Source organism: Vicugna pacos, chromosome 20 (genome assembly GCF_048564905.1).
Source record: "Vicugna pacos chromosome 20, VicPac4, whole genome shotgun sequence".
Taxonomy (NCBI): domain Eukaryota; kingdom Metazoa; phylum Chordata; class Mammalia; order Artiodactyla; family Camelidae; genus Vicugna; species Vicugna pacos.
In genome coordinates, this window is record NC_133006.1 from 27373915 (window position 1) to 27599960 (window position 226046).

A 226046-nucleotide genomic window follows, 5' to 3' on the forward strand; every position below is an offset into this window, starting at 1 on the left:
CAGGCTAAGAAAGATAACCTGGAAATAGGTTGAAGGAAGCCTCTAGAATCTGGATAAACAAGGCGAAGAACAGATCCTCCCCTAGAGTCCCCAGGAATGCAACCCTGCGGACACTCAATTTTAGTCCTGTTAGACCCATTTTAGACTTTGACCTCCAGAACCATAAGATAAATTTGTGTTGTGTGATGCCACTAAATGTGTGATGGTTTGTTATAGCAACAACAGGAAACTAAAACCCAGGACTCTTGATGTAATGTATCCCATACCACCTCATTTTGCAGGTAAAGAAAGGGAGACCCAGGGAACTTGTCAACTTTCATGAAACTGCATGACTAGTGACCAATAGCCACTGACAACATGGAGCAGTTCCCCAAAGCTAAACACAAAGCCCTTTGCATGGATCAATTCACTAAATCGTCAGCATGACCCTAAGGCAGCGGCTCTTATTCTTACGTCCATTTTACAGAGCAAGAAACTGGGGTACGATGATGTTAGAGTGGTGAAGCTACTAAACAGGCTTCTAGGAGTTTGAACTCCGGCCTTGCGGCTCTGGGGTGTGCTCTCTTCACAGCCAGGCATTGTGCTCGTTGGACAAGAAGGCTGAGCTCCTGGGGACCAAACCCATCCTCTGCCAACCCTTAAAGAGTTATTTTACCTTTATCTCATTTCATCTTGACAACCCCATGGGGTCTGCAGGTTATTTCCATTTTAAGATGAAGAAAACAAGGCACAGGGACTAAAGCACGTGCCTGGCTAATTACAATTCGACCCTCCCCACTCCCGTCTTAGCACTTTCCCCCAAGTCTGCTCGTGGCACCACGAAGGGCACAAATAAGAGGGCAGGGTTTCTGCCTTTACCAACCTTACGGATTATCTTGGGCTAAACTTGGTAACTCGAGTGTCACTCTTTGCAGCTCCAACCTCCTGGCAAGACTGTTCCTGAGGCTTTGATCAGTAACTGCGGTCTGGAGCAATCTGACATTGCACATTGAAGAGCTTGGAACAAAGTAAGCAATTGATAATAGAGCTTCCCCTCTCAGGCACAGCTCCTAGGGGTCCCATGTGGAGGCTGCATTATAGTCGATACAGTGTACCTTGTTAGACGGTATATTTATTTAGGGTGGTTTGAGGAGGGGCCGATGGAGATGAGGGGAGGCAGACTCAAGCTGCCGCTAATTTCACGTGCAAACCCCTGTAGGTGGCAGCTCGGAAGAGGAAAACAGTTCCTGCCAAGACGCTTACTCGCTGTTTGGGCCAGCAAAGCCCCACGTGCATATTCAAACAAACTAGCAAACAAACAGAAGCCCTAACCAGTTATGGCCATCCAGGCCTGATGAGTGTGAGAAGCTCAGGTGCGTGGAGGAGGCCCCATCAATATGGGTTCAGGAACGCTTTACTGCAAAATGAGATTTTGAAGCATGAATGGGTAGGTGAGGACAGACTGTGATCTTAGATGGAGAGAAAAGTGTGGACAATGGAATGGGTGAGGAAGTTCAAAGAAGCATTTTGAAGACAGTGAATTGAGCAGGTTCGATAAAGGCGTGATGTTGCTTATCTCCGAACCGCTCATGGACGCGACAAACATTTATTGTTCACCTACCCAGTGTCAGTCACTCTCTTCAGTGCTAGAGACCCAGCAGCTATAAATCACATGGCCTAAAATGTGCCAGCCGTGGCCCTGATTTGAGTTCCAGCAGGCCTGCCTGTGTTCCTGGCAGCCAAGCGCTGATCTTCAATCCCGCCTGCGGAGAGGGATTCCCATTTCAGGCCATTCTTCCGTACAGACAGATACACTTGCCCTCCCCCAGCCTCTGACGTGGGGAAGACACAGGAGCCCGGTGATCAGCTCAGCGTGAATAAATTACCGCCCCGGTGATCAGCTCAGCGTGAATAAATTACTGCCCCATCACCTTCATGCATAAAACATGGCACAGGAGGCCGGGACAGGCTCCGCCAGGCAGCCCAGCGTGGCAGCTGCCTTCGGGCCAGTTGGGAGTTAAAGGAAGAAAAGGAAAGGCAAGTTACAAGATAAAAGAAGACAACGGAAGCCTCAGATATAAAAAAAGAGAAGAGGGCTTTTTTTTTTTTTTTAATTTTTAGTCTGTCGTTGACTTCCTGTATCGCTGCGAGACTTTTTGTTCCCCAGCCATGAGGAGGTATTAGACCCTCACTTTGGGACCATGGTGTTACCCTCGCGACTGCACTGGATCAGAAACAGGCCATGGAGGGACAGGATCCGGAGGCGGCAGCTCAACCGTGAGTGTCCCTGGGTGATGCCCGCTCCTCTCTCCTCCACTCCCTTCCCTCCCCTTCCCCTTCCCCTTCCCCTTCCCCTTCCCTTCCCTTCCCTTCCCTTCCCTTCCCTTCCCTTCCCTTCCCTTCCCTTCCCTTCCCTTCCCTTCCCTTCCCTTCCCTTCCCTTCCCTTCCCACCTTTCCCCAACACGCTCCTTCCTGCCCCTCATGCAAATCCACTCCAAGCTTCCCCCTCCATCTCCTCCTTCACGTCCTGGGCACCCTCTTCTCATGATCTTTTCTTAATTTTTACTCTATCTTCCTATTTCCTCCCTTCAGCTCTATCCTAGTTAGAGGTAACTAAGTCACTTTGTTTCAAGTAACATGCAAGAGAGGGCCTCTTTTCTTCATGCCTCCACCTAGATGGGGAGTACCACTCAATGTTTACATCAGTCAAGATGTTGTGTGTGTGCTGGAACTTTCATTTATTACAGTGTCTGGGGTGGGGGCGGGTGGGAAATGCGATGTCTGAAACAGATTATCAGCCGGGTAATTAGAATGGGTGAAACTCAAGGATTCAGTGAGTCACATTTCCTTCAAGGGACCCAATCCAGTCATATGTTGCTTACATTATACTCACATAGGGTTCCACTTGAGTTGACAGGAACTCTAACCAAGAGGGAGATTTTATTATTTATTTTTTATTTATTAAACTATAGTTGTTTTACAATATTGTGTTGGTTTCAAGTGTATAGCTTCAGATTCTTTTCCACTATAGGTTATTACAGAATATTGACTATAGTTCCATGTGCTATACAATAAATCCTTGTTATTTATCTATTATATATTACAGTAATGTGTATCTGTTAATCCCATATTCCTAATTTATCCTTCTCCCTTCCCTTTCCCCTTTGGTAACCGTAAATTTGTTTTCTTTGTCTGAGTCTGTTTCTGTTTTGTAGATGAGTTCATTAGTATCTTCTTTTTTTCTTTTTTTAGATCCCACGTATGAGTGGTATATGGTATTTTTCTTTCTATTTCTGGCTTACTTCACTTAGAATGATTATCTCTAGGTCCATCCATGTTACTGCAAATAGCATATTTATTCTTTTTTATGACTGAGTAGTAGTCCATTATATAAATATACCACAACTTCTTTACCCAGTCATCTATCGATGGACATTTAGGTTGTTTCCATGTCTTGGCTATTGTAAATAGTGCTGCTGTGAACATTAGAGTGCATGTATCTTTAAGAGTTAGAATTCCCTCTGGATATATGACCAGGAGTGGGATTGCTGGATCATATGGTGAGTCTATTTTTAGTTTTTTGAGGATCTCTATACTGTTTTCCATAATGGCTGCACCAAACTACATTCCTATCCACAGTATAGGAGGTTTCCCTTTTCTTCACACCCTCTTCAGCATTTATCATTTGTGGACTTCTGAATGATGGCCATTCTGACTGGTGTGAGGTGATATGGATTTATTTTATCTATTGCTTCATAATATATTATCACAAGCTTATTTTTCTTAAAACAATGCATATTTATTATCTCACGGTTTCTATGGGTCAGGAGACTGGGCATGAATCTGCTCAGGGTCTCCCAATGCTGCAGTCAGTGTATTAACCAGGTCTGTGATCTCCTCTGAGGCTGTAGGTGTCCTTTCAAATTCAGGGTTGTTGGAAGAATTCAGTTCACTGTGGTTGTAGGACTGAGGACCTGAACAACTAAAGGCTACCCATTGTTCCCTGCCACATGGCCCTTTTTACAACATAGCAGTTCTAATTCCTCATGGCCAATGAGAGAGTGTCTGTTGCTGCCTGTAATCTCTCCTTTAAAGGGAGCACCTGATTAGGTCTGGCCCACCAATGATAATTTCTCTTTTGATTAGTTCAAAATCAACTGATCAGGGACCTTAATTACATCTGCAAATTTTTTCATCTTTACCGTATAACAAAATCTAGTCATGGAAGTAAAATCTCATCACATTCACAAATTTTGCCCACACTCTACATAAGTGAATTATACAGAGCGTGTATACTAAGCGCCAAGAATCATGGGACCATCTTAGAATTCTGCTTGCTACAAAATCCAGTTGTTAGCCTTGCAATAGAACTTTGATTTTGAGCTACTGGGAAGCTCTGTTTTCCTTTTTAACTTTTTACTGTGAAAAATTTTCAAACATACAGAAAAGTAGAGAAAATAATATAATGAATCTCATATACCCATCATCTAATTTAACAATTGTTAACATCTTGCCATATTCACTTCATTTGCTTTCCTGCTGAAATATTTTAAAATAAATTGCAGGCTTTATGACATGTCAACCCTACACATTTTAGTAAGAGCATCTCTAAAAAATAAGGACCTTTTTCTACATAGTTGACTAATAAAATTAACAATGATTCTCTGATATTATTTAATGCATAGTTCATAGTCAAATCTCCCAGATAGAGATCAATTCTTCATGTGTTCCCCTAATGCCTGTAACCCTTAGCAAAACTCCTGGCACCCAGTATACTCAAAAAGGTTTGAATTCAATCAGAAGTATATTCATATTAAAGCAATGACTCCCAAAGTCCAATTTCCCCTGGTCTCTCTCACTTCTTTTCACTACCAAAGTGTGTAGTGGGATATTTACATTATTTAAAGTCTATAGTAGTGTAAAGTAGAGAAATAATGGAGCCAAGATTTGAGAGTTGTAATGTGTTACCCTTCTTAGGGATATCTGGATTTTAAAAGAGGCCATCAATTACATAAATTGTTTAAATAAAAAAATAAAAGAGACCATCAGAGAAAGACCCAAATATGGGATGGTGGACAGATATCTTAAGGAGGGGCTTATCTGACACCCCAAAAACCATATCAAGCTGCTTTCCCTGAGACCTCCCCAGGTAAAAAGGGGTCTAGACAAAGCTCAGAAGGCACCTGGATTTTCTGAATGATGACAGCAGTGTCACATGGGCAATGAGGGGTGGGCACAGATAAGAGGGTACCCTGTGACCCTTGTCTTCCTTGAGTCTGCTACAGTGCAGGGTGGTGAAAGGAAAGAAAGTTTGCCAGATGTATAAGCTTTGATAAAAGAGAGGTTTTTTTTATTGAGTTATAGTCAGTTTACAATGTTGTGTCAATGTCTGGTGTACAGCACAATTTTTCAGTCATACATGAATATACATATATTCATTTTCATATTCTTTTTCACCATGAGCTACTACAAGATCTTGAATATATTTCCCTGTGCTATAAAGTATAAACTTGTTTATCTATTCTATATATACCAGTCAGTATCTACAAATCTCGAACTCCCAGTCTGTCCCTTCCCAACCCCCTCCCTGCTGGCAACCACAAGTTTGTATTCTATGTCTGTGAGTCTGTTTCTGTTTTATATTTAAGTTTATTTGTCTTCTTTTTTTTTAGATTCCACATATGAGTGATATCATATGGTATTTTTCTTTCTCTTTCTGGCTTACTTCACTTAGAATGACATTCTCCATGGACATCCATGTTGCTGCAAATGGCATTATGCTGTCATTTTTTATGGCTGTATAAATATACAACAACTTCTTTATCCAGTCATCTGTCGATGGACATTTAGGTTGTTTCCATGTCTTGGCTATTGTAAATAGTGCTGCTATGAAATTGGGGTGCAGGTGTCTTTTTGAATTAGGGTTCCTTCTGGATATATGCCCAGGAGTGGGATTGCTGGGTCATATGGCAAGTCTATTTTTAGCCTGATAAAAGAGAAATTTGACTTCACATCCGACTTCTACATCTTAGCTATTGGCCTGTGAGCAAGTCACTACACTCTCTGAGTGTCCACTTCCTTAAGCCCCAAATGGTTATTATAATGATACCAACCTCACGGTGTTATTGGGGGGATTAAAAGACATAAATCTGTCCAGTGCCTGGCATATGGCAGGGGTAGCTACTGGAATCTGAGAGACTGGTAATGGTAACATTTACACTGGGGACAGGAAAAAGGGACTGCCATTGTCACCGTCACACCTATGAGCTGGGGAGGATGCCATACTGGGGAAGGCAGCCCCCCTTCCTCAGCTCCTAACATCACCTCACTTTACTCCCCATATCCCGCCAGCTGGTCCCACACCAGGCAGGAGGCAACCCAGCCATGCCAGGGGAAAACCACTGTGACCCCTGGGGGTTGCAACTAACTCCTGTTCTTCTGGGAAGCTGGGGGTCGTGTTTTCCACCCATAGTGGATCCCCGGGCTGTTTTCAGTACAAGTCAGTGCATACGGGTGGCCCCAGCCCAACTGGACCTTATTGCTTTGCCACCTTAAAAGGTGGAACTCCATGTCTGGGGAGAGCTGCAGGGTGGTAGTACCCTCTGTGGATCTGATTCAAGGAATGGAAACATGTTCTCTGTGTCCCTGAGAAGGCAACAGTGACAAAGCTGATACCCGGTTGAGATTCAGGGGCCTATACCACTGGTGACTTCCTCCCCAGTGTCAATGTGACATAGCTGTCTTGTTCTGCTTCTTCATTCTCCTGACTCAGTGTCGTGATGTTCTTGTGACTGGGCAAGAAGGGGACCTGCAGGCAGCGGTCTGAGTTCCACAAACCCATCCCGGGGGGCTGTCATGGGAGTGCGAGTGTGGTTTTGAAGGGAGGCTCTCCTCGACTGGCAGTTATACACAAGGAGGTAAGAACCCAGCAGGTTATTCATCACCCCGTGTGGCTTTGGAGGGCACTCAGGGTCTTGGAGCCTTTTCTAAATACCTCTGTGTCTCCGGATGAAACTGAGGCCCCAGGAAGCCAGAGGGGCTGGTGGATGCAGGGTCTGGCCCGCGCCTTTCCTAGTATCCTCCTTCGGCGCAGGGCCGCCCACTCTGCAGATGGCCCCTGCTGGCCAGAGACCCAGCATCAGCTTACAGAGCAGCCCGGCCACTATCAGCTTTCCGCCTGGCTTACCTGTTATCTGGTGGGGGTCGGACTGCTGTCGAGCTGGAGCGACTCTCACGTTTCTCTCCAACGCTCCTCCCCTCTGGGATGTTGCCCTGGCTTGAGGAAGCCATAAGGCTGCAGGTTTAGCTTTTCAGCCTGGATACAGATACCGACACCCAAACGTCCTTGACCAGAACAGAAGCAGTGGTGCTGCCCTGGTATCTTGTCATCCTTCTGACTTCGGAATTGCTCGAGAACGTCAGATTCCTGTGCGGCAGTTGCTGGCCTTCTCTGTTCTGTTACACCCCGTGCATTCCTCTTCTTGGCTTCTATTTCCTTTAAAGCCATAAGCTTAAGAGATTTGGGGGGAGGTAAGCTAGGGGGTCGCTCTCAGTATAAAAAAATACAGCTGGCTTTTAGAACATTTCTTTAACTCATGGGTCACATGTTTTCCTAGACTCTAATCTAAACAACCTCCTAAAGTTGCCCATGAATGGTCTCAGCCCAGACAAGGGCAGGCTGGCCCCCCAGGGCCTGAGATAGTTCTGCATCTTGTTTACCAGCTGTTCTGCCAGTGACTGAGAATCTGACTGTATTTTGTTTTGGGGAGCCTAATATTCATACTGGCGTAAGAATTATTTATATACCTTCAGACATGACAGATTTTCTCAGCATCCAGAAGATTAATTGCTTCCATAGAAGCCTTACCCTCCTCCTTCCTACCTGCATGATTGAGTCAAGGAGTGCCACTGCCAAATGGCCCATTCCAGCTTACACGGTCAAGGAAGAAAAGGATGGGAAACCGGAGAAAGGGAGAGACTTTGAATAATTCAAGGGGGTTCTGTTGGTTGAGAAAGGGCTCTCTTTTTATGTACATCGATCTGGACAGATATTTTAGCTGTCTCCAGCCAAGGGCAGACAAAAGAGAGGGTGTGGAGGGAAAGGGGAAGGAGAGGAAGAAGAAACAAATACGAATACAACTCACCACAATTAAAAAGAAAGAAAACTGCAGCGGGATTAGAGAACTCGGAGCTTGGTGACAGATCTGAAAGCCTTTCGTCCTCTGATTGGTTGTTGGTGGATGGATCTAAAGAGCCCAAAAGTTAATTGCTACAATAACAAGTTGGACTCCGGTTCGAAGCAGAAAATTACCCATATAGCAAATTTTTTCAGAAGCATTGAGATAGTTTATTAAGTTGGGGGGAAGGAGAATCTTAGGGGATGGAAACCATCTTGAAATATGTCAGCCTGTAGACGAGCCACTATATGAGTATGAGTTTTTCCTCTGAAATATCAAGAACCAAGAAACTGTTTAACTGTGTAAGAATATGTGCATATGTATGTGTACACACACACAGAGACACATACGCACACACAAGCTGTTAAGACTATCAAGATCTGAACTTAGGCAGTAGTGCTAAAATATAAACATCATCTAGTTTTGATCTGATACAAAGCTGTTATGTCTTTTTTGTATAAAAATCAAACAATACAGAAACACATAAGAAAGAGGGGGAAAGTCATCTAGAATTCCCAGCCCCCCATCATACAGCACAGGGCTCCCTTTCCTTTTCTAAAATACACTCAGTATATTGTTTTCACAGGCTCTGTTCTGCAACTTGCTTGTTTCATTTAACAATGTAACTTGAATACCTTTTGGACAGTCAATAGCCATAAATATCTTTAGACTGGATCAACACAACCAAATCCAAATGGAGGTCTGCAGAATTTGGGCATTTTATATGTATCAAATCTGATTCACTTAAATAGACAAAAAAATGATTGTAATTGTAAAAATGAATTGTACTGGATAGGAACTGAAACATCCACTTTAGTATTCACAAAGCCTGGATGTCTCTGACCCTCTAGCCATGCCGTGCTGTCCAGATGGTAATGAGGAGTGTTGAAAAGGTCAGAGTTATCAGGAGAGGGTTTGTGTGTCTACTTTCAGAAAACTATCCCACACACACTCCTTGAAGGGTAAATCTTTTCATCCTCTACCAAATGAAGGGTGATTGGGAAACACGACCATTTCCTGTCCTGTCGCAGGTTGGTGCCATTAGTCCCTGGTTTCCAAGGCACCAGGATGTCCCTGTGCTTGGGTGGCTTGGCACTTATCTCCATCATAGAATGGAACAGAAAGGGGCATCCTAAACCTGAGCCTGCCCTAAAAAGAGCCACACAAGATCAAGAAAAACAGAGTCAGGGATATTTGCTAACTCTTTAAATTGCTGTGCCCAGAGCTTTGTTCCCTGAGGATTTATTATGAATAGAGTCAAATTAATGCAATCCTTCAATTTCCAAGCAAGTGACAAAAGCCATAAAGTACTTACTTGCTAATATTGTGTTAACGTGAAGATAGCAAGTACATGTAAATGAGCCCGCAAAGAATCCCCAGAGATTTCCCCCACTCTGGACCAAGAGGAAGCTTTCCTTCTGTCAGGATGATTTCAAAGGGAGAGAAAGGTTGCTCTTTAGAGCCTATCAGAGACAATGAAAGCAATTTTGTGGACCTGCAAGTACTCTCTAAATGGTACAGATGATGAAGGAATGTGTTAGATGTATTTTTCAGTGTTTTCCAAGATTTCATCAGCAACAATTTTCACTCACAGAAACGTTGAAAGAATTATAAAGGGAACATCCATATAACTACCACCTAGATTCTACCACTGATATTTTACTATACTTACTTTATCTTATATCTCTCTGTATGTCCATCCCACTATCAATCCATTAATAAACCTTATTTTTAATGCTCTCAAAGTTAGTTCCAGACATCCATACATTTCACTCTAAACACTTCAATATATGTAGCATTTATTCTTTGTTAATGGTTCTTTTAAAAATGTAGTCAAGTTTTTTGATGTATTATTTATTTAGAGTACTTTTTTATAAAGAGCACTTTTATTTTTTAGTGTATGATCCCGTGAGCCTTAGAAAACACCAGTGGTTGTGTAATTACCACCACAATCAGGATATGAAAGTTCCCCTACCTCACACATTCCCTCATGCTCTTTTGTATTCAACCCCAGCCAGCATCAACCAATGATCTGCTTTCTGTCCTTAGAGTTTTTCCTTTTTCAGAATGTCTTATAAATGGAATCTACAGTCTGTAGCCTTCTGAGTCTGGCTTCTTTTCTTTTTTTTTTTTTTTTACTTTTTTAAAATTGAAGTATAGTCAGTTTACAATGTTGTGTCAGTTTCTGGTGTACAGCATAATTCTTCAGTCATATATGAATATACATATATCTATTTTCATATTCGGTGAGTCTGGCTTCTTTCATCTGGCACAATACACTCGAGGTTCATGTTGTTGCATACATGTTTGTACCTCCTCATTGCACAGTAATATCCATTATTGGATGTATTTTTAGAAGGTATAATCATTTGCAGGTGGTAAGATCTCTAATCACCAAAAAGCATGGGCAAACAGTGATCACCAGAACGGACAACCCCTGAGGTCTTCATGGTCCTCATGGCTGTGTTCCCCTCTCAGGAAGCTCGAGGCAAATCAGGGACAGGGAACCTCTCTGGAGTCCCACTGTGTCTCATCTGCACCCTAGGAGTATTAGTGGGAATGACTCAGAGATACTTTATTGAATCAGCAGTAAATGATTACAGTTCAGAATGGACCAACCCTACATTTTCTTCTCTGACACTGTATGTGATGACAGAACCAGGACACAAGTCAGGGACTGTTTTCTTCAATGTAAGATCTACAGCCAGGTTGACAGAAAAGAGCAGAGGCCAGGGGAGGCAGGAGAACTGGGGTACGGGAGAAGGAAGAGCCATTCTCCAGTTGAGGCTGTACTGGCCCTGAGAAGCTAAGACACAGTTGCAGAGGGTCCAGGAGTCCTGCTGGGGTTGAAGAGATTTCCAGCCACCCTGTTCTTTCCCTCTCCATTTTCTTTCCTGAGTTCAAATTCTGTGTTTTGCATCGAGAACAATAACATCTTGCACACAGATGGAAAAGAGGGAAGGAATGTCTTGATTTCTTCAGGAAATCATGTTTAGCTTTATGCTTTTAGTCCAGCTTTTAACTGAGCAAACTACACATTGTTATTATTCCCCCAAAGGACAAGAAATCGATTTCCTCCACAGCTAAAATGAAGTTGCTTGGTTTTTAAGATGAGAAACATAAGCCTCAGGGTGAGACTACATATTTTTTATTCACCGTCACTGCTAATGCTGTTTCCTTCTCTGTATCTGAGAAGGTGATGTGGTGGGGTGGAGAGGTGTGACTGTCCCTGCCAAGGGCATGGTATTTATTTCCAAGTCTTGCCTCTGATCACCTGGGAGACTTCGGTCAGACCCCTTACCCTCTCGGTACAGTCAGTATGCATCCTTTTTTACCCAGGCCAGAAGTTTGCTCTTGATTTCTTGTGTACCCCTTTTTTCCATCACCTCTTCAAGGGTAACCTCTTCCAGGACTCTGCTGCCTCCAGTTGTATTAATAAATAACGTCTCCCTGAGTCCCAGTCACAGCCCCACATTCTCAGGGCCTTGCCTTATCTCTTCCCACAGCAGCCAAACCCACTCCTCTATTGCCGCTACTGCTTTTTTTTTAAATTGAAGTGTAGTTGATTTACTGTTAGTTTCAGTGTCCTGCAAAGTGATTCAGTTATACATATACATACATGTATTTTTTTTCTTTTCAGATTCTTTTCCATTATATGTTATTACAGGAAATTGAATATAGTTCCCTGTGCTATACAGTAGGTCCTTGTTTATCTATTTCATAGATAGTCATGTATGTATTTTCATCCCCAGCCCCTAATTCATCCCTCCCCGCCCTTTCCCCTTTGGTAACCATAGTGTGGTTTCTATGTCCCTGAGTCTGTTTTTGGTTTGTAAATAGAATTTGTATCATTTCTTTTTAGACTGCATGTATAAGTGATACCATATGGTATTTGTCTTTCTCTGACTTATACTCCATTGCTTCTTGACGCAGAGGTGGCCCAGATGATGGGTCCTAAAATGTCAACCTGGTAGGAATGATTCAAACCTTACATTCTTATGAGTAGACGTGATTTCACATCCGTTATCTCATTGGAGACTCCCAACTCTCCTGTGAGTTAAAATGATCGTATTATTATCCCACTTTTCACTCTTGTGGAAACTGGGGCTCAGCGAAAAAGGAATGAGAGAGAACACCTATCCCTTACTGGGGACAGCGCTTGTGCCAGGCACTGTGTGAGTCATTCTTTCACTTCATTCTTAGTCCAACCCTGTGAAGTTGGTCATTGTAGTCATTTAGCAGGTGAGGATTTGGAGGCTCAGAGAAATTAAAGGACTTGCTGAAGGCCACACAGCTACTAAGGGGCAGAACACAGCCAAGATTCAGAGTCACTTCTGTTGTCATTTCTGTTCAAGTGCAGAGCAGTTTTCACCGCTAGAACTGTTACCACCAGGGCTTAATCGCCAATCAGCTGACTCCCAATCTAGCAGTTTTTCCAGCTTCATGCACTATCTTTCGGAAAATCCATCTTCCCACGCCTCCCCAAATCTCAAAATGTTGAAATGCACCCAGCTCCGAGAGTCTTCTGAAGGTGGACTCAAGGGCTGGCCACGTCTGACGGGAGTCAAAGAGATAATTGGTGTCTGCTGGGAACAGTATCTTCCAGTGCTGTGCTAAATGTTGGTGTTTGTGAAATATACAGAAGGAAAATGCTCACCAAATGTTAAAATCTTTATGGGATATCTACCCTGAGTCCCTGGATTCTTTTCTAGGCTTGACAGGGTGGTGAAGACCACCCAGAAACAAATCTGAGCACCCAGCTCCCTTGGGCTCAGAGCTGGTGTGTATCTTGGCAACCAACCAACTTCCGGCCGACAGCGCTGCCTGTCTGCTCCAAAACCGAATGAAAGCTGGACCCCTCTGCCTCACCTCCACCAGCTGAGAAGCCGCTTCCTCCTGGGTCCAGCGATCCCTTGACCCACAAAACTTGCTTCTTCCCACTGGTTAAGTAGGTTTCCCATCCTGGCGGTGGCTTGTGACCATTGTGTCTCCCCGCGTGGCACTGCCGCAGAGCGGAGCTGTAGCACAGAGCAGGGCAAGACCTCAGATTGCTCCAGGATGTGGTAATCCACACCAGGGGCCCTTTTCCTCCCCTGTACAGACTGGGTTCAGGGCCGCTCCCACGCTCACAGGAGGATGCCTCCCTCTGTACCCAAAAGGGGCTCCGCTCCTAGTCTGCCATTTGTAACGCTGCCACTGCGAGACTGGTGACCCGTTTACTGGCGGAGCTGGGACCGGACAATGAATGCTTTCCCTTCCGTCCCTAGCGGGGAGAAACACAAACCACGCACCACACGTCTGTATTTGGAGCCTAGACACTGACCCTCCCATCACAGACTTTCCTTTCTGACCCTGGGGATGGGTTTGTACTTCCCCATTGCTCTCCCCCTCTAACAACTCCCCCTCAGGCTCATCCACTGACCAACTCCGTTACATCCTGTGCTTCCGCTTTGCCAGGCTCATTGGCCAAACCGGTGGGTTGGAATCTACCCCTTGTAATAGTCGTGATCATTAAGTATTTTGTCAGTGTGCAGAACCATACAAATATCTGTTCTTAGTCTAGCGAATTAGGATATGCCTTTAAAACTTAATCTTTTCCTATTTTAAAAATATAATCTATCAGAAAGTCCTTCATGGGCTCACTCTTTTTGTTGTTGTTTTAATGTTTGAAAAATAGAACACTTGCTTATAGGAGACTTGAAGATCCAAAAAGTGCCTTTTGCCTGAGTGGTTCTTTTTGGCCTTGCTGTGTCAGGATTTGAGCGCCCCCCAACCCCACCCGAATGTCAGCCCCTGACCCACATCTCAGCAGTCATGGAAAGGCTGGACAGAGCAAGGACAGACAGACCTGCCTCTCCCTACCCTCTGCCTTCATTGGCATGCTATTTATTTCCTCCAGGCTTTTAACTTCTTATGTACTGCCAGTTTCCTTTCAGAGGGAATTCCTGCTCCAAACCTCAAGATTTTCCTCTGTTGACTCTCCAACTGTCAGAGTCTTGCATCTAAGACTGCTGTAATCTCCGTGATACCGAGAACTTTCACTAATTCAAAGAAACCGCAGGGGGATTCATATTCTAAATTCATACAGATGATTTCATTAAAAGTATACATTAATTTTTTTTGCTTTTAAAAATGGACAAAAAAGACAAACAGCAATTCAAATAGGGTAACAAAAGTCGTGCCTCTAAAATTGTAAAACTTCCTATTTTTCAGGGGCAAGGAGGTTTTATAATTAGTGTCACCATTGTTTACATACTCACCTTCCAAAGTACTTTAGAAGATGAATCTGTTCAATCTACTCTCAGTCCTTTATTTTTTATTGCTAAACAAAGGTAGGCTTTAACCTATCTTTATGTGAATTGTCATAAATCCAGACTAGTGAGACCTCAAATAATGAAACTCAGCTCTCCTTTCTACATGTGGCAAAATGCATACCTATATAAATATCTAATAAAAATGCAGTAACAACCAAATACAACAGATGGAAGCCACTGCCCTCTCTTCTGCACACAATAGCCCTGATGAATCACAAAGCACTAGAAAATAAACCTTTTAGGTAGCATTTTGTGTTTTTGTTCACCTTTAGTTTTACCTATTAAGTGACATCCATTCATAAAACTGTCTTTCTGAACACATTGCTTTCAAAAATGGCTCACCTGTGATTCAGAAAAAACAAGTCTCTGTAATTTTTAATCCCATGCAATTTCTCCTGTTTCTTTAGTTCGTGAATACACCAAGAATTTGACTTTGAAATACCACTGAGACAGGAAGGAAGGGGGCAGGGCACAGCCATTAAAAGAATGACCCAGCAATTAGCACCAAGACGACGGAAGATTCAACTCCCAGTAGACCTGGAGCTTCAATAGTTGTTCATTGATATACAATAGCATGCTAAATGGAACCCGAGCCATGACTGGTTCAAGGCTGACCATAAAAGGTCAAAAAGTGGGCGATGGTCCAGTTCCTGGACTGCCAGCCCCTTTCCCAAAGTAGTTGGAATGATCCTCCCACTTGTTAGCATATGAAGTTACCCACCCCATAAAAACTAACAACTCCCACACCTCATGGCCAATTTCATTTTTCACAACCGACCCCACGCTCTGAGGCTGCTGCTCTCCCTTCTGAGTAAGATGACCCGCATTCCGTCTATGGAATGTGTATCTCCTAGGCCCTTCTGCCTTTCTCTTACCTTTTGAGATGGCTTGGATTCTGTCTATGGAGTGTGTATCTAGTTTTGCTTTGACTACTCCCAGGCCTCTTTGGCCTTCTGAGATGGCCTGCACTCTGTCTGTGGAGTGTGCATCTCTCTGAATAAACCTACTTTTTACTCAACTATGGCTCACTCTTGAATTCATTCCTGCTCGAAGCCAAGGACCCTCACTTGATGGGGTGCATCCCAAGGATTCGTCTGGGACCTGGGACCTGGCAATTGTCTCATGCCCAACATTTTTCCTGTATCACTTTGAGTTAAAGGACAAACAGAACATCACTTAGCATCATAAAAAAGCTCATCAGTACATCACCATCATTCCATCCAAGCCCATGTTTCAGTCTCCTACAGCTCTGATTTTTGACCTCTAGGAAAACTCAACTTCTTATGCTTCCTGAGCAACGACTCACTTGAGGGACTATGTGAAGGGAATGATGGCTTCTTGAAGTCCAGAATCAGTGTTTCCAAAGCCATGTTGGAATATTCGTATTTATCACATCACAGGGAATATGTTTAAAACTCCATGTGAATTTCTTTAAACAAATATATGTTCTTCTCAATTCCAGCATCTTTTTTTTAAAATCAATTATATTCTGAAGAGTTAAAAAAAAATTTTTTGTCCTCAGAAATTCAGTTTAAATTCAAAATATCTTTTACTTTTGCCTTCTTTTAAGGCATAGCTATTGCTAGGAGTTGGGGGGTGAACAGAATGAACTTCCTTGCTGGTTTCTGTCATTTTCTTAAAGGCCCCATGGCTTTTATATTTCTAACCCTAGAAAGGTCTCATTGTCATGGTATCCAGTGGCCCCCTAGCTCTGGCCTCCCAGAGTGCTGTTGTTCAGTAGACAGTTTCTATATAAATCCAAGGTATTATCTCCAAGTAGCAGAAAAATTAAGCATCACTGGCACTTATTTGAATTTCTTTGTCTAGAAGAACCCTAGTGCTAACTAAGTAGAAGCTTTTAAGTTACCCGTTTCCTTTGACTGTATCTTAGATCGGATTCTTAGAACTCCCACCACCACCCGTGTGGACACCAGGACCTATAGGTGGGAGAGGGCATGAGGCAGAGAGGACCTGCTATGACAGTTCAGTGGAAAGACAGACACCTCTACATACACCTCTGTCCCCACCGTCTACCCCGCAACTCTCCCCCATCTTCCTTTCCTTTCCTGGCTCTTCTTCCCTCCATTTGGTGTGAATATTTGGAGGTTAACTGGACATGATCACACATGTTGTCTAACTATTCACCTAACGATATTTAACCTAGAGTCACAAACTTGGCCTCTTTTCTAGGTGCAAAGGAAACAAAGGATAAACTCGATATCAATCTTATCCCCAAAGAGTTAACAGGCTAGTCATATAGGTCCAGGAAATCGGATTTATGCAACCTGTTAAAAGTGTTTTGACAGAACTTTTTTGAATTTTATTTTCTTTTAGCTCATCAGAATTTATCTAATTTTTCAACATTGAATACTTGAAAAAGTAATCTTTGGTAATAAGAAAGGAATGCAGAAATTAAGTGCTTAATAAGTGGTTTGGACCAGAGGTTGTCAGACAACTAGACATTAAGATGTCAAAAATTAGCAATTGTCAGTATCAAAAAAGGAACTGGTAGGTGGGGATGTCCCGTGGAAACCCATTCAAATGGCAGGCACACCTGTCTTAATGTATGTTGATGCTCTCATTCACGTTAAGAATCAAGCTGAAATATCAGGTTGACTCACTGGATAGCACAGGGGCAATTTATTTTTGGAGAAGTGTAATTAATTGCAATGATCAGATCCTAGGAGGGAAAATATAACATATCTCCTGTATGTTTCATTTTAAATTCAGCTCAGTTTTATTTTCATGCCTTAACTAAGTTAGAATGATCTTTTGGTTGAGGAAAAAAATGTTCTTTCTTTCTTGTACAATTTCCACTAACACAGTAAAAGACATTTACTTTGGTTTATTATTCAAAGAATAACAAATCATTTCTCACAAGCAAATTTCAATATAGCTGTTTTTTAATAAGATCTACTGTGATACATATTATTGGAGATAATTTGTAATATAAAGTACAAAGAGACATAAAAATTCTATAATCCCACCATCTAAGAATAACTATTATTAACACTTTGAAATATGTCTTCCTAGCCTTCTGTTTATATACGTATTTATACAAAATAGTTGGGATCATATGTTTATAAGATTGTGGTAATCCACTGCTTTCAATTTATATAATATAAAAAAGTCCCCACAATAATAAAAATTCTGCAAAAACCAGATTTTTCACATGGTAGCTATACTATTTCATCATACAAATGTATCAAAGCCTATTGTCATCATTTTTTAATTGTTCACTAGAATTAATACCTTTGTACAATTATTATCTACACCTGATTATTTTTATTAATTGACTTTCCTGATACATATTGCTAAATTGCCCTCCTTAAAAGTGGTAACAGTTTATCCTGAGAGTGTAGAAATGTGCCAGTTTCTTTAACAACTTTGTTACATATTAGAGTATTTGTGTTAAAAATATACACATTGGTCAAAGGTGGGACAGTTTGGGGATCAAAAAGAATAATGCCTGCTATTGGTTGAAACACAGCAAATACATAACGATCTTGAATTCATAATAAAACAAACACAAAAACATCATTGACTGCCTTTGGGAGTTTCTAGAACACTAACTCATCCTGAAAATATTTTTAAAATAAATAAATTACACATTCATCCTTTCTTCCTTATATGAACTCTACTTCAAGCTAACTAGAGATGATGAGGGAATTGCAGCTAATAAGTGTAGAAGGAATAATAGAATTCATAAAATCACCATTTTGCTATTGTCAAGAAATAATGGATAGAGACAATGATATCGGTGGGAAGTTATGGGGGAACTTCATAAAAGAGGGATCTGATTGACATCATATGAACCCACCAGCTGATCTTAACATCACGACTACACATATGTACCTGGGGTTTTGATGAAAATAGGAAGCATACAGCATCACCTACGAGTAGTCTTACCAAAAAAAAAAAAAAAAAAAAAGAACTGGAATCTAATCAAGATCTCATCTAATCTAGATCTTATAAACTACTAGTTTATAGGATACAATGAACAGAGGAACAAAGTAAGCAACACCATGAGGAAGTAATCAGCCCAGACCAGTATGGAAAATTCTATAGGACAAATTTTCAACAAATAAATTGTTTTTGTTGGCTGTTTTTGTTTCTCTGATTTTTTTTAAAAGTGGAGAAAAAGTAACAGAATAAGACATTCTTATTTATTTATTTATTTTTATTTTATTGAGTTATAGTCAGTTTACAATGTTGTGTCAATTTCCAGTGTAGAGCACTATTTTTCAGTTATACATGAACATACATACATATATTCATTGTCTCATACTTTTTCACCGTGAGCTACCACAAGATCTTGTAAATATTTCCCTGTGCTATATAGTATAATCCTGTTAGACATTCTTATTTATTATACAATGGAAATCCAATACTATCCAATGATGATTATATACAAACTCTCTTTTTTGGTGATAGATTATTCTGGATATTACTGAGTTTGCTTCAGCTGGAATTTTCAATGTTTTCTTTAGGTTTCTGATTTTCTGAGAACATATATCAATTTGCTACTTTAATGTAAACATTAGTAAGAAGGCTGAGCTAGTCAAGATCACTGTATTTGAAATTGCGAGGCCAATTCAGACACTTTGGGTAGTGACCACCAGGTGGTGCCACTTTATAGTTTTTCTAAACCGAACATGAAACATGTCTTCATGCTTTAATAGAAAAAAGCAAGGATATATAATACATTATCCACTGATCTGATTTTCCTATAAAAGTATCGCTCCTTATTAAGTAATTTTGTATAATGACCAACGTTTTACTTTTATTGGCAAACCTAAATCTCTGTTACGGGTTCTTGTCACTAAACACAACTGTCATTTAAGGATTGTTCAACTAAACCTTTGTTTTCTTAAGTAGAACATTTAGCTTTGTCTCACCTTTGGGATTTTCTTAGGATTTATGTGTATTTGACAACTTGATTTCCTACCGTACAGTAATGAAATTACATTTCTTTCTTCCTTATTACATTGTGAGCTTTTTGGGGACAAACATGATTTTATTTCTCTTTGTAATTTTGTGCCCAGAAATATTTGGATCATGGTAGAGGCTCAGCAAATGTCCCCAGAAAGAAATGATAGAATCAGGAAGGGTATGAAGTGCATCCCTGAGTTTGCATTTTACAAATCTGACTTCATCCTGCCATTACTGTCTTTCTTACCAAGACGAGATTCCTCCCCCCGAACCCCATTTCTCCATGCAATAGCTCTTCTGGCTAAATCAGTTATAATTGTCCTCTACCACATAATGGTCTGCAAAGAAACAGCAATTTGTAGACACACTATATACTTGTGTCTGCACCTTGACTTTTTTTTTTTCAGTACCATTAAGTCTTTATGCATTCATCATATTTTTTCAGGGCAAAAAGAGAGGATAGGGAGAGCATTGGCATGTGTTACAAAATGACAGAAGGGGAAGGAAGTAGCTGGTAGAGGGAAATCAACCATCAAATAAATATCCTCCAATAATGGGGTCTCCAAAGCCCAAGTTCAGGATTGAGGGGAAGAGATCAAAGAATGACCAGACATACTTTCCCATCCCCTCTCCATTCCTCCTTCACCATAAATTCAAGATTTCCCACAAAGCTTTAGTTTCTAGTAGTAAACATGGTTTTATGTTCATTTGCCTCCTATTTTGGGGGCCACTTTGAGAGAAGTTTCTTGCAACCATGTAAAAGTTCCTGAATGACATAAACATTCATCTTCCTTTTCTCAGTCCCCTACCCCTAATTTCTATGCCAAAAACCCTGACACCCCTCTGCCTCCACTTTTCTCTACCCTGGACTGGAGATTGAATAGGTTTGGTCCATCCAAATATAGTAGTAGTGTGTGTGTTTCATGTGAACTGCAGCAAGAAATTGTACTTGACCAGAGGATTGGGAATGAGGAATGGAGTTGTCCTAGTTTCTTCAGGCTTTCCACACAAATGGTTTAGGAGTTGTCACAACAAGATATAAATATGTATGTGTGTGGATGGTTTGGGGGGGGCACAGCTTGATTTTTGAAGTTTTAGTTCCTTTCTAAACAATGGTTTCTCACGAAACACACTTCTAAGTCACATCTTCTTTCTTGAAAAACAATTTATCTTCGTTTTCAAAACCAGATGCTGCTCCACCATGGCAACTTCTCACCAAAGAATCCTTAATTTTATAAACAATTTTAGAATATCAGTAAGTAGGACAAAATGTTTTAAAATGGATTATATGATAGCTTCCTCACTTACTCCAATAAGTCAGTCATTTTCTTGGGTGCTGGGTTATTACATTTTGTTACTGTGATAGTCAGAATGATGGCCCCCTTAAGGAAGTCTATTCCAATCCCTGGAACTGGTTACCTGGCAAAGGGGAATTAATGTTGCCAAACACTAAGCTTAAAATATGAAGATCATCCTGTATTTTCCAGGTAGGCACAATGTATTCATAAGGGTCCTTATAAAAGGGAGCTGGAGAAAGATTGAAGATAATCCTTGGCTGACTTTGAAGATGGAGGATGGGGCCACAAGCCAAGAAATGCAAGTGGCCTCTAGAAACTAGAAAAAGCAAGGAAAGGACTTTCCCTTGGGGCTTCCAAAAGAAAAGTAATCCTGCTGACACCTTGATTTTAGGATTTCTGACCTCCAGAATAAATTTCTTTTGTTTAAGCCACTAAATTTGTGGTAATTTGATATAGCAGCCATAGGAAACTGATAGTCACCGAATACTTAAATTCAATCCCATGTTTTCCCTAGATGTTATGAAATTACTTCTATATGTATGCTCATCCTACTTGTTGACAATCCTTATTACTAACAGGTTTTAATTAAAAATGTGTGTTTCAAGTATGCTACTAGTAACCGAAATACCAATCTCAATTCCTAAAAGAGCTATTTCTATCATGAGATGATCTAAATACTTTCCAGTAACTTTAGCTTTTCTTTTGAAACCAGTGTAAACCTATGGAGCGGGACCGTGTCCACACTTCCTCCCTTTGTTGGTTTCTGCATTCCCATTTATTGCTAAACTGACAGGTGTCCTGGGCTTCTATACTGCAACCACCACTATCCTGAGTTAAAACATAAGAATGGCAAATCCTAACCCCAGCCCTCCAGAAGTTTACTATTTGGTTACATTCAGTGTCATGACCAAATTAAAGAACAAGAAAGAGCTAAAACCAATGGCACTAGATACGGGTGAGAGGCATGGCCAGGTGAGACCAGTGGACTGGAAGAGGGAGCCACCTGAGTTAAGTCTTAAAGAAAGGACTTAAGTTGAATACACACCAGAGAGAAGAAAAGCTGAAGAGCATTGGCAAGTGTGTACATGACTGTGAACTCAAAGCCTTTGGGTAGGCAACGCAAGTAATTAAGCAGTCTAGGTGTAAGACATTAGAGAGTAGGGAGGAATATGGCAAGATAAAGAGTTTTTGCTCTGTCTAGTAGGTGCTTATGTCATTTTTAAACATGGTGCCAGCCTCTGTTACCCTCAAAATATCTGGCAGCTGACCAGATACCAGTTTGCAATCTCTAGGAGAGGAAGGCTGATTCTTTAGCTTTTTTTTCCCCATAGAACCTACCTATCTACTCTATCAAAGTGTAATGCCTAGAAGGTGATGCCCCAAGAAGATACATGCAATGAGGGGATCTTTATCTTTAGGTGTTTTTTCCCCTGGAATTGTTTCTTAGGATCCAGAATTAAAATTGGAATTGACATAAATTTTTTAAATTACAAGATGGAAAAGCATGACTACACGGAGATGGTTTGACACTTTAAGGTTAGAGCTTATTTGATGAGTGTACATCATTATAGGAAGAAAAAAAGTGATGAGTCAGTTGAGGGAACTTTATTACATGAGGTTTTAGTCATGTCTTGCTTGTCAAGCTCACTCTGTGTCTAGTTACTAAATGTTCCTGGATTCGTGATGATTTTGTCATTTAACAATCAAACACTTTCTTTTTCTTCCTTCTCTTTCCTCTTACGCGTTTCAGCAGCAATTAAGTCATGCTGTGGAATGCTTATTACAATAACAAATGTCATGAAAATTGAACATACGGCTAATTTTACTTCTTATGAATAGAGCTTCCATGGTTTCCCTTCAAGGCTAATGGAGGGGATACATTCCATCCTAATTCTCTACTTTAAAGCACTAAGATTTACCTTCAGGGAGCCTGCTTCCACTCAGTCTAAATTTTTCACCATTGGGGATTTATTTCCCACAGTTCCATTCCCTTATTGATGCCATATGCCTCGGGAAATACCGGCATGAATAGCTATTTATTATTTATTTTTTAAACTGTATTTTCAAGAGATGGCTTTCAAACAGTGATTAACTACACCTTCTGGAGGCCTCTGAAAGACCGCCTCTTCCTCCAGCTCCATCTCCTTTGTATAAAATTGCCCCACAAAACCTCCATGGAAAATTAGGGAAATTTATTTCTTGGAGGAATAAACAAGAGACCAGTTACTATAAAAATGTTTGACATCAGTTAGTAAGCAGGGTTTGAAAAGGAAATGAGAATTTGGTGAAAGTGATTGACTGAACTGTCCTGAAGTTAACACAGTAAGGAAGATCCTATGAATTTTCCACTGGCTTGTAAACATGACACCATCTATGAGAGCAGCATGCCGGCTAGAGCCCTTTAGAAGACAGAAAACGTTTCATTAGGCTGTGGGGATGGTGCAGCCCTTCTCTTCCCGTCCCATCCTATCGAAAGGTTTTGTTATTTTGTGCTCATTTCAGAAGCTGATGTGTAAGTGGTGTGTATGTCTGTTGCCATGACAACCCAGCCGCAGTTGGCCTGGTCTTCCTAACAGAGTACAAATGTGCTCTGGAAGAGATGCTTGTCAAAATTTGCCAGACTATTTTCCATTCCTGGATTCACACAAAAGGTTTAGAAGGTTTCTCACTGCATTTCGAGGAGAGACAGGCTGAAATTTAGTGTTTGGCTAACACGAATGATGAATTTCAAAAGCTCTGATCCCCTGCTGAAGTAATCGTGTTCCAAATCTATCATTTCAATACTTTGGGGGCACTCTATATAATTAATGAGAAGGACCAAGTTTAAATGCAGCACACAGTCTTGATGATTACCGGAACTGAGGCTTTTGTTGACTTTTAATGTGACTCATAACAATCTCTGCATTTAATAAGAGGTCACTGTGACTGCCTGTGTTCTTATTCCTATTTTGGCTTGTCAAATTTGTGTGTAGGTGCTGTACCAAGAGAAAAGAAAACAAAAACAAAAAACAAAAAACAACAACACAAGTCAAGTGCATGGTCCCTCTCCACACACCTGCTGGGCCCTGTTTTTCCTTGTCGCTACTGACCCAAAGAATCCAACTCGTAGTATTTTGTGCCAAGTTGCGCACAATTTTCAGTTATTTAGGGATGGGTTGACTCAACTTTGGGGTTCTTTGAGTCTTTTCATTTTTCCTCCTTGCCCTCCCTGCTATCTGCCAAATCTCCTTCAAAAGGCAGATAAAGGAAGTGAAACAGAAATTAATTCAACACTTCTCAGCAGCTCTCAAAAGGGTTTTATTAGGAAGATGGGACCCAGTCAAATGAGATGTGGGGATTCTCTGTGCTTCATACCACCCTTTATTCAGAATCACGAGTAACCTCTAGTTGGCCCTACTTGTAGATAACTTTTGTTAGTTATCTCCTTATTCTATAAAGGTAGCTCAGAAAGTCAAATACCAGATTTTAAAAAAAATCTTCATGTATCTCAAAAAGTGAGTGCTATTGAAAGAGTCAGGTACAAAAGTTTACAGGAAATTTCAGAGTGATCATAGTTTCGTTTGGATCCTAGTTACGCATTTCAACTTGACTCATTGAAAGAAATATTAAATTACATTAGAATTCAGCCACAGTGTCTAACATGTCTGTAAGGAAGCAGTTTAAACCTATGGATCTTAGTTCCATCATCTGTATCATGAGGGAGTCAGACAACAATAGCTCTGAGGTCCACTCCAGGTCCAATGTTCTGTTTCTTTCTGGGAATTCTGGAAAACCTAAGTCCCAACTGTGCTGATAGATTTTAATGAATTAGGGTTAAAATATACAGGCAGGCCTCAGAGAGACTGCGGGTTTGGTTCCAGACCACCACAATAAGGCGAGTATCACAATAGAGTCAACTTTTTTGGTTTCCTGGTGCATAGAAAAGTTATGTTTACACTATACCACAGTCTATTAAGTGTGAAGTGATAACATTATGTCTAAAAGAAGTGCTTACCTTAATTTAAAAATACTTCATTACTAAAAAATGCTAACCGTCATCTGAGTCTTCAGCAAGTTGTAATTTTTTGCACTTGTAATATCTAAGATCACTGATCACAGATCATAACAAATATAGTAATAATGAAAAGGTTTGAAATACTGCGAGAATTACCAAAATAGACAAAGACATAAAAGTGAGCAAATGCTGTTGAGAAAGTGTTGCCCAGTTGCCACAAATCTTCAATTTATTAAAAATGCATTATCTGCAAAGTGCAGTAAAATAAGGTATGTCTGTACTAGAATTAGCCATAAGAGACTAATTTAAAAAACAGTCAACACTGAAGCCACTTCTAGCCCTGTATCTTAGGTCTGCTCCATTCAACCCACCTCTACTCATCTCCTTACCTAATCTCACCCCACAATTTTTCAAAAAAGAAGCCAACGAAGAAACTGCACATTTCTGGCTTGAATTATTAACATACTTAAATTCAAGGTGACCATCTGTTGCAGAAGGGATTTTAACATGGAGTGGGAGGTTACACTAGATGAACTCCAAGTATCATTTAATTGTACAAAAGAACCAGCATAGAGACCACCTATAGCCTCAGTCACACACTTGGGGTCTGTGGTTGGAACCCAGCCCACAAATGCTTTGTTTGGCCTGCACAAGTGATTTAAATTTTTTCAAAGTTTGGTTAACAGCTTTTTAAAAAACAAAGATTTTACAAAATCCTGTTTTCCAGCTTCTATTACCAGTGGAAAGTGGCTGCCCACACTTAGGCAAGGCAGATGCTCACCACCCTGTTCCTCATCATCCCCACCCCACTGTGTCCTCATTCATCCTCCCTGCTCTGCCCTCCCTGTCCTGCCCTGTCAACATGGGAGCTGTAGACACTTGATTTATAGGCTGATCAAGGACCACCTGCTGTCTCAGACCACCACTGAAGAACCACTCCCAGGAAAAAGAGTCACTGATATGACCTGAGTATTATCCAACCAAAAGTTAGAGCTTCTTCCTGGGGTTCTGTACTTATTTAATGATTTTTTTAAGAGAGAGAGAAAAGGGGAAAAAATAAACAATCTGAACATAGATGACAGGCATTCCCTAGGTGAGATGCTATTTTTGCATATTCTAATGAGCACCTCACTTTGTGCCAGAGAGCTTTCTACAGGCACTCACCTCTCTGGAACAAAAAGAAATAAATCAAAGGTTTCCAGTGACTCACAATGGAAGTGTATCTCATTCTGGATTAAATTTGCATTTCTTTAGTGACATATGGCTTTAAACATCTTTTCATGATTATATTGGCCATTTGTTTCTCTTCTTTGGAGGAATGTCTATTCAAACTTTTATCCCCTTTTTAAAAATTGGGTTATTTGTCCTTTTAATTAGTTGTAAGAGTTGTCTATATGTTCTGGACACAACCCTCTTGTCAAATATATGATTTGCAGATACTTGCTCCCATTCTATAGGATCACCTCATTTTTATAATAATGTCCTTTGAAGCACAAAAGTTTTTAATTTTGATGAAATCCAAAATATCTACTTTTTCTCTTGTTGCTTTTGCTTTCAGTGTCGCAGCTAAGAAACCATTACCCAATCCCAGGTCACAAAGAATTGCTCCTAGGTTTTCTTCTAAGAGTTTTATAGTTTTTGCTTTAACATTAGGTCTATGGTCTATTTTAATTTTTGTGTACAGTGTGAGACAGGGGCATGCACTCTGATTTTATAGTTAGGAACTTGTTTCATTTGACTTATGCTCCAGCCTGTGTTTTATTAAGGAACACAAAATCTGAAGATGTAATGTGCTTGTAGATCTTATCCTAAGGAAAAAAGCTCTGCTTGGATTCGCAGTATAATACAGAATGATACCATTAATCAACCTCATGCATTATAGTGTAACATAAATCAACCAGAGTTTCTTGATAAACTTTTACTTTGTAAAAGAGCAGAATAAAATGTGGCTCTATGATTATGATGAAAGATCCAAAGTAATGTGGCAGTTATACACGGAGTCCTGGCCACCCCTGTCTCATCCTCCATGTCTCACCCAAAGATTCAAAGGCTGGATACTGGGAAACTGCTCCTCTGTGAGATTCTTTTGAGTCCTAAATCCATGTGTGTGTGCGTGTGTGTGTAAATATGTATGTCTGTATATATGTGCGTGTATTTGTACATATGTGTATATGCATGCATGTATATGTATGTGTGTGTATACACTGAATTCCCAACACAAGATAATCAGTGGGTAACCACCACTTCTGCTGGTGTTTCCCTCCAGCCTTGACCAGCAAAAGCCTGTGCCCTCTTGGTTTCTCACTTGCTTGGGGACAACAAAGCGCCTCCCCCACCCCCTCAGGATGTCGAATTCTTCTTTACTTTTCTCCCAGAAAGTAATGATGGAGAATTTCTGGAATTCTCCACTCTATCAATAATCCTTGTTTATCTGAGATAAACCCTGCCTGAGATAAACTTTATGGGAGAGCTTGAGAACTTCACCATTATTTTGAAGATGGTTTCTGTAGGAAAGTCTATTATGCATTCCAAACAATTGATTTACAAACTTTTGGAATTTGGAGTAAGTTACTCACAACCTAGGGGCTGTCTGAGTGGTGACTGGTTTTATGGTTTCTTACTCTTCGTTGAGTTTCATGGTTTTGAACCAAGTTCAGAGTTAAAACTGAGGATCTACTTCCTATGAATTCATTGGTATTTTCGTGAACCTTGGAAATCTGGCAGTAGTGAATGTTTTGGGGGAAATTTGGCCTTCAGAGTCTTAAGATGGCTTCTAAGAGATTCCTTTTGTTTAATCAACCAAATTAACACCTCAGGCTGGAGTATCTAGGATGGAGTCACCAGAAGAGGGCAAGTGAATTCAGAGAAACTGTTAATCAAGATAAAGACCAATAGGCAAAGAAGCACAGGGTAAAAATATTGTATTTTGTCTCACCCACCACAAGGAAGAAGGTTTTCTCTAGCGAACTGCACTTCCCTTTGGGCTCCCTACTGCTAGTGGCCTGCCTTCCCCATGAGGCCAGCATCACTGGTGCTTTACAGTGGAATGCTGTTTGCAAGACCCTGCACCTTCATGAGCGCTCCATTCACTATTCTTGCTTCCTTTCCTGAGGCCAGGCCATCCTGAATCAATGTCCTGACTCCCTCCTTAACAGGCTCCGTGAGCTCAAGCAAATTATATGACCTCTGCCTGCTTCCATTTCCCCACAAACCAAGTGGAGGTGGCACTTGCCCCACTTGGAGAGCAGAGCTTCTCCAGCCTAGCTACGTGGTAGAATCACCAAAGGGTAATTTTTTTAAAAATATCAATACCTGAGCCCACACCAAGTAATTCCATCAGTGTCTCTGGAGGTGGGACCTGGAAATAGTATTTAAAAAAAATTTTTTTCTTTGCTTTTTTTGGGTCAGAGGGAGATAATTAGGTGCATTTATTTATTTATTAATGGAGGTTCTGGTGATCAAACCCATCACCCTGAGCATGCTAAGCACACACTCTGCCACTGAGCTACACCCTCCCCCCAGGAAATAGTATTTCTTGAAAGTACCCACGCTAGAGACCACCGTCCTGGAGAAGTCCATTAGATGGGTATGTGAAAAGTGCCTTGATTCCTATAAATTGCTACACAAATTCAAGACAGAATTTTTTATCTTCTCTTTCTGTAAAACTGAGCATCATGGCGTGTGGGCTGTATATAAGGCACTGTCCGAGAGGAGATAGAGGGACCTAAAACCTGACCCTTGTCCTTGGGAATTTCCCAGACTAGCAGCTCACAGTGCAGTGGAGGAGATGTGTGTTACCTTACACGTGTGTGTTATAAAGTGTGACACAGTCAGGCCGTGGGGGAGGCCCCATCCGGCCACTGCTGCTGTCGTTGTACCTCTCTGCCTATCTCAGTAGACTGAGCATCCAGAAGGTCTTCAGGACAAAGGCCCCACCTCACCTACCCTGGTGCTCCGCATCGAGCACAGTGCCCTGCACTGGAAATGGATAACGTGCTGGGGGGACCCCAAGGAGGACGAGGGGAAGGTCACTTCTGTTTGGGAAGACTGGCCAAGGTTTACAGAGGAACTGACATTTCCAGTGGGTCTTCAGAGGATGGTTTAGGAGTTTCACAAAGAAGGGGGTCTAATGGGAGTGGGCAGGGGGGACCAAGGAAGAGGAAGAGCAAAGGTACTGGGGTGCGTGATATATCTAGGCGGCGGCGAGCAGCCCTGCAGCTGGAGGACAGGGAACCCGGTGCCAGTGACTAGAAGTCGGACTGTGAAGGGCCCCAAACACCACACACAGCGGCTGGCATCTCATTCTCTAGACTCTCCTGGGGAGCAGGGAGCTTCGGGGAAGTTTCCAGCCACTCATGACAGGGTCATTGAGAGTTGCGGAAGGTGGCGGAGGCCATGGTGGTGAAGGTGGGCGGGAAGGGGGAGAGATGTGGGCAGGGAGGCCGAGGGGCACCTGAGGGAGTGGCGGGGTCTGAGAGCAGGTGCGGGGAGGGATGGAGGAGAGGGTGGGCAGATGCCAGCGGCAGGACTTGGGCCAGGAGTAGAAAAAACACCAAGGGTGGGTAGGGTATCAAATAAGCAAGAGGCATGGTTTGCATCAAAAGGCACCTTTACTTTCTCCCACGGTCCCTCTGAACTTTACGAGGGGAGGGGAGGAGCTTCTTTGCTTCTAATTAAGAGGAGGTGGCCCCTGCATGACTCTGCTGGTCACCCTCAGGCAAACCCTGTGATCACTTTTAGTTACAAAACAGGCTCAATTCAGGAATGTAAATGTCCAGTCCCAAGGAATAGTCAAAACTCCAAAGAGATAAGGGGCTGGGGCAGGTCTTACTTTGGCTTCGGCTCATTGGGCTGGTTCCGGGGCACTTCAGAGGGTCCCTGCCGACTTCTCTCTGCAGCACCCGTGGCTCCTTTCTCAAGCCCTGGGCCTTGGGCAGCACATCCCCAGCCATCTTCGTCTCCCTGCCTTGCCCTCCAGGTCGCCTATTGGACAGGCGACCCCACACCTCTCTCTCTCCTGGGGTGACCCACACTGGTCCCAAGGAAACCCTAACACACCCCGTGTACCCGCTACCTCTGGGAGGGAAGGTCCGCCACCAGAATTTTCCTGCCTCAGCCTCCAAATCTGTCCTCCTTCACTTGCTCCCTGGATTTCTGGACCCTCAGGCTCTCTTGACTTCCCACGTGGGTTCAGACCTCAGCCCTTGACGTCAGTCAGCCTCAACCTCAGCAGGGATGCTTCAGGCACTAGTTGTCTGCATGTCCCAACAACATGAAACATATTGTAAAGGTCTCTGATAGGAACTCTTGAAGCTCCTTTCAACAGGCTGCAGTTGGAAGTTGCGCCCACCTCTTCCGCTAAGAGGGGGAAGGGAGGAGACCCACAAATGCCAGCAGCTCCCCAGACCCACCTCCTCACCAAATCCTGTCTGCACTTCTGTCACCCTGATCCTTGGAGCAGATATCTCAGGGGCCACTTTCTTTGGAAACCTGCTCCCACTCACTTTGGTATTTGCAATCTCTTGCTGTATTAGTTTCCCATGACTGATGTAACAAACTACCACAAACTTGGTGGCTTAAAACAACATAACTTTATCTTGCAGCTTTGGAGGTCAGAAGTCTGAAATGGGTCTTCTGGGGCTAAAATCAAAGACTATATTCCTTCTGGAGCTCCTAGGAGAGTCGGTTTTGGTTTTGGTTTTTGCCTTTTCTAGCTTCTAGAGCCACTTTGGCTAATGGCCACATCATTCCAACTCAGCTCCTGTCCTCTCCTCCCCCAACTGACCGCTCTTACGAAGGCCCTTGTGATTCCATTGGGCCAACCAGGATAATCTCTCTGTCTCAAGATCCTTAACTATATCACATCCACGAAGTCCTTTTTGCCATGTAAGCTACCATATTCATAGGTTCTAGGCATTCAGATGTGCATATCTTTGGGGGGGGATCATTACTCAGCCTACTACACTTGTCTGGGTACCTCAAGAGAAAATGAGGCAGAAACAGTCCCATTTGACACTCCTGTAGGAGGCATTGCCAGTGTTTCCAGCTTTGGTTGCCTGAAGCGATGTCACTAAATACAACAGGAAGTAGAGGTGGCAGAGCAGGTGAGGTAGGGACTGGTGCTGCCATGAAGAGCTCATTTGGTGGTAGGTTGTATTTGAGGTCCTTCCAGGACATCAGTGTAGAAATGCTTACAAGGCAGTTGGAAGAACAGGTCTGGGACCCTGGAGAAAAGCCTTGGTGTAGATGTAGATTTAGGAGTCATGGACAGAGAGGTCAGTGCCAAAGCCACGGAGTACCAAGATCACCAAGAAAGGAGTTGGGAGTGGGCGGGGAGGAAGGGACAAAGGATAAAAGATATGAGGGGAAGAGAAGTATGCTTAGAATGCAGAGAGCTTTTAGAGAGGCATGAAAAGAGAATGAAACACTAATTATGAAAACAATCATCTTGGAAATAAAATGAAACTTTTTTGATCATATCTTGTTGCTGATGTATGAAGTGGAAACCCACTCACTTCATTCACGCTAACATTTTTGTCTCTCACATTTGCAGTTTATCTAGTAAGGATTTGTCATAGTTTCCTAGTGTTGAGTGCCTCCTACGGACCAGGCCCTGTGTCAGTACTAAGGAAAATGAATCAGATGGTCCCCTTAGTCCTTCAAGGTAGGGAAAAGTCACGTGTTATGAAATAAATGATGTGCTCTGGGGTACAGATCATGACGAAGGTAGACTGTGAGATCCAGCTTACCATGCAAACATGGAACATCTTCTGTTCGAGGTCTTTTGCATTTAACAGTCTTTTCTTCATCTATTGAAAGGGTAAGATAGTGGCCATTGTCCTCAGTAGTTATTAGGAAGATACTAAAAAAATAAAAGAGTCCATGTCTCCACAGCCAAATCAGAGTAGAAACTTGTGTTGAGCTAATGAAATAATTGCTCTAGGCCCTCGGCTCTAGAGAGCCCCACTTGGAACCTGGTGCTGAGACTCATGCAGCCTCCCGTTCCAGGGCCACAGGGCTTGAGGCAGCAGCACCACACAGCGTTTGGCTTCCTGTTCCTCTAGGCTTTCAGCCATGGCAAAATTTGTTTGTTTTTCCCCAAAGCCGAAAAGGAGAGTGGGTGTTTCCTTTCTCATCCCAGCTTCTTAGAGAGCTGTGCTGTGACCGCTAGCGCTGTCAGCTTCCTCTTCCAAACCCCTCCCCTGCCTGTTAGTGGAGTTCTTAGAACTCATACCCTTTTAGGTATTATCAGAAACTTTTGCAATGTCGCTTGGTGGTACAGTCTGTGCTTTAAGATGCTCAGTGACTCATCAGCCTTTGGAGGACGTAGAGGGTGAAATGTACCAGCAGGAACAGAGAATTCCAGGGCACCTCTCACTTGAATTATGAGCACAAAGTAGAAGGAGATTGGAATTTGTGGAGGCAAGATAGTGGGAAAGTTTTGAAAGGGAGATAAAACTTTAAGGCCAATAGACAAATACAATTTATCCCTCAAAGAGAAATTAATAATTATTCATTTAAGATCTAACTTCTTTAAATATGAAAAGGAATTTATGTATGTGTATGGATGACTGAAACATTATGCTGTACACCAGAAATTGACACAACATTGTAAACTGACTATACTTCAATTTAAAAAAACAGGGAAAAAAAATCTATCTTTGTCATTCTAAGTGATGTTAAGTCAGAAAGAGAAAGAAAAATGCCATATGATATCATATGAGTTCATTTTTCTCAAAAGCCAAGAAATCCAGTTTCAGCGTTTGTTCAAGGCTGACATCTCTGTGATTCCTCTGAGCTTTTCTTCTTGGTCACAAGATGGCTGCCAAGGTTCTAGCCATCATGTCTATGATCAATATAGAAAGAAGGGGTAACGGAATTCCCTCTTATGATGAAAGTGAGAACGTTCCCAGAAGCACTCCCTGCAGGCATTCCCTACATGTCTCTGGCCAAAGCTGGTTCACGGATCACTCTTTAGCTATAAGGAAAAATAGGGAACAGTATGATTACAATTGGCTTATCAAACTTGATTCATCACCTGGGGCCAGGCATATTGCCACTTGGAGGCAAGACCAGGGTTTTATTAACAAGAAAGAAGGGGGAAATGAATATATAGGAACAAAGTGACAGCATCTTCTCAAAATCCAATAATTTGAACCCTTTGATGATAGCTGTGTAAAACTGTGTGTGCATTTGAGCAAGGGTTGGTGAGGAAGAAATACAAAAGGAAAGTGTATTCATTGATAGGATTATGCATGTTTTTCCTAAATTTTCTGTAACACTGTTAATAGAATTTCTAAAAGAAAGTAATATTTGGTGTAGTGTCAAAGACAGAAAGAAAATGACTCCAAAAAAGCAGTGATCTTCTGTATATGGGCTCACTTTCACCAAAATCGGTTTCAGCTCTCAATACATAAATGATTTCTCATCAGCTGGTTATTTTTTCAAACTGGAAATGATATATTTATTTGAGCAATCATTTTTGTCCTCCAGATCCTCTTTTTGCAATTGTGCTGTATTATTATCAAACCCTCCATGTGCAAATGTACTGTTCTCATTGAGCAAGATGGCAATCAGACCCTTAGCATCTGTCTTGTATGTATGCGAGGATGCTGACTGGATTTACTGAAGGTGAATCAAGTTTGGGGGTGTGTTATAGGCAGAAGCCTGCTGGTCTCCATACAGCGGTTTTAAAGGGAAATTCCTACTTTGGTTGAGGGTTAGGCTAAGTGGCCTCTAAGATTTCTTCCAACTCAGAGTCCTCATTTGCCTGAGCTGAAGTGGCTGTTGCTTGTCTAAATAGATATTGCAGATGGTTCATCTCCCTCCAATATCTAAGGATGGTTATAAAAATCAATTTGACAATTTCTAGTCTTCTTAAAAAATTTGAGCTGTAGTGTGCCAAGTCTACGGGCAAACAGAAGCAGTTCAGGGGCTCAGTAAATGACCTAATAAATATGAAATAAAACGGGGAAAAACCCACAAAGAGGCAGTAGAGGAAGTTTGCCTTTGTGCCCTGACTCCTCACTCCTGCCAGTGTGTTCCGTCTTCCATTGTGGCCGCCCCCTTGGGGCTCCCCTCTCTGCTGCCCTCCACTTCACTCCTAGGAGCAGCCATTTATCTTATGCACCTTCTATTTCATATGCCCAGCAAAACTTCCCACTTCCTATCCTTTAAGAATCTTTCTTCTTCATGACACCTAGCGCATGTGATAACGATCAGTACTCCATTTCAGGTGCCCAGGTGAACTGTCTTCAGAGATGCAGTGGTGGGAACCTGCAAAGTGAGGACTGCTTGTAATGTCTTTTGTGTTTGTGACGAGACGAATTATGAAAGCATCATAAAATCTAAGATTTAGAGTGGACTTTAGAGATCACCTAGGCCAACTGGCCTCCAAAGGAAGGGTCTCCTTGTATAGTATCTGATCTTGTGATCATTTGCAGAGCCCTTAAGAAAACAAACCTTTATCAAGTGCTTGAATAACAGTGCAACCAATGCTTAGCAAAAACCTGTTAATACAATATTCTGACCACCAGGTGGAGTTCTAAGCTCCCCGTCTTACCCCCCAGGGCCTTGGTGCAAAGAGCCTAAGTTTTCAAAATGTGATGGTGGACACAAAAGGAATTGGAACTCTGAGTCCATATGGTGAACTTTAATCATGTCCAGGTGGAGGAATGTGGGAAGGCCTGGAGTGAGATTAGACAAGCTCATGTAACTCTTCCCTTGACCAACTATCTCCAGGATGCTATTTTCTTTTCCTTGACCCTTTGAGCTAAAGTTTGGTACAGATCTGGGTGATAAGGATGCCATTTAGTTAGTTTCAGTGGACACCTAATCTAAGCAGAAAGACTTATGGCTCTAAGTGGCCCAGAACACTGGGAGCCCATGGTAAGATTGCATTGTTAATTCCAGGGACCTAAATCCTCAGATGGGATTCCATGGATGGCCCTTGGACACTGTATGGATGTAGATGTCCCTTGGGAACCTAGTTGAGGGGGCATAATCATACTAGTTAACTGGTTAAGTTTTCCAGAATCCTGGATTCCATCTGTCTTTTGGAAAATTACCTTGATGCAGTGTGTACCTCCTAGTATGCAACTACCAGGCAAGCTTTCCCAGAGGTCACACAACAGAAGGGCTCCCAGATGAAATTAAAATGCTGAAATCACATGGCAATTTATTAAGGCAATTTAACATACATCGTGAGTAGAAAGTGATGGTAACACAAAATAGGTTGAAGTGTCCAGGAAGGACCATAGTATATGAATACTAGGGTGTGCAAAGCTCATGTTTCTCTCTCTCTCCCACATCAGCCTTCACCACTAATGCTTTGGTTTGTGAAAACCGCAGCTGAGCTAGTGACATATACTTGTCAGAGAGACACAAGGACGGGGACCAGTATGTCCTTGTCATTAATCAGGTCATTAATTAGCTTATTGAACAATCATGAGTTTTATTTGTCGTTAATGGAGAGAGAATGCATAGGCCATGATGGCTGACACCAGTGGTCGGCCAGATTAAAACCTTATGAGCATTGAGTGTTCGTGCATATTTTGTATATCCTGAGTATTTGGGTTTTCTGGTTAGTGCTTCATACGTCTTGTGTATATTTATTATGTCATGAATATTAGGGTTCTCCTGGCTTGTCCATTCTTTTCTGTCTGCATTTAACACACACAAGCTCTATTTGTGTTTACTTAGCACATCTTATGAGTTTCATCCATCCTATTTGGTTTTTTTCTTCTGCAGCATAGCTTAGTGTTTTCAACAGTGTGACAGATGCACATTGCAAGTCACCTTCAGGATGGCCTCTGCTTGCATTCTAAAACATCATACAGATAAGTTAAAACTATAAACCATCATTATTATAGTACACAAAATGGAAATTGCATCTTTTAAACAATTCGCCCATATCATCATAGGTACAATCAGTCCAGTCTTTTCAGAAGCCCAGGGACTGTGACTTGCTGTCGGCTTCTCCAGACCACGAGGCCACGTGAAGCTCTGTACATCCAGGCATCACATCTTTTTCATTTGCTCTATTGTCTTTGCAATGTCAAGGTTCCTCTTTTGGTACTGAATTCTTATTTGTTGATTTATCTTTTGTGCTTCCTTATCAGAAGCATTGTTTCTGATGTTTGTGTAATTATCCACCTACTAAAGTTGATTTCATCTTGTCCTCTGACGGGTCCGGAAGTTAAGACCTCTATCTTTTGAGTGCACCGAGACAGTCTTAAAAAAAAGCACATACTACAATCTGACCACATAAATCATTCATTTTTGGATAAGCCAACCCTTTCCTTGTGAAAAAATACCCAGAAACCAAGACTGAAAATTTTATTTCTGATATATTTTGTGCTACTTGATCTGTTTTATTTATGTAAGTATAAGAGATGTTGAGCATTGAACCTATACAATTAACTATGTCACAACAGAAAGTAAAAAACTTAGTGAATGTACTTTGTATAGCATTTAACTACTGTTCTAAGTGGTAATATCAATCAATATATGACATCTTTTCTACAGAATCAGTATTTGAGCTTTCTTGACAACTTATTGGAAGAACTTTCAGAGAATATTTTTCTGAAATATTTTTCTGAAATTGGTATCAGTTGGAACAAGATACCAATTGAACGTGTGTTCAATGTTCAACTGAGAGATAAAAATTAGCTTAAGAAGTAATTCACAATGGAACACTAACCACAATCAAATTCATTATTTCAGTCCTAGGTAATTCATTCTTGTTTTGTGATCTCTGGTTAAGCTCCACCTCCATGAAGTCTGTTTCATGACTAAAAAAGTCCTGGAAGTTCCAATTCTGCCATTGGGTAGAGTCTGACAGTTGTCAGATACCATCTGTTATTGAGATTCTTTGATGTTTCTTCTAAAACACTGGATTTCAGAGCTGTAGTTTGTAGCAAGAGCCTTTAGACTAGTGTAAGAGAAAAACAGGAACCATCTGCTGATCACAAGACAGTATCGGTCTAGTTAATTTATTCTATTAATCAACATTATCAGTATGGGGAAGGCTAGAATCTTCTATTTAAGTGTGATGCTGTGAGTAGTGAGGACATTGACAAACCGCCAAGGCTTTCTGATTTATCCTGTAAGGTGTATGCTATACTTGCCACCAAATGACAAGGGAATTTGTACCTGGGGACAAAGTCTGTTTGTTGACAGTTCGGTGTCAGCCTTTGTTTTGTGAATGTTGCACATCCCAGGATTTACATGGTATGGTCCCTCCACTCTGTTTGTAACCCTTTTTAATTAATTAATTAATACCATGCAATGCACGCTGTGAATCTCCTGAAGGAGAATTCTGTAGAAGAGAGTTTAGACTGTGCTTCCCTTGGTTTTCATCAAGATTTTTCCTGTTCTCTGTTCATGTAGTTGATTTCTGGATCTTAAATACAGGACTTTATAATCTGTAGCTCTTATATTTCGTGTGATTTTCAGTACATTATTCCAGTCTTTCTACCGCCTTTGAATGTTGATTCTGTCATTGGTTTTATTAACTACCACTCCAAGTCATGTAAAATAAAATAGAAATTTCCCGGAGCGACTTACCCTCTGCATCAGCCGAGACACTTCTCTATTGAGGACCCATGAACAGTTATGGGATTTATGTTAACCAGAGACCTAGTGGTCCCGGAATTCCCTACTTCTCATTCCCAAGTCACCTCTAATGAGATGTGTGTGTGTGTGTGTGTGTGTGTGTGTGTGTGTGTGTGTGTGTGTGTGTGGCAGTGGTGGGGCTGGGAGGACACAAAGTTGTCTTGTCAATGGCCTTTCACCCCCAGATGAGGACATGTCAGGGCTAGATGCCCTGAGTAAACTGCCTTCCATTCTCAGGTTTATAATCCATTTGGGTTAGGATTTCCTGGGAAAAGGTGCTCCTACTGAGATATTCAGGGCCAGTCAATAACTTGTTATTGTCAAGGGATTTTGCTCAGTTACAGCCTTCTCTTTCATTTCAGTGTTTTTTGTTTGTTTGTTTGTTTGTTTGTTTTTAATTACTTGGCCTATGAACCCCTGGTCCCACCTCTTGCCTTTCAGAATCCAGTTTACCTACAACTGCTGTTCTTGGCCATTTTCTGGCAATGTTAGAAGAAAGGAAGCTCTTGAATTCTGAGCAGCTACTGACTCCTTTTCTCCCAGGAAAGTTGCCTTCTGTTCTTTTAAACCAGCCTAGCCACGTTTACTGAACTGAAAATTAACTTGTCCATGAAACTGATGCCCCTGTTGAAAATACTGAAAGAGGATGAGAAGGCTCAGGTAGTGGTGTTTCCTCATGGCATGTAGTCAGTTGTCCACTCCCAACTGGAAAAAATTACGGTCCTTCAAATATGGAATTGCTCACAATGAAAAAGCTGGTACCAGTCACATCTGTTCCAGAGGAGGGGATGCTAAGTCCAGTGCCTTTCCATTTCGTTCAGACTTGTATTCATTCAGTTGATCAGACTGGGTGGCAGGGTGGTTTCTGGGCCCCAGTATCCATCTCAGCAGCAGTGATGGGATGAAGAGCACCAGGAGGACATCTCATCAAACTGCCCCATTGGGGCACCAGGGTCCCAAGGCAAAGGGGAGGACTGAGATGCTCTCTTTCCCTCTGTTACTACAGAGGTCTCCAAGCTAAGATCTTGGAGCTGATTTTATATCTTAAGTCATGGATGAGTTCATGTAAATAATAACAATTAGTGAAGCTTATATTTTATTGAGCATTTACTATGGGGTCAGACATAATACGAAGTGTTTTCAATGCATTGTCTCATTTAGTCCTCATAATAACTCTTTATGATAGAAACTATTATAAAATTATTCAAGTTTTATGAATTAGAAAATTGTGAGTTATTTGTCCAATATATCAGTTATGCTTCAGACTAACTGTCGATGTTAGAAAAGAGGGAAACTTAAACAAAGGTAGTTTATTTCTTTTTGTCTGTCCTATTTTAAAAGGCTGGAAGTAAATTGTGCAGGACTGATGTGATGCTTCAAGGTGTCAAGATCAGGAACTCCTTCCATGTCATCATCCATTATTGTTCACATATGGCTTCTCCTCATGGTTCAGTAGGGCCATTCAGGTTCCAGCCACCACATTGTCATTCCAGCCAGCAGAAAGGAGGAAAGCTAAGAAATGTGTGCTCCATCCTTTAAAGACACTTCTCAGAAGTCACATATGATCTTTCTGCTTATATTCCATTGGCTAGACCTTAATCATGGCCACAACTAGCTGCAAAGAGGGTCAGAAAACTAATCTTTATTCCAGGCAGCCACGTGCTTAGCTAAGACTCAGGGGTTCTAATATTAAGGAATAAGGGGAGAAAAGGAATTGAGGAACAACTAGTTGTCTTTGCCAGAATTAGAACCCAGGTCAGTCAGATCCCAAAATTTATATGCATATTTGCATACTTGCTTTATATTAGTGTATGTGTGTGTATGTGTGTGTGTGTGTGTGTGTGTGTGTGTGTGTATATATATATCTATATATATATATATACACACTTTTTTTGGTATATATATACATGTGTATACACACACACAGTTTACTACTGCTGATCTGGCCTCTGTGTAGAAAAATTGGGGAGGAATTTCACAAGACCACCAGAAACAAGAAGTAGTGCCACTCTGTGGCTACATTTCCAGAACTACTTCATCTTTTTACACAACTCTATTAAGTATAATTGACTAATTGACATACTATAAACTGCACAAATATAAACAATCTGATGTTTGTCATATGTGTAAACCCAAGAAAACATTCCTATATTCAAGATAGCAAATATACTCATCATCCGCAAAAGCTTCCATGTGCCCCTTTGTAGTAATACATTCCTCCTCTCTTCAGCCTCCTCCCCAAGCAATCACTGATCTGCTTTTTTTCACTACAGATTATTTGTGTTTTCTAGAGTTTTACATAAAGGGAATAAAATAAAATATACTCTTTTTCGGTCTGGTTTCAGTCACCCAGCATAATTATTTGAAGATTATTCCATGTTGTTGCATATATCCATAGTTTATTCCTTTTCATTACTAAGCAGTATTCCATCATAGGGATATAGCATGATTTGTTTATCCATTCATTTGTTGTTGACTATTTGGGCCATTTCCAGTTTTGGCTTTTATCAAAAAAGCTACTATGGTCATTGGTCTTGTCATTTCTCTTGGATAAATACCTATTCCTGCAGTGGCTGGGTTGTATGGCAGGTGTATGTTTAGCTTTTCAAGAAACTGCCAAACTGTTTCCAAAGAGGCTGCATTGTTGTGCATTCCCACGAGTAGTGTGTGAGAGTTCCAGTTCCTCCACATCCTCACCAACACCTGGTATAGTCAGTCTATTTAACTTTAGCCATTCTGTTTGATATATAATAACATCTCATTGTCATTTTAATTTGTGTTTCTCTAATGACTAATGACATTGAGTATCTTTTCATGTGCTTATTTGACATCTGTATATCTTCTTTGGTAAAGTGTCTTCTCAAATCTTTTGCTCATTATTGTTTTTTAATTGTGGAGATTTGAGAGCTCTTTATATCCTTCAACTAATACATGCTTTGCAAACATTTTCTCTCAATCTGTGGCTTGTTTTTTTATTCTCTTAATTAACAGTGCCTTTCAAAAAGAAGAAGTTTTAAATTTTGATGAAATCCAATTTAGCAATTTGCAGAAATATAATATCTTAACTAATTTTGAATGGAAGAATTTCACACATATTAGGCCCTTATTATGACCATCTGATAAACTAGTACATGGCATCCATTTTACATGGAAAGAAACACAGGGACATTAGCCAACTATTTTATTTTATTCTCATGAAGTTATGCAGTAAGCAAGTCATTGAGATCAAATGTTCTTTAATGTCTGAAATATTTAGACACTAAGAATTTTTTCCAAAATAAATGTTTAGTGCCTGAATATGTGTATGCGATAATCTCCCTTGACTTCAGAAATATGTGATTAGCAAAATGTAGCACTAATCAAGAATGAATCTTACTAAGGCAGTAGTAACAAAGCAAGTTAAGTCACTTAGAAATGGAACTAAAAAACCAAAAACAAAAACCCTTCACTGAATTACTAAATTCGTTCACATGGGCCATGTTAGTCACACTAACTACTGAATAATTCATTCTGCATAAATAGTCAGCAGAACTAAAAGAATTTGGATCCTGGAAGTAGCAACAACCAAACAAAACTATTACTCTTTTTTATTTTATTTATTTCTTTATTTTCTTTCTTCTTTTTGAACAAAGCCAATAATTGTTAACAGTCTTTGGAAAATGGGTTTTGTGGAAGAATGCTTTTGGTTTTCATTTTCTATACTTTAGAGTTATCTGAATTTTAACCACAAATATGTTTTTCTTTTATTACTGAAAAAAGGAAAGAAAGAAGGAGAATAAAAGATCTTTGAGAAGTCAGAGACTGCAAAGACATTATTAACCTTTGAAAGGTTGAGGCTGAGACAGATACTCTGGATTAGGGTCATTTTTCATCAGTTCATTCCCCTGAAGCCCAGCCCAGGGACCATGTCCAGAGCAAGGGGTGCCAAGCCTTCTGTTTCACTAATGCCAGGGGACAAAGTGAGCCCCTTCCTTTCCACGCTTCTTTGGACTTAGAGAATAATAATAACCGGGTATTGAGCATTTACTAGGTGCCAGAAAACCTTCTCAGCATTTCACAAGTATTACATCATCAAATTCTCTCAACAACCCTAAGGGGTAGGAGGCTATCATATCCTCTGTTTCACAGATGACAAAACTGTGGCACAGAGAGGTTGAGTGGCTTGATCAAATTTGCACAGCTAGAAAGTGATGGAGGCAGGGATTAGACCCAAGGCGATTTGTTCTGGAGTCTATGGGATTGTCCACCAAAGCCAAACAGACCAGGCTGCAGGTGATGCGCGGCTGAGCTGGGATTTGAGGACTGGCCAGGAGACCCTGGGCCTACTCAGGTCAGGTTCCTTCTATCAGTTCTGCAGCCAGGGCAAGCTCAATAAGGACCCAACTGGCTAGCATGGGGCCAAAGACAAGGAAATGCTCTTTAAAGGTGAAGAGAGAACCCCCCCCATTATGTTTCATACTTTATCGTTCAACCTTATCTCTTTCCTTCCTAAATTCAGAATTCCTTCTGCTTTAGAGGGGGAAAACTTATGCAGGGTAAGCAAGAATTTATGCTGACTGTTTTCATTTTAGAATCCAGTGTGGCTCCATGGGGAAGGGAAACCTGGGAAAATATTTGTTTGGGTTGATAAGTGCTTTGTATGTACTCAGGAGGCAACCCTGAGCTCTTGGGACACAGAAAGCAGCCATTGAAAGCCTTATCCAAAGATAAAATTCTTTATAACCCTGTTGGTTTTCATCCAAACTCTACAGCCTTTTGTTCAACTGAAGGAGAGCAAAAGCAGTGGCAAAAGAGAAAAGAATTTCAACTATTTGAGACCCACCCCTGTTTTTGTATCTCATACAGAGGTGGAGAAACTATCCCACAGGGAAGCGAAGTAGAGGAATTTGAGATAGAAGCCTGGGACAGTGAATGAATGTGCTCATTCAGAGTATTAGAGGAAGGATGTGTGCCCAGTCCCCACTCCACAAGTCCTGGCCACTGGCCACCATCACTGTGTTTCTCTGCTCCCATCCTGACTAACCTTGCTTCCCTCCCCAGAGCCCAGCTCAGCATGTGGAGGGAAGCCTCTGAGGTACTGGGAGCAGGGAGGTGATAGAAGGAAGTGTGGCATCACAATGTCCCTCACCCACCACAACTCCATGATGCCCTTGCCTGTATCCCTCATAGGTGCTCCTGTGCACTTGGAGAGGTACGGAGCTCTGTGTATCCACCCCCATCCTCATCACACCTTGCAGGTGTGAGGGGCCAACGTCTTCCCTAATTCACCAATCACAGTTGCACCTGTGGCTATAGCAAGAGCAGGAGAGGGAGGAAAACCATAGCTTAGCCATGATCTTATTTTCACATCAGTGAAGTACACAATTCATATTTTTAAAAAATACACTTATATGAACATGCTTATATTTGTAAAACGTTGTTACTGGCTTACACATTTAAGATGGTCAGGTGTCCTGATTTTTCTCACTATTGGTGACATGTAAAGGATGTATAGATGTCCAGGGAAGCGTTCCTGCTAAAATAGACTCAACCCATATTGCTCCAGGAGATGAACTCCAAAGAGCTTTACTTGCTTTGTGAATTTCCAAATCTGGGCAAAGATGAGAGAGTAAATCAAAGTAATTTATGGTGTCTATTGAGATTCTTAGTAACTTCCCAGTCGCTCTAGGCTCAACTATAAGACCGTGGAAAAGCAAAGGGAGGATTTGGCTTGCATTAAATATTCAAGACCAAGGAGCGCATCTAGGGTGGAATTCCCTGATACATCCTAGCAGAGGGATTCCACCTGGGGATACAGTTTCTTACAGGCTATTCCTCTCCTACCTACTCTCCTACATCCAGTGCTGTATTTGGTTGGTCAGAACCATGGCCACTAGTCAGCCAGCAGCAATAATAATGTTAACTGCCATTTATTGAGTTCCTACTATGTGTCATATATATAACTTCATTTAATTTCTGTGAAGGATGTATATCTATTCCCTCCAAGCTGAGGAGGAAAGTGTGGCTAAGAGACTAGAAACTCACAAAGTTGGTGAGTGGCTAAATGGAAATTTGAACCCAGATTTGTCCGTTTTAAAACCTGTGCTTTTAATCACCATGCTATACTACCAACTTGCTTTCAGTACTCAAACTAGGCTTGTAATTTTCCAAATTAAAACCAGTCATATGGATGACAGATGAACCATTTCTTTGGCTCAGGGTCTCAACGTAGTGTAGAGGAAATCTTGGGAACTGGCCTTTCCCTTTCCCAGCAAAGCAAAACTGGAGGCTTCCCATCAACTGCGAAAGTCTTTTTTTTTTTAACACCAGATAATTGGTTACTCAAAAATCCACTGTTGATTCTATAGCTTTAAATATAAGTGGAGGTGTGGAAGGAAGATTTGCATGCTGTTGAATAAACACTTCTTTTTTTTTGAGATGCTGATGACTTTAGTTCTCAAACCATGTACATGCTGAATAATTAGGCTTTCAAAGAACAAGATGTTTCTAGAAACCCAAAAAGTCAGGGCAGCCTTTCAACAGGAGCAATAGTTACCCTCCCACCACTGACGTGCCAGTGCCTGGACCTCACTGGTTCCTTCCATCATTAAGATTTTTATCAAGACGAGAAGGTATTTATTACATATGATTCCCCTGAGTCTCCTTATATTTGAAGAATAAATATGTAACTACTATGCTTTATTTTTGGAGATAAATATTTGCTCTCAAATTCCTCTAATGTTCTAGATAGACCTTGCTCTAAAGTGAAGATTAAAGTGGTTTGCCTTGTGTTCCAAATTTCTTTATTTTGAATTAAATATTTATCTTTATTATGATTTAAAGGAAGTACAAAAAAAGGAATATATGTTCATTGTAGGTCATTTAGAATGGTTAGAGAAGTTTCTAGCAAAAAATTGAAAATGTTGCTAATGCTTTGGTGTATTTTTTCTATATATATGGCTTATTTCCCACAAAATTGGTATCGTACTCTATTTGCAGTGAGTTTTTTCTTTCTTTTAAAAATTGTTAATATTTTCTAGTATAATATATTCTTCTTCAAAAACACAATTTAAATGGCTGCACAGTATTTCAACATATGGATGTACCATAATGTATGTAACTGTTTCCTTATTGTCATACATTCGGTGTTGAGCAATTTTTGCCATTATAAATGACGTCATAGTAGTATGTTTGCATATATTCTTTGATTGTTCCTTATTGTACGTGTAAAATTATCAACAAGGATGAGTATTTTTGAAATTCTTTTAGTTTGTTTGTAGTTTGCCCTCCAAAAAGACTGCACTGATGAACCCTTCCACTGACGTTTCTTTAGCTGTTACTGACTTGGATGCTTTTCTGAGTTTACTGTTCATCTGTACTTTTGTTGCACACTGTGTTTTCTACTCAATTTTTTACTGTGCTATTCATCTTTTTCTCTTTATATGTATTTACTTTATTTGGAAGGGTTCTTTACTAAAGGTTATTTCCCATTCTTTGTTATGCTTGGTATAAATGTTTCTAAACTCTAAGCTTAGTTGGACTGTTAGAGTTAAAAGTTTGTAGTTTGGTAGAATTTTCAAAGGAGTAACATATATTTATTGTATTATATTATATCATATTATATTATATTATATATACACATATACAGCTTTATTGAAATATAATTCACATACCACACAATTCACCAGTTTAAAGTGTACAATTCAATGGTTTTACTATATTCATAGTTGTACAGCCAACACCACAATCAATTTTAGAATATTTTCCTCACCCCAAAGAGAAACTCTATACCATTAGCAGTCACCACCCATTTCCCCTTCTCCCCAGCCCTGGCAACCACTAACCTACTTTCTTTCTCTAAAGATTGGCTTATTCTGGACATTTCATTAACAGAATCATGCAAAAAGTAGTCTTTTGTGACTATAGCATGTATCAATGCTTCATTCTTTTTCATTGACGAATACTCTTACACTACATGAATATACCACATTGTGTTTATCCACTTACCGATTGATGGACATTTGAGTTGTTTCCATTTTTGCCTATTATTGCTACTAATGAATATTTGGGTACAAGTCTTTGCATGGACATATGTTTTTATTTCTCTTGAGTATATACCTAGGAATAGAATTGCTGGCTCATATGGTGATAACTTTTGAAGAACTGCCAAACTGTTTTCCAAAGCTACAGCACCATTTATATTCCCACCAGCAGTGTATAGGTTCCAATTTCTCCACATGCTTCTCAACATTTGTTATTATCTGTCTTCTTGACATAGCCATCCTAGTGGGTGTGAAATGGTATCTCATTATAGTTTTGATTTTCATTTCCCTGATGAACAATGATGTTGAGCATCCTTTCATGTGCTAATGGGCTATTTAAATATCTTATTTGAAGAAATGTTTATTCAGATCAAATGAATATATTTTGACAGATACTTCCTTCTCTCTCTCCCTCCCTCTTCCTTCCCTTCCTTCTTTACTTCCTTCCTCTCTTTCCATTACTTATTCTCAAATTTGTGCTTTAAGACAGTCAAAAGGGCTGAAAAATGCCTATGTCCTTCAGCAGTTGAGCAAGCCCACTTCCAGCATGGGTACTGGTCCAGGATTCAAATTAACAGACATTTTCTATAAAGAGATGATATCCCTGTCTCTGCCCATAAATCTAAGTCATTACTCAGCATTTTTAAATTAATTAGTAAAGTTCCAAGGTTGAAAGGGCTTTAAAAAATTATGTAGTCTAACTACCCATGAGTTCTTTCTGTAATATACCCCCACCAAATTATGCACACTTCCAATGACAGGGAATTTATTACCTCCCAGGCAGTTCATTGTACCTCTGGGAAAAGAACTTTATTCCTGGAAAGTTCTTCTTTACATTGAGATTAAATCTACCTCTCCAAAGCTTCTATCTAGTTCTACCTTTGAGTCATTATTAAGTACCTGAGCCCTACTCAGATATCTGAAAGCCTCTTTCCTATTACCTTCCTTTGAGATTTCTTTTCTTCAAGGTAAATATCATAAATCCTCAAACTGTTCCTCAAACATTGCAGTTCATGTATAGAGCCTTAACCAGTCTTCTCTGAGAAGTCCAATTCTCTTGTTTCCCAGTGAGAGTATGGCTTTCAGCATGGGAGGGGAGAGCTGACCAGGGGCAAGTAAGAGGATGGAAAATTTCTAATTTATGCAGTTTGTGTGCTCTTTTGCTATTGTTACTATTATATGGTTGACTTTTACATTGAGCTTCATTGGCAACAAAAATGCCTACGTGTTTTTTTCCTACATGAACTGCTAATGAATCCATTTCTGTGTTTCTGCATGTCTTGGTAGGATTCAAATACAGGATTTTATCTTTACTCTGTTAAATGTGATTTTGTTGAATTTGGTTCCATCAAGTAAAGATAATTAATGATAATAATAATATGTCAAAAGCTCTGTGTCCATTATTCCATTTTGAATCTCACAAATACCCTATGAGGTAGACACAATTACTATTCTCATTTTATACTTGAAGAATTTGCCATTTGGCCTGGTTAACTTGCTCAAAGTCACATCCGTATTTGCTATATTTAAAGGCCAAGCTCTTAGGCAATTCACCATATTGTCTCCTACAGCTTTGGAGCCCAGTGCTCTCAGCCAGTGGAGTCACTGCCTTCCAGTGTTCTGATCTGCAGATCTGGCAAGTGTGCTTCCATGGTTCCATCTGACTCTGTTTTCGAACCACAGAGCCCTGAAGGTTCTGTAGCTGCTTCAGTGTAACTAATTTATTCATTTCTACCCCAAAACTTCAAGGATCTCTCGCCTCTCTTATGAAAGGCATTTGAACTCTAATCCTTAAAACAATCCCCAAACTCATTTATTTTGTTTATTCAACAAAAACTTATTGAGCAGCTACTCTGTGGAGCAGTTCCTCCTTGCTTTGGTGGAGGAGGTAGATGATAAGCACATAATCAATAGATAATTTCACCTAGTAAGAGTCATGAGGGCTTGAAGAAGATTAAACAGGACAGTAGGATAGAAAGAGTAGAACAGGGAGCGTCCAGGATTGGTCGGGGGTTGGGGGGACTACGGGGAGGTTTCTCCAGGAGGTGACATCTGGGCTGTGACTGAACTATCAACCAGCCACATGAAGATCTGAAGATCAGGAGAGGAGAGTGTCAGGGGTCGAGATGAGTGAGCTCAGCAGGTTGGAAGAATAGAAATAAGGGGAGGGCCGGTGGCTGGGTGCCTGGCTGAGCAAGTAGGAGAGAGTGGAAAGAGGCGAAGTTAGAGAGCGGGGCAGGACCAATCATGGAGAACCTTGTCAGCTAAATCCATCCTGGCGCTGGTCCAGGGCCCATCCATCTCAGACTCCAGCCTGGTGGCTTAGTGGGTACCTTGGTGATCCAAGTGTACACTTATGGGTCTCACCCTCCCACCGACTGAGTGACTCGTAAAAGTACTCTCTGCAGGGAGGATGGTGAATAAAGGTTCTTCAGCTCAGTAAGTCAAAGAGCTTCCTCTGGTTATTCTAATGTGCAACCAGAATAAAGAACCACTGATTCCAAAACCAGCTCCTCAAAGTTTCCTGGGCACAGGGGTCACCTGGGGATCTGTTAAATGGCCAATGCTGATTCTACCCACAGTGGCTCAGCAGTAGAGGACCTGAGACTCTGCATTTCTCCCAGGTGATCAGATATTCCCAGGTCCCTGGGCCACTCTTTGCATAGCTAGGCCCTAGAATAGTGGTTCTCAAAGTGTGGTCCCTGGACCAACAATAATAGCATCACCTGAGAGCATGTGCCAAATGGCATTCCAGGCCCTACTCCAGACATCCTGAATCAGAGACACTGGGGTGGGGCCCAGAGACCTGTGATTTAACAAGCTTTAGGTGATTCTGATGCAAGCTAAAATTTAAAGCCATTGCCCTACGTGCTCTCTCTCACAAGCACTTTATATGACTTGTCTAATGATGGGAAAGTGGTGGAAGGTAATAAGAGAAGGAAAAGCAATGAGCTGATTAAACTGGCCACATACAGAAGCAGCCGGGAGTCAAGGTACCATCTCTGAAAAGTGTGGCTCTTTCAATGTTGTTCAGGCAACAGACAGCATGATGTAGTACGGGGTCTCTTACCCTGGACGCTATGACATGCTGGGCTGGATAACTCTTTGTTGTTAGAAGCTATCTTGTGCATTGCAGGATATTTGGAGCAGGCCAGGGATGGGGTGAGGCAAGTGGGGCATCCAAGGCACACAGTTTAAGGAGGCACTTGCTCTCAGGGACCTGCAAGTATAGGTCCAACATTTGCGTGACTCTGAGAGTAAGTACCTCCTTAAATCATGCATCCTAGGTGCCTCACTTGCCTCACTCTAGTCCTGACCGTTTAGCAGCATCCCTGCCCTCTAGCCACTCAGTGCCGGCAGCAACCTCTCATTCCCCACTCCCACCCTCCCACCCTTTTTTTAAAAAAATACATTTCCTCTAACATTCATTTATTTATTTGTTTGTTTATATTAAAGTTAGTCAGTTTACAATGTTGCATCAATTTCTGGTGTACAGTATATCACCCTCTATTTTTAACCATGAAAAGTATCTCCAGACATGGCCAAAAGTCCCTGGGGGAGCACAGTTGCCCCAGCTGAGAACCACTGATTTGGTGGCGATCACAAGGATTTGTTACAGACTGATGTTCTAACCCACCAGTCCTCTGGCTGGAGGCCGGGTGTAGATGGTGCTTCCACTCAGCTGAGAGTGACACCATCAGGAGCAGACACTGAAAATAGCCCCAAAGACCCTCCCCTAGGCGAGAGAGGGCTCACTTTCCCTCTTGATGGCAGCAATAGCTCAAAATCTTTGAGCTACTGCTTGAGATACGAACATAAATCCTTGACATAGGGAAGGCAATTGAAGTCCACCTTTGATGCAGAGGGGTCATGCATGAAAGTTCACTACACATAGCAGGGGTCTTGCAGCTGAGATGTGTGGCTTGGGGCGGGGTTCTGAGGACCTGGGCTCCAATTTGAGGCCCAGGCACTTAATCTCTAAATCACATAATTTCTCTTCCTCCTCACTCTCCTCATCCATAAAAGAAAATAATGAAAATACCTACTGTACAGAGCTATTTTGAGGATTAAATGAGATCACATACTATGTTACAGGAAAACAACTAATATATTCTTTAATTTATGCAGTCACTTTTGCCCTAATGGAAGCTTTATGCCAGTTAAAAGAGGAGCCAATTATAGGTTATAAGTGGATTTGTAAGTGCAGGGAGTCACCTGGGAAACGTGTACAAGGCACGTCCAGAGACCTGCATTGCAGGAACGCCTTGACTTCCCACCAGCTGTGTGATCCTGGTCACTCTCGCCAGGCCTCACTCCCTTGGCAGCAAAATGAAGGGGTTGAAACAGATGGTCTTCAAAGTCCTCCTTCCTTTCTACTGTGATTCCGTGTACGGTGGCAACGGACAATATGTCTTTGTCCTTTATTCTGCACTTGAACAATATCTTGGAACAAACTACCCACCCCTCGAATCCTTCTCTCCTCTTGTTTCCCACTTTCCACACTCCCACACGCAGCCTTCTTCCAAATCACACCCCAGAATGCTGTGAAAAAGAGCTGATTTCCCAAACTGCGGCATGTTCCTTTCCCAGCCAGAGTTTTGAGATTTGACAATGATGAGAACAGCTTAGGCTTTGCTGGCTTTCTTCAAAGCTTTCCCAAAGATTGACTAGCTCCACTAATTTTGTACCACTTCCCAATGGGGAGACACCCCTCTGGTCAATAACTTGAATCATCTGTAGAGCCAGGAGGGAGGGAAGTACTCACTCTCCCCAAGCCCACCTCCCTGCAGGGGGCTTAGGGTAACAGGTAATTACAAGGAAGGGTGATGGTCAGGAGTAGCTCTTCCCGCCACAGCTCCCTAGACGCCCTGAAGGATTTTTAATGGAGAAAGGAGTATCTATGGAGCTCCTACCATGGGCCAGATACTCTGCCCTTTAATCCTCTTTGAGTGATAATGGCATAAGCATGCATTTCATTAGATGCAAATTCTTTGCATGGCCAGGTCCAGAGGGAACCAGGTAAAGCATAATGACTTCATTAAGCTTGTTACTTGAACTTATCTTTCCCTGGCTGCGTAATATGGGTTCGCCCAGCATTGCCACCCCCTGGACCATGCCTTGTTCTCCATCCTCCTTCCCGATAGACGGAAATAAACACAGGGACGAGCCTCTCGTGTAACGTGAATTCATCGCGCATAATTGTCAGAATGAAACCCTCCTGGTTGCCTGTCTGCACAATGCCAGTGATTACAGTGATTAAATCAATCAAGCCCAATTTCATAATCGTCAAATGTATAATTTCCCGACTCGGCAGGGTCCCAACACGTGGCATCCCAGCTGTCTGATACAGGAATCAAAAACACAGCATTAAACAAAATGTTTTGGGCTAGGATTTGGTAATTTGGTAAACTTAATACCATATTAATAAGGCTGATGAGACGCAATAAAACTCCATGCAAATTTTGTATAATGATCGTGAAATAGCTGGTTTGTGATTTCCCAGTGATGACTTACTTCAGTAGCTCAAGTATGAAAAATACTCCCAATCTCCCAAGAAATTGCCTCACTGAATGTTTTATTCCCAGAAAAAATCATTCAGTCAATTACATGTATACCTTAATTATGTTATTATTGTTATTGTTATATAAGGAGTTTTGCAAGATGCCTTAGCACAGGTCCTGCAGAGAGCTTGATGGCAATCTGTTCATCTGATTTTATGTGCAGACTGATGCCTCTGGGGTCCTAGGTTGAGATCTTGAGCATCACATTCAAAGACAGCCTCAGATGGGAAGCATTGTTTCACAGGCTCTGCTTCTCTCTGTAACTAAAGAGAAGAAATTGTACCAGAGCCAAAGGAGGAAGAAGAAAGATGACATACTCTCTTTTGTGCTTTTGCCCTAATCCCATTTTGTTTCTCTACATGAGGCAATCATTTTATTTCATGCTGCAGTTGATTTTATAAAAATTCCAAAGTACCCAGTTCTGAATCACTTTGCTGTACACCTGAAACTAACAGTGTAAATCAATCACACTTCAAATAAAAAACAAAATCTAAAAAAAAAATTAAAAATTAAAATTAAGATAAAAACAAATGGGGAGAGGTATAGCTCAAGTGGTAGAGTGCATGCTTAGCATGCAAGAGGTTCTGGGTTCATTCCCCAATACCTCCTCTAAAAATAAATAAGATAAACCTAATTACTTCCCCCACCAAAAAATAATAATAAAAACAAACAAACAAACAAACAAACAAAAACAAAGCAAATTACCCAGTTAATTCAGTTGTGATCATCAGAGATCCTATAAATTTCTAGTGTTTGAAACTCTTGCAAGATAGAGGAAAATTAATTTATCCAACGTTGTATCTTCCATGTGTAATTTTGGTAGAATTGGGGCACACAGAAGGGTTTCCACAGGGGCTGTCAAAATTTGACTTCTAGACTTAGATGGATGTTACAGTAGTATTTGCCTTATAAGAATTCATTAACTATATATTTTTGGCATGTTTTCTTTATGTTTTATTTTATAATACAATATTTTAAAAAATCATTGATCTGCAGATAGTATGTAAAAGTATTCTCCATCTTAATTGGACCAAATGGCCTAAAGACTTCTTCTAAGGTAGGCAGAATCATCCCCCCAACAAAGATGCTCTTGTCCTAACCTGCAAAATCTGTGAACGTTTCATTACATCATAAGGAGGAGTTATGTGGATAGAACTAAGGATGTTAATCAGCTGAACTTGACACGGGGAAATTATCCGAGAATATTCTATTAGGCTCGATGTCATCACATGTGCTCTTAAATGTGGAAGAAGGTTGCAGGAGAGTTGGTGTCAGAGTGACGCAGTGTGAGAAATACTCAGTTGGCCACTGCTGGATTTGAAGATGGAAGGGGACATGAGCCAAGGAATGCAGGTGGCTTCTAGCAGCTGGAAAAGGCAGGAAAATTGATTCTCCCCTAGAGCCTCCAGCAGGAACACAGCCCTGATAATCTGTTTCAGACTTCTAACCTGCAGAACTGTAAAATAATAAATTTGTGTTGTTTTAAGCCACTAAGTTTATGGCAATTTGTCACAGCAGCAGTAGGAAATTAATACACATTTTCCTTGATAGGTAGCTATGCTTACTACGCTGGGCTTGTATTCTACTAGCCATCTCTTTCCTTGTAACTTCTTTCTCTCTTCCTTCCTCTAAAGAAGGACTTCAGACTTCAGGCTTTCCCTACACCTTAAAAGAAACATTTACCAAAAAAAGTTTTATATTGTTTAGAACTCTTCAGCTCTGCCCTACTTATGGCTGTTTATTAAAGTTAAATAAACATAGATATGTAACCATCTTTCTCTAATTAATGTTTTAAAAAAAATTTTATTTATACAACTTTAAAGGTTACTTTCCAGTTACAGTTATTACAAAATATTAGCTCTATTTCCTGTGTTGTACAGTGAATCCTTCAGCCTGTCTTATACCCTCCCTTCCTCCACCCTTATATCACCCCTTCTCCCCCCACCACTGATAACCACTAGTTTGTTCTCTGTATCTGTGAGTCTGCTTCTCTTTTGTTAAAGTCATTAGTTTGTTGATATTTAAGTGATATCATACAGTATTTGTCTTTCTCTATCTGACTTATTTCACTGAGCATAATGCCATCCAAGTCCAACTATGTTGCTGCAAATGACAAAATTTCATTCTTTCTTATGGCTAAGTAGTATTCCATTGTGCACATATTACTATATCTTCTTTATCCATTCATCTGTGATGGACACTTAGGTTGCTTCTGTATCTAGGCAATTGTAAATAATGCTGCTATGAACATTGGGGTACATGTATCTTTTCGAATTGGTGTTTTTGTTTTTTTGTGATATATAGCCAGGAGGGGAATTGCTGGGTCATATGGTAGTTCTATTTTTAGTTTTTTGAGAAACTGCCATACTGTTTTCTACAGTGGCTGCACTAATTTACATTCTCACCAACAGTGCACAAGGGTTCCCTTTTCTCCACATCCTCACCAATCTTGGCTTATTTTTTTTTATGCATCTCAGGCTTGTCTTGTTTATTTTAGCATTTTGTTTTATTTTAGTATTTTTGACTAATTAATTTTTAAAATTGAAAATATGTAAAAAGAAAGGTACATCCCCTGTGACCTCATGTTTGAAAAAAATATCTTTGGAAAAAAACATATCCACACAGCAGATAAAACCCAGTGCCAGCCTAGGGCTTGATCGGAGATCTTCCCTTACCCAACACCACCCCATACGAAGATGGGATCCCAGAGGACTCACTTGCAATACACATGAACTGGAAATAAATCAGCTTCCTCATCCCATCTCCACCCCAACTCCTGTTGGAGAACATTAGAAACGATGTCAAACTGAGAGGAGGAAGGAAAAAAAATTAGAATTTGGAACCAGAAGCTAGTCCTAATGAGGGTGGCAGAAAAAATTCACAGCTCCTAAATATACTGAAATACCTTGAGCCAAGAATTTAATTTGGAAGAGTCCCAAACTAATTGACTCCAGATACCTTACAGAAACAACATTCTGAAGGGAACCCACCTGTGTCCAGAGCCTCACATAATTTACATAAATAAAATCTCAAGAAAAAACAGTAGTTAGGAGTAAAAAGTAAACACACATGGAAGGAAGGCATCATGACCTCAATCAAATGCAACAAAATTTTAAAAGAATTATATAACCACAATCAAGTGGGATTTATTCCAGGTATGTAGGGCTGGTTCAACATTCAAGAACCAATTAATATAATTCATTACATGAATGAGCTAAAGGAGGAAAATCAGATGATCATATCAATAGATACAGAAAAAGCACTGGGCAAAATCCAACAGCCATTCATGATAGGAAGGCATCATGAGAAAGAGTCAGCAGAAACTACAGATGGCAGAGAAAGACCCACAAAGACTCTGTATAGTAAAATTATGTCTTCTTCCATTTCTTTCAACAATGTCATAGTTTTCCATGTACAAGTCTTTGACCTCCTTGGTTAAATTTATTCTCAAGCACTTTATTCTTTATGTTGCAATTGTAAATGAGATTGTTTTCTTAATTTCTCTTTCTGCTAGCTCATTGTTAGTGTATAGAAATGCAACAGATTTTTGTATATTGATTTTATATCCTGTGGCTTTACTGTATTACTCTTTGAACTATTTTTGTAAATTCCTGGGAATCTATAATTATTTCAAAATAAAAATTTTTAGAAAGAAAACATAAGTATGAAAATTTTCCACAATAGATGAATACTTTACCCCAAAAGCTAAATGAATCCCAAGGAGGATAAATACACACAAACACACACTCCCATATATGCATAAACACACACACATACCTATTTTTTAAACTGAAATAGCATTGTGCTATACAAAACACTTTTGTAGTTTGTTTTTTCCTCTTAGCAGTGCAAATTCCATGAGAGACCTTTTTATCCTAATCTTCCCAACAAAATGCCTTGCATATTAGTATGTACATATTATTGTGCATATATGTACACCTACATATGTACATACATGTGTGTTTCATAAATGGCTGCATAGCATTCTGTTTTACATTACATTTGTTCTTAGAACTTTTCTGGAGGTTTAAGATGATACTGAAATTTTTATGACAAGAGTGAGGATTATCTTTTCCTCAAGTTGCTGGATGTAGAGAATTTGCTAATTATCCATCTGTGTGGTCGAAGTCTGAAAAATGGAGGAAGAACATCGGCATCTTCTGCTGAGGTCTCCATAGCCAACCAAGGAAGGGTTAAATGTCCGTCGGAGGACTAGATAATCCTGCCCCTGTGGAATTTGGAGCTCAGATTCCCTCCCACCTGGCCTCAGTAGGAACAAAGGCATTTTGAGTCATTCTTTCATTTCCAGACCACTGAATCCTTAGTATGACCTTGAGCAAAGTCAGCCATTGACTTGCTAACATCGCTCTTGAAGATTAGCAGATATACTCCATTCTCTAAATTATGAGGTTTTCATAGAACTAATGTGACCAGAAGACTTACTTCACCTTTTTATGTACACCCATCTACAATCTCCTGTTGTAGCTCTAAGTTACCCTTTTCTAATGCTATTACTTTCAGCAGCCTCAAAACCTACCACAGTAATCAAACATGGAGTCTCTTTTCTCCCACCTCTCCCAGGAAATATACAATACCATGAAAACCAAATAAAAAGATGGAGTATGAAAGAAAAATATGCATCTTTGAGGTCAGCTGCCTCCTTTTAACAATTAACTGTGCCTCTCAGCACGTTGAATGGATTAATTAATTAGTGATTGTAGAGTCCTTTAAAACCCACAGCTCTGTATATCCCTGGTATTAAATACTGTGGTAGACTAGTATGTTAAGCATTGTCAAATGGACCTAATAGTCTTCCTTTTACTCACTTTCAAATCTGCCCCTTATTTTTCATTCCCGCTGCCCCTGCCCTAGACCCGGCTATATCATCTCTTCTAATAAGTGTCCACTACCTCCAAACTCTTTCTGCCCCAAAACCATAATTTATGTCACAGGAAGAAAAACTTAAAATAGTTTTTTACTTATCTCTCCTGCAAAGCTTTCAATGGCCACATGGAACCTATAATTTTAAGTCCAAAACAACTTGTTCAAGCAACAAAGCAGTAAACGGAAAAGAACTCCAGTTGCAAGATATTCTTATTTTCCTTACTCTGGTCCTCAAGGTCATTACCACACTAGGCAATTGCATATCCCAATGCCACACCCTTCATGAACCCTCCACCTCAAAGGCCGGTTCGCGCGACAGTTAAGAGCATGGATTCTGGCACCAGCCCTCTTGGGTGTGCATCCTGTCTGTGCTATTTGTGAGCTGTGAGACCTAGAGCAAGATGATTAGCCTCTCTGGACCACACTTTCTTCATTTGCAAAATGAGGCTTATAAAAGTACCCACCTCCCTGGGGCACTCTGTGGATTAAATAAGTTAACATTTATAAAGTGCTTAGAATAGCACCCATGCCATACAGTAAGCACAAATAATAAATATGGACTTTTGTTACTTACTATTGTATCCTCAGTGTCTATGACAGCACCCAGCATTACAGACAAGGAAACTGAGGCTTACAGAGTATAATGATTTGCCCTCGATTACCCGAATAACATGAGTCTGAGCTGGAACTCCAGTCAACAAATTTGGCTTCAGAGTCCACCCTCTTGACTACCACATGACACTGTATCCACCTTATCCCCTGGTTTTCACACAGCAGGGACTCCTTAAATGTTACTCAAATTGCTTGCTAAAATATCTTGAACATTCTAACATTCTAACTTTTCACACACATTCCCCTGGTCTGGAATTCTCTCTTGTCCTACAAGTATCCCCCCAATTTCTTACCAGTTCAAAGTGTTCCACAGTGTTCTCCTCCTCCAAATTTTCATGGCTCCTTAATTGCCTATAAAACTCCCTGGCACTGACCACATCCTGTCTTATTTTGTAACTTGTCTTTTTTATGTGCCTTGTTTCTCCAACAAGACTGTAAATGCATTGAGGATGGACTTTGTTTGCCTTACGGTTCTTTGTGTTCCCGGCGGGGACTAGGTTGGCGCCTTGCCCAGAACGGACTCTCTTCAAATGTTTGCTGATTGATAAACGGGCAGAAAAGCAGCTAGAAATGGACAAAGCATCCTCTTATTCTCCACACGGCCCCTTTTTTGTGCTACAGCACGTCCTGCCCCTCACTCATGATTGTGAAAAGAGGAGGAGCTTGTGAGATGGAGGTTAGTAATAGGTATCCCCCATATCTCTTCTTTGTGTCGGCTGCATGTGTACCTTACAGTATAGAGGGGGTATCTGAAAATGAGTTAACTGCAACCTTTTCTGGAGGTTCAAGGAGACATAGAGAGACTTTCTTTTTTTTCCCTGAACTTGGAACCAATTTGAGACTTAGCTGTAGGACAAAGAAGAAAATCAGAATAACACTTGTGTAACAGGAAATGCAGACACGTTTCTAATGTAGATAAAGGCTAAATTAGAAGGTGTGGCTTAGATCTCTTGGCCAAGTGATGGGCTAATCCTGACCGCCCCCCCCCCACCGCCCCAGAATTAGGCAGAGCTACCCACCCAGTCATAAGCAGCACTGGATGACCACTGGCCTCCCCCAGGGGGCATGTACAGAATAGTGTGTGGAAGAACAGAGAACATTCAGGCACCTGGCTCCAAATCGGAGAGAAAGGGGATGCTTGGAGCATGCTCAGAGCCATCTTCCAAATTCACCAATCGGCTTTCACTCTTCCTCCACTAAGGAGGCTGAGTGGGGTAGTGATGCGCACAGCAGCATTTCTCGAATGTGTGTTCCTCCCTGAGAAATATAAAATCAAGGGAAGAGAAGCTACCCCACAACAGCTTCCATCTGTCTTCACTCATCAGGCTTAACCATTACTTCCACCATCAGCCAGAAGCGAGTCCACCTTCTCAGGGAGAAAAGTTAGCAGTCCATTAGAGCAGTCCATCCCACTTTCATGAGACCACTTCTCCATCACCAGCCCTTTTCCTGAGTGAATCCTCCTAGAACCTGTCGTGGGCAGCCTAGATTTTGCTCTGAGAAAATTCTGCAATGAATTGGAACAGTACATTAATTAAATTAACTCTAAGGCCACCTGTTAGGGGTTGAATTTTGTTTCCCTAAAAACATTTAGTGAAATCCTAACACAGTACCTCAGGTTGTGACAGTCTTTGAAAATAGGGTTCTTATAAATGTGATTAGTTAAATTAAAAGGAGATCATACTGGAATGGGATAGACCTGTAATCTAATACAAGTGGTATCCTTATAAGAAGGCACAGAGACACAGGAAGAGCATGTCAGGTGAAGACAGAGGCAGAGACTAGAATGATGCGTCTGTAAGCCAAGGGTTGATGGGAGTTACCAGAAGCTGGGAAGAAACATGGAACAGATCCTCCTCAGAGTCGTCAGAAGGAACCAGTCCTGCTGACAGCTTTATCTTAGATTTCCAGCCTCCAGAACTGTCAGAGAAACAATTTCTGTTGTTTTAAGCCACCCAGTTTGCAGTTCTTGGCTATAGCAACTCCAGGAAATTAATACACCACCCTGTAGCCAAAGCTGAAAGTTCACTCTTTATCACTCCAAATTATATGCAGACACATTCTCAGTGTAACTCATCAAGCATCAGAGAAATAATGCTTCATTAAGGCATTGGTTACACTTCTCAGGAATGATCATGTCAGTAGCTAAATTCTGAGAAATCTTTGCTTTCTTCATTCCAAGTGTTTATTCTTTCTTCCCCCTACATATTAAAATAAGGAATCAATGAATTGGGAAATAACTAAGAAAAAGATGTGCTGAAGAAACATAAAAGTGTTTATTTTGGCTTTTAGAAAGAGTTTAACTTCCGTTTTACATTTAAGCAGCCTTTTTTTCCTGTGCAAATAGATCTAATGGATATTAATATTATGCCATATTAATTTTAAGCTTTGTCAACATACATCCATCCTTAGACCATTTTCAGTTAAGGTGTATATTGCAAATTCTGTCTTGCTCATTTCAACATTATTTAATATATGCATTTGTGCATATTACCAGACCACACAACAGTAACTGGAGTTTTAAGGTTCTATTTCACTGCAGAACATTATTTATCCGCCTTCTGCTTCTTGAACATAAGGATATTTTTCCATTTTTGCCTCTTATAAATAACACATCTTTGTATGTATTTTTCCTGCTCCTAGGATATTTCCATAAGTTATTTTCCAAAAGATATTTCTGAGTGAAACCATTAACTGTGTGTTACATGTTGCCAACTTTCTCTCACAAAAGACTGATACAGTTGACAATACCACCCGGCAATAGTCTCAGCAGGATTTAAGCATTTTAAAGTTTCACTGGGCAAATGGATAATACCAGACATTATATGCTTCTTCATAAACCTTTTATGATTTTTTAAATTATAATCAAACAATTCTTGCAGCTAAACTACATTTATTCCCTGCCCTGGCATAAGAGTTAACTTTTCCTATGTATCTGACACATAAAGACCATAAGGAAATTATTAGCTATTTTTAAGGGGCTTCACTTGTACAGCTAATTTACAAAATAGTTCTGTGAAAACAGTAGGACTTGAGAGGAGACTGGCTATTTTAACACTGAGGAAAAGCTAAAGGGATGGTTTGATCTGGTGTCAGAAAATATCCCCAGCAAAATCCAGCTCAACTGAAACATTTGGTGCATATGCTGTTTCTAATGATCTATTGCTTCTTCCATGAAAAAAAGGGGAAAAAATATGGATTTGGTGTTCTTTTTTTTCTGCCTTTCTCTTGGTAATTTTGGGGGAAAAAAACCAAAAGTATTCAGAATAAAATTTAAATTATGCATGCCAAGACAGTTGAATGGGGAATTTTTCAATTGATGGTGCTGGGACAACTGAATATTCATGTGCAAAAGAAAGAATCTGGACCTCTTCCTTACACCATATGCAAAAACTAACTCAAAATGGATCTTAGCTTAAATATAGGAGCTAAAATGATAAAATTCCTAGCAGAAAGCATGGGAACAAATCTTCATGACTGTGGGATAGGCAGTGGTTTCTTATAAAGCACAAGTAACAAACAAATAAATAAACTGAATTACATCAAAACTTAAAATTTTATGTATCAAAGGACATCATCAAGGAAATACAGCCCACAGAATGGGTGAAAATATTTGCAAATCACACATCTGACAAGGGCTCGTGTCCACAGTGCATAAAGAACACTTACAAAGATAAATAACCCAATTTTTAAAGTGGGCCAAGAGTTTGTATAGACACTGATCCAAAGAAGATATACAAATGGCCAATAAGCACTTGAAAAATTGCTCAACATTGTTTGTCATTAGAGAAATACAAACCAAAACTACAATGAGATACCGAGTCCCGCCCACTAGGACTAATAAAGCGAAAAAGACAGACAATAGCAAGTATTAAAGATGTGGAGACATTGAAACTCTCACACATTGCTGAGGGGAATATAGAGTGGTGTTGCAGCTTTGGAAAACACATGTCCACACAAACAGGTGTACATCAGGGTTCATGGTAGCATTATTCTTAATAGCCAAAAGGTAGAAAAACTCAAATGTCTATTATAAACTGATGAATGTATAAACTAAATGTGGTCTATTCAGACAATGGAATGTTATTCAACCATTAAAAGGAGTGAAGTACTGTTACCTGCTTTAGTAAGAGTGGAACTTGAAGACACTATATTGAGTGAAAGAAGCAAGCCACAAAAGACTTTGTATTATATGATGTTATTTATGTTCAGAATATATGATGAAATGTTCAGAATAGACAAATCTTACCAATTTTACAGGAAGTACATAAACGGTTGCTAGGCGAGGTTGGGAAACTGAAATAGGAAGTGACCACTAATAGGGACAGGGTTTCTTTTTGAGGTATTAAATGTGTTCTAAAATTAGGTTACAGTAATGGTTGTGCAACTCTGAATATAGCAAAAACCATTGAACTCAATGCTTTAAATGGGTACATTTTGTGGTATATGAAAAATAGTAAAGCTGCAAAAAATTTTTTAAATTGTGCCTAGTCCCACCAGGAGAGATAATGTACTTACCATTTGCCATATTTATAAACCCTGCAGCCCTCCTTCAATGAGGGTTTAGTGAGTGGTGGAAGAGGAAGTCATGGGAATGTTATAATTAGACCCTAGGCAAGCTATCTTTTCTCCTCTATATATTCAGTCTAGTCTATTTGTTATTCACATAATAAATTGCCTAAAGCCAAAGCCATAGATGGTAACATGGGAGATTTACTAGGCTTAAGCCAAGAGCCAGTTCATGATCACTGACTCTCCTTTTCACCTCCTGTCCAATCAAGCTCTTTCAAAGGAACATTTGAATCCATAGTTTTTCCATCCCATTTCTACTATTCTAAAGGCAACATCACTTCTCACCTAGATTGTTGTGGGAGCCCCTCTAACAGTTCACTCTGTCCACACCCTTCCCACCTTTATCTATCCATCTTCCACCCAGCAACTAGAGTAGCCTCACTCCTGCTTAAAACTTTCTATGTGTCCTCTGACATTTAGACTCGAGTTAAAATTCCTTAAAGGGACTCACAAGATGATGGGCTTCTGTCGACCCTTCCAGATCTAGGACTTCATACCTTCCACCCACCCTACCCCACCCTCTGTTCCAACCATATATCATTTCTTTCAACTTCTAGTGCATAACATTCTCTTTTTCTCTCTTTTCTAGAACTTTGTACTACTGCTTAAATATTTCTACCCTTTTCCCTACTCCCCACTCACAGTCCCCTCAGAGTCTGTGTCCAGACTACTCCTCATTGTTTAGGAATCATTTGGACATCACTCCCTCCAAAAGTCTTTCCTGACCGTCATGGCCCTATCGAGTGCCCCTGCTAAGAGCCCTCACAGAGCCCTGTATTTCCCCATAATAAATAACACTTATTGCATTAAATGGGACTTGCCCGTTAACTTCCCCCAACTCCCCACTTACCATCTAGGAGACTTTGGACAAGTTACCTAACCTCTGCATACTTCATTTCATCATATGAAAAATGGTGCTAAAAAGAGTATCTACCTTATATAGACTTGCTATGAGGATTAAATAAGACAATATTTCTAAATCACCAAGAACAGTGTCCGGCACATTATAAGTGTAACATAAGTGTGTTTTTTTTAAGTGTATACACATCTCTAGACTTTAAGCCTCAAAAGAGATTTTTAGAAATCTTACTCACTGTTGCATTCCCTGTGAATATCATTGAATGAACAAGTATATCAATCAATTAACCAAGCAAACGTACAGATAACTCAAAGCTAGCTCATATTTTCAAGACCCAGGAGGGTTAGTGGATACTAAATAACACAACTTTCCAAAAAAAGTAAGAGGAGATAGAAGCAAAAACAAAGGTAAAGCCTTGTTTAAATCAGTTTAAGGTTTAAATTAGTGGAGAAAGGTTACTCAGTAAATAAAATTTGAATCATTGGCTAACCAATTGGAAAAGCTGAAGTGAGAATTCACCCACAGCGTCAAAGAAATTCCACACACAAGTATGAATTGAAAAAGAAAATCTTAAAATAACCATGCGAAAGCAAAACTCAGGATTTGTCTGATCCTGGGGTGTGGTAGATCTCAATAAGCATGACACAGGTGGTAATATTTGTCATGAAAGGTGTTCTCTATGAACTGAGAGCTCTATAAATAAGTTGAGAATTCAGCCTCTGGAGACAGACTGCCTCAGTCAGTGTTCCAATTCTACCACTTACTGTTTTGTAACTTTGGACAGATTGCTTAGCTTCTCTGGGCCTTGGTGTCCTCATCTAGAAAGTGGAGATGATCATTAGAATAGCAACTACACAATGTGTTATGAGAATTCAATGAGATAATATTCATATACCACATATGATATAGAATGATGCCTGATAGAACTTATTTTTTTCTTGTAGTTATATATGCAAGTTTTTTAATTGAAGTGATTTGATTTACAATATATTAGTTTCATTATTTAAATCATTAAATAATGATTTAATATTTTTATAGATTACACTCCCTTTAAAGTTATTATAAAATATTGGCTATATTCCCTATGCTGTACAATATATCCTTGTAATGATTGAAACCATTTTTATAAAATACATTTATATAAAATGATGTCAGCTGTTTACATCTCAGATTATTGGTATTAAGTTTTTCTTCCTTTTTAGCTGTATTTTTTAATTGTTCTGTGATGAGCATGCTCTGCCTTTAAAATAAGAGGAAAAGTTATTTTTAATGTTCAAAAATGATTTTAAAATCTAATTACAGAAAAATATGTGCAGTCATGTAAAAATAATTCATCATCTATTGTAATAGGGAAAAGGAGATTTATGAAATAGCACATGGGGACTAATTCCCATTGTGTGAAAAAAATATTTATTGTAGAGATATGCGCAATCATGCATGGAAAACACAAAGAATTTACAATATTAGCAGTGATTGTTTCTTAGTGTTTAAGTTACATGTGATTTCCATTTTCTCCCTTGTGTTTCCTTATGTTGCTAACATTTTCAATATGGGTATGGTTACTGGTGAATCCAGGGGGAAAAAAATGTGATTTTTTTTAAAAGAAAGAAACAGCATGAACCTTGGGGTACCAGGGGAAAAGACAGGTTTTCATGTGACACAAGAGGGAAGAAAGGATGGGCACTGACTTAAAGGTGGAAGGGAAGGAAATAAGAGTCACATATGCTGGTCTGTATTTTATCTGAAATAGGAAGTAAGATACAGAGAATGGTTTGAGCTTTGAAATAGTTGTGGGGAATGAAAAGGGGCTAATAGGAGATATATTTTTTAAAAATCATGAGCTGAGATGAAGAGTCTACTGTTAGGGAAAAAAAAAAACCCTAACTTGTTAATCGTGTGAGCTGTTTTGCTTCCCTTCCCACCCCTTCACTGCCATCCCCCCAGTGCTCAAGAAAGGGAGATAGACTAACCTAAGGCTGGCAAGAGAGGACAAAGGAAGTACATCACACATGGCAGAAGGTCTAGAAGGTCATACACCAGAATACTAACCGTGGCTATTTCCAGCTGTTGGGATTGTGGTTATATTTTTAGTTTCCTTCTTTAATCTGCCTTTTTTTTTAAACAATTGGCAGATATTATTTACTGATTAATTTTTTGGCAAAAAAGATGACGTTATTATGCAAGAGAATATATAAAAGTAAACCTCCCTCCAAAACTTATCATCCAGAGAGAATCACGTGTTCACATTTTGGCCAACATCTTTTTCTCTAAGCACATGCACACATACATGACAGATTGTGTCACCTATATCCTGCTCTGCAAATCAAGCATATAAATGGTCACAACTCTTAATTTTCCTTTTTTACTATTTAATCGAGGTCACATATGCCACATAGGGAGGAAACCCCTTGAGTTCTGGCCAGCCACCAAATTGTCTAAAAATCTTAGGGTCTTTCTCATTCCAAAGGGCATAAATTTTGCTATCAATGCCAAGAATCGTGGGAATTGGAAAATGACCCAATCCAATTTATGCTGTCCATTTTATTGCCACGAGATGTCATTGCTGAAGATGGGGCCCTGCACAGCGCAACAGGTGTGACTCCTCTGTTGCACTGAGTGGTCCCTGTCCACCCCAGTACTTACCGGCCCTGCTGAGGTTCCATAGTTAGAGTTTTCCATTGCCCACTCAGCACTCTCCCGTGATAACAGTTGTGCTGGGGTATTTGGGTCTAAAGAGACCAGGAGAGATTGCAAATGTTGAAAAAAGGAAGAACCGCATGCTGAGTTCAAACCAGCCCCACTCTGTGTAGTCTTAGGCGCTTGTGTTGAGTCCAAGTCACCACCCTCTCCTCAAGGTAATTTTATCCTGGAGGTCTCACTGTACTTCCCCACTAATTCTATACCCAGCACTTTCCCCTATTGTGCTATCATATCAACTATAGGGCTACTAATTATTTACATACATATACGTCTTCCTTTCTAGACAAAAACTTTCATAAAGCAGACAGCCTGTGTTATTTGTCTCTGTCCAGTGGTGTGCTGGGGCCAACTTGTACCTGCTCACGAGAGCCAACTGTTAAATTTTCAAAAATGTTGCGAGCTGATTGTTAAACCATTATTTAAAATTAAATTATATCAATGTACAGCCGAATTATATTGACAACAAACTTAATAGTACTCAAAACTTATCACTTCCTAATTGCCGCATTTAACTGTTATCTGTGCACTTGAGGTTATTTACATCTATTGTACTTGCAGGGTGGAAACACTAAGTAGTGGCGTGCTACTGTTCATTGCTTCCTAACTGTCAGTCCCGTGATGCCATCCATGTTGGTAGCTTGAAATCCACCATGGTTGAGAGTATTTGCACTATGAAATCAACAAACACTGCAAATTAGCTCTCCACTCAAGAACTAGTTCTTTAACCTTTACCGGCATGTCACTGATAGACTGTATTCCCAGCAGCTAGAATGGCAGGGCACCCAATAAATGTTGGATGGGTGGATGGATGGATGGATGGATGACAGGAAAGAATAATGGACCGGAGGAGAGCTGTAGAGCCTTGGAGACAGGCATCACAGCCACTAGAGGATGCTGGCTAGGTGGGGTTCTTAATATTCTGCTCTTTTCCTCGTAGCCTGCCTAGCCAACAACCTCAATTGTTCTGTTTCCCTCTTTTTGTAGGTTTCTCACGTTCTGTTCTTACATATTGTGCAAAAGAGTGCAACAGTAGTACAGAAAACATGGTCATTCTCTTTCTGAGTCTGATGTTGCTTCATCACATTTCAAAAGAGGCATACATTTTGCATTCTAGCTCATTCCACTGGAGATAGCGGTGTGGCAACACACACTGCAGATTACAGGAAGCTCCACGTTTACCACTCACTGCATATTTACCACCAGATCCAGCGGAAGGTGAGCAGGGGTGGAGTCCTTTTGTGGCGAGGTTATTTTTACCACAAGTTCCGTTCACATATGCCATCTATCCCAGTGAGTACAAAGAAAACAGAACTAAATATTACTATGGCAGCTGAGTAGTCTGTGTGTTAGGGACCAGTGAAAAACTTACCCAGAAAATGAAAGAAGGAAGGCCTGAACTTCTTTCTCACCAAATCTTCAGAATGTTCCCTACCATAAAATGTCCTTTGTGTCAGTTTTTAATGTTTCTACTAAGAGTCTTTTATATAGTTTTCGTTTAGTGTGTTAAAAAGAGGAGAGGAACCAGGAAAACGAACAAGGGCAGAAGCCTGGGGCAAAGTGGTGGAGGAACATTTATCATGGTTATTGACACCTCGCTTTGGAATTCCTTATTAAACAAGCTCTGAGGAAGACTTTCACAAACACCTTTCATGGAAGTCTTATCTTTGTCAATAAAACTTGAAGATGTCTACTCCCGTAGTTGACAGGTATCATTGTGTAAAGACATCTATTTAACTGTAAAATTCATGGATTAGCTAATCAATTTACATGAGAAAGGGTGGGGTGGATATAGCTCAGAGGTGGAGTGTGTGCTTAGCATGTACAGGGTCCTGGGTTCAATCCCCAGGACCTTCATTAATAAATAAATAAATAACTCTAATGACCTCCCTCATCAAAAAACAAACAATATGAGAAAATATTTATTGGTCCCTCTCTCACCTGAGCATGGAGTCTGCAGTACCTAGAAGGCAACACAAATCCTTCCAAACATAAAAACCAAATCAGAGCCTGTGTGATTTTTGTGCTTTGACCCCATATTGCGAAGTGGGATAAAGTTCACTCGAAGCCAAAACTGTGTTCCTAACCATCCTAACACCACATGACCCAGTGACCACCTGCCGCTCTCCCAGGTGCCCTTCCACACTTCCATGGTGACAGGAACCTTCTAAAATCTCCGATCTCAATATGATTAGAGAACTTCGGGGAATCCATTGCTCATTCATTTAGAAAATGTCTATGGAACGCTGGTTCCCATCGTATCTGAAATGAAGATGCCAGGGTCTTGCTTGACCTTTGCTCTCTGGGAGTCTCCAAGTCTAACAGGACAGATTGGCTTCAAAACGAATAAAAAGGACCTAGATTCTGCAGCTTCAAGCTGTACGCCTGGACTGTGCTCTATGAAACTGCAGAGCTCAGCACAGAAAATGAAAGATTTGAGAAATCATCCCCAATGCAGCAAACCCTACTCACCCAACCCCATCCCCTTTACTTGCTAGATACCTGCACTTTTTTTTTTCTAACATGAATATATTTCTTTTCATTTCTCTGGAGCAGTTCAGCCATCCCTGAAAAACCTCCCTGGCATGGCTTCCACAGTCTTGACTCACCTGCTCCTTGAAAGCATTTTGACTTGCTTTGGCAACTCTGCCACACGTCTCATGTACCCTACTGCCTATGCACCTGGTTTCTTTGTCCTTATTTGTTGTCCCCATCAGTTAACTAAGGACAGTCATGCTGCACTCCCTTTCTTATCTCATAAGAAATTCAGAAGAACAAGCAATAGTCATTCCTAAATTTCTTAGGAGAAATATGCCTTCACTTGGTGTTAGCATTATCATCATAAAGGAAACCATGAAGTCCTAGGGGTGTGTAAGAATTAATGCAGGGCTCACATTTTCCTGAGAGGGAGGAAAGGATAGTGGGAGAGGAGGGAAGAAGGAAGAAAAGAGACAGAACCTTGGTTTTAAATGCGCATTACCAGCTTTGTCCCCTCACAGTGTTATCTGGTCCAAACAGGAACTTAACAGAATTATTATCATCAGATAATCTCTTTATTGTCAGATCATCAGTAAGAGTTCGTTACTTTTGCAAAAAGCTTTTATTAGAGACCATCCAGTGAAAGAAACATTACTAGGTGCTATTCCAGGAACATTTGGTTGTCAGCTCAGCACCCATACTGACACCAGAGACATTATACGATTCTATAAATAACAGCTGAACCATGTGGATCAAACAGGCAGCTGGTTGCATGTGCAGTTCATGACCCTAGGTCACATCTAGGTTGAGAAGTGAGTGCAGAGAGTTGACCTGCCCCTTCCCCTCCCTGCTCCCTCCACCCCACCCACATGCAATTCTCAACACCGCCTCTTTTTTGTACTTTGTTAAAACTTTGGATGAAATTTTATGAGACAGTCTCTCACACATCATTCTAATATTTTCCCAGTGGCTACTCCTTCCACAGAGAGGGCTGGAGCACCCCAGGGTGGGGGGCTTTCCTTGAGGTCAAAGGAGCTCTGCCCTCCTGAACTCTTGCTAACCTGCTCCTGACCACCGCGGGCCTTTCGCCTCCAGGTGATTAGGGAAGGCCTGCCCCAGTCACCACTATGGGTTTCCATTATATTAGAAGATAGGAAGTTGATGTTTACACTGCTTTTGGCTTCTGCCAAGTCCACTCACTTACCTTCATTTGCCCCTGACCCATTTTCTCCAAATTTGCTTGCTTTTTCACTGATGGAACACCCAGAAAGCTGGCAAAAACCGAAACATTTCACAACCTGATCATATGTGCCTTCATTGGTACCTCCATTGAGACCCTTCCCATACAGAGACACATCTCCTGCCTCCCCCACATCTTCCCCTCCACCCTGTACCCTGATGCTGAACCTTTAAGGATTTGGGTTTATAGCTCTTGGGTACCTCAGGGTAATGGGAAAAGTCTTTAAAGTCTGCAGTAGAAACGACTTTCAAAACCTTCTGCTCCATGAGGTTAGAGTTTTGGGTTTTGATTCTTGTTTTTTTTGAAGGGCGAGCTGCTTTCTGCTCACCTCCCACTCGAAACTACAGTGAGTTTGTCTTCTTGCTTTATTTCTCCTCCCCTGGCCTCATCACGTTTTCTGGTCTCCACCCTTGTTTATAAGTCCAGGTTCACTGATTCAGCTCCATTTGTGGTCTCAGAGAGGATGGGTGGCACTTTTCAACCTGTTATCACACCTGACATAGTTCTAGGAAAAGAAAAAAATGGTCTTAGTTTGAAGAGGTAAGTAAGAGAGATTGACAGAGGTGTGCAGAGATGAAACAAACCATAGGTTGTTTTTTACACCTCTCGGAAAGAAATCAGAGAGCAGGGACCAGAGGGAGTACGAAAGGCAAGCCCAGTGCCTCAAAATAAAGACCCCTTGGTCACAACAGAGTTTCTCCATGGGCAACCTGAGCTCACACCTAAAGGGGAGCATTTTTTGGAATATGCAGACTGATTAATAACTACAAATTCCCAAGTGAAATAATTTGAGAGACAGAGAGAGCTGCCCAGGAGGGGAGGTGAGGCTCACCCCACACTGATGCGAGTTATCGCACCTTCAAGTATCACGTTTATGATCAAAGCAACTTTTTCCTCTTCTTGTCCTCCTCCTCCTCCTTCATCTTTTCTTTCTTTCTTTCTTCCCTTCTCATCTTCCTCCCTCTCCCCCTCCCTCTTTCTCTCTCTCCTTCTCCTTCTCATTAGGCAAGTTTTTTTTTTAGAGGGAAGAGAGGAAACTGTAGCCCCCTTTTCCCCACTGAAGTTCAAGGCTGCTTACTGACTGAACTGTGGAGAATCAGAGCAGAGCTGGGTCACCCTCTTTCTCCACCAGCTTGCTAGTGTGTTTGGGCCACATGTTTTCAGGGACGGAAGCAGCTATTGCTCCTCCACTTCTTTAGAGAGAAAAGCTTAAAAGCCACTGTCAAGGTGGCAGATGGGGAATATTGGAAAGTCTGAGTTAGGAGATGGGAGTCCCTCCTGGGCAGCACTGTGCCCTAATTCAGGAGACAGGACATGCTACATTGTCCTTTCTTTTACTCCAGGCTTTTTTTTCACAGATCCTCTCACTTGTGATTTGCACTTCAAAACAAAACATTAAGGGAGGAAAGAGCCTGCAAAGAAACAAAGGAGAATGGTGATTTCTTCAACCTATAATTCTTCATTTCCTTCATCCCAGTAGCTCAATGCATCTAGGTCTTCCTGGGTGGCTGACAAAGCAGGTTTGAAGCTCTTCTAAGGTGAACCAGGAACCAGAGAATCAGAGTTTAGGCGTGACAAGGGCTTATCCAGGGCCCATCTCTGCTCTGTGACATTCAAACAGCACCCAGAGTTGCATTTCTGAATTTCCAGGAGGGCTGAAATTTCAAATCAAGGAGTGTTATGGAGATCCTCCTCCCACAGAAACTTTAAGAAAAAGGCAAAGAAAAAAAGATGCAATCTGAAATTATTTTCTTTCTAAATGGGAAATAGTCTGCCCTTCCCTCATGCTTTCCTTTTCTTTCTCCTTCCTTCCCTCCTTTCTTGAATGTAGTCTTTGAAACGACTCTTTCTCCAGATTATTTTTCTGTCCTCTGTACAATCAGAGGTCACTGAAACATATTAAAGAGAAATCATGCTAAGAAGAATTTTCAAAAACATTTGACCAAAATCAGAACATAATAGGTTCTGAATTTCAAACCCTTACTTTCGTTGCTATCCCCAAGGGAAAGAAGTTCTGAGGCTAAGAAGAAACGATTCAGGAGATGAATGGGTCACAACCCACAAAGCTAGTACGTGCAAAGGGGTGGAGCCACCAGGTCTTCCCTCTGCAGACACCCAGACGCTGTGGGACCCCAGCTTCCATATGTTCTCTCAGGTCCTACAGGGCCCAGGGCAGGCTTCCTCCACTCAACATGGGATCTGCACCAGGAATCTTTAACTGTCTAGTTTTTGAAACCCACAGTAAATTTTGGAAAACTATGAACCCTTGTATATCTAAAAAAAATTATTATAAATATTAAAAGTTATAAGGAGTGTAATTTATGTAATTTAGATGATCATTAACACACTAGACTTATAAAAAAGAATTTCTAGTTTAAGATCATTAGTATCTTAGCTCAGTATAATGCTATAAATTAGGCAGGTAGGGTAAATCAACGTTCCATTAAAATCTGTCAGAAAACTGATGGCACATTTTATTAGGAATGCTAGATACATCCCAGAAGACGCTGCTGTTCCCACCACTCCACAAAGTGCTACTTCAGCCCAAGTGTGGGACAATTTCCCTTCTTACAATGTAATGTCTTTTTATACTTGAAACTCTTTTTTGATCGTTCTATCACATTTCTCTGTTAGAAGAAAATATATGTATAATTAATTTTTATTGAAGTATAATTGAGATACAATGTTATATTAGTTTTAAGTATATGACATAGTGATTCAACGTTTATATACATCATGAGATGATCACCAGGATAAGTCTAGTTACCATCCGTCACCATTTAAAATTATTACAATATTATTGACTCTATTCCCTGTTCTGTACATTATACACCCCCAACATGTATTTTATAACTGGTAGTGCATGCCTCTTATCTCCACCTATTTTGCTCATTCCCCCCACCCCCTGCCCTCTGGCAACCACCAATTTGTTCCCTGTATCTATGAGTCTGTTTCTTCTTTGTTTTATTTGTTCATCTGTTTTTTAGATTCCACGTGGAAGTGAAATCATAGAGTATCTGTCTTTCTCTGACTTATTTCACTTAGTATAATACCTTCTAGGTTAATCTATGCTGTTTCAAATGGCAAGATTTCGTTCTTTTTTATGGCTGAGCAGTAGTCCATCGTGTGTGTGTGTGTGTGTGTGTGTGTGTATCACATCTTCTTTATCCATTCATCTGTCAATGGGCAGTAAGATTGTTTCTGTATCTTGGCTATTGTAAATATTGCTGCAGTGAACATGGGGGTACATAAATCTTTTTGAGTTAGTGCTTTTGTGTTCTTCAGGTAATTTCTATCTTCTTGTTGATGTTTCCACTGTTGAGACAGTCTTCTCGTATTTAGTTTACTTTAATTCTTTGAACACATTTTAAGTAGATGATTTAAAGTCTTTGTCCTAGTGAGTCCGACATCTGGGCTTCTTCAGGGACAGATTCTATTGATTTGCTTTGTTTTGTTTTGTGTGTATGAGCCATACTTTCTTATTTCTTTGCATGTCTCAATTTGTTGTTGAAAACTGGACAATTTAATTAATATTATATGGGAACTCTGGAAATCAGATTCTCCCCACCTCCTCAGGGATTTTTTGTTGTTTAGTGACTTTTCTGAACTAGCTCTGTAAAGTCTATATTCTTTGTTTTGTGTGGCCACTGAAATCCCTGCTTAGTTACTTAGCAGTCAGCTAATGTTGGACAGAGATTTCTTTAGCTGCTTGGAGCCAATGAGTCTTAGCCTTTGTCAAGAGACTCTGTATGTAAGCTAGGATACACCTTCTCACTCAGCTAGACACTCGACAACTTAGCCTTACCCTTTACTTCCTGCTTCTGCAGAGCCTCAAGTTTAGCCAGAGGTGAGAGTTTATGGCCTTTGCAGGTCTTTTCTAACCACGTGCACAGCCCTGGTCGTGCACGTGGCCCTGTACGCATTTGGCCTTCTGAATTCCCAGGAATATGTCAGAGATTTTCAAAGCCCCCTATGGTCATCTCTTTCCCTAGGTTTTCCTTTTTAAGATTTTGGTTCACCTGCTGTTTGACTTTTACCACTGCCTCAGACAGTTTCATTATTTACCAGTTGCCTCTGATTGTTTTTAACAAGCAGGCCCAAAGAAAAGGCTATTCACTCTGGGCAACTCTGACTCAAGTTCAATAAAGACAGCCTTATAAATGTTAAATAAAGACAGCCTTATAAATGGGATCTTCCAGGGAAACAACAGATAGGTCACATCGTGACAATTTTCTGGGAATGGGGCTTTAAAGAAGCTCCAAACCCATCCTCTAACCACTTCAATGACTGCTAGTCTTCTGGTTTTCCCTGTATTGTAGGCTCTTGGTTTTCAAGGCTACAAGAGAGCTGGGGATGAGGAGATGGAACTAGGGCAAATCCATCCAGGGCTTTGGTCAGTCTGTCGGGCAGGCTTCCCCAGCACCTGTAGTAAGTGACCTTGAGTGTGGCTCCTGCAGCTGAGAGATACCCTTAAGACTGGGGAAGGTGAGCAGGAAGACTTCCAAAGCCTCCGGGAGGACTGTCATCCCACAAGGTGGGTATCTTCTCTTAACGGCCTGAAGACAGGAATAGCGTTAAAATCGTGTTCCTTTAGCCCCAGCTCCTTGTCCATGTCCTCCTGCAGTTAGACACATTTGATGTGCTTTTTTACAGGCAAAGGTATCCAAAGATAAGATTATTTCTGGCTCTGTGACATTTTCACCTTCTCTTTCTTTATTGATTCCAAACACTCTTCACAGTTTCAATTCCTCTTTTCTACTTTGTTCTCCTTTCTGTTTCTAGTACCCCTAATTACTTGACATTCTTCTCCCTGCTCTGAAGTTTTCCATCTGAAAAGTATTTAGAAACACTGTCTGGAAGGAGTGGGAAATTCTCCAGAAGTAGATACAGAGAGAAGATTGTGAAGCTCATCCTCTATTGAAATGAAAGCCCACATTGGATGATGACATGTTCCCATCAGTGTGACTTCCCCCTCTAAGCATTTCACAGATGGTAATTTTTTTTTCAAAACAGCAGACCATGCAGAAATGTTTAAAATTAATAAATAGCCAATGATTATAACTTAAATTCCCATGCCACAAAACAATACCACCAAGTTGGTTTTCATATATTCAAGACAACACATACACAGTCGTTCATACATTTACTTAAATGTTTCCCACGGGCTTGAAATACAGTAGGAATTGATTATTATTTTTTTGAATAGATAGATGATGGTTGGATGGATGGATGGATTGATGGATGAATAAATGAATGAACACAGAAATGAGCACGTAAAGCCCCTCAAAGCATGGACTAGGCCTTGCATGTCTTTGAAATTTGCACACTGAGTACAGCACTAAGTAGGTACCAACTGTTCAGAGTATAAAAGTTTTGCCATGTTCCTGTGCTTTTGACCTTGGTGAGTTGTGTTGTTAAACTTAGCTCAGATTGTCACAAATCAGCCTTTGATTAAAATAATTGGCTCATACTGGCTCGTCCTTACTTTTGTTCTCTTCCTGAAATCCAATTATCAGAGCTATTTGCCTCAATCACCGAAAAGCAAGGTCCTTTGGTTAATGTTCCAGACTCACCTCTCACTGCTTACTCAAAACTGCTCTCTCTAACCTGCACCCCCGTAACTCCACCTCACTGACTTGCCCAGCCCCGAGCACCGTTTCCCTAGCTGCAGTCTTTCTTTTCTAGTATGGATTTGAAAAGGATCAGAATACATCACCCCAAAATATGCCACATTGGCATCAGGATTATTTTTAGGTGAAGGCAATTCAGAAATAGCAGACATAGGAGAAAGTTCTGCTTTCTCTTTTTTTTGGCCTATAAACAGGACATTAATTTCCCTTTGTAAAAGTGTTCCCCTTTCCCGTACCAGGAACAGGAAGATGATTCATGGACTGAAGACTACTTTTATCACCAGAGATGAGATGAGTCTGCATACCATATCTTATTAAACCCTTATCCATCATGTATTTCCTAGTCTCCTTCCCGCAATTTACTACCTCTAGGACCCCAAACCACCCCACCTTCCCTTTGTCTAATCACTTCTCCACAACTTACTACTCTTTGTTAAAATAGTATATCGCCCCGAAGTCTAACCACTCCTTTGGGATTTTCACTTCTTTTCCATGGAGCCCCCAGGCATTATAAAAATGTTAATAAAATTTGTATGCCTCTTCTTCCATTAATCTCTTTTTTGTCAGTTTAGCTGTTGTTTTTTTTTACCTTTTGCCCACTTGGGTCATTTATATAAGGAGACTCATGCTATTGATATTTTTATGAGACTTTCTTTAGTCCACATTATGTTTTCGAAATGTATCCACATGGATGCATGCATCTGAAGGTAACAAATTTCCCTCCTTAGCCAACACATCAGGCATATATATGTCTTCTCTCTCTAAGGTGACTGTGAATTTTGGGAGCAAGGAGTATGTTTTCTATAACAGTGCTCTTAAGGCATTCTCAGTGACATTTGTGATTTGTTCTTTGAAATTGTTAGCTGTCTTTTTAAAATATCTATACTGGAGAAGACTGAGGGGAATATATCAAGGGTTATTGAGATTTTGTACCAAGCCACCCTCCATCCCCATTGAGGCTTCAGCCAGAGAAATGGCCCTAACCCGCTCTGTGAGAGGTTTGAGTAGGATAATTACAACTCGATGTGCACCGTGTGCCATGTGCTTTGTCAGTTCCGTTACACAAATGCGCCTATGTCATCCTCAAAACAAGCCAAATGAGGAAGTGTATTAGTTTGCTAGGGCTGCCGTAACAAAGCACCCCAAACTGGGTGACTTAAATAACCGAAATTTACTGTTTCATAGTTTGGGAGGCTAGAAGTTTGAGATAAAGGTGTCAGCAGGGTTTGCTCCTCCTGAGAGAGATGAGGGAGAATCTGTTCCATGCTTCTGGTGGGTTGCTGGCCATCTTTGGCATTCTGCGGCTTCTAGATCTCTGCCTTCATCTTCACATATGTTCTCCCTGTGTGCATATCGGAATCCAATTCTCTCCTTTTTGTAAGGGGCCCATCCTATTTAAGTATGACCTCATCTTAACCAATTACATCTGCCATTATCACATTTCAAATAAGGTCACATTCTGAGGTGCTAGGGGTTAGGATGTCAACATATAAACTTGAGTGGTGGGGGGGACACAATTAAACCCATAACAGAAAGATTTTATTTTCTCCATTTAAAGATAAAGAAATAGTCCCCCAAATGATTGTGCTAATTTGCTAAAGTGGAATGGCTGGGGACCCCAGGGTCAATATGGCAACCTGGCAGCTCCGAAGTGGGAGGAGATGGAGATAGCGCAGATTCCCAGGAGCCACTGGGATGCTCTGGTGACCCAGATCATTTGTAGTCACTCCATAAAGCTGTTTAGATGGGAGGTAATGGAGTGAGCTTTGGAGTTATTCCAATCTGCCACTCACTAGCTATGTGTTCTTAAGAAAGTTATTTAAGCTCTCAGAGTCCCACTGCTTCAACTGTAAAATGAGATAATAACACCTACCTCCTGGGGTTGTGAAGATTAAAGGACACAGGACAGTGGGTGAGAAATGTAGTGATGATGAAAATTGATGCCTGTCTCCTCACCCCAGCCACAATGAATGGAGCTTCAGTCTGCACAAAAATTTCCTGCATTTGGGACCATTTTTTTTTGTATGTGGTAAAAAACACATAACATAAATTTTACCCTCTTGATTTTTTTTCTTCCCTTCTTAACAATTTTTAAGACCACATTTCAGTGTTAACTATATGTACATTGTTGTACCAAAGAGCTCTAGAACTTTTTCATCTTTCATGTCTGAAACTCTATACCACTGAACAACTCCCCATTTTCCTCTCCCCCCAGCCCCTGGGAACCACCATTCTGCTTGCTGTTTCTATGAATTTGACTACTTTAGGTACATCAATAGTATTGGTCTTTTTGTGACTGGCTTATTTCATTTAGCATAATGTAATCAAGTTTCATCCATGTTATGACTTGTGACAGGATTTCCTTCTTTTTAAAGACTGAATAATATTCCATTGTACATATATGCCACATTTTCTTTATCCATTCATCCACTGATGGACATGTAGATTACTTTTACATCTTGACTATTATGAATAATGCTTCAATGAACATGGCAATGCAAGTATCAATTCAAGATCCTGCTTTCAAATTTTGGATTATATGCCCAGAAGTGGGGTTGCTGGGTTATATAGTAATTTTATTTTTAATTGTTTGAGAAACCTCCATACTGCATTCCATAGCAGCTTTATCATTTTATAATCCAGGCCCATTTTAATGAATGGAATTTAGATAAGTACAGTCTTGAACCAGAAAAGTCATTTGGGTGGAAATTGGGTTGGGGGATGGTGATGGAAGAGTCAGAAAGGAGGGGAGCAAAGGAGATCTAGAGACAGGATTCAGCTCCAGCTGCTGCTTCTCTGTATTTCTCAAGGTGGGAGGGGCACTACTGGTGTTAAGGGCTGGACAGTCCTTCCTCTCGAGCCACTGTCCCATACATTGCAGGAAGGTTACCAAGACATTAAATATCAAGATGACTGGATAAAGAAGCTGTGGTATATTTATACAATGGAATACTGCTCAGCCATAAAAACCGACAACATAATGCCATTTGCAGCAACGTGGATGCTCCTGGAGAATGTCATTCTAAGTGAAGAAAGCCAGAAAGACAACGAAAAATACCATATGAGATAGCTCATATGTGGAATCTAAAAAACAAACAAACAAACAAACAAAGCATAAATACAAAACAGAAACAGACTCATAGACATAGAATACTAACTTGTGGTTGCCAAGGGGGCAGAGGGTGGGAAGGGATAGACAGAATTTCAAAATTGTAGAATAGATAAACAAGATTATACTGTATAGCACAGGCAAATATATACAAGATCTAATGGTAGCTCACAGAGAAAAAAATGTGACAATGAATATATATATGTTCATGTATAACTGAAAAATTGTGCTTTACACTGGAATTTGACACAACATTGTAAAATGATTATAAATCAATAAAAAATGTAAAAACAAAGACATTAAATATCAGACACACTCCCCAGTCACTGTGCAATCCAAAATACCCACTATATCCAAATTCTTCCCTGAGGATGGTCCTAGCCCTGGTTAAGAGTGATTGGAGGTTCCAACAGGCCCCAGGCTGCATACGCTCTTTAGGAACCCCACAGCACCCATCGCAGGGGTAAACCCACTGCTGGTGCTCAAATAGCCCTTCATGACTGACTCTAGAATTCCTCTGTACACATCCTTTCTTACAGCTGGACTTCTCCAGCCCCATTTTCCATACTCTTCCCTGGGAAAAGCTGGTGTAATTTCAAAGATAAGTTAAGGGAGGAGGGGGCGGTTCTGACTCTGGAGAGTAGCACCAGTAGTCTCTTCAAAAGCACTTAGCAATACAGTGAGATACCATGACACACCTAGTAGAATGGCCAACATCCAGAACACCAAATGCTGGCGAGGATGTGGAGCAATAGGAACTTCCATTTGTTAGTGGTGGGGATCCAAAATGGTACAGCCTCTTGGGAAGACAGTTTGGCAGCTTCAGACAAAACTTAACATACTCTTTTCATACAACCAAGTAATCTGCTCCTTTTTATGTACTCAAAGGAGTAGAAAATGTACGTCCACACAAAACCCTGCTCATGGGTGTTTATATCCGCTTTGTTCATAATTGCCCAAACTTGGAAGCAACCAAGGTGTCCTTCAGTAGGTGAACAGATAAATAAACTGTGGTACATCCAGACAATGAAGTATTATTCAGCATTAAGAAGAAATGAGCTATCAAGCCATGAAAAGACCAGGAGGAACCTTATATGCATACCACTAAGTGAATGAAGCCAATCTGAAAAGTCTCCATTCCGTATGATTCCAACTCTGATGTTCTGGAAAAGACAAAACTATGGAGACAGTAAAAATATCAGTGGTTACCAGGGTTGCAGGGAGGGAGGGTTAAATAGGCGAAGCACAGGATTTTTAGAGCAGAGAAACTACCTTGTATGAAACTATAATGGTGGATATATGTCATTATATATTTGTCCAAATCTACAGAATATACAATACCAAGAATGAACCTTGGACTAATGTAAACCTTGGACTCTGGGTGATACTGATGCATCAATATAGGTTCATCAGTTGTTACGAATGTGCCACTCTGATAGAGCGCTGATAATGGCAGGGGCTATACATGTGTTGGGGCAAGGGGTATATGGGAGATCACTGTTACTTCCTCTCAATTCTGCTGTGAATCTAAAACTGCTCTAAAAGTTTAGGTCAATTAAAAGTACAGTAATACATATTTTAAAAAAAGAAACCCTACTCAGTAAATAAAGTTGCCAGGAGTAAACACCTTGGGCCAACAACTTCCCACATCACCTCCATTTGCATCCTCTAAGCTTCTGACATCTTATAACACAACGCAGAGGCCTGGGAAACCCCAAGTGAAGTTGCAGTATCACTCAGAGATTTGTGTTTAAACAGCCATACAGAATTCAGCACATTTTGAGTGTTTCGATATGGTGATGCCAACCACTGGTACTCATGTGACAGCTCAGTGGTTGCTCCCTCTAGGAGGAACTGCTTTCTGAGTTACATTTTCTCCTTTCTTCTTTAGTGATGTCTGAAGTATCAGACTGAGTCAGTATTATGAAATGGAAGTTGTTTGAGCCAAACGAATTATCTATTTATTGGCTGTAGATTCATTGAGACAATAAGAGCCTAGATGTATGTTCAGTTGGGTTTAAGTGTTGGAAAGTTTCTAATCCTCCAATGTGAGGGACTTGCAAAAGAGAAAAATACAACTATTAGTGAAAGAAAAACTCTATCCCTCCCAATGCCTGCTTGGCTCTAGCTAGTGGCTTGCGTTCCTTTCAGATAAATTGTCACTGAAGCAAAACTAAGATAGAAGAAATGTGAACCCCCTCTCTTTCAACGCTACCCATTGTGTTCAATTCATAAGTAAGAAAGTTAAACGCCCACCTTCCTCTTTTAGAAAATATGAAAGTTGTGGCTTTGAAATAGAATTAAGTGCACTCAGACTTAATGCGATATCCAACCCGATCTGCAGTCCCCTTCCAAAAAAAAAAAAATCCTTCTCCGTGGTGAAAATTACCCCACCTGGAATGCACTCTGCAAAAGGCTCACGAAGCCTATTCATATGAATGAAGCTACTTTCTCAGGGCAGAGGCGGAAGCTGCCTCCTCGGAGGGCTTAGGCAACCCAGGGAAGGAAATCGCCTCGGGGGCAGTGTGGCTGCTGGGGCTGCCTGGGCTGCGCACGCTGACTTGCCGTCTCCAAGATGCAGTATCTGGACCCCGAGGAGCTCCTGATGGATGAAGAGGATGATATTTTTAGTGAAGGTAAACACGTCTTTCTGGCAGGAAACTTTCTCTGGCCTACTTTGCTTATCTTTGGCCCGGCTTGGGTAAGGACCTTGAGGACTTTGAAAGCATCCTGGATGGGATGGTGTTGCGCATGTCCATCTAGGCAGCACCCAAGGAGGACAAGGCAAAGCCAGGGAACTCGGGAGTTGAATGGTTCCGCCAGATACTTTTTTTTTTTTTAATGTCATGACTTAAGATTTAGTTTATGGTAGAAAATAGCACAAAATTTTCTTCTGTGCTCTCTTGTCTAACAGCTTAAGGGAAGGGTGTCTGTCTCGGTGCTCAGCACACAGCGGAACCGCTGGGGTAGCAGTGCCGGAGTAGCAGGTGGATAAGCAGACCAGGGACGGTTTCCATGATGCCATGGTGCTTTGAGCTGCACTACCTGTCTCTCCTTCTTTTCTCTCTCTCCCGTTGAATCTTTCCCTCTCTTGCTCTTCCTCGGACTTATTTGTCATCCCAGCTCTCTCTGGGTCCCCTTTCCTTTCGCCTCTTCTTTCAGGCTGGGAGGCGGCAGCCGTCCTAGCTTCTGACACCCAGTGGCACCGCCTAGGTTTCCACAGGTCACCCTGTGGAGTAGGATTTGACTCTAAGGGTTGCAGTTTGAAGTGGCTAATCTTGTCATCTACAGACATCTTGTTTAAATGCTGCCTTTGGGGTTGGGCCTTAGGCAAGAGCTTTTCAAGAATTTGAAACTGTTTAAATAAATGGTGATCTGGACTCAGGGACCTCATAAATTCGTGGGGTTTTTTTATTTTTCCCCCCACAAGAATCATATCTGGTAATAAAAAAAAAAAACTCTATCAAGTAATTTTTTAAAGGAACAGTGGTAAAATTTTTTGTGATTAGCCAAGTAATACAAGTTCATTGAAGACAAATGAGAGTACAGCCCAACAAAAATCCCTTGTAATCTAATCACTTAGGATGTAACCATTATCGGCGTCTTGATGTCTCTTTCCATGACTGTTCTAGCCTCTGAAAAGTTGAAAACCATAATTTGGGATTTTTTTTCTTTTTATCACCATTTAAATCAGTTTAAAGAATATCTCCTCCAGCGTCCTTGCTATTTGCCATATTCTCTAACTGTTGCTTTACCTGGGTGACAGGTATTTGGAGCTGCTCTGGCCTGAAGTTTGGTCTTAGGCTCCATTCCTTGGCTTTTCACTTCTACTTAAAGATGTTTTCTGTTTATACCTACTTAGATGTGTACTCCCTTCAGGAATTAAAATATATTTACAACTAGGACTATAAGCCCAAATGGGACAATTTAGTAATTTTTTTTACCAACCTTCAAAACGCCCGGCCACATTTCTTTCCCCCAAAGAGATTTTTCTTTTTACGACCGGCTACAGTGCGAAAGAGCGCCACCTATAGACGGATACAACCACCGCACTGTGGATTACCTGTGGCCCAGCTCTGAAGGCAAGATTTAAGACCTCAAAAAAGCCAGGCTCGATGAGCCTATAAGATCTCTCTCCTGAACATTCGTGATTATCAAGGTGATTATTTGAACAGCAACAGGCATAGTAAAGAGTCAAGCTGGGAGTCAGACAAGATTCAGATTCAAATTCTCATTTTGCCTCTGATTACCTCTGTGACTTAAGCAAGGTAATTGCTGAGCTAAACTTGTTTCCTCAGTGGTGAAATGGGACAATAATACCTGTTGGGTTGTGCAGATTATGTTCATACCTGATTCGCAATATTTTCATTGTACTTCCGAGGTGATACTCTTTATACTTCCCAGACTGATTATTCATTTAACTTAATCGCTAAAGATTAAAGAGAGAATCCTTAAGTCCAACGTCCAGTGTATTTGTTTTCAGTTTTCAGAGTCATGGATCATCTTTGCCTATTAACGTGAAATCCTGTCCGGGTAGTTCCTTCATTTTAAGTGCACTTGTGCAAGGTAATAATCAAGAGCTTCATCTCCAGGCTTGTGCTGCCTGGGCTTTGCACTTAATTCATTCTGTGACTTTGAGCAGGTTACTCAATCTCTCTGTGCCTCAGTTTACTCATTTATAAAATAGAGTAAATACTCCTAGCGCAGGGTGTGTGGATGAAATGTTGTTACAGGGAAAGTGCTTAGAATAGTGCCTCAAACATGGCAAGCACTCAATAAGTATTAATTCCTGCTATGGATTCAAAAAATGGATTTATAGAATGGGTTAGAAAGTGACATAGAAAAGGAATTCTGCACAGAGTTTTTTCACATGTTTGGTTAACCTAGTATATTCAAAGTGGGACTTATTTACAGAACATCTGTTTATAAACCACTTTTCAGAGGTATCATAGAGTGGAAACAGCACTGGACAAGTTGTTAGGAATCTGACTTGTAACCCCACACCTCCTGTTACATAGCTGTAGGATCTTGGGCAAGTCCCTAACCTCGTTCAGCCTACTTCTTCATCTAAGAGTGGGGTTGATTACAGATTCTCTATGATCTCATGTAAAAAGCTGCAGCATTCAGTTACGTAATCTTTTCTGCACAGTGGCATACATCTACCTAGAAGAATTCAAGCTTGCTCTAGGTTTCCTCCATGCTTTTAGCTCACTTTAACATGCCTAAGAAAGCAGAAAGCTTTCAATCCAATGAGTTTCCTCCAACATAAAGGAAGGAAAATGCCTAGGAGCTTGTTACTAAGGCAACCATATTTCCTTGCAATGGACACATTTTTAAAGGACCCTTTCCCCCTAAAGAAACACAAATTTAGAATTAGGTCCATTCAGTTAAAAGTACATATAAATGCATTCAGGTTTATGGACCACATAAAGATCTGGGAAGAAAAAAAATGAGTCATGCTCACAATATATTTTTTAATTGCCTGTCTGAGATCCAGTTTGCTTCAGCTATTGTTTTCTGTGATTAAAGAAAATGTTAAAGTTCATGGAATTAAGAAGCATTGGTGTTTGACTTTGCTTTTGTTTGAAGGGAGAGCTGCATATGATTAGTGAATGATTGATTTGATTACCAAGCTATTGAAAAACCAGTAATTGGAATTAGAGAGCTCCTTTCCCATTGTTGTTTCAAACTTATCAAATTTAAGTGCTTTCATCTGTTTTGTCACTGTGCCTTCTTGACAGCCAGTCTGGTGTATGTTAGTAGAAATAGCTGGATGGATAATAATAGTAATGATAACTGTAACAGTTATAATGATGATAGTAATACTAATAGAAAAAAGAAAAAAAAATCATCAGAGTGGAGGCCCTTGGCTGGCTTTCAAGAACAGAACAGGACTCACGTGTGGGAGGAAACAGTTTCTCAGGTGGTGGTCAGCCAGGAGGCTGGCAGCCGAAATTACTCCTTGGCACAAATTAAAGTTGCAATTGCTTCTTTTGTTAGACCCACAAGCCCCGCCTGCCTTCGTTTTCAGCACTGCTCAGTCATCTGTTGTCAGGTGCAATGATTAGAATAGTAAAACATCACGAGTTCACAGTCATGTGTGTAAAGTATTTCTCAGGCTTATATATTCCCTGGACACTTCCAGGGAAAGCTCTCACTTCTAGAAAAACTACAGGAAACCACGAAGCTTTTTCTATACCGTCCAATGTTCTGGTAAAATGCAACATAGCATAAGGTGACTTCTCCTGTCCGAGGTTACCGTCTCTAGGAAAGTAGTTTCAAACTCCCCAAAGGAGAGCTCTCCCAGATGGAGATGTACCGACAAAAGGAAGTCCACTCAACCATTAGATGCTTGTCACTCTTAGAGACTAAATGATGCTTAGGGGAAAAAACGCCACACATTTTTGAACCAAACCTCTCCTTTCCCCAAGCCAGGTAAGTAAGCCTTTTTTCCCTTTCAGAGGGAACTTCAGTTCTGAGAGAGCAAGAAAATTGCAAAAGGTTTATCAAAAAAAGAATTGTAAGAATAGATGCCCATTTGTGTCTTTCTGTGCAAACTGCTGATGAAACTAAGGTAGTTTTTTTAAATAGGAGGGAAGGAAGGGAGATTAAATTATGTTGAAAACCAGTAAATCCCAAAAGTTCAGACTGGCCAAGTCATACCCTTTATGGAAAAAATGTTGAGAAATAGAACATAAAAGCGTATGTGCCTTGGCTAGAAAGAGTTGGACCTTTTTGTTTCATTATACCACATATTACATCATATAAATATAATAATTGTTATTTGACTATGTTGATACTTTCTTAAAAACATCACTCTCCAGGGGTCTCAAGTAGACCCAATAATGGGATTGGAGAAGGGGCAGGAAGGGGATGCCCTCATCTCCTGTGCAGAAAGAAGTTGGTTACTCTTTGCTTTCACAGTTTGCCAAGATTGCTTGGATCAGTTTCCATCCCTGAAATCCTGGATAAATGCTTTGGTTGGAAGTCATTTTCCCTCCTTCATCTGTCACAGGATCTGGAGCAGACACAGACCTCCCCACAATAATCCATGCCTGTGTGACCCATGCCTTGGATTACTGCAAAGCATTCCCTTCCCATAGATGTCTAGGAAGCTTTCTTTGACTGGTGCCAAAGAGATGGTGTCACGTCAGGGGCACAAACTAAAATAGCACATTGCACTAAAGCTATGCAGGCTGCCTTGGCCACCAGTTCACCCCCCCTGATTTACGGCCCCCAGTGACCTCAGAGTGACCTATTTAGATCAGGCCAAAGCCAAGAGGGGTCCAGTATTACAAATAAAGCATTTTAAATGCTTATTTAATATCTCTAGAAGCAGCCAGTAAAGTCTTTTTAGGAATGGTATGAGATAGCCTTGAGTATATCTTCCATAGGACTTAAGTTGAAAACTACAAATATATATGTACCTATTATAGGTATGGGGGGGAAAAGTTAAAAATAAAGAAGAAAGAAATGTGTAGTTGTTATGACCAAAGCAGTGAAATAAATTGGGAGTTTTCCCCTTCCTCTTTGATAGAAATTACTTCACTTACTGAAGTCAACACGTTTATTAGAGAGATGTGATTTACCCAGTTACCTCTGCCTCAGGTGTTTTACTGTGCTTTGTAAGTATCAGCTTATGCAACTTCTCACTTATTTTTGGATGGCTAAACTTTGTCTATTGATTGTTTGACAAACAGCTGTGATGTTTAGTGAAGATGTTTGCAATTCAGTTGGCTTTTTTGGGAGAGATCTTAAAAAAAGGAAAAGGTTATTTTTTTAATTGAAGTATAGTTGATTTACAATGTTGTGTTAGTTTTGGTGTACAGTATAATGATTCGGTTGTATATGTATTATTTTTCATATTCTTTCTCTTTATAGGTTATTATAAGTTATTGAATATAGTTCCCTGTACTATACAGTAGAACCTTGTTATTTATCTATTCTGTACATAGTAGTTTCTATCTGCTAACCCCAAACTCCTAATTTATCCCTTCCTGCCCTCCTTTGGTAACCATAAGTTTGTTTTCTATGTCTGTGAGTCTCTTTCTGTTTTGTAAATAAGTTCATTTGTGTCATTTTTTTTAGATTCCACATATAAGTGATATCATATGATATTTGTCTTTCTCTTACTTCACTTACTATGATAATCTCTAGGACCATCCATATTGCTGCAAATGGCATTATTTCATTCTTTTTTATGGCTGAGTAGTATTCCATTGTGTGTGTGTATACATATATACCACATCGTCTTTATCCATTCCATCTGTCAATGGACATTTAGGTTGCTTCCATGTCTTGGCTATTGTAAATAGTGCTGCTCTGAACGTTGGGGTGCATGTATATTTTGAACTAGACTTTTCTCCAGATATATGCCTAGGAGTGAGATTGCTGGATCATATGGTAACTCTATTTTTAGTTTTTTGAGGAACCTCCATACTGTTTTCCATAGTGGCTTCACCAAATTACTTTCCCACCAACAGCGCAGGAGGATTCCAGTTTCTCCACACTCTCTCTAGCATTTATTGTTAGTGAAATTTTTCATGATGGCCATTCTGACCAATGTGAGGTGATACCTCATTGCAGTTTTGGTTTACAAGGAAAAGGTATTTGTTGAGTCAAACTGAAATAACTATATCAAATACCAGAAGGGCACAGAAGAGTTGGAGAGGAAGGGAAAAAAAATAGTGACTAGTCCTAGCAGGTAAAAATGGAGAGAAGAAAATGAAACAACAGTGCAGGTGCTGGTGGGACACTGAACATTCCTTGACAATATGTTCAGGCTGGACTGGGGGCTGGTTTCTGGGGAGCCTGAAATTTGGATCTGTCTGGCTGACAGAGGGGGTGATGATTCCATAGCATGTGTATACTCCAGAGTGAAGGAGGGATTTGTCAGGAATCCAAAGTGTCCAATCCTTGTTGACAGACAAACCAAGTCATTTAAGCTGAAAACCCACTTCACTTTGTGCCGTGTAGACAGAGCGTATGTTATCACTCACCAAGAATTCCCCTTCAAGAAAAAAAGAACAATTTACTCGATCATTTTTAGATATTTTTAACAGTAAGATTTTTGACATACGCTGGATAACAATCAAAAGGCAGGTATAATGGCCAGTTTCACTCCAGAAGGCAAATTAATGGTAATTTATGTTATCAGCATTCTTTCACGTGTGGACTTTCCATATCTTACACTTTTTCGTTCCTCAACTTGCTTAACAGATGCTTCAGGCAGAAGAGACTTAAAGATCAATGGTGGATACACAGTAAAAATTTTAGACATTAAAATGTAAAAGTGAGGGAAATGTGAACTTTTGGCAGAGTGAGGTGTCTATTTTCCCAACTGATGGAGAGAGAAAACACTGTGTCAAGTTTTGTAAAGATTGTCGTTAATAGATAACCTAGTAAACAGAGAAAAGATCTCGAGGGTATTTCATCATCTGCTGTATTAGGAGGCTTAACCCTAGGAAATCATTATTTCTAAATAAAGAGAAGAAAGAACAAGTTGCTGCCTTATGGAAAGTGACGAGGTTAGGGCGTCAACTTTTCACTGCAAATCTTTCTTTCTTAGTCTTTGGATCATTGGGAGTTAAAAGTTTAAATATTTATACTACACAACTCAAACAGCAACAGGGGAACACTGGCTGGTCCCTTCTCTTCCCTTATGTCATTCTAACCTGTCTATTCAGTGTAAGAAGTAATGAGTCAAAAAACAGGAAGAAAATAACTTGACTTTCAGATCACAAAGTGAGTCAACTGGCTGAGCAGTTGAAGATAACTTGTTTTCTCTCTGTAACTTGGCATTTAGGAGACTCTGAGAGGGAATAAATATGAAAACATGTCCTATGGTGGCATTTTTCTTTCTATTTATAACAGCACAATGAAATGATGGAATGGCATTTGAAGAATCAAATATATGACTTATGGAAGGCACTTTTAACTGCTTCCAGATAAATCACATGACTGAAATATTAGGAAAAACAAACTCTTCTCCTTCAACTTCTGGTTTATATGCTGAGGGTACCATGGATGTCTTGAAGGTGGAACATGCCTCAGCCACCTATTAATCTCCATAGCATCTCTAAAGACTGAAAAATAAATAAGAATTTAAAGTCTTCACATAAAGCATGATAGAAAGCTTTTTCAGAAAATGTTGCTATTTTGAATGATCTGTACTCTACAATCTGAGTGAAAAGTCGTATGCTTGCTCTGCAAAGAGCTTCCATTTTCTGGCCATATTGCTGTACTAAGTACTGTGCATACAAAAATTCTAGAACCACCCATGTTTGTAAATCTTTGATTTTTACCATTTGGACTTCCAAACTGGGGGAAGGTAGCATAGCAGAAAGAGTGAAATATTTGAATTCAAAAGACCTAATTCAGTTTACTAGTGGTTTGACTTTAAGCAAGTTACCTAACTCTTTGGAAGTTTCACTTTCCTTCTTCCCCATGATAACTATGGTGATGATGATGATGATGGGGTGGTGGTGGTGGAGGTGGAGGTGGCGGAGGCTGTAGCGGTGGCGATGGTGATGTGCTGAAGATGATGATGGTAGTGGTGATGGTGATGTAATAAAGATAATATGGTGGTGGCCGACACCTCCCCCCAGAATTGCTGTGAAGTTAAAGGAGATAATGTATGAGATAATGGAAAACCATTAAGGGCTTACTATATAAATGTCAGTTATTTTTTAATTGTGATTTTCTCAGCTGTCCCAGCCTCCCGAATCTATATACAGTTCCCCTCTTCTACTTTTGGCCTGTGCTTAACGAAGACACAAGCTGCTGAGAGCAGAGCTATTGAGACTGCTCACTTCGGATGCTTTCCTGGGAATAGAGAGGTGCGTCTGGCTCATGAATTAACAAGCCTGCCTGCTACCTAATCTCCACCACGTGACCAAGGCAGGCCTCAGAATAACCCCTTTGCTTGGCACAGAATAAGTACGTGATTTCCTACCCCTCCTATTTTTTTTTTCTTTTCTTTAATCAATCTGGTCTCCCTCTGAAAATTCTTTGAATGCTAAAAAGCTTTGGCAGTTTTCTTGTGGCGAGAGTCCCCTTGCCTTGGTCAGGAACGCTGGAGGTGAAGAATCGTATCTTTAACAATACTCAGGCCTTCTTCCTGGGTAAATATTTACTTGCAGTAAACATACCACAATTACTGCCTCCCCATCGCTGCTTTCCAGACTTTTTAAAAAGTAATCTGAGAAAGGCCGGGCTTTCAATATTTGTTAAACCATTTCTAATTTAAAGATAACACTCACTGAAGTTTGAATTATATATATGTTAACAGCATTTTAGGGCAGTCATTAAGATTTTTTGAAGTTATTTTATACTTGCTTTATTTGTTTTTGTTTTTGTTTTTTCGTTTTCATATTCTTTTTCATTAAAGGTTATTACAAGATATTGAATATAGTTCCCTGTGCTATACAGAATTTTTTTTCATCTATTTTTATATATAGTGGTTAACCTTTGCAAATCTCAAACCCCCAATTTATCCCCTCCCACCCCTTTTCCCCCCATAACTATAAGTTTCTTTATTATGTCTGTGAGTCGGACAGTCATTAAGATTTTAAACAAAGCCTCTACAACGTCCCCTTTAGTGATTTTTGCTTCGTTTTTATTTCCATTTCTTTTTAAATATTTTCAATGGTAAAACCTGGAGGAAATTTTGGTCATCAGTTTGTATCTATTTGTGTGTAAATATATTCAGGTGTACACGTTTATAGGAGGACAAACATGAGTTCAGTTGCTTAATAATAACACTACATAGGACAAAGAAGGAGTTAGTAGGATCTACCCGCTGTGAATTAATCATACAGTATTTATTGATCACCACTCAGTAAAAGTTAGGACCAGGACACATAACTGGTCGGTTAGGTGGGAACTGGTACCAGCTGTAGCAGGGTAGATGAGGAAGAGATCAACCCCGACCCTCCTCACTCCTGGAAAGACAACTGCTGGTGGGTCAGAAGTATCATCTTCTGTATGAGAAAAGACAACACAGCTTGTCGCTTACAGCATGGACTACAGTGCAGAGGACAGAAAAAAGCCCTGCGTGTCTTCCTAACATGAATGATACGCCCAAAAGATGGAAGTTTGTGCCTTTATAACCTACCAGGCAGTGCAGAGAAGTGCACCTCACAGGTCAGTAGCTCACTACTCACCTCTTGGCCTGCACAGAAGCTGGCAAACCATGGTCTGCAGGCCAAACCCAGCCCACTGCCTGTTTTTGTACAGCCTGCAAGATAAGAATGGTTTTTACAGGTGAACATTTGCCATCGATTTGATGATAGGGAATATTGACCTTGAACTCCAATTAAGCAAGATGTTATCCCAAAGAAAAAGAATTCCATTCCTCTCCTCAGTAGACTAGTATTACAAAAGAAAAAAAAAGAAAAAGAAAAAGAAAAAGTGCTCAATTATTATTATATTTTGAATTTTGTCCATTAAAAAATGTGAAATTTTGTTTTCTCTCTTGTTATATGTAAGTACATAATTTCCTCAGTTTTAAACTTGTGGCCCCCAAAGCCTAAAATAGTTACTATCTGGCTCTTTACAGAAAAAGCCTGCTGACCCTGGTTTAGGTCATCAAGTTCCAGTCATTTTGTCTCTTAAGGTCATTGAGAGTTTCTTAACTATCTCTCCCACTAACTTGTCCTCTTTGCATGTCTGCTGGGAAGGTCTTATCATTTTTAAATCTCCTTTTAAGAGGGGTTTTATCCTGTCTGATTGTTACTTAAATATTCTTTGAAGAGAATACATGTTCCCATACTACAGTGCTCTGAAATACAAACTGGTAGGATGATGAAAAATTAGCAAAACTAAGACAGAATGTGCTGAGTGGGGGAGGGCAGAGAAGGCAGCATTATGCAGGGGAGACAAGCAGGAGGACCAAGACCCTGTTCTCCCAGCCCATCAGTGAATTAGGGGAAAGAAGGTAGCACACAGGAAGTCTCCATGGTCCTTCCACTTACACCTCAGTATCACTGCAAGGCACTCTCCTCATTTGATTCTTTGGGTTCTTTGTCTCTGAGATCTGAGGCCCTTAGACCCCCTTGTAAGAAACAATTGATGCACAAGCATGACTCGAAGCTGTCTTCTTGGCTTTTCCACACACACACACACCACTCCAAGTCTCCCAGTTCACCAAGGAGTGATGGTGCCAGGCCTCGCAGGCATCTGCCAAAGAAACTACAAATTGGAAATATATCACCTTTACTTTGGAGATTACACGGGATTTGCAAAGCTTTGATGATTCCCCAAACAGTGCTGGCTCTCGCCCATGGCTCTCTGTCTGTAAGGCAGACCAGCGGGTGTCCACCCGGCCTGCATGTTAATTCGAAGACAAGGAAGCCTTTTCAAAATAGGCACGAAGGAGACAGCGAAAAGTGCTGGCCACACGCACCCTTGCACATTCGGTGGGGGCCGCGCGGCTCCTGGTTGCTAAGCATTGGAAGGAGCTGGAATGTTTAGGGCGGTTAGGCATCTCTGAGCAGTTCTAACTTGCTGGAAGGGAAAAATATCTTTCTATTAAAAAGAGTTCGGGAGCCATTGTGCACTGTCAGTGAGAATATAAAATGGTGCAGCCACTGTGGAAAATTGTTTGCGGTTCCTCAAAAAATTAGAAGTAGAATTAACGTATGATCTAGCAATTCCAATTCTGGGCATATACCCAAACGAACTGAAAGCAAGGTCTTGAAGAGATATTTGTACATTCACGTTCACAGTAGCATTATTCATAATACTCGAAGTGTAGAAATAATACAAGTGCCATCAGTGGATAAATGGATAAACAAAATATGGTCTGTACATGCAGTGGAATATTGAATTATTCAGCCTTAAAAAGGAAGTAAATTCTGACTCATGCTACAACGTGGATCAACCTTGAGGACATTAAGCTAGGTGAAATAGCCAGTCACAAAAAGACGAATACTGTATGAGTCCACGTATATGAGGCTAGAATAGTCAAATTCATAGAGATAGAAAATGGTATGCTGATGGCCAGGGGTTGGGCAGAGGGAGAAATGGGAGGGGCTGTTGTTTAATGGATATAGCTTCAGTTTTCAGTTTTACAAGATGAAGAGTTCTGGGACTTGATTGCACAACCATGTGAATGTACTTAACACCACTAAACTGTACACTTACGAAGGACTGGGGGGAGGGTGTAGCTCAGTGGTAGAGCACATGCTTAGCAGGCAAGAGGTCCTGGGTTCCATCCCTAGTACCTCCATTAAAATAATTAATTAATTAATTAAACCAACCAACCTCATTGCACCCCCTAAGAAAACAACAAACAAACAAAAATAATTAAGATGGATGAGAGAGATAGGTTAGAAGTTTGGGATTTGCAGATACAAACTACTGTGTATAAAATAGATCAATGACAAGGTCCTACTGTACAGCACAGGGAACTATATTCAATATCTTGTAATAAATTAAAATGGAAAAGAAAAAATGATTAAGATGGTAAATCTTACATTATATGTATTATAGTTACACATACATACATAACATATATATTTCCACATTAAAAAAAAGAAAAAGAGTGAGGATGGGTACAGCCAAAAATAAGAAAGAACCAGGCAGTTCCTGAAAGTCTGCAAAACTTTTCTTTGAGTCATGTAAATGTAACAGCAGGAAACTGAACTTCCATGTGAGATAGAAATGTTTCCAGAAACTGATTCTGACCTTGGCCAAGCATATCTGATGCAATCATAGAAAGACTGTGTTCTTCGTAACAGAATGTGTAAGAGTTGGGTATGGGAATTCTTCCTACCGATGTCTGCCTAGCTGGGAGTCAGTTTTAGAATCTCTCCATAAAAATTTTGAGACTAGCACTTACTGAGGCTCCTCTAGACAGGAGTAGCGTAATTAACAGATGCAGCCCCCTCAGGAGCTCATGAACTATATGGGGATGTGAGATGTATTTTTTCATTCATTTAAAGACTATCTGTTGAAGATCTACTGTGTGCTAGATTCAGTTCTCCTCAGCTCTCAGGATCAACAATGAATACAGCACAGCCTCAACCCTTGTGAAGTTATGTTGTAGTGGAGGGAGCCAGACAGTAGACAAAGAAGTGAAAATCTGAGGTGTCAGATGGCGAGAAATGTTATGGAGAAAACGTAAGGGTGGGTGAGAAGAAGAGAGCATGGTGGTCAAAGAAGGCTTTACTGACAAATGCTTGGAGACTCAAAGGGACTACAGGTCTGTCATGGATACCAGGAGGAGAATGTTCTGGGAAGAGTCAGGAGGCCAGTGTGACTGCAGCCCAAAGTGAGCAAAGCCAGAGCAGTTGAAGATGGGATCCAGGAGGTTTCTGGGGGTCAGTGGGGTGTCCAGCTCTTACAAAGATTTACGGGCCATTGTAAGGATTTGAGGTTTTGCTCTGTGGGAGATGGGGAGCCATCGGGGAGTGTTCAGCAAAGTGACATAATCTGATTTGCCTTTCAAAAGGATCATTCTGTTGTCTTGAAAAAAACAATGAGGGGGAGAGCACAGCTCAAGAAGCTTGTGCTTAACGAGGTCCTGGGTTCAATCCCCAGTACCTCCATTAAAGATACATAAACAAAGAAACAAACAAAAGACCCAATGTGGGCATAAAGGGCAAAAGCAAGGCGAAAAAAAAAGTTAGGGGAGAATGGCGATATTCCAGAAGAGAATTGGTGGGGAACTGACCAGGCCTGATACTTTTCAGGGGGGAACAGTCACTAAGCATGACTCCAAGACTTTGACCCAAGCATCTGGAAGCATGCTGCTGCTCTTTACTGGCATGAGGAAGGCTACTGGATAAGTAGGCTTGGGATGGGTGGTGTATTGCCATTATGGACAAGCAGGAGACCAGTTTAGGACAGTTTAGTTGACAATGTAGGTATAAACGGTGGATGACTTCATGAAGTCCCACTCCAAGTACCCAGAAACGTGGGCACTAGGAACTCTCCGTTGAAATGTTGATGATAAAGCAGCATATACATAAGTGAGAATTACTCATATATTTATCTCCAGCTTAGGGGAATTGGGCTATATAACCCATATGGGCTGTTCCCTAAAACCTGGAGTTTGAGAATGTGATGCAAACCAGATCATAAATACTTAAGGGAGTTTGAAGGAAAGATCAGAGGGGAGGGGCTGGAACATCTGGGCAGGCTCCTTGAACGTGAATATTTGAAGGAGAACGCTTAACATCTTTGGGAGCACTGTTACGAAAAATAGAATCATCATGGCAATGCATCCATAAACTCTCCATCTTCATGTGGCCTCCCTGCATGTGGTGCTGTGTTCATCAAATTAAAACGCTTGCATTTCTTGACATTACACTCCAAGGCTGTACATCCATAACATCTCAGCTGAAAAAGACCTCTTTAGAGGTTTTGGGTCTTATCCTCCTAATAGAAGGTAGGTGAGGAGATCCTCCCATTGCTGAATACCACTCCCTCTCTTTTCCCCCTTCCCCAAGATTTATCAGCCTCCCCCAGTCACACATCCATGAAACAGTCAAGAGCAAGCCATCAGCACATTTGCTGTCATTTTAACTCAAATCTCAGAAGCTCTGTCTTCAATCCCTTCTCTGTATTCTAATATGGGAAAAATTGTTCTTCCTTCTGTAAGATCACCTTTCATATCCTCAAAAACCATTAAAAGAACGTATTAACACACCAGTCATTCTCCAAACACTGCAATAGCCCAGTCAAATATTTGTATTCCACCAAGCACTTGAGTTGAATAGTATATCTTTGCCGACAAGAGGGCAAGTGTATTCTGAGCTCTGAAGAGCCCCAAATGGCTGTGAATTGGGATCTGCAACGCAGGGGCACTCGCCCCACAGCTGTTGAACTTGAATTCCTCTTTGAACGCGGCACCCGGGGCTGAGAGGCACTTCTCAGAGAGGCCTGTGTGCATTTGTTCTTCTAAAACCTGCCAGTGCCCAGTGCTTACATCCTCATTTGACTTGGCTGCTGTCTTGGGTTAAAGAGCAGGCGAAAGCAGGTGTTCCGATTTATCTTCTTCAAGTAGCCCCTCGAGGCCGCGGAGGACGGGTCAGTGAAAGAAGAAGCTGAAATAAAGCCTTCCATCCCCCAGCTCTCGTGCCTGCCGGCGGACAGCTGTTCCAGCCTCTTCGGGCCGCCGCTAATGAAAACATAACTGCGACTCAATGGAAGATATTTAATAGGGGATTGCTTGGAGCTGCCTCTGACTTTGGAGATTTGCTTAAACCGAAGCGGTTGGATTTGTTGCCATTGCTGGGAAATTTTCACCTCCAGCAGCCTTAGCGTGAGTGACCTATTTTGAACGTGACAGCCGATTACACACTCCGGTGGCGTGAATAATTTAATAGGTGCGAGATCTGTCAGCGCTGTGATATTACAGCAGCCTTGCCTGCCGGGCTAATTATGGAGGGTGACAACGCTCTGTCCCGTTGTCACGGCTCCTGCCGGAAGCCGCCAGGGACGGGAATTGTGTGTGAGCAGAGAAGGAAAGAGGGGAAATGGGGCCAGGTCTGGTTCCTGCTACCAAAGGAGGCTTTGTGGGTTGAGCAAGCTGGGCTGCAGGAATCAGATTTCTGCATTCACCTCCACAAAGTGAAACAGGGCAGGGCGGGGGCAAAGGGATGGAGCTTGTAATGGGTATCCCGATTTTGCATAAAATGTATGTTAGTAGGGGGAGGTGTAGGCTGTGAAAGGGTGATTAAGGAAGGAAAGAGGCACTAGACTCCGCAGGCTTCAGGGATAGCTAATGGTTTCCAGGCCTCCCTGAGGAGGCACTGGCCCTTTAAACATGCAGCTGGACTCACAGCCCAGGCACAGGAATATGAGAACCGCTGCAGAGAAGAGCAAAGAGCCAGGAGGAGCCCCAGTCGTGGCTTCAGAGTTTTTCCCTTGTGTTCTTAGCTGCCCTGATACTCCCTCTAGCTCTCTCTAGCTTTGCTTGAATGGTAGTGACAGCCGTTTGACCTGAGACCCGTTTCCGATGTGAATTGAACTCCAGAATAATGTCCATAGAGATAGTGAAGGTTAACAATCAGCGACAAAGTTTTAAGTAGAGTAGCTCCTGGGCCCGTAATTTCTTCTAAAACCACCTCCTGAAGTTAACAGTCTCAATCAATTTCATGAGTTAGGGAGGGACCAACCTTTGGAGAGATTTTTGCATAGCTGGGGGACAGTTAGGAGAAAAGGAATTGAACAGGATTGTGTGCAACAACTGATCTTGCCTAAAGTTGAAAGAGAAATGAAAATAAAAGAGTCACCTAAAGAAGAAATATTTTTAAAAAATGAATGACTAGATAAAAACAGATTTGTAAAATTTTTCAATAATCCATAGGCTATTATTAATGTGTATCAACAGGGCAGTGTCAGGAAATTGATGGCTCCCTCAAGTTAGAATAATTCCAAGAAGGTTTCTTTACAAAGATATGACTTACAAAGGTGTGGGTGGAGTTTGGGGGAACCAGGGGGCAATTGGGGCCAACACCACTCCTGGGACCAAAGGATGGGAGAGGAAGAGGTGGCTAGAACCTGTAAGGAGAGAGAGCTGTGTAGAGGGGGCTGCTTGGAGGGAAGAGCTCATCTTCCGTGAAGGGGTACAGCCAGCCCAAAGGGACCTGAGGGCAGAGCTGGGGAATTAATATCCTCACCCACTCCTTCCCCTTTATCTGATCTCCTGTTAGGGCTCCCCACTGGCCAAACCCTACTGGACATTTGGGGTGGGAGCCCCCAGGGCAGAGAGCAGGAGAAAGGTGGAGAATGGACAGAAAGGGGCCACATGGGACAACCTGCAAGCCAGAGACTGTGTGGGGTCCTGGGACACAATATAAATCAATCACCTTGGAGACCCTTACAGACAAATCTCTTCTTTCATGTTTCCCCTGATAATGAGAGAAAAGGGAAGGGATTCATTATGAAGTGAGAGCTAGTTTAGAACCTTGAAAAAGCCTACCTATCAAGTACCTAGCATTGTGTTTACACGTGCATAGTGATAATTTCCAGTCAATTCTACGTCCACTCTGCCTTATTTTATACTTATTTTAATATCTTTGTGTGATAATATTTGTTGAATTAAATTTATACTGTTTACCTTTGGCCTTACCAGTTTCAGAGTTATGGGAATTTGTAAAGTTAATGTTCTACCAAAATGTTTGTCAATCTAGAGCAGAGATTCTCAAAATGTAGTCTGAGGAGCCCTCAGGTTTCTCAAGACTCTTTCAAGGGGTCCCCAAGGTCCTCAACAATTTTTAAAAATACAAAGGGGGTTAGTCTAGATAATGTTATACATATAAGCATAGGGTTTTAAAAAATTGTAGTATAGTTGATATACAGTATTATAGGTTACAGGTATACAATATAGTGTTTCACAATTTTTAAAAATTATATTCCATTTATAGTTATTATAAAATATTTGCTATATTCCCCATGTTGTACAGTATATCCTTGTAGCTTATTTTATACCTAATAATTTGTACCTCTTCATGCCCTACCCCTATATTGCCCCTCCCCACCCCCCACTGGTAATCACCAGTTTGTTCTCTTTATCTGTGAGTCTGCTTCTTTTTTGTTATATTCACTAGTTTGTTGTATTTTTTAATTCCACATATACATGATATATACAGTATTTGTCTTTCTTTGTCTGACTTATTTCATTTATCACAATGCCCTCCAAGTGTATATATATATATGTATATATAAATATATATACACACACACATATATGTTGGGTAAAATATAAAACGGCTAATCTAGATTCTGTTTTGTGTAATGGATCTTGAGACCAAAAAATTGGGAAGTGATTTTTATAAATTAGATTATTGCAGAAAATGACCCCTACATGTAATATAATAATAATGTATGAGAAATCCAATCTCACGTTGCTGGACAGAAGGGGCTTGTTTGCTACATAGAGGGCTTATTTTATTTTCTGTCAGCTCTGAACGTTTTGCTGACTATCTTATACCCATGCAACTTCCAGGTCACTTGGTGCAGAAGCTAAAAGTGGGGGTGGGGGTGGGGTTTAGAATTGAGATAGTTTGGCAGAGTGCATAGGGGGCCTCATTTCAGCACCCCTAGGGCATTCATTCCTGGGACATACTAAAATGTTAAGGGGATTGGCCCAACAAGTATCCCATTGTACAAGCAGATATGTGTGACAATGGTAAGAAAACAACAACCTAAGATGTCTACTCCCTTGAGGACTTTATCATCACTACCAGACGCGGGCAAAGGAAAATGGGGTTTTGCTCTCAGCAGTTTAGAAAGCTGTAAGCAAGATCCAGCTGTCATTTATCAGGCTGAAACATACTTGTGTAGGTCTGATGTCAATAAAGGCAAGCTTGTTATGCACTTTTTCTGGGAGAAAAAGTGACAGAAGGCAGCAGGAGCATTGTATGCTCTCATTCATTTTATAGTCAACATTTATCGATGATCTTCTATACTCACTAATCTAGAGATTACAATGCTGTAAGCGGTACTAAGCGTAGTTCCTGGCATCAAGAAGCTTATAAACTAATGAGGAGACATATATCAAATATTTCTGATATGTGAGGGATCTTATTCAGGGGACACTGAGGGGACTTAAGGAGAATGCAGGTAGAGTGTGGAGGACCAAGGAAGGCATCATGAAGGAAGTAGTGTTTGAACAGGGCTTTATAGACTAGGAAGGGTTTTGAGAGACAAACATCAGTGGCAAACGAAAAAGGGATGGGCAATTCTCAGCAGAAAATTTCCAGGCGGTGGAAATGGCCTAAACAAAAAAGTAGAATCAGGAAGTATCAAATGTTAGAGCTGAAGTAAGCTTGGTGATCAAGTGGTCCAAACCCTTCGTCTGACAGGTGAATACATGGAGATCACAAAGCTTGAGATTTATCCTGAGTTTTCTACTGGCAGAACCAAAATACAACCCATGTGTTTCAAATCAAATTCGGACTTTTGACAGGGCTGTTTCCCAGACACCGAGCACAACAGGAAGAGCCAGAGCGTAGGGCAGGCACTGCAGAGTGTGTGTGTTAGGGGGTGAAGCTGAAAGGCTTTTGGAACCACCCTGTGGGGCTAAGGGGCTGGGCACCTGTTTGGACCTTATTATCCAGACTCGTGTTTCCCTAAGCACATTCTGAGACAATGGCTGCAGAATTATCAGTGTGCCTGTTCAAAAGACTGAATTAGAATGAAAATCTGCATTTTAAACTCTTTCCCAGGGTGATTCTTAGGCACTTTATAGATTAGAAAATGAAAAATGAAGAGGAATAGAGAAAGATTGATCATAGCGACAAATGAAGCATTAGTAGACATGAGCGAGGAGTAAAGAGATACAGTAGGAGAAAGGAGTTCAAGAATCGTAGAACTGGCAGCATTCCAAGCCATGACTTGGCCGTGCATTTGGGTGACCAAGTGCCTGTAGAGGAAGGTCATAAGAGTAGGGAAGGAATTTCAAAATCAGGATGTTAGATCTGCTATCCACATGGATATCAAACATCATAGTTATAAAGAGAGATGAGATCTCAGTTGTACCTGGCTACCTCTCTCTGGGACTAGTCAACTAGACCAAGAGGAAAAACCAGAATTCACCAGCATCAGAGGCAGGAGGAACATAGAGAAATAAAAATGGATCCAGTCCCAAGATATAAGCAGATCTCTGGGACTTTCCAATTAGAGCATCATCTCTGCTTCAACATGGCAATGGGTCTTCAGACCTGTTCTGAATTCTGTATTAAATATCTCATGCTCCAAATCAGGAAACTAACTTGGTTACACTTTTGGATGCTCTCCTGCTTTCTTCTGATGAATTGTGTCTTTACTCGGATCAATTGGTGGTGCAAAGAACAATCAGCCTGGCGTAGCCAATTCTGTTCCCCAAACAAAAACAGGCTTTAAAAATGTCTGGGAGAGAACAGAACAAAATTCAGCTTTTAGAAGAGACCATTTTCAGTGCTGCTGAAGTTCAAACACCCTGTTTTATGGCCCCCAAAATAATCACAGTTCCCATAGCACCCATGGCACTTCCTCTTTCATAACACCCGCCTCAGTTATTTACGGCTGTCCTAACCACCAGGCTCCACAAGACAGGTTCCATGACTTTCCTGTTTATTACCTCTGTGGCTCCTGCCCTTAGCAGAGTGCTGACACCTGAGTTGAAATAATAGCTTGTTGAAATAATAGCTATTATTTGTACCTAAGTGCTGTTTTAAATTAAAAGTAAAATTAAAATTGGGGGTGGGGGGAGGGAAAGTTGTGTGAAACGGTTACTCCTTTGGAAGAAATCATTTCTTTCCATTGGTGTGAAAGAATCACACAAAGTCTTACACTAGTGGAGTTTCCTATAATATCCTGCACCCCCACCCCCTGCCCCAGTGCCTGACAAGCTCCAGGCTTCACTGTTTCCCTGGATGAGGTTACAAGGACTCAGGCAAGGTATCTCTGAATGCTTTGATCAGTGGAGTTTTTGAGATGGAAGAATCCTGCTTAGGTAATAGTGGGGACCTAAAAGGAAGTCAAATGCATTATAACAGAGGAAGTAGAGACAGGTAGCAATTAATCACCCAAGAATGAAGACTTTGGTGACCACAGCAAGAGCAGGATTTGAGAGGCAGTGTGAAGACCTTTGGATTAAGCACTAGGAGACCTTGGTTCTGGTGCTGGACTCTTCATTTGGTTATGTGACCTTGGGTAAATAATTTAACGTCTTCAGGATTTAAATGAATTCCAGACAATCCAGTAAGGATTATGTCCTAGATGTGCAGACCTGTGCTGCCTGGTCCCTCACTCATGCTTGTACCTGATCCCTAGGAAGGGTCTGTGTTGGCAATTCTGGGGACTACAAAGTCACCTGGAACAGATCCCATCACCTGGAGTTGCCAATCCAATGAGGGGAATGGCTCTGTGACAAGCCTTCACTTTACATACTCCACTTACTGTGCTCCCTTCCTGAGGGAGAAGCGCAGGGTGGGTGGATGCAGCTTACTGTCCCCTCTACATTCCTGTTCAGAGATTCAGTCCCAAATCTAAGGTGCTAAGGGAAGTCTAAAGGCAGCTGCCTGGAAAACCACTCCATGCTTCTCTTGGGCCTCTGGCCCCAACTCTGAATGTACACACCCCGTCCCCACATTCATACCCAAGGTTCAGCAAATTAGGGTGGAAAGTGGAATGTACGATGGTAAAGAGTATTTTATAATTTTTATCATCTCTGACTTTAAAAAACAGCTTCACCTTTGTAACCATGAGCAAGTTACTTACTCACCCTCTCAGAACAACAGTTTTCTTACCTCTCAAATTAGGACAATAATTTAAAAAGAGATTGTTGTAGTCTTAAGTTAGATAATGTCTGTAAAGCACTTAGCATCATTTATATTCCTTTTCATCCTCTACCCCACTCCCACCCCTAAAATGTGTACATCTACATCAGTCCCATTCCTTCAGTGGGAAGGTAGTGGAGTTGGGGAGGTGGGTGTTATGGACTGGATGCTTGTGTCTTCCAAAGTTCTTATGTTGAAGCCCTCATCCCCAGTGTGGCTGTAGTTGGAGCAGGGAAGTAATTAAGGTGAAATAAGGTCATAAGGATGGGGCCCTGATTGGATAGGATTAGTGTCCTTCTAAGAAAAGACACCAGAGAGCTTGCTCAGTCACCCTGAGCACATGCACTGAGGAAAGACCGTGTAAGGACACAGTGAGAAGGCAACTGTCTGCAAGCCGGGAAGAGAGCCCTCACCAGAGATTGATTCAGCCAGAACCTTGATCTTGGACTTTCAGCCTCCAGAACTGTGAGAAAATACATTTCTGTTGTTTATGAGCCCCCAGTCTGTGCTATTTTGTTATGGCAGCCCTGCAGACTCATACAGTGGGGAAATGGAAAGTTTGCCTGTCTCCAGGTGGATATTAGACCCTGCTCTTTCCCCTAGATTTTTCCTAGATAGCTTATTAGTTCTGATGCTAATCTGCAGTAAACCCCAACTTATTTCTCCCAAAACTTCTACTGCCCATCTCTGCTTCTTTCTAGGCCTCTTTCTCCAGAGTGAGGTAAATGGAGAAATGTTTGGGACCATCTGACTCCATACAAACAACTGTAATCCAAAGTGGAAGGTGCCAAGCATCTCAGGAGATGCTAAGATCTATGATGTTATGAAAGTTCTGAAGTGAGAGGGCAGGGAAAGGGGCAAGGGACCTGAGGAAAACAGATATAGACTAGAGTCCTGACACTGGATCTTGATGAGTACATGTGGCTATTAGGAAACAAGTGAAGGCTATGCAGATGGAGATGGGCCAGGGGGTAGGGTTGACAACAGGGCAATAAGAGGATCAAGGTAAGAGTAAAGGCACACCCCAGAAGGGCAGAGTTACTCATCTTTCATTCAGTAAGTCCTTTTTGAGCTCTTGCTCTGTGCTGGGGATATGGTTTATAAGACAGAAACAGTCTCTGCCCTTATTATCTCACAGTCCAGTGGAAAACAGACAAAGGACAACTAAAAAGTTAAATAAAACCAGTAGGATTTACAATTGGTGCTATAAAAGGCACAGGACATTAAAAAAGAATAACTGAGGGGAAGGATATATTTAAAAGATGTGGGTGGTCAGGGAAGGCCTCTCTGAGAAGTGGCTTGACATGTTCAAGGAACTGAAAGAAGGCCTTTGTGACCTTAGTGACCTGAGCTTAGTAAGAGTGGGGCCAGAAGCATGAGTAAGACTGGAAGAACTAGAAGGGATTGGCTCACCAGGGTCTTGTAAACATTGATACGGAGTTGGATTTTGTTCTATAATAAACAGGGAACAAAGGCAAGATTTCAAGCAGGAGAGTGACCACAACATAGTTTTTACTTTTAAAGGCTACTCTTTCTGTACTGGTTATCTATTGCTACAGAACAAATAGTCACAAACTCAGCTACTTAAAACAACACATCCTTATTATTTCACAGTTTCTGTAGATCAGGGGTCCAGGCACAGCTTAGCTTCAGGGCTGTCACAAGGCTGCAATCAAGGTGTCAGCCAAGGCTGGGGTCTCATCTGAAGGCACGGCTGAGGAAAGATCTACTTTTGAGCTAACATGATCAATAGCAAGATTTAGTTTCTGTGAGCTACTGAACAGAGGACCTCAGTTCCTTGTCACAGGAGCTTCTCCAACATGGCAGCTGGCTTGATCAAAGCCAACAAGGGACAGAGTCGGCTAGCAAGATAGAAGTCACAATCTTTTATAATCTAATCATGGACGTGCCATCTCAGCACATTTGCTGTACTCTGTTGGTTAATAATAAGTCAGTAGGCTAGCCCACGCTTATGGGGAAGGGCTTACACAAAGATGTGAATACTAGGAGATGGGAATCATGGAAGACTATCTTAAAGTTGGTCTGCCACAGCGGAGAATGGATTCCAGGGAAGGGTGAGTGGAGGCAAGGAGATAAGGAATAGAGGCAAAGGGTGATGGTAGTAGGGCTGGAGAGAGGTAGCCAAGAATGAGAAGTGTCTTAGAGGCAAAAGCAACAGGTTTTGTTGAAGAATTGAGTGTGGGAAGTAGAGGAAAAAGATATCAGTAATAACTGCCAGATTTCTGGTCCTGTAGCAATTGGGTGGATATTGGTGCCATTTATTTTTTACTAACATGGTTAAGTATAGCGGAGGACCAGGTTTGGTTTACAGGGAGGAGAACCAAGAATTAGCCAGCAAGAAATTAACAGGAATTTTTATATGGCTACTTGGCCATCTGACCCTGCAGGCGAGTTCTGAGTTAGAAGTGTCAATCTGGGACTCTTTAGCACATGAACATGACTGGAAGCCCTAGATGAGGCTGCACTGTGGGCCTTGAATGTCTGTCTAAAATGGTTACGTGTACATCGTTCATAGAACCCTATTTAGTCCCCTGTAAAGTGCCACAGCCTATCTTCAGAATTGCCTCTCCTTTTACTTGCCCTAATTCTGTCTTTTAAAAGTGTCCAGGTTCTATCCTCTCCCTCCTGCTGATTTTACTTACTTTTGGGGGAGAGGGAGGAGTGTATCATTCGATTTAATCCCACTTGGCCTTGTGAGCTATTTCACTATTGTCTTAAACAATGTCATTCAGCTCCCACACTTAATCTTGTTATCTCCACATAGGCTGTAAACTCTTTGGGGGGGAGGGGTGTTCTTTTTCTTTTCTTCCCAGTCCCTTGCTCAGTTCTCCACAAATACTTGTTGTATGAATGAGTGTTTCACTAGTAGTTTTATGACCATTTTAGTAGCTACCAAGAGGCAAAAGGGGTGCTGTGGGAGTCTTGCAGCTGCTGGGACCTTTGTGACTATCAGATTTATTGACCCTGGAAAGGACTGAGGAAGTCATCGGATAGGAAAAGGAAGTGAAAAGGGAGGCAGAGTAAGGAAATAGCCATAAAAAGTGGGCTCAGCTGTCAGGTATCAACAGGGGTACAACAGGGAGGAACCTAGGTCCAGACCGAAGAGAAGGACAAGGATCTATGACAGACAGGACAGAAGGGCCACCACCACCCATGCTTGCAAGTGCCCAGACCCAGCTTTGGCATGTGTATCTAAAGTTGATTCAGTTGTGTCACCTTGGACAAGTCACATTAACTCTCTTGAATCTTGCTTTTCCCATCCATGAAATGGAACTAATAATACCTACTACAGACGTGAGTCAGGAATAAATGACACAGTGCCTGTAAAGTATCAGCTCCAGAACCCAGGATATAAGAAGACAGTCAGTGAACTGTAGTGTTCAGCATTGTAAGGATTGTCTCAAGTCAACCAAACTCACTAGGAGCCCATGTCCTGATCAGAATACCAATATTGAAAACACACAAAGAATAACTTTCCAGGAAGACTGGAGTGTTCATATCACGTGGTCACCACATTTTCTTTTCTGAAGGAGAGTCTACATGGGAAGACTGAGTGCTGTCAGGAACTATTCTGTAAGTTGGAAGGACTAAGGGAGGTGGGTGTCTGGAAAAATCCAGCTGCCATGAAGTGTTCAGACCATCAAGACACTCACTGCTCAGGCTGCTTTCATGATCTCAGGCAGAGGCACAGTGACGAGAGCTTGCTCTGGGGTGTCCTTTCTAAGCATTAAGCACACTCTGCTCCTATTTTGTGTCTTTAGGCGGGTTATGACGTAGATGATTAGACTATGGTTTTGGCAGCTGAGATTCCAAGCCTGAGGATGCAGTCTCCTTATCACAACTGGATAAGGACACAGTGTCCTCACATGTTCCCCACTGGTCCCTATCTAAGCTCATTGAGTCTTCCTAACCCCTCACAATGTGACTGAATCCTACGTCCGGGACAGGGGATGCAGCTTGCAGTACCATTCTATTTAACATTTTCTGCACAGTTTATTCAGTATGGTGGCTTTACAGATAAGGAAACAGAGGCATAAAGAATTCCCCATCTAAGGACAGAGGCAGAGGCTTGGTCTCTGGATCCTCGTAGATGCCCAGTCTTGTGCACTTTCCACTCCAAAGACTTTCTGGGAATGTCTTTGTCAAATCCACACTTTCCTAAGGGAAAGCTTTGCATACAATTCAAATCCACCAAAACAAAATACAAAGCATCTCTGCTTCTCCCCATTGTTATGAGAGCTCTCTGCTCAAACAATCCCTAGTGGAGAGCCCACACAAAGCAGACGTCCAACACAACTCCTGCCATGGGCAACCAGCTTCACCCCCCACATCACAAAACACACACACACTCCACCGATGTCGCCCCAGTGCATTGTTTTAATGCACAGTCGCTATTGGAAATCCCAGAAGGTTAGCTGAAAGGGCCCTTCCTCGCCTCGGCTAGTTTCCCCTGCCCTCTCCCTCCAATGCACTCTGTCCCGTGCTCGAACTGCAAAGATGACTCCAAAGCGGCGACCCCAGCTAGTGCCAAGGAGCTCGGCGTGGCCGCGGTCAGCTGGAGGCAGACAGCAAAGCGCGGCGTCCTGGAGTTGGGCTGAAGTAACTGTCAAGCAGCTGGCTCCCCCGCCCCTCCTTGCCCGGGTGACGCCGCCGCCCCCTCCCCGCGGCCGCGCCCCGCCCCCGCGCGCTCCCCGCCCCCGCCCCCCGCGCGGCCGCAGCGCTTGCTCTGTGCGCTGCCAGCCCCGCAACTTCAGCCCGCTGCCGGGAGCGGACGCGGGAGGGCCGCCGCGGCCTGGGCGCGGGGATCCCTTTGTCCCTTCATCCGAGTGAGCGAGCTCAGGCTGTCTGCAGAACCCGAGGGTGCGGGCAGCCCGGGGCATTTCATTGGCACGGAAGCTGCGATCCCAAGCCGGAGACCCCGTGTGCCCCTGTCATGACAAGGAGCCTTTAGGTATGTGCACCTTTTTGTTTGCTCGTTTTTTGCTTCTGATTTGACTGACAACCCGGGTGAGGTCTGTGTGGCGAGCGTGTCCTCGGCTTGAATGAGTGTTGCCTGTTAAGGAGCCCTTGGGACTGGGGCGTCCGAGGCTTCCTCCGCCTGGGAGGATTTGGGTCTCTGATGCCCACAGGATAGACACACGAAGTTGCTGAGCGGTAGGGGGCACAAGCACTTTTGCAGGAAGAACCGAGGGATGCCCAGGAGAGCGGAGAGACCTGTCCAGAAGATGATAAGGGGCATTTCTGGAGCATTTCTGGTGCGAGGACACGCGTGGCCGGAGGATCGGCTCTCTTGGGGATCGGGGGTGAGAGCGCACCGGGATGCGGATCCTGGGTGGCCGCCTGCCACCCGAACGATTTATGGCACTCTCGGCGCCCACCCAGAGTCCAGCTCGGTCTCCAGGGTCCTATCTTGCCCCCAGGCTGCCCGGATTCAGCTTAGCTACGAACCAGCCTCTTCCTCGCATGTCTGAATTCCTAATTTGCAATGTGGGGTTGGGGGATGAGAATTGGGAGGAGGGGCAAGAAGGAGAAATATGTTGCATTGATGCTGGCCTGTATCTGGGGAAACTGGGGGAGGGGTGATGATGCACCTGAGGACGGGCGCATCCCTGCAAGTTTCTGTGGCTTGGGAGACGGTCTAGAAAAGAGAAGCACCTGCAACTCTGTTACCAGGAGACTATAACCTTCTAGCCCCCTCCCTCGGGGTAGTGGGGAGCGGGTAGAGAACCTCATTTTAGAAGGCAGTAGGTGTTGGAAATTAGACAAGCGGAAGCCATCCAGATGTTAAGGTGGCAGAAGCGCTGTGCAAGTCCCTGGTGCGAAGTGACAGCTCCTGCAGGAGCAGCAGCGCAAGTGGAAAAGCAAGATAACCCTAACCAGGCGGATTCTGTTGAGGGGAGGGGAGGAGGGCGGGGGTGGTGCAGAGGGGAGGTTGGCAGCGTCAAAGGTTGATATTTTGAAGATACCAACAGAGAGGAAATGTTTAAGCTTTTGGTCAGGGGGAAGCAATCACGATTGTCTTGGAAAATGTGTTGGGTCTGCCTTTCCTTTCTGCTCCCCACTTCCTACGTGCTCACGGCTGTGCACATGGTTGAAGTTCTAGGACTGTGATCAGTCGTCATCCCATTCCCATAGAAGCTGTAGTTGGCGCTCTCTATGGAACCGGGCATCTTGTGTGAACATTTGCCCCTTTGCTGTCTGAGCACAATCATCTCTTCCTTTTTGTTTTCTATCAGTTTTATCTGGCTCTGAGAATGTTCCTCTCCTCCTACCCACTTGTACCCCATTATCTCCCTACTCACTTATTTCCCCTCTTCCTCTGGCTCCTCCAGCCTTTTTGGACCAGCCTCTGAGTTTGCCCACTGACACCCACCGTCTACCTCCATTGTGTCTCTATCAGACTGTTTTAGCTGCTGTTCCAAGCGGGGGCTGTCAGCTGTGAACTCTCCAAGAACTAGCATCATCAGGCTACTCTCCAGTGGCTAATTAGGAAGCAGCCAGTGGCTATCCTTCTGTTGCAACAAATTGCAGGGGTGTGTCTACTCAGGGTAGCAGCGCTAGAGGAAAGGGCCTCCCCTCTCTTCACCACTTCCTCCTAGCCCAGCCCTCAGTGTCAGCCTCTCGTGCCCAGCTCCCCCTTTTGTTGAGATACTGCCAAATCCTGGCTCTTCCCCAAGAAGGTGACACATTTGTCTGTCCAAAATTCTGCTGCATCCAAACATCTGAAAACCTGAACACTGGAGAATCTGTTTAGGAAAAACATACTGCTTGTGTTGCTTTTTCAAAAGGCCCCCAGTGGGTTGTTGCTTCTCTCCTCCTCTGCCAATCCAATGTGAGATTTTGTTTTGAATATTTTATCTTCAATATAAATATAAAGAAACACCAAGCTAGAGCTAGGAGAAGCTGAAAGTGTGCGCTAGGGACTTGCATAGAATTCTGAGTACCCAAACACAAAGGCCAGAAACGGCTCTCCTTCCTTTTGTTGACTGCAAAGTCAAATTATTTCCAGCAGAAAAGGGACTCATCCCTTTCCAAGTGTGACCTGGAGAAACCGAGGGGCCTGGGAAGGAGGTATTTCATCTACAGGTGTGGGTAGCTAAACTCATATCAAAATTCCACTCTTTTGTATTGAAATCCATTGACTTGGGGTCCTGCTGATGGCGGCCAGGTGTCTTACTATAAATCTGAGATCGCTAAATGGATACATCTCCACCAGAGTAAAACCCAGCTGTGATACCAACCACTTGCCCACTTCCAAATATAACCAAGTCACTTCTCTGTTATGTTTTGGGTTAATTCACGGATTATTGACTCGCCCCTCAGTGTCGAGAGACTAAAACACAGACAAAGGCAGTTCTGGAGAGTGAGCAGCACAGTCTGCACATTTCATATTAAAAGGTCGCATCAGGCAAACAACAATCCCTTGGGTTGAAGAGTTTGCAAACCAGGGTTTTATTTTACCGTTCACCGCATTCAGTGGGTTGGGGGAAAAAAATTAAAAGCTGTCTTGTTTCCCTTCTGAAAAGAAGTCAAAAGTCTAAAACCACTTTCTTCCTTTTCTTGGGAGGAAGTAGTGGGAGGAGTGAAAGTCCATTTTGTTTATACGATGGATGCTCCTCCGGGCGGTGGAGGATTTGACTTTCCACTGGGGCCTCCTCTGCCCGGGTGGCCATAAGCAGGGCCTCGTGCTTCTCAACAGCTCCCTTACCAAGGTTATTTTCATCTGCCAAGCTGAGCGCCACGAGCTGGAGGAAATAGACAGCTTGTGTTTGTGGCCATTCAACCAGAAAAGAATACCAGCTGAAAACAGACAATGAAGCAAGGGAATTGGGGTAGGGGGTGGGGAGAGGAGGGACAGATAGGCCAGCAGCACATAATTGGTTCCCCAAAGGGAAACCTAGATGTGGGATGGCTCCAGACAGCCGCCGTCATTAAACACCTTACCATGTGGTTATTAGAAAGATCTGTTCAGAAATGGAGACCGACGATGACTAGGCGCCTTTTCATCTGGAGGGAATCCTCCTTTGGCTTTGTTTCTCTCCACTTTCAAAATCATCCCCTAGACCATTTCTCCTCATTGTGCACATGGAGGCCTTCGAGTAGATTCAACTGGACAAAAGCACTCAACGCACAGATCCTGAATGAATCAATATCTAAACACCCAGACGTCCTCCTCCCTTTTCACATCACCTCTCTGAGGCCACCAAGTTCCCCTCTGGGTGAATGGCCAAGGTTTGTTTTTTTTGGGTCATAGTGCACTCATCCCATTTTAGTTGGAAATGTTCCCTAAAAATAATAGATGTTTTTCTCAGACCGTGGTTCGCTATCTAGAAAAGATCATTTTACACATGGCCCGATGCCCGGGACACCCTCCCTGGACACCATCAAGAGAAGCCACTCTGATTTATTTTATCGTGCCCATTGTTTGCATGACATTGATGAGCTCTGTGTGGAGGAGATGAATGTTTTCACACGTTCATCACACTAATTAAAAAGAAAATTAGATTTTTTTTTCCAACAGTGAAGTCAAATGAGGTGCAATATTTCTGTGTTGTGTTTCATAAAATCGGAATGAGCTCTCTGCCAGACAGAGGGCAGAGTCTTAGACAAAGGAAATATCTTTCACACCATTTAGCGTCCTAAAATATGATGAAGTGGTTAACAGTCATTTTTTATTTCTAAGGTGTATTGAAAGTCCAGGTCATCAGGCTTATGTAATTTAGGGAAGTCCTGGGATCTGGCCAGAGTTAGAGTTTTCATTCAATATGAAAGTGTAAGATATTGATTATACCTTTCTAGGGAGGGCACAGTCTGGGACAGAAGGAGGAAGAACCCATTTGTGTTAGACAGAGTGCTGTCCACACATGTCTTGGTTTGCCGTGTGTCTCTTGTTGCAGCATAATTATTAATAGCACCCCTTACACTCACAAGTGTTCTGGTTTGGTCACCCTAGAAATAAGAAAGGACTCTGGGAGGTCAGAGGCAGGAGAGGAGGGATGCGATTGGTAGCGGTAGACAGTGTGAGTCATCAGTGAAGATCTCCTCTGTGCGCCTATTGTAAGATTACAGACAAATGGAAAGGAAAAGGGAAGGCTTACCAGATTAAAAAGTTTAGGGAGATTGTGAGCCCCCTGGGGGCACAGAGAGTCTATTTGTTCATTCCTGGATCCTCAGGGCTTGCGTGCTGCCTAGCAAATTGTAGGCATCAAATATGAACTCACTGCCTGTGACCTAGGTTTAAGATAGGAATGTAGGAGAGTTCAGGACAGTGAGGCGGCATGCCTGGCAAAGGTCAGATGGGCATGATTATGAAATAAGGCTATTAATAATGGTGATGGTGCTAAAACCAGGCTGACGATGATCATCCCAAAAAACAGCTTGTGTAGAGAAAAAACAACGTCTGGTAACTCTTTCTTGTATAAGCTGCTTGTCTTTGGGGTTTAATGCTGCAGCTTTCACCTCTAGTGCTGGAAGTGACCTCTTCCTTCTCCAGCAAGGTGTCCAGAAAGCAACTAAAGGAACAATGATTCCATTCTCCTCAAGCTTGCCCTCTTACGTCCTTGTCTTCTAGGAGGACTTTTGGAAGAAAGGCAAGGACAGGAGGGGGAGGGTACCTCAAAAATACAAAAGCAATGCAGATGAACACAAAGAGTACGCAGCTTTTCCTTCTTCTAATAAGAGGAATAAATCCAAAGTGACAGTTTCCTGGAGCTAGTGCAACTCCCGAGAGGTTATTCCCAAGATAGCATTTTATTTCCCTACTTTTTGCTATACATGAAGGGCTGGAGGGACTTGGGTCTTGGCCTTAACTGTGACAGTCTACCTTCCAATTAATGTGACCCCACTGATAGATGGAGGTTCAAGGTTAACTACCCTAAATGGAGATTCCAGGATGACTACCACGTAACCCTTGAATAGCAATGTCATACTTTTCATTTATGAAATTATTTAGTAGAATTTTAGCCACTTTGAAATGATCTGTATCTTCTGCAATTGTAATATAATTTAGTGTTGTCTTGGGGATGCCTCACCCTCAGCAATCAGTGGAGCTTAGGAAAGAGAGGGATGGACACACACAGGGCTATAGGACTCAGAATACTTACTAGGGTTCCGTTGCAGACAACAGAATCCACTCAGCAGAAAAGATACAAAATAAAAGGGCTTGTGGAATTGTTGGCAGGAAGGCCAGGGAAGCACACTCTAGAGCTTTCCAGAACAGCTTTGAAAGTTACCACGTTCTGATGGAGTCACTGCCTGATGGATAATCAAGAAGTACCTGCTGATTTAGGAAGCTGCTGCCTCCAGAATGCATCTGCCACTGCAACAGTCGGGAAACAGCTAACCAGGAAGCCCTATAGAAAAACCAGATAGTCCATGAAGGTGGTTGCCGGTGGTGACAACAGCAGAAGCAGAAGTATAGCCTAGTAGGCAAAAGAATGTGTCGCCACCAAAGGTAATTCATGTCCTCATCCCCAGAACCTGTGAGTGAAGATGTTACCTTACATGGCAAAAGGGACTTTGCAAATACGATTACGTCAAGCATCACGGGATTATCTTGGGTTCTCCAGGTGAGCCCAGGCTAACTTCATCGGTCCTTAAAAGCAGAGAACCGTTCCCAGCTATGATCATGTAACTGTGGAAGAAGGGGGAGAGAGATGCAGCATTGCTAGCTTTGAAGATGGAGCAGGAGGCCCCAAGAGAAGAAATGTGGGCGGCCTGTACAAGCTAGAAGCTAGAAAAAGCAAGGACATGTATTATAGTGTCCAGAAGGGAACAGAGCTCTGCAGACACCTTGATTTTAGCCCAGATTACAGACCTCTGACCTCCTGAACTGTAAGATAATTGTGTGTCCTCTTAGGCCACTAAACTCATAGTAATTTGTTACAGCAGCCATAGGAAACTAATACCTACAGCCTCTCCATCATTTCAGCCTTCAGATCTTGCGGCAGGTACACCTGGTGGAGGCCCCCCACATTAGGTGCAGAATCCGAGCTGCAGGGGATTCTGGGAAACGTTGCTTTCAGCTTCCAGGCTTCAGTACTAGAAGGCACAACACAGGGGGTTGGAATGATGTCAAGTGCCAATCACATAGGTCCAGTGCAGCTGCCATAGGAAGTCCAGGGCCGGGGGCAGTGTAGGGGAAGGTTGGTCGGAGGAGAGCCTGCAGAGCCATGGGTGTATGTGCACAGCTCTTGACTATCCTGCTCTGAGGGACAGAGGCATGTGGCAGAACAGAATTGGATGCTTGAGATTTTTAGGAAGTTTAACAAGTGTTATTAAGTCATTAAGGCACAAGAGGGAGGGGAGGAGAAGGCATCAGAATAGTTGCCCATTTTCCCAAACTGTAAGTTACTATCTGATCTGTTAGCTACCATTGGCAGGGTGGTACGGGTACATAAGTGTCAGTATCAGGGATTTTTTTTTAACTGAAGTAAAGTCAATTTACAATGTTGTGTACAGCATGTATCAGTCGTACATGTGTGTGTATACATATATATATATATTCCTTTTCATATTCTTTTTTGTTATAGGTTACTACAAAATGTTGAATATAACTCCCTGTGCTATATAGTAGAAATTTGTTGTTTATCTATTTTATATACACTAGTTAGTATCTGCAAGTCTCAAACTCTCAATTTATTCCTTCCCACCCCCTTTCCCCCCAGGTATAATTATTGACATACTACAGCTTAACACAACTTTATACGGTCAGCCTATATGACAGACTGCATTTTCCAAAGATGGCCTCGCCAGTATCTCCCACCCTCCAGATCCTTCCTACAAAGTGACTCTGATACTGTTTCCATTGGGAAATGATGTCTATGTTCCCTTCCCTTAAAATTTTGACTCTTCCGATTAATGTGACTTCCAAGGCTAGGTCACAAAACATAACTCAGCTTCTCCGTTATTGGCTAGAACACTAGCTCTTGAAGCCGTCAGCCAGCATGTATGCTATCTGACTGTCCTGAGGCTGCCATGCTGTAAGGAAGCCCAACTAGCCAACAACGTGGACAGACCTGCCACCACAAGAAGAGAGAGATGCCTGGCCAGCCCCCAGCTTCTCCAGCCCCTGCTGCTCTGTATCCAGCCACCATCTGACTGCATGATAGACCCTGAGCCAGACTGTCCAGCAGAGCCCTTCCCAGTTCCTGACTCACTGTTGTTGTTTTAGGCCACTGCATTTTGGGATGATTTGTCACACAGCAATAAATAACCAGATTGGCGCATACAGTCAGATGCAGAAAAGAGGTCAGTTAAAACCACAGTCTTGTGCTGTTCCTGTCCGGTTTCTTCACTGTGAGGTAAATGCATGACAGATGTCAGTAGTAGGGTAACCAAATCTAAAGCCTACCTTTTCCTTCTACAGAATGTTGGCTTAAGAAACTCACTCTTAATGTATCTATCAGAAGCAAACTATCGTACATTTGGGTTGGTTTGCTGAGGGGAGGGTTTAGGAAAGTGGAATTGGTAGCACTGAGAAAGAATTTCAAACTGGCTAATTCACCATGTGAATAAGTAAGAATCCCAGTAACGTCAGTGTCGCAGGTAGAGGGGCTGCAAATCTTTACTTTCGGGCGTGTCCTCAAACTAGGGACTCAGGAGATGGAGAAAAAGAAATGAAACATAGCAGGACTAACACACAATGCAACTCCATCCCTTCCTCCCCAGCAGACTGATTGCTCTTTTTTCTTTTCTACCACTTCTTTTTGGCATGTACCTCCTTCCTTGATACCTAAAGTTTACTGCTCCTGAAGTTCAAGTTCAAGGTCCCTTTGAAAATAACGCATAATAATACATTAGTCTAACCCATAGTACCTTCTATTTCTGTGGGGTTTTGTAGTCTTCAGCAACTTTCATCACATCCATTGTCCCATTTAAACTAGAGATCTCCAGGGTGTAGGCAAGACTAACATTAATGTCCCTAGTTTCACAAATGAGGAAACAAAACAAAAGGATTTAACTTGTCGGAGATCACGCTGCTGGCCTGTCTAAGAGGCTGGGTTCATGCTGAGCTGTTCTCACTCCCTTTCAGGGTCTGCCATCCCAGAATAGCCACTCAACTAGCCTTTGGAGCAAAATCAGTGTTAAGCTGGAGGGGAGGAGGAGGATTTGCTCTGCCTGCCCATCACCTTCAGTCACCAAATTATGGCCTATTCGAAGCTCAGTTCATTGAGAGCCTGAAGCATGACTAGTTCCTCTTATTACCTGACTAATGCTCTCAGTTTGATACTGTGCTTAGCAAGTGGAAACCTGCCCTGATAATGAGAAGAGAAAGGTCAGGAACTGTTCCCTTTGCAGGCTCCCATGACATCCCTAAAAAAGCTTGCCCTTTGAATGTTGTCAAATGGCCTTTGGCCTAAAATAGGATAGAAATGACATGTGCTGTTTCTTTTCCAAGGGTTATTTATTTTATTTTTTGTTTAGATCCTCAAAGTGTGTTTCTTCACATTAAGATATTTTCCAGATGTAATTTGGGGGGACTCTGAGTGTTGCAAAATGGCTCTTTCCCTATGAATGGAAGGAAACAGTCAAAGCAAGAAGAGGCAAAGGGGCTACATTAACTCAAGATGTTTTCATATATGTGAATAGACAATTACTGGGTTAGAGGTACTGAAAAAAAATATTGAGAGAATATATAGTTTTCATTTAAGAAATAAATCTCACTCCCTTACAATCTAAATGGGGAAAACAGACCCAGGTAGACCTTGCATGTAGATTCTGTGTGCAAAATGACTTTCCCTGCATCTTCTCCCTTTAAGTAAATTATGTGATCCTGAATTCAGGTACAGAGGCGAGGCCTTCCTGAGCACAGGCAAGTCTGAAGCCATTGCAATATTTAAGAGTAAGTCCAAATTCTGAATTACAGATGTGTCTATATGTGTCTCATATTGCATGTTGACGTAAAGCCCCTCTTCCCTAGTGAAACACCCAATCTAAATAAAAACGTTTTATATAATAATATTAATAATAACAGCCTTCACTTAATAGCATTTCCAGTGGGCCAGGCACATGTATTCATTCGCTGAATTCTCACAATAACCCCAAGGTAATTACTATTATCATCTCTAATTTATTGATGAGAGAACTGAGGTTCAGCAAAATTGGTAGAGCAGAGTATAGTTTTAAATTGGGGCCATCTGGTATCAGTCTGGGCTGTGGCAGTGGATGTAAATATACAAAGTCCCCAGATTCAGAGTTCCTATAACTGCCAGTTAGTAGCATCTTTCCTATGCCTGAGTACTCCCAGGTAACTGAGCTGGGTTGTAGTTGCCAGATCGCTTAGCCATTCAATACTTAGACAGTGCATGCAGTTTTCAGGTTGAGATTCTTAGTTGATGTCTAGGGATTAACGAGTCTCTTCAGGATTCTATTGTAATCACCGAGATGCTTTTTCACATTATCCAGCCCAAAGGTTCATTATTCCAGCTAAGTAAGCAGTGTGCCCATGTTGAGAGGTCCCTGATCATCAGGAAGCGAAACAGGCACTTTTCCTCTGAGTGAGCGATGCATCCTGATAAATGACGCCATGTCAGTAGCGAGCCTGCCCCTTCCTCGTTGCAAACGACTGCCCCTCACAATGCCTCAGGGATCTGGAAACCCCACAAAATGGGAAAGAAATGGAGAAAAAGCAAACTTGAGAGAAAAAAGGAGTCATTGCTTCCCTTTTAGAAGGTCTGTTGTCTAATCCATACCAGCCTGTAAAGTAACCCTTGATCAATTTTGTCTTAATTACTGGATGTAGGAAAACAAGATCATTGTTAATTCATGCAGTTTAATGTATGCATGGGAGAATTATACAGGATAATTACCTGCAGTTGAAGAAAAATGAACAGTGTCAGGTCTGATTAAGCCATGCATGGTTCACACTTCTATCACTCTCTCAGAAAAGACTGAAAGTGGTAACCAGTGTGTGTGATTTGCAAAATTGCATTGGTTTGTTAAACAGAAGTATTTTTTGCCTTTGATTTGCATCACAAATAGAGTTCTCAGATTTGGACTGACTAGATTTGAATACAATTTTTAGAACAAAAGCTTTGATTCACTGACTTAACTCCCATTTGCTCTTTTCCAGAAATGCCCATTGTTCTAATCAGTGCAAGAGAAATTATCTTCATGGGCCCTATGTTAGCCTGAGTAAAATTTCTTTCATGGGAATAATTCATTGGGAACGATGATTATCTCCTTTATCAAGATGTATGGGGGATTTACAATAATGATCACTTGTTTCCACATTGTCTGGAACCTCTGGGGTCCAGTGGCTTCCAAAAAATAAAACAAAAACAAGCAGCTGGAACAAATTATGAGGCAATGAGTGGACATGGATGGAAATATTCTTGTGACTTTTGTCAATCAATAGATAGCTGTTAAAGCCTCTTTGAATTCATATATTGTCATTGGGAGAAGAGTAAGACTTGGTTAAAGTTTACCAAAAAAAAAAATTAGACTCCATGGCTTCAAAAATTTGAGACAGTTTACAATAATATACAATTTTAAAAAAGAGAATAACTTTCAAAAAGAGGAGCTGAGGAAAGTCAATATTCTAACTTTATATGTATGTATATATATAACTGAATCGCTTTGCTGTACACCTGAAGCTAACATTGTAAATCAACTACCCTTCAATAAAAAAAATTTTTTTTAAGAATTAACATTTATGCTACAATTGAGCAGCAAGGTTTGCTCTGAACTTCCCCGTAGCCAGACAGAAAGGGGTACATAGTTACCGTTGAAGGTATTGTTATCAGGAAGATAGACATGCCAAGTACAGCAGTTTCTCGGAGGGCAAACTCCCCCAGCAATGAATTATTAAAAAAAAAAAAAGTCTTATGTAGGAAGCTACAGAGGAGGTTAAATCGAGCTCATTAAACCAAAGCATGGCAAGGAAGTACGAAAGTCAACACTTTGCTTGTTGACTTCACTCGTATTTTCTTATCCCTACATCGAGAACCCAAAGGATCCCAAAGGAGCTAGCAAAGGCAACTTCATGAAGAGGAAAAAGAAACATGTACATATTTGGCCTTCAGTTGCTCTCTTTTGCTGGGGGTGGGGGTGGGATTCAACTTTTCTAAGACAGAGTTACATGCTGTAATCAGATTTTGTCTTCTGACAAGGTCAGCAGAAGGAGTTGAAGATGACTCCTCCTCCCCACACACCCTCACAGGGGAACCCAGCTTAGACAGTTGAGTTGCAACTTCATGGTAATCTTACTACAGTGTCAGAATTCAGCACTTGAGATTTGAAGTTTTTAGCAAGACCAACTCGATTATGCAAAATAAAACAGAGGATAAAAACATAAGAAGTCCATTGTTTAGGTGAAGCATTTTGTCTTTTTATTCTTGACCTTGATGATGGTGGTGGTGTTGGTTGTGGTAGGCATTCGTTTTACTGAGTATACACTCTGTGCCTGGCATTATACAGACTTGATGTCCTTTAATCCTCACAATAACTTAACAAAATAAAATGTTATGAGCCCCATTTTAGAGAAGAAGAAACTGAGCAGAGGTCATTGTTCCAAAGAGGAGATCTACACCAACTGTGTGACTGTGAACTGATGACCTAACCATGCAGCACACAAGTTGGGATGTCTGTGTGTGCACGTGTGTTTAAGTTTCTGGATCCTACTGCTTCCTTGTTCTTACTTGCTGCTTCTCTCTGTTGCTTACAAAGTCACTGACTGTGACAGTCTCTGAGAGTCGCTTACAAAGTCACTGACTGTGACAATCTCTATTAATTAGAGCTGGGATGGCATGACACTGTCTCTGAACTGACTCTCAGGAAATGTGTAATGTGCATATACATGTGTTAAGTTTTAAGTGTCCTCTTATTTATTGAGACAAATGCTCTCACTTAAACCATTTTCCATGACTCTGGAAGTACTAACAAAAACGTAACTGGTAAATTTGATACTGCCTTCCCTGCTGAGAATATTAATTGTGGCACACAGTGTGATCTGAAATCCAGCTCTGGAAGGCGGCAGGAGGGTAGGGGGTGCAGGGACTGGCTGTGTCCAGCCACCTGTCCATGCTGTTGCCCCCTATTCCTCATCACCCTGAATACCCCGAGCTGAACAGTTGGAGGGCATCTGCTCTTGGGGCTGGAACACCCACACTGCTGACTTGGAAACAATAAACCCATCCTGCCAAATGATGTATTTTTGGTGCAGAGAAAATTTTTGTCCCTCCTGAGGATCAAAAGACATTCTTATGTGAATATGTGTCATTTTTAAAAGACATTGCCTAGTTCACATTCCAAATTCTGCTCATCCCATTCAGTTGTGCTCAACACCCACATTCGACGTTCTCTGTACTTTCAATTCCAAAGTCTTGGGAGGAGGTTTGAGAAACACACAATGTGAATGACAGCCTTCAGGAAAGAAAATGTTCTGAGCAGCTGGTTGCCTGGAGGGTGCTGAAAAGCTAACAGATCATACCATAGAAAATCAACTCTTCAAAATGCCTGCTTGGTGGTAAAATATCCTAGGATCTCGCACCGTATTTAATACCAACTGCATTTTTTTTTTAAATTTAGGAAGGATCAACTATTTTTTACCCCCTCTGCAGATATTATATAGGCGCTCTAATTGAAGCCTAGCTCAGCTAATCCAACTTTCAAGAGACTTGAAAACACACAGTACTAATAAATGCATTCCTAGGTAAGTTATAAAACTCCTGAAATCAACCTTCTTTGAAAGTTTTCTTCTCTGGGAGATGCACAGGAAGTCTCCATCTAGACCTCATTAAACTGGAGGTGACTTCATAGTACATCCTCATCCCTGTAAGGATAAGAATAGAGAACACTTATTCACTGTTCTAAGCACTTTAATTCATTAACCTATTTGATTTTCACAGCAACCTATGAGTCTAGTTCTTTTATCACCCCAATTGTACTTTTTCCCTTTTTTTTTTTCAAAGAATGGAAGTCTAATTGCTGTACAGTGTAAGTTACAGGTTTACAATATATGAGGTAATTAAGGTCTGGGGAGGTTAAGCCACCTGCCCGGACAATACATGATAAAGTGGTACTGCTGGGCCACTGAATTCTTTGGTCTCAGCAGCCCTGAGATGGAAGGCATTTGCTTTTGTCAGCACACAGAAAGCACAAGATTAGATGACCACGAGTTCCAGTTCTGCTATGTTGTTACTTTTGCATCATTGCAGCAGTGGAAAAGTTTTTCTTTTAAATCCTAAGATTCCCAAGCCATTCCTTTTTGCTACTAAATAAGAGGTACAACATTGTCCTGTGTTTCTGGTAAAGACTTGCGATGCCTTTTTCAAATATTTTTTGTAGCGGAGTTGGAATCACGCAAGTGAAGGACATTCATGATTCGATTTTTCCATATTGAAAGAATGGAAGGCAGATGTGATCGATGATTATGTAAACCCTGGCAAGATATGTTTTCTAAATGTCTGTGCCCAGACCAATTCAGTCATGGTCTCTGGGGATGAGGCTCAGACAATCCCATAAAAAGCTCTCCAGATAATTCTAATATGCAGCCAGATTTGAGACTTTCTAAATTAGATGGTGCGTTATATTAGGCTTTTTCTAGAGGTGACTGAGTTGCATCAGCAGGAAGGTACAGAGGCCGGGTCTGTAGGTTAAATATTTATTTTAATGTGGTAAATATCTTCAAATAAACCCAATAACTCAGTTCCTAACCATGGACGTGACTTTCTGGATTTAATCACAAGAGTTGAAGGTAGAGGGCATTACCCTGAATAGCAAGGACCACTCATTTATTTTTGTTGAATCTAAAATACTGTTATTATTGTGATACTGTGTTATTACCCTATCATGAGCATCTCAGTGTGGGAAATGGTTATGGAATAAGAAGATAAAAAGCAGGGAGAGTGACAGTGAGCCAAGGATCAATTGTTCTTGAACTCTCTGAGCACCTGATCAGTACTGATTAATGATGTCTGTGGGATGACAGGGCATTCTGAGTACTGGTGACCCTCTACTCCAAGTTGATGGAAAGTCACATTAAGAAAACTAGAAGAGGAAATTCTGCCTTCTCAGCTAAAGAAAAACAGAGACAGATAGAGGCAAGACCACATGTGAGGGTAGAAACTCTGATTGGAGTTCCAGCTCTGCCAACAATCTCGTTGGAACCGTTGCCTACAGGTCGATTTCGTGACCAATGGGACAGGAATCACAGTAATGGTCCTACCTGATTTACAGGGTTGCTGTCAGGAGACAGATATCGAAACATTTGGAAAAGAGCAGTCTGCCAACATGAAATGTTATTATGAATCACCTCACTAGGTGATCCTAGAGATACAAACAGCTGTATGGTCACCAAAAGTTGCGCCATTCTGTTTATTTTGATTTACGAAGGGTCGCCTATTCTAAATCCTTCTAACTTTATCACTGGCACTAAAGAAGGCCTCTGTCAATTGGTTTGAGCACCTGACTTCCCTACACAGAGGTTATTTCATCTTTTCATTTTTGTATGACCAATGCCACCAAGCTGCATGCTGCCAGTTTGTTCAAAGTATGCATTTGTTTCTCCAAGTCCTGACAGCCTTAGACCCCTCTGTGCCCTTGTCCACGGTGAAAGTCTCAGAATATTCCTACCAGCCAGAGGACAGAGGCAAAACCTGACACTCCCTGACCCCCCAACTCCTCTCCCTGTTGGTCTGTTTCACGTCCAAGAGAGATGGTCCCAGTTAGGGGTTTCTGTGTTTACACAGATGTTGGTCTTGGAGGAGTGGAAAACTAGGTAGGTCTGGAACTTATTAAAGCCAGTTAATTTGACCACCAGTGTGGTCAAATTATAGGCTTCTTGTTTGCTTTGAAGTGGGATTGGGTAGACCCACCAAGCTAAAAGGCCAAACCAAGTCTCCTTCTCCTTCTAGAGAAAACAGACAAATTTCCCTTCTCTATGACTTCATCTTTATCTGCAGCAAGATTAGGGGAGACAAGGATTATCATGTATTGCGTTCATCCTACTTCCTCTACTCCTACGTCCACTGTGTTCTGAAGTGCTTCGTGAAGGGGGTGAAGTCTAAGAATGACTGTTTGATGCTATGCTTGCCTGCTTTATGCTGGATGAGGACCCAGACACCCATACACTATTTGGGATCGCCTTCTTATATAGCACTGGGCCACTGAACACCCAGTAAATTAAGATTTCAAATATGCGCAAAACGAAAGCAAATGGGATAACAAATTCCTGGAAACCCATCACACATGCAACAGTTGTCAGGAATTTTCCACACTTGCTCCATCCCTTTTGTTGTTGTTGTTGAAGCATTTAAAATCTAGCAAATCAAGATTTAGCAAAAGGTCTAGCAAACCTAGACATCATGTCATTTCACTCCTACACGCTTCTGTGGGCATTTCAAGAGTATTGACATGTTCTTGCATAATCTCGATTTCCACTTCTTACCTAGCCAAATGAGCAATATTTCCTTAGTATCCTCTAATATCTAGTCCATGTTAAAATGTCCCAGGTGTCTCAGAAATGACTTTTTTCAGTAGATCAGTCATTGTGATCAAAACAGGGCCTACACATTGCATCTGGACAGTATATATCTTGAGTCTCTTGTCTTTTCTTCCTCCCTTTTCCCCATGAATAAATTATTTGATCAGTAGGGAGTCTAAAGCCCCATGAAGATCTGTCCAGAGAGAGTCTGTGACCTGCATTCTCCCAGGCAGAGCAAAGAATCATTTGCTCTGTTGATAACTTTGCCCAGGCTGACCTGACAGGGCGAATGGAGGCAGTGGGGAAGGACCCCAGAAAATGCATGAAAACCACTTTCTCACTAGTGAACCAGAGACAAAATTGAAAATGCAGGGTCCGAAGACGGCCAAGCATTTCCTAGTGACATTTGACCCAGAAAATAAAAAGTAGCCCTTCAGAATAATTCTAATGTGACCCAGAGGATGGAGTGAATTCTGCGAGTGATCAGAGGGTTGAAACTAGAACAGGGTTGAAACTGGTGAGGTGATTGAGTGAAGGAGACAGGTAGTCTTGGGAATTTGTTTTGTATTTTAACAGTACTTCCCCAGGTCTTTGTTTGTTTATTTGTTTCTTTCTTTATTTTTTAATAGAGGTACTAGGTATTGAACCCAGGACCTTATGCATGCTAAACATGCATTCTACAACTGAGCTATGACCCTCCCCAGAGACAAGTGGTCTTGGGAAATGTCACTTTCCTCATTTTCCTGCTCTATAAAAATGCCTCTGACTCCCCTTTAGGTAGATTAGCAAAGGACATCAACAAGCAGAGGGTCACAGACAGCGAAGAGTGGAAGTTAATTTACTGGCCTGAGTGAGAGCTTTGTCTGATTTTAGGAGTTATGTGGGCATCTGAGAGCGAAAGTATCCTGACAGTGCCTTTGGACTCAGAATCCAAGTGACGTGGCATTTCGCATGTGTACAAATAAGCCTGTGATGTATTCTTTTGTCTTTGCTGTTGGGAATTTGCCATATGTTGATGGATCCGTAAACGTTTGTTCTTTCTTTGCACTAAATTGTTCTGTAAGCTAAGGATTAAATGGTTTTTTTGCTTCACTCGTGTTTTTATAGTTCAAATCCTTCAAACAGGGCAAAGGATAGTGAGACATGATTACATGCTCTTGGTGTACGAAAAAAGGAACATAATTCTGCTTTGTTGATAATCTAGGTATTTACACATTGCTGTACCTAACTGCTTTGCATCCTGATTGTAAATTATTTGGTTTTTGGCAACCAAAAATATACTCAGCATATGTTGTTCATATGACCACCTTCTTGGTATGCAGCAGCAAGGACCAGTAATGAAACCACCATCCCTATTAGAGCGGTTTAATTTGCTAAAATTACCATGCAGAGAACATGTGTATGGGCCTCTGGGAAGCCAGTCAACTTTGAAACTGCTGGTATGTGATGGCATACTCTTTTACACAGCCTTGTTCTGTATAGAATATTAGAATATTCCATAGAGTAACTTTTGGACACTGGGTTCTTCTGAAATGTCATCGTTTTCTCAGTTTTCTTTTTTAATCACCTCTGTGTTGTTTAGTAGCAATTCACATTACTTCATACAAAACATCAACGATTTAGGGAGACTGGGATAAATCAGAGAAATTTACTTCCAGGCAGAGAGAATTAACAGGACAGATCAATTTATCCCTGTTAATACATAATGATTGCAAAGTGTGAACATTCAACTTGCTCATTTCCTTAGTAAAAACATCTTTTTATTTGTATGTATGCTTTAAAAAAATGAAAGCTCACTTCAGCAGAATGTATGCTAAAATTAGAAGGATACTGAGAAAATTATCATGGTCTCCTGGGCAAGGAAGACACAAGTTAATGAAGTGCTTGGTATTTTTCTGCTATACATAAAATAGATAAGCAACAAGGATTTACTGTATTACACAGGAAAATATATTAAATATCTTATAATAACCTATATTGGTTATAATAACCTATATTATTTAATCTGAAAAAAACATATAAAAGAATCACTTTGCTGTACATCTGAAACTAACACAGTATTGTAAATCAACTATTAAAACATAAGGTTTAACAAACATTTCCATGCTTTTTTTTTAAATTATCAGACTGTAGTTCAAACACACAGGTCATTGTTTCATGTGATAGATTCACTGCAGTACCACGAATCCCTTATCAGTTATTTATTTTCATAATAATTCTGCGTTATAAGTCTTTCTGTAGAATTATAGTTCCATAAATGAATCATTCCAGTCGCTAACAATAAGCAACTGAAGTCGATCAGAACACACCATTTACAGACTTCTAAAAACTGCATGACGCAGGCTGTAATCAAGAGAATCAGAATAGAGACTGTGAATAATAATGCATATCTTCCCACATAAATTCTTTCATCTTCCCTTCTCTGGAGGAGCCCTCACCAATTTTTTTTTTTTTTTTAAGTAGAAGAAGCCAAGTTAAGGAGCTCCAGGGGCCAAAGCTGAGAACGCATCCAGGTGTTCTACCTCTGCATCTCTTGGCCCCTTTAAAACCCCTCTGAGCTGCATTTCATACCCTCATGTATTGTATTCAAGTCTATAATAAGATGCCTTGAATGCTAAGCATTTGAAGTGCTGCTTTTTAAAAGTGTTGTCATAACAACGGGAATAAAATGACGAATGTAACTTGAGTTTGAAAGGACTGCCTTAGTTTTAAGTCCATTGCTTTCCCTAAGCAAGGGCTTAATGGTCACCTCCTAGTGCAAATGAAGGCCATGATATATGTCATCACATAATTGAGTCAGTTACATTTACCGTCACATAATTATCAATCAATCCCCCATCAGTTCAATTGACTTGTTAAAATGGTCAGAAATAAATTAATTGACCATAAGAAAAGTCTAGTAGTTTGATTATTTATGCCATAATCTAAGCATTAAGATAATTTCTTATTCTTTCTCTGAGATGAACTATACCCTGTTGCTTTTGTTATAAGGCTCAATTCCATTTTCTACCTGACACTCATGCCCATGGACAAATTCCAGTGCTGGGCTAGGAAACAGTGCACGGTGCATAATTATGCTTCCTGACACACTGCTGGGTATATTTCTTCTAGAATCTAATGATGTTTTTTATGTTTAAGATGTCCAAAGATGTAGCTCAGTCCTAGTGAAAACAATAAAAAAGGAGCTTATAAAAATGATAATTTCAGTTAAGTCAAATGACAATAGATGTCAGTATCATTTTGATTCTGTTTTGAAGTAAAGAAACAACAATCACCATTAGCTCGAAATGAGTTGCCAAGCTCAAGGGGTAAACAGGCTACATGCAAGAAGAGCCTAAAGGAATTAATAACATCCATTTTCTTCTATCTCGGAGCGTTGTTTTTGAATCTGATGATCAAATAATGAGGGTTTGTTGTGGGTGTATTTTTTTTCCCAGCAGTATCAGCCAAGCTGTCTATGAGGACCATGTTTCCAAGAAATTTTCCCTCTTGATGGTTTTTGCTGGGTTTAAAAAAAAATAGGTAAATTTACTTATTCTTGCTATAGCCTCAACCGTCATTTAAGTGCAGAATGCTTTTTCCTTCAAACCAGGAAGCAGTTGGTCCTGTTCTGATGTGCCGTTTGCACCAAATGAAGGTCTCTCAGTGTTCTAGATTTTGCATTTTAAAATGAGTTGTGACAACATTAGTCAAAATCCATTCAACCCCTCTTGACACTTAAGCGACTTTTATGTCCTGAATTATCGTGAGGCCAGCTGCTTCTCCCCACATTTAGTTAATCCACTAGGATAGAAGAAGAAACAGAGTTTTCATTTTCCTCAGGCTGAATCGGTGTCAATTATCTAGAAATTTCTAGAACTGATGGTCCCAGTGAGTAGACCTGCAATTAACGTTTCTTCTTTACTCTTCAGATGGTTCAGCCAGACCCTTAAAATAGCTTCACAGTCCTCTGCTGTCATTGCTTTGAGGCGGAAAAAAGGGAAAGAAAGAGGGGAGCAGTAATGTCAAATTACTTAATTTCTATACAGCTCTTTAACTTTAAAGTAGGTATGGTTTTCTAATTGGCACGTTCCATTTGATTGGATAAAAGTCAGATGTATCTTCAAAGGATACATTCTCATTAGTAGAAAAGATCATTACTCCACACTAAGCCTTTTAGATATGTTATTTCATTTTCTCCTTGCAATGACCTTGGTGACTTAGGTCTTATAATTCTCATTTTATTGACAAGAAAAATTGGAGAGCAGAGAGAATCCATGACTTGGGTGAAACCTGGGTCAGCCTGGCTCTAAGCCAATGATCTTCTATCCTACTCAGTACTGAGCAAAAAAGAAGTTGGTCCAGACAGATGCTCGGTTACCTACATTCAAGAAGTTTGTGGCTTGGTTAAAGAAATGAAACATAATCAGGAAAATAATTATAATACATTGAGTCCCTGAATATGCTCATTCTCACAAGTAATTTCAAGTTTTGAGGTCCACAAGGCAGGATCCCTCTGATTGAGCTGCTTAGAAGATGCTTAAAGAAACAGTTGGCTTTTTTGTCAAATGATGGTGATAGATTAAACCCATAGAAAACAAATAAGAATGCATGAGTCCATCCTGGCAGTCCTGACAATAAATAGACAAAAAGAAATAAGTAAAAAGATTAAAGAAAACTCTTTCTTACAGTAGAAAACAAAACAATGATTGAGTTCAAAGAGTACTCATCATAGTAATTTTTCCATCATCATAGTAATCATTGATTTGGGCAATAATCATCAATGGATGTGAAAACTTTTGGGTTAAAGAAATAAGATATTTGCAGAGCCTCCAAGTACCTCCTTACCAACCACTTACCAGTTACAAAGGCAAAAACAGAAATTTTCCAGGGGAGAAACTGTCCAACAGTACCTTAACCAAGTGATCACAGTTAACATCATCAGTCATGGGACCAAGTGACTCTTTGTGCCTTCTGATGCCATGCCATCAGAAAGACAACATTACTTATGTGATGTCACTGCCAAAAATGCATAGCCTGAATCTAATTGTGAGAAAATATCAGACAAGCCCAAACTAAGGAACATTCTATAAAGTAACTGTACTCTATGAAAATGTCCTTGTCAGGAAAGACAAAGAAAGGACAAGCAACCATCCCAGATTAAAGGAGACTGAAGGCAAATGACAGGAGAGGCAGCTCGTGATCCTGGACTGGCTCCTGGAATGGGGTGGTGGGGGGTTGGGGACAGTATATGGAACATTACTGGGACAGTTTGTGAAATTTGAATAACATATGTACATTAGATAATAGTATTATACTGATTTAAATTTCCTGATGTTAGTAGTTGTATTGTGGTTATGTAAAGTGAATGACCACGTCTTTGGGATACACACATTGAACTATTTAAGAGTTAATTACATCATATCTGCAAATTGCTCAATAGGGAGGAGCATATAAACATGCAAATTGCTCTCAAATGAGTCAGGAAATAATTGTGTGTGCGTGTGCCTACCGAGGGGGGAATGACAAAGTGAAATTTGACAGATGTCAACAAATGATGAATCTGGATGAAAGATGTATGAGAGCTTTTTGTACTTGTAACTTTTCTGTAAGTTTCCAATTATTTAAAAAAAAAGATTGTAATTGACTTTTGAACTGGGCTTCCAGTGTACCTATGGTTTTAGTTTTTATCACTCAGTATTTAATGGAGCTCAGATTTGTCTGACTTGGGAGTCCGAATTCTTACCATCTCAACTCAACTGCTCTCCTGGCAGCACTGAGAAATAACTATCATCCAAATCTCACTTTATGTTATTTGTTACGTATTTCTTACATCAAAAATAGTCTCCTATCCACTTTAGGTACAGTCATATTTTCTTCTCCTGTTAAATTATTAAAACTTTGGAGCAGAGATCATTCTTTGGTTCTTTTTGGATTGTGGACAACACATAGCATCCTGCCAGTGCTGAGCAATTAATATGAACTTAATCATTATGTGTTGATGGATGGAGTCTTAAGAAAACCATCGATATCAATTTCCAGAGTTTCTGAAAATGAGTTTCTTTTTCTTCCAAGCTAGTGGAACCTCTGTCTTCATTATCACAATCTTTGTGTTTCTCAAGAACCTTACTTTTTATAAAGCACTTCCTCATTTTTGGTATGTTTTTAGGAGAAGTCCTGCCATCTATAGGGTTGGTAGGAAGTCAGGTTAGACGATATCCAAGAAGCCTTGCGATTGTGAGACTGAATGATGCTGTGATCTCAGTTGAACCATACACATGCTTATCTATTAAAATGGAGAGGAAGAATGACTACTGTTATCCTTTGGATACCAAATTTGAGGTTCAGCAAGTTTAGTATGTGCCCAAGAGGCCGGCAAGAACCCCTGAGCTTGGTTCTTCCATCTCTTACTAAGGAGTGAGTCTGTGTTGTTCCTTGAGTTTTTTCATCCTTTCACATCACTTGTCTTAGTCAATCAATGTAATGTCTCGTGCATGTATTTATCATTTGGTTAGCAAACAGTGTTGACAACTGAGAAGCAAATATTAGCCTTGCCTTGATTTATTCTAAGGCGTACACTAAAAAAAAAAAAGCCAATGACTTAAATATATCCCCCCCCCCTTTTTAAGATTAGTCAACTGTTCTGTAATAGGTACCTTACAACCATATAATAAGCAGACACCTATTTTTGGATTCATCTTAAATAATCATTTAGCATAACAGGCTATTTACATCCAGCCCACATGCCTCTTTCCGACAACTGAATTATACTTCTGCCCTTGACCGAGATGTGGGGAAGCAGAAACAGGATGGCATTGTTAGGGGAGGAGAGCGAAGGAACAGATAATCGGGCCTGAAGAAATGACTCAGAAAGCACAGTGGGGCCAGTGTGCGGCGTCTTACATGGTGTTGTGGGGGAAAAGCATCAAATCATGAAAATACTCAACTCTCAGCTGGTTTCTTCTTGATTGAGCTTTTCCTTTTCAAGCCCTGATTCCTTGGCCCTGCCTCTTGCGGAAGAAGTGATGACTTTTTCTGGAAACTGGTAATGCTGTTTCAAATGGCTTGATTGATGTAAAACTCACAGGCCATAAAATTAGCTCATCTGAAGTATACAGTTTGAGTTTTAGTAAATGTATACAGTTATGCAACAGCCAGGACAGCACAGTTTTAGAGCACTTACACCACCCCCCAAAAGTTCTCTCATGCTCCTTGGTCTACTTCCATCCCTGGCACCCGGCAAACACTTGGGTTGATTGTAGAAGAGTCTTCTTCTGCCAGCATGTCACCCCAGCAACCTGCCACTGTCCTGCTGGTCTCAGTCTAACATGGTCTAACATGGAGATGGCATAGCTTTATAGCTGTGCAGCTATTGCTCTCTCTTTTTTTTTATTTTTTTGAGGGGTATCCTTTACTGAGATGAGTTTTATTATTTATTTATTTATTTGGGGGCAGATAATCAGGGTTTTTTTTTAAATGAAAATACTGGAGATTGAACCTATGACATTATGCATGCTAAGCACACCCTCTACCACTGAGCTATGCCCTCCCCTCTGATTTCTAAATTGACATTCACCCCCCAAGAGAAGTGCTTTGGTGAGAACTGAGATATTCTTACTGACTTCATTGAGAAATCATAGAGATCTGTCATTTATTTTCTGTCATTAATGAGCATCTTCCAGAATCACCAGTTTGTGTTCTATATTAAAGAATTTGGTTACATTAAAAAAAAAAAAGGAAAACACCACAAAAAACCTTACTTTTTTTTTTGAAAAAAGCATTCTTTTTATTGAGGTATAGTTGATGTACAATATTATATAAATTTCAGGTGTGCAACATAGTGATTCACAATTTTAAAAGGTTATAGTCCATTTTTAGTCATTATAAAATATTGGCTGTATTCCCTGTGTTGTATAATATATCCTTGTAGCTTATTTATTTTATACATATATTTTAAATTGAAGTATAATTAAGTTACAATGTTGTGTTAGTTTCTGGTGTACAACATAGTGATTCATTTATACATATATATTCTTTTTCATATTCTTTTCTATTACAGTTTATTACAAGATATTAAATATGGTTCCCTATGCTATACAGTAGGACTTTGTTGTTTATTCATTTCATATGTAGTAGTTTATATCTGCTAATTCCAAATTCCTAATTTATCCCTCCTCCACCCCTTTGGTAACCATAAGTTTGTTTTCTATGTCTGTGAATCTGTTTCTGTTTTGTAAATAAGTTCGTTTGTATCATATTTTAGATTCCACATGTAAGTGACATCATATGATATTAGTCTTTCTCTGTCTGACTTACTTCATTTAGTATGATAATCTCTAGGTCCATCCATGTTGCTGCAAATGGCATTGTTTCCTTTTTTATAGCTGAGTAGTATTCCATTGTGTTTGTGTGTATGTGTGTATATGTATGTGTTTGTGTGTGTATATATATGGCACATCTTCTTTATCCATCGTCATCTGTTGATGGACATTTAGTTTGCTTCCATGTCTTGGCCATTGTAAACAGTGCTGCTGTGAACTTTGGGATGCATGCATCTTTTTGAATTAGAGTTTTCTCTGGATATATGCCCAGGAGTGGGATTGCTGGATCATATGGTATTTTCAGTTTTTTGACGAAATCTCCATATTGCTCTCCATAGTGGCTGCACCAAATTACATTCCCACCAACAGTGTAGAAGGGTTCCCCTTTCTCCAGACCCTCTCCAGCATTTATTGTTTGTGGTGTTTGTGGACTTTTTAATGATGGCTGTTCTGACTGGTGTGAAGTGATACCTCATTGTAGTTTTGATTTGCATTTCTCTAATAATTAGCAGTGTTGAACATTTTTTCATGTGCTTATTGGCCATCTATCTGTCTTCTTTGGAGAAATGACTATTTAGGTCTTCTGCCCATTTTTTGATTGGGTTGTTTGTTCACAAAAACTTTACTTTTCAAGGGTTAAGACAAGTATGGCCAGCTCTTGTGTTATTGTTTTTTTTAATTTCATAATGTTTGATGTCCTGCAGCTCTGGCATGTACAAATGCTAATGTTCTCTCATTTCCCATGGAGAAGCCCTGGTGTCGTCCTTGCAAGGGTTCACTTTGCCTTTGATCATATCTTAAAATCTGAAATAAACAGTGTATATAATGTAGACTTGATGGCCTCTCCTTTATTATCCAAAGAAGCACATGAATAGTGGGTAGATCTAAGTACTCTTTTAAAGATGACTGAAGAAAAAAGCTAATTTATAAACCCCTCAACATCTTTCTAAAAAAATGTCAGGGGTGGGGGAGTTGGGTATAGCTCAGTGGCAGAGCACATGCTTAGCATGACATGAGGTCCTGGGTTCAATCCCTAGTACCTCCATTTAAAAAATAATAAAATAATTTAACATAAATAAATAAACCTAATTACCTTCTCCTCTAGGGGAAAAAAATCTGATAGGAAAAGCAGAATACAAAATTTAGATGCATTGTGCTCAAAATTTTTATTTTTTACGTGAAAAGGAAAGAGTCGAAGAAAATTAAAGGCACCAAAATTCTGCTGGTGGTTGTCTTTGGATGATAGAAACAATATGGCTCTTCCCTCCCCTTCCCTGCCCTGACTTCTTTCTATTTCTCTGTGTTTTCCTAATACAGCAGAGTGCTTTTATGGTTGGAACAACTAAACATAATCTAATGATTCCTGTTTCCTTGAAGGAGTCTTAGTGTACTTAACCTAACAAGCAATATTAACATTCCTTCCAGCTGACTGGTTGCTTTGCCCAGTTACCGTATAGGTTAATCAGTGCCTCTAACACTTTTACTGTGAACTGATCGGTTTGGAGATTCATGCCTGAGAGGGGATGGAAGGAGGTCAGCCTGTCTTACCTGATCTTCAGGGTTCCCTGAAGGAATTGTTCACGTCTGGGGAGAGAAGCTTGCTAACTCAGGCTAATCAAATTCACAGAAAAGTATAAGCCAGGATACCAGAGTATAGTGGGAAATGGAACTGTCGCATATATGAACTTTCCAAACATTTTTCTTCCAGTTTTGCTGTTTCTCCTGGGAGCACTGTTAGGAGCTGCGTTTTAGGGTCTGCTGCCCTCCTGTGATAGATGTCCTGCATTGTCTGTCCTCCAAGCAGTGCTCCAAGGTTGACTTCTGTCATTCATTCATTTATTCTGAAGATCAGGATCTCTCTAAGTTCTCCTAATAGCGGGCTGTTTCCCACTTTGAACTGCACTCACATTGCAACTTTTATTTCTGGTCCAAACAAGGCATGAGACCTGGCGGGATGAGGGGGAACCTCTTGATCCCTTGATCTTTCTTTATCTGCCTCAGCCACCTCCCCAGACTCTGCCATCTCCAGACCCCATGCCCTTTCTTGTCCAAAAACTGCCTGCTGGTTAGATAAGCTACCTTTTAGTTTAAAACAAACGAGGAACTTCAGGTCAGCTGGTGGCTCAGAGCACCCACTTTTGGCACCGTGTCATAACAGAACATGTAAAATCCTATACTCATTTCAATTTCAAAAGACTCTGATATGTGTTCAGTTGGATCTTAGCATTGCATAGACGGGGAGAAGGCTGAGGTTTTATTGCATGAAGAGTCAAGAAGAGAAACAACTGTGGCTTTCTGGTTTCTGTGCTGAGAAACTCAGCTCAGAATGGTAGGGTTTGGTCAACTCTTAGGGTGCTTAGGATTCTTTCCAGAAAGATTCTGTTCTTCACAGAGATTGTGGGAATGGCAGGCGGGGGTGGGCACCTGGTTTAACAGCCTGGACCTCCTGGGACAAAGCAAATTTGGGGGCAAACCATAGCAGCTTCACCATTTGCTTCAGATTTGAAACCTGTCCACGATTTAATGCACAAAAATGAATGCTAATTCTGCTGGTATTTTCAGAAAGACCAGGTGAGAAATCGATAACTCAGGGACTAGAAACATTTTTCAAAGCCCTGGGAGTTTCAAGTAGTAGCAGCCAAAGAAAAGTTTGTTGTTTTATGTGGAATTTCTTGCATATTAGATACGGTATTTGGTGAACCTTAGCAATATGTATTGGGTATAGTGCGTACTACCAGGAGTGCAGTCCCATTTCTAATAGTCCTTCAGACGGAAAAAAGGAAGTGGTACATAGCTCACAGCTCATAATAGGGATTTTATTGAGGAATCTGACTTGTTCTGGTATAACCATAATTTATGAAACCAAATACATTATTTCTTAGAAATCATATTTCTTCTCTGCAGGACTTTTAAATATAAGCAATTGTATAAACAGAACGGATACCCATCAAAGTTATCTTATATGTTCTTATATGTGAGGTCTCTTTTCTGGACAACGCCACATGCCTGCAGTTTCAAAAAAGAATTTTGCATCATATCTATAATACATAAATACATTTCCTTTATAAAAACTCAAACAGTGTAGAGAAATTAGTGTTTCTGACTGCCATTCAATCCCACCTCTCTATGGACTGTGTATGCTTTCAGAACTTTTCTGTTCCTGTACATAATTTTATTTTGTTGTTTTTTCAACATTCCTGGTATTATACTCTATTTTGTTCTGTAATTTGTTCTGGGAGTCTTTCTATGTGGGCTTATTATTTTTAACTGCTGCATAGTATTCTATGGTTATGCCATAATGTATTAACAATTTTTGTAATGATTAATATTTATATTATTTTCATTTTTCCACTATTATACTGACTGTCATGAACATCCCTGTATATACCTTTTTGTGAATAGGAGATAACAATCAGTAGATGTGGCATATTAAAGGGTAAGTATCTTTTACATTTTAAATAGTAGATACTACCACTTTGTCTTCCAAACTTTGGGTACGACATGACACCTCTACCAGCAGTGATACTGCAATTGCACTACAGTGCTTTCTTTAGGTGAAGGCTTTGGTTTGAAGGAGCGTCTGCTATTAAAATGCCAGATTACAAGGAACCAGTTTTAAGTCCTTAAAGCCTGAATGTAGCTTTTGGGGTAGTTTTGCTGGAAGGAAGCAGGTCCGTGAGATTCTAGGAAGCCAGGGAGCAGCTGGAAAACAGGGTACCAAGAGGTGGGAGTGGCACTGTCAAAAAGATGATAACGGAGTTGCAGGATAACTAGCTGCTGGGGCAGTTGGAATACTAGTAGCAAAGAACTACCACCCCTGCTTCAGAGTTAGGGGTGTGGGTGGGGGAGGTGCTCTGTGTACTCTCGTCGCTCATTCCACCTGCTCGCCCGACCTACGCCTTTTCTCCAAGAGCCTGACTTTGTGCAGAAGCTCTCAAACTTATTTTACGACCCTCCTTAGGCAGTGTGTCAGCCTCTAGGGGAATTGATGTCGAGATACAGATCTCAGCCTGAGCCAGCTATCAGCCAAATTCTTTTCTGATAGATAACAATCATTTCTAAGACCAGATAGGCAAAACAGGACATTAACAAAACCTGCTCACCCCATCCTGTTCCCAGGGGTCATCCATTCAACAAGTAAATGTAATGAAAAGCTTCTGAGGATTTTACCCATCCTAAAGCAATTTACAATTTTAGAATCCAGGACCAATGTTTGTTTTGTTCTCTAAAAGCTTTCGAACCTATTACTGAAAAAGAGGAAGAAGGAAAATGATTGCACTATGCAGTTCTAATGTTTAATTCATTGAATGAGACTTTGAAGTTTTGCAAAGAGAAGTTTATTTAAGACTCTTTTTAACAGTTGGATTTGAGAAATTGTAGCAGATTATTTTAACTGAATCCCAATACTCAGGTTTATGTTAGTTGAATTAGAATGCTTGGGGGAGTGGCTGTCAAGCATCAGTAGATGAAACCTCTGATTCTATGGATAAGAGAGAAAAAAATCCTTTTGGTATAAATATATATTTTCTTGGAAATACAAGACAAATCCAGTTTAAATATTTCAATTACTGTAAGTTTTTTCCCTGTGACCAAAGAATGCCATGATGCAACAGAGCTACTGAACAATAATTTATAAAATGTGATACAATGCTAGTAAAATTTGCTAAGTTGAGTCTTTAAGGTGGGTTTTAGGTTATAAAATCGTTGAGTACAGAAAGAACATAGTTTCCTGATATTTATTACATTTTGTTGATCTTTTTCTTAATATTTATTACATTTTCTTGATATTTATTACGTTTGCATGTGTTACATATCACGATAGCACAGGCATGCTTTGTGAGCTTAAGAAGATGTTTGTAATGAATAGTGGACAGAATTCTTAGTAAGCAACAAAGAACGCTTAGGAGAACCTCATTAAGAATTTATGTGAATTGTGGTTATTTTTGAACCTTGGGGGTGGGGAGAAGTAACCAGAAAGAGCCTTATTTGCACTATGTTTTGTCCTGCCTTTTGTGCACTAGATATTACTGCAATTTTTACTGCAAATTTCTGTCTAATTTATCTTTTATTGACATTTAGTTGATTTACAATGTTAGTTTCAGATGTACAGGAAAGCAATTCAGTTATACATATGTGTGTGTGTGTGTGTGTGTGTGTGTGTAGATTTTCAGATTCTTTTCCATTATAGATCATTACAAGAAATTGAATATAGTCCCCTGTGCTGTACAGTAGGTCCTTGTTGTTTATCTGCTTTATGTGTTTTACTGCAATACTTCTACTTTGTTACTTTTAAAATTCTAGAGAAGGCTCCAAAACTTAAGCCTCCCTGCCCCCATCCCTAGCTGGAGTGGGTGGGGATCGTGTCCCACCCAAATCAAAGAGCAACCTATTGCCTATTGCAAAACCTCTTGCCAAAGGAGTCAGTGCCTCTACCGTGCAAGAATGCAGACAAACCAGGACCTGCTTTCTCCTGGGGTGGGTGGACAGGAGGGGATTTAAAAACCTGCAGCCTCATGGGGAAGGGGGCTATGTTCTCTCTTTGGGGAAGCAACCCACTCAAACTTCCTCCCCTGGCTGAGCTGCTTCAGATAGCTTTGAGTAGGACCCAGTGAAGTTGGCCTTTCCATTACATCTAGATGGACTCAACAAGTGTTTCGCTGCTGTTTTTTTTTAAAGCTTTGTTGCTTGCTGGGTCTTTCGAGGGCAATTGTTGATGCTATGCAAACACCAATTTGGTGTGTGCTCAGTTTGGAAGTCTTTAGTCTGGACAGGAGCTGTGTCCCATTTTCTCCTGCTAGCCGGTCCCCGTCTCTGGACTGAGGTTACCAGCTAAGACAATGGTTTGTGCTTCAACTCTTCCCGCTCTGAAGGCAGAAGAATTACCTAACTGTTCTAGGGCAGTCCTTTGGGGGAACTAACCTTGGGCTTCCGTCCAGCTGAAGTTGTGTTTTGACAGCTCGTCTTGGTCAATGGTGATGAGTCTTTCCAAAAGGCGAGCAAGCGACCGAAGTGGGGAAGAGTGTGCTTTCTGCTGTATTTCCTCCTTGCTTTTCCTGCCTCTTCTCTTGTGTTCTTATCATAACCTAGATTATCACTACATTTGTTAGAGCTCTTTGTGCTTTGCTTTTTTCTCACTGCCACCATCACGGCACGATCTAATCTGTCAAAAGGTACTCAAGAGTAGAAAAAGGGAGAATAGGTTTAAGTAAGTTCATCTCTAAAGAAACCTAGTGTTTTTGGCCTTGTGACTTCTAAGTGTAGAATTCTACCCCAAGACTCGCCTGTGTTTTGAATGTGATACAGAACCCATCTGAAACTTGACTTGGCCTATTTGTGCGCCTTTGCTGTTATTGTTCTAAATGGAAGAAAATATTCCAAAGTTTTTGTGTTTTTTGAGGGCACGATTGAATGTTGTTTAAAAAATAATCTCTCTTGAAACATTATGCTGTACACCAGAAATTGACACAACATTGTAAACTGACTGTACTTCAATTTAAAAAAAAATAATCCCTGAAGAAACCCTGAAGTGACTGGTCATGGTGTGTAATTTATATTTATTTATGTCTCAGTATGTTTCTTCACCTGAGAACTGAACCTTTTGACTTAAGTAGAACATGTCCTAGAAGGAAGCCTTCCAAGCACCTAATGGCCTCAGGACTCACCTCACCTCAGGTCACCTCCTGTTATCGTTGACAAGCTTGGCGTGTTTTCTGTTGGAACCTGCCTCTCATTTGCCATCATCTTTCCATTGTCTTACAGGACTACCATCCAGACCCCCAGAAATCATGTTGGTAGGATCCCAGTCCTTCTCGCCTGGAGGGCCCAATGGGATCATCAGGAGCCAGTCCTTTGCTGGGTTCAGCGGCCTTCAGGAGAGGCGATCCAGGTAAGTCGTGTGTGGTTCTCACCCAGGATGCAGCTCGAGAGGGATGCGTGCTATGATGCTCTGAAGAAGGTCTACATGCATGTGGCCTTATGAAAACACACACCTGTGTTATTTTCTTCTCTTTCATGAAAAAGATGTAACGTTCCCCAAATTACTATCATTTAGAATTCCTCTTGCAAAGAAGTTGTAGGATTAACTAGCAATATATGTGTATAGTTCTCCCTACCCCTACTCCACCCCACCCCATTTTTTTGGATCTTTTGATACCTATTGCCAAAGTACCTCCAAATGTTTAAAGCCCTTTAACCTCTAACCAGCAACAACAGAGTTGCCTTTTTCTACACATCTATTGATACCAAGCATTTTGTAAAAATCTTTTCTAGTCTTTTATGTTGTCCCTGATGAGGTTAAATGTGCTTTCATAAGTTTACTTGCCTTTTGTATTTATTTTTGTAATAAACGGTTCATTTACATCCATTGCCTATTTGGTGGGGTGGGGTTGAATATTTATATATATTCTTACAGAACAGTAAAGTCTTTTTATTCAACCATTGCATCACCATATATTATAGTCTTTTACCCTCTCGTTTGAATTGCTACCCTATTTTTTTAGCTTTTTGACCCCCTTCACTGATTTTTCCTGCTACCCTCCACTCCTCCAAGTCCCAGCCTCTGGCAGCCTCCAGTCAGTTCTCTGTATCTATGAGTTTGTTTTTTTTGTTTGTTTTTCTTTTAGATTCTACATATAAGAGACATCATACAGTACTTGTCCTTGTCTGACTTACTTCACTTAAGCATGATGCCCTCAAGGTCCATCCATGTTGTCACAATGGCAAGATTTCATTCTTTTTTATGGCTGAATAGCCATTGTGTGTGTGTGTGTGTGTGTGTGTGTACCACGACTTATTTATCCATTTATCCATCAGAGGATACTTAGGTTGTTTCCATATCTTGGCTATTGTAAATACTGCTACGATGAACATGGGGGTGCATAAATTTTTTTGACTTAGTGTTTTCATTTTCTTTGGATAAATACCCAGAAGTAGAATTGCTGGATCGTATGGTAGCCTATTTTTAATTTTTTGAAGAACTGCCATACTGTTTTCCATAGTGGCTGCACCATTTACATTCCTAGCGACAGTGCACAAAGGTTCCCTTTTCTCCACATCCTTGCCAACACTTGTTATTTCTTCTCTTTTTGATAATAGCCATTCTAACTGGGGTAAAGTGGTATCTCACTGTGGTGTTTTTTTAATCTACTTTATTTTAGTTATTTTGGGGGGAGCATTAGGCCTATTTATTTTTTTATTTTTGATGGAGGTACTGGGCATGGAACCCAGGACCTCATGCATGCTAAGCATGTGCTCTAGCACTTGAGCTGTATCCTCCGCCCTTCACTGTGATTTTGATTTGCACTTCCCTGATGATTAATGAAGTTGCGCATCTTTTTGTGTACCTGTTGGTCATTTGTATGACTTCTTTGAAAAAGTGTCTGTTCAGATCTTTTGCCCATTTTTTAATTGGCTTGTGTTTTGCTTTTGAGTTCTATGAGTTCTTTATATATTTTCCATGTTAACCCCTTGTCAGATATGATTTGCAAATATTTTCTCCCATTCAGTAGGTTGCCTTTTTATTTTGTTGATGGTTTCCTTTGCTTTGCAGAAGCTTTTTAGTTTCATGTAATCTCATTTGTATACTTTTGCTTTTGTTGCTTTTGCTTTTGGTATCAGATTCAAAAAATCATCGCCTAGACCTATGTCAAGGAATTTACTGCTTATGTTTTCTTTTAGGAGTTTTAGGGTTTCTTCTGGTCTGGCCTCTTAGCTTCCTAATCAGATCAGTAGTTTGGGTTTAAATTATCAGGTATTCATCTTAGCACTGCAGGCTACTGCCACTAACAGAGATGTTGAGTTTTATGTTATACCTAGGCAAAATTTACTCCATAAAAATAAAGTTTAAAAAACATCTATCCTTCCAGCTACATGTGCCGTTCTTTACTTTAACACTACAGACATATCTCAGAGATATAGCAGGTGTGGTTCCAGACCATGGCAATAAGGCGAGTATCATAATAAAGCAAGTCACACGAATTTTTTGGTTTCCCAGTGCATATAAGTTATGTTTCCATTATACTGTGGTCTGTTAGGTGTGCAATAGCATTGTGTCTAAAAAAAGTATGTGCCTTAATTAAATACTTTATTTCTAAAAAATGCTAACCATCATCTGACAATGCAGGGTTGCCACAAACCTTCAATCTGTGAAGAAACGCAGTATCTTCAAAGAACAATAAAGTGCAGCACAGTAAAATGAGCTGTGCTTCGATATTGTATACAGAATTTGCAGTTCGTCATGCTCATGGCCCTTTATTTAAAAAGTATTCACTCACATCCCAGTTGAATTTAATAGACATGTATGCCTGATGTCATATTTTTTTGGTTGGATTATATCCTTCTGCCTCTTCATTATCTCCACCTTAGAAATGTTTGTCCTTGGCCTCCCATGAGGTTTCGGTGCTGTGACATGTTTTCACTCAGAGTGTACGCTACCTGAGTCCAGGCTTTGACGCAGTAGCCTCTGCCCTGCAAAGCTTCCAGATTTCAGCAGCTAAATCTAATATCAAGAAACTAAATATGGGATGGCTCAAATCTATTAATATACATGGGGACATTACCTTCCCCAAAAGACACTAATACAAACACAAGATGACTGAAAGGCATTTCTTTGGTTGGATGCCTGAAACTCACAATTTTGGCTTTTCTTTTCTCTTTCCATAGATGTAACTCCTTCATTGAAAATCCCTCTGCTCTCAAGAAGCCTCAGGCCAAACTGAAGAAAATGCACAATCTAGGACACAAAAACAACAGTCCTCCCAAAGAGCCTCAGCCCAAAAGGGTGGAAGAGGTCTACCGGGCCTTGAAAAACGGACTTGAGTAAGAGCATGGACCCTAATGCACTGAAATCTTTTGACTTTCTAAAATGCCCAGGAGAGTCAGAAAAGCTAGTCTTACAAGATAATTTTAGAATGTCTATTTCTGTAGTAGATATTGTATTATTGCAGCATAATTGAGGAAGCCTGAAATAAGTCCCAAAGATGTGAACTCTGGTGGATTTCCATATCCTATCCAAACACTGAAGGGGACCTGAAATAGTAATGTGTTTCTATTTAACTCTGTAGTATTGGATTCCACCAAAACAATGGTAGACAAGCATATCTGTTTTAGAAATTGCTGAAGAAGGGTTCTGAAACCTTCCCAAGTATATTCTAGGGATGCTTGGTCCAGAATAAAACTTCCCCAGTGTGTGGTGAGATATGTACAATCAGTGTTGATGGAACTAGATAGAATTCTGTGAGCCCAGACTCAGGGCTGACTCCAGAGTTGTCTTGCCCCTCCCCTCCCGACTGGTTTTTCTTTCCTGGACTCAGCCTCATAGGGGTCCTCCTTTTAGACCATCTGGATAGTATCAGATACAACTGCTAGGGCTTTCAAAATGTGGAGCGATTGAGAAAATAAAGAGCCTCTTCCCTGCCAGCCCTGCCCTCCACAGAGCAAGGTTTAGATTCTTAATTCCCCTTCAGAAGGGAGAGGCCAGTAATAGCACCAGATTCCAATTGACAGTCACAGAGTTCACGATTAACGACTCTCTTATCTTTGCAGCGAGTATCTGGAGGTTCACCAGACTGAGCTGGACAAGTTGACAGCTCAGTTAAAAGATATGAGAAGAAACTCTCGCCTGGTAGGTACCCTCCAATCGGTAGGATGTTAACAAGGTGGTCTTTTATTTTGGCTAAGTAACTTCTCTTACCCAGTGGACATGGGGACGAGGAAGATGCTTCAAGAAAAGTAGATCCGAGGGGAAAAATACCCTCTGCTTCCTGATGTGTATTTTAATGCTTTATTCTTAACATGTTTCAATATTTTCCAAACATGTTGATGCAGGTGAAGTTTGTAATTAGGGAAAAATACTTTTTAAGAAATGCTCTGTATCCCTCCCCCACCCCCCGCCCCAGGTAATATAAGAAAGTGATAGTTGGAGTTTTCCTACCATAGTGTTAGTACAGAATTTGGAAACCAGAACTTTTGCTTTATCTCCAGTTTTTAAACAATGTAGTAAGGTCAGTGCTATCAGCGAGGGAAAGGAGGCTCAGGAAAGGAGGAGAAATCAGAGGAGTCCTTGAGCCGGTTCAACCACACATTGTATTGTTGGAGATGCTTGCAGATGTCCTCTATTCTAATGAATCTGTGAGGACTTGTCTGCTTAAAGAGGTATTTCTAATGATTTTAAGTGATTTTGTTAAGTTCCAAATGATGTTACACCTTAATGTTTCGAGGCATCAGAAAGCCCAGGAAAAGCCTGCATATGTGAAGTACAGATAAACATGAGTAGTTGTTATCTTTTTCTTTTTTAAAAAGATGTGCTTAAGGAGGGAGGGTATAGCTCAGTGGTAGAGTGCATGCTTACTTAGCATGCAGGAGGTCATGGGTTCGATCCCCAGTACCTCCAGTTAAATAAAAATAATAATTAATAAATAAACCTAATTACCTCCCCCCAAAACAAAACAAAATAAAATAATTTTTTTAAAAAGATGTGCTTAAGTGTATATTGTTGTCCTTTTCAAAGACTCAGAGGTTAAAGACTTCATAGAGGTTAAAGGTTTTACCTTCTAATGATATTAGAAGATAAATTGCTTCCATTTACGTGGAACTCTCAGTGGAATGGCCTTCAGAGCTTTTGAATGGCCTTGACTGTCCTCAATGGCAACAAATGTTCCTCCTTGGAGAACAATGGTGTTTGGATGGAGGAACTTCCGCTGGGACCTTGTGTTCCATGGAAGCCCTCCTGCTGGGGGATGTGGCTTAGTGTGCTGATTCTGCTGGGATATTGTGAGCACACAGGAAATAAACTTGCTGTGAAAACAGTTTGTGAAAAGCGTATCACCAACCTCAAGGACTCTTCCTAAATGCCAAGTGTTATATGTTTAGTCAGGAAGACAGGCCCTTTTTTTTTTTTTAAATACATATAATCACTGCTACTTTTTGTTAACAACATTTTTGTTTTAAATTTAAAGTGAACCTATATTTATGTGCCCCTTGATATGTAAGAGAGGAGAGCTCAAAGCAAGTGAAAATCTTAAGACTCCCAGGGGCAGAGGGGACTGGATGGAATTCTGGAGACAAAGAGTATAAATAAATATTAGCTCTTAAAAGTATCCTTACTGGTATTTCAAATAATCTGGGTTTTTACTCTTTTTAAGCAACATCAAAATGTCCAACAGAACTTTATGAGGCTGATTATTTCACTGAGGATGCAGAAATGCAGACAAAATCCTTCTGTTAATAATAGTAAGGGTTTTGAGGAAGATATGTTTTAATCTGGATACTCCTTTTTTTATTGTAGGGTGTGCTGTATGACCTGGACAAGGTAAGTTGTTGTTCTGTGTTGGGGAGTCACTGAGAAATAAAACCCTTCATCCTTGAGTAGAAGTCAGTGATCTCTGAGGTGCAGTAAGATCCTAGAGAAATGATGATTTTTCTCTTCCTAAAAAAATTCTTTATCTAATGAGGATGATGAAAATGTATAGACCCAGTGTGTTTGTCACTTTCATAAAAACGCCACCTGGTTGCAGGGTCCCTCAGTGGGCTGATAAGTTTAAGAATTTCCCAGGTGTTTGAAGGTCCTTTCTAAAAATGAACTATCATCTTTCATCTAATCAAAGACAACTTTGATTGGAAAACACATTGTTATTTTAGGTGCCTCTAAGAAAAAGAGTGATTCCAGCTAAACTGTGACACAGTTCTTTCTTTTCACTTAAAATTTGTATTTCATACTTAGTGACAAAACTCTCTTAGACCTATTTTAAATGTAGGGTTGGTTTTTTTTTTTCAGTTATATATGGTGCTGTCTCTTTCCATGCCTTTCTGTGTGTAGATACCTTTAATGCTGAATCATAGTATAATCTGTTTGCAGATATTTTAAAGGTGAATTAAATTTAATGTACGTTATAACATTTATAACTCAAATGGGAGAGATGACACATTACCAACTACGATTATCTTGGAGTAACACAGGCAGTAGCAGTTGTAAAATGCACCCCAATTTCAGAGATATTAAAATGCGGGAGGGAAGAAAGTCCATCTTCGAGCTGATAAAATGTTATCACGACGGAGTTTAAGTATATACCAATATGATACTGTCCTGTCAGAAATCCAGTGAATTCCATTCTGTTGCCCTCCCTTGATGTTAAGCACCAGGATTTCAACAGCTAAGTCAAGTCTGTCGCTTAGAGTATTGATTCAGTATTTTTACAAATACTTGCCACATTGATGCTAGAGACTCTTTAAAGTAGCAACAAAGATGGGAGGAAAAGGGAAATAGCATTTTCTGGTCCTTTTGAGTGTAAGATAAAGATATCCACCCAGGTCTAATCAGTTAAACTAAATGGCTGTACTTTTTCAAATTTCTTCTTTCAATTCCAGCAAATTAAGACGATTGAAAGATACATGAGACGCCTGGAGTTTCACATTAGTAAGGTAATTGACATTCCTCTTGTCCCTGCCTTTGGTTTTTAGTTCTCAGTCAGTGATCCCTAGGCCTTCAGCCTGAGCATAGCATCTAGTCCATGGAGAATTTCTTACCCAGTTGATTCCTGAGCTGATGAGCAATGAATTCCACCAACAGGCAGTAAAGATGGAGGAAAAATCAGAATGGAGAACCGAATTATCTAGCACATTATTTTTTACTCTACTTCAGTTCAACAAACACTTATTAAGTACTTCCTATGCAGCATGCACAGTGCCTGATAAAAGATACAGTCTCAGTGTTGTCTGGTTAAAGATGGAACCAAATGGACCCTACAGAAATCCTCTTGCTTGCCTAACACTCGGGTCCCACATTCAACTTGGTACCCCCAAAACCTTCTTCATGAAAGCCTTTAAAGTACCTAAAGTCAGCTGCTGTGTACCTCCCTGAATCTTTCTCCAGTTCCTTCCGCTCTTCTTCACACAGCTTGGTTTCCAGGTTCCTTTTCATCCTCATCGTCCCCCTCTATGTATACCAGGTTGTCGGGGTCCCTGACATCCAGTCCTGAACCCTGCAAATAGCTGACTGATGGTCCCGCCAGCCTAGTGTGGAGTGGGACTCTCCCCCCTTGTTCTCGACACCATCAGGTGATATCCGTACAACCTGGAAACAATTTCCCTTTGAGGGCAGCTAAATTACACCATTAACAACTCTTGGTCTCATCTGCACCCATCAGCCCATCTTCCAAGTGGAGAAACTGGAGGTTTTAGTGGTTCTCTCTACTAGGAGTCAGAAGCCTCAGAGTCTAGTTTCATCTCTGCCAGTAGGCTTGAACATCTATGTGGACCTTGGCTTTCTACTCTGCAATGAGGCCAGGAGGTGCATGTACTCAATCTAGATGATCCTAAGAATCCTTTCCAGTTTAAAATTCTGTGATGATGTCTGTGTCTGTAAACATGTGTATATAATACTGCCTTTGTACATTCCCACTTTGAAAGATATTTATTACCTCGGCGAATTTGAAATTGCTGCTTTTTCTGAACTCAATAAACAAAACAGTGACATCCGTTAGAAGATACTTAGGTGACAGGTGAGCTTTGAAATTACTGTTTAGTTTGAAAAATAGCAAGAAAACAAAATTAGTATCAGGTAAGAGTGTGTTTATCCACCTTGTGTCCATCACTGTGAGATATAACAATCCTAGTGGCTATAAGAGGTCGGTGGTACTCTACCTGCAGCATCTTATGCACAGATCCCTAACAAATCCTAACAAAGTGTACTTAATTGAATAAGTCAGTCAATCCATTTATTTGATGAGAGCCACTGCTGACATCTAGATAGAACAAATACTTGCCTACAGATGGGTGGGTCTCTGCTTAGGTGAGTACATAGTTATCCTTCCTCCTGAAGGGTAACTCCCTTTGGCTAGATAGGTTGATATTTAAATGGAAACAAGAATAAACTTTTCTTTAAAGGCAAAGTAGTACACTAAGTCATTAGGGCCGTATTACTAGTCCAGTGAGCAGTGTCCTTATTAAGAGGATTACAATCTCAGAGACTGTGGACCCAGTAGGGGGGCAGAGGACTGAAGGGGCAGTCTCCCAGGAGGCCATGTGGGTGAATGTGGCCTGGCCTGCATTGGAAGAGGCCCTTGTGTTTCTAAGTCTTGAGGGGAACCTCCCACATGAGAACAGTCTGCCCTGTTTATTTAAAATTTCAGATTCCTCGAAACATTTGAAAATGGTAAGGCACTAGAGAATTGAAAGAATCTTCCATTCAATAAAAATGAAAAATAAAAAAAATTTAATTTTTAAAATAAATAAATAAATAGAATAAAAATTTCAAATTCCTTGCCCAGCCCTAACCTACTGAATCAGCATCTTTGTGTGGGGCCTAGGTATCAGCATTTTAACAAGCTCACCAAGTGACTCTGAGGTTAGTTTTAAAGTATGGGACCCACCCTTTATGCCAATCACCCAACCAAAGGATCTTATAAGCAGATATGGTCACCTCTTCAGTCCTATACCTCTATCTTAATCAGAGAGAAATCCACCAACTCCTAAGATGAAAGACTGTTCCTTCCAGGATTTGGGCAGTTCCTCTCAGTAAAGTGCAGTGAATTTTTGTTGAAGAGCAACAAAGAATCCTTAAACCAAGACAATCACTTTCAGGCTCTGAATGTTCGTATTCTAAGCTAAGTATGATTGACATCTGTATCCAGAAAGCAACTGTGGAAGATCATCCTACTAACAGGCAGCAGTGATGCTTTCTAGTGATCAGCCAGAAGTTTGCTTTCAGAAAACAGGGGAGTCTGAAACTCTGGAATCCATTCTATTCATCTCCACCTTCTTCTAGATCTTATAGCTCAGCCTCCTTGTTGAGGGAACACAGTTTATGCTGAAATGAAAAACTCAAGTAGTTCTAGGTAGATAACCAGAAATAATAGGTTTCATTGGCTTCTGCTAATGTCTGGTGGTACCATTCTTTTTAATCTGTCTGAAAATTCCAATTGTCATCTGTGATTGGTGTGTTGATAACTGAAGACAGTACAAGACTGTGGAGGTAAGTATCATCTGGAATAACTGTAGGTTCTCACCCTAAGCACTGTTGATATTTGGGGATAATTCTTTGTTGTAGGGGGGCTGTCCTCTGCATTATGGAATCTTTAACAGCATCCCTGACCTCTACCAACTAGATGCCTGTAGCCCTTCCCAGCTGTGACACTGAAAAAAATGTTTCCAGATGTTGCCAAGTGTACCCTGGGTATCTAAATAGCCTTGGACTGGTTGAGAGTCACTGTCTTAGAAGCATTAAGTGACTATCAGGCTTATATAATGAGTATGATCAAAAGGGTATATTATTATTTAGAAGCGTAACTATAGAGATGTAGCAAAGGAATATTCATTTCCATTGCTCCCATTTATTTTTTAAATTGTGTACAATTTACATGCAAAAAAGTCACGGTTCTTAAGTGTCCAGTTTGGTAAGTTTTGACAGTTGTGCTTCACTCTAATTTTAAGAATAACTTACCTGTGTTTTCTGTCTTTTTTTGAGCCACATCTTTCCAAAAATCATCTTCAATAAATAGCCTCAAATTCTCTTTTAAAAGAAATCTAAATCTGGTTGTGTGACTATCACCTTGTGACACTGTCTCCTAAAATAAAGCAATAATGGCCCAGTCTATTACAAAGTCGTCACATTGGTATGAAATTCTGGGTACACCCTTCCAGTGTTTGTTCCTTATAAAAAAAGAATCCTGCCTTCATTGTCTAATCCTTGTCTTACACAGTCCCCAGTAGTAAGTTCATTTTCACTTTGTAGAATTTGAAAAGAAGGCTCAGGGTAAAATCTGTTTTGAAATAGACAATGGATCATAGTGGTGAAAACAAGATTCATCTGTCTAGAAGAATGACACTTCTCCAAGACTCTCCTTTTGAGGTCAGAAACATAAAGTGTCTTTAAGCTCTTAACAATGGCCTATGTCTCTCCTTCAAGTGGGATAAATATTTACGTTCCTGTTTTGATTCTGGCAGGTCGATGAACTCTATGAAGGTTATTGTATCCAAAGACGCCTCCAAGATGGTGCCAGCAAAATGAAGCAAGCCTTTGCAACTTCCCCTGCCAGCAAAGCTGCCCGGGAGAGCCTGTCGGAGATCAGCCGGAGCTACAAAGAGTACACAGAGGTAGGTGCTGACCTGCCCAGCTGCAGAACTCCACCTGGCCCGATCTGAATCATTGGTACCAGCCAAGAACCAGGGGAGTGGCAACCTGCAGCCTCCTCTACTCTTTAGAGAGAGAAGTTTTACTGTTTGTCTGTCTTGCATTTTCTTATTTTAAATGACTCTTGGGTGATTTTGTTGGTTGTATTTTTGTTTGGAGCCTCCTGTGGACTTCAGAGCATGTGACGTTCTCAGTCTGTGAGCATCAGCTGTCAGGCATTCACCTCCTGAGGCCTTATAATAATACGCTTGTTCATGGATGTGGAAAACCACAAGATCTGAGACGCTGTGATGTCATCCACTGACCAAGTCTTATACTTTATGTGCTCCATTCGGCAGGGTGTATGGTCTCTGCATGAGTGGACTACAAGCACTTGTTGAAGTTTTCAGCAAATGAATAAGCCATAAATGCCCTGGTTTTTGCCATTTAAATGCACTTCTGGATTCTCTAGTGTACAATCCAGTGTAGCTTTATCCCTGGAAGTCGAGCAGACCTTGTGGTTAAGACGGCTACCCTCAATGCTGCGTTCTCTGACATCCTGCCTACAATTATTTTATTGTAAGAAACGTCCCTTCTATCTTAAACAAGGCAAGACAAAGAGCCATGAACAGAAGTGTGCTTTCATGGTTTCTGACTGTCCCTGGGGCCCAAACATATGACACAGGGAGGTCTTTGCTCCTCTGAGGGTCACCTGATACCAATGTCTTTGATGAAATGATTGAATTATTAAAGCAGCACTTCTCACTATCCCATGAGTCTTTGTTCAGAGATCCAATTTCATGAATGAAGTCATCGGCCTGATGAAGATCTGTTGGACCATTCCCAGAGCTGAGCATCAGTCTCGGCCCTGGGATGGGAGGGACCTCTTAGATGACTTGTTACAGGATCGATTCGTGTGATCACTGCAGCAGTGCCTCTTGTCTGAACTGTGTTTGTCCTTTTTTTATGGTCTAAAACTTCTTTACCTAAGTTCCCCTTTTGGGAGGATGCTTTTTGAATGCATAAAATGAAACCCATAGGAATTCAAAGGAAACAAGTTATATTGAAATACAAAATTTAATATTGTCACTACATTGATCAAAATATTTTTAAAATCAAATGTGTGCTATAGCACTGTACTGCTGCTTCATTAACAAATTGAACTACAATATTTAACAGTGGCTCCAGTAACTACTGAAGTTTCAAACTGTTGAAAAATAGAAATGATTTCTCAAGATACCTGCAACAATTGATGTGACATGAACATATTCATGACTTCTATCTGGTCAAAGTCACCAGTACTAGCCGTACGGCTGAGACTTGTCTTCCCCATTCATGATATGTGGATGAATTAGATTTCAATAAGACGTTCGTGGCGATAGCACTGTGACTTTCTTTTTTCCCCATCCAAGTTGATGGAGCCCAGGTTAAGAATCTCTGGCTTAGAAGCATCCCTACCTCGGGAGACTGCATTTCTACCCGTCACTAAAATCAAAAGAGCAGTTGCCAATAACAGGGGCCATGCATAGTACACAGAGGACTAACCTAGAATATTTGCAGGTCGTTTCAGAAATACCTACCCACGGTCAGGGGCCAAGACGTGACATCATATTTGTTCACAAATTCAAAGATGTGGAGTATAATTTCAGCAAGAAGAAGGGCTACCTTAGAGAAGAAGGAAGTCCAGGACTTCCATAGCTTCTACCTCACTTGACATCACATCAGGTGGTTTTGTATCCTCACATAACCACACAAGGCAAGATTTTATCACAGAGTGGGTTTAGGGCCAGATGGTTCTAGGTGCCTTTGCAAGTATAGCAATATTCATCAATGTTTACCTGGGTGAGATGGAAGAAAATTTCTGTCCATGGATTTCCTCAACTGTGAAAGTAGCCACCCCCCACCCCGAACCATGTTTTTCGAAGACACTGTAGCAGGGGGAGGGTCATAGCTCAGTGGTAGAGTGCACGCTTAGCATGCATGAGGTCCGGGGTTCAATCCCCAGCACTTCTGTTAAAAATAAATAGATAAATAAACCTAATTAACTCACCCCTCTGCACACATACAAAAGAAAAAAAATGTTAAAAAAAAAAAAGACACTGTAGCAATCCTGACATACATTGATAACATCGTTGCTATTTCTAGAAACAGTAATGCATTCCTTCCCAGAAACACCCAGTGCTCTGAGGAAGAAAACTGGTTTACAAAACTGAGACTCTGCAGAGCTCTCCAGCTGCCCCGAACTCAACCTCAGGAAGTTTTCCCCAGCTTTGCTAAGCTATTAGAGGTACTGACGTTGAGGGGTCAGAACCTCTAGCCTGCAAATCATTCCTGAGGTCCTCTGCAAACAAAATCCAAACGGAAGCAGCCCCTGTCAGGGCTCACTGAGCCGGCCTAGCCTTAGTGGGCGTGGTTAGGCCTTGGTGGGCGTGGCCAGTCCCGAGCCCCCAGCCGTGATGGAGGGAGAAAGCGCCCAGTGGCCGGAGTGGGGACTTATTGGAACAGCAAAGGGGTCAAACTTAAACTGGCCACGCTGCAGGAGGGCTTCACCGAGGGCAGCCCCCTAGCCACAGCGCTTTTTCCTCTAGATTTTTAACTCTGATTGCTCTGTTTAGGTCCTCCAATACTGAGGAAGTAGGGTGGGTGTGGGTAGATCTCTAACCGCAGGCATAGATGTTGTCTCCTGTCTTTACTGGTCCCTCAACATTAGCGTGAGGAGAGGACGCTTGTCAAACCCAAGGATCACTTTGGGGGCTTTACAACGATGTGGCCATGAGGCGAGTGAGCCTCACTCACTTTGAGTAGAATTGAGTTACTGAGCACTTTTTTTTTTAAATTTTTTATTGAAGTGTAATTGATTTACAATGTTAGTTTCAGGTGTACAGCAAAGCGATTCAGTCATATATACGCATACATTTTTTTTCAGATTTCCCTCCATTATAGCCCACTACAAGAAATTGAATATAGTTCCCCATGCCACACAGCAGATTCCTGCTGTTTATCCTATATAGTAATGTGTATCTGTTAATCTCAATTTTTGCACCAAATTTTTATTAAGAAAAATTTCAAACATACAGGAAAGTCAAGACTAGTATATTGAACATCGTTTATTTAGACAACCAATTGGTAATGTTTGGCCATATCTGCTTTCTTTCTTTTGTATATGCTCAATTTTTTTCTTTTTCTTTTTGCTAAGTCATTTGATAGTAAAGTAAAAAAAAATGACATTTCGCCCCAAAAATATTTTAGCAGGCATTTTTTTAAAACATTTTTTATTGAGTTATATTCATTTTGCAATGTTATGTCAAACTCCAGTATAGAGCACAATGTTTCAGTTACACATGAACACACATACATTCATTGTCACATTCTCTTTCGCTCTGAGCCACCACAAAATCCTATATATATTTCCCTGTAGCAGGCATTTTTAAATGACAACCTCTGAACATGTGTATCCTCTGCATAACCACCTACCCTTACCACAACTAAGGAAATTACCAGCCATCCTATAGAATTATCTGATACCCTGTGCATTTTCAGATTTCCCTTATTTGGCCCAAGAATATCCTTTATAACTGTCTTAGTTTGTTTACTTTCGAATCAGAATGTAATCAAAGTTAAAACATTGCATTTGATGGTAATGTGGCTTTAATCATTTTAATCTAGATTTTTTTTCCCATGATACTACTGCCTTTTTGTATCCAGGTCAGTTCTCTTAGAATCTCCCGCACTCCGGATTTCACTCTGGATTTCTCTGTTTATGAAATAATTTAACTGGATCTTCTATGCTCTAAATTTCCTGTGCACTAGAAGGCTTGCTTAGGCTTAGGTTGAACGTTTTGTCAAGATTGCTGCATAGGCTGGGGCCCCGTAGTTCACTGCAAACAGGTAAACGTCTCCTGTTCAAGCAATGGTTGTCCTCGGCTCTTGCAACATCACATGCTTGGAAAGAAGCCTTGCCCTAATGCCAGTCTCTTGTGCTCTTCCTAGAACATGTGCACCATTGAAGCAGAGCTGGAGAAACAGCTGGGGGAGTTCTCCATCAAGATGAAAGGTATTCTTTCCCCTGTTTCAAGCGAGTAAGGTGCCATCTCTGTGGAGCTCCTTGACATTTGACATCACACGCTCTTTTTATTTTCCTTGCAAAGATGTTGCACCACCCTCTGTCACCCCTCTCCACTTATGTTATAATTTATTGATGCTCCAGAACTTCTCATCCTGACACTTGCCTCCACACCTAAATATTTCCTGTGACAGGTTCTCAAACATACGCAGACATGGAGAGAATATTACAAGGGGCCCTCATAAACCCGTCACTGAGGCTTGACATTAGCAGGATTTTGCCAACTTTGCTTCCTCTTGTTTTCTTTTCTGTAGTTTTTCCTTTGATGAAATAAAACCCAGATATGGGCGTCTCCCCCTGTAGATTGCAATTTGCCTCTCTTAAGGACTAGGGACCCCCTTCTTACATCAGCACAATGCCAAGTATTATCCCAATGCCTCTGAATTCACTAGAATACATTCCATTATCAAATGGCCCAGTCGTCTCAAAAATGAGATGTACAGTTGGTTTGTTCAAATCAGGATCCAGACAAGGTCCATGCATTCTAATCGGTCTTCAGGCACCACTTTTAAGTTTCCTTTTTTTCTAGAACAGACTCCTCCCTGGTTTTTTCCTATCATTGACTTGTCGTGTTGAAACTGTTGTTGTACAGAACGTGCCACGTTCTAGACTTGTCTGTAGGCTTCTTGGTGATATCATTTAATTTGTTCCTTTATGCTCCCCATTTTCCTGTAAACAACCTACCAATTTCTTTATTTTAAAACTTTTTTTTAGTGTTAAACTCATAGAGGACTATACACCTCCCTCTTTTCTCCAGCACCTTTCTGGTGTTTTCCTCCAGAAATTTTATCCCTAGAAGCATTGTTGATTTATACCACAGGCATCTTCAGAACAAAAAGAAACTGGTTTTAGAAAAGAGAGCATCCACAGGTGTGGTCAGATTTACAGCTTAGTCACCAGCAGCACTGTCAAACAAGGAGCCACCACACTAAGTGCATTTTCCTTCTGAGTTTTGGCCCAGTCACCACAGCAAGGAGGGCTGGTCCCTTCTGGAGGTTTCTTAGCAGCTGGATCCCTGAGTTGCTAGTGGGGATTTAATCACCCTCTTGTCTACTTTTTGCAATTAAGGAAGTAGAAAAGGGGCACTTTTTTTTAAAGTGCCCAACAGGAGAGCTTTATTTTTGAATGAGTGTCTAACTCAGGCAGGAGATCGTTCTGTCAAGGACTATACACGTATTGCTGCTCTGGATGAGTGTACCTGGAATCCAAATGACCTTGACCCTCAGCTTCTCCTATGACTGAGTCCATCTCTCCAGCAGATCTGATAGTGAATCAGTTTAATAGTCAATGTTAAGTCTCAGCATTTAACTTTATGACTTAGGCAAGATGTCTGTGCTTTTTTGGTTTTTTAAGTCCATTCTCTTCATTGTGGGTCCTCACCTGAGTCAGTGGTTCTAAAACCACTCAGGCCCTACCCCCACCTAAGCAAGTTAGAGTGGGAACCTGGAAAATACATATATATATATATATATAATATATTTTAAAATATATATATGTTATTTTTTCATTCTTAGGATGATTCTATCAGCAGCCTGATTCTGGAAAACCACTGCCCTGAATCAGCATTTAGCGGATAACAATTCTCTCTCCTCCCCCAATACTGGGGCTCCAGCCATGCAGGCCAGCACAGCCACAGGGTCTTACAGCAAAGAGAAATTCAGATCATGCACATCTTTTCACTGTTAATGTAGGCAGGGCCATATTTCCCTTGTTTCTGATGCTCGCTATTGTCAAATGCATCAATGTGAGGTGGGGTGATAATTTACCCATTTTTATCTGACTCGTCCCGGAAGTCACACAGGATGTTGGACTTGAAACGTACTTAAAGCTAAATTCCAGGGCTCTTGGCTCCTAGTGCATTCCCATCCCCGGGCCCCATGTGAGGCGTAAGTTCTAACAGAGCTGAGCAGGTTCTGAAAACTTGCGCAAAGAATGTTCTCTTCTGTGGGAGGGTCATCTACCCAGCACACAGTCACCCCGGGAGTGGGGCAGATCTGGACCTGAGACCTGGTGGTCGGTGAGAGGCTGCTGTGGGGGTCCTGCCAGCCACAGGGGCCCTGGCCACCCAGCTAAAGAACAGCACTGGGTTATGATGGGTTCTCAGGACAGACAGACTAAACATTCCATTGCTCCTGCTCTCCCATCTCTACCCTCTGTATTCTCTCTTTCCTGCCTGATGGCCTTCCTGGCTTCTCTCTGGATTCAGGGTTTCTCCCAGGGGGTCACTCAGACCCGAAACTGATCCTCCTTTTTCACTGTAAATTCATCTCACTTCCGCTTTCCTCATCTAACACGAAAACTCGAACTATCTCTATGACACTGCTCAAGGGTAATGGCCCCGAGGATATCTCCCTCTGTGTTAATAAAAGGAAGTCCTCTCACCCTGCCAGGACATCTTGCATCTTTGTAGTCAGCTACTTTCTTATCTGTTATTCATTCTGGTTAAAAAAAAAAATCCCAACATACATACTGACATAAAGTGAGGATATTTCATAATATTCTCAGACCTGGTAACCCAACTTCCTCCAGCCACACCCTTCCACACTTCCCTTTTTGCCCCACCCCAACACACAGACAACAATCATTTTGTGGGGTTCAGGGTTGGGGAGTGGGGTAAATGATGATGGAAAGACAGTTGGTCCAGCACTCACTGAGCTCCTGCTGCTGGTCAAGCTCTGGCTGCGTCCCGATGAATGGTCCCTGGCCTTGGCTTCCAGTCTCCTGGAGAAAATGGACATTTAGGCCAGTGGTCTCATTCAATGGAATAAATGACTTCCTCCTGCACCAATAGTGTGACTGATTGCTTCAGAAGCCTAGGGGAGGGGTGAGATGGTACCGCCCCCTCCCTCAGCTTAGGGGAGGGAAGCAGGGAAGAGAAAAGCTTCCCAATGTAACCTTTGCACTTAGGGTTTTGTTAGAATTGCCATATCCAGCCAATTCGAATTTATAAAAATCAGTCTGTTGTGCTTTCTTTTGGAAATATTAAAAAGAAAAGACTAATACTCCAGAAAATTAATAGTGTAAATTAGCTTCTTAAATTCTGCTCTTATTTCTGTAAATCTTTTTAAGTGACTTGTTAACGGTTTCTACTTGTTAGTGGAAACTGGTCCTCAATGAGCTGGCTAAGTGGGTAGAGAGCTGTGATGGACTGATGAGTTGCTGCCATCTCCTGGCAGAGAGTGGTAACAGCAGGTGCTTTTCTAAGCCTCCCTGGACCTTCTCTGTATCATCTTAACCTTGGCAACATCCATTAGACAGGTGGAAAGCAGATTCATCCGCTCCATAGTCTCACAACTTCACAGGGCTATTAAAAGAAGGAACAGCCCCCTTCTCTGACCCAGAAGGCACCTTCTCCATCACCCCAGTGAGGAATCTTCTCTCTTGCTGTGATGGATGAAATTCCCAGTAATAACTGTGCCCACAGATGGTCCCCAGAAACTATTACATGAGTTTTCACAAAGGCTGGACACTTTGAAGTTTATAAATATGCCAGTGTGGGTTTGTAAAAAGGGGAAATATATTCTACATCTCTGATCCCACTTGCTTGCTTCCAGGTCTGGCTGGCTTTGCTCGCCTCTGCCCTGGTGATCAGTATGAAGTAAGTATGGTGTCCGACTGGGTATTGGACTTGAGGGGCAGGAGTCAGTTGTCATTACTTTGCTTTTTCAGTTGTTTTTTAAATTTTTTTTAATTTTGAAAAAGAAATTTGGGCCAATAAGAAAGCTTGGAGATTAGTATAAGACCTTCCATGCATGCATCATCTAGACAGTAATTTTTAACATTACACCACTTTTGCTTCCTTTTTATTAATACTGTTATTCTTGTTGTTATTTTGCTGAATGGTTTTATATTAATACACAGACATTAGGACCTTTCACTCCAAAATTATTTTCCTGAATATGGAAAGACTTCCTCTCATATCAACATTGTACAGTTCTCGACACCAGCAAACTTAGCATTGGCCCTTTAGCTAATGTCATTTGCTAATGTCACGATCTATATTCATATTTTTCCAAGTGTCCCAATATTGTACTTGATGGCAGGGGTTTTTTTTTTGCCCTGACCCAAGATCCAATCCAGGATCATGGCTGTTCGTAAGTATCACAACTGAAGAACAGTATCTAGATCTTTCCTTTTATAAACGTATACTCTGGTGGGGAGGGTATAGCTCAAGTGGTACAGTACATGTCTAGCATGCATGAGGCCCTGAGTTCAATCCCCAGTACCTCCATTAAAAATAATTACATCAATAAACCTAATTACCTCCAACCCCTCGCCCCCAAAAATAAATATACTCTATAAAGGTTTTTATCGTTTCCCCTTCCAAAAGGGAACTCAGCTAATTATTTCATCTCTCTCCTCCAAAACCCTCTAAAATCATTCTTGAAGTTGGGGGTGGAGGCAGGTATCTTCCCCTAAACAATAAAGCTATCAGACCCTGGAGAGACTGCACACCCTCTACCCAGAGTAGGTCAGATTTCAAAATCCTTGTCCAGCTCTCTTCCTCATTCATATGGAAGCAGGATGTTTCATTTCTTGCTTCTGGCCGCTAAGCAGATTTTAGCTGATGGTTTCTTGTCTCTCTAAAGGAACTGAGGAGTGTGGAGCATTAATCCAGTGTCTGTTCTTGTAAGACAGAACAACCAAGAGAAAGGGTGGTTGACATGAGTGAGCCAAAGGGCATGATCTGACGACCTTTTTCTAAAGAAACCCTTCACACCCTCTGCCTTAGAGAAGCAGAACTTACTCCCTTTTGAAAGTCTCTCCCCACTGGTCATCTGCCCCACCCCCCAGGGAATTTGGAAGGAGCGCCAATGACAATCGATGCTGGAGAAGTGGAGGAGGAGAGGCAGTTGCTTTATCTCCTAGCCTTTTCCGTCCTGGGTTGGGTAGGGAAGGCAGGGGAGGGCAGCGGAACCCGAGGGCATTTGGTGTCTTCTCTGCAGATTTTCATGAAGTATGGCCGACAGAGGTGGAAACTGAAAGGCAGAATCGAAGTAAACGGCAAACAGAGCTGGGATGGAGAAGAAGTGGTGTTCCTGCCCCTGATAGTTGGATTAATCTCCATCAAGGTACGGTACTGTCATGGCCGTGCGTCATCCCATGACTTCTGTCTGCTGCCCCTCCATCCCACAGACGTCTCTCCGCACGCCAAGTACACTGCAGAGACCGGCCCGCGTGTCAGAGCAGGCAGTGCCAACGTCAGATAGGCTTTGGGAGTATCCCCCTCTGATTTCAGAGATGATCTTGAAACGCCTGAGCTGACTGAGGAAAACAAGATAAGAATGTCTTGCCTTTATCCTCTGCTGTCCCGTAAGGCCTTTCTCCCTCTCTCACCAGGTCACGGAGCTCAAAGGGCTGGCGACTCACCTCCTGGTTGGCAGCGTGACCTGCGAGACCAAAGAGCTGTTTGCAGCCCGACCTCAGGTGGTGGCTGTGGACATCAATGACCTTGGCACCATCAAACTGAACCTGGAAATCACCTGGTAGTAAGTTACCCTTTTCAACTTCATCTTGTTAGAAATACACGCTGCAGGCTCGTGATGTTCCAAGGAGGGGTGCATGGATCATCAGACTCGCCAGGGAGCTTGGTACAAAAGCAGACCCCCAGGCCCCACCCCAGACTCACTGCATCAGAATCTCCCAGGGCACAAGAATCTCTTCACTCATCCCTCACCAGGGGATGTCCATGCAGGTTCCAGTTGGAGGCCCCTCTGCCTTATCACTACCCTCCTCTTCCACTTCCTGTGTTTAAATATTTTATTCTGTATCCTCTCTTCCTTCTCAACCTTTAAATATGTATCAAGAAATATCTCTCTCCAGCCAACTAATTTGAAAGAAAATAACTGTCCAATAAGAGACATTTTACCCTCAGAAAGATCTGGATTCTCGCTCTGGTGTTTTAATTGCTTAGCCCTCTCTGTCTCAAATACCTCACACGGGTCTGGAAAATTTGGGGTATCCTTGGTCCCTCCACACTCTTTTTACTGAAATAGATACTTCCAAAGAGATACCTTTCATCAAAGCAGTGAACTTAAAGAGTGGTTTTCTGAAGTCACCCCATGAGAAAGGTCCTGATAAGTTATTAAACATTATGCCCCTGGTATATTACATATTACTCTAACTAGGACAGGTGGAGTATTAACGTTCAGGGCCCCCTTTATAACAGAGAGTCAGGGATGGGAGCAGTGAAGACAGGCTGCCTTGTCATTGAAACAGTGTCCACACCTTCTGCCCAGCCCTTCTCTCCTTGTCATTTGTAGCTGTTGACATCTCAAATTGCAGGATCAGTCCTCTTGCTGGATGAATCCACAGTGTGAAGATAAACAGCATCTCTGTGAGCCAACTGTTACCCTCTCAATCACATGAGCGGCTCTGCGTCAACTGAAATGAACAGGAGTGTTTCTTTCAGAACCGAACAATACTCTGTTACTCTCTTGTACCCTGAAAGTGTCTGTACTTGCAGGGAGGAGGGTATAGCTCAGTGGTAGAGTGCATGCTTAGCATGCACGAGGTCCCGGGTTTAATCCCTAGTATCTCCATTTTTAAAAAATTACAATAAATGAACAAATAAACCTAATTATCTCCCCCTGCAAAAACAAAAAATCTGTACAAAGCTCCAGAGTTTTTTACAGGCCTATTCAACATCTCATGTTGAGACAAGCATTCATACATTCATGTCTCTCATATGAAAGAGGAAGCAGATTTATCTAGTGTCCAGGTGACCACATAAATTGTGCTTAAATCTGGGATAAGAATCTATGGTCCCTTGGGTGAATCCAGACTCAGTTTTCTGCTCTGCCTTTTTTTAAATCTTGTTTTGTTGCTGACAGACCAATTTGGATTCAACCAACCCAGTTTCCAATGGTTTGTATTTATGTTAGTACAACGAGGCGCTTTCTTGGCCTGCCGTCCGGTGATTATAGGTGATTTTAACGAGCGCACGTTCACGGGGCCCTGTTGTTTTGCAGTCCATTTGATGTGGAGGACATGACCCCGTCCTCGGGCGCTGGGAACAAGGCGGCGGCCCTCCAGAGAAGAATGTCCATGTACAGCCAGGGCACCCCGGAGACGCCCACCTTCAAAGATCACTCCTTCTTCGTAAGTTCAGTGCAATTTCTGGAGGAGGGATGATAAGTCAGAGACAGAGCTTTCATCCAGCATTTGAAATGCTCAGTATACGGTGTTAGGGAGTCTCAGTAATTCCAGTTGTCCTTGGTATCAGCAGGCGATTGGTTCCAGGAACCCCCCTCCAATACCAAAATCCACCGATGCTCGAGTCCCTCATATAAAATGGCAGAGTATTTGCACATAACTTCTGCACATCCTCCTGGCTACTTTAAATCATCTCTAGATTGCTAATAACACCTCAAAACAATGTAAATGCTTCGTAAATAGTCGTAAATAAGATGCAAATAGTTGCCAGCAGATTGGCAAGTTCAAGTTTTGCTTTTTGGAGCTCTATGAAATTTTTTTTCCGAATATTTTCAGTCCGTGGTTGGTTGACTCCACAGATGCAGAACCTTTGGATTCGGGGGGCTGACTATAATGTTAGCTTAAAGTTCACCTAACCAGTGGTGACTAAGGAAAGCATGTTCCAAGGTGCCTTTGTGCACCCGCGCACAGGTGGTGAACCTCCTCTGTCTTTCGTCTCCTCTCCCTCACTAACCTGTTGCTTTGATAAACACACATAGACTTTTCTGCACCTTCTCTAAGATCAGCCTTTTAAAGAAGCAGATATAAGTAATGGCCTCCCTGTTTTAATCAGAAAGACTTGCTTACAGCTAACAAAACCATAGTAACCCTCTGCTCTCCACTAACTCCGCCATCTTGCTTTGACTTCTGAAGAGATGGTTGCATCCCTCACCAGACAAGCCAAGGCTGTCTGTCTTGAGTGCCTTGCAAGACTCTTTCTTTGCCAAGCTGCACCGCAGTCGCTCTTTCAGTGACCTGCCCTCCCTCAGGCTGAGACCCAAGGCCGTGCTAGAGTTTTATGTGAGTGTGGGTGTCCTGCCCGGTTTGACGTGCTTGCCTTCGGGGGCTCGTGGCATGTGTGCTTTGGCATGTCTTATGTTTTATCTTCTCCATCTTGCTCACGGGATCACGGTCACGGGTCTCCCGTCCCCGGGGTGGGAAGTGTGGTCATGCACGCACCTTTGTGAGACAGGCCGTCGGTCCTTTCCTTCTCACCACCTCCGCTTTTGTGCTGTGACTTTTCTCCGCTGTGGCAAAGATATCCATGGTAACCAGATTATCATTTTTTTTTAAGATACAATTACACTCAAGGTCAGAGAAGATTTTAGTTCACAAGTTAAGCTAGTGTGTTACAAATATCAATCTTTCTGCACGGTTGGAATCTTCAAAAACTGGCATTCGAGGAGGTCAGAAGGATTTAAACTAATTTTCCTAGAGCTGTTTGTAGCGAGAGAGCTTCTTTGCCTTAGTTTATTGTAGTGTTTGTTAAATTTTGTACTGCCTTAGTAAAAGGAACTCTGGAATTTGTTCTGAAGACGAGGCTGGGCTGGACCACTGGGAGGACCCAAGGGTTCTGTGAGATCCCCAAGGGACCCCACGGAGGACGTGCAAGGAGTAGGACCCCAGCTTTCCCCCATCGCTCCCCAGAAGTTTCCTTTCATCTCTCCTAGAGGCATAAGGCATGTTTGGGGGTGCAAATCAAGAAGGAAGGAAACTGAAGTAAAGGAGCTGGTGGGGAAAAAAAAGATAAACAACAAGGTCCTACTGTATAGCACAGGGGACTATATTCAATACCTTGTGATGGCCTATAATGAAAAAGAATATGAGAAGGAATCTACATATATGTATATCTGCATCAACTATGCTGTACACCAGAAATTAACACAACATTGTAAATCAACTATAAATTTTTTTTAAAAAAAGAAGCTGGAGGTAGTAAGAGGCGCACAGGGACCCACCCACTCCCCACACCTTTCTGAGATTACAGGTCAGTAATCACTAATCAAGGAAAACAGTCAGTTTTAGTGGCAAAGAGACTGAACCTGCAGAGGTTACTTGAATGCCCCAGTGACACATTGACACATCCTTTTAGTCACTCTGTGTTTAAAGTAAACCACCTTCTACCCAACGAGAATGGAGAGTTGGGGTTGAACTAACTGCGTGTGATGCGGCTGGTGGCCCCCGGATCCAGCAGTGACGGGACCAGGGACGCTGCTGGAAGAGGACTGGAAGCCTCCTTTGGTCTGCTGCCCATGTCACTTGCTGTAACATCTTTGTTTCCTGGGCACTATCGTGACCACTCGTTGCTTTATATTTCATTAAAATATGCATTAGCTTGGTGCTTACTGTTGACTGAAAAAAATTCAAACCTGGAATCCCAGAGAAAGTATTCATTTTGAAGGAGTTGATCTAAAATAACTAGAAAACTTTCCCCTCGGAACAACATTCGGCATTTCCACACGGGTGCACAGACTGCAGTGTCAGGAAAGATGACTTAGAAACTGTTTTAACACCTGTGTAATGAAGTATCTTGGTTACCTGGATATTTCTGACCTCTGTCTTCTGAGTTCTGCTTCATGGATCACAGAGCGTACCCAACCCAGCCTGGGGCTGCCCGACAGAGCATTTGGGGTTTCTAGACACCCTGGGAGCTCTGGGGTTTGCAACCATGGAAGATAGTGGTTCTGTTTTTCAGCCTTATTCTCCTCTTTTTATAGAAGCTCTGCCAATGTATTTTTGGTCTTGAATTATTTGTGGCATGGTTACTAAATTACTAAAACGTTTCCTGGGGCTTGGAATTTCTGGGTAGAGATTTTCAAAAAATAATTTCTGGGAACTGAAGCAGAACAAAGCATCATGTCTTTTGAGTGAAATAGCATGAATGTTGGAAAGTCTTTTAAGATCGATGCCAAAAACAAAAAACAAAAAACCCAGAAGGGTAGTGTTGTTCATAACTATGGCTGCCAAAGATGATGAGATCCTGGGATTTAGCAAGCAAGCCCTGTTCCCCTACCCCCAGCCTTTTCTTTGGAAAAATGCCAAACCTAAGAATAGTATGATGAACTCTCACCTCAATTCAACAACGGAAGTGGAGTTTTTAAAGGCTTGTTTTCTTTTGCCACACATGCACGCGCACACACACGCCCCAAAATCAATAAATACAATGTTAATATTATGAAAGGTCTGGTTTTTAATTTTAATTGCCTTGCATTTCATCTGGAAATGAACCATGCCAAACACATCAACTGCATTTAAAATAATAATGACTTGCCTTTTCTCTGCAGTCGAATCTACCTGATGACATCTTTGAAAACGGGAAGGCCACTGAGGAGAAGATGCCACTGTCCTTCAGCTTCAGCGACCTGCCCAACGGGGACTGCACCCTGACCCCCAACCCCGCCGGCTCTGTCCCCACCGTTGGCTCAGCAAATCCAGAAATTACCATCACCCCTGCTGAGCTGAACTGTGGCAGCCTTTCCTCCCAGAACGGGGGCATGGATGACTCCAGCTCAGCCTCTTCCAGAAACTCCTCAGGAGATGGTCCAGAGCCCAAGCCACAGGTGGAGGAAGACACAGAGGGACCAGGACAACCGCAGGCCTGCCGAGCATCCACGGGCCCCAGGGCTGAGCGCCTGTTTCTAGAGAAGGACGTCGCGGAGGCCCTTCTGCAAGAGTCCGATGAGGCCTCTGAGCTCAAGCCCGTGGAATTGGACACTTTTGAAGGAAACATCACGAAACAGCTGGTTAAGAGGCTCACCTCGGCAGAGGTGCCGGTAGCTGCAGAGAGGCTGCTCTCTGAGGGCTCTGTCAGTGGCGAGTCCGAAGGCTGTAGATCCTTCCTAGATGGAAGCTTAGAGGATGCCTTCAATGGGCTTTTCCTTGCATTAGAACCACATAGAGAGCAGTATAAAGAGTTTCAGGATCTGAACCAAGAAGTCATGCACTTGGATGATATTCTAAAAGTAAGTACCTTTTCAGGGACATTGGATTAGGTTTCGAGGCAGGGGGCTGAAGCCATCATTCTATTTAAAAGAGCCTATCTCTCTTTCTTTCTTTTTAAAACCCTGTCCTATCCCAGGATCAATAGATAATCATCGTGTAAATGGCATTAATTTTTAACAATAGCGCATATTAATTTTTACTTTCCTGACCACTGATCCACTTAACTAAAATGATTAGATGTTAAATTGCTCTAAAGAATGCCTGAACTCCCTCAGTCCCAATTAATCATTCAGATCCTAAATGTGAAATGGTGGCATTTTGATCATCATAATCTCATTGAGTGGAGACTGGAGAGTAGCAAGGAAGCAGGAAAGCCCTGCCCTGGTTGAAGTCAGAGTTTGGCAGCCGGGATGTGAGAGCCAGGGGTGTCTCTCCCCTACCGCAGGGCACCAGCTCCTGGGAGATTCCCTTCTCTGCAATTGGCCCAAATCAGTGAGTCGGAACCCCGGATTAATCACCCGTGAATCATCTAGAAGTCAGAGATCCCCGACTGCCAGAGATATCTCCCTCTGTGCTGTTCCTGATCAGACAGCTCAGGACAGACATGGGAAGATGAGAGTAAGAGGGGTGATTCCTCTCAGGTGGGAGGTCTTGATATGAGATCATTATCACTGCCCCAGAATGTATGTGTCTCCACTTGGCATACAGATTAAATTTTTAAAAACACCACACAAGAAGACAGAACTGGAATTTTTGTCCCGATTCCCACAGCCACTTCTCGTATTCCTTGCTTTGCCAAGGAATCTGATTTATCGTGCCAAGGAGAAGAGGACTTGGATTCTTTCTCTTGAAAGAGCAATTCTTCGGGGACCTGTTCTGTAATATAGGCTTGAAAATGTGGTGCCAGAGGCCAGCTGACAGTCAACCCGCAGAAGGCTGTTGCACCCCTTGGTGTGACTGTTTTAAAACGTGACCTTCCCTGCGGCCTCTGGAACTACACTCCCAAGGCTTTTCTGACGGTCTCGGGCACGCTGACCTAGCTTGGGAAGGGACAGACGCCCAGGGCGGATGACAGTTCATGCTCTGGCTCTCCCCATCCTCTGAGGCCCATGACAGGTTGAGTCAGCTGTAGCCACAGCCTCTGAGCAGCAGGGAAGGGCACGCTGACTCTGCTTCCTGTAACACATAATTCAAAAGCGTCAGCTCAGGGCTCATGCATAGAGGCTGCTAGTCTAGTACTGCAGCGAAAACATCTTTTATCCCTTCTACAAGCTCTTGTCTGCACAGTTGATCAGCTTTGCTTAGTGGGCAGAAAGGTGTTAAATGTAAAGGACGAAGACACAATTGATCCCCCTAAAGCACATGCCTCAAAGAAAGCCAGTGCTGACAGCAGCCCCCATTTCCAGACGGATAGGGTGCTGATCAGTAGCTTGGTCCACCGAGAAGCACTAAGCAAGTCATCTCTCAGTCTTATAAAAACCTGGCGGTTACAGATTGCTTTCCGGAGTATTATTTCAATCTGCTCTTGTTCCAAAACTATTCCGCTACTGAAATCCTTAGCTGCCCCTTTCTTTGTTATGATCAGTATCTAAACACATCCATACTGTGCAAGATCAGGTTCTGCAGCTAATTAGCTTAGGAAAGAAGACTCAAGGACTCTAGAAGTGGGTTGAGTCAGGACCAGCTCCTCCTCTCTGTCTGAGATTGAAAAGGGTATTAGAGTTTAGGTCTGGGGCAAGTGGCTTTGTATCCAGCCAGAATTAAAGCATCAGCTGGACAAAGCTTTCTCTTTTTTTCCTCCTTCACATTCCTAGGATGCTAAACATCTTGAGGATCAGAAACTAAATGATGCTGCCTCCTGGACGGAGATCACTGAGGGTGAATGAAACAACTCTGGTTTAAAAGACTGAAAGACGGTTGCCCGTGTGCTTTTGCGCCATCTTAAGTGTCAGAGACTCAGATCCCCGCAAGGCCTGTCCGACCTTATGTTAAGAAGCCAGCAGGGAGTGCCATCCAACTGGATGGAGGACATTTAGTTCTTCTTACCTGCAGAATTTGTCCCATTCAACCCCCCGCAGCATCCTCTTGACTATTTGGAAGTACATCTCTCCATCTCTGTGTCCCTAGCAACTGGCATTATTCTGTTTGTAATATTTCTGTTTAATGTCCAGCAATATAGAATTCTCCAGACCACAGAGTGAGTTTGGTCCCATAATTACAGGGCCTGATCAGGGAAGTGATGGAACTTGTTCCTTCAAAGACAGAGCTATAGAGGGAGCATGACCGCTTTGTGTCCTGAGCATGCCATTTACTTTCTCTCAGTGCTCAAAGAAGAATTCTGTGCTGTGATCGTGAAGTTAATATTTAGGTCTACTTACCTAGGGAGGGTGGATTAGATAGATTCAAGAAGTTTCTGTTTCTGGGATTTGTTTCGTCAGTCCTTTAGAACAGGTGCCTTAGATAGCTCACCTCTGTCTCAGGACACTGAAGACGCTGCCACGTGGAATTAGAAATTGGTCTGTATTTGGCATTGACTCAGTGACTGTTAAGGTTTGTCTGCCAGGTGAATTTTATTTAGGGTTGAGCACTAGGCGGAGAGAATAGCCATTCTGTTTCCCAGGGCTTTCTGACTGTAATTTTTTTTACCTTTTTTATTATAAAAATTGCCAACAGAAGTCGAAAGAATCAGATAATGGATCCCAATGTGCCCAGCTTCCACGATGCTCAACCCAAGGCCAACCTTGTTTTGTCTAACCTTCTACCTGCTTACTTCCCTCTGGATTATTTTGGAACAAATCTTAGATATTATGTCATTTTATCCATGGTTGTACTTCTTTTTATTATGAAGATTTTCAGTGAATTTTTTTAATGCCAACAACAACAAAAAATAAAAGCTTGAACAAAAAGAAAGTGTCGCATCTGCCGTTGGGTGTCTTGTGTTGGGTTTCTCCTTCCGAATATGTTGATACTCTCCTTGGTCCCTTCTACCTTTGCAGTGCAAGCCAGCAGTCAGCCGAAGCAGGTCTTCCAGTTTAAGTCTTACAGTTGAAAGTGCTTTAGAAAGCTTTGATTTCCTGAACACCTCTGATTTTGACGAGGAGGAGGAGGAGGATTGTGATGAGGTTTGTAATGTTGGAGGAGGTCCTGACTCAGTATTTTCAGACACTGAGACTGAGAAAAATAGGTAAGTCTGAAGTGAGCGTCCGTCTCTATTTCTGCTCTCATAGCTGGTACAACAGTTCTCTGCTGCTGCCAGACAGGACCTGATACACATCTCCAGGAAGACAAAACCCCCGACCTGAGCTGGCTTCCAGTTCCTTTCTGTTGTCGAGTACAACTTTGAAATATTGTTCCTCCCTTTTGTGGTGTTTAAGGGAAAATAAATTGCCTGTCTTCCTTCCTTGTAAATGAAGGGGAGATTTTTTTTGAGTGTGTATGTGTGTGTGTGTGTACATTTGTACATGTGTGTATACATACACCTTGTAGAGTTCAGTGTCTCCAACTTGTCCCCAAGATAATTCATTCCAGATTAGCTCGGCATACTGTGTTTCTGGGGAACTCTTACTGAGTGATTAGTTTGGACCTGGATCTCCTTGATTCAAATCTTATTTCTAATTTCATTTTGTCATGCTTTGCTTTTCCCACCCCTTATCTCTCCGTTCCCTTTAGCCATTGGGTCTTTGTAGTAGCTTAAGCTCAGCAGCGCCTATATGGAAGCCAATTTTAAGCCCCCAGGCACATGTTTCCCTTAGAATGTAGGAAAGGATGATTAATGGTTGTAAGTGCCACGGGATCTGCAGGCCACCAGGTGGAGGTGTGGCCTTCTCTAGGGTGGGATGGAGCAGGGCAGTGGGAGAGGAGGAGAAAGGTGAAATACTGTCCTCTTCTCCGTTGGGCTTTCTTGTACCAAATCACATGTTTAGAGCTAGAGCCTCGGGTCCATTCTGTAAACACCATGGGACAATACTCAGCTCCATCAATTGCTGCAAAAAAAAAAAAATACACACTTTCCCAAAGGAAAGGGTAGATTTCCACCCATCTTTATTTTAACATATACACAGATTTTCGAGCGACAACAAGCTATGGCAGTTCAACCTTCCCAAACCTCTCTGTGGGTGGTGGTAACATTTTGGAGTTTTGTTGTTCCTGGAGGGTTTCTTCTGCCAAGATGAAACCAGGAAAAAAAAAACGTGAGAAGTAGAATTTAGCCTTCAAGCAAACTGGGCGCGTAGCAAAGGAAATTGATTGAACGAGTGTAATGTTTAACTTATCCTTCTACATTCTACACTGAGGTTTTTCTAACTTGACTGAATTTGTGAAATGCTTCTTAAACCGAACAGCTTACTGTATATTTGTTAGCTTAAGCTATGACATGATATGTCAAAGTCAGGCTAAACTTTCTTTCTTCTTGCTACAAGAAGCATTCTAAGAATGAAAACACCATAGACTTTGTATATTTTACAGAACATTTGATCTAATGTTACTTTATGTCATCAGAGGTATTAGGGAAAATTGTGGAAATTGTGTGTGTGTGTGTTTTACGTCTGTGTTGACTACCAAGATGCAAGCTGAATGTTTTCCCCTGGGAGGCAAATGTGAATCAGAGTAGAGCATTCAATGCCTCTGAACTCGGATGCGTGATCTTTTTAAATTATGGAGACCAGGGAACGTAAAACTAGAAGCCAAATAGCCCTGTCGCGACCTAGCTGTGTGAACTAGGGCTCTGGTTAACATCTCTGCTGGTCGTTTCTTTCGTGTCTGAAATAAGACCATTCCCTCCCCATCTCCCTCCTGCACAGATTGATTTTAAGAATAAAATTAGACGATAAATGCAACCGATTTATTTTTAAATGTACGTGCCTGTCAAGGTACAACTTTAGGCGGTGGGCACAGCTCAGTGATGGAGTGAGTGCTTAGCATGCATGAGGTCCTGGGTTCAATCCCCAGTACCTCCATTAAAATAAATAAATAAACCTAATTATTCCTCCCCTACAAATAATTTAAAATGGAAAAAATAATAAAATCGATTTCTCGAAAAAAGAAAAAGATACAGCTTTAGATAGTTCAACAGTGGGGTTTAAACAAAGCACGTGAGGCAGAACTAAGCAACCCCGCTAAAGATTCAAAAGCCCCTTTTAGCTTTTGTGGCAAGTAGGACATTCTGTCTCTTCCTCGCAGCTTTCCTTTCTCCTTTTCTTCAAGTAGTCATTGATCCAAGGCCAGGAAAAAGCCTTGACTGATCATTTCTTAATGGTATTACTCTTGGGAAACCACAAATACAGAGGACAGTTTAATCCCGGAAAATTTGGCAAATCACCCCGTCAACAGAGCAGGAAAGGGCAACAAAATGAGGGCACATTTCAAAAGACTTCTTGGTGAGACGACTGACTTTGCAGATGGCTCATTGTGTGCTAGAGAAGCAGAGAACTCTGGAAGCAATCTGTCTGCAGGGTCGTATTAATATTAGGCAAATTGGTGACGGGGCGATATTAGGAAGTAGTTTTTTAAAGGGATCTCAATTTTTCAAGGCAGGCAAGCACAAGACTTTTTAGTGGATGCTGTTGGGGGCCTTATGTGAGCCATGTTGAGTTGACCTGTGGTTTCCACGCAGAAAGAAACAGCTAACGTTCCGCTCGCCTTCCTGCTTCGACAGTTACAGATCAGTACACCCGGAAGCCCGCGGGCATCTCAGTGAGGCGCTGACTGAGGACACGGGAGTGGGGACCAGCGTGGCAGGAAGCCCTCTCCCGCTGACCTCAGGGAACGAGAGCCTGGACCTCACCATCGTCAGGCACCTCCAGTACTGCACCCAACTCGTCCAGGTAGGGCTGGGGGCTGCATTTGGTTTTTAGAGCTCGAGTTGTCGATGCATCAAGAATGTGTGCTTCCTTTTTTGAGTTTTCCCAGGAAAATAGAACTCAGGACTAAGAAAACCATCCAGCTTTGATTTGACTCAACTCAAAAATTCTGCAAGGCATGGTCCTCCTCCCTCAAGGCTGGATTTTCTGTCTTAAAACTTAGATCTCTAGACCTTAAAAGGTAGTGGGTGGTGTTGCCGGCGATTAGGTTCTTGTCTCATCGAAGAAGGAATTCAGAGACAAGACGCAGAGATTAAAAAAGTGAGAATTTATTAAGGAATAGATAGTACACTCTCAAGTGGAGAGCGGGCAGGCTCAGGTGAGCAGCTGCGCTGAGTTTCTTTGACAAGTTCGTTACATAGGGTGCAGAAATGAATGATGGAATATTCATTGGGGAGGGAAGGGCTTGGGGGTCATATTCCCTGATTTTCACCCCAGCTCCACCCTCCCGAAGGGAGGAGGGATTTTTGTCCTTATTTAGCCTGGATCGGAAGTGTCATGCGACTGTGTACGATGGATATTTCTAATCTGCAAGGCTAGTATTATTATAATGAAAGCATAGTGCGCAAAAGGTTACATTTGGACACTGGAGATTCCTGCACTTTCCCACTTTTCTTTGTGGGCCTCCGGGACCTTTGACACCCCAAAATGTGTGATTTCTTATCAGTCCAGAGGTTTCTGCTTTTCTCTGTCTACCCAAGGACCCCTGTTGTTCACTTGGTGTATGGTTTCCTGCATTTGGCCCGTGTCCCTCCTTCTTTTGCCCAATTTTCGCCGTTTGGCCTGTGTCCCCTTTTCTCTGCTCATATCTGGCTACCTGCCTCCTCTAACCTTGGGGTGGGCATAGCTCAGTGGTAGAACATGTGCTTAGCATGCACAAGGTTCTGGGTTCAAGCCCTAGTACCTCCATTAAATAATTGATTTTAAAAAAAGAAAAGAAGTGGATATAAAGATGTAGAATAAAGGAGTAAGGGCTAGGAACTTGATTTCTAAGTCCTCTCACACCCACTCCTCAGTCAGTGAGTTTATTTTTTCATTTGGTGTATGGCTGCAAAGAGATAAAAATGGACATTCCATAAGAATCATAACAGCTATAATTTAATTACATTTAAAATAAAGCAGATCTTTTCTTCTGTATTTACTTACATGAAAGGCGTGTGAGTAAAAGCACATAATTGCTGCACTAGACTTTTGAATCTGAAAAATTCTATTTGCTTTTTAGAGTCCAAAGGCTTTAGACTACATACATGACCAGCTTAGTGAATTTTTTTTTTCCCTGTGTAGGTACTGGGGATTGAACCCAGGACCTTGTGCATGCTAAGCACATACTCTACCACTGAGCTACACTCCTTGCCCACCCAGGAAGGTAGTACAGGTCTGTGTCCTGCAGCCATGCCTACCAAGTAACTGAGACAGATCTCTGAGAGACTTAGAAAAGACTAGAATTTTCAGGCAGCAACTGACTTCTATTCTTTCCTCTCTCAGGCCCTCCCTCATTTCTGTGCCTTGCACACAAGTGAAATCATTTGCTATTTATGTGCCCTTGGGCAGGTTGCTTAACCTCACTGTGCCTTAGTTTCTTTATTGGTAAAATGGAAAAATCAAAAGTACCCACCTCACTGGGTTGTTGTACAAAATAACATGAGCTAATACATGTTTGTGGCTCAGACCAGGGCCTGGTACGTAACAAGCACTGCTTAACTATAATGAGATGGCTTGGATTATAACTATGATTGTTCTACAACATGCTTTTAATTGTCAGCTTGAAAAGAAGGAAATAAATCCATGCTATGAAAAATTGCTACACTTATAAAATAAATCTTTTTTTCTGCTTACACACCAATGGGCAGCCTAAGTATGCCGTGGTTAAGTTTCAAGGAGGATTTATAGATTTACAGTACATACAAGAAAAGCAACTTTATAATACCCTTACAGCTCTTCTACTGGGAAAATTCCAGAATTTACACGAGCATGAAAAGTTTAGAGCAACAAAAACGTGTCTGATCGCATCCAATGTTGAAAGCGGCCTGGAATGAGGAACATTAACAAACTGGAACAGAAAAACCCTGTCTGAGTTTATTTAACATCCCCGCTTTCATTCAGAAGGATGAGGTTGGGTCGGAAAGGCTCTGTTGACAACAAGATCATTGACACCGTGGTTTTGTTTGTTTTGTCAGCAAATTGTTCTCTCAAGCAAAACCCCATTTGTGGCAAGAAACCTCTTAGAGAAGCTTTCGAGGCAAATCCAAGTGATGGAGAAACTGTCTGCTGTCAGTGATGAGAACATAGGAAACATCAGTTCTGTCATTGAAGGTGAGCACCTGCAGGTTCACAGCCGTTCTTATGGACGGCGACATCACCAACTCACTCCTCGGCCTGCATTTCCTCATTGCTTTGTCGGGAGAGCAGAAACGCGTTCTTCGGCTGTAGCTAGAGGAGTGTCTCCACGCTAGCGTGGTCTCCTTAACGCCCCACTCCAGCCTTTGGAGTCAAACCTGCAGACACCAACTTATTTCCTAGAGGGGCCTCCACCTCCAGTGTATACACAGAACCAGCATCCACCTCCCAGGCAGAGTTACACAGATTTTTTTGTGCTGGTTTGGTTCCATTTAGGGGACAGGTGAGCAGAATTGTCCTTGCCCCATGTTGCTGGCTGAGACAACTCCCATAGCGATGTCAAATGCTCCCAAACCCTCCTGGGAAAAGGTAGAAATGCAAGGAGTCAAAGGCCCCAAGAGTCTCTGGATCAGTTTTAGGTGGAGAACTTGACACAGGAAAGATGCTTTTGAATTTGTGTGGTCTGGCTACAGGGCTCTTTCCTAAAGATAAGAATTTTTGTCTTTTTACATCAGAGAGTCAGTAGAAATAGTGGAAAACTAGGACCCCTTGGGTTATCTCCCATTATGGTTAACGCTCCTATTAGGTTCTTTGTAAGCATTTCTGCCTCCTGCTTCTGGTCCTCCCAGGAGCAGGTGACCTTGGCAGGTGTCTGAGAGGCAGGAAAAGGGGCAGGACGTTCCGGCTCCTGCGCTTGTCCCCAGCACCCCTGCCCCTCTATGCGCACAACCACAAGAGTGAGATGCTGACCTTGTCATTTCTGTCTGAGAGCCACCCAGGCGGGGTGAAAAGCTCCCTCGTCACCCACCGCTCTGCTCCGTCCCCTTCAGAAAAATCTCCTGAGGTTTGAGTCTCCAATCCTGGTTTTTTTTGCTGTTAGATTCTAGGAAATGAGATGATTAGACCTTCTCCCCAGGGCAGACCTGCAGGTTTCTATCACTGAAAGCAAACTGCTGAGCTGTTGCTGCATTTTCTTTACTGCTCAGGCTGGATGAGTTCCTCATCTCACCTTCTTTGCCCTTGGGACCACCACCTGCCAGCTATAGGATCAGAGTCCTGTAGTTCTGATTAAAAACCACAATCTTTAAAAAAAAAAAAAAAAAAAGCCCCTGCCGATGTCTGCCCCACCCCCACCTGCTGTTCTTTTCCAGCCATTCCAGAATTTCACAAAAAGCTGTCTCTGCTGTCATTCTGGACCAAGTGCTGCAGCCCCATTGGGGTCTACCACAGCTCAGCGGACAGAGTGATTAAGCAGCTTGAAGCCAACTTTGCCAGAACCGTCAACAGGGACTATCCAGGACTGGCCGACCCAGGTACAGGGCGGCAGCAGCGGGGAAAGCTTGCTGTTGTCGCGTTTGCGGGTGAGCACGGGTGGGGTCCCCGCCGCCCTGGCTCCGGAGCCAGCCCTGAACCAGAGGCTTGCCCTCCAGAGACAACATCATCTGCTCAGCAAAATCTAAGCAAAGAAAGACACTCCACGTGTTTTTATCCAGAACATCAGCAGTGGCTTTAAAAGCACTATGTGTCTGTATTGCTGTTTGAGGATGGATACTTTTTTCATTCAAATGTCACCCATATGGGAGTGTCAAAGGGTACAACCACTTTGAAAAAACTGGTTAGCAGTTTCTGTGAAAACTAAATATGTAGATTCCTCCCCTCTGATCCAGCAATTCCACTCCTAAATATACCAAGAGACATGCGTGCTTAGGCTCATTTAAAAAAAAGGACATGTATGAGAAGGTTCACAGCAGCTTTATTCACAGGAGCCAAACATTGGAAACAACTCCAACGCCCACCAGCAAGAGAATGGATAAGCTGTAATACAGTCATACAATAGGGTCTTACACGGCAGTTTTTAAAGAGAATAAATTACTGCTGCAAGCAATGATTTGGTTGAGTCTCACAGATATTTTGGTGAGTAAGAGGAGCTAGATAGAAAAAGCACATAGTATATAATTCCATTTATATCAAGTTCAAGAACAAAGAACAGACAAAGCTAATTTATCAATGGAAGTTCGATTATTAGTTACCTGTGGTGGGAGCAGGTGAGTGGCTACAGACTGGGAAAGGGCACAAGAAAACCTATGGGGTCCCAGCAGTGCTCTGTATCTTGATCCAAATGACAGTGACACAGGTGTATAAATATGCAAAAGTCACCTGGCCATACACAGAAGATTGGCCCATGTTATAGACTTCTCTCCATCAGATAGACAGATGAATGAGTGAATGAATGAATGAATGATCATGTTTCTTAAAAGCTGCTTCATATCTTCCCCTTCTAAATAGTGTTTCGAACCCTGGTGTCTCAAATCCTGGACCGGGCCGAGCCCCTGCTTACCTCCAGCCTCTCCTCTGAAGTCATCACTGTTTTCCAGTATTATGGTTACTTCACCAGCCATGGTGTGAGTGACCTCGAGAGTTACTTGAACCAGCTGGCCAAGCAAGGTGGGACGCATTCCTTGGTCACCCTTTGTGGGGGCTCAGTGTGGAGTGATGATCTCTGGTCTTTTTGGTCATGGTTTTTAGTGATGGTAACTTTTTTTTTTACCCAAATCAACAGCTGGGCTAAGATTTGCCTTTGAAATAATTTCTGGACTTTTAACATTAGTAAGCCCCTTGGCAGTGAACCAAGGATTTGCTAAGTGCATCTCAGTCATCCAGCAGGGTTGTACCATTAACAGGAAGCTGGTAAATGATTTAGGACTCCAGTATAGTTTCTCTCCTTCATTAATGTGTTTGTCATTTGTAAGTTAGGGATTAGAGTACATGGAACATGGTCAATCTGTCCAAATGGGACTCTAAATCCTCTTTTTTATCATATTGTCTTCATACTCTGACCAACTGCACTTTCCATCGGGGTCCAGTTGCCTGAGTGCAGACAGACGGCCAAGTTGGAGGTCACTCAGGGTCAGGGTCAGGGTCAGGGTTTTGCCAGGCAGGTGAAGACAGAGGGGCAGTGGAGTCTGCTTCTACCAGCACCACTGGAGAAAGTGCTTACTGGTGTTTTCTACACTATTATTTTTCCATTTGACTATTTAATTCATCTGTAAGTTATTTTAGGAGCCATTCTGAGCTAGAGATCCACCTTCACTTTTTTCTCATTGTATTCATCCTTTGCATTCATATAGTTATTTGGATAATCTGTCCTTTTCTCATTAATTGGAAACATTGCCTTTCTCATGTGCTAATTTTTCATATATCCTTGGGTCTGTTATCATGTGTATCCTTGAGTCTGACATATTTTTAATGAAAATGTTACTTAACTGTCAGAAGGTGAACTCTGTTGTCTCCTCACTCTCCAGTTTCCATGCTTCAGACTCTGCAGTCACTAAGAGATGAAAAACTGCTCCAGGCCATGAGCGACCTCACGCCCAGCAGCCTCCCGGCCCAGCAGGAGATCCTCAGGACTCTGGCTCTGCTCTTAACTGGCGATGACAGTGAAGTTAGTGAGGCTGTGATGCTTTACTTGGCAGCAGCCTCCAGAAACGAGCATTTCAGGGAAAAGGTAAGGCATGAAATGATGGAACACACACTTGAAGGAGGGACCCCCCGCCAATCCTTAGGTCCCTGGAAGCAGAAATGCCATGATAGTGATCCAGGCACAAAATCAAGACCTTGACAAGACAGGGACCCTGGAAAAGAGAGGAATCTAAGAAACACAAACTATTTATGAAGTAATTAGATTGATAAAAATAAGAGAGTTTATTTTTATGTAGAGATTTTTGCACAGAGTGAAACTCAGCACCACCTTCTTCCTGGAACTTCCTGCCTCCTTCTTTCTTCTGTTCTGCCGGAGGCCCTTTTCTCCCCCAGTGTCCCAGATGAACTCTAACCCATCCTTTCCCATCCAGTTCAAACATCATTTTCATGAAACCTGCCCTAGCCCTCCAGAAGGTGACTTTTTTTTAACCCTGTGACTTAGCACCTTGGAGATTTCTTATGTAAAGAATGCCTTTCTTCTGTGTGGTTCCTTCTAAACAGAATTTCTAGGTGACCCGAGGGCCATCTTGAAAGCTGGAATCATTACATTGTATCTTCCAACTTTATATTCCCCAGAGTCCATGACCTGATGGACTAGAAGGCATCAATGAATTGAATAAAGAAACAGCTCTTTGACACAACATTGTAAAATGACTATAATTCAATAAAAAAAAAGTTAAAAAAAAAAGGAACAGCTCTTTTAATCAACATGAATTTTAATAGATTTTTTTTTTTTTTTGCTCTGAAGGTTGTGCAAAATGTCTCATTTTATCTGTAGTTTATCTCAGGGAGTAAAAATGATATCTACATCTGAAGCTCCAAACAAATCAAAATGCCTTTGCCGTGTCCTTCCCTCTCTTTCAGGCCTTGCTCTATTACTGTGAAGCACTGACAAAGACTAACCTCCAGCTCCAGAAGGCAGCTTGCTTGGCCCTGAAAAGCCTGAAGGTAAGGCCCAGCCTCAGAGCCTCTGGCAGGTCAGCTTTGATCTGACTTGGGCTTTGAGGCCAAGCCAGGTACCTAGAACAGCTTTCTTTCCGTATTCAAAAGTACTTGCTCTAGCAGCATTTCTCCTCTCCTTGACACTGTATATTAGTTTGGGAGTCCTTTTTGTCTTTAAATAGTCACCAAATGTGGCTTTGTTTTGTTAAAGACAATACACAGTGCAGAAAACAATTCAGTTTTTCAATAGCCCTCAGAAATCAGTTTGCCTCTGAGTCACTACTGAGGAATTGTCTCTTATCCCAAGAGAGAAATGACACAATGATTTCACTCATTTTTCTTGTGTACCAAAAAATAGCAGGGCCAAAACAAATTGGCCAGGAGGTACCAAAATCCAGAACGCCAATAAATTCCTAGATCCTTCCCCATGAACTCTTTTTTCCTAAGTTCCTAAGCAGCTCATCAATCTTAACCGTGTCACAGGGAGGTGTAAATGAAAAAAAAAAAAAAAAACGGGGGCTGAGAATTACCAAAATTAAAGTTGTTTGCCTTTCTATAGTCAAGATTTAACATGTGACCGACCTTAAGCAGTAAATATAAGACTAATGATTCTTGAGAAAAGAATGAAAGGCCACACCTTAAGATTTGCTAAAATCTTGGATGGGTGCAGGGGACAAGAGGGCAGGGACCGGGAGGCCTGATGGGACATGAAGAAAGGGATTAATACCTCAAATGAAAAAGTTAATGACCTATGAAGAAAAATAGCTCTGGGAAAATTTGCCTTCCCTGTGACTTAGTCAAAAAATTACCTTTAGGTGACCAAAAAGACCCCACGGTGGTTTCTGTGTATTTGGGTGCTCTCCTGATGGACACTGACAGATCAGTGATGATGGCTGTGACTTAGAGTTAATGTAAATTAAGACATAAGGATACAGTGGTCCAGGAGGGAGGGTATAGCTCAGTGGTAGAGTGTGTGCTTAGCATGTACAAGGTCCTGGGTTCAATCCCCAGGACCGCCATTAAATACATAAATAAATAATCCTAATTACCTCCCCACCCCCACCAAAAAATTTTTTTAAAAAATAATACAGTAGTCTACTTCAGTTTTTGTGGATTTGCATGCTGTGAAGGTTATAGTAAAGGCTAGTTTTAAACTCCAGCATATCCCAAGTCTGGGAGCACCAGTTACTCCCTTTTACCCTTTTCTCCTGGGGGATAGGCAGGATCCTTGGTGCTAAACCATTCCCAGCCCCCCAGCTCCTAAAAGGGGCTCTGTGCCAGGCAAAAATGTGCAGACTTATGATTTCACCCACCCAAACCAATCAACTCTAGGGAAAATATTTGTTTCAAATTAATGTTAGCAAGCAGACATCCCACATTTATCTTTTCTATTATCAAACTGAAAGCAAGCCAGAGAGGTCAAGGTCCTCATATCCAGTGGCTTTCTCAGTTTTAGGTCCCCCATCTATCTCATTGGGCTGAAATAACCCAGAGTCTATCCACGCTACTCACTGCTGTTTGCCATCTTCTGGTACTCAGCAGTGCCACCGCCACTTTGGAAGCCTAATTTTCTCCCAGGAAAGAAAACCATAATTTGTTACCCACTATCGACTCTTCACAAGCTCAGGAAGAACATTTGATTTGGTGGCAGGCTCCCTTCCTTCTACCTGCCCTTCCTGTTGGTGTTCCTAGAGGCGCTCCGCTGGGCCCCTTCCCCCTCTGCGTGTCCTCCCTGGGGAAACAGTGACTTCTGCGGTTTTCCTTGTTATCTATATGCTAATAACTCCCAGTATTTCCAGTGCAGGCCTTCCCTTCCTATCTGGGATCCAGCTTGCTGTTAGTTACCTCTCCCAGGAAGTCACTTCTAACTCCACCTCTCTCACCCCCACCTCTATTCTCCTGTATCTTGGTGGATTGTACATCCATCTCCCAGTAGCTCCCAGGAGCCATTGGTGACCCGGTCCTTGCCTTCATCCTCTACATCCAACAGCCTCCTCATCCTGTGGACCCCATGACCTTAGTAGCGGGAATTTGTTCCCTCTTTATCCCCATTCTGCTCACCTGGATTCCAGCCATCTTCCCAGCAGTCTCACTGCCTCCTTGTGGTCCATCCTCTCCGCTGCAGTCAGAAAGCTCGTAATAAAATACAAATCCTCCTTGAAACCCTTACATGGCTTTCCATGATCTTAGAATGATGTCCGAAAACTGTCATGTGGCTTTTAAGGCCCCCCTCAATTTGGGCCCTGTACCAAGTTATTCCCCTGACCTAGAATTATTTCCTTCCCCGCCCCCCCCGAACACCACACACACACATACACACACACACAACCCCTACCACAAAGTGCCCAAATTTGACTAACTCCTCTAAGATACCACTTTCTCCAGGAAGACTTCCCTGATCAGACCAGGCTGCATTTCTCAGGCGTGTTCTGCCCTAGCATTCCTTGACTCAGCCTCAATTATTGTAAGAATTTTTTCACTTGTTTCACAATCTGTCTTCTCACCAGACTGTAAACTCTTAGGGGCCACAACCGTGTCATATTCATTACTGAGTCTCCCAGGCTCTATGAACTGCCTGGTTCACAAAATGTTCAGTAAGTGTTTGTGGAATACAAATAGAAGAATTCCTATCCTCGAACCTTATTGTCCTGCTCTGTTTTACTCTAGAAGCTAAAATTAGGAATTCTTAAATTAGAGCTATTTTTGGAAGGAGTGAGATACAATAGAAAGAACTAGGCAAGTGGATTCTATTCTGGAAAAGTAGGCGGGTCACTGCACTTCTCCAGGCCTGGCGTCCTCTGTGAAATGAGGAACTTCGCGGATCACCAGAGCTCCTGCAAGTACAAATCCTGGGCTCCAACCTAGGAAAGTCTAATGCAGTGCATCTAGAGTGGTACCCCGGAATCCGTACTTTTACAGGAGCTCCCTAAGTGATCTTGACACTCAGCTAGGTTCAGGAATGCCGGGGTAAGATGGTTTTTAAAGTCCCCGTCAGCTATGAAATGATAAGGCTCGTGTAATCCCACACATAAGTGTCAGAACTCTGTTTTAACTACTTTCTCCTTGTAGGCTACTGAAAGCATTAAAATGCTAGTGACATTGTGTCAGTCTGATACTGAAGAAATCAGGAATGTGGCCTCAGAAACCCTCTTGTCTCTTGGTGAGTTGTTGTTGTTGTTTTTTTTTTTTACATGAGTGTTTACTTCTGACACTCTCAAACAGATTGGTAAGGAGAAGTTCCATGTGCCCTGTTTTGGCAATTTTCCACCTGTAGGCCATCTGCTTCCACTTATACACGCACACACACAGTATGAGGAACTAATCATTCTCCATCTCACTCCAGCTCCTTCTTCTGTCTGGATGTTGAGGGGGAAGGTTACTCTCTGGAGCCTTTCTAGCTGGGTAATTCACTCTGTGCACTATTTGGAATCAAAAACAGAAACACTGAACTATAAAGCAGAGGTAGTAGTCAGGAGTCCAGGTTGGATTGCTGATTGGAGTTGGCTGAGGTTGCAAGGATTCATCTCTCAGGAAAGGCCTTAATCCCACACATCCCATAGCCTCCCCCAGACTCTCAGGTTAACCTCTGATTGCCCTGCGGGCCTATGCCCACCTGAGCCCTGACACCAAAGAAAAGAAGTGAAGTATTTTATTTTATTCTGGAATATTCAAATAACCTTTCTCCTTCACTTCACACTATAAAGGTTCATGCCTAGCAGGTTTCATACTTTATTTATTTTCTTTAGAGTTGGGAGGGTGGAGAGAGCCTTTTTTTAAACCCGTATACAAAATATAAATACTTGTTATGAATGATTTTACTACTACAGTGTACTCTTAAAGTGTAAAAGCTATACTCCTGAAAGTCCTCAAATGTAATCTGGTCAATAATACAAGTTGGAAAAAAGCTGCCACCCTAGTTTAACTCTAGCAGCTTAATAATGTGAGAGAGAATCTCACGGCATTTGTAATCACCGTGACAACCAGACTCATTATTTGGTGTCCTTTCTTGCAGTTACCAACTGAATAAGGCTCAATTGTGCCATTGAATATATCATTCAGTGCACAGAAACCTTAGCCAACGTATGTTTGTTTAAAGGATAAAACGATTATTCCTTATGGCTTATTTTAGGCACAGAAATTATTTAATTCCCTAAAAATGTGCCCAGGATAGTATTAGTTAGAACTTTTTTTGTCCCTTAGTGTTCTCTTAGTCTCTAGCATTAGCTCAAAAGTTCTTGGTTATTCTAAACACTACCTAGAAAACAACAGGAGTAAGAAGAACCAAAGATGGCTTTTCCTTACCTGAAGTTAACATTAGCAAAATATAGCAACATATACCTCAATACCTGGTATTAACTTATTCTGAACAAGGAATGAAAAAGTTAAGTTCAAACTGATACTCATTTTTGATTTCTGTATCCAGGAGAAGATGGGCGGCTGGCCTATGAACAGCTGGACAAATTTCCTCGAGACTGTGTTAAAGTTGGAGGTCGTCACGCAAGTGAAGTTGCCACGGCCTTTTAGCTGCCAGTTAACTCTGCCTAACAGCTGTCTTAATAAATGGCCCTGTTAACCAAGATGGTGCTTTGATTTAGCTGGAAACTGTTGAAGTTGTCTGGAAATTTAACATGTTACAGAAGGAATTCAAAGTCCAGTTTCACAGTACCTATCTACTTTTCCTTTAGCCAACAGAACAGGGCTATGTATATTTCAGTAGATTACGTTGTTGACTGCATCTGAGGACACTTAGTAAAAGAGTCCGTCTTATCTAGTATGTATGGAATTTTAAAACAGCCATCGTTGTACCTTTTTGGAAGCTCTTCTATAAGCTTGAAATAGTCTTGTGATAATTTGATAAATATCATACGCCTTGCAGTTTTTCCTCTGTCGTGTTCTCCAGGTTGAGTGGCCCCCTTAGCTACCTGGTTTTACCTTAAATGTAAAGTACAAAAAAGGATTTCTTCAAACAAAATTTTGCCTGCAGAACCTGGTGAAGGGACACATTGTAAGAGTTTAATTTTTTTCAATTTCATTTTTTCAAGCTTCCACTATTGCTTTTGTTTCTTTTGTCAATCTTGAAAATTCCAAAGGCATGTTTCCATTACGGTAAAAAAAAAAAAAAAGGGTAGATGACCAAGAACCACCTTATTAAGATTATACTTGCACTCATCTAAAACAAGATGTTCAAGGCAGGGAGGGTATGGCTCAGTGGCAGAGTGCTTGCTTAGTATGCATGAGGTCCTGGATTCAATCCCCGGTAACTCCCCTGAAAAAAAAAAAGGAAGAAAGAAAGAAAAAAGAAATATAACCAAGTGTAGCATGTGGCTCTTCAATCCCCATACCTCAGTTAAAAATAAAGAAATAAAAATAAATATACCTAATTACCTCCCCCAGCCCAAAAGAAGATACTCAAAACTTAAGGGATTTTTTTTGTTTAAACAAGAGCCATTTTTTAATGACACTTTCACAGTAGAGGCATTTTGTTGCTAAGACAAATCAAAATCAAAAGTTTTCAGAAAGCTGTGATGCTCCTTAAGGTAGAAAAATATAGAAGTTGGAGGAATCTTGATGGGTTGAAAGCAGAGAGTCATTAAAAGTGGTCCTTACCATGAGGTTGGGAAGAAGAATGCCCTGAACGATGGCTACTGCCCCAGAGAAACAATAAATCACTAGATAAGATCCCTTGGCCAGACAGTTAAAACAACAGCTTCCATTACTGCTTCCGTATCAGGTAGCAAGTCCTTTAAATAAAGTACAGTCCATTCAGTAGCTCTCATTAAATAACTTTTCTTCCTCTTAAGAGTGTACAAGGTGGGATATGCCAGGCTATCAAAATAATACGTTTGAGTGTAATTTAAACTGTGGAATATCAACTGTTCTCTGAATGTGTTTGTATAAAATATCATTTAGATGTCATTTGAAATATTTGCATTTTAGCAAGATCTTTAAAAACAACTCTTATTTCATTTTGAAGTGAATATTGTTTGTTGGGCTTCCTGGCAAATAAGTTCTTTGAACTGTGAAGTTACAATGTACATATATTTGTATATTTATAAATATTATATATACGCATATATCTTTCATTTTAAAGGTACATTGTACAGTCTATAGTTAGTATGTATAGACTATAGTCTCTGTTAAATGGCTGAAGTAGTTCTTTTTATAGAAAGTCAAATCACAAGTGTTAACAGAGTTGTTTGTTTTGTTGTTTGGGTTTTTTTTTATTTTTTGAATATTGCATGAGTAATTAAGTCCGTATCTTTTGTATTCACTTCTGCATTTTATTTTTTGGTTGAAGGGGGTGCTTTTAGTTTTGTGGCATTTGTATTCATCACTCTTTCAATCATCTAAGTTAAAATAAAAATTATTTTTGAATTACTAGTCTCACGTTCAGAGTCTGGTGTATTTTTTCACATGCCCTTCTTGAGTTGGTACTTACACAACACACTACACCTCATTCTCAACTTGAATTTATTCTTATCTTGAAATTCCTTCATCTTTCTATGAGGATAATAATATTTACTTCTCAGATTTGTTGTAAAGCTAATTGCAGAAAAAAGAGCAGCGTTTCGTCTTGTTCCTTCGTCTCTAACATATTCCTCTGCCGCCTCATTTTGTCTAAGTTGCTGTTGGTATTTTTAAGAATATTGTAGGTGAATTACGTTTCTCGACCTTGGAGAAGTGGTCTCTGTACGAGGTGTCCCAGCAGTGCAGCCCCGCTCCCGTCACTCAAGCTCAGGGGTACGCTCAGGGGTTCTCCCTAAGAGGGCTGTGTGGGCCCTCCTGTTGGGAAGGGCCGACTCTGGGCAGGCTGGTAGGCTTGGTTGGCCCCTAGGCTGGTTGGTTGCCTTGTGTGGATGCTGGATGCTGGATGCTGGATGCTGCTGACCGCTGTTTAGCAGGGCCCAGTCACAGGGTGGTTGCTTGTGGAATCTTAAGGAGCCCCTGGGCTAGCGCTGGCTCACTGGTGGGCGGAGTCAGGGCCCGAAAGACATTGAGGCTGTTGCCCTCTTATTGGCAGGTGAGGCCAAGTCCTGGAATTGGTTTTAGACTACTGGCAGGCAGAGCTGGTTCCTGGAGTCTAGCTGCAGGGCCCAGGGATCCCAGAGCTCCTTTCAGATATTCGGGGAGGGGGTTAGGGGGAAGGGGCGAGGTGGGGGTCGGTTCCTGATACAGTTGGGTATGGGGTCTGGGGTGTCCTGCAGGTTGCATTGGCCTGGTAGTGGGCAGGGCCAGGGACTAGCTGGTTCCAGGGTAGGGCCTGGCCTGTGTTGCAGGATCATGGTTTTCTTGCTTCCGCTGTCTCCCCAGACGTGAGCGAGGCTGGTCTCCAGACTTGTGCAGGCTTCCTGGCGGGAGGCCCCGTGCCTGTCCACTGGTGGGCCGAGCTGGGTCCTGGCCCTCGGGTGGGCGGGGCGGTGCTCGGGGGCGAGCCCAGAGGCAGCTGTGGGCTCTTTAGTCGTTAGGCGGCAGTTCTGCTGAAGGGTGGGGCTGAGTCCCCGCCCAGTTAGTTATTTAGCCTGAGGCGTCCCAGCACTGGTTGTTGGGTGGGGGCTGGTCCGGCGCTAACGAGCCAGTGGGAGGAGGGAGGATCCCACACAGTGGCAGCACCTGTGGCCCCCAGATATGGCCGCCACCAGAGCCTGTGTCCCCGGTAAGCCGCAGCCGCCCTCCGCCTCGCGGGGAGACTCTCCAAGACCCGCAGGTAGGTCTGGCCCAGGCTCCCGTCAAATGACTGCTTTGCCCTGGGTCCCCCTGCGCCTGAGAGTTTGTGTGCACTGTGCGCCTTTAAGCCTGTGGGGCTCCAGCACTGAGGCCCCGCTAGCCAGCAAAGCCGACTGTTCTGCGGGCTGGTCTTCCTGGCGCCGGAACCCCCGGCGGGGGAGCCTGACGTTGGGCCCAGAACTGTCACCCCTGTGGGAGGGCCTCGGTAATTATTCTCCAGTGTGTGGGTCGCCCACCGCGGGGAAAGGGATTTGCCCCTCCTGCTCATCTTGTGGTTCCTTCGTTAAGTCTTTACTTGTAGATCTGTTCTGGTAGATTCGTGTCTTTTTCATCCATGGTGGTTCTGCAGATAGTTTTAATTTAGATGTGCTTGTGAGGAATGGAGCTCAGTGTCTTCCTACTCCCAAATCTTGGCCACTCTCAATGCATTTATTTCTCTATCACCCAAAGGCCTTAACTTTATGTCTTCCCAATGCCAGCTTGCATAAACAATATAGTTAGGAGGTACTCTAATTGAAGAAATCTTGATAGGCACTACGTGCACGCCTCACTGATGCCCAGGGACTGACTCCATCATGGGTAGTTGTCCTTGCTGCAGTAACGGCTGGTGCCCATAACGTAGAGCCTGCACTGTTTAGAAAATAAGCTTCTATGTTCTCTCTTCTACGTACTTTGTGATGATGCCTTGTGATCCGAATCAGCGGCATCTCTGCAAACCGCGTGTCCTAGAGCGGCGTTTCAGAGTTACGGTATCCACGAGCAGCCCCTTGAGGGTAAAAAGAGTCCCTGAGATTTTCCTGGGGGCAGTATCTCTTATAAAACAAATATTTTTTTATTTTTGAGAAAATTCTAAGTACACCTTTTGTAGGGAACAATATTTGTTAAAAACTAGTTCTCTTAACGTCTCAACAAGTATCTATTGCATACTTACTTTTTTAATGTATGAATATGCTGGGGACTCTTCTTGGCAATGGAGTTACAGCAGTGAAGAAAAAAAAAGGGACATAAAAATCCCTGCCCTGACAGGGTTCGTATCCTCGAAAGAAAAGGAATAATAATTGCCCATGTTGGGGGTGGGGGACGTGATAGGCAAAAACTACAAGATTCAAGGAGGGTGATCAGGGAATGCCTAATAGAAACTTATATTTGAGGATGATCTGGGGAACCGATGGGGTGAGTCATCTGGGTATGTGTGTATCTCTGGGAAGAGCATCCCAGGCAGAGGCAATAACCACAAAGGCCTTAAAAAGGGACCATGTTTGATGTTTTGGATTTTCTAGTAGCCACGTCAAAAAAAGTAAAAAGAACAGGGGAAGTTAATTTTAATAAAATATTTTACTTAACCTAATATATCCAAATTATTTCAACTTGTAATCAATATAAAAATTATTAGCAAGATATTTTGCATTCTTTTTTTCATACTAAATCTTTGAAATACAGTATTTTATACTTACAGCACATCACAATTCAGACTAGTCACATTTCAGGTGCCCCATAGCCACATGTGGCTAGTGGGTCCCATATTGGAAAATACAGGTCTATGTTTCCCTCATTGTCCCATTAATAGCCTTTATAGCATATACACGCATATGGAAACAGGATCCAACCATGGGTTACATGTTTAATTTAGTTCTCATGCCTCATCAGGTTCTTTTCTCTAAAATTATAATACAGTGGATTTACAATGTTGTGTTAGTTTCTAGTGTACAGGAAAGTGATTCCGTTTTATACATATATGTATATGTATATTCTTTTTCATATTCTTTTCCATTATGGTTTATTAAAAGATATTGAATATAGTTCCCTGTGTATACAATAGGACCTTGCTGTTCATCTATTTTATATATAGTAGTTAGTCTGCAAATCCCAAACTCCCAATTTATCCCTCCCTTGCCCTTTCCCCTTTGGTAGCCATAAGTTTGTTTTCTATGTCTGTGAAGCTGTTTCTATTTTGTAAATAAGTTCCTTCATATCATATTTTAGATTCCATATATAAATTCTATCATATGATATTTGTCTTTCTCTGTCTGACTTACTTCACTTTATGGTAATGTCTAGGTCCATCCATGTTGTTGCAAATGGCATTATTTCATTCTTTTTTATGGCTGAGTGGTACACACACACACACACACACACCCCCGCCCCACACCTTCTTTATCCAGTCATCTGTCAATGGACATTTAGGTTGCTTCCATGTCTTGGCTATTGTAGATAGTGCAGCTATGAACATTGGGGTGCATGCATCTTTTTGAATTAGTGTTTTCTCTGGATATATGGCTAGGAATGGGATTACTGGATCATATGGTAACGCTCCTCTTTAGGCTCTTTTAATCTAGAACAGTAATGCCCTCCCCCATTTTTAAACTTCCACACTTACTATATTTGAAGAGAACAGGAAGTACATTTTGAGGATGTCCCAATTTTGGCAGGTGTCCAAATTTCTACTTCGAAAGTAGAGCCAATAGGATTTTTTGATCAGTTAGAAATGAAATGTGAAACAGACAGCAGCCAAGAGTGAATCCAAAAATTTCAGTCTGAACAGCTGGAAGGATGGAATGCCATCTTCCAAGACTGGGAAACTGAGAAGCAGCAGGTTCTGAGAGAAAGACTAGGAATTCTGCTTTGGACATGTTAAGTTGAGGGAGCCTCTAGCCATCCAAATGTAGATATCAAGTTGGTGATTGAAAGTAACTGTTTGGAGTTCAGGTGAGAAACCAGGTAAAATTACAAAATTGGGAGTCTTCAGCAGATGGATTTTACTTAAAGCCTTTATTTCATCTAGGAAGTACAGAAAGAAAACAAGAAGTACAAGGACTGAGACTTGGGACACTAGTATTTAGAGGTCAGAAAGGAGAGGGGGAAGGAGCAAAGGAAAAAGAACAGTGGATAGTAGGGAAAAATTAAATGAGTATGACATCTTAGAAGCCAGGTAAAAAAAAAAGTGTTTCAAGGAAAAATGAGTCACAAATGCTGAGGACTGAGAACTGGATTCAGCAGAATGGAACTCATCAGTATCCCTGATAAACAATTTCAGTCGAGTTGTGGGGTTGAAATCCAATTTGGAGTACATCCAAGGGAGAATGAAAGAATATTTGAAATGGCTAGTATGGCAGCACTTTGAAGAGTTTTTATATAAAGGGGAGCAGAAAAATGAATGTGTAATGACTAGGGGGAGGGGCTAGATGAGGTCAAGAACGTTGTTTTCTTTTTTTTGATGAGAAAAAGGACAGCGTGCTTGTTGATAATGCAAAGGACCCCGCTGAGATGGAAACATTAATGAGGCAAGAGAAGAATTGTGACCAGTCTCCTTGAATGGAGTGAGAGGGATTGATTGAAATCTGTGTTAAGTGGAGAAGACATCCATGTAACAGGAGGGAAGTCAGAGTATACAGGCACAGACGCAGATCAGTGGGTGGATGTGATGGTGAGAGCTATGGAAAGTTTTTTTTTTTTTCAGTTTTGTTTTGTTTTTTAATGGAGGGATTGGGGATTGAACCTAACACCTTGTGCATGCTAAGCACGTGCTCTACCACTGACCTATACTCTCCCCCCCGGAAGATCTTTTTTGATTGCTTCCAAAATAGGATCAATGTAGGAAATCCATGATGTAGAGAAAAACTCTATGTAACAAACAAGCCAAACAGGCATGAAAGATCAATGGAAAGAAGTTGAGTACATGCTATAACAGTCAGCACAGAATAGGCCAGTTCCTAGAAGTCATTGCCTTACCAAACGTGCAAAGACAGAATGAGCTTGGTGTGTGTTAGGAGAAACTTGACTAGTTTAAGCTGAGATTTGTGTGTGTGTGCACCAGAGAAGTCAAAGTAAGCTTGGTTGAGCTCAAATTGTAGAAGGCCTTCAATGCCAGGCTGAAGGAAGAATCTGGGTGTACATTGCTTCCCCCGGTTCGTGTACTCCATTCCGCAGTGTTGCTAAGTGCTGCATTCCAGAGTTCCTGACTGTTCACTTCTGTCACTGCCCGTGGTGTAACCGAAGCGCCCTGGGCCTTTTAACACAATGGCTAAGAGCCAGGCTTATTATGTGCAGTTTTGGACTCAGATTTATCGACATTTTGTGCGGCTGTATCACCACCTCCAGCAATGCTGGAGTGTCATCGTTAAGGGCTTTTTCACTAAGAAGGAGGAAAAACACATCCCTCCAGCTGAGAGTATTTTTCACAAAGAAAAAATTGTGGTGCTTGGCAATATGTTGAAGGATCAATCTCTCGCCATTGAAAAGAGAGCTCAAGCTGCCTATAAAATCGGACTATTGGCCTTTACAGGTACTGACTTAACCAGCTCTGCTGAAACAGGTGTTCCAAAATCTTTTTGCCTTTACAATACTATCAGGGAGTGGTTCTCAGAGCTCTAGTCTAACATCCCAATAATATTTCCTTTGCCTAAATTATTAGTTTTTGGTCTTTATACCACCAAAGATAATTACTATCTCCTCAACAATCTCACACTTTAAAAGAATGTGTCCATCAAATAAATTACTAATTATTTTTCTGCTTGTATTAATTAAAAATACATATATATATACATATACTGAAATTGCCTATCAAAGTTTTCAATATCAAAAAAAATCAAAGAACCTACACTGAATTGGTGTAATTTCAACCCTTTTACAGGGTAAAAACTACTTGATATTTTATTTTTTATCTTATAAAAATGCATTACCCAGACAATAGTTTAGAAAAATCAATAAGAACATAAGGCTCTTAAAACACCCACCAGGAAAGCCAGTAGGTGCATGAGTGAAAAGCAACTATTAATGTATACTTGGCTACAAAGTTAAATGGTAAACCATTTAAACACACATCGCTCTAAATGATTGCCACGTCCAAACTTGCTTCATTTTTTTCTAATAAATTTCGAGATATGTAAAAAAAAAAATTATAGATAGTCCTCAACAACACATCTCCTAATCAGAAGCTCTGGTTGGTAGCTGTTAGTGTCATAGGTCGGTTGATTATTTTTTAAATGGGAAAATGAGTTAGTTAGATATAGTATGACAGACTAAATCTTTCACAGAATCGTGTCCATGAGAGAAAATAGTGACTGTTTTCAAGGACCAGGGGGGCCTGGGTGTCAGAATGATTGAGAACCAGCAGCATAGGATTAGAGAGATGACAGATAATCAGGACCCCCATGTGAAGGAGGGGTCAGTGGCATCCGCTGTGAGGCAGGCTCAGTCCCCTGCACAGTGGTAATCACCATGTGAGGTACAGTTAGCTCTGATAAAGGGATCTGCATCACTTAACTTGATGTTATTTAGCCCTGGCTGTGCTAGTCAAAACAATGGAACAGGCTTATGCCCAAGTTTTGGCTAAAACTTTACATTGAATAGAATATTCTTGGGACCATGGGACTTTGGTAGTGCAAGTAAGAGGAATCCAAGCTGGGACAAAACTCCAGTGGCTAGAATTCAGCCAACTATGCCAGCTACTCCTCACCATCTAAGCTGTCTTCACCAATGCCGCCTTCTCTAGTACCTTCTTGGAGTTGGAGATTTGAACTAAGAAGATCTGAGGTTCAGGTATGTGATAGAAGTAGAGTCAAGCACCAGGTTGGTCCCAAGTCTGCAAAAGAGGGCTGAGAAATGCGTAAGGAGAGAGGACAGCGATGGGTAACTCAGGAAAAACCTCTCTCTTACTGTTAGATTCTGACTTTGCAGCTCAGCCTTTTGGTTTACTCTTTGTTTGCTCTAATGCTCTGCTCTTTTTTCAAGTATTGAAGACAGAGACTCAGGAATGAGACCATGAGGAAGATTTGCTAAGTGAACCCAGTCAGGTTTTATTCACCTTGAAATACTGACCCCTACTTGCCTGATTAAAGAAACCAGGGAGGAGCTTTTGGCAGACAGGGACCTTCCAGGGCTCCTCATATTACTCCCTGCTGATCAGCACGCACTCTCCACCTTCACAGGAGCACACGGGACAGGGAGGAGAAAAAGAGATAAATTCAAAGTAGCCAGTGTCCCATATGTAGTGACGAGAATATGAACATATGAGCCCTCAGATGTCACCAGTTACTAGATACATCAGATACTTCTGGAAATGCAAATGTTTGTTTTACAGGGGGACCAACTGCTGGAAATTTTGCAGCTGAGTATATGCAAGATGTAGCTCACTTGTTGCAGAATTACGAGATGGTACCAAAAGTAAAGATCCTGCTTCTCCAGAGTGTGGCGTGTTGGTGCTACTTAAACCCTGTCAACCAGAGAAAAGCCAAACACCTGCAGTTCCTTCCTATTCTCGTTGGTCTTTTTGATAACAAACTTGAGCCTAGCACAGAAAGTGAACTAAACAGCAACCTCCTGGTTCAGTTTTGGAGTTGCTATGTTCTCTCAATTATCACCTGCAATAACTTGGCTTGTATGAAGGAGCTTAAAGACTACACTTCTCTAAAATATCACTTACAAATGTTGGCCAGTAAGAACTGGTCCGGATGGCCTGAGAATTTTGCAGAGGTGCTGTATTTCCTAATTGGTTTTCATAGGAATTAATTTCTCTAAATCCAGTAACATGATGCAGCCATCTCCACCACTGTATTACCCTAGAAAACTGAAATAAATAATAAAAGTCGGTACATTATTCTTCAGCATTTTCTCTTAGGTAGTCAAACAATTCTATATAAATTTTCAGAATTACTGCAATAACTAAACTTATGAGAAGTGCCACTGCTTAAAAGAACCTCATAAAAATTAAGTTCAGCACAGCAAAGGAAATCATAAAACAAAAAGACACCCTATGGAATGGGAGAAAATATTTGCAAACGATGTGACCAAGAAGAGATTAATTTCCAAAATATACAAACAGCTTATACAGCTCAATATTTTAAAAAAATTTTTAAATGAGCATTAGACCTAAATCGACATTTCTCCAAAGAAGACATACTGATGGCCAGCAGGCACATAAAAAGATGCTCAACATCACTAATCATTAGGAAATGCAAATCAAAACCACAATGAGGTACCACCCCACACAGATCAGAATGGCCATCATCACAAAGTCTACAAATACTAAATACTGGAGAAGTTATGGAGAAAAGGGAACCCTCCTACACTGTTGGTGGGAATGTAAGTTGGTGTTCTCACGATGGAGAAAAGAAACTCTAATTTGAAAAGATACATGCACTCCCTGTTATTTAAGACAAGATTACAATGTACAATTTTTCTGTTAAGACTACTAATTCTCCCAGAAAGATTTAAGGAATGAGCTTTCCTTTTTCCTACTTATCTGCAATGCCAGTTCTCATCTATCAAGTTTCCAAATATTTGTGGGTCTGTCTTTGAACTCTCTAACTTGTTCTATTGGACTGTTCAATTTATTTGTCCCTACAATAAAAGGACACTGCCATAATTTGATAATTTCACAATAATTTTAAAAATCTGGTACAGTAAGTCCCCCACACTAATTTTTCTTTTCAGAAGTGTCCTTTGGTTTTCCACATGAATTTTAGAGTCAACTTCTTAAGTTCTGTGAAAAACCCTATTGGAATTGAAGTAGGAATAGTATTATATTGATATTCTTATAGTTTTGATTCTTCATATTCATGAATAAGATGTATTTCTCCATTTATTTAGATCTTATTTAGATTCATTACTTTAAATATTTAATATAGTTTAACAGTTGTATAATTTTCTCTCATTTCTTGCAAATTTTTGTTAATTTTACTTTTTGAAGTTTAATCTGGTGTATAGAAATGGTCAGCATACATATTGATTTTGTAGCTGACTTTATTAAATTATCCTAATTTGAATAATCTGCAGATTCCTTTGGCTATTCTTCATACATAATCTTAACACTTATGAATAATGATAGTTTTGTTTACTCCTTTCCAATCTATATGACTTTTTTTTCTTGTATTGCTCAAATAGAATATAATGCTGAATATAAGCAGTCACAGCATTTTTGACTTGTTCTTAATTTTGAAGAGAATTAAAAAAATTTAAACTATTCAGTATGTTGGTTGCTATGACGCTATTGTAGATACCCTTTATCAGTTTAAGGAAATTTTCTCTTATGCTTAGCTTGTAATAGTGTATTTTTAAAAAATTCAGTAGATGTTGAATTTTACTGGATGCTTTTCTTCATCTCCTGAGATGTTAGATTTAGATATCAAGGTATACCAGCCTTATAAAATGAGTTGGGAAATGTTCCCTCTTCATAGTTTCTGAAAGAATTTATATGATATTGGAATCACGTTTGGTAGAACTCATGGGTACAACTCTCTGGGCCCTGTATTTCTATATGGGACAATTCTAAACAACTGATGGTTTCTTTGTTATAGAACTTTTCATATTATCTCTCTTGTTTTTAATAACTTTTGGCACTTTCCCCAGGTATTTCTTTATCTATGTTTTCTATTTACTATAAAGGTGTTCATGACAATTTCTTACTATCTTTTTATTCTGTTACATATGCATTGTGTGCCATCTTATACACCTCATAGTTATAATTTCCCTAAGAACCTTCGCAGATATTTGATAATTATTTTAGTCTTTTTGAAGCATTTACTTTTGACTTTGCTGATTGTCTCTATTAGACATATTTCTAATTTTAGTTACTTTGCTCAATATTTCCTTTTACTACCTTGGCATTTATTCTATCATTTTGCTTCTAATTAAGTTGGAATAAGCTTAGTTCATTAACTTTTCAGTCTTTATGAATATGTTTTATTACACAGATTTTGTTTAAGTGTCATTCTAGCTGCATCTCCCAAGTTTTGATATGTAGTATTTTCAGTATTATTTAGTTCTAGGTATTTTCTAATTTTCATCGTTTTCTCCTTTTTGACATGAGTTATTTAGACGTGTGATTTTTTTATTTTCAAGTGGATTTTTCTAGTTAATTCATTTGTTATTGTCATCTAACTTAATTGCATTATGGTCATTAAACATGGTCTATGCAACACACACACACACAGAAGATAACATGCACTCCAATGTTCATAGCAGCACTATTTACTATAACCAAGACATGAAAGCAAACTTAATGTCTGCCGAGAGATGAATGGATAAAGTATTTGATTTTTACAGTCAGATTTACAATATACTTCGTGATTTGTATCTTTTGAGAAGTCTTTACCAAATCCAAGGTCACTAAAATTTTCTCCTACATTTTCTTTTAGAGGGTTAATAGTTTTAGATCTAACATTAAATCTTAAAAACCTTTCAGTTCCCTCTTGTGTTTGTGCTCCCTGCCACCAAATCCTGGCAATCCATTTTTTGCTTTATCCAGGAATACTTTCTACTAGCTTTCCTCTATCTTACTCCTTCTAACAGCCTCTCAGATGATTCCCCCTCCCCCTAATCGAATAGAAAAGAATATTCCTAATTCTTCTTTAAAATTATTTTTTATTATGGTAAAAAACAAACACGTAACAAAATTTATCTGTTCTAATTCTATCTTTGGGCCAGTGACTCAAATCTAAAACATAGAGCTGCACTGAGTAGCCACTGGCCTCACATAGCTCTTTAAATGTAAATTAAAGGTTTTAATCCTCACAAAAAAAGAGGGACTTTATCTCAATATTTGAGATAAGAAAATTAAAGTTCTATAAAAATAACTTGCTAAATCACCCTTTAATGCTTGATGCTGCTCTTTATCACCAATTTATACAAAGCTGTTTGAATGATTGTCAGAGTTCTTAACCCCAAAGCTGAACACTTCGCAAACAATTTCCCTTTATTTTGTCCTTTTCTTCCTTCAAAATAGTACATATGGGAAATCCTCATTAATTTCACCCCACTCTTACTTGATATTGCTTCAGTGTATATACTTCGTACTATACATGTATGTAACACGTGTGAATGGAACATTTCAGAACCCTGAGCTATTCCTGCGTCTCTTCACCCACTCCCCCTTTGTTTCTCTGGAGGACTACCACCACCCAACATTTTAAGCTTCCAAGAAGAGCACGATCATACCAGCCAGCTGAGCCTTTACGTGGCTAAACAGATTCACTTGGGGAGCTTTAGAAACTAGGTTCTCACACTCCTACTTAGAATATCTGGGCATGGGGTCTGGAAATCAGTATTCCATCCAGGGAGCTTGAGGTACAACCAGGTTTATGAGTTAAAACCTCAGCTATCTCAGTCTATAGAGGGAGGAATTCATTTTCCCCTTGTTTCTTCCAAGATCGTTAGCAGGAGAATAGAAAGGAAACAAAAGCACAGAAATAGACGAATTTTCTACATACAGTCCTGTACTTCATTCTCCCAAGACAGACACAATGCTCAATAGAATGAAGTTTATTTATCATATACACAAGTCATGTCTGACAACTGAGAAAATGCTATTTACACAAAACATCATAGATTAAAAATACACAGTATTTGTATTTTAATACAATAATAGTGTCCCATGATACAAACAAGGAAGTTCGATTCCAAGTTTGCACTATATAGTTATTTGCTCTGCTACAAAGGACTATAGTGGAGGTAAACTTTGGCAGTATGTTTCTCAAAAGTCAAATATTACTGAATTTCATGTACAGGGTTCTGCATCTGTAGAGGAAGAGACAACTTCTTCAGCACAAGCACCAACTTCTGAGTCTTCTACTTCCAAATCCTCACCAGTTTCCTCTTCAGATTCAAATTCCTGACTATCCGGTGATTCAGAGTTATCCAGAGGTTCATTACTCAGTCTCTTTTAAAGAATAAACCAATAATTTATTGTAAAAACATTAAAATCCAAGCCTATTATCAGTATGCTGATGTAACTGACCCTCAGTGCTGTAGTGAGGTTTTATTTCATAATATCTCTCAATTAAGTTCACCTATAAGTAGTCAAGTGTTATATCAAAGTCTTTACCATGTTAGAGCATATTTTTGCAAAGACACAGTGTTTAATAATTTGCTTGCTTCTTTTTTTTAAAGCACTCACATGCTTTCAGAACAGTCTGAATCAGCACTTCTCAAACTATGTGTGGTGAAGGACCACGTTTCCTAATTTCCCATCTGCTGGGGACCAGTACTTTCATGGCAGCTGAAGGAGCTCATACAGTGCTTCCAAATGAAAACTTCAAATATGAGTTCTGTCACAGCTCTAAAATCTAAGGCAGAAATTCAGTGCAAGAAAAGTTTTGATTTGAAAAACATCCCCTGACCCTAAGTAAATAAATAAACAAACCAGGGAAAAAAAAACCCAAATTAAAAAATACATCTTAAACTTGTTCATGTTTGCAAAGAAACAAAAAACTTTCTTCCCATCAACAAGATGATTTTTTACAAACATGAACAAGTTTAAGATGTATTTTTTAAGCCAAGACTGGTAAAGTAATTCTCATCAGGCTAATTCTTCTTATAAACACATTAACTACCTCCAAATTAGAAATTTTAAAAGTCAGATAGCACCTGTTCCTAATGTTGACTAATTAGTGTTAGATACACATATTTGTTTGCTCATGTCTTGTGCAAACAAATCTCCTTGCATTTAAAAAAAAAAAAGTAAAGTAAAAAAATTAAAAAGTCAGGTAAGTTATTCAGCACACCAATTACCAATTTTATAAATGACAGTACTGACTGGCATTAAAGTTAAATTTAAAACGGTCTGAAAATTTGTCAGCTGTGAAATATGATTTTCCATATATTTTTCCTTATATATATCTTTCCATATATATTTCCATATATATCTCCCTACAAGAAAAGCGATGTTTCATAATAGTAAATAATAGCATCCACTAGTTACTGGGCTCTCACTGTGGGCAGTTCCCTCATTTTTCTATCGTAATTCATTACTCTCATAAGAAGCCTACGAACTAGGCACTATTACTCCCCCTTTATAGATGAGGAAAATGAAGCCCCGGCAGGATAAATAATCTGCTTGACTCAAACTTAACGGTGCCAGGCAGGGAGCTAAGACTCCAGCCCAGAAATCCGATTCTAGAACCCAAACACTTACTGATCACACTTTCTAGAAAAAGGGATGATTCTGAGTCAGGTGCAGGCTGAAATACCCACCTCTATGACCTCGGCCATGTACTGGACATGCTCTGCTACTTCTGCCAATTCTTTATTCTCTTTTTTCAGGCAGGCAATTTCATTGTCCTTTTGTTCAATTTCTTTATGAAGCTATGTGACATAAATTAAGAAGTTCAGTATTCCACAGATTTGCCAAGCTATAAACCAAATTATGTGCCTCCAAGTGTATAACTGATAGATACATTAGCACAAAGTTCCTAACAAAGGTGCTATCTTTGGCTCTCAACACAACCGGTTTCTTTTTGTACTTAATTCCAGTAACAGTTTCCTAATTAAACTTTCATTAGGCCGGCATTAAAGCTAGTTTATATTGCTCTAATAAAAATATGCTCAAGCAGCAGAAGGAAAGTAATCCCAGAATGTTTAAAATGCCACAAATTATATTCAGTACATACTTTCTCATTTTCCTTAAGTGCTTCATAGAGAGCCTTCCTCCGTTTTTCTGCCACTTCTTTCCAATAATGAGAAGATGGATTTTCTAAAATAAATTAAAATTTTACATGTAACTTTGAAAATTACTATTATATACTGCTATAAAACCCAATAATTTCTTGTATTTAAAAAAATTTACTATCTTACCCAGTACTCCACAATACCCATTTTTAAAAGATTAAAGTTAGGAAACCAAATCAATTAAAAACATTTTTCCCAACATTGTGAAGATTCCAGTCCTTCAAAAGAATCTCAACACAACTACGATACACATGTAACTTTCACCGAGGTTGTTAAAGGTGTGTGCAACATTTGCTTTCTGTGTTTGTATTTTTTAAATTTGTTTAACACTGGCATTTGTGAAAAGTTAAGGCCAGTTAGTTTTACACTGTCTTTAAATTTAATTTGTCCAGTTTCATGGTTAGATTCAAGCTAAACATTCTGGCAGAAACCTGTGTAAGTACGCTGTATCCTTCTCAATGTTCCATCTGGGGAGCACACACTCATCTGTCACAATGCTGGAGATGTTAAATTTGCAGATGATTTCTCCCTTGAAAGATACTTTTTTCCTTTAGTAACAAATAAATGATTTACAGAGTAAAATTTTTGAGTCTGTGTTAACATCCAGTTCCCTACCAACCTTTCACCCAATTTTAACTCTGATGTTTCTTGCTTAAATCTATTACTTCTATGGTGGATGAAAAGGAGTGATTTTCTATTTATGAAATTCCTTCTACATTTAGTAGTTGGCGTTATTCTGTAAAAGAACTTTCCCTACCCCAAATCAGAACAAAATTAGCAGTATGGATTCATGTCTTCTGTTCTACTTCAGTGTGTTACACTCCATTCTTGTCCTTATTCATTTTGATGCTCAAATCTTCCTAAATTTAGCCAGGGAGACCCCTTCAAGCAGACTCCTTGTCCTTTTAACACATCCATCAGTTTCTGAGTACTTCCTTATTTTCTAACACGAGAGGTTCCAAGCTCACTCTACAGTTTCCCTGCCCGAGTCCTGGAAGCAGCCACTTCTCCAGGGAGCTTTAAGAGAGAATAGAGATTACAAACCAAAAACCAGGCGTGGCTGTGCTTCTTGTCACATGTTTCTGGGCTCTTTCACTGGCAGAGTTAAGAGAAGCTCTTTTTTAAAGTCATCAGTTTATACCAACACTCCACCTCCACTACAGGGTTCCTCCTTTCCTTCCCCATTATAGTGTATCTCCTGTCACCATACCATCTACCCAGCAATATCAGCGTATCACTCATCTGTTCAATCCTAAAACACACACAAACTTTTTTCAAACTTGCTATATCAATACCACTGCCAGCAAAAATTAAATTCAAGATTTCTTTGTAGTTCTTTTAATCCTCATAATATGTCCCCCAAGGGCCTATAGTCAGAGTTCTGTGTTCAAGTTACATGGATTAATTTTTTTTTCATTTATGTGGTTATGTTAGCAATATGATGTATAGTTGTTTGTTTCCATATTTAACTGTAATGTTTCTTCCATCAACCTTTGTTAATTTTAGTCAAATTAGAAATGAGTATCACAAATCCTATTGTTTATTTTACATTATTGAAGAGCTTCTTTGTTTCTATGCAGTCAGCTTTTCCAGTTTTGCCTAATAAAACCCCACTGTCTTCCTGGCAACTCAAAATGTGTCCAAATGTCACTATAACCTTGAGTAAGTCGATTAACTTGTCTAGGTCTCATATTTTTTCCTCAGCAATAATATCCAATGACCCATGAGTAGTACAGAATTAATCATACTGCTTACAAAACATCATTAGCTTCCTCTTTTGATTTCTACTGGCATTCCATTAAAAAATAGTATTTACTACAGCACATGCTTCTCATTCATCTTCCCCACCTTTATTGTTCCTGTTGGCTCCCTTACTTCACATTCTCTTGGTATCTTCTAATTTCTTTCTTCAAATTCATTCCTAGACATATGTCTTCTGAAAGACTATTTCTAAGTCTTGTAAGTCCGGTATCAGAGCTGCCATATTAATCACTATCTTTTTCTTTAATATTTCATCCATATCTGGGTCTTACCAGTTAGTGTTTTATATATTTACAACCATAAGCAATTTTAAATTATCGAGAACACAAAAGTAAAATATCTAATAGGTTAAGAGGCTGTGGGCAGAATTCATAACAGTATAATAAATAATATTTACCTTTATTATAATTAAAAAATTTTTAAATTATATATTTTTTCATACCTGTAATCATAAGATCAAATGCTTCTTGAGTGACTCCTCCAAGGTCTTTATTTTCACTATGTTCTGGGATAGTAACAACTCCAGAGCTGGAAGTCTTAGATATTAACTGATCATTCCAATGTTTTCTTTTGGGCAAGCCTTTAACCAACTATAATACAAATGTATACATCAGTCTCACTTATTTTGTTTTACTGAGTAAGAAACCTGGGCGGTTTTGTCACTTATGTATTAAATATAGAGCACTCACATATCTGTATCTTTTTGATACCTTTGGATCTTTTAAAAAATTACACAACTCAAAACGTTACCAAAATGTACAGTTGTACTCTATTTGCAGCAACTATTTTGGATTAGACTTGGGTCTAAGACTTAGCTAAATTTATTTTTATTGTTTAAATAATTCAGTACCATGGAAAGGCACTATTTTAAACCTGCAAAAGTCTAAAAACCCTCACCCTTTTCTACAGGGCTAAATGAATGAGCCCAATTTTTATTCTCAAAACATCAACATTAGACCTCTAGGCTAATTCATAACTTATTACGTCATTCCAGTTCTACTACAGGTATTCATACCAGTTTAGAACTTACTAAATTGAACAATTAAAACAAAAACCACTTCGGTGGGGGATACAAAATTGTTACTCTTATATTATTTCCATTAATTTCATTGATTTAGGTATTTCTGACCAAGAAAATCTTTGAAATGTTTTTAAAGTAAAGGTACTATCATCTGTACCTGATTCTAGCCCAAAAATACCTACCTCATTTTCTCTTCCAACAAGAGACCCAGCCGCAGAAGGCTGAATCATCTTCAGAGTTCTTCTTGGAACAGGACTACTCTGAAAGTCAAGATAATAAATTATCTGGTTACTAAGTTTCCATATGGATTATTACTGCGTTAGTCCCACTATAATTAACAACAACAAAAAAGAAATGCTAAAGACACTAATATTTGATCAGCTGTGTAAGTTTATAATGCTACACATGGACAACACACAAACAAGTAGCTTCTCTCCTCCCACTGCAATAGGTGCTGCTGCTATGGTCATACAGTCATTTGTTTAGTTAAAACAAAAATATGACAAAATTCCTAACACTTCAATCCATGTGTGATGGAATTGCGGTATAACGGAAATATTTGTATTCCCTCTTAAAAAAGATCTTCCACAAAGAAACTAGGAATTTACCAAAATCATAACCTTTTTTGTAGAAACCCACAAGAGAGGCAAATTGGAGGGAAAGGTCAATTATTTATACTGCAAAATACTTCTTCCCCTAATCAAAAGGATTTATCTCAGGCTTCCCTTAAACTGTGAATATCCCCTAACACATTTATATTAATTCAAATATAATTTTTAAGTACATTACACAAAACCACATGTAAGAAGACCTACTCCCCACCTTCAGCCTTCACCTGACTGTAGAAGCAGTTTTGCTTCAAGCCCATTCGTTAGCAGACAGTGAAAATGTCAGTGCTTGAGGTGTACTGAAACTCTAAAATGCCCAAGCTATTGTTTTGAAAAAAATACTGCCTTCCCTGTAATATGTAAATACATTCCTGTATATTTCCTGTTCTAAAAGCTCTCTCTATTTTTGCAAAAAATCATTAGTTATACTGCCACCATGGGATAGCAAACAATGGTGAATACTCAAACAAGGTTAGCAAGAACATGATACCAAAGCAGCGTGAGAAAGTTACTGATTCCACACTGTACTTCACACGACTAGAATTCACCTTTCCCACGGTAAAGTTTCTACTGCTGATTATTATCTCACTATTTAACTGAAGAACAAATGCCAGTTACTGGGAGAACAAATATTACACCAACTTTCAGATACAATTTAGATTATAGATTAGTCAAAAGTCTCCAGACAAATAGAAGAAAATAAAGCTTTGGAACCTTAATAGTAGGAGGTGTGAATTTATTTAAATGTTTGCTACTAATAAAGGCCAAAGAAGCCAGCTACATTACTGTCACAAAAAAGGACAACTTCTAATATTTAACTTTTATACCTGTAAACTTTACAGCATCCAGCCCCCCAAATGTAATATTGTTATTATCATTTTATTAATACAGATCATGCATTACAATAGTAAACTCTTTCGAGCCAAAAAGGTTGTTTTATATCAATGGGTCTTAATCTCTTTAGAAAACAATTTGAGATTCTGTGAACTACCTCAAAAAACAAACAAGAGCACACTTAGAATTTATGTATAACTGGCAAGGAATCCATGAACTCTTAAATATACTCTTAGTGGTCTAGTTTCAGTCCAATTCCCTCATTTTACTGATGAGTAAACTGAGATTGAGAGGCTAAATAACTCACCCAACGTCAACGTCACAGTTTTGGAGGCAGAACCAGAACCAAACAGAACCCAAATCCTTTTACTTCCTAGTTAGTTTTACTATAGCTACTAAAGATTAGACTTCTCTTTAAATATTAGGATCTGCTGGAATTATATAATTATTTGTCTGGGACTTGATTCAAAATAATTCAGTGGAGGTAAGAGTGAATGGAGATGAAGACGAAACAAGACTGGCTGCATACTGATAACTGATGAAAATGGGAGAAGTAAACTGAGATTATACTGTTGACTCTACTTTTGAATATTTGACGATTTTCACAATAAAAAGTTTAAAAACACACACCTACAATGCACAGTGGGAAGATGTCACCATCCTGAATGGAAGCTGATAGAATCAAATCCACAAATTATCAATGCAAAGTATTAAAGAAAAATAGAGTAAGGAACACACTGCGTAAGGCAAGGTAAACAAAACAACCTATCAAAAAGCATCTGCTATCACTTACAAAAGGCTTTTATTTATACTATACAATTTAAACCTGCAAACTGATAAACTTTCCTGACAACGTGGTCTCACTCCCAAGAACCCTAAGAATATAGTTTAAGTTGTGTGGTAAGATCTAGCTAAGTTGTAAATCCATTTAGAACTGTAAGAGCAAAGCCTGTCAAAATTACAAACCCAAAATTAAGCTCTGTCCTTAACTGTTACAAGAATAAACATTTGGGAGAAGATTTCCAGTGACAGTATAAAACAGGGATTCAAAAAGTGTGGCAGAACAAGCAGGTTAGATGGTAATGAGTATGATGTACCCTGGAAATATATTCAATATAATGCAAAATGCAAAATGTCTCTGTGGTCAGACACTAATCTGAAGATACACGCAAAGGGTTTTAAGAAAATCATTTCATGAAATGTAAGAGTAGAAACGAAGCAATAACGATCTTGTATACAGAAAATCCTAAGTAATCTACTAAACAACTATTAGAACTATTAAGTTCAGCAAGGTTGCACGATACAAGATCAAGATACAAAAATCAACTATTTCTATACAGTAGCAATGAGCACAACAAAAATTTAATTAAGGAAATGATCCCGTCTACAAAAGTATTAAAAAGAATAAAATACTTAGGAAAGAATTTAACAAAAAAAAAAGTGAAAAACTCAAAACTCTGAAAACTACAAAACATTTGTTGAAAGAAAGTAAAGACGACCAAGATAAATGGAAAGACATCCCGTGTATGTGGATCAGAAAACTTAACATTCAACCATAATTAATTTTTAAACAGTTCTCTATTATTACTTGTCCTCAGACTAAAAATTGAGTAATTAAAGGATTACTGAAATTGTAGCCAGGTTAAATTTGACTAAATTACGTCAAAAAACATCTAACTACATGCTATCTACAACAGATCAAAGTGATTGTATCACATACCTTGACATTCTCTTGGATTCCTTCTTGTTTCTGCTTCATACTGGGATTCATTATACACCTGGCAACGAACAGAAGACTAGTTAATTCGAAAACAGAGTATCATCTGCATCAGAAGGTGAAATCTAGTTTTTCTGCTGTTGAAAGTACAACTGTAGAAATCAAAATAAAAAAATCGTAACAATAAAAAAAAGAACTATCTTTTCTCACTGTACCCAAACTCAGTCCTGTCAATGACAAGTGACTAAACCTAATGACTTTAATTATCTCTACTTTATATACACACAAACACACAATTCTGGCTGGAAAAATCTTGTTCCAAAAGGAAAATCTGTGTTCCCAACAAATTTACAAAACATGATGATGTCCTGGATTAAATACAAGGCTTTCAAAGATCTGAAAAATGGTCACCAGGAAAAAGCAAAACAGATATGTGGGTATGCCCAAATCTGTCCTAAAGAACAGCACCCTAACTTTGCTGTTTCAAAGGCAGATTTAAGCTACAATAAACTTGGCTCTGGTAACCAGCGATAACTCAATATCCAATCAAGATTATGCATTAACGTGTGTAGGGAATGTTTAACTACCACTACGAACTGAGACACTGATCGAAGCAAAGAGGGAGCAGGAGATGAAGAGGTATGTAATGTTAACAGATCACTGGGCCAGACTCACCCCAAGCCCAACTCTAAACTCCCCGACCAAGTCTGTCTCTGAAACAGATCTCCCTGATTTCTGTGGCCATGCATTTCTTTACTCAGGGCATATGATCCATCACTTGTTAATACATTGTACACTATGCCCTAGCACACAGAAAGACAAGCAAAAAAATTTAGGATGCAAAATTTAATCTAATTGTGCGATGTACCCTATTTTCTACCCTATTTCACGTTAAGCAAATGCTGGTCGGGACCAACTAAACTGAACCAGGGCAATGATTTTCAAACTGCAGGTCGCGGGGCCTGGGATCCCAAAATCACTTAACGGGTGTTTGGAAAATGTAACTGAACAGAGTGGAATTGAAGAGACGAGAATACAGCAGAGTGTGTGGCACGGGAAGGATAAATACTGCTTCGTAAAGGTTCTAATTTGGTTGGAGGGTTGCGTCCTGAATTGTGATACAAGGTGTGCTTTTCGTACGTGTCACGATTTAAAAAGTTGAAGGCCACGGATCAAGTCTAATCCTTCACTGTTTATCACACTGCCGCCAACAACCTTGCACCCTTACTTTTTATTCTCTAGCTTTTAAAAACAACTAGACTGAAAACTCCAGTATAGGACTGGGTCCAAGGAAATCCTGATAAACTGGTGAAAAAAGTGTCACCAAGTCCAATATTCTTTTTCAAATGGGTGATGCAGGATTCAGGGACCTCCTCCCACGAGCCCAGTGTGCGGACCCCCTCGGATGGATCACCGCCAGTTACACGGCCAAAAGGCGGCTGCTCCGGCTCATTGAGACAGCCAGGCATGCCTAGGCTGATGCCCTCCCACAACCTGCGGCACACGAACCTCCCCGAGACCTGGCCAGTTCGTTCTCGGGATACCTAGACCCAGAGATCAAGCAAGGAGGCGCATGATCCGGCGCAGCGCGCCCGGGCCCTCCAACCACGGCGCGCGTCTCGGGACGGCCCCCGCCAGCCAATAGGGAGCGCGGACGGGACGGCGCGCCAAAACCGACCCAACCAATGGGGCAGCTCCGAGCCTCACCGCGCTCCCCGGCCCCGGCTCCCGCGGCCGTTCAACAGCCCTTTCACCCAGACTGCGGCCCGGCAGCTGTCAGGGGTGCGCGACTTCCGGCCGGCAGGAGTCAGAGCGGCTCGTTTAGCAGCCCCTGCGGACGCCCTGTCTGGCCGCCTCTCTCACACTTACTGGATGGAAGCGCGCAATCCTCGTAGCGAACGCAGCTAGTTGTGGCAGTGGCGGCTCGCAAGGGATCCACAGCCGACAGGCGCCGGTCCCCACAGCCGCTGGAGTGCTGGCGCGCGCTGTTGTAAGAGATTAGAACCCCGCCCGCCGGCCCTAGACGGCCACGTCAGGGCCTGACGCGAGTCGAGGGGCGGGGCCAGCCGAATCAGGCGAATCGCCTCTCGCCTCCGGCCGCTTCGGCGCCGCTCCGTCCTGCGCCTGCGCGGTGGGCGTAGCGTGCGTTGGGGCCTGGAAGGTCGCGGGGTTTTGCTCTCAGAGGCTAGCGCACTCGGATCCTGCCCTCTGGCCTTTGCTGCGGACTGACTTTCACAGTGGAGTGTTTTGGGTTTTTTTTCCTTGGCTCTTTACAAGAGGGGAAAAGATCTAACCCCTACTAGATGTAAATACCGGGAAAACAGAGTATTGTGTATATATAATACACAAGTTGTTATTTTTCTGTAAAGGCCTGTTTCCGCGGACTCCTACAGAGCTCTTATATTTTGGCTTTTTGTATTTTGACTGTATTCTGCGTTAGGAGTTCAAAAAGGCCTAACCCTGCAGTAACTCCTACTGTTCATTGACACACACCCCCCCCCCCCAATATGTACCAAATACTGAAATACAGCTCCCATTGCAATTCCAAGGAGCAGGGAAACCTTAAATTTAAGTCTAGCTTTTTTTTTTTTTTCCTACAAATTTCTCAACTTTTCTTCTGGGCATAGTACATTACAGCTTACCGGAGTCTCGTTAAATCTTTTGTTTATAGCTCCCATAGATATTAATACAAGTTTTCCAGTTTCTTAACTTTTCGTGGGATTAACGTTCTCAGAAGGAATGAATATCTAGTAACTACGCTCAGCTCCGCCTTTAGGAAATGCTTTCTCAGCTGTGTACCCTGCGACCCTGCGACCCTGCGACCCTGCGACCCTGCGACCCTGCGTACCCACCTCCTCCCACACCCCCCCACCAGATTTCTTGTTGACAGAATTCAAAATGTCCAAAGCATAGTCGTATGATTCTTTGGAGAAATTGTAACATAAAATCTAAATTCTAAATAAAGTGAACAATCCATTGATTGGAAAGCTATCAGTGAGAGACTGAGTTTCCAGAGTAAGGATTTTGATGACCAGTAGTAAATATAAGCGTTGTGTCCTTTGACTTTGAAATACCAGCCAGTCAAAATAGTAAATCTGACTTCTAATTTCTTCATTCAACCACATGATAAAAAGGCATCCCAGGTGAAAAGAGCCCAAATGGTAAGTATATGTTTGAAAATATATAAGGTTATATTTGGATAGTCTGTGCTAGGTATAGTATAAAGCAAAGTACATACAGTTACTTCTGTCTGGAACTAAAAAGCTAGCAAGGAAAAATGTCTTCCATATGAAGATGATAAGCAAACCAGAGGGGTAGAATCTAGAGGTTACCATAGTTCAAAATCAACAAGAGGCAATAAGAGAATTGATTTTCTAGACTTAACATGAAGCCCACCTACTCAAATGTTATCTGTCGTTGCTAAAAATATTGTTAGTTTTGGAATGGTGTGGAAAACTTTTACTTTATACATTTTAATGTTGTTTGACTTTTTTTAAGTTCAACATACGAAAGGAGATGATGCGTTCTTTAGGAAAAGTTTTGAAGCTCCCAGAGTCTGAAACAACCATTTCATTAGCTGAGGTTAGATCCCTTCTGCTTTGCCTGCTAAATGATCAACTAGCTGATGTGACAAATGAATTCAGATCTCTCCCTGGGCTATTCAGTTGGGTGGCCACTGGCCCCATGATGGCTATTGAAGGACTTGAAATATGGGTCGCCTTCATTGCAGCGTGCTGTAATCTGAAATACCGGGTCTCAAAGATTTAGTACGAAAAAAAGAGGGTATAATACTTTCATGTTGTTTTGTATTGATTACATGTCGAAATGATACTCTGGATATATCAGGTTAAATACAAATATGGTTAAATTAATTTTCAGTTTTTACTTTTTTAATATGGCTACCAGAAAAAGAATTTTAATTATAGATGTGACTTACAGTTGTCTCATGTTTAATTTCCATGGGACACAGCAGCTCTAAACTATCATAGTATACATTATCCCACTGAATCCTCTCAGAAGTACTGTGAGGTAAATGTTTTCTACTTCCTTTTTTTTTTTTTTTTTAACAAGACTGAGAAGCTAAATCGCAAGCCCAAATCTCACACAACAAGGCAGTGGTAGATTGAGACTTCAGATCTTCTGACTCAAAGTCCTTGTATGGAAAGAGAAAGGTCCTAAAACTATTCCTCTCTCAAGATGCAGAGAATCTGCAAGTCCCCAAAGTACAGAGGAATGTCTTCAAAACATACTTTCACATCGCTTTCGAAGAACAATTTATAAGAAAACAATTTTGCAGGGATCTGGAAAAAAGTTATAAGTAGTTAATCATTTAATCAAAAATTTTCTGTGGGTATCCAAATATACTGTCTTATCTGCAGTAAAGAAACCATGTGTATTGATAGGGTTAAGTTTACGTAGAAATATTGGCTCATATACAATCCTTTATTGCAATCTTCCACTACACAACTTTTGAAAAATTATGGGTGGTTTTGTATGATCTTTTTTTCTTAACATTTTTTATTAATTTATAATCATTTTACAATGTTGTGTCAAATTCCAGTGTAGAGCACAATTTTTCAATTATACATGAACATATATATATTCATTGTCACATTCCTTTCTCTGTGAGCTACCATAAGATCTTGTATATATTTCCCTGTGTATAATCTTTCTATTAGCCACTTGTAGCTAAGCACAGACTCCCATCACTGGGCATTATAGGGCTGGGTCTTCTTATCCTGCCCAATATCATTTATAATCAGTTTGTGAAAAGAGAAAGGAGGAAAGAAACACCATAATATATGATAATAGAAAAAGAAAACTAAATCATTTAGTGTGGTATAAAAAATAATGATAAATTAAAATGTAAATAAAGAGCAATATGACTAATTCAGATGACATGTACCTTTTTAAAATTTGTTGTCATTTATTAAGGCCAAACTAAATTCCCAAGGTTTTCAGCCAGAGTGCAGAAATTGCCTGATTATTACATGATAATCTCTATTCTTCTGAAAACTTTCTGGGGGAACAAATAATAATCTGTTATATTCTGATCCAAAAGCTCATTAAAGATCATTTGCAGAGCATTCATTTTACCCAATTCCCCAGGTCTGAATTGTATTCAAATAGTTTAACTTAGGTTTTGGGTTACCTGTGGTAGGTACAAGGTTTAAAAAAAAATGAGTAGGAAAAAATGTTTAAATTCATTCAATATATAAAAATTAAGGTTTTTGTTTTTAAGATAACATTTTAGTAAGAGATAATATAAGACACATAGTAATATTAAAGATGGCTAATCAACTTGACAGTAAACAGGTGATTTCAAAGTACTGAGGAAATGAAAACTAAAACACAATGCAGCCCATTCTCTTCTCATTGTATATTTTATCCTCACTTTGAAAGGGTAGTTTCATTTTCCCGTGTCAGAACAGTGAGTATTGATACTGAGAAGTTCCTTATTTAGAGAAGACGTATTTTGGTATGCTAGTTGTCATTTGTTTAAAGAAATTGCTGAATTTTCATGCGGGCCTGTCAGTGTTCTTTTTCCAAACCAAGTACATTCCAGGCATAAATTTCTCCTTAATCTCTTTTTTGTTTGACATTTATTTATATTTTATTCCTTAAACCCAGACCATTTCTGAAAGGATTTGGACATGGAAAATTTTTTCCCAAAATTCATAGTGATAATTTTACAAGTTAGTTGTTGAGTAAATTTATATGATGAAAATGGATTGCTGGTTACATGAGAATGAATGGGTATTTTAGGGTTCTCCAGAGAAACAGAATCAATAGAGTATATTCTATATTTATAAAATAAGGAATTGACTACATGATTATGTAAGCTGGCAAGTCAAAAATCTGCAGAGCCAGTGTCCCATTTTGAGTCCAAAGACCTGAAGCTGTTGTGGAGCCAGGAAGCAGCTCAAAGGTCGCCAGGAAGGAGAGTGCTCTCTTGAAGGGGGAAGAAGGTTGGTAGCAATGTCTTCATTGACTTGGGTGAAGCCCACCCACATGATGGAGGGCAGTCTGCTTTGTTCAGTTTACTGATTTAAATGTTAATATCATCCCAAAACACCCTCAGAGAAACACGCAGAATAATGTTTGTCCAAATATCTGGGGATGTCATGGAGTTTTGATAGATGAGACTCAAATTTAAACTTCTGACATTATGTAGCACCGGTCTCAGGAAGGTCTGTCCTGTATACTATTATACTTACGAACATTCAAAATGTGTTCCAGTAATACATGTGTCAAATAACAAAGGAGACATTGGATTTTATTCACAGGCATTAGGAAAAGGGGGGATGATAATGAAATATGAATGGAAATAATAGTGTATGTTTGAAAAACAATCAAAATCTTGAGGTAGAGAAAAGGCTTAAGACTGGCTGAAAGCTCAGACTTGTGTTCAAAAAGGGGAAGGAGACCTTCTGGGTAGATGGCTTCCCATTACAGGGGGAAGCTGAGTCAAGTAAGCTACAGTACATTTCCCCTCTCAGTAGCTCTGGGGAATAGGTTTCCATCAGCCAGTGAGAAACAATTCTGTTCTGCTTTTAAGGAAAAATTGTACCAGTTAGTAAGGTTTCAGTTCAGTAAAGTATCTCAGACAGCAAACAACAGACATTAACTGGTTAACTTCAGGGGGAAAATGGCAAGTTTGTGGAATGGGAGGGAAGGAAACCATGAGGACAACTCTGGGGACATCAACAGCGAAGAGTCCTTAGAGTGGGTCTCCAGAATCTTCCCCTTAGTGCAGTGCAGCTGTGGTCCACATTTGAAATCTGGGAATGAGAATCTGATTGACTGTGCTTGGGTCAGATGGTCCAATAAGCTGTGGCTAAGATGTGTTTGTAGGGGGAGGTGGTATGGTGCATTGTCCCACAGACATGCCATTTCCCCCCACCCCAGGTATAAGGGCTGTTCCTGGAGAAGAGTGGATGGCTGCTACCCTAAGAGGTCTCCTTCAGTCATTAAAAAATAGAACAAGATCCCTAAAGATCATCACATTTGGAGGGTGGAGATAAAATGACTGAAAAAATAATTAGGATGGACCTTTGCATTTGAGCCAGAAAGAGACTCTTTAGTTATTGAACTCCAAATCTGTCAGTTACTTCTATTCTGCAGAGTAGAGAAAAACAGCGACGTTTCTCAGAAAAATGAAACTTAGTAACCAGCACAGACAGTGAGTCTTGAATATTGAAAGTGGAAAATGCAAAGATGTAATCCAAGCAATCAAAAATAGTTGAGGCCATAAACAACAGGATCCTACTATATAGCATAGGGAACTAGATTCAGTAACTTGTAATAATCTATAATGAAAAACAATGTATGTATATATATGAAAAAGAATGGGTGTGTGTGTATATATAAAAATAAAAAACTGAATCACTGTACTGTACACCGGAAACTAGCACAACATTGTAAATCAATTAAACTTAAAAAAAGAAAAGTTGAGGCCAAGAAAACTTTTTGAGGGTCAAGGGTATGCTCTATATCTTGATTGTGGTGGTGGTTACAAGACTCTATATAAGCACTGAAACTCATTCAACTGTATACTTAGCCTAGATGAATTTTATGATGTGTAAATCATATCATAATGACTCAAGAAAATGAAACAGGCAAGTCCCTGGGAGAGACTGCCTGGACGCTAAGGGGGAATGTAGATAGAACACCCTCACTTGGGGAAGGGCAGAGCCTGCCACCCAGTGACTGTGCTTCAGCAAATATCAAATCAGAAAGGAAACGGAGCTTGGGCCAAGCAAAAACTTCAAGTGGCCTGAGAAAAGTCAACAAAGTTAGCATCAGAAAGCCCAAATCAAGGACAGGCATCCTGAAAGCCAAATAATTTTTAATCCTATCTGAATATTTTTATCTTTAGTGAAACATTTCACATATGCCATTTCACATCAGCACAAAAAACCTGCGAAGGGAACAAAATTATGTTTTCTGTATACCATAGACAAACTGAGCAGCAGGGCTGGTGTCAGGGTGTGTGCCAGGTATCGACTGATTTCTTCTCGGCCCCAAATTCACTGTCAAATTCCAGAGGGAAGATTTTCCTACAAGTTCTACCAGCATAGCACCACAGCGACTCCTGCCACTGTCCTCTCCATCCCCTCCAATGGGGTCTGGATCTCGGAAAGGAAGAAATTCCTCAGATGCTCTATCTCAGAACCCACGGTAGCAGAGAGAACTCTCGAGAGTGCAGTACAAGAAGCAGCCACTGTTTCTCCAGCCGAAACACAGCATCCAAGGCAGACCTCATACCCCTAGCTGAGATCTAGACCTTGTTAGAGAGGGCAGGCCAGTGACAGGGAGGTGTCAGTCCTGTTGCACCTAGGGAACTTGCTGGAAATCTCCCCTCTGGAATTTGCCTGAAATCCACCCTCTAGGATACCAGAGGAAGCTAATCCCAGGAAGGTGTCACCCTAGAGAGGCGTTCTTCTGCAATACTGCCCGAGGCAGGAAGAGGTGGGGAGTGGTGCCTGAGAAGCTGCTGACTGCTGGATGCTGATGGCCTCTGCAGACTTCCGTCACAAGCACTATTGGAAAACACTGACTCCATCACCAACAAGAAAACTCAGAAATGTAGCTTACTCAGCAAAGTCTCCTTCTACTTATTAACGTACAGGACAGCAGTTGTTCTAACTGGTTGCCACTCTAGTGACTTTGGGGTATGCTGATCCCGCCACACCTGTGCATTTACATAGAAAGACACTTAGTCTCATTTAGAACTTGCTTCTGACTGAATCCTTGCCTCTAAGGAGTAGGATGAACCCTTGTTTTCAATCAGATTGTCCTTTCTATCTCTCTAGGGTAGAGATTATTATTTTATCCCCAAGAGACAAGATACAGCTTGTTCAGAGGCTGTCAGGAAATTGAAAGTCATTCGCCTTAGTCTCAGGTTATCTCATGTAGGCACTGGGCTGTAAGTAGGGAAATTACAGGAGACTCTTGGAGGCTTGGGTGAGTGCCCATAAGGGCCATCATTCCAGGTGAAGCTGCCATCTGAGAAAACTGCTGAGAGTATGAGCTCTAAAGACTCTGCTCTTAAATCTTCTAGTAGGAGAATGTCAAGAGTTCAGAATTTATTTTCCAGATCACCAAGGTTATATTTAGAAACAAAGATTCACTAGCTTTTCCCTGGAAATTTCTTTAAAGATAAATGCACCACCAATGAAATATTTTCCCCCCTAAACTGAATGTGAATTTGGAAATCTACTGCCAGTTTAAGGAAATACTGGGGACAGAGAAATGTGATAAACACTATGGGGATGCATCAGCAAAATCCAAAATATAGAAAGTTCTACAGGACAAATAGAGGTTTTTTTTCTGACAACTAAGTGTCAAGATGAAAATTAAAAAGGCAGCAGGAAGGTTTTGTGGAGTACAAAGAGACATAATAACAAATGCAAGATATGGATCTTGTGTGAACTAACCAAATGAAAAACAAGAGATAGTAAGGGAACTCTGAGTGCTGACTGGATATTTTATGATGTTAAGATATTAGGTGTAGTAATGGTATTGTGGGTTTTACTGTAATGGCTTTATCTGTAAGTAGTATTTACGAATCTCACATTTGCTTTGAAATAATCATTGTGAGAAGGAAGGGTAAAGGTCTAAGTCAGGTTTTTCCAGCATGGGCATCATGGACATTTTGAGCTGGATAACTCTTTGTTGTGGGGGGCGGCCCTGAGCTTTGTATGCTCTTTGGCAGTGTACAGTGGTCTCTACCCACTAGCTGCCAGGAGCACTCCCTAGCTGTGATGATCAAAAATGTCAACAGACATTGACAGATATCCCCCATGGAGCAGAATCACCCCCACCCAATTGAGAGTCACTGGTATAAAAAGTAGGATTGGCCTTGTGCTGATAACTGTTGAAGTTGCTGTATCTGAGTATATGAGGATTTGTTATTTTATTTTCTCTACTTTTATACACGTTGGAAACTTTTAGTAATATATACATATATTTTTAACATTAACTTAAAATGAGGGGTGAGGTGGTAGAAATACTGCAAAGTGGCCATAAAAACCTTGGCAACCACAAGTATTTGTACCAATTAAATTTTTCTAACAAACCATTTGTTGGATATAGTATAAACACAGCTAAGAGATGTGAGATAGTGAAACATATCACCAGTAGAGGTTTTGGAATTTGTGACTCAAATAATGTTAAAAACGCTACAGTCAGTGATCTTTAGGAGATGATTTTGGTGCAGAATTTAATTTAAAGGATTGAGGATGGCATAGATGGTGGCCTGTGGGCTGCATGTGGACCTTTAGATGTGTTTTGTTTAGCCTACAGAGTGGTGGCCTAAAAATTGTCTTAAAAAATTGAATTTATTGTCAAATTTTTAAAATCAAGTGATTTCCTTAAGTAGAGACAAAAGACAAATTACCAGCTGAGAGAGAATATATGCAATGTATTTCACAGATAAAGGGCTAATTTTTCTAACTATAAAGAGTTCTAAAACACTGAGAGAGAAAAAAGCCACCAACTCAGTAGAAAAATGGACGAAAGACAAGAATAAGCAATTCCCAGAAAAAAAATATACGAATGGTCCTTGAATATATGGAACAACACTCAACTTTACTCATAATAAGAGATATGCAAATTAAAACACTGAGAAACCGTTTCTCACCTATCAGATCAGCAAATATTCAGAAGGTTAACATTCTTATAGTAGACAAAACTCTAAAATGCCTCCTGTGGTGTTTGACCTCTGGAGTTATACCCTTGAGTAGGTTGTGTTAGATAGCAAAGGCAGTTGGATTGTATGAATGTATGTAAGGTCCCAAACCAGTTGGCTTTTAATTAGTCAAATGAGGAATGACTTAGCCCTGACTTAACCAGTAGGATGCCCTTCAGCAGAGGCCTCAGACCTTATTTTGAGGGTGTAGACGTTCTCCTACTGGACCTAAAGAAGCAAGCTGCTGTGAGTTTTACAGCCCCAAAGAAATGAATTCTGCCAACCACCTGAATGAACTTGGAGCCAGATTCTTCTCCATTTGAGCCCTCAGATGAGAACAAAGTCTGGCCAGCACCTCCTTTAGTGCTGCATAAGACCCTGTTAAGCTGTGCTCAGATTCCTAACCAACAAAAACTATGAGATAATACATTTAACGTTTTAAGCCAGTGTGGCAACTTTTGCTACACAGCAAAAGAAAACTAGTAAAACACTCTATAGTTGAGGCTAGGTGAAAACAAGCATTCTCATACGTGGCTAATGGGCTTAAAGAAGTTAAAAGCCCTTTGGAATTTGGCAGTATGTGACAATGCATTTCTACAGTGTATGCCCATTGACTTTTGACCTAGCAATTCCACTTCTGGAAATTTACTCTGAAAATACATCACCATAAGCTTACAAAAACATGTGTTCAAGGCTTTTTACTATAGCATTATTTGTAATACCTAAATATTAGAAACAACCTAACTACACATCCATAGGAAATGGGTTGAATAAATTATGGTTTCTCTACATCATGTAGTACTGTGAAACCATAATAAAAATATTAGGAAGATCTCTGAGATGGAAAATTCCTAGGATATATCATTAAATGAAAAGAGTAGCGTGAGAAAGTATATATAGCATTCTAGTTTTTAAAGAAAGAATAATGTATGTGTGTGTGTATCTGCTTATTAGAAACAGGCTAAATCAGAAATTAATGAAAATGGAAAATAGAGTGGAGGACAGGATGAGAATGAGCCTTTTGAGCATATATTTCAAAACTTTTTGAACTCTGTAAATGTTTTACAAAAGCAAAAAATTTTAAATCAAAAATTCTATTAATGATATGGATGTTGAAATATTTAGTGACAAATGTACCAGTATCTGCAGTCTAGTTTGAAGTGTTTAAAAATATAAAGTGAATGGATACAGGGATATTTAGATGAATGTGAAAAAATGAATATACTAAAATGTTCATGGTAGAATTTAGGCAGTAGGTATACAGGTGTTCACTGTAATATTTTTTCAGCTTCACTATATATTTGAAAATTTTATAATAAAATGTTGGAAAGAATTAAATGAAAATGGATGAACAAAAGCAAACCCTAAACTAATCCTAACTGTGCATCAAATTGATCATCTAACCATATAGAGAAAAGGATTAATTCAAGTATATTTTGAACACAGTGCTCTATATTCTTTTAGTGAGATGTATTCAAAGGACAAAAAAATTCAAAGAAATCTTGAACTTTTCTTATTAGGAATCTTCATTGACTTATGATAAGCAGTCAGTCAGATCTCCTGAGTCACAGTAAATACCAGGACAGAAGAATTCTTCCTGAAATAGCCTATTTAGATTCAGTTTCAGAGTATTAATAACCTCATTCACAATAATTTACCAAACAGTATTCATGGCATATAGTTACAGGAAGAATTTTTTACTGCCCACTAGGTGGCAATGCTATCTAATCTAATTTAAAAGCAGAACTTGAATTTGAAAGACTCATTCATCTAACAATCTATACACTACATTGATATTCTCATCCATTGAGCAGACTAGATTTTCATTAATATCTATGCAAAGTAATATTCTTCAGAATTTTTATAACAAAGAAAAATAGATCCTATTTCCCCACACAAGGGCTATATTAAATCAAATACAGAATCACTGGGTTGGTAGGGACTTCCAGAGGTCTGCTCGTCCCTTTACCTATCTTCAAACAGAATAACCCTCCTAGTCTATTATCTTTTCTCTGCCTGGGAAATACGACATTTCTCAAAGTTCTGTTCCAACATTTAGCATAAACTCAGGTGGTTCATTCATTTATTCATTCATCCTTCATAAGGCAAACAATTTCTGAGCAATTACCATACGCCAGGTATTTTGCTAGTTATTGGGCATATGATGGTGCCCACAGGCACAGTCTGCTGCCCTTGATGTGACTATTATCAATTGCCCTGGCAATTGGACTTTCTGGCAAAATGGAAGAGTTGATGAGGCTCCTAGTAGCATGGCTTGCTCTGCTCTTCTCAGCTCAAGTGGAGGAAAGATCTTACAACTATAAGAAATGGAGCCCCAAAGGGTAGGAAGAGACAAGTAGATAATTACAAGGCAATGTGAGAAGTGCAAGGGAGCAAGCAGAGGGTGAGAGGGTGCTATGAAGCCCACAGGAGGGGGAAAGAGCCTAGTCAGTCCTAAGAGTAGTCAGGACAAGGTTCCCAGTTGAAGTGGCATCCTAAACTAAACTGACACCTGAAGGATAAGTAGACTCCAGACAGGCAGGGGGCCGATGGAATGGCAGAGAGAGGAAAGGCTATGCGGGTTTCACAAGTTGGAAGGGGAGGAAAAGCATCTCATTAGAATCTGTATCCCCAGTCCCCAACACAATGTCTAGCACACAACAGACTTAAGTTAAACACGACCCTCACTCTGACGCTATCACACAGTGTTACTTTGACAGATGACTCCACTTCTTTGAGCCAAGGTGTCCTCTGAAGGTGAATAAGATCACTTAAGGAGATTGTGGAGAGGGAGATAAGAGGGCTCAAGACCTAAGCCTGAGGACCTCAGACACTTGAAAGATAGACAGAGAAAAGAGTTACCAAAGAAGGCTGGGAAATAACAATCCAAGAGGCAAGAGAAACCAGGCAAGCGTGGTATCTTGGAGGCGAACATTTTAAGAACTTAGCATTGATCAACTGTCAAAAGTCAGGTAATTTAAGAAATAGTCAGAAGTGATTGTTAATGTCTCAATAAGAAGTTGCTGTTAGAGTTGGTAGGGGAAGATTCGGTGGCATGGTGGGCACAGTGGTCACAATGCAGTGGGTTGGGAATAGAGTAGCAGGTGAACCTGAGGAGCCAGCAAGTACAGAAGACGCTAAAGAAATCTGTCAGTGAAGGGAAGATCCAAATAGGAAAATGATTGAGCATGTTTAAGTGCTGCTGGAAAGGAGACTGGGAAAGGTCGCAGATAGTGAGGGAGCGGCAGATAAAGCTGTGGAACAAGTGTGGCATCTGGGAAGGTGAATGTGCTCCTTCAAGTGTGAATTCAAGTGTCAGTGTGTGAAAGAGGGTCGCCCAGAGGTGTCCTGTGAGTATTAGACACCCAGAGTGGACTTTCTATTTTTGTAAGACTACTTTTTTAAAGAATAGCCTTAGATTCCCAACAAAATTGCCCTAAAGATACAGATTTCCTATATAATCCCTGCCCCTACACATGTATAGCCTCCTCCATTATCAACACCCACCACCAGAGTGGTACATTTGTTAACAATTCATGTGCCTACACTGACTCATCTATATCACCTAACGTCAATTGTCCCTTAGGGTTCACTCTTGGTTCTGTACTTCCTATGGGTTTGGACAAATGTACAATGACATGTATACATCATTATATCAGAGAGAGTATTTTTCACTGCCCTAAAAGTCTCTTGTGCTCCATCCACCTATTCAGCCTTCTCTACCTCACAACCCCTGGCAACCACTGACCCTTTTACACTCTCTGTTGTTTTGCCTTTTCCAGGTGTCGTATAGTTGAACTTATCCAATATGTAGCCTTTTCAAATTGGCTTCCTTCAAGTAGTAATATGCATTTAAGTTTCTTCCATGTCTTCTGGCTAGATAGCTCATTTCTTTTCAGTGCTGAATATTTCTCTGTTGAGATATACCACAATTTATTTATAGTAGATTTTTTTGGAAGTATAGTTGGTTTACAATGTTGTGTTACTTTCAGAGGTACAGTAAAATTATGTATATGTGTGTGTGTATATATATACACTTTCAGATTACTTTCCATTATAGGTTATTATAAGATATTGAATACAGTTTGCTATGCTATACAGTAGATCCTTGTTGTTTATCTATTTTATATACAGTAGTGTGTATCTGTTAATCCCAAACTCCTAATTTATCCCTCCCTCCTTCTCCCTTTCCCCTTTGGTAAGCATAAGTTTGTTTTCTGTGTGAGTTTCTGTTTTGTAAATACATTCATTTGTCTCTTTTTTTTAGATTACACTTGTGATACCATGTGATATTTGTCGTTCTCTGTCTGACTTAGTATGATAATCTCTAGGTCCATCCATGTTGCTGCAAAAGGCATTCTTTCTTTCTTTTTTATGGCTAATATTCCATTGTATATAAACCACATCTTTATCCATTCATCTGTTGATGGACATTTAGGTTGCTTCCATGTCTTGGCTACTGCAAATAGTGCTGCTGTGAATATTGGGGGTGCTTGCATCTTTTTGAATTAGAGTTTTCATCTTTTTTTGCCCAGGAGTGGGATTGCTGGATCATATCGTAACTCTAATTTTAGTTTCTTAAGGAACCTCCATACTGTTCTCCATAGTGGCTATACCAAATTACATCCCCCCTAATAGTGTAGGAGGGTTCCCTTTTCTTCACATCCTCTCCAGCATTTATTATTTGTAGATTTTTTGATTATGGTCATTCTGACCAGTGTGAGATGTTACCTCATTGTAGTTTTGATTTTCATTTTAGAGTGGATCATTTTTAACACATTATTTTCAGGAACCATGAAATGAAGCAAATAAATGGCCAGATAGTGAAAATTTCCTCTTATTAAACTTCATACATATGTAAGTAGAAAAATGTTTAATAAAAAAATTACAGTACAAAAAAAGGGAAAAGTAATGCATTAATATTTTTGTACTGCATGCAAAAGATACAATTTAGGGAAGAATACTGAATTGCATCACTGTGTATATGCTCTTGAGTCATTCTCCAGTGTTAAACAATTAACTGAAAAAGAAGAAATGTCAATTTTAAAGAGTTTACTCAAATCCAGTAAAATATTTCAAGTATGAACTAAAATTTGTACTTACCAAACAAAAACATCACACTTTTCAGTTTGCGCTATTCACCATCTTACCTTTTAAAACACATGAAAATTCCAAGTAGTCACATATACAATGACAGAATTGAAATAACTCAAGTTCTGTTTCTCTGCCTTTACGATTGCTGGACTTTGTTTTTGGATCTAGTGTTTAAAAGCAAAAATATAATACCCCAGGTACTAGAGACAGGAACTGTACTCAAAGGGGAGTCCAGTGATTCCATTAGAAACAGGACTCTCCAAGCAATTGTGTATAGCTGAGGCTGGGTGTATTGGATGCCAACTCTATAACTGGGAGTTCCCTGAACTACCTTCCAGGTAGAATATGATGTTTATTAAAGAAGGAGTAATAAAAGAAGTACTCATTTCAAGCTTGTACATATATTACGAAAACTCAACACTAAGTGCTTTAATTGTTTACAACTAACCAGCAAAAGATTGTTTTCTGGAAGTGTTACCGACTTGTTCTGCTTGCCCTATGATAGGCCAGTAAATCAGGAGACAAGGTGTTAGGGCAAGGAAAAACGATTTTATTCAGAAAGCCAGCAGACCGAGAAGATGGCAGCCTAATGTCCTGGAGAACCATCTTACCCAAGCCAGAATTCAGGCTCCTTTTATACTAAAAAGGGGAGGGGGTGTAGTTGGTTGTTGTAAACTTCTTGGTGTCAGAATCCTTTGTTCTTGCAGCCATCCATGTAGGTCAGGTCATGGTGTCCCTGTAAACCTCCAACAAGACAAATGTTATTTTCTATTCGTGCAATTTTTAATCTCTACGTGAATGGGAAGGTGTTGTATCCTTAAAGGTCAGAGCGTTGAGAATGGCTATCCTGTGTATTTCAGGCTATAGGCAACATTCCTTTACAAGGTGCAGAACCAGCATGACTAAGCACAGGAAACAGAGCACTGGGTAAAAGCCAAAGGAACAGATCTAATATGGAGTCAGATTTGTTCTTCCCTATTACAGAAGGAGTATTTTACCTGACATTGTATAGCATCGCCAGTGTATGGGGATGGTTAAAAGCAGACCAACTAAGGGGTCTTGCTTTTAAATAGCCACAGAGCACACACCTCTCACTACCTGCATCTGGGCAACTGTGCCTCTCCCTCCCCCATGGGAGGTGGCTGAGACATTCTGCCCTTGGGGCAGAAAGAAAGTCAAAGAATTTTAGCAAGGTGGTAGGGGCAAGACAAGCTGTGAGGGAAGCTGAAGCTGATGCTGGGTCGTGATTGTAGCAAAAAGTTCATTTATTAAGACTTGCACAGATTACAAGAAAGAGGCACAGGAGGAGGTAGGATTGTGTTGCATGGAGGTGCAGGATCCAGGAATAGCAATAGGAGACCACCTCAGCACCTGACCGGTCACTCTGGGTCCCAGTACTTTTGAGACAGGCTGCTGCAGTGCTTGCACCTGGACAAACGTCTCCTCCAAAAACAGAATACAAAGAAACTATTAGGGACTAAAAATAACTGTGTGCATGCAGTTGGGGCAAATTATAAATAAGATACAAAAGACTAAAACCTAACTGCCACTTATGAGGTGCTAGGAACAAAAGCAGGGGACTGCGCATGATCTCTGCACACAGCAGCACCAAGGTGGTGGGTAGACCACCTAAACTACCCCTCCGGCACCACCCCTGGACTGCCCCTACCCTTACCCCACTTCAGGGACCAGCTTGCCCCTGACTCAGGGAGCGAGCAAGGGAACCTGTTAACTTGTTTTCACTCTCTTGCTAGAGCGAGTCCCAATAAAAACCTTGCCTGAATTTCTTGTCTGGCCTGTAATTTCTGTTGATTACAGGGTCAAGAGCCCTGGTCAGTATCACTTCTAAAACAGAGATTAACAAGCCTCAGAGAATTGGATGAATAATCTGAGTTTTTGAAGGCTCTTTTCTGTGTTCACAGAAGCATTTGTACTCACTAAGAGAGCATTTGATTGGGTGGATCGGTCAGTGTTCATTATAACAAGCATCCCCATTGGGAAGAATTCCACCGAACCCTCCCCAAGGAGGAGGAGGTTCTGCCTTCACCCTGGCTACCTTTGACTCCTGGCCGGGCAGCAGTGTTGGCTTCTGGCAAATGGCACAAACCACAAATGTTTTCCATGGGAAATGTTTTGCTTGGGACTACTTTCCTCAGAAAGGTCTCTGGGCTTGCCAAGAGTGTAGCGCTCAATGAAATGCTCTTCAGCGTGGGAGACATAGTTTGAAACGGCTACCGTGGATAGTGAGTAAGAACTGAAAGGAAATACCGGATGAAGGACCCAGGGGAAGTTGAAGACCACAAGTTCCTTTTGCTAAAGTTAGACTCATTTTGTGACTTCGGTGGGGGAGGGAAAGCAGGTTGTTACTGTTCTCTAAATCAAGGGTTGGGAAACTTTTTTTTGTTAAGGGCCAGGTAGTAAATATTTTAGGCTTTCTCTACTGCATACTGTTTGTTTGCTTTTACAACCCTTAAAAATATAAAAACCATTCTTAGTTCTCAGGCAGAACAAAAACAGGCTGTGGGCCTGTTGACAAAAAATTAATCTGTTGATCTAAAAATGAAATGGAAAATTTTATTCGAGCCAAACCTGAGAATTGTAACCTGGGAAGAGCATCTTAGAAAGCTTTGAGAACTGTTCCACCAGTTAGAAATCAAGGCACAGGTATATTGTTTTTGATAGAGGGCTGTAAATCAAATGACGTATTATTGACAGTTTACATAATCCAGATCTAAGCAGTATCCCGGTGGGTCATGTGATGCCCTTATAAGATAAAGAAGGAATGTTATCTTTTAAGGAGTTGTCTTGTTGATGCTAGGAGAATGTTGGTCTTTATGGTTGAGCAGTAATTCCTGCTGAGGGGAGAGATTTGGTTGATGCATAATATAGACACATTATGCACAGAGGAGGCCAAAGAGCAGAGAAGAATTTTTTATGTTTAAATTTTTCTTGTCTTGCCATAAAACTGAAATTGTATTTCACAGGCCTAAATTGGCCTGAGGACCAGATTTTGGTGACCTTTATTCTAGACAGCTGACACATTCCTAAATTGAAGATAAATCATAATCTTTTAGAGATAGTAAAGTTGCTTTCTACCATTCCATGAAGAGCTGTTTTCTTCCAAGAGACTTGATAAATCTTTTTGAAATGGGTATGTGAAAGAATCACCTACTTCCTACCTGAGTGAGAAAGAAAAGGAAATTCTAGGGGGCAGGCAAGGTACAACTAAATAGGCTTATGAAAAGAGCTAAGGCAGGTGACCTCAGATGAAAGGAGAACTGAGGGAGGTTAATATGATGTCTTATTAGTGTCATAGATTCGCTCAATGCATCTTTTTCTCTTTGAGGAATGTATGGGTTAGCTGTGAAACAGACTTCTGGAAAATAGACTGGAAAACAATTCAGTGGAAAGAAGCCAATTTATCCCATGATTTAAGACTCCAAAAGTGTTTCAGAAAACTCGAAAAACAAGCTCCAGTCTAAATTTGGATTAATAATCTCAGTGCGAATGAAGAGAGAAGAGAGCCAGCTAAAGAACCTATGTTGAGTACAAAGAGTTTTCCTAGGAGTTCAGAATTTTTAAAAGTTTATACAAAAGGTGAAAGGCAGGGTACATCCCTCAAAATGATTAGCAACAGCCTACATGAACAGTGCTTGAAAAACTAAAACCTAGAATAAATTGAAAGTTAAATCCTCTCCCTTAAGAAACTGAAGGTTTTTGTTAGAAGTCATGGAGGGAATGAGTGCCATTAGTTATTAGGGCTGGGTCAGGATCAGCTGCATATTTGTGGGACCCCATACAAAATGAAAATGCAAGTTCCCTTGCTAACAGATAATTTCAAGATGGTGACAGCAGAGCAGCAAACCGAGCACAGGGCCCTTCTGAGCGACTGCTCAGGAGCCCTGCCTCCGCCCAGCCATCTCTGCTTCTAGGTTCTTAAGGGAACTATGCAAGATACAACATATAAGATACTAAACCAGGTACCCGTTCATTCTTAGTGGATTCCTGTAACTTCCTCTGCAGGGCTCTCTGATAGCCACAGGACACAATTTAGGCTCAGGACAAAAGTCTTTCTGCTGAAGAGGAACTGAGAATGCCAGAGGGTTTATGGTGGTGAATTGATTGAATAAAACAGAAATTACAGCAAAATGATGAGCAAAACCTATCATGTTGTCCTTGGGGACAAGATGGAAAAATGGTGACAGATGAATCAGTAGTCTGAACCATCCAAACAGTGTTGATGAATTAATATATCTTAGTCAACTTGTCTGGGTGGCATCTCATAAGGGCCTACCCATTACTGTCCTGTGTGGCAACTTTCTCAGTGTTAAAAAACTAAATTCAGCCAAATACACTTGAATATCTAATTAAATAAATGAAATATTTTTTAAAAGTCTAGAACAGGTAAAGTCTGAAAGTCACATAGAGCTTACTTAATAGTAATGTTATTTTAGCAGTTGCATCATGATAATGTAAAATATTAACATTGGTGGAAACTGGGTGAGAGTTATATGGGAAGTCTCTGTATTACCTTTGTGGCTTCTGTAAACATAAAATTATTCTAAAATAAAGAGTGAGGATGTTTATAACAGTGGATGTAAGGGTAATGACTTGCTCAGTATTATCCAGATGATCACTATAATCATGAAAATTACATGTTAAAAAAGCTTGTTAATTAAGATTTTGACATTTGCTAAGTAAAATCTGTGTTTAAAAATTCAGCTCAGGTTATCAATTCTAAATAAGTAAGCTTTAAATCACAATCAGATATTAGTTCTCTAATTTGGGGGGTACTAGAATACCCAGAAATACTGTCTTTCTTGAGGCCAAAGTAAGTTAGATGAAGTCATTTGAACAAAAGAAAGTTATTGTCTACCAGTTCCACCTGCGTTTCTGGCTAATTTGGAAAGAAAAAGAACTGCAAGGAATCAGATGCCCATGTGTTTTTTTCTTTTTCTGTTTTTTTCTGGTATTCAGATATTCCTGATGTCGATGAAAAGTTACTCAGTTGATCTAAGAAAGAAATGTAAAATTTTATTTGAGCCAAATCTGAAGATTTTAACCCAGAAAGCTCTGAGAACTCTCCCATCCATTAGAAGTCAAGGCACAGTTACGTAAGTTTTTTGAGACAGAGGGTTGTACATTAAATGACGTATTATTGACAGTTTACACAATCTAGATCTAAGCAGCCCCTTAAAAGATCAAGAAGGAATGTTGTATTTTAAGGAGTTGTCTTGTTGGTACAAGGAGAATGTTGCTCTTGATAACTGAGCAGCTGTTTCTGCTGATGGAGGAGGTTTGGTCAATGCATAATGCACACATACAATGCACAGTGCAGAAGGAGTCTGGGCTCTTTGAAATTATTCCTTAGATACGTATCTTAACTATCTATAGGGCCAGTATCCAGTTTTTCTCCGTCCTGAATTCCCCTCAGGGTGCACCATCAGGGTGGTTGCAGTGGCATCTGATGGCTTGATTTCAGGCAATATTCATTGTTTACTGGAATGGCAGGCAGGTTTTTTTTTGTCTGCACATGTATAGGACCCATTTGTATGGCCAGTGAGATTCAAGGGGACATCTGCTGTGAGGCTACTGGAATGTATAATTTTTTTCCCCTGATGAGAATAGCCCCAGGAGGATAAAGGCCTTTACCCTGACTACCCTTCAATGTACCTGTGATGTTGGAAGCTGCAGGAACCATCTTGTGTTCATGAATCAACAAGAATAAGGGCTGGCAGAGCAGAGTGAAGGAACCTGAGATCTGATGACATTGCTGAATGAAGGCCAGCTACCGAGTTGCAGAGTGACTCATATCGTTCCTTCCGACTTTCATTTCTTCCTTCAGGCCTGTAATACAAAGAGGTCATGATTAATCTTACTTACAAAATATTCCCCTCCAAAGCTTTTAACCATTTGTCTTTGTAGACTGTTTAGATATTTCACTTGCAGCAAAAAAGTTGACTTTATACTAAAAGTCCTCCTAGCAGAGAACCTTCCTGGCTTCGGATTACATAAATGGCCTTTAGCTTGTGGCATAGAATTCCAGAATGTTGAAATGGCAATGCAATAACAGAAAATGATTCAGGAAAGGAGCTTCTTGAGGTCACATACATGGGTTACTGCTCCAGACAGACTTCAATTCTTATTATTATAAGTGCTTAAGCTGCTGTTAGTCACTGGGTATTACTACTGCTTGATATATTTTACTGATTTCTGATTGACTTCCATTAAATTCATAATCTGCCTAACAGAATTTCTTTCTCTCTCCAGGCTCCCTCTTAACTCAAGAGGGTGGATATTCACTGACTTCCTAGTAACTCTCAAACTCCTACAATTATTCTAATTCTTATTTCCATATGTCTTCCCCGCCATCTTCCCTACTAGCTCCCTGGGAGTCTAATCTTCCTTTCTGAAGTAAATTCATCCATAGTGCTCCCACCCTTTTGATGCAACCCTAGAGGACTTTGCTTCTGCATGGCTTCTTTCTCTCTTTTTCCTGCATTGGTTCCTCTCCCTTTTATCTTGAACTAGGCAACGGGTCTCTGTGGATGATCAGTCCCCACTCCCACCATGCTGTTTCTCCCTTGGGCAATCTAACGTCTTAAAGATGTATGCCTTGGGGTTCTATTTCCTCTCTGTTCATGCTCTCATCCACTGCATACTTGGCAATCCAGTTTCTTTCCCCACAGCTACACTCAAATTGTTCCCTTAAAGGTCAACCATGACCTCTTTTTAGCCAAATCCATTATTCTTTTCTGGTTCCTCATCTCTTGACTTCTTTATTGCCTTTTTCAAAAACAATTACTCCCAGCCTCCAATGCTCTCTTCCTTGGCTTCCATTCTGTTTGCTAGCAGTTCCTTCTTTTTTTATTCCCTTCTACTCCTCATGCCATCGCTTCACTGGGTATCCCTTTTCCCCAGTCCGCTGCTCCCTGTGCTCTTTATTCTTTCACTGAAGGTCGCATCATCTTCCCTACAGCCATTACCTCTGTGCTAAAAAAAGTCTGTGCTACTTTCTCACTTAAGTTTTAGTCCCTCACTGCTTACTGCTTATTTACTCGTGGATATTTCACTGGTACTGTACTTTGAATATATCTCCCTTCTCAGACTGGCTCCTCTTCCCATTTTCCTGCCTCTGGTCATGGCGTGGTCATTCTCTTTAGTCACCGTGTTAGTTTGTTAGGGCTGCCATAACAAAATACAATAAAAGCAACAGAAATTTAAGTTGTCTGAAGCAGAAGAAATTTATTTTCTTACAGCTCTGAAGGCTAGAAGTCCAAGATAAAGATGTTGACAGGTTTGGTTTCTCTTGAGATTTCTCTTCCCTGGCTTGCAGATGGCTGCCTTCTTGCTTTGTCTTCCTATGGTCTTTTCTCTAGTCACACCCATCCCTAGTGTCTGTCCCTTTTTTTTTTTCTTTTTTAATAATAGACTTAATTTTTTTTTAGAGCAGTTTCAGGTTTACAGCAGAATTGAGCAGAAAGAGTTCCCAGATAGCCCTCCTCCCACATATACATGCTCGCTTACCCTCAACATCCCTCATCAGTGTGGCATATTTAGTACAATCGATGAACCAACATGGACACATTATTATATTTGTCCCTCTTTTTATAAGGACATTAGTCATATTGGTTTAGGGCCCACCCTAATGATCTCATTGAACCTTAGTTACATCTTTAAAGGCTTTATCTGTAAAAACAGTCACATTCTGAGGTGTGCTAGGAGTTAGGACTTAAACATACGAACTGGAGGGGTGAGGGGGACATAGTTTAATCCATTATAGTCACTCAGACCATAAAACTTTGTTGTCCTCTTTACTTACCTTCTATAACATTTAGTCTTGTAGACTTTTCCTATTAAATGTCTACACCTATTTCTCTAGCAGCATTCACAGTGCCATTCTCAGGCCTTAATCAAGTCTATATTTCTCTGCCTAGTCTTTTTTTTTTTTTTTCCAGGGGAGCGGGTGATCAGATTTATTTATTTATTATTATTATTTTTAATGGCAGTAGTGAGGATTGAACCCAGGACCTCAGGCATGCTAGGTACACACTCAACCACTGAGCTATATGCTCCCAACTTCCTGCCTAGTCTTTAGAAGTCCTCTATAATCTGATTCACCTTATTTTTTCTTTTAGTATTTTTATCAAAACGATTCACATACATAGGAAATATAAATGCTAATAATCAAAAGGAATGGCCCTCTTTCCTAACCCCAGGTCCATTGCCCAGATGTAGCTTTCATGTAGTTTAATCTAGCAAATGCTTGAGTAAATTACTTTGAACTGTATCTCTTTTTATTTGCCACAGAGGTTGACTCCATAATTCTAAATAATATTATTATACATGTATTTTTAAACTGCATCTCTTCATTAATTTATTAATTTGGACAGTCTACCATTTATGAAAATTAGGCTGAGAAACACTACCCCTATACCATCTTGCCTCATCCTTCTTCCCATTATTTTTTTTTTAATTGACGTTTAGTAGATTTACACCGTTGTGTTAGTTTCTGGTATACAGTAAAGTGATTCAGTTATGCATATATATATATATGCATATATATATACGTGTGTGTATATATATATATTATTTTTCTTTTTTATTATGGTTTATTATAGGACATTGAATATTGTTTCCTGTGCTATACAGTAGAGTCTTGTTTTTTATGTATTTTATATGTAGTAGTTTGTATTTGCTAATCCTGAACTCCTCTAATTTATTCCTCCCCTACTCCCTCTTCCCAATTTTTGATAGCTATGAGTTATTCCCAGTTTTTCTGAACTTTTTTCGTGCTGTCAACATTTGAAAGTATTTAATTCCCAAGTAAAATGAGATTATTACTGTTCTTACTTTTCCTTCCAGCTCTCTTTCTCCTTCCACTTTTCAACCTTTGTCAGCTGTATCTTTAGTTTCACATCGTCAAGGATGCTAGCCTTTCTATGCATGACAGTATTTAAGAACTATATATTTATAGTTTTATTCTAAAAGTGTAATGTCAATACATAGGGCTTGCATTATTATCCCTATGTAAATAGTGTTCACTGTAGAGCCAAATACTGTGCTAGGAGTACAGTTTCCCCCCAGTCCCTGGGCCATTCAAAACAAAGTGCTCTTACCATGCATATAAATATATTCAGCAGTTGCTCAAAAATCTTGCCACATTTTAGTTTGCTTCATATTTGGACATTTTCTAATTATTTTTATAGTTTCTAATTTTTTTTTCTTGTTGAGAGATATATTGGTTTACTAGGGCTGCCATAACAAATTACCACAAACTGGTTGGCTTAAAACAACATGAATTTATTCTCTCATAGTTATAGAAATCTGAAATCAAGGTGTTGATAAGACCATGCTCTCTCTGGGCTCTAGAGAAGAAGACTTTTCTTGCTGCTGTCTAGCTCTTGTGGCACCGGCAATCCTTAGCATTTCTTGACTTGTAGCTTCATTATTCCCATCTCTGCTTCCATCTTCTGTGGCCTTCATCCCTGGGATTCTGTGTATGTTTCTTCCTCTTCTTCTAAGGACACTGGCCATTGAATTTGGGAATCACCCTAAATCTAGGATGATTTCATCTTGAGATCCTTAACTAATTGCACCTGCAAAGACCCTATATCCAAATAAGGTGACATTCTGAGGTTCCACGTGGACATGAATTTTGAGGGGAAACTATCCAACCCACTATAAGGGAAAAATATGACTTCCTCACTATATCATTAATATTTTCCACACTGTAACTAATATAAGAAAAGAGGGAATTACGGTCCAAAATAAATCCAGGAGCTCAAACAGTGTCAACACTGCCTTGTTTTTTTCTCTGCATACTCTAAGTTTACTTTCCTCTATTGTCAGGTTCATTCTCAAACAAGCTAACCTCATGTGCCAGCAAAAATAGGTTCCAGCATCTCTCTAGGCTCACCCTCCTCATAGATTGTGATCCTAGCAAAAATAAAAATGACTTTCCTGACAGTTCCAGCAAAATACCTAAGGAAATCTCTGATAGACCTTGCTTGGCTCATCTCTGAACCAGTCACGGTGACCAGGGTCATGAAATAAACTTACGTGGCCAAACCTGGGTCACATGCCAACCCCTAACATGAGAGGTGGAATGACCCTACTTGAACCACAGTGACTAAAAATAGGAAAGGATGGTGCCCTAAGAGATCTTTGGTAGATGAAAAACACATTATTCCATGCAAAACTGAAAATAGCTTTATTCATAGCTTGATTGATAGTTTAACTCTACCTAAAATTCTAGGTTTAAGATAATTTTCCTCCAAAATGTTTAAAGGAATATTTCATTGTTTTCTTTTCCCCCAACACTTTATTACAAAGAAGCTCAAAAGTACAAAAAATTTGAAAGAAATTTTTGTGAACACCCGTGTATCTATATCACCTA

At 40.8% G+C, this 226046-nt stretch overlaps 3 protein-coding genes, 1 long non-coding RNA gene and 1 other non-coding gene across 11 annotated transcripts; 4 read left to right on the forward strand and 1 right to left on the reverse strand.

Moving 5' to 3' along the window:
- The first annotated feature begins 923 nt into the window (after positions 1-923).
- RIPOR2 (RHO family interacting cell polarization regulator 2) lies at positions 924-180140 on the forward strand. Of its 7 annotated transcripts, XM_015234615.3 has the most exons (23): positions 924-1007; positions 1199-2256; positions 135752-135878; positions 138653-138808; positions 139535-139613; positions 141276-141299; positions 142355-142408; positions 145931-146080; positions 150087-150150; positions 153774-153817; positions 155166-155291; positions 155560-155708; positions 157191-157320; positions 160479-161156; positions 164133-164320; positions 166790-166958; positions 169172-169307; positions 170483-170644; positions 171618-171776; positions 172634-172836; positions 173676-173759; positions 176823-176913; positions 178177-180140. In XM_015234615.3, exons 2-23 carry the CDS (start codon positions 2181-2183, stop codon positions 178275-178277), a joined length of 3150 nt encoding a protein of 1049 aa, XP_015090101.2. In that variant the 5' UTR covers positions 924-1007; positions 1199-2180; the 3' UTR covers positions 178278-180140. The 7 variants fall into 7 exon arrangements, with proteins under 7 accessions (XP_015090101.2, XP_006198660.2, XP_031544008.2 ...); XM_031688148.2 differs by lacking the exon at positions 924-1007 and having other exon boundaries at positions 2135-2256; positions 166748-166958; XM_006198596.4 differs by lacking the exons at positions 924-1007; positions 1199-2256 and adding an exon at positions 79496-79609.
- LOC116284514 (U6 spliceosomal RNA) lies at positions 122484-122587 on the forward strand. Its single transcript, XR_004194302.1, has one exon. It is a non-coding gene; the product is annotated as a U6 spliceosomal RNA (small nuclear RNA).
- A 1033-nt stretch (positions 180141-181173) lies between the features above and the next one.
- Positions 181174-192194, forward strand: LOC140687781 (uncharacterized). Its single transcript, XR_012062309.1, has 2 exons — positions 181174-181458; positions 191981-192194. It is a non-coding gene; the product is annotated as an uncharacterized lncRNA (long non-coding RNA).
- Positions 185441-188068, forward strand: ARMH2 (armadillo like helical domain containing 2). The gene is made up of 2 exons (XM_006198675.2): positions 185441-185760; positions 187558-188068. Exons 1-2 carry the CDS (start codon positions 185496-185498, stop codon positions 187983-187985), a joined length of 693 nt encoding a protein of 230 aa, XP_006198737.1. The 5' UTR covers positions 185441-185495; the 3' UTR covers positions 187986-188068.
- Positions 191721-201872, reverse strand: GMNN (geminin DNA replication inhibitor). Its single transcript, XM_015234606.3, has 7 exons — positions 201730-201872; positions 199864-199921; positions 196884-196961; positions 196123-196270; positions 193862-193944; positions 193446-193556; positions 191721-192132 (listed from the first exon to the last, which is right to left on the reverse strand). The coding sequence occupies exons 2-7, from the start codon at positions 199912-199914 to the stop codon at positions 191971-191973; spliced, it is 633 nt and encodes a 210-aa protein (XP_015090092.1). The 5' UTR covers positions 199915-199921; positions 201730-201872; the 3' UTR covers positions 191721-191970.
- Positions 201873-226046: the final 24174 nt, after the last annotated feature.

Excerpts from the sequence above, each read along its gene's own strand:
- GMNN (XM_015234606.3), bottom strand. The coding sequence starts at position 199,914 with ATGAATCCCAGTATGAAGCAGAAACAAGAAGGAATCCAAGAGAATGTC. Across the intron at positions 196,962-199,863 it reads GAATCCAAGAGAATGTCAAG|AGTAGTCCTGTTCCAAGAAG; the intron begins GTATGTGATACA and ends CTTGACTTTCAG. Across the intron at positions 192,133-193,445 it reads ACATGGCCGAGGTCATAGAG|AGACTGAGTAATGAACCTCT; the intron begins GTGGGTATTTCA and ends ATTCTTTAAAAG.
- RIPOR2 (XM_031688148.2), top strand. The coding sequence starts at position 2,181 with ATGGTGTTACCCTCGCGACTGCACTGGATCAGAAACAGGCCATGGAGG. Across the intron at positions 2,257-135,751 it reads CCGGAGGCGGCAGCTCAACC|GACTACCATCCAGACCCCCA; the intron begins GTGAGTGTCCCT and ends ATTGTCTTACAG. Across the intron at positions 138,809-139,534 it reads GCCTTGAAAAACGGACTTGA|CGAGTATCTGGAGGTTCACC; the intron begins GTAAGAGCATGG and ends TTATCTTTGCAG.
- ARMH2 (XM_006198675.2), top strand. The coding sequence starts at position 185,496 with ATGGCTAAGAGCCAGGCTTATTATGTGCAGTTTTGGACTCAGATTTAT. Across the intron at positions 185,761-187,557 it reads CGGACTATTGGCCTTTACAG|GGGGACCAACTGCTGGAAAT; the intron begins GTACTGACTTAA and ends TTTGTTTTACAG.